This window comes from Marmota monax, unplaced genomic scaffold (genome assembly GCF_021218885.2).
Source record: "Marmota monax isolate L192 unplaced genomic scaffold, Marmota_monax_Labrador192_F-V1.1 WCK01_AAM20220418_F8-fsc00196, whole genome shotgun sequence".
In the NCBI taxonomy this organism is placed as follows: domain Eukaryota; kingdom Metazoa; phylum Chordata; class Mammalia; order Rodentia; family Sciuridae; genus Marmota; species Marmota monax.
This window is the reverse complement of record NW_026694390.1, coordinates 490,332-706,313: the sequence shown is the minus strand read 5'-3', so window position 1 is coordinate 706,313 and position 215,982 is coordinate 490,332. Positions and strand designations below refer to the sequence as shown.

The 215,982-nt window shown below is 39.4% G+C and overlaps 3 protein-coding genes and 2 long non-coding RNA genes across 12 annotated transcripts; 3 read left to right on the top strand and 2 right to left on the bottom strand.

Moving 5' to 3' along the window:
* The first annotated feature begins 7,128 nt into the window (after window positions 1–7,128).
* Window positions 7,129–22,725, top strand: Kiaa1191 (KIAA1191 ortholog). Of its 5 annotated transcripts, XM_046467981.2 has the most exons (9): window positions 7,129–7,268; window positions 8,208–8,315; window positions 8,550–8,635; window positions 11,696–11,874; window positions 15,305–15,431; window positions 17,401–17,525; window positions 20,756–20,862; window positions 21,057–21,199; window positions 21,310–22,725. In XM_046467981.2, the coding sequence occupies exons 3-9, from the start codon at window positions 8,608–8,610 to the stop codon at window positions 21,516–21,518; spliced, it is 918 nt and encodes a 305-aa protein (XP_046323937.1). In that variant the 5' UTR covers window positions 7,129–7,268; window positions 8,208–8,315; window positions 8,550–8,607; the 3' UTR covers window positions 21,519–22,725. The 5 variants fall into 5 exon arrangements, with proteins under 5 accessions (XP_046323937.1, XP_046323940.1, XP_046323941.1 ...); XM_046467984.2 differs by lacking the exon at window positions 8,550–8,635; XM_058586609.1 differs by lacking the exon at window positions 8,208–8,315 and having other exon boundaries at window positions 7,135–7,268.
* Window positions 22,726–22,801: 76 nt separating this feature from the next.
* On the bottom strand, window positions 22,802–107,919 carry Simc1 (SUMO interacting motifs containing 1). Of its 2 annotated transcripts, XM_046467977.2 has the most exons (10): window positions 107,677–107,919; window positions 54,094–55,461; window positions 49,815–50,047; window positions 48,812–48,881; window positions 43,207–43,361; window positions 39,151–39,282; window positions 37,013–37,141; window positions 31,047–31,203; window positions 30,777–30,861; window positions 22,802–23,625 (listed from the first exon to the last, which is right to left on the bottom strand). In XM_046467977.2, the coding sequence occupies exons 1-10, from the start codon at window positions 107,803–107,805 to the stop codon at window positions 23,375–23,377; spliced, it is 2,709 nt and encodes a 902-aa protein (XP_046323933.1). In that variant the 5' UTR covers window positions 107,806–107,919; the 3' UTR covers window positions 22,802–23,374. The 2 variants fall into 2 exon arrangements, with proteins under 2 accessions (XP_046323933.1, XP_046323935.1); XM_046467979.2 differs by lacking the exon at window positions 54,094–55,461.
* A 120-nt stretch (window positions 107,920–108,039) lies between these two features.
* Window positions 108,040–128,727, top strand: LOC124109398 (uncharacterized). Its single transcript, XR_006856920.2, has 3 exons — window positions 108,040–108,272; window positions 119,455–119,572; window positions 127,573–128,727. It is a non-coding gene; the product is annotated as an uncharacterized LOC124109398 (long non-coding RNA).
* A 31,969-nt stretch (window positions 128,728–160,696) lies between these two features.
* Window positions 160,697–171,834, top strand: Thoc3 (THO complex subunit 3). 3 transcript variants are annotated; one of them, XM_046468095.1, is made up of 7 exons: window positions 160,697–161,044; window positions 161,794–161,950; window positions 163,518–163,722; window positions 167,502–167,663; window positions 167,778–167,878; window positions 169,945–170,040; window positions 171,106–171,834. In XM_046468095.1, exons 1-7 carry the CDS (start codon window positions 160,778–160,780, stop codon window positions 171,267–171,269), a joined length of 1,152 nt encoding a protein of 383 aa, XP_046324051.1. In that variant the 5' UTR covers window positions 160,697–160,777; the 3' UTR covers window positions 171,270–171,834. The 3 variants fall into 3 exon arrangements, with proteins under 3 accessions (XP_046324051.1, XP_046324053.1, XP_046324052.1); XM_046468097.2 differs by having other exon boundaries at window positions 169,959–170,040; window positions 171,106–171,233; XM_046468096.1 differs by lacking the exon at window positions 169,945–170,040 and having other exon boundaries at window positions 160,699–161,044.
* Window positions 171,835–198,574: 26,740 nt separating this feature from the next.
* Window positions 198,575–204,939, bottom strand: LOC131425073 (uncharacterized). The gene is made up of 3 exons (XR_009228930.1): window positions 204,757–204,939; window positions 199,958–202,577; window positions 198,575–199,329 (listed from the first exon to the last, which is right to left on the bottom strand). It is a non-coding gene; the product is annotated as an uncharacterized LOC131425073 (long non-coding RNA).
* Window positions 204,940–215,982: the final 11,043 nt, after the last annotated feature.

The window sequence follows — 215,982 nt, the reverse complement described above, 5'->3', positions numbered from 1 at the left end:
TGGAGCCCAAAAAGTTTATTCTAATTGGGGCTAAGGCTTCCCACCAGCAGGGTTTGAACATTGGCGCCGGCGGGAACGTTTCGCGCCAGTGAAAGAAACAAAGAGGGGAAAGAGGGTCGTTAGATGCCATGTTGGGTTTTTTTTTCCTGGGGTGCTGCCACCGTTATGTTTTTCCCAACAATATGTTGTCCCTGGTACCTCAATTTCCCTCTCTTTTTCTCTTTGCTTCCTGGTTGTCATGAGATGAGCAGTTTGTCTCTGCCACACCCTTCCACCAGGGTGTTCTGCCTCATCTGAGGCCTAGAGCAATGGAATCTGCTGACCATGGACTGAACCTCTGAAACTGTGAGCCAAATAAACTTCTTGTCCTCTAAGTTGTTGTTGTTTTTTTTTTTTTGGTGGGGGTGGGTGGGTGGGATGGGGACCAGGTATTGAACTCAGGGGCACTCAACCCCTGAGCCACATCCCCAGCCCTCTTTTGTATTTTATTTAGAGACAGGATCTCACTGAGTTGCTTAGCACCTTGCTGTTGCTGAAGCTAGGTTTGAACTTGTGATCCTCCTGCCTCTGCCTCTTGAGCCACTGGGATTACAGACGTGAGCCATCATGCTCAGCTCTAAATTGTTCTTGTCGGGTATTTTGGTCACAGTGATGAAAAGCTTACCAACAAGCTTAGCATAGAAAGCCTTACCCAGTGTAGGCTCTGCCAAACTCAACCTACTTACTGCTCCTCACGCTCTAGCCCCACTGTCTCTCAGTTCCTTGGACACAGCTTTCTCCTACTCCTTGGGATTTTGCCCTTGCCTTGTGCTCCACTTGGAACACCGTCCCCCATCCACTTCTTAGCCTCTATCACTCATATCTCCTGGCAGTCTCCTCTGATGTTCCAAATTGAGTCAGGCTCCCCATGCCATATCACCAGGTACCATCACTTCATGGCACTTGATTCTCTCTAATCTAATCATTCATTCAATGCCTTTTTTTTTTCTTTTCTTTTTTGGAGAGGATACCGTAGGAACTCTCAGTATATTAGAGTGTTAGGGCTGCCTTCAACAACAGAAAATTAATTTCTTGGGATGGGGATGTGGCTCAAGCAGTAGCGCGCTCGCCTGGCATGCGTGCGGCCCGGGTTCGATCCTCAGCACCACATACAAACAAAAGATGTTGTGTCTGCCGAAAACTAAAAAAATAAACATTAAAAAATTCTCTCTCACTCCTCACTCTCTCTTAAAAAAAAGGAAAGAAAAGAAAATTAATTTCTCGGCTGGGATGTGGCTCAAGCGGTAGCGCGCTCGCCTGGCATGCGTGCGGCCCGGGTTCGATCCTCAGCACCACATACAAACAAAAGATGTTGTGTCCGCCAAATACTAAAAAATAAATATTAAAAAAAAATTCTCTCTCTCTCTACCTCTATCTCTCTCACTCTCTCTTTAAAAAAAAAAAAAATTAATTTCTCACAGTTCTTCAGGCTGGAAGTCCAAGATCAAAGTGTTTCTTCTTTCTTCTGAGGTTTCTCTCTTTGGCTTGCAGATGGCTATCTTCTTGCTGTGACATTTCCTATGGGTGTGTGCATTCCTGGCATCTCTTCTTCTTTTAAAAAATTTTTTTTTTAAAATTTAATTGGCATGTAATAATTGTAAATATTTACAGGTTACAGTGTGGCATTTCTCTACATATGTACAATGTTAGAGCAAGATAACTGGTATATTATCTCAAATGTTTATCAGTTTTTGTATTGGGAGTATTGAAAATCTACTCTCCTAGCTACTTTGAAATATATAATTAATTATTGTCAACCATAGTTACTCAGCTGTGTCGCAGAATATTAGAAGTTGTTCCACCTATTCATCTGCAGCCCTGTTCATCTTCTTCTTATAAGGACAACAGTCATATTGGACTAAAACCAATTTTCATACTTCATTTACATTTAACCACCTCTTTAAAAAACTTTTATCCAAATATCATTACATTCTGAGGTACTGTGGGTTAAAACTTCAACATAAGAATTTTGAGGAGGATAGAATTCAATCCATAATAGTCAGGGACTGTGTCTATCTTCTCAGTGTATCACAAACACCTAGCACAGTGCTTGACCCAAATTAAGACACATGACTTATTTTCTAACCCAACTATTCCTGACTAGGTATTGGCCTGGATCCTTACGTACTTTGCACTTTGGTTGTACTATTTGTAATAAAAACGAGTTGGAGAGTGCTGATCTCTGAGCCTTGTCTGACTGTTGACCCTCTAGCCCAGCATCCTGGAGTTAATTTCTTCATTAAAATCTTTTCCCCTTACCACTAGAGGGAGGTATTGCTTCCAGTTGTTTCTTCTTTGGGAAAGCGTCACTTAACCCTGGGATGTTTAAAGTGGAGAAGTTGAGGCCAAGGACAGCCTAGAGTCAGCTCTTTGTTGGTCATTTGGCAGCCAAACTGTCAGCTGGGCATTCAGCCCTGGGTTTGAATTTCAACTCTGCCACTTCCTGGCTGGCACACCTTTGCCAAGATCCCCTGCAGAGTGTTAATTTCCTCTTCATTATAAATAATGGACATGGACAATTCCTGGGCATTGCTTAGTGGAGTGCTTCATTTATAATGGTATGTGGGTGGAGGAGAGACTTCCAGATAGAACTTCCAGGGTGGAGACCCCAGAATAGCAAATGCCACACAACTCTCCCAGTGACCAAGTTCCTATCTGTTGAGAGGTCATGATGAGTATCTGTCTAGGGAGCGGACCTTTCCAAGGGGCAAGATGTCTGGAGGAAAACAGGTGGGCAATATTCTGTTCCATTCCCTGCCTTCTAAACCATGAAGCAGGATTTGGGGAATGTAGAACGGAGGACTCAAAGCTGAGTATGTAAGAGAGATCTTGGGCAATTCCAAGTTTTCAGAGTCCAAGTTTATTATGTATGAAATACCTAAGTATGAAACACCTAAGAAGATGGGAAAAGATGATTTAGAGACAAAAACACTTAGAAAATTAGTTTCTTGGTAAGTATATATTATAGAAGACAACCAGGTTCCCTGGTCAGACTGTTGTCTGCCACCAGAGGGCAACCATACAGTCAGATCTCAAAGACCACCTTGCCCATGATGCTGGCACTCTTTGAGAAAGAACACAGCTGCACACACAATTAGCACCAGGCTTGGCTGAGAACCAAAGCCAGAGTCAGAGAATAGCATAGAAAAGGAGGTGTGTGTGTGTGGGGGGGTCTGTTGCCTTGGGAGATCTGCCCCAGGAGCCAAGGAAGATGACCTGACCTCAAACAGCTCAGAAGTGTACTTCTTAGGCTTTGTGATCAGGTATGACTGAATGTTCCCTAGCTAGGGCAGGGAGGCTGCCCAACCAAACCACATATCAAACCTAGTTTAGTTGCAAAAATGCTTACAAGGGATTCTGTGCTCCAAATAAAAAATATACAATACCCATTTAAAGGGGAAACCTCCACAAGATTGTTAAGATTAAAAGTTTGCTGTTAGCTGGGTGTGATGGCGCATACCTGTAATCCCAGGAGGATTGCATTGTGTGTAGTCTACTGTGGAGGCTGAGGCAGGAAGATAACAAGTTAGAGGCCAGTCTGGGCAACTTAGTGAGAACCTATCTCAAAATAATGAAAAAAGGGCTTAGGAATGTAGCTCAGCAGTAGAGTTAAAAAAAAAAAAAAGTTTGCAGCTAGTCTTTTTTTTTTTTTTGGTGTGTGTGTGTGGAAAATAGCAATTTTCAATTTTTCTCCCATGACTACTATGAGAAAGGACAAAATTACAATTAACCTTATTTTCTTTTCAAATTTATGTTTTTATTGTTTGTTATTACTTATTTAAACTTTGGATTTTCATTTCCTTGAAGAGTGGAAGAAAGAGAGGTTTGATGTGATGGGAGGAGGCTCTGGGACTCACTCCTTTTATTCTGTTTTTTCCTTGAAGATCCTTTAGAGATCCTCCACTGTGGGACAGATGGATGTGTCCTACTGCAGTTCTGACAGCTGTCCAGGAGAAAACCATTCCAATTCTCTAACCCGTTCACATATCATGTCATGCCACCATTGTTTGAAGAAGGAAAGAGAGGTGAATGCCCTGTAGTTCCAGGCTGAGGCAGGAGGATCACAAATTCAATGCCAGCATCAGCAACTGAGGTACACCCTCTATAAAAGGCCCCTGTTCCTGCTGATGGGCAGAATCACAGCCTTTGGGACAGGCAGAATCACACCCTGTGTTTCTCCTTTGTTAGGAAACAATAAACCTTCTTTTTCCTTCTTCTCAAAACTGTGTCCTCATTATTGGATTGACACTGGGGATAAGGACTGAATTTTGGCAACAGGAAGAAGAATGGGGGGGAGTACCCCCCCCCCAAAAAAAAAAAAAAAACCAGCAAAGCAAAAGTGAAGGAAGGGAGGGAGGGGTAGAGGGAGGGAGGGGTAGAGGGAGGGAGGGAGGAAGAGGAAGAAAGTAAAAGAAAAAGGAAGAGAGAAAGAGGTACAATTAATTTTAAAGACTTCAACTGGCCTGCTTTCTTGAACCCAGGACCTCACATACGCTAGGCTTTATTTTGGATTCCAGAATTGGGCAACACTTCATTCCACAGAATAGAATAAGTGCTGCAATGAATAGAACAAAAGAGTTTGGTTTTATAAATAAAAAAGGGAAAAAGAAACCAGAAACAAAAAGGCAGCTTGGTCTTTTCAAAATTAATTTTCTTATAAGGTGGGGACAAGGAGACAGAAAATAGAAAAGTAACCGATGGGCTAACATAGGTTACTTTAGGTGACCTTTTTGTGTGTGTGTAAAGACTAAGCCAGGGAGCTTTGTTATCATGCCCGTTGACATTGGCTTGTTTAGAAACTCTGGTGGTTATCTCTCTAATCCTAACCTCTCATAAAGTCAGAGAAGCAGTTTAATTTCAGCCAGGCACGATGGTGCATACCTGTAATCTCAGCGAATTGGAGGGCCAAGCTTCAGCAATTTAGTGAGACTCTGTCTCAAAATCAAAAATCAAAAGGACTGAAGGAGGTAGCTCAATGGTAAAGTACCCCTGGGTTCAATCCCCACTACCAAAAAAAAAAAAAAGTTTAATTTCGTTTGAATTGAGCTTTAGCATGAAAGTAATTTCATTTTCAATTTTAACCTGGTATGTTGTGTCCTACCAGAGGAGTTTAGACTAAAACAATAGTCTTCTGTAATTTTTACTTAACATTAGTATCAGCTAAGGTCATGAAATAGCTTTAGGCACTGGTACAATAAAAATCTGGGATAAAGTTGTTTTAATCAGTCAGTAACCTCCCGGAAAGGCTTAAGTTTTCGTGTATTTGTGGATAAGAATTGAGGAGACTCTGACATGATTTGTCCCACTGCTATCGCCCTTCACACCTCTCCTTGATGAGATATAAGACAAAGCCACCAGGATTTGAAAGGCCTAGTCTGACTAACCGCCTTTCCCACCAAACAAGGTTAAGATTAAAGAGATTAGGGCAGAATCAGACGCTGAGGGTAGGGCAAGGCAGGAGACTGGGAGATGTGGGCGAGTGGTCAGGCGAAGCTGTGTTTTCCCTTCTGACTATGAGATGTGATGTGTGGTGGAGAATGGTAAGGTGACAACTTTGCTATCAGAGAGGTTAAAAATATACGGTGTATTTAAAAGTTCCATATTAAGACTTTTAGCACACCCCCTAAAAACCATAATGCAGTGTAATTGTGATATTTTCAAGCTAAATTACACAGTTATAGAAGACCTTAATTTCTGGTGCACATAAGTGCTCTAGTCTGGTAATCAAATTTAAAGTTAGGTGGCTCACGCCATAATCCCAGCAGTGCACAGGATCACAAATTCAAAGCCAGCCTCAGCAACTGAGTGTGGCTATAAGCCAACTAGCAGACCCTGTCTCAAAATGAAAAATAAAAAGGGCTGGGGATGTGGCTCAGTGGTTAAATGCCTTTGGATTCAATCCCTGATTGTGTGTGTGTGTGTGTGTGTGTGTGTGTTGGGGGAGTGAATAAAGATTGTTGGTCCTGTCAGATGCCTGGCAAAGGTCAAATGCTGAAATCTTAAATAAGAGTTGCTCCCTCCCATCCCCCATTGCCTTTATGAGATGACTTTTTTTCTTTTCGGTACTGGAGATTGAACCCAGTGGTGCTTTACACTCAACTACACTATCGACCCTTTTTATTTTTTGAGATAGGGTCTAGCTGAGTTGCTTAAGGCCTCGCTAAGCTGCTGAGGCTGACCTCAAACTTTCAATCTTCCTATCTCAGCCTCCCGAGTTGCAGTGATTACAGGTGAGCACCACCACATCCAGCTAACAGACGAGCTTTGATGGCGAGCTTTGGACCTCAGATAGAGGTTTGGGAAGATTTTTTTCAATTTATTTCACTTCTTTTACTTTGTTTCTTTGTCTATCTGTAACCTTCAGGGAAAGAGATGTCCTCCTACAGGAAGCTACATCTAAGCAAATACCTCTAAGTTTCGTTAGGGTAAAAGACAAACAATATTAGAACCACCTGACCTTCCTTTATAATTCTAACATAATTGTTTTGTTTTGTTTTTTAAAGCAAGCAAGAAGTAGGTTTATTGCAAAGGTGAGAGAGATACACAGACTTCTCTGAATAGAAAGGACCCCATAGCTGGAAATCCGGTGGGGAACATAACTATTTTTGGAAAAGCATATGCTCACTTAATAATTGAGGTGACTTCTCATCTCTTCCAACCTCAGCTTCACCTCTGTATGGAAAACAAAGAAAACAAACAAAACAAAAAAAAACCCAAAAAAACAAAACAGTATGAAAAGAGCTGGTACTTGGCAGCCCTTTCTGAGTCTTGTGGGCTTGGATTTGAGAGTGTTTTTACTATACTGTCTCCATTCTCCTTTAGCCTTTCTTGGACCCAGGCACTGAACAGGCGCTGAGAAGTGGTGGGTAAGCATGACTTCTCCTTGGAAGTGGGTGGATTTCACCTTAGGACCTGTGGCTCCTATCCTGCAGGGCTTCTAAGGACTTGGGGCCTCCGCATCCTGGACTACAACTCCCAGTATACCTTGAGCGCCCCGGGTCAAATCTCGCGTGAACTTCCGCGGGTTCAGAAGGCTTCAACATCAAGGCTGCCGGTTCCGACGGCCGCTTGTGCTCTCCAGTCGGTGGTGCGAGCAGTCGAATTTGCCGCCGCTCCCACGATGGCTTGGGTCTGGACTGCGCCACAATCTCTTGAGAGAAGTGGGTCTTCAGATCCTCTTTAGTGCCGGAGTTGGGGACGCAGGCAGCTTGGACACAGCGGGATAACAGGTGACCAAATAGCGGGCCTCGGGGCTCCTTGGAGGTGTCTTCTAGCCCTCGGGAGGGGCGCGCTTCCGGCCTCACCATGCTTCCCAGCTTACCCGGCTCTGGACTCTGCGGGACCGCCCCTGTTTCTGCCTTCTAGTCGTCCACGGCCTCTCTAATGGGGCTTCTCTGGCAGAGCCTGTGGAGCCCCGACACTGAGCTTCTCTCCTGGCTGACCCACCCAGTCCCGGATCCCCTCCCGCCTCGCTTCGCCCGACGGCTCGCCAACATCTCCCAGTCCCCTGCCTTGCCCTACCCTCAGCGTCAGGTTCTGCCCTAATCTCTTTAATCTTAACCTCGTTTGGTGGGAAAGGCGGTTGGCCAGACTAGGCCTTTCAAATCCTGGTGGCTTTGTCTTGTATCTCGTCAAGGAGAGGTGTGAAGGGCGATAGCAGTGGGACAGGGGAGCGGAGAAAGGGGAATGGAGTGTTTCTGGGTCGGGAATGCTCTGTCGACCGGGAAGATGGTTGAACTTTGGGTTTTGTGGTGCTCTTTAGTGAAGAACTAACTGGTTTGCTCTCTCAACTCTATCCGGTTTCAGGGACACAGTAGCAAGTGGAAAAGCAAATAACTTGCCTTTTTCAGGCCCTTGTCTTAATTCCCCTGTAAAATGGGGTTGAAACTGGCTGCCTTGCAGAGGGGTCACTTGTCTATCAGCTTGGACAAAAATTTGATAAGTAATAACTGCTTTGCATGGTGGCTGCAAGGTTTAAAAGCAAAATTTGTATAAAACGCTATAAGTATTAGTTGGTGTTAGTAATAAAGAGTGAATTTACCTACTATGGTACCTAGCCCCTTACTGTGAGTCAGAATGAAAATGAATAGAATTACTCTTGCAAGGCCATAATGAGCAATAAGTGAATGTATGGAAAAGTATCAATGCTGGCTGTTTGTTGTTATTAGAATCTCTGGATGGACTCTTCCTGGGAAGCTTTGCTAATTTGCAGCACCTGGACAATGTTCCTCATTAATACCTGTCTGTCAGCATAGTGGTGACATCATTTCACTGTGGTAGGTGTCTTTTTCACCTATTGTCTTAGTTTTGTCATCTCACAGATGTTAAGATCACCCTTTGATATTATTCTTTTTCTCTTCCCATTGGCATGTTTGTCACCTATTGACTTCTGTATGTGTGTTTCAACCAAGTTAGCAGCCGTAAGTCTCTGTGTACCTATCAGAAGAACAGCATTTGGAAGGGTTCTTTGGTGTTCAATATGAGAAAATGCCCTTTGTTATTTTTATTAGGTGACAGGGACTCAGCTCCGAATTATAAATTGAAAAAAACCTGGATCCCAGTCTATCAATGGCTTCAAGACAACCAGAAGTACCTGGTAAACATAATTCTTTTTGGTTGTGTTTTGCCCTTAATGTTTTCAGCTAGACAGTTTAATCTAAACCATGTATTAATGGTTACTTTCTGCCATCAGTCAATCATTTAGACTTAATAGATTGATGTAATTTAGATATTACCTTATTGACCATGGTATGTTCCCCAAACCAAACTTAATGTATGTCAGATATGTTACTTTGTATGAAATCAGTTGTGTAGTTTTTGTATTATAGAATGTACCAAAGTGATTAAATTTTTTGGGATGAGGGTTGGGGACAGAATGGAGAACTGGGCAAAAAGGCACTACTAGCCTGGTTTAATGGTGAGTTGAGCTTATTTGTGAAAATGTTTGCAGAGCACTTTTTTTTTTTTTTTTGTTCTAGGGATTGAACCCAGGAACACTTAACCACTGAGCCATATCCCCAGCTCTTTTTAAAATTTTGAGACAGGGTCTCATTAAGTTGCTGAGGCTGGCTTGAACTTTTGATCCTCCTGCCTTAGCCTTCCTAGTCACTAGGATTACAGATGTGCACCACCATTCCCAGCTTGCAGCACCTTTTAATGTGTTCTGCATCTGAGTAAGGCAGTGATTTCTGGGTTATTGAAGTGACTGATTCCTTCTTGACTGCTGTATTAGAAGAGAAGGTGATTTTTAATTAAATCTGAATTACTCAATTTCTCATTCTCAGTAAAGTATATAAATGGTGATGTCTATCTTTCAGGATTGTTAAGAAGACTAAATATCATATTTGAAAATATGAATTAAAAGTTGGTGCTGTCCTTGAGCCTCCTGCTCTTGCTCAGTCCACTCTGCTCTATCTTGCGGGGTGCTCCTTCCACATTTACCTTCAATAAATCTGTACTTTGCCTGTTAAAAGGAAAGAAAAGTTGGTGCTAAATATATATTTACTGTCCAGAAAAATTTCTTGTCTCTTTTTAGGGGAATATATTTCCTAGAAGTTTTATCTGACTTCATCATTATTTTTATAAAGGTTACTGGGTAGTCTTACAGATTTTTTGAAATTGCTCCCAAATCAGTTGAATTAATAAAAGTTTCCCATATGTCCCCTAATCTAGATCTGTCTTTAGTCTCTTAGCATCATCTGCTTGTATGTTAGTCTTTCATTGTTGCTGCAGTTATCATCAACTCCCTGTCAGCATCCGGAGCTATACTGTTGCACTAATTAGGCTAATGTTTTTTAGTGTGGGGAGCGTGGCATGTTGGGTCTGGAGTGTGAGCCCTGGTTTAGATCTCTTTCACACTTGTAGTTGGGTGATGTTGGGCAAGCCTAAGCTCTGTGCCTCAGTTTCCTGAGCTGGAAAATGGGAAGAATATTTGCTTAATGAGGGTTAGATAAGATGAGGGATGTGAATGCCTAATAATTATTTGCTTGTGTGTTTGAGGCAATGTAAATGCCATAAAATTCACCCACTTAAAATGAACAGTTTAATGGTTTTTAGTATACTCACAAGATTGTATGATGATCAGCATTATTCTAATGTAGAACGTTTTCATTACCCCCAAAAGAAACCTTACACCCATTAGTGTCATACCTCATTGCCTCTTCTCCCCAGCCCCTGGCAATCAATAATCTTCTTGGATTTATTAAGTCCTGTGGAATTATTATTTCAGTACTGGGGATTGAATGTGGGGATGCTGTACCACTGAACTACATTCCCACCCCTTTTTATTTTTTATTTTGAGATAGGGTCTCACCAAGTTGCTGTGGCTATTCTTGAGCTTGAGATTCTGTTGCCTTAGTTTCCCAAGTTGCTGGGATTATAGGCATGTGCCACAATGCCTGGCTTTAGTAATTATTATTGTTAGTAATAAAATGGTAGCTGCTTGATCTCTTTGCTGTTTAAATTAAGCCACTTTTGGTGGTTTAGAACTTAAACCCAGGCAGGTTGATGTCTTGGAGTGTGTGGTTATGTAATTTTAGCCACAGGAAAATGTCACCTTGAAGGCAGGTTCTGGACATTAGTTCCGATATGAAAGGATTAGCAAACCAAATGAAATGAACCTTGCTCCCTGGTCTGGCACAGCTGAGAGTGCCCTTGGAGTGGGTCGCCTGTGTCATAGTACATTCAGCAGTCAGTTCCAGGGAACAGGAATGGCAGGATCAGCTGGCAGTGTTTTGGAAGAGTGATTGTCAGCAGTTTCTGTGATGCTGCTGTTTAAATCATACAGAAAGTTTGAAACTAGAAATGATGCCAAACAACATACTGTTTGAGTATTTCTTGCAGTGCTATTTTTTTTTTTTTGTAAGATAGAGAAGACAGAGAGTTTACAGTCAGACCTTTGTCAGGCCCAGCTAGCCATTTCCTGTATGAACTTGGATGAATAACTTCATCTCTAGGACATAGTTACCTCATCTATAAAATAAGAACAAGAACTTCATATCCTAGGTCTTTTGTGTCCTCAGTCTTGCGTGAGTTGAGAGCCTTTAGCATTGCAGTGAGGGTGGCCTCTGTGCATAAAGAAAGCAAACTTTGAAGTCAGATAGTTTAATTCAGTTTTAATTCTAAACTGTGCTTTGAAGTTGTGACTTTGCCACAGTAAATTTAAATTGTTTTTCAGGTTCCTTATGATATAAAAATGGATTAGGGTTACAGAGTGTATTAAGTGGAGAATCCAAAGTGTCAGGAATGAAGGAAGATATTAGTTCTGTTACCTTTCCTTAAATGTATTATTATTCCAGAACAAGGTATTCTTGTTCTGTCCCAAAATAAGAGTGTTTCATAAGCTGTGTATGGTGACACATGCTATTTGGGAGATTAAGGCAGGAGGATCAGAGATTTGAGGCCAGCCTGGGCAACTTACTGAGATTCTTGCAATAAAAAAACAAAAAACAAAAAACAAACGCCTGGAATGTACTTAGTGGTAGAGTATTTGCCTACCATAGGTGAGGCTCTGTGTTTAACACCCAGTATATCCCCCACACCCCCATAAAAAAAGAGAAAAATGAAAAGTTTCAGAGCTTTCCTTCCTATAGATTAATTTAAAGCTGCTAGTATGCTCAGCTGTTAAACCCATCTTGACTGGTATCTCTGTTCTTAGCTCTTGGGCCTAGTGGGCCCCTAGGCAAGATGTCCCTGCCCATCGGGATGTGCCGTAGGGCATTCAGCTATGATGATGCCCTTGAGGACCCTGCACCCATGACTCCTCCTCCATCGGACATGGGCAGCATCCCCTGGAAGCCAGTGATTCCAGAGCGCAAGTATCAGCACCTTGCCAAGGTACCTGACCCTGCTGACTGCTTCTGGCAAACCTAAACTCTTTGTTTTTCTCCCTCTATTCCAGAAGCCTTCCAGTCACTTCCTGTACCCATAGAATTGGGCAGCCATTATTCCTTGTGTGTTTTCTATGCCTTAGTTGGAGTTGATGTATCTTTTTATTTTTTAATTTAAAAGTAGAATGTTGTGTCATCTATCTGAGACTCTTCTGTAACCCCCTTCCCCCATTAAAAATCCAGACTCACAAATGCCTCTTCCCGACTTCCCTACCCAGTGACCCAATCATGCATGTTATCTGAGATTTCTTGCACTTAATTGGGTGTTTTATGCTTCTGAGTCTTTGCTTCACATGTTTCTGTAGCTTAGATGTTTAGCATCTCCATCCTGTTCTCATATCCCTCACACTCCATTTGCCTAACAAATAGTATCCTTTAGGTCTTTGCATAAACATCTCTTTTATAATATTTTTCTGATATCTCCTTCCTCCTGATAAGACTGTTACCTTTCCCTTTGAACTCTGCAGTGTACCATGATCCCTATCATAATCTCTATATTGTTTTGTCACCCTCCATTAGCTTTTTGAGGCCAGGGTACATATCTGAGTTTGTATGGGTTGAGTGCATCTTATTGCAAATGCTTGGGAGCAGAAGTGTTTCAGATTTCACATTTTTTGGATTTTGGAATATATGCGTACATGCAATGAAATAAATACTTTGGAGATGGGACCCAAATCTAAACACACAATTTATGTTTCATATATACCTGTCCATATAGGCTGAAGGTAATTTTATTTATATATATATTATAATAGAAACAAAGTTTCATGGTGTGGAATTTTCCAGTTGTGGCATCATGTCAGTGCTCTAAAGATTTCAGATTTTGGAGCATTTGGGAATTCATATTTTTGGATTAAGGAGACACAACTTTTATTCCATCTTCAGTATTTAGCAACAGGCTTGGTGTAAAGTAGATTCCCCCAAATTATGCATACTGTAATTGGAGGAAAATTGGCTTTCTTAAACATACGCTGTATTTTTCTTTGTGCTCTTCCTCCTGCCTCAGGTGCCTTTTCTATTGCTGTGAGAGCTGCCTTCTTCCTAAGGCAGCTTGTTCTGCTGTCACAGCCCTTCTGTGCAGTTGGGTCTCATAGGTTTTTGTGTGCTTGTTGCAATTGTGCTTCTGAAGCCTATGCTTCCTGGCTTCTCACCTCTGATTCGCCAACACCAAAAATATAGGAAAGGTTATACTGTTTCTTGAAAAAACTAGGCCTGCCAGATTCTCAGATAAGGTCATATAGCTACAGCTAGTTTCATCAAATTGTGAGCCATCTGATTGCCTGGGCCTGATAGGAAATATACAGCTTATACAGACCTGTGCACACAACTTTACCCCAAACCACAGTTTTCCATCTAAGAGATGGAAATACTTTGTCATAGAGGAAATATGGGGATTAAATAAAAAAGGATTTAGAGGCTTGGCAATGGTAGCTATGTGTCTACTGGCTTCCAGCCTTTCACTTGGTTCAGCCATATTTGATGCTTTCTTTCTAATAAGCTGTGTTTGTTTTTCTTCTTCCATTTCATAATGGGGAGCTCCTTTCTAAGAAAACCTCTCTATACCTTAGGGGAAAACTACTTGTATCAATTATCTAGTGGAATTTGACTGAATTGGTTGTTTAGGAGGGAATGTTCTATGTAAAAAGTAGTGGAGGTACTAGGAGAAGGGGATCCTGGCAGCCTGCGGATGATGCCGAAATAGTAGACTCCAGGGACTAGGGTAGAAGATAAGCAGGGTTGGGAGTGCCTTTGAGAGCAGCACACCATTTTCATTAGTAAACGCTGCCGATTACTTCACAAGACACAGAATGGGCTTCTAGTGTTCAGTTGTGCCACAGCTGGGACAGCTGGTGATTTGGAACAACTGCTCATTACATGCATTCTTTATCTGCCCAATTATCTACATATTAGGAGTCATCCATCTTCCAAATAAGAAAACAGGTTCAAGTTTTACTCTAATAAGATCATAGCTAATAAGTATAAATCCTGTTTTGTAATAGTGATACAGTATTTGAGTACTCTCTTCTGCAGCCCTCCTGTTGAGCCATCTCTTTTTTTCAGTTCCTTTGGAGAAGCAGAGAACAAAGAATAAACCTAGTTCTCTTCTCCTTACTAGGACTCGGCATGGTGTCACATGTTTAGATTATAAAAGGTGGATGCTCTTACACATTAGAGTAGGAGCTACATAGGGTTTTTATTTTTTTAAAATTTTTTTAGTTGTCAATAGACTTTATTTTGTTTATTTCTATGTGGTGCTGAGAATTGAACCCAGTGCCTCACACATTCAAGGCAAGCACTCTACCACTGAGCCACAACCCCAGCCCTTGTTAGTTTTTTTTTTTCCCCAAATATTTTTTAGTTGTAGATGGACACAATACCTTTTTGATTATTTTTTATGTGTTGCTGAGGATTAAACCCAGTGCCTTACATGTACTAGGTAAGTGCTCTACTACTGAGCCACAACCCAGCCCAAGTTTTGTTTTTTGATACTGGGCGGTGCTTTACCACTGAGCTACATCCCCTGCCCCTTTATTTTTTATTTTGAGACAAAGTCTTAATAAGTTGCTTAGAGCCTCGCTAAGTTGCTGAGGCTGGTCTTGAACTTGTAATCTTTCTGTCTCAGTCTCCCTAGTTGCTGGGATTACAGGTGTGCACCTCTGTGTCTGGCCTGATTTTTATTAGTTTTTAAAGACCATTATTTGAACCTTTAGAATACTGGTCCTCAAACAAATCTTGGCATCACATGGAAATTTGTTAGAAATATAAGTTATTTATTTGTTTATTTTGGTGATGCTAGAGATTGAACCCAGGGCCTCACACATGCTAAGCAAAAGCTTTACCATCGAGCTACACCCTGAACCCTACACATAAGTTCTGGAGTCCTGCCCTAGACTTACTGAATCAGAAACCCTTGGGTGGGTTCAGCAGTGTGTTTAAAGAATCTCTGCAGGTGGTTCTGATATTCCACAAAGCTTTCGAGCTACTTAGCAAATGCTGTGATTAATCTAACCTAGTGCTTGGTATTTGGTACTTGTTCAGTACTTTGTAACAGTACAGATTTTCTTTTTCTTTTTTTTTGTACTGGGGATCAAACCCAGTCCTTGCACATGATGTACATGCTAGGCAAGCATGCTACCCCCGAGCTTTATCCCCAGACCCTTTTTCTTCTGCTTTCTTATTGGCATAGTACTACAGTATATTGGACAGACATAGGCAGGAAAGGTAGTAGACCTCAGAACTTCAAATTCTGGTTTTCCTTTTAGGAATTTCTTCACTTATCAGATTTAAGATACTTAAGTAACTTCTTCCTAAAGGAGTAAGTTTAGGTGTGTGACTCCCCTGCCCTGCTTAAGTGCGTCCTTACCTCTCTTGAACAGGAGGAGGAAGGAGAGGCCAGTGTATCCCCCCCTGCCATGACCCTGTCAACGGTCACTGACAGTACGGACAAGGTCCCGGTGGTGAAGGCCAAAGCTACCCATGTCATCATGAATTCTCTGATCACAAGTAAGCACCCTTTATTCTCAAGAGTAGAGCGAAGCAGGGATGGGGAAGAGTGTCAGCCTCTTACAAAGCAGCTGCAGATGATTCTGCAGACAGGCCTGTCTCAGCATGTCCAAATATATTGTGGCTGCTGAATCCCACAGTGTTGAAGCTTCATTTTGTTGGAAGATTTGACAAACATTAAACATCTCAGTTGATTTAGGTACATTTCTGTTGTTTTGTTGATATATTCTCATTTCTCATGTTGGTCAGTGTGATCTTGGGCAAGTTACTTAACTATAGAGACTGTTTTGTAAAATGGTGAATCTAGCTGGCAGGTTGAAGTGAGGATTAAATGGTTCAGTGCTTTGGGGCCGCTGTTGTTACTGTCCTAAGCTCTGCTGGAGAAGCAGTATAAGGAAGCATTTTTCTATTTTCTTTTTAATTGAACAGCTCAAAGTTGATTTCCCAGGAAGAGAAGGACCAGGTGTGGTACCTCAAGGATATTTAGTCTTTAAGAATGTGTGATTGGTGGTCCTAGTGAGACCTGCCATAGGAAGCTTGCATTTTTAAAAATATCTTACAAGTTAACTAAAGTTTGTTCAGGAGGGCTGTTCTAGTTGCTCTGGAAAGTTAATTATTAGATACACAGCTCTGCTTGTCAACAGTAATGCCTCTATCAGTGGTAAGGTACATAGAGGTTCTTGCTTGGGTGGCTCATTTTTGAAGCCCTTGTTTCTTCAGGAGTTTGTCTTGATTATTTTCTGGAGAGTTCACCCACGAACCCAAAGTTCAAACTCTCACTTCGGTTTTCTTCTCTTCACTCATAAATGTATCACTTCAATCAGCAACTGCTGCTTGCATTTTGCAAGCTTCAGGCTATATATATTGTAGAGGTGTTAGAAAGCTTAGCTATTGTTTTTTTAGTATAGAGCAACTTCTTTATTAAAAAAATGCAGTTTACCAACACATGCAGACTATTGACACTTTAGTATACTAATGTCACTTGTATTTATTTGGCATATTTACCAAAAAATGGATATTTTATGTAAGTGCAGATATAGTAGACATACCATTCTTTTTTTTTCCCCCCCTCCAATAATACTGCCAGGTACTTTTGATGTTGCCATAGACTTTTTTTTTCCTTCTATTTGTGATGGAAGTACTTCTTTAGGAGAGGAATGACTAAGTCAGAAAGTGCATCTAGACTCTTTGATTCACAGTTGCCAAATTCTTATATGTAGGAGTTTATTAGGTAACTTGTGTACGGATTAAGCAAAAATTCAGCCATCTTTCATTCCAAAGTGGAATAGACTTTTTTTTTTTCAAATATTTTTTTAGTTGTCATTGGACCTTTATTTTATTTATCTATATGTGGTGCTGAGAATCGATCCCAGTACTCACACATGCTAGGCAAGTGCTCTACCACTGAGCCACAACCCCAACCCATGACTGACTTGTGAAATCATAGGTCAGACTGAAAGAATGTTGAGGGCTCCCTGCACAACGCATGGTAAACAGGCCATCTTACACAGAAGAAACTTGTGATTTGGTAGATCTGCTAGTTCAAGGCAGGTTGTCTGTGGTTTGAATCAGGCTGGTCCTCGATGCCAGTGGGCTTGAATATGACCTTTTTCTTTTGGCAAAGGTCTTTGTATGGTTGAAGAGGCGGTGAGTTTCTCTTAGAAAACTTTGTGTTTGGAGAATTTTTTTTAATGTGTCTGGATGTCAGCTGCCATCTCCAAGCAGAATTTCTAAACACAAAGAGGTTGTTATGTGTACAAGTAAGAGCAAGGTAAGTTCTTTAGCTGTCCTTTTACGAATAATCTCTTCTTTAGCTTGGTGTGAGGGAAGGGAACTTTTGTGGGAGGTTCAGAATTCCCACTTGCAATGCCTACCTGGGGAATCCTCCTCCTTGGGTGGTCAGTGTTGTCTCTTGTTGGTTTGTGATGGGTTGTGTAATGGGCTTGATGGTCTGCTTCTCTTTTCTCAGAACAGACACAGGAGAGCATTCAGCGTTTTGAACAACAGGCAGGACTGAGAGATGCTGGCTACACACCCCACAAGGGCCTTACCACCGAGGAAACCAAGTACCTCCGAGTAGCAGAAGCACTCCACGTAAGCTTGTTTCTTTGGAACTTTCAAAAAACAAAGCCTTTATCTTTCATGGCTTGACATATGACCGTGTTTAGAAGGTACTAGCTCAGCTAGCTGGTGGCTGTGGAAAGTGGTGGAAAGAGAACTGGGTAAAGGAATTTAGAACTGGTAAGTCCCATCTATGGTGGCACTCCTGGATGAAGGCTCTGGAGTGTTTGGCCTTGTGGCTTCTGTTTACTCATCTATAAATTGAGGGTTCTCTGTTTTGTTTATTTCTGGCTAGAAGGATCAAATGAGTGTCATCTCACATACTTGATACGTGGGTACTCTGAACTGAAAACCAAATGTGGATTATTTTTCTGCCAGGGATTGACTGAGGGAGGGGGAATTGGGCAGTCTCAATAGACTTAAGTTTAGCTGGAAAACAGCATCATGCTCTGTATTTATTTATTTATTTTGGTACCAGGTATTGAACCCAGGGGCATTTAACCACTTAGCCACATCGCCAGCCCTTTTAAAATTTTATTTAGAGACAGGGTCTTGCTAAGTTGCTTAGTGCCTTGCCTAATTGCTGAGGCTGGCTTTGAATATATTAATATATATATTTAAAAAATTTTTTTAGTTGTAGTTGGACACAATTTTATTCTATTTAATTAATTTATTTTTATGTAGTGCTGAGGATGGAACCCAGCCCCTCACATTTGCTAGGCGAGTGTTCTACTGCTAAGCCACCACCCCAGCCTCATGAATATATTTATATTATTGGTACTAGGGATTGAACCCAGGAGTATTTAGCCACTGAGCCACATTCCCAGTCCTCTTTTTAAAATTTTGGGATGGGGTCTGGCTAAGTTGCTGAGGTTGGCCTCAAACTTGGCAATCCTTTTCTGCCTCAGCCTCCAAATTGATGGGATTACAGGAGTGTGTCACCATGCCCAGTTTAAACATTTTAAAGAATAAAAATGTTTCAACTGACTTTGAACACCACTTTATATGAATGGTGCTTTATGATTTAGGCCCTCATAAATTCACTTAATCTTCATATTAATGCCTTGAGGTACATACTGTTTTCTATATTTTTTAAATGGAGAGAATGGCGTCCAAGGGCATATATTTAGCCACATTATGAAATCAACATCTCCCAATTCCCTATATCCTCCTCAACCCCTCCACAAAGTAGTCTGAGAATCTGCCACTCAAAGGGGCTTAGATTCTCCTCTGAAGGAAAAGGGCAGAGGTGACTCAAAGGACACAAATACAGCTAAGAAACTGGACTGTTTTCTGTAGGCAAGGATGGGTCATAGTCTGATCATGTTGCAAGTTTTATTTTAAAGAGTTCTGAGCTGGGCGCAGTGGTGCACACCTGTAATCTCAGTGACTCGGAGGCTGAGGCAGGAGGATTGCAAGTTGAAAGCCATCCTCAGTAATTTAGTGAGACCCTATCTTAAATAAAGGAGGGCAGGAGGCTGAGGCTGATGGATTGAAGGTTCGAGGCCAGCCTTAGCAACTTAAGCCATTAGCAACCTAGCAAGACTGGAAGTGAAAAATTAAAAAGGGCTGAGGATGTAGTTCAGAGGTAAAGCACCCCTGAGCTCAATTCCTAGTACCAAAAACAAACAAATAAAAATAAAAAATGGGATGGGTAAGTTGGGGATGTGGCTCAGTGTTTTAAGTGCCCCTGGGTTTACAATCCCCGGTACCAAAAAAAAAAAAAAAAAGGTTCTGAGTAGGAAATGATAAGGATTAGATAATAAGTATTCCCCAGAAGCTCACGTGTGAGACAATGGAAGAACATTCAGAGGTGAAATGATTGGGCTATAAGCTCTTTAACCTAATCAGTGAATTAATCCTGTGGTGGGGATTAACTGGGTGGTAGCTAAAGTTGGGTAGGGTGTGGCTGGAGGTTGGCATTGGGGGGCATGCCTTTGGGGTATAATTTGTATCTGGCAAGTGGAGCCTCTGCTTTCTGATCATCTTGTGAGCCACTTCCTTCTGCCACATTCTTCCATGATGTTCTCCTTTATCAAGCCCTGAGGAATGGAGCTGGCTATCTGGACTGAGACCTCTGAACTCATAAGTTCCCCAAATAGACTTTTCATCCTCTAATTGTTCTTGTCAGGTCTTTTGGTCACAGCAGCAAAAAAGCTGACTAAAACATGGCTTTTGGGCATAGGAGAGAACAAAAGGAGGGAAGGATCATGATGTACAGTATATGGAAGGGGGAATAATGTGCATCTGGTGGCCTGTGGGTAGGGATATGAGACTCTGTAGACTGGTTGCATTGTATGAGTATTACATGTGACTCTTTTGTAGCCTGTTTAAAAAGCAGTGATATGGAGGGATCAGTGTTGGGCTGGAGGCCAGTTTAAGCTTTTAGGCAAGAAAGATACTTTCAGAGAGGTACACTGTCAGTTTTTAATACTTGAGTACCTTCATCTGAGCAATTCACTCATGTGATCGTAGAATTGGCTTTGTTTGGCCCATTTTCTGCATCCTGGCTGTAGGAATAGAACATGAGGATGGCTGAAATGTTAGATTTAACTAGCATCATCTTATAATTATTTGCTGATTTAAACAAATTGATTTGTTGAGAAAACTGAAGAGTGATCATTTGTTTAGAATGTACCTTGGATGGAGCAGTGGCATACTGTGCATAGAGGACAGGCACTATGGGAGCCTTGACTTAGAATTCTAGAAGTGTGAAGTAGATTTATCCCCACCCACTACTACTCACTAGACTTCTAGTCTGCTGGAGATACATTTACAGTGTTGAGGGGACCTAGAGTAGCTATTGATGGGAGGGGAAGGAGAATGGGGTAGTATCCTCAGAGGAAGCATTTAGTTAAAGAACAGCAAACCTGATGCTTGTTTTTGAGAGTCAGAATGCTTAGGGGCTGTATGTGGTAGGAGATGTAGAGAGAGAAGAGCTCAAGGTGCTGTTTATAAGTCCAAGAATACAGCTGGATGTTGGCTCTCCTACTTACTGGTTGTGTGCATGTGGGAAAATTATTTTCCTGAAAGTAAAAGCTTTCAGTTCAGGGATGTTTGAGATCTGTTATAGAATGAGTGCATGGAAAGATGGAATTTCATTCAGTATGGCAAAAACAAAATCATTCTGCCTATGCCATAAGTGTTTTTCTTGTGCCTTAAGTTAACATAAAACAAATGGTTTATGCCCAGACAACTATTTTATGGCTATTTTGGTTTGTACTCAATTTTGACAAAACCTTTCTTCTTACCCATCTGGACAGAAACTAAAGCTGCAGAGTGGAGAGATAACAAAGGAAGAGAAGCAGCCTGCGTCAGCCCAGTCTACCCCAAGCAGCAGCCCTCACTCTTCCCCCAAGCAGAGGCCCAGGTGAGCCCTTCCTGTGACCCTTCTAGGCCTCAGCAGGCTTCCGCTTGGGGAAAGCTGGTGCTCAAAGCTGGATTTAAGTCTGTGGTTTCACAGTGAGAAGTGCTCGCTCACAATTCCCTGGTCTTTTGGTGGGAGATGACTTTTGAAGGTGCAGGAAAAGGATGTATTAGGATGCTTTGTTTTTGCTCTTCCAGAGGCTGGTTTTCTTCTGGTTCCTCTGTAGCCTTACCTGGTCCAAGTCCTAGCACCATGGATCCTGGAAGTGGAGATAAGGATAGAAACTCATCAGATAAATGGAGTCTTTTTGGTCCAAGACCCCTTCAGAAGTCTGATTCTGGTAGGCAGCTCTGTCAAAAAAGAAAGCAATATGGCAGGCATATTGATGTACTATATTCTGGGCATAGACTATGGTTCTGCAGTCATTTATTCTTTGGTTTACTTTTGTAGGAGGTTTTACCATCCAGGCCTACAAAGGCGCCCAGAAGCCCTCTCCCATGGAGCTGATCCGTGCCCAGGCCACCCGAATGGCTGAAGATCCAGCAACCTTCAAGCCACCCAAGATGGATGTCCCAGTGATAGAAGGGAAGAAACCACTGCCGCGGACCCATAATCTCAAACCGCGTGACTTGAATGTGCTCACACCCACTGGCTTCTAGAGTGCGTCTATTCCAGGGACTTGGGCTAGAGGGTTTCTTGTCCTTTATTCCCCTTTTACCTTAGCTCTGACATAGGAATGGTATATTAAAACAAACAAAACTGAGGCTAGAGGTGGAGACATAATTAATTCTGAGAAACATCAGTGCAAAGCTTGTCCTTGTGTGGAAGAAACCGTTTTGTAGTGTTTTAGAGTCAAACTAAAAAAAATCTCAGCAGTGATTTTGCGGGGAGGACTTCATTACCCTTTCTTATCATTTACCCCAGACCAGGACTTTGATCATTGCTTACTAGGTAAATGTTTATGCTATTCCAAAACCTAGGCTTCTTTTTACCACCATCAGCATAAACACACCATGGTGTAGAGGTGTCCGCTGACAAGTTTGGCCTTTTTGACTCTGCTGATGTCAGGTAGGGGGACCTAAGACCTGTTTAAGGTCTGGGTACAGTTAACAGCCACACTTCGCAGGGACCCCTATTTTCTAGGCTAAAACTGGTCTCCTTGCTTTTTGGTCAGTCTAATGGATTGCTTTGTCCTGTAATCAGTTCTTCATGCTTCTTGGTACCTCTTGAGCTGCTGCTGTTGGAAGGATGCTTCTCATTTACATGTCACAGAAAAACACTAGTCTTGCATATCCTTTCTTGCACTTTAAAGATTACAGTAAGATTAGTTTAACTCCATTTTGGTTTAAACTTCCTAAAATAAGAAAATTAAATTGATTTGAGATATATTTTGTGGTGCTGGGGATTGAATCCAGGGCCTTGTACATTCAAGGCAAGTGCTCTACCATTATTGAGCTATACCCCACTCCCTGCCCTAGGATGGTAAACTTTTAGAGTAAATGAAATTCATTTGAAATTAGTGTCAATTATTTCAGTTTCTTTGTATAGGTCAGGGCTTAACTTTTTGGAGGAGACATGGATATATTCAAAATAAGAAAAGCATTTTTCACCAAAATGAGCCTCATATCTTTATGCAGCATATCTTAGAAACTGCATTTTTATTTCTCCTCATTTTGTACATTTGTCTTGAACACTGTCTCAGATACTTGCCGTTTTTGTTTTGGTTAGGATTTTTGTTTACATAAGAAGCTGACCTTCTTATAGAGAAGCCTTTAAGTCTAAAATTGTCAGAACAACTAATTTATTTGTGTCTTCTCTGTTATGATCTTTTGTTTGGACAATAAAGATCCTTATTGTTTTCTCAAATGTGGATATCTTTCTGTCCTGTTAACAATAGCCATTCTGCCTACCCAGTCATGGAACCTAAGCATGGTAAACTTGGTATTTTGAAAAACCATTGCCTTTTTATTGTATCTTTTTAACATCAAATGTTTTATAACACACTCTATCCTTCTGTTTCTTTGTCCCCTTTTGTTACATTAGATCTTAATAGACCGGCCACAAAGTCAAATTCATAGGCAATATAAAAGGTCTAATAGAGAATGTTAGGAAAAACAAATGTTTTTCCAGAAACAGGCTCTCAGTTACTTGAATAACACTGACATACAGTTTGTTCATCAGAGGGATTCTTCTCTCTCACATCTTGAATGGAAATGTTAAACAGAGTGCATATAGTGTTACCTGTTTCAAAAAAAGTATAGATAAATAATTTATTAAAAAATATATACACCTTGTATATTTAAGCCATATTTGAGAATAGGCCAGGATAGGATTATCAAAAAAAGAGAGAGATGTAAGAGTCAGAAAGTGACTACAGCCTACAGATAAATAAGATAGGTTTGGTCCTGCGAGATTTTTACTACTGTTCATACTTTCGGAGCTTTTAAGTAGTTGAAGACAAGTTCAAGAGGTATTCTTGGTGCTCAGTGCTTATTAGAAGGCCCTTAGGGCTGCTCTAGTGCTTCGGAGTAGGCTCTGTGTCAGGGTTCAAGTCCGCAGCATAGAAGAGCAGAAGCTTCAACAAGTGCACTTTGTCTTGCAGTTGAGGGACCAGAGGCTCCCCCAGCATCTGGATTAAGCGACTGCGGAAGGCCTCAATCTGCTTCTCCACATCCACCACTGTGATGTCATCTCCTTGTTGGGGCTTGGGCTTAATCCTTTTGATTATTAAGTCTTTTCGATCAATCACTGAACTCCGTAGGTGCTCTGCAAGAGGAAAGAAATCAGTGAAAATATACTGCTTTTTATCTCTATCTGATTAAAAAAATTAAGTCCAATATTAGGTAAATTCCTGTTGCCTAGTTACTGGAAGACAAGTCAAAAGGCTATGTAGATTACTACGGCAACCCCATTTCCAAAAGGTCCTGTATTTTTGGTTTACTCTGATCATCAAGAAGTTTTTTTTTTTTTTTTACATATTAAAAAAATTGCATTCTTTTTATCTTTTTCCTTTTGATTTAAACTATAAGCCTACATGAAATTACATTTTAGATATTTCAAATTTATACACAAGACATTTTTGAGACAGGATCTCTCCTACAGTGGGGAGACCCCTCTGGGTGGTGAGGGGATACTAAAGTGGAAATTGAGGTGTCAGTATGAACATGTATAATAAATTTATAAAATTATGTAACTTACTGACAGGGTCTAAAAGCAGAGACACTCTAGTAGCAATCATAATTTAAATCCTAGCTTCCATACACATTCTCCACTAAAAGCAATCAATTTTTTTTTTTTTTTGAGAAAGACGTTCTGAGACCAAGGCAAGGTAACCTGGAACACCCTTTGTGAGAAAGGGAATGTTTAAAATTAATGGGGAGGGGCTGGGGTTGTGGCTTAGTGGTTGAGAGCTTGCCTTGCATGTGTGAGGCACTGGGTTTGATCCTCAGCACCACATAATATAAATAAAACAAAGATAAAAAGATGATGGAGACCTGTCAAAAGCAACCTAAAGGAGGTTCTTATTGGCCAAATTTTGGACAATGTGATCAGAAAAAAGGATGCCAAAAAATGAATTATTTCAACACACTGAATTTTAAAAAGTCCTGAGTGCACAGTAGAAGTTTTTAAAGGGAGCCCTTTTTCCAGAAGAAGGTTAAGAAGTATAGAAGAAAGTAGAACTAGAAAGTTTGCCACTTTTCAAACTACTAATATGAGTCAAGTAAGAACCACAAATGGATGCTAAAACCAAGTGAAAGGCTGACAGGATATTCATAGTCTCAAAAGTTTCACCCTCTACTAATAACAAAGGGAAAATAAATCCTGTCTCAGCCTCCTGAGCTGCTGGGACTACAGGTGTGTACTACTATGCCCAGCTTGCCCTTTCTATTTTGAGACAAGGTCTCACTAAGTTGCCCAGGCTAGTCTTGAATTTGTGATCATCCTGCCTGTTGGGAGCTGTTGAGATTATAGGTGTATATGTGACTGCCCTGCATGACATTGCCTTTTGATGTCATGTGCAAGATTTCTTAGATTTTACTATTTTTTTTTTTTTTTTTTTGAGACAGGGTCTTGATAAATTGCCCAGGCTGGACTCGAACTTGTGGGCCAGCTTTCTGAGCAGGTAGGATTACAGGTGTGCACCACCATGCTTGGCTTGCTAATAGATTTTTAACATGAATCTTATTGTGAGAAGATATTAAGACAATCCCAATTACTGAACATTCTACAAAATAACTGGCCTCAACTCTTTAAAAATATCTGTTGAGCTGGGCACGGTGATGCATGCCTGTAATCACAGCTACTCAGGAAGCTGAGGCAGGAGGATCATAAGTTCAAGGACAGCCTTAGCAACATAGTGAGGCCCTGTCTCAAACAAAACAAAACAAAACAAACAAAAAAATAAGGCTGGGAATGTCATGCAGTGGTTCAATTCCCATTAACCCCACCCCCCCCCCCCCAAAAAAAAAGGCTGTTATGAAGGACTAGTAAAGGCTGGGAACTCTGTGATTGAGAGATTGAAGGAGATCAAGAGTACGACTACCAAGTACAGTGCTTGATACTTGACTGGGTTCTGACTCAAAAATAATCATCTACATATGATATTATGGGACATTAGATAATATTCTATCAAGAATCAGTTTCTTGTGATAATTGTGAGTGTTATGTAGAAGAATATCTTTGGAGATTAAAGCTGAAGGATTTAAGTAGGACTATGATAGTACAACTTATTTTCAACTGTCTCAGTTCTCTCTAGCCAAAGTGTAATCATTAAGCCACCTGTGGCCACATGTTAACAGCTGGTGAGTCAAGAAAAAGGGCGTAGAGGGTGTTCATTATACTATTATTTTAAATTTTCTATAGGCCTGAAAATGAAAATACTAAGGAAAATAAGAAGTTATAAAGGTATCTCATTCCACATCCACAGGCCAGCTCCAATAGTTCTGGAAGTATGTGGAATTGAGACAAAGGAGTTCAGGGTCACATATAAAGCAAATGCACTGAAGAATTCTGAGGACTTTATCATGACTCCCAGATGCACCAAAGTAACTCCAGCATCATTTTCTCAGTCTCATTTATTTTATAAATAAGCATAATCCCAAAAGGACTAAATAGTGTTTGGAAATTAAGAGAATAAACTTACTATTATTATTTTTTAGTACTAGGAGTTAAATCCAGATGTGCTTTATCACAGAGCTACAACCCTAACCCTTTTTGTTTTGATACAGTCTTGCTAAATTGCTTAGGGCCTGGCTAAGTTGCTGAGGCTGGCCTTGACCTTGTGATTCTCCTGCCTCAGCCTCCAGAGGTTCTGGGATTACAGGTGTGAGCCACCACATGGAACAGAATAAGTTCATTTTAAGCAATATATTTTGTTACATTTTCGATTAATATGCTCAATATATTTCTCATCAACTTTCAGATGAAAGCACTTAAAAGTCTAGATTTATACCAGTAAGTCTAATTACTGTCTGAAAAGGAAGTATAATAAATATATTACAGTGTGTCCAAGATCTGGAAACAGAAAACAATGTTGCTTTTAGATGTAATTATAGGGCCCTTTGAACATTTAAGCAACAAAAATTTACAGTGAGAACCTAGTTTCTGGAACTAGGCTAGACTGCAGGGACAGTGGAATCAGACCAGCTCTGTGCACTTACATTCTAGTCACAGGAATCCTGAGAAGGAATAAACCCACAAAAATAATTATAGATTGACATGAGTACAATTAAAGAAATAAATTGGATGCTGTGATAAAAAGTAATAAGAGGGGTGGGATGGAATGAAAGTAAGCAGTCTACTCTAGCCAGGAAGGGCCCTTGAGGCGAGTCCAGAAGGATGAGATGGAGGTAACTATGTCTACTTCTAGGGAGTGTGCAGTCCAGGTAAACAGCAGAGCAAGTGCAAATGCCCTGAGGCAGGAAAAAAAAGCTTGCTTTGAAAACTGGAGATCAAGTCAGGGACATAGAAGGGAGTAGTAGGAGGGAGATGGCATTGGAGGGTAGGCTGGGCTATGTAATAAATGTGGATTTGTCCTTGGGGAGTATCTAGAGGGGTTTACTGCAGGGTTTTAAGTAAGGAAACGTGATCTGTTTCACTTTGCTACTGGTGGAGAATGGTCTTAGGAGGACAACAGCCTTCTGGTAGAATTTGATTTTCTTAAACAAGGCACGGCTACTCTGACAAATCTAGCAATGGTTTTTGAAAAAGATAGAAAGAAACATTGACTGAATAGGGTGAAACAGGGAAGACCAATGATGTGAGCAAGAAAAATGTGGAGTTTATTATTAGAATAATGCTCATTAATGCCCATCTAAGCACTGCCCATGGGGGAGGAGGAAATGTTGGCCGTTCTGGTCTATTTGGCAGGGCCTTGGATTTTAGGCCTCAGTGGGTATGAACGAGTTCTTACGTCACAGGGTGCTCACTACTATGTGAAGCAATTTATGTAATGGGTTGAGCATAATTCCTGACTCAAGTTGTTTTAGCTGAAAGTATTGTTATTAGTTACTGGATCTATAGTGGAGTTAGCTATTATTATTTTATCATCAGCACCACCACTAAGAATTTCTAACTTAATATACCAAACTGAATTCTTATCTTTCCTGCAGATTTTTCTCGATTTTCAATGATGGAAATTTTTCTCTATTTTCAGTCCTGGAAATCATATTCAAGCCATCAAGCCAATCTTCAAAGAATTTTGGTTGCACCTATTGCCTTACTCACTGCACTACCCACACCAGGGTCACTTTGGCAGAATTTGCCACATACCAGGCAGAGTGAACACTGAAATTTACAGATATGATTATGATATTCCCTTACCTGAAACCACCTTGACATTTCCTGACTCTTGAAATTAAGTGGAATTTCCTCAGCACGACTCAGAAGGCCCTTCATATGCTGTCCCTTGTAGTTTCATCAAGGATTGTTCTGCCCTTACTCACTAAAGCCCAGCCCTACAATCGCTAAGTAACTTTTTGCCTTGGAGTCCTTAAACATGCTCTTCCTTCTTTCTGGAAAACTGTACCATTACCATTTGGCCAATACCAGTACAGGCAGCTCTACATATCTGCAGCTTCCTTACCTGATGATTTAACCATTAGTGGACTGAAAATATTCAGAAAAAGGTGTGCTTGTACTGAACATGTAGACTTTTCTTTCTTGTCCTTATTCCCTAAAAAATATAGGAGGATGCATGTAGGATATATGTTAATACTACACCACTTATATAAGGGACTTGAGCATCCATAGATTTTGGTATCCTTGCGGTTTCCTGGAACCAATCCCTTAAGGATGCTGAGGGATGACTGTACTTCTCATTACAGCTATCACTTCTCTAGGAAGGCTTCTTAGGTTCCACGAAAAATAGATAGTCTTCCTGTTCTGTGCAGTTGCACTTTCCTTCACAGAATTTATCTTAATTGTACTTAAATGTTACTTGTGTGATTATTTATTTAGCTTCAATCTTCCCACTAGACAGTAAGCTCTGTGAGGGCAGGAGCTATGTTAGTCGTCTTTTTCACTGAGGTTTTCCCAGTAAGCCAGGCACAGAGAATGCATTCATATCTGTTGCTTGGATGAACGTATGAATTTGAAACGATCTGGCCTGCTTTAGCTTTTCTCCCCTCTGTGGACAGGAATCTCTGCAGGAAGCCTGTATGTGATTCTCTTCAGGATGACTGGTGACTGAGTTTTGTGGGATGCTCTGCCTAAGCTGTCCAGCTGAGTGGCATTAAAGATATTGTTTAAGTTCCTAGGACTCATACTTTCAAAATATGAGGTTTTGAGTAGTCATAAATATTAGGAAAACTCCCATGACAGATAGCAATTTATAATTTTGCTGAGTCTCAAATGAGTGACATGGCAATGAAACTGGGGTGTGGGGGATGGATTTCCTTAGCCAGAGAATGCAAGCCCACCTGAAAGCTCAGTAACTATGTCACAATAAGGCTGCTCTGCTCAAACATTTGCAAAATAGCATTTTGGGGCATACTGCTCTCCAGGTCCATACAAAATACGTTACAAAAGAAATAATTACATAAACCTCAATGAGGCTAAGTATTCAGGGAATTTGCCTTTGGGACTTTGTTCGAAGAAAGATATGCACCTACAATACTGCTAAAATCACACAAAGTATACAACTGCATATTTCAGCCTTCACAAGATACCCTTTGAAATTTTAGTCCTAAGAATCTGAAACAAGAGAAGATCCTTGTAGTTTAACCCTGGCCAGGCAAATAGGCATATTGAGATTCAACTTATAATGACTGAACAGTTACCATTTTTTCCTCACACTCTTGAATGCAAGTTACATAGTATCATCCCCATTCTACAGAAAAAGAAACCAAAGCCTCAAGACATGAAGTTAGCTGCCCAACACACAGTAAGGGCTAAAGACAGAATCTTTTTCTTTTGGTATTGGTGCTTTACCACTAAGGTATATCCTAGAGTTGGGATCTAAACCCAGACTGTTGTTGTTGGTTTTTTTTAAGATCTAAAAAACACTTTATTTATTTATTTATTTGGTGCTGAGGATCAAATCCAGTACCTCACATGTGCTAGGCAAGCACTCTACCACTGAGCTACAACTCCAGTCCCCAGAAGTTTTTAATCTAGTGCTATTTTTGGGGAAAAAACCAATTTATATATTTCCAGTTCTGGGCCTGAGAAGGTCTAAGGTCCTCATTACTTTCATGTGCCCATTACTGAGTTAAAGTCAACATTAACATGATCATAACTAAGCAAATTTTATATGTATGCATCTTTCCCTTACTATTGGAGAATAATTAGTAGATACTGTGTACAGTGATTCAGTATGGATTCCCTAAAACCAATGACATTTACTATCAAAATCTGGTACAATTTTCAGAGACAAGAAACTTAATACAATACTATTATTTAATCTCTTCAAATTTCTACAATTGTCCAAATAATGTTTTTTTTTTTTTTGGTTAGGGATTAAACCCAAGTTTTGGCGCATGCTAGGCAAGCGCTCTACCACTGAGCTAGATTCCCAGCACTTGATCCAGTCTAGAATCATGTATTGCATGTAATATTCATATGATTTAGTTTCTTATTCATATTCTTTAGTTTTTAAGACCTTGGTACATTTGAAAAGTACAGATTGTTATTCTGTAAAAGGTCCCTCCATCTGATTTCGTCTGATGTTTCCTTGTGATTAGATCCAGGTCATGGATTTTTGGTAAGACCACTGAATATGTGATAATATGTCCTTTCAGCCCAACACATCCAGGAAAAATGTCAGGTTTCTCCCCTTTCCAGTTTTCTTTTATACAAAAAAATAAAATTCAGCAGTTCTTTCATTTTCCCAAGGTCTTCTATAATCTTTGGGATAACAAAATATTTCTCATTTGAAATAGCTATTCCATCATTATCCCTGTCAACATTCACCTCCTGAGTGTCACGTGGATCTTTCCCAAGATCCTTGCCAAGCACTGGCTCATCTGTGACTTGAGTTTCTATGAAAAGCAAGTTTTATAGGCTAACATTGGGATATGTTGCATCTTTTTCAAGATGTACAGGTCCACCTTGCCACTGGTTTGCTCTGTATTTGCCTTGTATTGACAATCAGTGAACAACCAACCCAACAAAGACCTTGCAACAAGACAGCAGAGTCAGATGTTAAGGCTAATCAACTTTTCAGGATATGATGACGTCTGTCTTTATACAGCCATATGACTAGAAAGCCCACTGGACTATCAGCCACAACAAAAACATACAATTTTCCTATTTCACTGTAGTGATTCCAGATATGTGATTCAATGTCCCTTATGGTTACAACCCAAAACAATATTTATTTAAGTGAACAAATCAGAATTCTCTGAGTAACTATCATTCATAATCATGTTGATTGTGAGCCCTCCCACAATACCTTTTTGTGAACAAGTGCTCCTTACCTCTTAAAACATGTTGATAACTGGACAACAGAAACTGCAGATGCTCGACCAGCTCATCCCAAGTCTGCCACTGGGTTTTATCTGACTGCAGAGATAATAAAACAATTGGTAATAAATGCTTCCCCCATTAATGTTTTTGTACAGTTTTCAAGTCCCTTTTACACAATGTTAAACAATGCCACAAACTAAAATCCCAAGGGTGGGGTTAGGGAAAAGGTGTACTAGGCCTGGAATTGAAGGAAAAAAAAAAAAGAAAGAAAAGAAACATACCTGACACTTGAGTAGTGATGTGGAATTGTTCAGAAAATAGAGGGCCTGGGCCAGAGACAAGGGCAAGCGGGTGGGTGTCTCGCAGCTGTGCAGGAATATGATTTCTAACACTTTGCAGCGCAGAAGGTGGCTTTCCATGGTAGTAAAGAACATCTCTCTGTGTGGAGAAGTGGAAGAGGGAGTTAACCATCACAATTATATTTCAAAGAACATATACCACAATTCACCCTGAATGTTTTAACACTGTCCTAAAAAAAGACAGCTGAGGGAATACAATGGAGACCTACATAATCACAACGCCTATGGACAGGACAGACATGGATTTGTTTATGAATTAATGAGTGTCAGTAGGAGGGAAAGTCTGACATTTAAAAAAGACAAGTTTAGGACACATTAAAAAGAATTACATCACACTGTATGAGAATAAATATTTCTGAATGCCTGTAATGTACCAGATAGTGTTTGCCACAAGAAAAAATTCTAAGATAAAGGCAGGTAATTATTCTAAAAAAGTTGATAGTTGAACAGAGCAAGAGGTGTGCGACAGGAACTCAGCATGGGCCACGTACACATGTATGTGAGCTGTGAGTATCGCCCCAGGGACACAGAGAAGAGAGAACACATTTGGTTAGGGGACCAGAAGTCTAGAGGAGGATATACTGAAGGAGTGGTCTAGGAGGAACAGATTCAAGGCAGGAGGCATCAAAGGAGGGAAAAAAAAACAAACAAAAAAACACACGCAATGAGAAAAAAGCATAGAGCTGTGGCACTGTGCCTTCATAAATTTCAGTAGGACTTGGAGAGTCCCAGTGGGACCCTTGCCCTCGGCAAGGTTCACTGCAGTTTCACAGCAAAGGTGGACTGGATAACTTTAGAAACTTCTGAGCAAGGGAGTGACAAAACAAGCTGTTTCAGGAAAGTCAATCACACTTATTGTTTTTAAAGTAGTCAGCTTCCCAAAAGGGCTCTGGATCCCAGGTACACAGATGCATTTCTGGGCTGACTGAAGCTTTCTGGTTTGTTTGGTAGTCCTTGCCAGTTTCTGGAAGGCAGACAGCTTGAGAACAGAAGAGAAGATGGCAGCAAGAAGTGGTGCTATGCATGATAAGTGGTGTGTGATCCTGACTGCAATCCAAGCTACTTGGGAGGCAGAAGTGGGAGGAACACTTTGAACAGAAGTTCAGAGTCGGCCTGGGCAACAGAGTGAAACCTTGTCTCAAAAAAGAAAACAAATTCAATTTTGCATTTTAAATTTTCCCTTACCTTTGTCTTCTACCACACACACACATATTTGTGCAAAACAGAGTTTAAAAAGAAGAATGAATACTTTCAACCTTTGCTTCTTACTTCAAAACTTTCGAAGACTCTAGAATATTTTTGAAAATCCATCTCATCTCTTTAACGGTTTCCTATAATTTTCTACATCTTCTTTCATACACAGAAGCCCATATTATTGTATTTGTATATTTGCAAGCTATTCCTCAAATTCTTTTAAGGTGTATATTACTTTGCTCACAAGACAACTTTCCTATTTAATAACCTTTTTTTAAAAAATATTTTTAAATATCTTTATTTATTTTTATGTGGTGCTAGGATTAAACCCAGGGCCTCGCATGTGCTAGACAAGCACTCTACCGCTGAGCCATAATCCCAGCCCCTAATAACCTTTTATTTTGAAGTGCATTTTCTTATCCAATTTTTATGCCATAGCCTGCGTAAATTTTGTCCTGGCTTACCACCATTTGGCCCAGTTATCCCACTCCTCAGCATATACCCCATGGACTTAATTAAAATCAGCATACTATAGTGATGGCGGCCACATCAATAGCATTTATAGCAGCTCAATTCACAATAGCTAAGCTATAGAACCAACATAGGTGCTCTTCAACAGAAAAATGGATAAAGAAAATGTGGTATATATACACAATGGAATATTACTCTGCCATAAAGAATGGATGAAACTGGAGGCTATCATGCTAAGTGAAATAAGCCAATCCCTCAAAAAAAAAAAAAAAAAAAACAAGGCTGAATGTTCTGATACGCAGATGCTAACACAGAATAAGGGGATGGGGGGAAGAACAGAAGTTCACTGGATTAGACAAAGAGGAATGAAGGGAGGGGAAGGGAGATGGGAATAGGAAAGACAGGAAAGTTGATTTATTCTACTATCTTCATATATGAATACATGATCAGTGTTAACTCCACATCATGTACAACCACAAAAATGGGAAGTTATACTCCATGTATGTATGTAAAAATACATCCTACTGTCATGTATAAGAAAAAAAAAAAAAACCCAAACAAACAAAAAACAAGAAAGTCACGGTTGCTGTGATGCATGCCTATAATCCCAGCAAGGCTGAGAAAGGTGGACTGCAAGTTTGAGAGGGGCCTTAGCAACTTGGGAAGGCCCTAAGCAACTTAGACCTTGTCTCAAAAAATTTCAAAAAAGGGCTGGGGATATGGCTCAATGGTCAAGCACCTCTGAGTTCAATTCCCAATATCAAAAAACAAATGAATAAAACAAAACAAGAACAAAACAAATCTAGGAAAATAACATACATATACTAGTATATTAAAACAATCAGTTTTTTATTATCTCCCCAATATTGTTATTTCTGATCACACACTGCATTTACCAGTCTGCTCCCTCCCGCCCCCACTACAGGGAATGGGGATTGAACCCAGGGGCACTCTACCACTGAGCTTCTTTGTTTTTTGAAACAGGGTCTTTTTAAGTTACCCAGGTTGCAAACATGCAATCCCCCTGCTTCAGCCTCCTGAGTCACTGTGATTACAGATATGTACCACTGCACTTGGCTCTGTTTTTTTTTTTTTAAATGTCTTTTTAATTTGAAATTATTCCTCAATCTTTCTTTGTCTTTCATGACATTTTTGAAAAGTACAGGTTAATTTTTTATAGACCGTCTCTCATTTGAGAGTTGTCTAATATTTTCCTATGAATAGATTAAGATTATACATTTTTGGCAGGAGAACTCCAAAAACAATGTTGTTATTCTCAGTGACTCATAAGAAGAAGCACATAATGCCAACTTGTCCTGCTATTGGTATTAACTTTGATCACTTGATCACGGTGGTGCCTCCATTGTACTTTATTTTTCCTTTGCAATAAATGAGTATATTGTGGTGATATACTTGGAGGCATTAAAATATCTTGTTCCTTCATAAACTTTCACCATTTTAGTATCCATTCAATTCTGAATTAATCATTATTATGGTCAAAACATCATTTTTCCCCCCTTAAATCATCATTTCTTCTTCCATTTTGATTTTTTAATCTTCTTGGTATCAGGGATTGAACCCAGGGGCACTTAACTAAGCTACTTCCCCAGGCCTTTTTATTTTTTATTTTGAGACTAAGTTCTTGCTAAGTTGCTTAGGGCTTTGCTAAATTGCTGTCTGGCTTTGAATTTACAATCCTTCTGCCTTAATCCCCCGAGATGCAGGAATTACGGATATGTGCTACCTCATCCAGCCTGGTTTACTTTTCTATGATAAAGAGAAAGGTTCCTTCCTGTCAGTATTGGAGTCATGAATTCCTATTTTACTAAATAGATACAATCTTCACTCTATCATTTTGGAGCTCAAATTATCCCAATTCCACTGACAGAAGCCCCTTAAGCTGACTCATGTCTTGACATATTCTGAACATTTTTTGGACATTTTCTTACTTTCTGATACAAATGTGTCAGTCTTATCTTGTGCTGGAATCAGCCATTTCTTCAAGGATTGTAGACTCCTTTCAGAGTCTACTGGTATTTAGAATCAAAGATTTGGGTATAAGGTGTGCCCACTAAAACTAAGGTGAATATGCTCTATGCTTTCTCAGTGTGCAGAGGTAGGAAACAGATGTATGAATACACACACATACATACACAAACATGTTTATGTAAAATATATATATAAATATACCCTCATACATCTACATCTATTCCTACATTTATCTATAATTGTTAGAAACCACAAGTTCTTATTGATACCTCCAGTTCCAATCCAGCCCCACAGGATTCCTTCTATCTTTTCCCTTTCATATGAGTAACTCTCTTCTCTGACAGTGAGAAACTTGGCTCTCATTATCCATAATAAATTTATTTGTTTAATCCTAGAATACACATAAGATAGTTTTTGATTTGTTAATCCATGCCTCTGTGAAAAAGAAACCTAGTAAATAGAGTTCAATATTTATTTACAGTCCACTCTGTCTTTAGCATGAGGATGTTTAGTCCAAACATTGTTAATGAAGAACCAATTAGTGGTTGCCAGGAGCTGGGAAGGATGGATGTTTATGGCTACAGAAGGTTAGCAAAAGGGATCCTCATGGTGATGGTAAAGTTTTGTATGTTGACATACATCTATACAGACCTACATACAAAATGAGTGCATGTAAGATGGGTAGAATTTGAAAACTAACATTGAATTTTATCAACGTTAATTTCCTGTTTGGGATATTGTACTATAGTTATGCAAGACACAAGCACTGGGGAAAAACAGGGCGAAGGATACCTCTTTCTAATAGTAATTCCTGTACATCTATAATTATTTTAAAATAAAAGTTTTTCTTAAAAAGTTACATGGCTGGGTGTGGTGGCGCATGACTATAATCCCAGCGACTCAGGAGGCGGGGGCAGAAGGACCACAAATTCAAAGCCAGCCTCAGCAAGTTAGTGAAGCCCTAAGCAACTTAGTGAGACCCTGTCTCAAAATAAAAAATGCAAAAGGGTCAGGGATGTAGCTCAGTGTTAAGTACCCCTAGGCTCAATCCCTGGTATAAATAAATAAACAAACAAACAAATAAATAAGGGCTAGGGATGTAGCTCAGTGGTAGAGCGCTTGCCTTGCATGTATGAGGCACTGGGTTTGATCCTCAACACCACACAAAAATAAAGAAATAAAAATAAAGATACTGTGTCCATCTACAGCTAAAAAATATTAATAAATCAATAAATTTTTTCAAAACGTTAGTTGATGGATTTGGGATATATAGCTCAGTGCCTAGCATGAATGAGACCCTTGGTTTGGTCCCCAGCACTGCCCCATTCCAAAGAAAATATCCTAAAACAAAAGTTACTTAGGCTTATCACTCGTTTCTCCTCCATTATTTTATTAATTTTAAATACAATTAATGTTTGTAGTTCACTTGATTTTTTAGAATGTAAAACATCATGGCTCCCAAAAGTTTAAAAGTTGTAACCACACAAAAAAGGCATGCTCAGGAAGGTATTTACCACCACCACTGTCGCCATTACCATCCCAGTCAAATACCTTTTCTTCTTTCTACCCAGTCTCATCCATCCTCTGTCTGTAAGACATTTTATTACTCTGTGGTTCATCTTAACTTTTTTTCTATAAATATCATAATCATGCATATTTTTGGGTTTTTTCCTTAAGATATATTATTGTTCATATTCTTTTGTATTTTGCTTTTTTTAAAAAACATCTAACAATATATTTTGCATGTGTGCATAAAACCCAGGGTTACTAACACTGAACCACACCTCAGCCCTTCTTATTTTTTATTTTGAGACAGGAATCCTCATGCCGCAACCCCTCAAGTTGCTGAGATTATAGACCTGTATTAACATGTCTGGCTTGTTTCTAATAATTTGTAATCATTAACAATATTGTAGTAAATACTCTTTTACCAATACTTCGTATTATTAGAAATGTGTCTTCAGGGTGAATTCTAGAAGTGAGAATTCTGGGTCTCGTGCCTCTTCCCAAGAAATTAGGCCTTAATTGCAAATAATAATAAATGGGGAACCTCCTTTCAAATGGTTAAAGAGACATAATCAATTTTCCTTCTCCTTCCTTCTTTTTTAATCTACATTTGGAGTTTTCTCTCGAAATTGTTTCCAGCAGGCAGGATAGACAGAAAAGTTAATTTATGCAAAATGACTTCCTAGAAATATTTTTCTTTTCTAATGAAAAAACACAACTAGACTCACCTTTGACTCCTTTCAGGGATGTCCAGCACAAACCCAAACATCATCTCAGCAATTTTATTGGAGCTGCAGGTAGGAGTCCTATCCACCTCTACAGCTATGGACAGCATCCTCTGAAGCTGGCACACAATCCTGAGTCCAGAACATAGGACACGAGTGAGTGGGAGTGCAACAAGAGGCCATCATGTGGCTGGAACGTCCCCTACCAGTGGTATAACGAGAACACACTATTAAGGGATCTTGTAAACCATATACCGGGTCAGGGAAAACTACTCCAATTATCCGCATGCTTTTATCTAGCAATTTCACCTGCTGGAGTCTCTTTTGCCAGTTTATACTATCTGAACCTCTCAGAACCTGGGTTGAACTGCAAAAGCAAGCTGCTTTGCAATTCAAAAATAGAACTGCACAATTTTAAGGGTGGAGAGAATTTTAAGAACTAGCTAATCTATAACTTCCCTATTTTGTATATGATATAAATAGGCTCAGTGACTGAAAATTATTTGAATTTTTTGATATAGGAGAAAATACGTATGTCATAATTTTATCCTGTTACTGGTTTCATACTAAATTCAGTCTCAGAACTTCCACTGGTGGAACCTGACCTTCTTTTTCATCAGACTTAACTGTGGCAGAAAGCTGACCTGATGTGGCATTAGGAATCCAGGCATCCAGGCAATGCCTCAGAAAGGTGAGCCTGACCTGACACCAGCCTTTTCTAAAATGTATTATTTATGATAAAAGAAATGGCTTTGTTTTCAGAAAATCTCCATCCAGTGACACAACAGATAGACAAGGGATTCTGGCTACATAAACTGTTTGCCCTTCAACAAATTACTAAACTGCTGAGTCCAAGTCTCACTCATAAAAGGGGAAATAATACCACGTATTTCACAAGGTGAGAGTGATATGTAAAATATCTGACAAAAAGAGACTCACTGATGGTAAATGGTAGTACCTTTAATTATTAATGATAAGATCATGATATAATAGGGAGCCCTATTATTATTTCTACTAGTATTTACATATAAAATATATTATGAGGATTATTGTATGAAATTAGCTTCCACTGAAGGAGGCTTGTCTACCTTCCTCTTGGGTTTGTATATGATTTCTCTGGAATAACCCCACTTTAGGGACCTTCCACAATATGCCAAAATAAATGCTTTACTGTTCTAAAACGGTATTCTTTTTGGGACAAGATTGTCTCCTAAATTAGCTGAAGCTCATAGGGTTAATATAAAAGTTAGTTTGCTGCAACTATGTTATAATATAATATGTGAACTTAGGTGCAAATGCAATAATTTGGAATGTCAAGTGTGATCAAGATGATTGATATGGAATTCTACATTACCAATATAAAGGCAGCCATAGTCTCTAAAATCCTGGTCACCTCTCAAGAAATGTGAAGGCCACACTCAATTCCATAAAAGAAATCCTGTGAGTTGGGTGTTATAGCACATGCTTATAATCCCAGCTACTCAGGAGGCTGAGGCAGGAGGACTGAAAGATCTAGGCCAGACTCAGCAACTTAGCAAGATCTTGTCTCAAAATAAAATAAAAGGGCTGGGGATGTAGCTCATTGGTAGAGCACTTGCTTAACATGTGCAGCAAGGCCTTGGATTCAATCCCTAGTAATGAGGGAAAAGAAGAAAAATGAAACACTGTGAATCTCTTTCACAGTCTGAAGTTATGAGACCTGCCCTGGTCTGAGTCATTGCCATTATACCTGTCGGAACCTGCAGGTTGAACTGTTATTTTTTTCCCTATTAAGGGACCAAACACAGGTTTCTGAGGATTAATGGTTGGAATGTTACTACCCACCACTCCCATGTTGGGGAAATGATGAGTAGGTATGACCCTTTATTGGCTCTTGAAACCCAGGAATGGGAGGGCAGGGTACTCTAACTTTTGTTTCACTTCTGCTTTGTCCATCTGTACTCGCTTGGTGAAGTCTTATTTACCTAGGGGTGAATTTGCTTCTGTTTTACTGTCAAACTAGCCTTTAGTTAAAATAAGTCTTTAGTAAGAAACAGTCTATGTTGTAAGAGTTGTTAACTTTGAGTAAACTGTTCTTCAGAACAGGTGCTATTCTTTAAAACCTAATAGCTCAGGGAAAGACAACTTTGCCTGCCCCTTACAACTGATTGGTATTCTTGGTCAGGTTAGACTGGGGAGAAGGATGTCCACCGCTGGCCTTTAAGATTCCTGTTTCTGAAGAAGTTTGATTCCCATCTTCAGTTACTGCTTTGACCAGCCACTTAATAACATCTCTGCAATAGAAAGAAGAGTCACATCATATAGGGCTTAGGTGATACAAGTAAGTAAAAATATCTCAAAGTCAAAATAACTTTTGATGATCACTTAGATAACCAAGATAAAAATGGTAGGCTGAATGCACACACCTAATTTGTTTATTCCTAAAACCTCACTAATATTACAGCAAATAATTATATAAAGAATTCACAAGGGCGGGCTGGGGTTGTAGCTCAGTGGTAGAGCACTTGCCTAGCATGCTAGAGGCCCTAGGTTCGATCCCAAGCACCACATAAAACTAAATAAACAGAATAAAGGTATCGTGTCCATCTACAACTAAAAACAAAACAAAACAAAAAACCCCCTCCACCTTTAAAAGAAAAAAAGAATTCATAAGGAAGAGGAAAGGACACAACAACAGTAAAATTTTGGAAGGTGGAAGGATATTCACTACTATGTAATATTATAAAGTTGTCAAAGTGAATAAGCTACATTGACAAAGTAATATGGACAAATCTTAGAATTATAAAATATTAAGTGAAAAATAAGAGTCCAGATAGTTTAAATATAGAATGCTACCCTTTATTGTTATTTATTTTATTTATTTTTTTGGTACTGGGGATTGAACCCAGGGGTGCTCTACTGAACTGCAACCCCAACCCTTTTTATTTTTTTGGGATAGGGTCTCACTAAGTTGTTTAGAGCCTCACTAAATTGACCATGCTGGCTTTAAACTTGAGATCCTCTGTCTGCCTCAGCCTCCCAAGTTGCTGGGATTACAGGTACATGCCATAGCACTAGCATGAAACCTTTTAATATAAAGCTAAAGGAAGCCAAAATAAAAATATATACTTTGAAGAACACATGTATATGCTATAAAGTTACACAGTAGGAAAAAAATGAGAACATTCATAGTGGACATGAAGGATGATCACTCAGGTGCGGGGAGATGTAAAGATGGGGATTGGATGTATGTATATATAGGGAATTGTCAAGATCCTCATCTTTGATTTGGGGGGATAGGTTAAGACATGCTGACTATAAAATTAAAGGTAACTAGATAACTAAAAACAAATAAGGCGAGTGTGTCATGTTTTAAGGATAATGATTAATCCAAATATATGAATTTGGCAAAGGAATAAATTTTATTTTTTTAATTGACTTAGAACACAAAGCTGAATCCTAAGCTAGCAGTAGAAAAGAGCAATCCTATATATGCTGCCTCCCTGCCAAAAAAAAAAAAAAAAAAGAAGGGAAAACAAAGAAAAAACATTCCAATAAGCTTTGCAAATGATAGTAGTAGGTTTCTCTGAAAGAGAAAGGTGAAAGGAAGTATGTTAAAATAAGTAGAAGGGCTTAAATTTGCTTAAGAAATTTTTATACTCCTATATCTTCTTCACCAACCCTGTAGACTACGGGTTCCCTTTGTGGAGAGGTCAAACAGAATCTCTGATAGGGGATACCAGAGGCAATGTGGACACAAAGGTATCAAAACAAACAGGGGCACTAAAATGAACACAGGAACACTGAATGCAGAGACCCTTGTCATCATCTCACACCTGTCTTCAAAACCCTGGAATCCTGTTCTTTGACTTGAAGGAACTGGAAATCTCTGGAAAACTCGACTAGCTCAGGTAGAAAGACCTGAAAATGCTGATGTGTTGATATGGGAGACTGTCTTAAAAAATGGGAAACCAGTTCCACCTACTGGGAAGTGCAGAGATGGCAAGTACTTCGTGTCCTCAGAATTTCCATCATTTTTTCAATCTCTCACCTTTAAACAGGGATAAATTACTAAGGCTTATCAGATGTCTAGAAAACTTCTAATACAAGAGACATTTACTAATTAGCTATTAAAAAAAGTGACTTGGTAGAAAGTGATATATTCAGAGAATAAACTAAACCAAAAATCTATGACCAGTACTGAAGATATGAAATGGTATGGGTCCAGGAAAGAACAAGAATAGATACTATTTGTTGATTTTAATAAGAAACATGTTAAGAAAAAATAAAAGAGTTCTTGAAAATTGTAAATAGCTATGTGTGGTGGTGTATGCCTATAATCCCAGCAATTAAGGAGGCGGAGGTAGGAGGATCACAAGTTTGAGGCTGGCCTGAAAACTTAGCAAGACTCTGTCTCAAAATGAAAAATGAAAAAGGGTAGGAATATGGTTCCATGGTAAAGTGGCCCTTAGTTCAATACCCAGTAGCACAAAAAAAAAAAAAAAAGAAAAAGAAAAAGAAAGAAAATTAGAAACGTGATAATAAAAATGAGAAATCCATTTTCTAGAAACGAAAAATTACATTTCCAGACTGAAATGGCCCACTGAATATCAAATACAATGGATGAATATAGATATCCAAGAGCGCTCTACAACTTCCAGAGGAAAAAACAATGACACACATGAAGAATCACTAATCAAAATAGCTCATGACTTCTTAACAGCAATTTTGGAAGCAAGAGGACATAGTTATTTCTAACTAGATATTTAAATTCAGCCTAGTTATCAATCAATGTGTGAAAAAATGTTTTAGATATACAAGATCTCAAAAACTTTACTTCCCATACAATTTTCTTTGGAAGCTCTAGACTGATTCATCAAATGAAGGGAGTTAGCTGGAGGTGTTGACACATGCCTGTAATTGCATTGACTTTGGAGGTTGAGGCCGGAGGACTATTTGAGCCCAGAAGTTTGAGGCCAGCCTGGGTGACAGTGAGAACCTATCCTAAACAAACATACAAAATAAACAAGCAAATCTAACAAGGGAGTAAACCAAGAAAGAAAAAGACACAGGGCAAACAAAGATCCAAGATTGAAAAGAGTAAAAGGAATACTCAAGTTTATGATCAATACTGGCAAAGAGGACAACCAATACAGATTGAAGAGGTCAAAATGTTTCAACTCAGATCTTCACAAAGAAGAAGCTGATGACCCGGCATAATAGTGCCTACTTGGTAATCTCAGGAGGCTGAGGCAGGAGGACTCCAAGTTTGAGGACAACCTGGACAATTTAGTGAGACCTTGTCTAAAAAACAAAACAAAACAAAACACCAAACCAAACCAAAAAACAAAAACAACAACAACCCCCAGAAACCCAGGGATGTAGCTCAGTGGTAAAGATCTTCTGGGTTTAATCTCCAGTATGGGAGACTTCCAATATGAATCTTAAAGGGACTGAAACCTAGATGGCAAAGAATTTGAGGTTGACTTCTCATATGCACAAAGATTAAGTTCTAGCCTAAGATCCCCAACCTAGAAATAAATTTTTTTCTCTTTAATATTAACATACAGTAGTTTCATATTCTGCAGCTTTCAGAAGCTCTACAAAAGAAAAAAAAAAAAAAAAAAGACTCCACATGCTGTAATCCCAGTGACTTGGGAGGCTAAGGCAGGAGGATTGCAAGTTTGAGGCCAGCCTGGACAACCCAGTAAGACCCTGTTTCAAAATAAAAAATTAAAACGTGCTGGGAATGTAGTTCCGTAGTAGAGCATCCTCGGGTTCAATCCTGAAAACACATACACACTTGCTTCCTATTGAACTGAAAACACACACACACACACACACACACACACGCTTCCTATTGAACTTGTTGTCAGCCAAATGACCTACTGTCATATTACTTTTCTAAAACTAGTTAGTGACAAATGAGATTAATACTGAATTCACTGAAGGATGGAAATAAAAATCAAAAACATGAAGGTTCCCCCCCTGGATCTCACAAGGTGTTTGAACCATACTAAAATAATTAGACCAATAGAAGTCTGATAGTCTTAAGAGTCATGGCACTTGCCACATTATTGGTGCAGGGAGGGTTTATCTATATAATAATGATCCCTGTTAGGGTATCTAGTGACCATAAAATCTCACCCAACAGATACTGTGCTACCCACCTATAGCCCCTTACATATTGTCTTCCCATGGCTATGGTGGCTGATTACCTGACATTGTGGGGCTGCTTGTCACAGGACAGCACAGTGTTTGCAATAGATTGCTGCAGGTGCTGCCGCTGTCTCCTCAGGATCTGCTGAAAGTCATCTTCTAGGGTCTGTACTACATAACGCAGGAAAAGGACTCGCCCAGGCAGAGTTTGACCCTGTGGGACAAGGAATGAGAAGTCAGTCTTTTTTTTCAGTTTCTTGGATGGCAGTAAGATGTCATACCCACTAAGCCTAAGAAAAGGTCATGAGTTAACAAGTTTGTACCTAAAAGAAAGGTTTCTTGGCCAGGTGCAGTGGTGCCCACCTGTAATCCCAGAAGCTTAGGAGGTTAAGGCAGGAGGATTGAGAGTTCAAAGCCAGGGCTGGGGATATAGCTCAGTTGGTGCTTCCCATGTGTGCATGAGGCCCTGGGTTCAATTCCCAGCACCAAAAAAAAAAAAAAAAAAAAAAAAAAAAAAGAGTTCAAAGCCAGTCTCAGCAACTTATCAAGACTCTGTCTCTAAATTAAAAAAATAAAATAAAATGGGTTGGGGAGGCAGCTCAGTGGTTATGTGTCCCTGGGTTCAGTCCTGGTGCCAAAAAAAAAAAAAAAAAAAAAAAAAAAAGGAAAAAAATAGGACAGCTGCTAAAAGAATCATACTCTGTAAGGTCTTAGAAACCATTTTATTTTGTTTTAGGGATTAAAAATGATTTATCTGTTCAAAGGATCTAGACACCTATGGATAATTTCCTAATGTCTAAGTTGCAACTGGAGGTCTAGAGTTGTCAGAATTGTAGATGTTTTGATTTTTAAGACTGCCATGAGAAGTCAAGTCTCTCTCTTACTCACTGGACTTTATCAGCCCAAGGATAAATTAAAAACTGGCTTGCAGATCACAGGAGAGAAACTGGTTTTTTAATAACTGCTGAGCTGCTAGAACAAACAACCATGATGTCCACCCTACTACTGAACTTGCAGTACCATGAGCTGATGCATACTCTTATTGTTTAAGCAAGTCCCAACTGTCACAGAGAATCCTGTCATAGGTAAAATGATCCTAACTGACACAGGCAAAGAACACGGGCTTTGGTGGCACAGAGACCTTATGTTTTGTTGCTGTTATTTGCTTTAAAGGTAGCTTCATCCCTGATTTAACTTACCTGTTTGGAGTCTGAGTGTCTTTGTGATTTGTTGGGTATAATTCTAACTTACCAAAGACAGTGTTGATACCTGACACATAGCAAGCAGGCATGTACAATTTGTTGGCTTCCATTTACTGGGAGACAAGTGTTAGGAGCTCAGGAGCTCAAAAGGCACCAAATGTTTCTGGGATATGTGAGAACTTTCAAATTTCAGGGTGTATTCCCTTCCACAGTATGGTTCAGTTATCAGAAACCAGAACGACAATACTAAGTATATATCAGTATATATTTTAAAAAAAAGTATATTATTACTTTTGAGGAGGAAGTGATGATATCGTTGCCTTCCAAATGTGTATATTTTTCTCTGATCCTTAATAACTGATGCAAAAAAAATTGTCTTAAAAACCCACGTATTTAGATTGGGTGCAATGTATACCTATAATCTCAGCTATTCTGGAGGCTAAGAGGAAGGGGGAGGGCAAGTTCAAAGCTAGCCCAGGTTTAACTTAGTGAGACCCTATCTCAAAAACAAAAACAAAAACAAAACTGATGTAGTTTCATGGTAGAACACACCTGGGTTCAATTACCAGCACCAAACACACACAAAAAACCAAGTACTTGTGTTAAATCTGCAATAAAAGAAAGTCTTGTATTGATAATACTCTCTACCATACCAGTTCTCTCTGAAAGTCACCCTATATATCTCTGAAGAAATAGGCTTTTGCTATTTCTTAACATTAAACATGATCTACTGAATTATACTATGCTACATAAAGTCTGACTCACTCATGCAAAACTTCCACCTCTTATCTTCCAGAAATAACTATTCTTCATCATATCTAGGCATTATTTCCTGATTCTCCACTTTGGAAGATAAGGACAATCTGCAGAGATCATGTCCCTTTCATCTCCCAATCTTTGTCCTCTGCACTTTTCACTTTATATAATAAAGGCTAATAAAAATCTCTCCTATGCTTTGTATCTAAATTGATTTTAAATGTTATAATTAGAGTTTACAGTGTCAGGACTATGTTAAAATTAATTACTATACTGGAAATCCATATACTATACTAAAAAAAAAAAAAAATCACGTTTTTTTTTTTTTAAGAACATTTCAACCCCAAGAAGATCCCTTGTGAATGAATGAATTAATTAATGTAGCTAATTCCCATTCCTCTCTAGATTTGCCTTTTCTAGACATTTCATATATACAGAATCACACAATATATGATTTATTTTTGGTGTGGTTTCTTTTATTTAGCTTAATGTTTTCTGAGGTTCACCCATAATTTATCTATATTATTAATTCCTTTTTATTGCCAAATAGTATTTCACTGTATGTATACAGTGCATCTTGTTTACCTATTCACAAGTAGGTAGACATTTTTTGGCTATTATAAGTAATCTTTCTATGAATATTCACATGTAAGTTGTCTCTTGACGTTTCCAAATTTTTTAGGTCTGTATCTAGAAGCTGAATATATAGACTGCATGATAAATTTATGTTTAACTTTTTAAAGAAACTGCCAAACTGTTTTCCAAAGTGGTTGTACCATTTACATTTTGCATCAGCAATGGATGAGATTTACTAGTCTCCATATTTTTTGCTAATGTTTGCTATTGTTTTCTCATATTTTTAAAAGTGTGGTAAATACACATATTAAATTTCTATCAGCCATTTTAAATGCACATAGTATTAAGTATATTCATAAGTTGTGCAAAAGATCTCTAGAAGTTTTCATCTTGCAACACTGAAACTCTACATTCATTAAACAACAACTTCCTGTTTCTTACTCTCCACAGTCCCTGGTAACTATCATTCTATTTTCTGTTTCATTGAATTTTTGATACCCCATTTAAGTGGAATCACATAGTATTTGTCCTTTAGTGACTAGCATATTTTACTTAGCATAGTGTCCTAAAGTTTCATCCCTGCTTTAGAATGTGACAAGATTTCCTTCCTTTTTAAGACAGAATAAACATTCCATTGGATGATTAAACCACATTTTGTTTATAGACTCACCCGTTGATAGATCCTGGGGTTGTTTCTTCTTGGTTATTGTAAATTATGCTGCTTCTGCACATGGGTTATACTTATTTCTTTGAGAACTTGCTTTCAATTTGTTTTCATATATAACTTAAATTGGGATTGCTGGATCACATGGTAATTCTATTAATTTTTTGAGGAGGTTTTCCATAGCAATTGTACCATTTCACAATTCCTTCAAGAGTGCACAGAGATTCCAATTTCTCCATTATCCTTAACAACACTTATTTTCCTCTTTAAAAATTTTAGAGTAGCCAATCTAATAAGTGGTATTTTCCTATTTCTTCATGATGTGGTCTTCTTAATGTGTTTATGTCCATTTGTTCTAAATTATCAAAATTTATCCATTTCTTCTAAGTTATCAAATTTGCTGGCACACAGTGGTTGGTTTGTAGTAATCTCTCATGATCTTTTGTGTTTCTGTGGTGTCAGCTGTAATGTGTCCCTTTTCATCTCTGATTTTATGTCTTCTTTCTTTTTCTTAGTCTACCTAAGGGTTTGTCTATTTTGTTCATCTTTTGGAGAACCAGCTCTTCCTGTGACCTTTTGTTGAAATTTAGGCATCTGAAATAATAACTACCTTTTCCAGTCTAGTTTAGATTGAGTTTCTGTAGAAGACAACTTTCACCAATCAGCCTGGCTCGACGAAGTACTGGATCTCACATCTTTTTTTATGATGTCTTTGCTTTGGGATTATGCATATACTGATCTTTTAATTTCTCAAGTGGCTTGCCCCTTGTTTCTTTCAGGAGCTTGTAATTTCCTGCATCCCTTGGAATCTGCCTGTGAAACTGTAGACTCTGCAGTTCTAATATATTTCAGTGCTTGCCTCTATTTTCAGCAGCTTCCAAGCTATGCTACTGTTCATATCAGTGCTGAATCTGGCAAGACGGAAATCAGTCCCTTGGGCAGTCCCCAACAAACTAGCATAACGGATGCATAGTACACTCTTTCATTTATGTCCCAAGAGAGAGGCCATGGGAGACTTCTTTCTGGTTGTGGCTTGCTGTGCTGGGTAGGGGACAGGGCATGGACATGCAAAGTACCACAGACTTTCCTACCTCTTTTGATGGAATATCTTCTTGGTTTTACTTTAGTTTGGGCCCTGCAGGTATTCTGGCCTTTAGAGTTCTCACATAGGTCTTCTGGTCCATATATTGTTAACTCAGTGTCTCCACTGAAGAACAAGGACCTGGAGCTTCTTACTTAAGCCATTTTACTGATGTCTCAGACCATTCTTATTTAAAGCCCTCTCTCTGTCACTTCACTCTAACCTGGAGTAACTGCTGCCTTGGTCTGCTATTCACTGCTAATTTGGGGACTTCTCTTCAATACTCTTTTGGATTCAATCTACTATTCTTTGGACTCCATGTCTCCCTCTGTTTTGGGTACTCCCTCATTTCTTGGATGCACACCCATAGGTGGCCTCTTAAGAAATAGAGTTTTTATTTAATTCAAAGTTGAAAATCATTTGTTTTATCTAATTGCTTTAGGGCAAGCAGACAAAGCTCTAGCAGCTAATTTTGGGACCCCCTAAAAGTCAGAATGTGGAACACCTTTTTTCAGCTTACCAATTAGAAGTCTTTGTTTATTGCAGATGGCTCATTACTTTCAGATAAGGAATTTTCTGACTTTTTACCTGAAAGATAGATAACCTGGCTATTGAACTTTCTCTGCTAAACAATGGGGAGGTTGACTGCTCCCTCTAAAGATTTTCAATAGATACACATTTACAACCCATATCTGACTCATATCTTTTGCTATATATATTGTGTTTCTGAATCTAATAAAATTTCTCTGGTGCTTAAAAGAGAAGATTTCTTCCTTATGTGGCTACTGTCTCTCCTGCATGTATTTCTAGCTTTCTCTACCCAGCTGGCTTTCTTTGTCCAGCTTCATTAGTTACCACTCTGATATTTTCTTTAGATCTTCCAAATTTTTATTCACATATGTTGTTCTCCCATGTATAACAATGGATTTATAACTTTCTACATTTATTTGTTAGCATTTAAAAATTTTTTCTAAATGTACATGGACACAATATTTATTTATTTATATGTGGTGTTGGAGGATCGAACCCAGTGCCTCACATGTGCGAGGCAAGGGCTCTACCTCTGAGCTACAGCCCCAACACCTATTTATTAACAGTTCGTTCGTTTGTTTTTGAGATGGTGTCTTACTATGTTGCCCTAAAACCTGTGGGCTTGAGTGAGGCTCACACCTTAGGCTCTTAAGTAGCTAGAACTATAGGCATGTGCTTCCATGCCAGCATACTTAATAATATTTTAAATGGGATCTCAAAAAGGAGAGTGAATCTATTCATATTTGAATTGGAAAACAGCACCCATTTTAGTTGTAATTGTTTGGCAGGGGTAGAACTTTCTTTGTAGTAAAAACTTCCTCTGAAAAGATGCACCTTCATAATTATTATGTTACCTCTTCTTCCATGACATATGTGAGCAGTTTCCAGTCCCACTCCACTGTCTTAGCATTGGCTGGATGCAGCCTGAAAGTCAAATGACATCAATTAGAATTATGGAGAATGTATAAGAAGAAGAAATAGGCTCTGAAGAGGACAGAAGAAAAAGCCTCCTCATCCTCAGTGGTCAGGTCTACCCTCTGGTACATCACTATGTCAGTCTGAATGTAGTAGAACTTCATTGGTTTTTGGTAACCATTATCCATCACTTTTGGGAATTGTATCTTAAGGAAACCAACTCTTTACACTCTTAGCTAATTAGCTTTACCTACCAGGACCCCAGGATAAAACATGTTAGTTTTGAGTGAATCATGATATTCTACCCCTTAGTTCACAGTGATTTGTTTAAATATGAGTTCATGTTTCATATTAGGCCAATTAAATCCTACAAAACTCAATTTCAGAATTCTCATGTGACTATCAGGGAAGTGGAATCTCCTACTGTGAGTTCCTGAGGTTGATGACTAACATGTGGAACCTGAAAATAAAAGCAGAACTGAAAAACAGACTGTGGTAACCATTTCTTAACACAGAATGAACTCACATCTTATTCTGTTTCTAGTACATAAATCATTAAATTCTCTTATAGCAGCTGTTAAAGCCACTTTTGATTGGTTTTCCTGTGACTTGCAATTAAAATAACACTAATATATTAAGAAACCTTCTAGCTGGGCATGTACCTCACACATCCCAGTAATGAAGAAGGCTGAGGTAGGAGGATCACAAGTTTGAGGACAGTTTTGGCAACTTAGTGAGACTGTCTCAAAACAAAATAAAAAGGGCTGGGGATATAGTTCAGTGGTGGAGTGCCCCTAGGTTCCAGTCCCCCTCCTCCTCCCACCACTCAAAAAAGCAAAAGAAACTGAAACCCTCCCTAATAGTTAGCTGAATAAAGTTAAGGCAACAGAAAGCTGTGCTGGGTCCAAATTCCCCCAAACAGTCAACTGTTATGGTTCATACTGTTGAATTTTCATGAGAAGCATGTAGGCCTCCTTGAGGACATCCACAGTCTCAGAGCCACTGAGCAGGATTTTCTGGATAATATGAGCCACAATATCTCCAGGTGGGTAATGCTGGGGTGATACGAAGTCCATCAAAAACTGCACAGTCCCCAGGGGGAAGTTTTCTTCAATGGTGTTTGTTACCATTCTTAGTCTTCGAGGAGGGATGGGTTCTAACTTTTGACCCTTGCTCTGTTAAGATAAAAAGAAAGAAATTAGGATAGGTTTCTACAGTACATAAAAACAAGAGATTCTGGAACTGGCTGAAGAGAAAGTTTCCCATGTATTTGAAATATTTCATAATTTCAAAAGAAAAAAAAAGACATTATCTAAAAAACTCTTGGGCTGGGGTTATGGCTCAGTGGTAGAGTACTTGCCTAGCATGTATGAGGCACTGGGTTTAATTCTCAGTACCACAAATAAAATAAAGGTCCATCAACAACTAATAATAATAAAAAAAAGATAGTTGAAAAAAAAAAAACTCTTAATGACCTTGGGGAAAAGCTTATATAAAATTAAAAGGAATTATAAATGCTATATACAGCATGACTTAATTTATATTAAAATATAGCATAGAAAGAAAATACAAGAGTCAAGAACTAGCCTGAGTTAATTTTGGGTTAAGGGTGACAAGAGATTTAGGGCAACTGTAATGCTATATCAGATAGTGAAATAGATACGGAAGAGAATTTAAATATATTTTGTTGTTAGCAGAAAAATTTCATGTTTTGAGACAATGGTAAATACTGATGCTTTGTCCCCCTAAAACATGTACGTAGATTGGGAGAGAATATGTGAAAAGTGTGTGTGTGTGTGTGTGTGTGTGTGTGTGTTTTATTAGCTGGGTGGTAGAGTTAGGGTGGTTTTTTCCTCTAGAATCTATTCTGTATTTTTCAATTTTTCCATAGTAGGCACTTATTAGTTTTATAATTAGAAGGAAAAAAATTAAAAGTTGACTTAATATGAGAATAATAACATTAATAAAACTTTTTGAACATATAAATTATCCTTAGTTCTTTCAACAACCCTAAGAAATATGTACTATTATTGATCCTATTTAAATAACAAAGAAAAGAAACATAGTTAGAGGGCAAATATTTATTATGCAACAAATGGCAGAAGCTAGTTTCAAACATAGTGGCATAACCCCAAAGCCACTGTCTTAACCCTTGCATTCTATAAGCAACAACAACAATAAAAGTAAATAAATATATGCTAAAACCCCAATTATTAAAAAAATAAAAAATGGTTATGTATGAAAAGACAACTGGGAAGGAAATATACCAAATTATTCAAAATAATAACTGCTGATAGCATGAGTAATTATTATTATTTTTAAATTTTTAGTTGAGTTGGACACAATACCTTTATTTTATTTATTTATTTTTATGTGGTGCTGAGGATCAAACCCAGGGCCTCACCCATGATAGGCAAATGCTCTACTGCTGAGCCACAACCCCAGCCCCAAGTAATTTTTAAATATTTTATAATAAGCATTTAAAAAATTTATTTATTTATTTATTTAGAAAACAGGGATTGAATCCAGGGGCACTTAACCACTGAGCCACAAACCTAATCATTTTTCTTTAAATTTATTTTTTAGTTTTAGGTGGATACACAATATCTTTATTTTCTTTTATGTGATGCTGATGATCACACCCAGTGCCTCACTCATGCCAGGTGAGCGCGCTACCACTTGAGCCACATCCTGAGCCCCTCAATCATTTTTTTTAATACTTTTTTTTTTAGTTGTTGATGGACTTTTATTTCATTTTTATGTGGTTCTGAGAATTGAATCCCGTGCCTCACACATCCTAGGCAAGTGCTCTACCACTGAGCTACAACCCCAGTCCCAGCCCCAGCCATTTTTATTTTTTATTTTGAGGCAGGGTTTTGCTAAATTGCTGAGGTTGCCTTTGAACTTGCAAGCTGCCTGCCTCAGCCTCCCAAGTTGCTGGGATTACAGGCATGTGACACTGTGCCTGACAACAAGCATTATTTTTAAAATCAGAAAATAAGAATTTTAAAATGGCTAACCAACAAAAATCTGACAGTATAGGCTAATACAATAAAACAGTAAAGGCTGGAATTGCCTCTCCAGAAAATCAGGACAAGAGAAGACCAGTTGACTTTCCTGATGTCTCAAATCACCCTGCAGGTTCCCTCTGAGCTCTGATGAGAGACCATTAATGTATAAGGCATGCAATAAAAATTGGAGAAAAAGAAGAGAAAAATAAAAATCTTATTTTGATGACTGATTTTACATGGGATACACTTTCTAATCTTGAATCTGTATCAGGTTTTTGTTTTTTGCTAAAATTAGGGACATCTACAAACAAATGTTTATATGTTGTTTTGATGTCTACAAATTATTTCTTTCCTTTTTTTTAAAGTATTTTTTTTTAGTTGTAGATGAACACAATACCTTTATTGATTTATTTATGTGGTGCTGAGGATTGAGCCCAGTGCCTCGCACATGCTAGGTGAGAGCTCTACCACTGAGCCACAACCCCAGCCCTCAAATTATTTCTTAAAGGAAATAATTTGTTGTTTTTGGGGTGGTGATGCTGGGAATTGAACCCAGAGCCTCATGCACACTAACTAGGCCATATTCTATACTGAGTTATATCCCTAGCTCTGAAAAAAGTATTTGTAGGGCACTACCATAAGCTCTGAAAGGTAGCTATGTGTTGTATGTGTTTACTTTTAAGACAAACAACTTTATGATACAGTTCTTATTTTAGAGTTAAACAAAAAGAGACTCGGAGGAATCAAGGGAAATGGCTAACAGGTGGCAGAGGTAGGGAATAAAGAAGTTCTGGAAGGAAAGCTCCCCAGTGAAGAAAAATTTACTGAAAGCACCAAAGAAATTAAAGGAGAGAGAGAAAAGATTTATAGATATGTTCCAGATGGCTGAGATTCCTGAAGAAGGTAAGAAAATAAGGATGAAGGAGAAAAATCTACTTCATCTAGTTGAATTGCCAACTCATAATCTGAACTATGTGAACACAAAAGAGGAATAGCTTCTATATCGGTGCAGCAACTCAGAGTACCACAACCTTGACTATGGAAACTTACAAACTCTCAAGTCACCCAAAGGTGCTCTTATTTTTTTCCTTCTTCAGTACTGGTGATTAAACCCAGGAGAACTCTACCACTGAGCTATATTCTCAGCCATATTTATTTATTTACTGGCACTGGGGACTGAACCCAGGGGCTACATTCCCAGCCCTTTTTATTTTTTAAAATTTGAGATGGGGTCTTGCTAAGTTGCTTAGTGCTTTGCTGAGATTATAGGTAAGTGCCACCATGCCTGGCTACATTTTATTTTGAGACAGGGTCTTGTTAAATTGGAGGGGCTGGCCTCAGACTTATGATCCTCCTGGCTTAACCTCCTGAGTAGCTGGGATTACAGACATGTGCCACTGTACCCAGCTCAAGGATGCTCTTGATAATGGACAGATATTTCACCAACCTGAAGCAAACTTGCAGGAGAAAAGAGAATGATCTAGTAGATAGTCACTCAGAAGGAGAAGACATAAATGTCAACTTCTGGCACCTGATAAGTTGATCACTCCTCCCTGAAGGAGAGTGTGCCTTTTCACTTTTTGAACTACTTCAAGCCAGTCTTCTTAATGTTGGGGATGGGAGTTGTGGAAAATAATAAAAAAAAACCCAAGCTTTAAAGGCTTAATAATGTGGGACTTAGTCTCATTTTTCCCCCTTATATATCTAGCTTATTTCTCATATATTAATGAAGACCAATGAGAAGTAGCATTCCCACTAAAGTCTTAAAACTGAATTTCTACTCTCAAATTTGGAGTAATAATTTTGTAGGCATTAAAGTGATGAGAGAGTATTATTCTCTGTGATACAGAGGCTGCAATGAGAGTGTCAGGAAGACAGAGGTATAGGAATTGAAAATAAGAATTTGATGAAGCCCATGATGAATCAGACACTAACAAGCACCTTTCATTCAGTGACCCTCTGAGGTATGTTTTTACCTCCATTTTACAGATAGGAAGGCTATGATCAACAAAGGTAAAACAATTTGTACAGTGCTGGTTTTTAAGTGTAGGGCTGAAATTTGAACCCAGATCTGACTCTATACTGAATGTGAAAGATAAAAATTTCATTTATACTTCATCTGTCCTCTCATGCATGAATTCCAGTTATAGAAATTTTATCCAAGGCCTATAGAAAGGACACTCAATCCCGGAGAAGATGTGTTAGCTCACCTCTCGTGTGTCTTTATCAGGTATTAGTGTCTGGAAGAAGAGGTGATGTACTGGAGGTCGTAAGAAGTACTTCAGTCTGTGCAGGCAGGGTTTGTTGTATAGCCCACCTTGCAGTGTTCGTGCTTGTACCTGGGTAGACCCGGAGTTGGCAGGCTCTGACAGCGATATCTCTTTTCTGGCTGGTGTTTCCATGACAGAAAGCCAAGGAACTTTCTCTAATGAAGTTTCAGACTGTGGAGACTGTGGGCTGGGGGAGCAGCTTGGAGAGGATGGAGCTGAGATATCCATAGGAGCATCACAATTCTGTACATCATTCTGAGGAGAGTCAGGCCTGTCTTCTGGTAAATTAAGCAAGTCTCCTGGTGAGCGCAGCACATCTGGTAAGTGTGGTATATCTCCCAATGGTGGTATATCACCAATCACACCTCCTGGTGACTGTGACATTTTACCTGAAGACTGTGGTACATTTCCTAGTGACAATGGCATGTCTTGTGACTGTGGTACATCTCCTATTGACTGTGGCATGTCTTGCAGTGACTTTGGAATGCCTTGCAGGTGTGCCATGTCTTGTGGATAGAAGAGCTTTAGAGGTGGACCTGGTACATCTTGTAGTAGGCTCAGAGAGTCTTGAGGTGGGCTTGGTGGGTGTTGAGGATGCCAGGATGGCTCTTGAGGTGGGCTTGGCATACTCCACTGAGGGCATCGGACATCTTCAGGAGGGCATGGCACTTCTCGAGGTGGGTGAGGCAAAGTTTGTAGTTGACACTGCGTGGTCTGTGATGGGCATGACAAGGCTCGTGGTGGGCAGGAGGAGGCTCGTGGTGGACACGGTGAAGTTGGAAGTAGGCATGGCAAGGCTCGAGGTGGGCAAGGTACATCTTGCTGCAGGCATGGCAAGAGTGGCCTATGATTGCTGCTGCTACCATTATTGCTTGTTGGGGAGAAAGAGCTAACATTTGAGGACAGCTGTAGGCTTGCTAAGAAGCTGAGGTCACCTTTGAATGTGGTTGAGCTACAATTTGGCTCTGCTGGATAAACAGAGTCCTGATTGATGGATGTAGGGTGTTGAGGACCTTCAAATGTGGTTTCTTCCAACAGGTCCAAATCTACAGGAACACTGTTAATGATTCTCTGTGCTGTAGGCCGAGAGCTTCTGTCCACCCGGCTTTCTATCACCTCTTTGTTGGAGAGGCTGGCACCTGTCTGAAGACTGGCTGGCTCCTTTTGGGAGGCAGTGACAGGTTCTAAAGTCAAATCAAGAGTGGCAATAGGTCGATTTTCTTCCTCATTTCTTGTCAGGTCAATCACACAGAGTCCATTTCGATCCTTTGCCCTTGGTCTGGTTTCTCTAGTTAAGTCAATGAAATCCTGTTGAAGGATTGTGAGAAAAGAAGCATTAAAGAAGGGACTCTCACCTTTATCTCAGAAGACTTAAGTTTCAGCTCTTAAGGATGAATATTATTTTACCTTCTTGCTTCACTGATACGTCACACATCTTGTATAACATAAGCATTAGTTTATTTCCGCTGTTCAACATTTGCCAGTGTCAAAGTTGTCAATTTCTATACCTTCTTAAATTATTCAAATGCCAGATGTATATACCTGGGAGTGTCGTAGGAAAATTTTCTGGTCCAAGGAGGACAGGGAGGAGTAGGGGATATTCCAACCTTCACAAAATAGAAAGCAACCATTGTTTGGAAAAGTAAATACCTAGGACAACCTACAACAGAAGCCAAACAAGAAAGTAAGCTATTTTAAGAGGATCTATGTGTTGAGAATATATTAAGTGCTTTCACAAGACATATTACATTTTCACTATGACCCTATAAGGTAGGCAATATCATCTCCATTATACAGATATAACAACTAGAGGTTTGAAGAACTAGGCTATTTACCTAAGGATTATACAGTGAAGTGGCAGAGACAGACATTGAAATCCTGATCTCTTTTCCCTATTAGAGAGTCTAGAAATGTACACCTTTATTCAATAATTGACTTAAAGAGAGATTCAGAAAATAATACAATAAGGGTTTTAAAACAAATAATGTAAGTCTGGTCCTTTTTTTAAAAAAAATATTTATTTTTTTAGTTGTAGTAAGACACAATACCTTTATTCCATTCACTTATTTTTATGTGTTGCTGAGGATCGAACCCAGGGCCCCTCGTACATGCTAGGTGAGCGCTCTACCCCTGAGCCACAATCCCAGCCCTGAGTCTGGTCCTTAATTAGATTAACTAATGGATAATTATCTATCTCTGCTCCTATTCCCTAGCAAATTGATCAGCCAGTTCACAAAGCTTGATGATGCCAGCCAGATATACTTTAATTCACCTCTGTGCCAAAAGCCTGAAATGATATTGGTCTAGTTTCCAGATGTCTTCTCACCTGACTGAGGACCACTGCCATTAATACATTAGGGTCCTGGTGCTGGCATCATGTTGTTATGGTTTAGAAAGGAGAGGTTCCCAAAAAGATCCTGTGTTAATGCAGCAATATTCAGAGTAAAATTATCAGATTATGAAAGCTGTAACCAAATCAGTCTATCTACTTTGAATGGGCTGGCTTTAGTGTAATTGTAGGCAGATGGGGCGTGGCTAGAAAAGGTGAGTCCCTGGAGTGTGTGTGTGCTGGAAGGATTCATCTTCCCTGCAGTTCTTTCTTCATTCCTGACTTTTCTCTGCTTTCTTGAGGCTATGAGAGGAGAAGTTTCCCTCTGTCACACCCTTCCAAAGTGAGGTTCTATCTCACCTTGGGCCCAGAGCAACGGAGTTGGCTCTTTATGGACTGAGATCTCTAAAACCATGAGCCCCAAATAAACTTTTCTTTAAGTTGTTCTTGCCAGACATTTTGGTCAAAGCAATGAAAAGTCTGACTAAAACACATGCCATTTCTAACTACTGTCAACAGCAACAAAACAGGTCCCAGGTTCTGGGTGGGTCAAGTGAGAAGTTGGCCTGTACCTCATCCTAGAGTAGGACTGCTTAGTGAAATCCAGTGCCTCATTCCTAGGCAGCAGCCATCCTGCGTCACTGCCTTTGAAGACTCTCACTGGCTATCTGAACTGAAATTAAATAGCTGAAAGGCCACTGAAGGTCTGAACTCTTATCCATAGCAAATGCTAAAATGCAGCATCACATGTGTCTCTCCCTGTTAAAGCCCATTGACAGATCCACTTGACCTACAGGAAAAAAGGTGAAAGACTTGTGAGGTTCATAAGGGCCTTCATAATAAGACCTAAACTTACCTCTAGCCTGTCTACTCTTTCTCATCATAGGATCAAATCACACAGAACTATTATAGATCTCCAAATGGGCAAGCTTTCTCAAGTATCTTAATCTTTATAATGTTTATTTATATCTTTCTTTTACCTGAAATGATAATTATCCCTTTGTTTGGAAGTTTCTTTTTTTTTTTTTTTTTTTCAAGATTCAGCATAGATCTCTCTGTGTATGAAATCCTTCCAGATTACTTACATATCTATATATATATCTATACCTATCTATCTATCTATATATATAAAATAGATAAATAATTTTAGTTGTAGATGGCCCTTTATTTATGTGTGGTGCTGAGAATTGAACCCAGTGCCTCACATATGCCAGGCAAGTGCTCTGCCACTGAGCCCCAGCCCCAGATTACTTCTTGACCCAGATTAATGCCTTCCTCTTTCATTTCCCCACTGCATCTATAAAAAACTCTTAATTACCAAGAATTTAATGATATTGAAAATGGAAATGCATTTTTATTCCATTTTCCACTGTTTATTAAAAGTACAGGGAAATACTATTGATTTATGCATATTAACCCTGTATCCTATGATCCTGTTAAATTCATGTACAAGTTTGAGTAAACTTTTTGGGTGGATTCTATAGGGCTTTTTGTATAAACAATAAGATTATATGCAAATAAGTGTTACTTCTTCCTTTCCTATCTGTATGTGCTCTCTCCCCCTTTCCTTCTTGCAATGGCTAAGGCATTTGGTTTACATTGAAACAGAAGTATTAAGAGAGGGCACTTTTGCTTTGTTCTTGAACTTAGAAGAATTTCAGACTTTCATCATTAGGTATAATGTTAGCTGTGGGGTTTTCAGATGCTCTTCATCAGTTTGAGAAACTTCTAATTATCAAGTTTTAACTGGAGATGGCTATTATGTTTTGTCAAATGCTTTTTATCATCATGATTTTTCATTTTGTTATCCAAATTATATTGATCTGTATCAAAAATTATATTAATTTTCTAATGTTCAATTAACCTTGGAATCCTGAGAAAACTCCCATGGTCATGATGTATTATTCCTTTTCCATGATTGGGATTTAATGTATCAATACTGTAAGAAGTTTTGAATGTTTATGGGCAATATTTGTAGTTTTCTATCCTTAAAATTTCTTTTCTTTTTTAAAAAAATATTTTTTAGTTGTAGTTGGACACAAAACCCTTATTTTATTCATTTATTTTTATGTGGTGCTGAGGATTGAACCCAGGGTCTCGCATGTGCGAGGCGAGCGCTCTACTGCTGAGCCACAACCCCAGCCCCCTTATAATTTATTTTTCTGGTTTTGGTATTGGAATAAAACTGGCCTCATAAAATGTCTTGAGAACTATTCCCACCACTTCTTTTAAGGCTGTTTAAGAATGGTACCATATCTGTCTTCAATGTCTGATAGCATTCACCAGTGAAGCTATCAGTACCTGGATTTTGCTTTGTAGGGAGGTTATGAATTTAGATTTCTTTAGTAGTCATAGGGCTAAAATTTTCTATTCCTCCTTAAATCTGTGACTTGTGTTTTACCAAGAATTTGTCAATTTCATTTAAATTGTCAAATTTATTGAAATAAAACTACAATTGTCCCTTATCATTTTAAAATTCTATATAAAGTATAGAATAAAAAAACAATTCCTGGTTTTTATTCCCAATATTGGTAACCTGTATCTTCTATATTATTTGTCCCTGATTAGCATAGCTAGGAGTTTATTGGTTTTAATGATCTCTTCAAAGAACCAGATTTTTCATTTGTTTCTTATTTGCTATCTTTATTATTCCCTCCTTCTATTTACTTTGGACTTAATTTGCTCTTTTTTCTAGCTTCCTAATGTGGACACTTATAGCATGATTTTAAGCCATTTTCTTTTTCCAGCATTAGCATTTAAAAATTTCACTTTAAATACTGTTTATTCTTCATTACATAATTTTAAGTATAGTCATTTTATTATCAAAGTTACTTTCATTGTGATCAGAAAACATACTCTGTATGATTTTAATGTTGGTTGGTTGGTTGGTTGGTTGGTTTTGGTAGCAGGGACTGAACCCAAGGATACTTAACCACTGAGCCATACCCCCAGTCCTTTTTAATTTTTTTAAGACAGGGCCTCACCAAATTGCTTAGAGCCTTGCTAAATTACTGAGGCGGGCTTTGAGCTTGCAGTCTTCCTGTTTTGTAATCCCGGGCTGCTGGGATTATAAACGTGCACCACCATAGTGAGACTTCTCCATAACACATGGTCCCACCTTGGTTAATATTCTTTGTGTACTTGGGGAAAAAAGTGTATTCTATCCTTGTTGGTCTTACTTCCAAATACCAATTAATCTGAAAAACACTGTCAACTACCATGGTAGTTGACAGTGTTTTTCAGATCTTCAGCTTCTTTAATTTTGGGGAGATCCAGTTGTGCTATTTCCAACAATGATTGTGGCTTTATTTCCCCTTTTGGTTTTGTTTCATGTCATTACCCTAGGTACATATATGTCTTCACATATGGGGTGACACTTCATTGTGTACAACTAGAGAAGTAAAAAGTTGTACTCCATTTGTGTACAATGAATCAAAATGCATTCTACTGTTCTATATACCTAATTAGAATAAATAAATGTGAAAAAATTGTTCTTGGAATTATAGTTTATGTTTAGAAAAAATACTGAGTTCAGATAAAAAGACAAGAACCTTACAAAATGTTCCATTTACCCATGCCTCATCCTATATTTTTGTCGTATATGCTTTATATACTCTTATGTCTGTATTACATCCATATAAATTGTCAACTTCAATAAGTATTACTGCTGAGCATGGTGGTGAATGCCTGTAATCCCAGTGACCTGGAAGGCTGAGGCAGGAGGATATAAGGCCAGTACTCAATAACTTAGTGAGACACTCAGAAACTTTGTAAGAGCTTGCCTCAAAAATAAAATAGAGCTGGGGATGTAGCTCAGTTGTAAAATGTCCCTGGGTTCATACTCAAAGTACCAAGAATAAATTTGGGGGCAGGTACTGAGGATTCAACTCAGGGGCATTTGGCCACTGAGCCACATCGTCCCAGCCCTATTTTGTATTTTATTTGAGACAGGGTCTCACTGAATTGGCTTAATGCCTCACTTTTTGCTGAGGTTGGCTTTGAACTCCTCCTGTCAGCCTCCCAAGCCTCTGGGATTACAGGTGTGCTCTACCATGCCTGGCTAAAAAATTTTTTAAAATGTATATATAGTATATTTGTTTTCAAGCTGCTTGTCTTTTAAAAGAAATTAAAAAATAACAAAAATTGTTATTTTATATATATATATATATATATATATATAAAATTGCTGGTGCTACTCATTCCTTTGTGTAGATATAAATTTCCACTTGATATAATTTCCCTTCAGCTTAAGTTTCTTGTGGTGTAGTTCTTCTATAAAAGTTCTCTCTGTATTTGAAAATGTCCTTATTTTGCTCTTATTTTTGAAGGATAATTTTGGCATACATACTTCTTAGCTGAAAGTTTCTTTCTTCCATCATTTGAAAAAAGTCAGTCTTTTGATCTCTACCGTTTCTGATGAGAAATCAGGTGTTAATTGCACTGTTGTTCCCTACATGTTGAATATCATTTTTCTCTGGACAGTCATAGAGCCATTTTGTTTGTGTTTATTTTGACTCTGTTGCACTTCTTAATTGGTAAGTTATTTTTTTCCCCATTGAATTTGAGAAAATTCCAGCCATTATTTCTTCATAAACTTTTCTGCTACCTACCCCACTCCCTCCCTCAAGGACTCCGATAACACATATTTTGGGCTGTTTCATATTTCCCCACATCTCTGAGGTTCTTTTCAATTGGATTCCATCCTTCCCTCTTCTTAAACTTGGGTGATTTCTATTGATTTACGATGAGGTTTCTGTTTCTTTTGCCAATCTGCTTTCTTTTCCAATGTATTGTTGAGCTTATTTAGTTTTTTAAAAACATTTCAGTTACTCTGATTTTCAACTCTTAAATTTCCTTTTTTTTTTTGGCAGTATTGTGACTAAACCCAGGGCCTCAGGCATGCTAAGCTACATGCTGAGCTACACCCCCCCCCTTTTATTTTGAGGCAGGGTCTTGCTAAATTGCCCAGACTGGCCTCTAACTTGTGATTCTGTCTCAGCCTCCTGAGAAGCAGAGATTACAGCTGTGTGCCACCAGGACCAGCTTCAATTTCCAGTTTTTAGTTTCTATTTCTCATTGAGATTTCTATTCATTCACAGATTTAGTATTTTCTTTAACTCCTTGAACATATTTATAAAAATTGCTTTGAAGTTTTTGTTGAATACAATAGATAGGCTCACTCAGAAATAGATTTTATTGACTGCCTTCCCTCCTACTTCCCAACAGCCCCCAGAGAATGGCTCTCATTTCCATTTTGCATGCCTAGACATTGGGTTTGATTGTTTTCTTCTAAAAACTGTCATAGGTTGTTATGGTTTAGATATGTGGTATTCCCCAAAAGCTCATGTGCAAGGAGCTGGGGATGTGGCTCAAGCGGTAACACGCTTGCCTGGCATGCGCGGGGTGCTGGGTTTGATCCTCAGCACCACATAAAAATAAAATAAAGATGTGTCCACTGAAAACTAAAAAATAAATATTAAAAAATTCTCTCTTTAAAAAAAAAGCTCATGTGCAAGACAATGCAATAATGTAAAATAATTAGGTTATGAGAGTTGTACACTAAACATTGGATTAACCCACTGATATGCATTAATTGGATAGTAACTGTAGGTAGGTAGGTAGGGTGTGGCTAGAGAAAGTAGGTCACTGGTGGCATGCCTTTGGGGTTTATATTTTATACCCAATGGAACAAATTTAATAGTATCTATTGATTCTCTCATCTCAATATCCTCTTATTGTCTCCCAACGTTTACTTAAGCAACTTGCATTTCCATCACATATTACTCTAAGCTTTCACAGATAACAAATTATTTTTCATATTTTAATAGTTGGATTGCCAGATGGAGAAGACATACAGATGACAAAAGTTTCCTCAAAATCTGTCATCTGCATAGTGAAATGAAGCAGGTAGTCTACATACCTTGTCCTCCTAACCCTATTTTCAGACCTGGATACTTTATAACCATGTAAGGTAAATATTTACATTTTACAGTTAAAAAAAAAAGAGAAAAGCTCATAAGGTCTTCTGAGGTTATGGATTTGTTTAAAGTCTCAGATTCAGCTATGTAAGTACACTACTGGTCTAAAGCTTATCTCCTGTTTACAGTGTAAACAAGGGGATTTGCTGCTTATCCCTATAATTTCAGCCTATATTTTTTAGTTAACAGAAGTCTCCAAGGAGAAGAATTAATTCTTGCCAGTCTAGCAAGTAGGAAAAATCAGTTTCATCTAGGATCCAGTTTTTTTAAAAAAATTGTTTAAGTGGTGACCCTTTCAAAGTTGGATGTTCTGTTGAAAACAGGAGTTCCTGATCCAGGCATCTTTAAAATATCTCAGTATTAGTTGCTTACTTTTCCCACTAGGGCCTACTATAGTACCAGGATCAGACACAGGGCAAGGTGCTCAAGAAATATCAGCTGAGTTGAATGAAATAATTTTGAGGAGAAAGATGATCCTGTACACCTCACCATGGGTCTTCCATTCAACAAAACTGAGGTTAACAGATTAGCTACTTCAGGCTTATTTATACCTATCTCTTCCTGTTTTCAGTAAGGAAAAAGGAATGGCTTTGGGTTTTGGTGAACTAGAATCAAGGACTAAATCAGGAATGACTCAGACCCCTTTCTCTGTTCCAAGACCCTCCCCACAACTAAATAACATTACATACCTTTTCTCTGGATGAAATTACCATCCAGTCTCTGCCCCTGTAGTTTGTTAGAACAATTAGGTAGGAGTGAGAGATAAGGAATGTTAAATTTAACCTGTAGGTTAAAGGAGCCCAGATGGGGTTTGAGAGCCATGAAGCTGATTATAACTAGTTGTTACCAGTCACATTATATCAATCTCCACTTACCTGATTTGTATGTCCTGTTTCTGTTATTATGGTTTCACCTATTCTGGACATTTATAGCAATGGAATAATCAAATATGTGGCCTTGTGTCTTGGTTTGTTTTTGGGGTGGGGTGGTAGAGATTGAACCCAGGGGTGCTATACCACTGAGCTACATCCTCAGTCCTTTTAAAGACAAGGTCTTACCCAGGTCAGCCTTGAATTTGTGATCCTTCCCCCTCAACCTCTCCAGTAGTTGGGATTACAGGCATGTGCCAATGCAACCTGCTTGTATTTGGCTTCTTTAATTTACCATGTTTTAAGAGTTCTTCATGCATGTTGCAATATGTATCCTTATTGCATTCCTTTTCATTTTTTATTTATTTTTGGTAATGGGGATTAAACCCAAGGGGCACTTTTTCACTCAGCTACAGTTCTTTTTTTTGGACAGGGCCTTGCTTAATTGCTGGCCTTGAATTTGCAATCCTCCTTCCTCAGTCTCCTGAGTCACTGGGATTATAGGCATGCTCCACTGTACCTGGCAGCATTCCTTTGTTTGTTTTGTTTTGGGTACCAGGGATTGAACTCAGGGGCACTGGATCACTGAGCTACTGGACTACCGAGCCACATCCCCAGACCCATTTTGTATTTTATTTAGAGATAGGGTCTTACTGAGTTGCTTAGTGCCATGCTTTTGCTGAGATTGGCTTTGAATTTGCCATACTCCTATCAGCCTCCCAAACCGCTGGGATTACAGGTGTGCACCACACGCCTGGCTCATCATTCCTTTTTATATGGAGTTACCATTATTCTGTATTCGTTCATCAGTTGACAGACATATGTTGGAAACATTTTCAATTGTTGACTATTATGAATAATTCTATGAACACTTTTGAAAACATGTTCATACAAAAATGTGTACACTTCTCTTGGGCATACGCCTAGGAAAGCAATTGCTGGGTCATATGGTAAGTTTAACTTCATAAGAAAATGCCAAATGTTTTTTTGAGTGGCTGTACTGTTTTACATTCCAACTGACAATGAGTGAATGATTCAGTGTTTCTGCTCCCTTGCCAGCATTTGGTGTTGCTACTAGTTGTTTTCTTATTAAGGTTAGGATTTTTTTAAAAAAGAAAATATTCTAGATACAAGTCATGACAGATATTTATTCACTAACCTTTTCTCCCATTTTGTAGAGTGTCTTTTCATTTTTTTAACAGTCTTCTGCAGAATAAAACTTTTATATTGATGAAGCCAAATTTATCATGTTTTTAGTGTTAAATCTAAGGCCTCTTTGCTTAACCTCAGGTATGAAGATTTTCACTTATGCTTTCTTCAATCTAACATTCTCCCAACTGAGCTATTTTGGTAGCCTTCACTTATGTTTTCTAAAAGCTTTATAGTTTTATATTTTACATTTAGATCTGTGACCCATTTTGAATTAATATTGACCTAAGGTGTGGCATTTAGTCAGGATGGTTTTTTCCCCCCTTTTAATGTCCAATTATTCCAACCTCATTTGTTGAAAGTACTCTCTTCTCCACCAAATTGCTTTTGTGCCTTAAAAAAAAAAAATCAGTTCACATATCTACTTGGGTAGGCCTATTTCAAGATGTATTTTATTCCTCTGATTTATGTATCAATTCCTCCATCAATACCACACTGTCAACTGACATTAATACTATTTGATTCCTCTAACTATATTTTTTCTTCATTTTGGCTAATCTGGTTCCTTTGCCTTTACACCTCAATTTAGAAACAAATTATCTTATTTATTTTTCTTAATTTATTTATTTTTATGTGGTGCCAAGGATTGAACCCAGTGCCTCACATGTGCTAGGCAAATGTTCTACCACTGAGCCACAATCCCAGCTCAGATTACCTTAATTATAATTCTTTGAGATTTTGATAAAAAAATAAGTTAAATCTTATGTTAGTTTGAGGAGAAGGTGACAACATTGGCATGCTGTCTCCCAATCCACGAATACAGTACGTCTCCATTATAGATGTTATGTTTCTTTCAGAAACATTATGTAGTTTTCACCTGCTGATCCTATACATATTTTGTTAGAATTACATCGGGGTATTTTATTTGGGGACATGTAATTATAAATGGTATCGTGTTTTAAATTTAAGTTTCCAGTTGTTTATTGCTATCATATAGAAATGATGAATTTGTGTTGACTTTTATCCAGTGACGTTAGAAACCTGGTTCTAGGACAGCCCCTGCCTCCTTTTAAATTTTTCATGTAGACAATCATGTCATCCAGAAATAGGGCCAGTTTTATTTCTTCCTTTCCAAAGTGTATGCCTTTTATTTGTTTTTTATTTTTTCTTATTGCAACAGCTGAGACTTCTAGTACTATTTATTTCTTTTTTTCAGTACCCTTTAAATAGGAATAGTTAGAGCAGATATCATTGCCCTGCTTCAGGTTTTAGAAGAAAACTCAGCTTTCTTTCCTTCCTTCACCAGCAAGTATGATATTAGCTCGTTTTTTTTGTGTGGGTGTGGGTGTGTGTGAGCGCGCACGTGCACATGCATGTGTGTATGTGGGTGGGTGTTTATCAGGTTGGGGAAATTCCTTTCTACTCCTAGTGTGTTGGGTGAATTCTGTCAAATTTTGACATCAGTTGACTACATTATGTGACCTTTTTTCCCTGCAATTGTTAATATGCAGGTTACATTAACTGATTTTCAAATATTGAACCAGATTGAAATTCCTGGAATAAATCCCTCTTGATCGTGGGATTTTTATATATTGTGAGTTTACTTTACTAGTATTTTTCTAAGCATTTTTATGTCAATGTCATAAGGGATATCGTTGTATAGTTGATTTTTTAAACAATTTGCCTGGTTTTGGTATCAGTGTATTTCTTGCCTCATAAAGTGAGGCAGGAAATGTCTGCTTTTCTTCAATTTTCTGGAAGATGTTATGTAGAATTTTTATTTTGTCCCCTTTAATTGGTATTTTGCTTATGAAACATTTGGGCCAGGGGACTTCTTTCTAGGAGGCTCTAAATCATTAGTTGTGATTCCTATAAAGGTTACAGAATTATTTAATCTTGGGTGTAATGTGGGAGACCAACCTTGCACGTGCCTGAGTCATACTCCGAGGCTGCACCCTCTGAACCTGGCTGCAGCCAAATAAAACTGTTTCCTGCTATCTGCAGTGCCTTGCCTCGTTTGTCCCTACAACATTTTTGGCGACTCAGATGGGACAGAGGAGGTAAGAAAGGCTATTCTGCCTCTCTTGTCTCTGGGGACCAGCTTCCCTGGGGTGATAGGGGACTGCGATCCCTTTGGAGCGAACAGGCCACTCTTGGCCTGAAGGAGGATCGATTCACCCAGGGCCCTGGGGCTCACCCTGGAGCACAACAAAACCCACAGGCAGCAGGAACCAGAATTAGGGTTTTGGAGCACCGCCCATCTGAACAGGTAGGATCTGGGTCCATTTGGTTTTGTAGCCCACCTGACTTCCCCTTCGAGGCCTAAGCAGGTGGAAGAGAGGATTGATCACCCTCTGTTGGGTCCTGAGTACCCTCCAAAGTGGATGGAGCTGAAACGGGTCGGGGAGTCGCCCGAGTAGTCTCTGTTCGGGGTCAGCGAGCAGAGGTGAAACCGTGACTCCCTTTTCTGTTTGGTTTGAAATTGTTGGAATTTGGGCGGAATAGAAATTCTGTCCTGGCCGCCATGTCTGTGTGAAAGTATGTGAATGAGACGGACAAAGGGAAGGGTTCCGACCCAACCCGAGGGCCGAAGCGAGTACAGAGTCCTGATCCGCGGTTCTGTGGCACCTCATACAGTCTATGGCGGAATTTCACCAACCAACGTCTAGGTGAAAGGTCCAGGTCGGGGGTTGATACCGACCCGAAAGGCTAAGAGGGCCCCCTAAGTTCCCGCGAGGGGAATGGCCGGAGATGGACTAAGTGAGTCTGGTCCTAAATGCATTTTGTTCTAAGTGTGCGACACCGATGCAGGGTGGAACATGGGAAGCACACTAAGGAAACTGAGCCTTCTGACGTGTGTTAGAAACCTTTAGGAAGGTTTTCCTGGTAATGTGGGGTGAAACTCACTCCACAAAGGTTGTATACTCTGTGAATTAGAGTGGCTCACCCAAGATGTGGGCTGGCCACCAGAAGGATCTTTAGATGAGAGAGTCATTGCTGAGGTCCTTTGATTGTTGTTGGAACCCCTGAACCATTTCTCTTACATTGATTGCTGTCAAGAGATAGTACAGAAACAGCCCCCTTGGTTGAGAGCCTGTCTAGATGGACAGTCCTGTCTAGATGGACAGACCACTTAGCCAGGAGCATAGTGGTCTCTAAGACCCAGCAGAAAGCAGCTAAACAGAAAACCTGACTAGGAAAGACAGGAAAGGGAACAATTTTCCCCATGGGCCAGAAGAGGACTCAAGACCAACTTTGCCAAGACCACTGGGACAACAGACTGTCCCCTAGCCCCCTTGTCCTCAGAGGCAACAAATGATGGCCCCCCAATACTGGCTATTCCTTCCCCTGTGATGTCCTCAGAGCCAAAGGCTTCCTAGGACCAAAGACTCTTTCACCTCCCAAGATTAAGGTGGGAGATTTGTCCCAAGACCAGAGTCACAACTCAGATGAGAACTCTCCAGATGCGCCTGCAAGGGACTAAAGGACCTGCCCATATTGACCAGAGAAAAACATCTGAGGGAAACAAGGCAGTTTTGTGTGCCAGCCTTTCACCACCAATGAGCTCATAAGCTGGAAAAATCATACTCCCTCCTACACGGAGAAACCCTGGACCATGACTAATCTGATGCAGCCCATTATCCAGACCTAGGATGGGGCCCAACAAAGAAGAAGGTCTAAGATAAAGAGATGTCAAGAAGCCCTCAGAGAAAGTCTAAAAGAATAGAAAAAAGAGTACAAAACACTGTCTGTGCTCAAGAGTTAGAAGGAATCAGAGCCAGCCCTGAGCCCCAGCCTAAGCAGAGCACATCTGCAAACAGAGCGCAGATAAGCCTCCTGCTGCTCCAGCGTCTCCCTCTCGCACCCTCGATAGCCTGATATTTCTCTCGGCCCCACATCTGTCTAAGGCCTCTCTGCCCTATGAAACTAGCAGCAATAATCAAAAGAGATGTGCCCAACTGACTCAGAGCTAAATGTCCGGGCCACTGCCACTGCCGCCCCATTCCCTGCCCAAAGGTGTGGGGGGTGGGGGGCACCATACAAACATTGCAGCCCCAGTGCAAGTTTGTCAGTGAAGAAATGCATAGGCACAAGCAACAGGTGATCAATGCAGCCTTTGTGGGACAGGCTCAGAGAGCCATCTGACAAAAATTACAATCCTAGAGGGCTTTACTGAGAAGTGTGCCAGAGACTCAAAGACAGGCAGACCAGAAAGATAAAGAGGAGAATGGATCTCCTTATAAACCCGGAGTTCACTCAAAGAGGGGGGGGGGTCTCACTAGTAAAAAGATAATGGTCCAAATGTTTATAAGGGAAAAAAAAAAGCATGGCCAGACAAAAGGGGAAGCCACCAATGGCCCTGGCAGAGAAGTACCCACTGCCATGCTCAAAAGCTAAGACTTGAACAGAGAAGGAATGGATGTTTTGGCCTCAGCTCCTCCTTTCAGTTTCTTCCCACTTTCTCGGAAGTCTGTGATTGATAAATATGGCAGGGGTACAATAGACACACACAACTGTATCTGATGCATGGGACCCAGAGCCTCAGGAGGTCTCAGCTGCTGCAAGCCCCCAAATGAACCAGGAATATGTTCATATTAACAGCTGATAGTGAGCCATAGGGTGCTCACTCCAAAAGGATATGCCACCCTGGCTCCAAGCCACACACTGTGAGCCACCAGCAGGAAGGGCCACAGAGCCCCATGCACCCAGGCTTACTGAACAAAACACAAGTGGGGCAGCTGCTATATACAATTAGAGCAGGCTCCCACCTGGCAAGAGGAAAAAGCCACGAAGTGAAAGAGCAACACCTAGGTGGGCACAATGTGGCTGCCACACTGGGACCTTCACGGAACCGCACTGCTGCCCTCCAACCTTGGCAGACAGCCCACGGCGAAATTGACATAGGTGCCTTTTACACAAATGATGCCCCAGGTCATCAGTCTCTGCTAAGATTTACATTAGATTTAAGAGTTGGAGAATCCTAGCAGCCAACATCCTGCACTGGGAGATAACAAAAAATTCCTGCGTCTTAAAGCGCCAGATGCTCTATGTATGCCTCCCTTCCCTAAATGACAGTTCCTCCCAGGGGCTTGAGTACACCATCCTTGGGACAGCACTGGACTCTGACTTAAAAGCCCATATCTATCAAGAAAAAGGTCAAATACTTTGGTTACCATCTGACTTGGCAACAGAACAGACAATAGCAACTGGGCCTCAAAAGAAACAGGAGATCTGCTCAATTCCAGTCCCTTCAACCTGCCATCCAACTAGAGAATTCTTGGGGGCTACTGGTTTCAGACATATATGGATCCCCAACTTTCAGTTATGACAAAAAGCCCTCTATGAAGCCACAAAGGGGGGAAAATGGGATCCTCTTATATGGGGGTCAACTAAGCAAAAGGCCTTTGAGGACATTAAACAAGCACTCACCAGTGCACCTGGATTAGGGCTCCCTGACCTCACAAAGCCTTTCTTTCTATATGTCCATGATCTGTCTGGAGTACCTGTGGGAGTTTTGACTCAGATGCTGGGGACATAGCACCGTCCAGTGGCCTATTTGTCCAAACAGCCAAACAGCTGGACTCTATAGCCCAGGGCTGGCCACCTTTTATTTTTTTGGGGGCCCTTGCAGCCACAGCTCTTCTGGTATTGGAAGGTGATAAACTGGCCATGGGACAAGAACTGGTTGTCAGAGTTCCTCATTCAATTTTGACATTGTTAAAATATAAAGGTCACTATTGGTTGACTAATGAAAAATTGGTCAAATATCAGGGCATGTTATGTGAAAACCCACATATCTATGTTGAGGTCGTCAGAACTCTAAACCCAGCAACTTTGCTGCCCATTGGACCTGGAAAACCTGATCACAAATGTGTTGAGGTCATGGATGAAGTGTTCTCCAGCAGATCAGACCTAACAGACCAGCCTCTCGAGGATGCTGATGTAGAGTACATCACAGATGGAAGCAGTTTTATAAAAGATGAGGTATGTTTTGCTGGATATGCAATGGTCACTCTGGACTCTACTGTCGAGGCAGAACATCTGCCTCAGGGAACTTCAGCACAAAAGTAAAACTTATTGCTTTGATTTAAGCACCTCAGTCGACAGCAGGAGTCTGTGTGGATATTTACAGATTCAAAATATGCGTTCGCTACCTTCATGTTCATAGGGCCTTATGTAAGGAAAAGGGGCTCATTAACTCAGGAGAAAAAAAAAAGGCATGATGTATGGGCAAGGAATTCTTGAACTTTTAAATGCACTGTGGGCTCCCAGGAAAGTTGTGATTATATATTGCCAAGTGCCGCAGTCTGGCTGGGCACAAATGCCGCAGTCTGGCTGGGCACACAATCACGAGCCACCACACAGCTTGTAGATTCAAACAGCAACTCTTTATTCCCGAACTCACACCAGCCGTCTACAATCACGTTCTGGGGAAATCCACGTTCTCTGCCCAAATCCACCTCCACTGGGCTTCTGTCTCCCAAAGAATATTGTCTGAATCCCGTGAGAACTCAAGGGGAACTCAGGCGCAGGATACGCCCTATTCCCAGCAGGAATAATCTTAAACCTTAAACCTGGAACCTAAACTGGGAACGCCCTAAACCCGATTATCTTAAACCTGGAACACCCTAATCCACCCTGGTCCTTGAGCAAGGTCACCTACATTCAATGTCACTGCAAAATGTCAGCAACATGGGGTACGCTGGCAAGGAAATTGTCATACCTACTTGGCTAATGGCTCCCAGCAGCCAAGGTCATCAAAAGGGAAACACTGTGGTTTTTCAGGGCAACCGGAGAGCTGACAGAAAGGCCAGGTTAGCTGTCTGCAAGAAACGGGAAGAAAATCCAGTCCCAGGTTTAAATGCTGCCCTTCTGCCTGGCCGACTAGCTAACAGAATGGGAGCCAACATACTCCCAACATGAAAGTAAGTGATTTAAGACTGAACAAGAAAATTTTCTCCCAGGTGGATGATAGAGATTTTCTGATGGCTGGAATAGCCATCCCAGAGTTTCTAGCCCCAGCCTTTATCAAACAGTTTCGAAGGAAAATATGTTGGACATACAGCACTTGAGACAGTTCTGAGTCAACATTTCTATGACCCCCAGCTCATAAGCATCACCTGGATGATCTGCAAACAATATGAGGTTTGTGCTCACAACAATTCTTGTCAGGGGCCAAAGCTTTCACCAGGAATCCAAACTATAGGAGGAGCACCTTTTGAAGACTTGGAAGTAAACTTCACTCAACTACCATGCTCACGGGGCTATAAATAACTTTTGTTTTTTTGTGAGTTCATACTCTGACTGGGTGGAAGACTTTCCCACCTGCACTGAAAAGGCTAAGGTGTCCCAATAATTATTGGCTCAAACAATGGGCCAGCTTTGGGGCAGAAGTGATATGATTACTAACCAAGAGTTTAAATATCAAATAAAAGTTACATACTGCCTATAGGCTGCAGAGTTCTGGTAAAGTTCAAAGGATGAACAGGACTTTAAGGCTCAATTGGGTAAGCTGTGTCAGGAGACTCACTTACATTGTGATGAACTTCTCCCTATTACACTGTTGAGGATTAGATCCACTCCCACTAGGAGGGCTAGATTCTTTTCTTTTGAGATAATATATTGGAGGCCCCCCCTCTTATTAGGGAACTACAGGGAGACTTAAGAGAGAGAGGAAAATTAACCCTGAGTCGACAGCTTCAGGTCTTAGAGAAAACTTTACAGGTTTTCAACCAATGGGTTAGAGAAAGATTGTCAGTAAATTTGACCCAGGTGCACACTCCTTCAAGCCTGGAGATTAAGTCTAAGTCAAAGAATGAAATATTCAATCCCTGAACTTGTTTGGAAGGGCCCTTTCACTGTTATTTTATCCACCTCAACTGCAGTAAAGTTTGCAGAGATAGGTCCCTGGATTCACTACACCAGACTCACGCCTGCAGCTGCGGACTGGGAGTGCTCTCCAAATGCTGCTACACCATTGAAGCTGACCATTCTGAAGAAAAAGGAGCACCGGAGAAGCTTGAGGATCAGAAGGACAACAGCCCTGCTCCAGTCACACCGGAAGCTGACTGGTCTATGCATGGCCGAAGCTTGAGGAGACTACGACCCTGTTTCAGCCACACAGGAGGGACTGGCTGATCAATGCCCCATGAAGGATAAACTTCCCACCAAGACTAATGGACTCTTTCAACCTCAGAGATAGTTTTTATACTGTAATGTATTGCCACTCCTTGCTTCTAGATAAATACACAGTTCTCTGTTTGGTTTTTGCTACTGGTTTGATAACAGTAACTCCTACTGACTGGACTCTGGGTAACAAAATTTCACTTATATTTTTTTATCTTGCTTATATACGTTTTCTAGGATTTGTTTGGTGTTATTAGTTTGGCTTTGTTAACTTATGCTGTTTAACCTATGCTAACCAAAATGTTAGACTATTATTTAGTTTGGTTTCCTTTGATAACCATAAGGGATTCTGCCCTACTCCTATTCCAACCATGGAGATCATGTGAACCATGTGTCAAGACAATCCACTATAACTAAGAGGTGGTAAAATATATATTTAGGACCTGTCCCACCAGAGGAATGTTATAGATGGATGACTGTTTGGAAAGGAAAAAGAGGTCCACTGGAAAGAAACTTGATTTAGGAGCTCACCAATCTTGGGGTGAAGGTAACTGGCCACCCCAGAGGTAACTTGCCACTTATGGTCTCGCTACCTGGGCACAAAATGGCAGTTGAAATTGTAGAACTCCTATTTACATGTTAAACAGAATTATTCACTTACAAGCTGTACTAGAAATTATTATTAATAAGACTGCCACAGCCTTTGACCTCCTAGCCACACAACAGATCAGATGCAAGTGGCTAACTATCAAAACTGCTTGGCATGAGATTACCTACTGGCTGAGGAAAGAGAAATATGTGGAGAGTTCAACAGCTCAGATTATTGCATCCAAATGGATGACAATAGACAAACAGTTAAGGATATAGCCAACAACACAAGAGAACTAGCACATGTGCTAGGTATCTAGAAGGGCATTAAAGTTTGGGTCCCAAACATGCTTTTGGGAGATGGTTTTCAACTCTTGGTGGATTTAAAAGCTTAACTGGTGTAGTGGGTATTCTGCTGTTAACCTGTTCATTGCTCCCATGTTTGGCTCCACTGTGCATTAAAACTATTGGGTCCACTGTAGAAGGTGCTGTTGAAAGGATGACAACAACTAAGGTTTTGACATTCTATAAGGCTTTAAGCCAAGATAATAGTAATGATGCTCTTAAATTTAAAGGATTTAATTATGGAGAGCATCATTAAAGGGGGAATTGAAGTGGCACCCCCTTTCTCCACAGAAAAGCCCTCTTCACCATGGCTGATTTTAGGACTGTCAGCAAAAGAGTACATTGTAGATAAACTTCCTATTTTCATGTCACCCTGTTTATTTGGCCACTGGCCAAGAAGATACCAGCACTCCAGGTGCTGGACACCCCCTTACTAGTTTTTCACAAACGTATCCAGTATAGTACTTTGAAGAAATGTGCAAACAAGGCCTCTGGCCTTGAGCTGGGCTTCACAGAGATGTTTACATTTTTAAGAAAAGTTACAAATGGGCCCATGGTAACAGCTGGCAGGTGCTATCCTTGAAGAGTTAACTTGCCCAGAACAGTGAAAAAAAAAGCTGCTTTTATGTGAACTTCTGCAGACTGTGAACTTCTGAGCCCCTCCCCTTACATGCTGGGTATAAAATTCTGAAACTCCCTGAATTCGGGGTTCAGGGGATTAATTGGTTACAGCAAAGGCTGTACCCTCTGAACCTGGCTGCAGCCAAATAAAACTGTTTCCTGCTATCTTCGGTGCCTTGCCTCGTTTGTCCCTACAACAATTCCACCATCCTTCCTCCCCCCACACTTCCTCCCCACCCCATTCTCTTCAGCCCAATCCAAAGTTCTTCCATTCTTCCCTTGCCCCTTCCCCAATCATGGATCAGCATCCACATATCATAGAAGATATCTGGCCTTTGGTTTAGTACCACAGCCCTTTTTTAATATTTTATTTTGAGACAGAGTCCCACTAAGTTGTTTAGGGTCTTGCCAAGTTGCTGAAGTGGGCTTTGAATTCGTGATCCTCTTGCCTCAGCCTCCTGCGCTGCTGGGATTATAGGCATGTGCCACCACACCTGGCTTTATTGATCAATTTTTTAAAAAAATATTTTTTAGTTGTAGATGGACAAAATATCTTTATTTTTATGTGGTGCTGAAGATCGAACCCAGTGCCTCATGTATGTAAGGCATGTGGTCTACTACTGAGCTACAACCTCAGCCCCTGCTGATCAATTTTTAAGTTTATGTTTTAACACACATATATTCTATAATTATTGGGTAAAGTCCAAATCTCTTAAAAGTTTAATCCAATTCTTGGCCTACTCAAGGAGAAAAGTGACTAACCTCTTCTAGACTAAGAAAGTCACTTTGTTTCTAAGTAAATAGGATCATCTTTAGAACTCTTGAAATTTAAAAGTTGCTTTAGACCATGAATCCATTAGAGACTGAAAGATTCTTGAGTAAGATACCTTCCCTGCCTCACTATGGTTAAAGAAATCTCACAGGACTGAAACTTAAATCATTCCAAATATATATATTTTAGTTGTAAATGGGGACAATACTATTTATTTGTTTGCTTGTTTGTTTATTTATTGATTTAGGTGCTAAGGATCGAACACAGTGCCTCACACGTGCTAGACAAGCTCTCTACCACAGAGCCACAGCTCCAGCCCATTCCAAATATTAAGATAGTAAGTATGGGCTGGGGCTGTAGCTCAGTGGCAGAACACTTGCCCTGCATGTGTGAGGAACTGGGTTTGATCCTCAGCACCACATAGAAATATATAAAGTAAAGGTATTGTCTCCATCTATAACTAAAAATATTTAAAATTTAAAAAAGATAGTAAAGACTAGTAAAGAAAAGTTGGGTGTGGTGGCATACTCCATAGTCCGGGTTACTTGGGAGGCTAAAGCAGAATTCCTTGAGCCCAGAAGTTTGAGAACAGCTTGGCCAACACAGTAAGACTCTGTCTCTTGTAACAGTAATGATAATAAATAATGTAAAAATACAGTATTGGAACATTTTACTTGGGGATTAGATTCCCAAGTAAACTAGTAATAGAACAATAATGTCCATTTAAAAATTACCCTTCAACAGGTACCAACTTAAACTCCCATTGTCCCAAACTGTGTCAACCTTTTATATAGAAATAAACAGTAACTCATCAATGGTGAGAAACTTTTTGAGTCCCAGTCTCAAAATATAAAAAGGACTGGGATGTACCTTACTGGTATGGTACTCCTGGGTTCAATCCCTAGGCATTGCTATAAATATATATACCTATATACATACATATCTATATTGATGGGAACAGATATTTCGATAAGAAGACATACAGATGGCATTAGGGAAATGTACATTAAAATCACAATAAGACTATCACCACATACCCACCTAGCAGAATGGCTAAAAAAAATGATGACACCAAATGTTGGATAGGATATGGAGAAACTGGATCGCACATATATTTCCAGTGGGAATATAAAGCAGTATAGTCACTCAGGGAAACAATTTTGTTATTTCCTGAAAAACTAGACACATAACCATCACTGGGCCTAATAAATACACTCCTGGGCACTTACCCTAGGAAAATGAAAACTACATTCATGCAAAGACATGTATATGAACATTCATAGTAGCTTTATTTATAATATCCCCAAACTGGAATGATTCCAGATATCTTTCAACAGGTGAATGGTCATATAGACTGTGGTACATACATACTATGGAATACTATTTAGCAATGAAAAGGAATAAACTATTAGCATATACAACAACTTGAACTAATTTTCCAAGAATTATGCTGAGTGAAAAAGCCAAATCACCAAAGTTACAAACTATACTGTTCTATTTCCAAAGAACAAATTTTAAATAAAGGACAAAGTAGTCGTTACCAGGGACTAGGGATGAAGATAGGATAGTGGTGGTGGCAGGAGTAAAAGATTGGTGTAGTTTCAAGGGTAATATGAGGGGACTTTAGAGTACTGCAGGTATTAAGTATTTTGACTGTGCTGGTGGATACACAGTGATAAAACTGTATAGAACTTTATATAAGTATATGTTCATTTATACATATATGCACACAAATGTACATGAATGAGTACAAGTAAAACTAAGGAAAAAATGAATAAGATTATATTAATATCAATATTTCCATGATACTATTATACTACAATTTTTCAAACTGTTATCAATGGAAGAAACCACACAAAGTATAGAAGGAATCTCTGTATTATTATTTATTCTACTTGACTATTTTCCCTACCAGACTTCGAGCTGCACAGCCACAGAGATCATGCCTTTCTTTTCTCTTTATTCCCATAGGGACTAGTTTAATAATTATATGAATGTATGGTATAGTTTAGGCAGATTCTGAAATGAACAGACCATGACTGGCTTTTTTGTCCCTGGTTGTTTAGGAATCATAACAGCTGGCATATACTGAGGGCTTACGCAAAGCACCATTCTGAATGCTTTAAGTGCATTACTCTTTCATCTTCACAATTCTACCAAGTAACACTCTTAAGAACCCTATGTTACAAAATCACTAGTATTTCTGTTTTTAGTTCATTTAGTTTTTATATTTATTAGTGTTATAATTATACATGAGAATTCCATGTTATATGTGTACATGCACACAATGTAACAATATATTTTTTCAGCTTAATTCCCCAGTATTCCCTTTTCCATTCCCACATACTACTGTATTATTTCTTACAACTGCATGTCAATCTATAATAATTTCAATAAGAATAAATGATGATAGAAATAATTTAACCTACTAAATAACGTAGAACTGATAAAAGACAGGCAAGAGAAGGAAAATTCTTTTTAGTAAAATACTAACTTATTAATTAGGAAAATATAGTTACTATTTCATAACCATTATGGTAATAATTAATTTAGGCAAGGGTTGGGACATTTAGTAATCTCAATCCATCTTCCTATACATTTCTTAGTCAAGGGAAATAGTTATCTTCACATCTTCACACCTGGCTGAAATTCTACTTTCATGAAGTGACCAATGTTAGCAGTGAAAGAACGAACAAGGCTTGCCGTCAGAGAAAATGCCCGTTTATTGAAAAACAGCTCTGCATATTTATAGAGCAGGGGGTGGTTTGACAGTTAGCATGGGTGCTTTCTGATTGGTGGGTAAGGATCATGTGAGCCAGCAGGGCTCACCATTGGACAGCAGAGCTGTTCCTCAATAAACGGGCATTTTCTCCGACAGCAAGCCTTCTTTCAAGTAGTATCACCAAACAAAGAAACGAACTGATGTCATGTACCTGCCTTTGGTAGACAGGCAATCAGTATAGATAGGTAAATCAAGTCAGGTCAGATCAAGGACATAAGTTAGAGACTGCCCTCTGAGAGACTCAAATGCCTTCAGAGCCCTTCCTCTACCCTATCAAGATAACCTGCCCCTGCTCCAACCTGTTGCTAAGGTAATCCATCCACTGAGCATTTCCTGGGCGTAGTGACTTACAAAAGAAGGAGAAAGGGGAAGAGGGCAGGAGAACAAAGGAAGCCTAAGAGTTAAAAAGGTAGAACACCTTGCTTCTTGGGATACCAGGATACTAGCTGTAACCCCCTTCTCCCTCCCAGGAGAAGTCTATGTTGCCCCTTTTTAAATAAGCCCTGCTTTATATGCTTGCCTCAGTGTGCTTCTCTAATGTTCAAACTTCAACATGTGAGGAAGCCGAATGCATCACTGATATCTGGCGGTCTCATTTTGAGGAGACTCCACACTGATTTCCATAGTGGTTGTACTAATTTACAATTCTACCAACAATGTAAAATTGTGCACTTTCCCCTATATCCTCTCCAGCATTTATTAATTTGTATTCTTTTTTTTTAAATTTATTTTTTAGGTATAGATGGACACAACACAATGCCTTTATTTTTATGTGGTGCTGAGGATCGAACCTGGGTCCTGCCTGTGCTAGGCCAGTGCTCCACTGCTGAGCCACAATCTCAGTCCCTATTAATTTGTATTCTTGATGACTGCCATTGAACTGTAATAAGATGAAACCTCAGTGTATTATTTATTTATTTTTTGTACTGGGGATTGAACCCAGGGGCATTTTACCACTGAGTCACATCCCCGGGCCTCACTAAGGGTCTCATTAAGTTGTGAAGTGCTTCACTAAATTGCTGGGGTTTGTCTCAGACTTGCAATCCTCCTGCCTCATCCTCTTGAGCTGCGCGGTTATACCACCTCAGCTTTGGTGTAGTTTTGATTTGCATTTCCTTGACTGCTAAAGATATTTAACTTTTTTTTTTTTTATATTTGTAGGTCATTTGTATTTCTTCTTTTGAGAAATGTCCTACTTAGTTCATTTACCCATTTATTGTTTGGTTTTTTTTTTTTTGGGGGGGGAGGGTATTATGTATTCTGGATAGTGATCCTGTCAGAAGAGGAGCTGGCAAAAACATCCCATTCTGTATACTCTCTCTTCACACTCTTAATGATTTCCTTTGCTGTGCAGAAGCTTTAATTTGATGCCATCCCATTTATTAATTCTTAAGTTTTATTTTCTGAGATTTAGAAGTTTTACTGAGGAAGTCAATGTCTGTGCCTGTTTATTAGAGTATTGATCCTACTTTGTCTTGTAGAAGTTGCATTTTCCAGTCCGAACTCAGGGGCTCTCAACCACCAAGCCACATCCCCAGCCCTTTCTTTAGAAACAGGGTCTTGATAAGTTGCTGAGGCTGGCTTTGAACTTTTTTTTTTAATCTTTATTTTTTTTTTTAGTCATACATGACAGTAGAATGCATTTTGATATATAATACATACATGGAATGTTGAGAGCCACAGCCGAAGGGGCCCCAGCAAACTTCCAGCTGCCATCAAACTTCCAGCTGCCGGCTGATGATTGGCTCACAGCGGCCCCAGCAACATCTAGCTGATTGGCTCCTCTGCGGTGATGCTCATTGGGCTGTTTCCCTGCCCTTTCAGACCAAGGAGCTTCTCATTGGGGGACTTTTTTGGCTCTGCCCACGTGACCCAGCCAATCGGCCTCAAGAGCAGGAGGATAGTGGGAGGTGGGGAGAAGCTTGTGTGGGAGAGAGAGGCTTGTGGAAAGCCGGTGGTGGCAGTTGAGGCTCTGAGGGTTTTTCCTGAGAGGCTGTTTTGTTTGGCGTGTGTGGTTCTAAAAATAAAGTTAGTTTCTTTTGACAAGTGGCTCCTGATTGTGCCCAGCCCGACTGCGGCAATGGACTGTACATACATCAATCATATTGTCTATTCTATTCTGCTGCCCTTCCTATCCTCCCTACTCCTCCCCTCCTCTCCCATCCTTTCTCTATCCAATCTAATGTGACACACTTTTTTTCTTTTTCTCATTACAACATCATATATGTATTCTGTATAACAATAAGGTTCTCCGTCCATCTTCTGTGCAACTCCCCTTCTCCCTCTTTTTCCCCTCCCACCTCTCATCCCTATTTAGTGGTAGTCTTCTTCTCATGCTCTTCTTCCCTATCCCATTTTGAGTCACCCCCCCTTATATCAGAGAAGACATTCGGCATTTGTTTTTTAGGGATTGGCTAACTTTACTTAGCATAACCTGCTCTAATGCCATCCATTTGCCTGCAAATGCCATGATTTTATTATTTTTTAGTGCTGAGTAATATTCCATTGTGTATAAATGCCACATTTTTTTAATCCATTCATCTATTGAAGGGCATCTAGGTTGGTTCCACATTCTAGCTATTGTGAATTGTGCTGCTATAAACATTGATGTGGCTGTGTCCCTGTAGTATGCTCTTCTTAGGTCTTTTGGGTATAGTCTGAGAAGGGGAATAGCTGGGTCAAATGGTGGTTCCATTCCCAGCTTTCCAAGGAATCTCCATACTGCTTTCCAAATTGGCTGCACCAATTTGCAGTCCCACCAGCAATGTATGAGTGTACCCTTTTCCCCACATCCTCACCAGCACTTGTTGTTGTTTGACTTCATAATGGCTGCCATTCTTGAACTTGAGAAAAGTCTGATGAACGTAGCTGCACCATTGTTTGGGGCATATATATTAATGATCATTAGGTCTTGTTGGTGTATGGTTCCCTTGAGCAGTATGTAGTGTCCTTGTTTATCCCTTTTGATTAATTTTGGCTTAAAGTCTATTTTATTTGATACAAGTATGGACACCCCTGCTTGCTTCCGGGGTCCATAAGAGTGGTATGATTTTTCCCAACCTTTCACCTTCAGTCTGTGTATGTCTTTTCCTATCAGATGAGTCTCCTATAGGCAGCATATTGTTGGATCTTTTTTTTTTTTTTTTAACCCATTCTACTAGCCTATGTCTTTTGATTGGTGCATTTAAGCCATTAATATTTAGGGTTACTATTGAGATATGGTTTGTACTTCCAGCCATATTTGATTATGTATGTTACTTAACATGATTTGTTTTTCCTCTATGATTAGTTTTTCCTTTACTGTCCTACCTCCCGCTGTTGGTTTTCATTGTTATTTTTCATTTCCTCTTCCTGTAATGTTTTGCCAAGGATGTTTTGAAGAGCTGGTTTTCTAGCTGCAAATTCTTTTAACTTTTGTTTATCGTGGGAGATTTTTATTTCATCTTCAATCCTGAAGCTTAATTTCGCTGGATACATGATTCTGGTTGGAACCCTTTTTCTTTCAGCATTTGAAATATGTTGTTCCAGGATCTTCTAGCTTTCAGAGTCTGTGTTCAAAGATCAGCCGTTATCCTGACTGGTTTACCCCTAAATATAATCTGCTTCCTCTCTCTCTTGTGGCTTTTAAGATTCTCTCCTTATTCTGTATGTTGGGCATCTTCATTATTATGTGTCTTGGTGTGGATCTCTTATGATTTTGTACATTCGGTGTCCTGTAGGCTTCTAGTATTTGGATTTCTTTTTCATTCTTTAAGTCTGGGAAGTTTTCTAGTATTATTTCATTGAATAGATTGCTCATTCCTTTGGTTTGGACCTCTATACCCTCTTATATCCCAATAACTCTTAAGTTTGGTTTCTTTATGTTATCCCATAATTCTTGGATGTTTTGCTCATGATTTCTTAACATTCTCGCTGAGCTGTGTATTTTCTTTTCAAGTTGAAAAACTTTGTCTTCCTTGTCTGAAGTTCTATCTTCTAAGTGTTCTACTCTGCTGGTAATACTCTCATTTGAGTTTTCAATTTGGTTTATTGTTTCCTGCATTTCCAGGATTTCTGTTTTGTTTTGTTTTTTATATCCTCTATCTCCCTATAGAGTTGATCTTTTGCTTCTTGGATTTGTTTATGTAATTCATTGTCAAAGTGATTTTTCATTGTCTGAATTTGTTATATAATGTCTTCCTTGAGACTCCAGATCATCTGAAGCATGTATATCCTGAACTCTTTATCTGACATTCCATCAGCTGCAGATAGCACCTCTTCTAATGTTGAATTGACCTGTATTGTTTGTGGTCCTTTCTTTGCTTGTCTTTTCATACTGCTCATGTTTCTTTCTAGCTTTGTGAAACTGTTGGTTTTCCCCTTATATATTTATATTGTTCTTGTATAGCTGAAATCCCTCTTTTGAGGAGAAAGACAATGTTAACAGTTCCCAATATCAATAGTACATCATCTAAGCACAAGTTTTCTTTATTAATACATTTATAGTTAGATTCTAAGTCTACAGATATTGGTTTTAATTATTATTTCAAAATATAGTCATTAGTTTCATAAAAGGCATACCATATCTGGTGGCATATAGAAAACTTAATTTCAGATGAAGGATGTTATACTTAGAGGGAAAGGAGTGAGGGTATGAGGTTAAACTATTAGCAACTTTGGAGAACTCTAACCAATAGACTGGTAATTTATGGAAGAATGTAAAGACTCAACCTCCTGGGGCTGGGGATGTGGCTCAAGCGGTAGCGCGCTCGCCAGGCATGTGTGCGGCCCGGGTTCGATCCTCAGCACCACATACAAACAAAGATGTTGTGTCCGCCGAAAACTAAAAAATAAATATTAAAAATTCTCTCTTAAAAAAAAAAAAGAAATGTAGAAATGTGTATCTTCTTTTAGCAAGTCACTTAAAAAAAAAAAGACTCAACCTCCTATATGTATTTAGAGAGTTACCCTATGTATAGATAGCAAAAGTTAGGAGGTTTGAAAGTGGGATAGGGGAAATACGAATGAAGAAAAGAAAAAAATAACAAGGAAGAAAAGAAAAATAAGAGAAAAGGAAAAAGAAAGTAAGACAGAAATAAAGAAAAAAAAATGGGGGGAAGGTGGGGTATATGCAATTCCTCTATATTATATTATTTGGTGATTCGGTTGTTCATGCACAGTTCTTCGTTTTACATATGTTGAGGTTGTGAAAAAGAAAAGAGAGAGAGAGAGAGAAAAAAAGTCTCTCAGAACCTGTTTTCCTTGCTTCCAGTAGGTGCCATTGTCTATGCCTCTACTGATTAGGGCTTGAAATCTGCTTTCTTAGAGCTGAGAGAAGTTATTCCTACTTGCTTTAGGGCTCCATTGACATGGGATATCATTTTCCATTCTTTCACTTTCATCCTTTGGATGTCTTTGCCTATAGAACGAGTTTCTTACAAAGAACATAGTTGGGCTTTTTTTTTTTTTTTTTTTTTTAAAGAGAGAGAGAGAGAGAATTTTTCAATATTTCTTTTTTTTTTTTCAGTTCTCGGTGGACACAATATATTTGTTTGTATGTGGTGCTGAGGATCGAACCCGGGCCGTACACATGCCAGGCGAGCACGCTACTGCTTGAGCCACATCCCCAGCCCTGGGCTTTGTTTTTTAATCCACTTGGCCAGTTTGGTCTTTTAGTTGGGGAATTGAGAGTTTATATTCAGGTATTATAGAGTTATCATTTCCTGCCATTTTTATTTATTTCTAAAATGTTGAATTCAGTATCTAATTCTTATTTGCTTAAGTATTAGTCTGAGATCTATTAATCTGCAAGCTCTGGAGATTGTGTTTAACTTCTGTGTGTAGTACTTAAGTATTGTCTGTAATGCTAACTCAGAAGCTATGAATTCTTTTAGTTTATGCTTATCTTGGAAGGTTTTTATTTCTTCTTTGACTCTGAAGGATAGCTTTGCTGGACATAGCAATGTTGGTTAGTAGTTATTTTAGAGTTTATCTGAGAAATGAGAAATTACTCTGATTGGTTTACCTCTAAATGTGACCAAACATTGTAATCTTAAGGTTTTTAAAATTATATTTGTTTTCTGTATGCTATGCATTTTAATTGTAATGTGTGACACAGAGGTTCTTTTTTTGATTTTATATATTTGGGATTCTGAATGCCTCCCATATTTAGATATCCATCTCATTCTTTTTACTCTTTTCCTGAAAAGATTACCCATGCAATCAGCATATATCAAAAATCCTTCTTCAATACCAATGACTCTTAAATTTGGACTCCTAATATTGTTCCAGAATTCTTGTATATTCTTTTTTTTTTTTTGGTACTGGGAAGTGAACCCAGGGGCACTTAACCACTAAGCCACATCCCAGAGCCCTTTTTGAAAGAGTCTCATTAAGTTGCTAAAGCTGGCTTTGAGCTCATGATCCTCCTGCCTCAGCTGCCAAACCACTGGAATTGTAAGTGTGTGCAACCACACCCAGCTCTTATATATTCTGATCATGTTTTCTTATTTTATTGCTGATAAGTGTTGAAGATCATATTTCTTGTCTCCAAAGTCTTAAATTCTGTCTTGTATGAGATTCAATCTATTGGTAAGATTTTTAACTGGAGTTTTGATTTGATTTAATGAGTTTTGCTTCAATGATCATTTTAGTCGTCAACTTTTTGAATTCTTTGGTATTTCATCCACATCAAAATCTGTGGGTTAGAGCATGCTACAGGGACACTGCTACATCGATGTTCATAGCAGCACAATTCACAATAGCAAGACTGTGGAACCAACCTAGATGCCCTTCAATAGACGAATGGATAAAAAAATGTGGCATTTATACACAATGGAGTATTACTCTGCATTAAAAAATGACAAAATCATAGAATTTGCAGGGAAATGGATGGCATTAGAGCAGATTATGCTAAGTGAAGCTAGCCAATCCCTAAAAAACAAATGCCAAATGTCTTCTTTGATATAAGGAGAGTAACTAAGAACAGAGTAGGGACGAAGAGCATGAAAAGAAGATTAACATTAAACAGGGATGAGAGGTGGGAGGTGGGAGGGAAAGGGAGAGAGAAGGGAAATTGCATGGAAATGGAAGGAGACCCTCAGGGTTATACAAAAGTACATACAAGAGGAAGTGAGGGGAAAGGGAAAAATAATACAAGGGGGAGAAATGAATGACAGTAGAGGGGGTAGAGAGAGAAGAGGGGAGGGGAGGGGGGATAGTAGAGGATAGGAAAGGCAGCAGAACACAACAGACACTAGTATGGCAATATGTAAATCAATGGATGTGTAACTGATGTAATTCTGCAATCTGTATATGGGGTAAAAATGGGAGTTCATAACCCACTTGAATCAAAGTGTGAAATATGATATATCAAGAAATTTGTAATGTTTTGAACAACCAACAATAAAAAATTAAAAAAAAATCTGTGGGTTAAGCAATTGGCGTTATAAAAATTTTTTAAGTATTTTTTTTTTTTAGTTGTAGGTGGACACAATGCCTTTATTTTTATTTATTTATTTATTTATTTATTTTTATGTGGTGCTGAGGATCAAACCCAGTGTGTCACCCTTGCCAGGAGAGCACACTCTACCACTGAGCCACAATTCTAGCCCCTGGACAAATTTTTGAAGGCATCTTGTTGGCTTGTTTCCTTGTAGTTTTTGAGGTACTATTTTTGTGCAGCTGCTGCTATCAATTACTCTTCCTCTTTTTGGTGGGGGTCCTTTACTCAGTAGTAATCTCTTTTATAATGAGCCCAAGGCTGGGGGTACATCTTAACTTCAACACATCTAATCAGCATAATCAAAGTATTAATTTTGCACTGGGGTTGCGGCTCAGTGGTGGAGCACTCGCCTAGCACGTGTGAGGCCCTGGGTTCGACATAAAATACATAAAACTACAACTAAAAAATAAATATTAAAAAATATTAATTTCAACAAAGAGCACCACTGTCACTCTGCCAGTAACAGTGTTAATTTAAGAGCAAAATGACATGTTATAAAATGAGCATTATAAAAGTTATTAATAGCTGGGTGCAGAGATATATGTCTAAAATCTCAGCAATTTGGGAGGCTGAGGTAGGAGGATTCAAAAGAGGTACTGAGACAGGATCTGATTCATTGATGAAATATATAAAATTAGAACTCTGACAAAACAGAAAATGTAGAGAGCCACTATCAGTTAATATCAAGCAGTTAATGCAATATCTGTCTTACAAAGAGTTAGTTTGTTCTTGCCAAGGTTTTTGCAATAGAAGACTCTCTGGGATTTCAATTTGAGAATCTTCCCTAACTATGAAGAAGAATTCATGAGATATAGATATCATGCTGTTTGTTCTTAGCTCTGCCCTCTAACTTGATAGGGGAACCTATATATGTTGAGCTCTATCCCTCCTTGCCTGGCTCACATTGGAGAGGCTGTCTGCTTCAAAGCAGATGTCCCCCTTAGAACAGATTTGTTATTGTGTTGGTAGGTGGGAGTGTAAGTCTGGCAGGGGTACTGGTTAGCCATCTCACCTGTTCTGCCTGTGGACTGATCTGGGGTGCATCATATCCCTTGCTTTAAGAGTCTCCGTCCATGTGCCGGAGGGAGGTGCATGGGCTGCATCAGTCCTATTCTCCAGTGCCTTTTAGGCTTGGAGGAGGTGATACATGGTTTATCATTTTTCATTTGACCCAGATCAGTCCCAGTTCCACTCACTGTGAGTCATGCTCCTTATCCCAGAGATCAGATCACCAATTTCTAACGAAAGCAACTTTTGCTCTTCTATCACCTACAGACTGACAACAAGCAGCTGCTGTGGCTACCCTGAGTTTCTCCCCAGTCTGTGTTGCAGTGTCACTTCTACATCCAAACTGACTCACAGCATGGGTACTCACCAATCCAGTAAGAAGTAGTGGTTGCTTGTTCTTGGTTATTCAAAAAGCAAGTGTACCAAAAACAAATAAAAATGAATGAATGAGGATGGAAGGGAGGGAGGGAGGGAGGAAGAAATATGAAAAACAAGTTAACTATGGGGATTCCTACTCTACTGGGAAGTCCAAAGAGCCTTTTAAAACTGTTGCTGGGGCTGGGGCTCAGTGGTAGAGTGCTTTCCTAGCATGTGTGAGGCACTGGGTTTGATTCTCAGCACTGCATATAAATAAATTAAATTAAAGGTCCATCAACAACTAAAAATATTTTTTTTAAAAAAAGGGGGTTTCTATTTCCCCTTTTAATTGTCAAGTGGGGAGTTCTAGGCTTTCTCCTAAACCATTTCTGAGCTTATTTTCTGCTCAGTTTATGAAATTTGTTGGGACAATGGGGTTTTCTCATAAACTTGGTAGGAAAATATCTTTCAACTTGTCAGTGAGAGGTCCTTACCTCTCTTTGAGCCACCACTTGCTGGATGCTGCTATTGTCTGTTGCTTTTTAAATTCAATTTCTAGTCTATAAATTATTTCCAGTTTATTAAATCTTAGAGAAACAGAATATGAAGTTATTTATCCTATTCAAGAATATAAAAATGCACATAAGCTTCCTATTTCTTTTCACAAAGCTACTATAAATTTACAAAATGTGATCAAAGAAAATTATTAATTGGATGAGTATCCATCCTTGTTTGCCATGGGTGATTCTAATTTGTTTTATCACCTTAGTGAAAACGAAAGCAGTTCCTTTCATTTTCAAAACTGTCCCAATATGGGATATGTTAATAAGGTCATCCTAGTTACTGAACAATCTTATTATTGAATACAAATGCAAATCTTCTTTATAAAATATTAGCAAATCAACTTCAACACTTAAAAATTGAGTTCCATTTATGATCAGATGGGCTTATTAGAATCTGATAAAAGATTAATCTGATAAAAGATTGACCAATCTAATAAAAGCTAGAGCTGATTTTTTTTCTAGGGGTCAATATTGTGTGTGTGTGTGTGTTTTACAGTTTGGAACTTAAATGTAGGCTTGGTTCCAGCCAGAGGTGGAACTTTAAGGAGGTGGGGCCTAATGTAAGGAAGTTAGGTCCCCGGGATCCTCGCAGAGAGAGTGGAGGACCAAACCCCTCCTCTCTCTCTCTCTTTGCTTCTCAGATGCATTGAAGCAAACAGCCTCCACTGCCATGTACTATGGTGCCACAGGTCCAAGGTGATGGTGCCAAGCAAAAAGCTCTACATCTGTGAGCCAAAATAAATCTTTCTTGAAGTTAGGATTAAATACCTGGGATAAGCAACAACAGAAAGTTGGCAAACACATGTAGAGAATGTGTTAAATTAAAAAAATAATAACTGATACATAAAACATAATAATTGGAGTACCATGATGTTTCCATATGTGTATATATCATCTACTATTTAAATCAAGATAAATATACTTATCTCTTTTATCATTTCTTTATGGTGAAAATATTCAAAATAATTTCTTCTATAACTTTTTGAAATAATTGTTATCTACAGTCATCCTACCATGCAATAGCACACTGGAACCTCTTTCTTCTAACTGCGTAGTACTCGATCAACCTTTCCCCATCTCTCCCTCCCCCACTAAGAATCAATTTTCAAATATAAAAAACATGGGATAAGATATAACAAAAAAAAATTAACCAAAAGAAAGTCAGTGTAGCTATATTAATATAAGACAAAATAAACCTCAAAAAATAGCACTACTAGAGATAAAGGGGCCATTGCATAATAAATGTTAATTTCTCAAGATATAATAATTCGAAAATGGCATGCCTAGTTACATAACCCTCAACAAAACAAAAGGTGATAGGGGAATACCTACAGTCATTGTCAGAAATTTTTACATGCCTTTCTTGGATGACTGGTTATGCAGATTAAAGAGGAAATATACAGAAGACTTGAACACACTAAACAAGCTTCACTTAAAGAACCCTTATAGACTAGTTAAAATTACAGCAAACATATACAAAAATTAACCAACTACCACAAGTGAAAAGTACTATACTTGAGTCAATGTTAAATCAATACAAAAATATAGCACAAACTAAGAAGGGCTACCAAAAATTAAAGGGCTAAAGAAGTCATGATATAAAGTAGAAAAATTTTAGAAATGAACAAGAAGTTCAAAATCCTAGGTGTCAAAATATGTGAGATGCAAAAAAAAAAAAAAAAAAAAAAAAGCAGCACTATAAGAAAGCCTTAGAAAAGAAGGGAAGAAAATTAATGTGCTAAGCACCGACGTTTAGACAACAGAAAAAGAACAGAATAAGCCCAAAGAAAACAGAAGGGAGGAAATAATCACAGAGGGTACAGGAGAAGCAACAATTCCAATATCTTCTAAAAGATTATTAAAATTGACAAATATAAGAAAATTAAGGAAACAAAAACAAAAGGCACAAACAACCAATATTAGGATGAAAAAGAGAAAACTACAAATGTGTTTAATACACAAATGATAATAAAATATTATGAATAATTTTATACCAAAACTGTTAGAAAACTTAGATGAAATGGTTAAACTCCTAGAAAAATAAAATTTAGCAAAACTAACTCAAGAAACTGGGTGATTGGTAGAGGGAGGTCATTTTAATATTCTCTCTGCTTTTTCTTATGTTTGAAATTTTTCCACAACGAAAAGATATTTTAAATTTTACTCAAGAAGAAACAGAAAGTCAGAATTGTTGCTGGGTACCATGGCCTATAATTCCAAGGAGGCTGAGGTACAAGGATCACAAGTTTCAGGTCAGCCTGGGCAACTGAGTGAGATCTTGTCTCAAATTATAAAAACGAAAAGGGCTTTCTTGTCTCAAATTATAAAAACAAAAAGGCTAAGGATGTAGTTCAGTAGTACAGAGCCCCTGAGTTCAATCCCTAGTACCAGAGTGCGGGTGGGTTAAAAACTGTCATTTAATGAATAAAGAAATACCAGTAGTTAAAATTTCTTCCTATAGGAAATGCCAAACTCAGGTGACTTTAAAAGGACAGTTTGTAGAACTTTGAGGAAAAGGTGATTCTAATTTTATACAAATTATTGAAAAGTATTAAAAAAACAGAGAATACCTCCAATTTAAGAATTAGCATTGACTTGATCCCAAACTAAAAGCACAAAAAAGAAAAAAACTGAAATATCACTCATGAACACAGATGTGTCTAAACAAAATACTACTAAACTAAATCCAGAATAACCAAAGTGAGTATATCCTAGGAATTCTGCTCATTAGAAAAAAAATCAATTAATGTTATTTACCACATTAAAAAAACATATGTTTATCTAAAGAAGCCAAAGATGGGGCTGGGGATGTGGCTCAAGGGGTAGCGTGCTAGCCTGGCATGCATGGAGCCCTGGGTTCGATCCTCAATACCACATAAAAATAAACAAACATATTGTGTCCCCCTAAAACTAAAAAACAAATATAAAAAAAAGAAGCCAAAGATAGTTGGCTTGATAACCCTGCCACTGGTTATCAACTAAGGTTATATGATATTCTAAATCCTTAGATGGATTCAACAGCCATTCTTAAAAAGAAAACTTCCAAGCAGAAATAGAAGATAACTTCCTTAATTGACACAAGTTATCTACAAATTATATATAGCAAATATTATACTTTATGATGACCCTGAAAACATCCCCTTTAAAATGAGGAACACAATAGAGATGCTTGCTATCACTAATTCTGTCCAGCACTGTCATTCAGGGTAGGAAAATAAGATGTTAATAGTATAAAGTTCAGAACAAATAAAACTGTCCCTTGTAGATAATTATGTATAGGAAAAACTAAAAAAAAAACAAAAAAAAAAAAACTACTTCATTAAAAATTGAATAAGAGTATTCAGGAAGATTGCTAGATATAAAAATCAGTTACTTTTTAATGTTCCAACAATACCACCATGTTGAATAATATCCACATTGTACAACCCTTAGAGAAATAAATATTTAAAAAAATAAAAGACCACATGAATTATTTCTTAGAAGTAGCTGGACACAATACTTTTGTTTTATTTATTTTTATGTGGGGCTGAGGATCGAACCCAGGACTTCACACGTGCTAGGCTACCGCTGAGCCACAACCCCAGCCCCTCCTGTGGTCTTCTGTATGAATCATACCCCATAAGAAAAAAATTTTATAGGCAACAACAAAAATAGTCATATATAAATTCTCTTTCTCTCTGTATCCGTGAGTTCTACAACCTTGCAAACTGAAAATATTGGGGGGGGGGGGAACCTAAAACTATGTAATGAACATGTATACTTTTTTGTCATTATTCCCTAATCAATACAGGATAACAACTATTTACATAGCATCTACAATGTACTAGATATTTTAAGCAATCTAGGGATGATTTAAAATACATGGGAGGGTGTGCCCAAGTTATATGTAAATACCATTTTATATAAGAAACTTAAGTAAGTATTTTGGTATCCACCCCAGTGGAATCTGAGATATGATGCATAAGAATACATATAGGGCTGGGAATATAGCTCAGTTGGTAGAGTGCTTGCCTTGCATGCACAAAGTCCACACCACACACACACACACACACACACACACAAAAAGAGTAGTCAAGGGCTGCATGATGTTCTGGTCAACAATGTACTTCATATATGGTGGGAGTCCCAGGTCCACAATTAAAATGCAATTAAAAGTCCTATCACCTAGTGACATCATGGTTGTCCGAACATTTTAACACAACATAATACTTGTGTTTGTGGTGATTTTGGTGTAAACAAAGCCACTGCACTGCACATAGTTATGCACAGTACTTGTATAATACATAAGAGTTGATAAATACACAAGCTAGCAATATAGTTGTTTATTATTATATAATACTTCTTATTGTTGCAGGTATGCCTCAGAGATAATGCAGGTTGTTTCGGATTCCCACAATAAAGTGAATATTGCAACGCAAATTTGTTGGTTTCTCAGTACAAATAAATGTTATGTTTATACTATACTGTACTTTATTAAACTGGTAATAGCATAGTCTAAAAAAATCCAACACAATACCTTAATACCTTAAAACTACTTTATTGTCAGAAAATATTAATGATCACTTGAACCTTTTTCACTTAGTTGTAATCTTTTTGATGTTGAGAGCTACTGACCGATCAGGGGAGTGGTTACCAAAGATTAAGGTGACTATGGTGATTTTCTTTTTTTTTTTTTTTGATACCAGGGATTGAATCCAGGGCCCTTAACCACTGAGCCAGATCCATGGTCCTTTTTATTTTTTAAATTTCAACATAGGGTCTTATTAAGATACTGAGGCTGGCCTTGAACTTGTGATCCTCTTGCCTCGAGCCACTGGAATTACAGGCATGCTCCACCATGCCTGGCTGACTGTGGTAATTTCTTAAGACAAAAATGAAGTTTGCCACATTGATTCTTCCTTTCATGAAAGGGTTCTCCAGCATATGATGCTGTTTGATAACATTTTACCTACAGAACTTTTCCAAAATTGGAGTCAGTTTTCTTCAAACCCTGTCACTGGTCATCAACTAAGATTATGTGATATTCTAAATCCTTTGTTGGTATTTCAACAATGTTCACAGGATCTCTACCAGGAGTAGATTCTATCTCAAAAAACCACTTCCTTTCCTCAACCAAAAAAAGCAAATTATCATTCGTCAAAGTTTTATCATGAGGGGCTGGGGATGTGGCTCAAGCGGTAGCGCGCTCGCCTGGCATGTGTGCGGCCCGGGTTCGATCCTCAGCACCACATACAAACAAAGATGTTGTGTCCACCGAAAACTGAAAAATAAATATGAAAATTCTCTCTCTCTCCTCTCTCTCTCTCTCTCTCACTCAAAAAAAAAAAAAAGTTTTATCATGAGATTATAGCACTTTAACCACAACTTCAGGTTCTACTTTTAGTTCCCTTGGTATTTCTATTACATCGGTAATACACTGTAGCAGTCACATCATACACATTTTATTAAGTTCACTATCTTATGGGCATGGTTCATGGTGCCCCCAAACAAATACAACAGTAACATCAAAGATGACTGATCACAGATCACCTGAACAGACAAAATTATTTAAAAAGTCTGAAATATTGTGAGAATTATCAAAATGTGAGAGACACAAAGCGAGCACATGATGTTGGAAAAAACTGTACCAAAAGACTTGCTTGATGCAGGGTTGCCATAAAGCTTCATCTTGTGAAAAATGAAATATCTATAAGCGAAGTACAACAATAACAAAGTGTGCCTGTATTTCTTCCTATTGATATAAAGCAGTTAACTAAGACAACATGCTGTGTTTTGTCAGCTGCAGCTTCAACTATACTGTGTCTCAGTTGCAACAAGAGGTCATGTCAAGTATCATATAGGTTTGTGTTAGTCTATGTTTTTCAAACAATGACAAAATCGCCTAATGACACATTTCTCAGAACATATCTCCATTGTTAAGTGATACATGACTGCATTTATGTAATTTATCTCTGGCCTCTACTCAGTTCCATTGATCTATTTGCTTCTTATTTTGCTAAAACTACAATGTCTTGATTACTTTAGCTTTACAGAAAGTATTGAGTTGGGTAATGTTAGTCCTCTGACTTTATACTTCTCATTCAATACTGAGTTAGCTATTCTGAGTCTTCTGCCTCTCTGTGTATCAGTTTGCTCATATATAATTGGTTATGATATATAATTATTTTTAAACACTATTGGGTTTAATTTGCTAATATTTTGTTGAAGACTTTTCCATCTATATGTAGATAAGAGATTTGTAGATTGCTAATTTCTCTGTTTGGTTCTAATATTAGTGTAATGCTAGTCTTTTAGAAATTGTTAGAAGCTAGGAATTACTTCCTATTTTTTAAAAAAAGATTATAGAGAATATAATTTCTCTATTAAATGTTTGGTATGATTTATAAGTTGACTCATCTAGGCCTGGTGCTTTCTGTTTTGGAAAGTTATTGATTCAATTTCTTTAATAGTTATCGGCCTATTCACATTTTTTACTCATACACTTTATAACAAAACATTTAAAGTTTAAATAACATCAGTTTTCCTGAAATTTATAAATTTAATATATTCCAAACAAAATCCCAGTGACGTTTTTAAAAGTAATTGATGATTCCAAAGTTCATCTGAAAAAGAAAAATCTCAAGAATCATATAGATGGACCTTTTAGGTCAAAGGGACCCTGAGAAAAGTGATCAATGTTATCCTAACCAAGATTTTATTTTAGGAGGAAATAACTTGCCCCCAGAGGGGAAGAATAACCTCTTAAGAGAGAGACATTAATGGTGGGGAGGGGGGGACTCCTCTGGGGAGTCACTCTCTTCTGTCAGTTATTTAATATGTGAATTGAGTCAGCTTTTCCAGATATCCTACTCTTCCTATCCTGTTAAAAAAAACAACAACAAAACAAACAAACTCAAAAACACCTCATACTGATGAGTAACAATTTGTGTAAGGCTTGAGAGCTATAAAATATTAAACTGTGATGTCCAATACTTTTAGGATTTTTTTTTTGTTAGAAACAGATAACTTACAATTTTGACCAGGCTTGATTTTTCATGAATAACCTGAATATGTGGGAAAAAAAATGCGTGTACACACACACACACACACACACACACCTGAAACTAAATATGTTTGAGCCTTATCTAAACGTTCTGTAAACATTTGTAAAATGAAAGTTCATATAGGTTTAATCAATAAGTGCTATCTTTTATATAATAAATGCATCTGGCATAAAAGGGCCACACTGCCATTTGAGAAACTGGCTTATATCTGTCTGCTTTAACTAAGTCTAGTTCTGACCATTGAATCTCTTCTACATCTCATCTAGAGGTAGAAGAGATCTAAGGCTGTCCTTTAATTTTTGCTAGTACTGCTAAACTCTACAAACCTTTAATTATCTATAAATTCTGAATTTTACTGTGAAAAATTAAACCTAGTTAATATAAGGGCATCTGTGTAATGGTGATGCTATCTATTCGTTCTTTGTATATTAAATATATTCATGTCTCTAGTATACAAGTTTTAAAACCTAAAGCTTGAAAAAGCACTTTACCAAGCTAATGTTCTCCAAACTAAAGTTGTCTGAAATGGTAATTTTAAACTTGAAGAAATAACAAATTTAAATGGAGAATTACTTATGTCATTCAATGATCTGTAACAGGATCTGTTATCAATAAGATGTATGTAAAATTTTATGTTACTTTTTATACTGGGGTAGAAATTTAAATGTATTTTTTACAGATAATGAGAACCTGATCTGTATAAAGGTTGATATTGTAAAACATGAAAACATTTTCCACAAAAAAGGGTTAAAGGCTTTCTAAGCTTTTCTTTGATTCATAATTCAGACGTAATGATGTATTATGTTATTTGTGAAGAGCCCCACCTTACCAGAGATTAGGCTTTGCCTCCTACCTTACTCCATATTAAAATGGCTCCAAATAGGCTTGACTTCAGCTAATTTAAAGTTGTGTTCAAAAGATTGACTTTTGTTGTAAAATTACTGTGATCTTAAAAACAGGAGATATAATGTGTAACTAAGTAAAGATTCAAGATTATAAAAGTCATTCTTGGTTCACAGCTATTATACAAACTGAATATGTTTTTGCTCTGTTATTTCATTTTGTATTTTCCTTGTAAACTTTGTAACTGTTGCCCATTAGTGTTTTGCAGAAGTACTGCCTCTAAAAGAACAAACAAACAAAAAAAAACCACCTCAGATTAATTTGAGAGAATAAGCCATTACCTATAAGACAAATAGTATATAATGATGACTTCCAGTACAAATACTAACCCAGTTAAATGAAAGGGATCACTGTAAAATTTACATATTAAAGTAATAATGTATTATTCCCTCTTTAAGACTGGTGAAACTGGCTTGCTGGGTGTTAAAAACCAAAAACTTGGAGACCAAAGTAAAGGAAGTAAAAGGGCCAAGGAAAAAGCAGACAATATTTGACCTAAGTTCAGGGTCTAAGTAAGTTGCTTATATGCAATATATGACAATATATGATTCTAAGTTCAGCCACCAGCACCCAGAGAATGATGGGACCTATTTAAGGGCTCTGAAACTCCAGTGAGTCACCTGATCTTCCAGTCAGGGAGATCAAGAGGACCCTAGAGTACAGAAAGCCAACTGGTGGTGCATATTCTGCAAAGAGGAGGGTCACTGGAGAATGAAATGCCTGAAACTTCCAACAGAAGCTAGGTGTGTGTTTATCAAGACCCTGACCTGACCCATCCTGGCACATGGCACAACTGATAGAGGAAAACTAAAGGAGACAGGAGGCTTCACACATGTCCCTAAAAGTGAGGAACCTCAGCTGACTCTTAAGAATAGATAGGAACAAGGTCAGTTTCGACCAACTTGGTCTTAAACACCTGGCAGGAGAGAATAGCCTGAGCACAGTACTACATGGACATTTAAAAGGAAAAACAATTTTTTTAATGTAACTTAAGATGTACAATTGTGTCAGCCCTAACAAAAGTAAGTAAACCTGGAGGCTATAAAGGAAGGTACTTCTGAGAGTGCCTAATATTTAACTATCACAAAGGACTCTAGAGACATAAGTTTCTCCTGCATTCCAGAGACTGGCTGAAATACTAATTGTTCTCTCTCTCTTTTTTTTTTAATATTTATTTTATTTTTATGTGGTGTTGAGGATCGAACTCGGGCCACACGCATACCAGGCGAGTGCACTACCGCTTGGGCCACATCCCCAGCCCATGTTATTACTTTTTTTTTAAGTATAACTTGGTGATTATGTATCAATCAGGAAGCAGAAACCAAAAGATGACCAAACTTTAACTTAAGCCCAGAAGAAACTCATTAAAGGATAACAGGGCCAAGCTTGGTGGTGCATGCCTGTAATCCCAATGGCTCAGGAGGCTGAGTCAGGATGATTGCAGGTTTGAAGGCAGCCTCAGCAACTTTGCAAGGCTCTGAGCAACTTACTTAGACCCTGTCTCAAAATAAAAAAAGGATGGGGAATATGACCCAGTGGTTAAGTGTCTGGATTCAATCCCTGGTACTACTACTACTACCACTACTGGTAGCTCCTAGAGTCTAGAGGACCACCTGAGAACCTTGTTTGGAATCTATGAAGTTGACTAACACTGGAGCCCAAAACTATGTTGTATTATCAAAGACTCCACTGTTACTGCCATTGGGCACAAATATCCCAGTTTCCATGGCCAGTAGCACCAATGTCATACCCTATATTTCCAGCACATCTACTACCGGTGCTAATAGTTGCCATTATTATTGCCATCCTCACTAAAATGTAGCTTACTTGGGCCCTGTTTCTTTCTGTCAACAGCTTCCAATTCAAAGCCTATGACTGATATAACCTAGGTCCCATATCTAAGCAACAGATGCAAAAGAACCTGGGAAAATGGGCATCTGCCATTTGCACTTTTTTATGTGGATGTAGATTATATCTCTGAAGTATTGTAAATATAGTTTCAAGGTTTGGATACTAGGATCCCACAAAGAATGACAATGTCCAGACAGTGATGTATACTAAAATCATAAACACTGTAAGAAAACTTGTCCTACAAGCAATTTCTTATAACCATGCAAGAGAGTTTGATATTATAGTCTGAAATTTAAAAAATTAAAATAAGGGACTGATTAAATTATTTTCATGTTACAATAAAATGCAACTGAAAAAATATTTGTTGAATGAATACTTAAAATGTGCAAGAAGCCAAATGGTATGTACACTGAGAATAATGATGTGAGCAAAATGGACTAGGGGTCTGAATGAGGTAGCAATATTTATTTAAATGTCTAAAATATATTAAATGATTTTGAAAGTTATTATATCTCATTGGGAAGGAATTAGCCATTTATATATGTCTGTGCACACATACAAAGAAAATTTCTGAACTAATACACAAAAACTGTAGTCATCTTGACAGTGATAAAACTCTAGTTTTCTAGACAAGGGAAGATATTTACATCCTGAATTTCTTACCTCTACTGTGATTTTAAAAGTATGTCTATAATTCAAAATGGGGAAATTGATTTTCCCAAATGATACGATGTATACCTTAAACAACAACAGAGAATCCATTGGAGGGCACACGGTGTCCTTTTGGAGTGAAAGAAGTGTTCTACAATAACTAATGGTGATACGCAACTTAGGGAATTTTATGGGTAATTTTTATGGTGTAGTATGGAATTATACCTTATATTAAAAGGCCCACCAGAAGAAAGATACTTTACATAGTGTTAACATAAAAATATAAAACTAAATTCCTCTCCAAAGAGGGAGGGCACCTACCTTCTTTAGTGGGTAGCCAGACCAACTTCCCAAAGACAACTCAGGATGAATAAGGGGATGGGTGACTTGATTTGCAGGCATACAAGGGACCTGATCTTGATTTAAGATCCAAATGAATTTCCTCTGATGTTTTAAATTCAAAACATCAGATAAATTTTGTTTTCTATGACACAGTCCTATTTTTAGTTATAAAAATCTCTATAAAAAGTCAGCCTGGGACAGATGTCATATTTATCCCTTGGCTCTCCCATACAAGGTACTCTGACAAAACTGTAATATAACTTATTTATCATAAGGAAAGGATTCCATAAAAATCAACAATAAGAAATGTTTCTCTCTCAACAGTTATTGAGCACCTACTATGTTCAAGGCACTAAGTTAGCTCTTGGGAATAGAACTGTGTACAACAGTGATCTTAACAATATTCAGAGGAAAGGGTCAAAATAAAGAAAGTATTTTTTTTAAGCCTTTATTTATTTATTTCTCTGTGGGGCTGAGGCTCGAACCCAGTGCCTCACACGTGCTAGGCAAGTGCTCTACCACTGAGCTACAGACCCATTCCCCAAGAAAGTGATTTTTTTAAAAAAGAATTTTTTCAAAGTACCTGATAAGAGGTCTAAAAATAATTTGGGGATTAAGAAACCCTGGGGAACCTATTCTTACAAAAATGATACATTTAAAAAAGATAATTATTTTACAACTTGCTCCCCCCACACCATTTCATATATTTCTAGTGTCCCCACACAATGTTTTCTTGGAAATCTGGTATAAGATAGCAAGTTTGCCCCCAGGATTTTCATTGTTACTAATGGTGGTAAACCTGCTTTACTGGTATGCACCTGGTTGAACCTTTCTCAGTTTCCTCATCTATCAGTGATAACAATAATACCAACCTCATGGAGTTACAGTCAAGATTAGCAGAGTTAATTCAAGTACAGAACTTAACAGTGCCTAGCATAAATGCCAGCTGTTCTTATTACATAATGCTCACCCCAATTAACATGCTCAATGCTACATGGCAAATAGTCATTCGAACTAAAATACCAATTAAACACTAATTAAAATACTACTCCTTGATAAGAAAGGCATAGGACCCAAATAAGGAAAACCTTATGGTTTTACTAACTTCCAAGAAAGAAGCCTCATAGAATGAAAGCTATACAATGCTTCTGATTAGGAAGACAGTATTATAAAGATATTAATTCTCCTCTTATTACCTTATAAAACTAATGAAGTGGTTCTAAAATGGAGGAAATTTTATACTCCCCACAATCCAGAGAGATATTTGGAAGTATGTGGAAACATTTTTGATTGTCACAATTTGGTAGGCATATAGAATGTCAAGTATGTACACTGTGTAGAGGCTAGTGATCTTGCTAAATATCCTATAGTGCACAAGACAACCTCATGAAACAAAGAATTATTTGGCCTAAGGACACCTGACCAAAGGTAATCTTGGACAAAGTGATTCTAAAATTAATTTGGAAGGGCAGGGGATATAGCTCAATCCTTGCCTAGCATGTGTGAGGCCCTGGGTTTGAGACCCAGCAATACAAAACAAAACAACAATAATTTAGAGGAATAAATGGGCACAAATAGCCAAGAAATTTGGGGTTGGGGGTAAGGAGTAAGGAGAAGTTGTTTTATTCAATACCAAAAGGTTTCATCAAACCATAAAAATAAAACAGTAAAGTTAAGACACTGAGAATACAGAAATCAATAAAAGATAATAGAAAAACCAGACATATAAGCATATAAAATAATTTGGTATAAAAATGTGCTATAAAATAAGTGAAGAAAAGATGATTACTTAAGAAATTATCAAAACAATTGATAATACCATATTTTGTAAAATCCAATATCCAGAATGTTTCTTCCATCCATGTGCAATCAGGATGCATCTTATAATTAATGTGTATATTTCATGTGGTAGTGTTTCTTTTTTCCAGGAAAGCTATTATTATACTGGAAGCAAGCCTTAGATTAAATGTTGTCTTAGAAATAAGACAATATAGTTTATTGAAAATGGTAAGCACACTTCATGCCATATAAATCATTTCAGATGAATAAAAAACCACATGGTAAGAATGAGATGGAAGAGGTCTAGGGATGTAGCTCAGAGGCAGAGCATATGCCTAGCATATACCAGCTCTAGGTACAATCTTGAGTCTCATTTATACTTAATTAGGACAAATAATGAATAAATAAATAGGAAGAAGAAGAATGAGATGGAGCTGGGGGCAATGGCACCAACCTGTAATCCCAAGCAGCAATTAGATATATGAAAAAAAAATAAAAACAGAATGAGATGCTAAAATAATAAGTAACAGAAATATCTCAAAGACAAATCTGTCTAAATATCTAAACACAAAACAAAAATACACACATACATATAAAAAATGTTAAACTTTATTAAATGTAAAAATATTTTTTTAATTTTTTTTTTTTTTGTACCAGGGACGGGGATTGAACTCAGGGGCACCTGACCACTGCACCACAACCCCAGCCCTATTTTGTATTTTATTTAGAGACACTCAGTTACTTAGTGCCTTGCCATTGCTGAGGCTAGCTTTGAACTTGTGATCCTCCTGCCTCAGCCTCCCAAGCTGCTAGGATTACAGGCATGTACCACCGAGCCCAGCTCAAAAATATTTTTATAATCTTAGGAGTGATGAAAGCAATAAGTATGACAAAAAAAAATCACAAAGGAAAAAAATGATGTAATGAAATACATAAAAATTTAAAACTTCTTTAGGGCTCAGGTTGTAGCTCTGTGGTAGAGCACTTGCCTAGCATGCGTCAGGCACTGGGTTCAATCTTCAGCACCACATAAGACAGAGAGAGAGAGAGAGAGAGAGAGAGAGAGAGAGAGAGAGAGAGAGATATGTTGTGTCTATCTACAACTAAAAATTTTTTAAAAAATTAAAACTTCTTTTAAAGAAAAACAACCAAAAGTTGGTGGGGGAAAAATCACTTCATTAATTTAAGGGGTGAAGTTGTATTTGAAAGGGATGTTAGAAATAACAGAGGACGAGCTGGTATGGCCCTGAAACAAACCTAAGTACAAAAGGCAAAAATTTCATGAAAGAAAGACACCCATATTGCTCTAGTCAATTTTCTTAGGGCATACTGTTTGACTCAATAGCAATATTTCTTAGGAAATTACAAGAGCTAAGGGCGCCGTGAGTCAGAAAACAAGGATAAAAACCAAAAAAAAATGTGTCATAATATCACACCTTTCCTAAAAACACAATCTATTTTCCCTATTGCACCTACTATTATTTTGTTCATTTGTTAGTTTTCTGCCTATCCCTCCCCAATAGAAGAATGTAGTTCCATGCCATCTTTTTTTTCCTTCAGTTGTAGATGACACAATACCTTTATTTTATTTATTTATTTTTATGTAGTGCTGAGGATTGAACCCAGTGCCTCAAAAACTGGGAGACAAGTACTCCATAACTGAGCTACACACCTAGCCCCCATGCCATCTTGTTCATATCTGGTTCCCGAGGTCATTGCATGTGCTTAGTAAGTATTTATTGAATGAATGAATGACTATAAAAAAATTAAGCCAGGAGCAGTGGTGTAGGACTGTAGACTTATGAGGCTGAAGCACAAGGTTTGCAACTTCAAAGCCAGCCTCTGCAATTTAGCAAGGCCCCAAATAACTTAGTGAGACCCTGTCTCAAAATAAAAACTAAAGGGATGTACCTTAGTGGTAAAGTGCTTCTGGGTTCAATTCCTGGTACTAAAAAAAAAAAAAAAAAAAAAAAAAAAAAAATTAACCAAAGCCATGAGAATTCACAGAATCTGGTTATCCAGTCAATAAAGATTAGAAAAAAAAACAAAAATACCTACTTTTTCTTCCTAATACTCTGTACTCTGTAAATTATCTGCCATTACATTTATGGTTTATTTACTTTTACAATCTTCCCCAACTAAAATGAAATCTCCATCAGGGCAGGGACTGAGTTTGCTCACAAATGAATTAACAACATTTATAAAGAGTGCCTGGTATACAGTAAGTGCTCAATAAATAGTTATTGAATAAATTGATGATACAGAGGTAAGACTAGGTAGTGGGGAAAAGGGCATGTTTGATCACACCCTTAGTGAGAACAGTACACAATTTCTGTATGAAATTGGTCAATATATATCAAAAGCTCAGAAAACAGGGTATACTCTGACTCACCTCTAAAAGAAACTCATGCTAAGTAAAAAAATGAACAAATATTATGAGGAAATTTCACACTGGGTTGTTTATAACAGAAAATTTAGAAATGAAGGTATGATTTTCATTAGAAGGAGATCATAAATGTAACTATAATCTGCACAAAGAAATACATTAAAATATTGATAAAGATAAAATTTCTTTCCATTCTAACAAATGCTTAAGATACAATGAGAGAAAAAGGCAGGCTAAAACCCCCCACATATACAGCAAGACTTCATTTTGGCAAAATCATCAAAACATATTGAGGAGGGAGCACATAGGTATATATAGATGCACAGATACATTTGCAGGTAGTAAAACAAACATCACACTGATTATCTCAGGATGGTGAGATTAAGGACAATTTTAATGTTCTTCATAGCTCAACCCAAATTAAAAGGTTATCTGAAAATATTCTGGTTTTGTTAAAAAACAGAAAAAAAAACCTATCAAAAACACTGCACTGACACATTTCATCAATTCAAAGAAGACTAAAGCTTATGTTAAGAATTAAGAATTCAAAAATGCCTTTTGTGTGTGTGTGTGTGTGTGTGTTGTGGGGGTATTTGGGTGGGTGGTGTGTTAAACTCAAGGGTGCTCTACCACTGACCCAGTTGTCCTTATTTTATGTTTTGAGATAGGGTCTTCCTAAATTGTCCAGGCTAGCCTTGAACTTGCAATCCTCCTGCCTTAATCTCCTAAACAGCTGGGATTACAGCTGTGCACCACCCTACCCGAGCTCAGAATGTTAATTACAATTGATGGCTTTTTGATTTGCTGAATTCAAGTTATTTCCCCTTAGTCAAAAAGAAAATTATATAAAATTTGCTTCTTTTATTTCATTGTCTGAAACACTTGAGAAAGACTTGGCTTAGAGATAACACAAAAAATAGCCAAAATTACCATTTTTGCTGAACACTTTACTGGCATTCCCTCATTAAAAACCTATAACAAACAAATCCCACTATGTTGTATAATTATAATGCACTAATAAAAAACAACTAATAGTTTTTAAAAACCCATAATAATCTCACTAAGTAGGTATTAATTTTTTCAGGCTTGAAATGCTAAGAGATAATGGAACTTGCCAAAGAAGGTGCTTGGTGGGGCATCTTGATTTCAACACAGGTCTCTTAACCTTGGAGCCTTCGGGAAAATTTGCTTTAGGCTTTATAACTTTGAAAGAGTCTCAAAGCCTCTGATTCTTTACATTGTTATCCTACCACTCTTACCTAACTTTCAAGAAAGATAAAAGCAGATGAAGCCTGGAGCTTTTAGAAAGCTGGAATAAATATCTGCAGAACCAAGATTTTAATTGGGTATTGCTTTTTGGAACTTGTCTACTTCTATTCAACTCAAAAGGCTCAAGATCAATATGCTTGGCTAGGTGGTCACAGGGGAGGAAAACAGTCTACCAGAAATATGGGTTTGAGAAGTCACCACAGACCAGGATAAGGATACATTTTCATTGAAGGAAGCTGAACCAGGATGAATGAAAATGGACAAAACCTGAGTGGAAAGGAAGCTGGTAAAGAGGACAAAATTAAAGGAGAACTGAGAAAAGGGAGGTACTTGGAGTAAAGGCAGTTGTGAGTTACTCTGCAGTATTTTTTCCTCCCACCTTTTACCTCTATCTACTCTTTTCCTCAATGAGCTCAGTCATTATAAGGACTTCAATACTCCCTTCTATTCAGAAAACGCCAAATCTCTCTAGTCCTGACTTTTCTCTAGAGTTAACTCCTGAGAGCTGGCCATATCCATCTACACTCCCAATAAGCACTTTATTTATTTATTTTTGAGGTGCTGGGGATCAAACCAATGGCTTCGCATGTGCTAGGTAGGTGCTCTACTACTGAGCTACATCCCCAGTCCTATTTTTAAATTATTCTCTTATTTTGAGAAAGGGTCTAGCTAAATTGCTAGGCAGGCCTGGAACTCGCAATTGTCCTGCCTGTCTTCTGAGTCACTGGTATTACAGGCATGGACTACCAGGCCAGCCTCCTGTCAGCACTTTAAATCCAGTGGATCCTCTTCCCTGAGCCTGTTCATCAAACACCTATGTGGTCAGGCACAGTGGCACAAGCCTGTAATACTGCAACTTGGCAGGCTGAAACAGTTCTAAAACCAGCCTCAGCAATTTAGTGAGACCCTGCCTCAAAATAAAAAAATAAAAAGCGGCTGCTATTTACAATAGCCTCATAAAAAAGAATACAATTCTTGGGGGGCTGGGGATGTGGCTCAAGTGGTAGCATGCTTGCCTAGCATGCGTGAGGCACTGGGTTTGATTCTCAGTACCACATAAAAATAAAATATATTGTGTCCACCTAAAACTAAAAAATAAATATTGAAAAAAATACAATACTTGGGAATCAATTTAACAAAAGAGGTGAAAGACCTCTGTAATGAAAACTACATTAACACTAAAGAAAGAAATGGAAGATGACCTTAGAAGATGGAAAGATCTCCCATGCTCTTGGATAGGCAGAATCAATATTGTTGAAGTGGCCATACTACCCAAAGTGCTATACAGATTCAATGTGTTTCCAATTAAAATCCCAATGTCATTCCTTACAGAAACAGAAAAAGCAATCATGAAATTCATTTGGAAAAATAAGAAAATCCAAAATAACCAAAGCAATTCTTAGCAAGAAGAGTGAAACAGGAGGCATCACAATACCAGATCTTAAACTACACTACAAAGCAACAGTAATAAAAATGGCATGGAATTGGCACCAAAACAGACATGTAGACTGATGGTACAGAATGGAAGACACAGAGTCAAACCCACATAAATACAGTAATCTCATACTAGACAAAGGCGCCAAAAACATACATTGGACAAAAGACAGCCTCAACAAATGGTGCTGGGAAAACTGGAAATCCATATGCAGCAAAATGAAACTAAACCCCCATCTCTTACCATGCACAAAACTCAAAGTGAATCAAGGACACAGGAATCAGACCAGAGACCCTACACCTAATAGAAGAAAAATCTTTATCATTTTGATTTAGGCCACAACTTCCGTAACAAGACTCCTAAAGCACAAGAAATAAAATCAATAATCAATAAGTGGGATGAATTCAAACAAAAAAGCTTCTTCTCAGCAAAAGCAACAATCAATGAGATGAACAGAAAGCCTACAATTTGGGAGCAAATTTTTGCCACACACAGGTCACATAGAGCACTAATCTCCAGGATATATAAAGAACTCAAAAAACTTATCAAAAAAACAACTAAAAAACCCCCAATCAATAAATGTGCTAAGGAGCTGAACAGACACTTCTCAGAAGAAGATATACAATAGATAACAAATATATGAAAAAATGTTCAACATCTCTAGTCATTAGAGAAATGCAAATCAAAACTCTCACCCCAGTCAGAATGGCAGTTAACAAAAGTACAAGCAACAGTAAGTGTTGGTGAGGATTTAAGGGAAAAGGCACATTGCTGATGGGACTGCAAATTGGTGCAACCACTCTGGAAAGCAGTATGGAAATTCCTTAGAAAACCTGGAATGGAACCACCATTTGACCCAGCTATCCCACTCCTCGGTTTATACCCCAAAGACTGAAAAACAGCATAACTACATTAACAAAGCCACTTCCATGTTTATAGCAGCACAATTCACAATTGCTAAACTATGGAAACAACTTAGATGCCCTTCAATAGATGAATGGATAAAGAAACTGTGGTACATATACACAAAGGAATATTACTCAGCATTAAAAGAGAATAAAATTATGCCATTTGCAGGTAAATGGATGGAGTTGGAGAATATCATGCAAAGCGAAATAAGCCAATCCCCCCCTAAAAACAGGGGCCTAATGTTTTCTTTATTAAGTGAATGCTAATCCATAAGAGGGAAGAGGGTATGGGATGAGTGGAGGAAATTTGGATGGGGCAAAGGTGGGGAGTGGGTAAGGGGGTAAGATAGTGGAATAAAATGGACATCAATACCCTAGGTACATGTATGATTACATGAATGGTGTGCATCTACTTCAAGTACAACCAGAGAAGTGAAAAATTCTGCTCCAATTGTGTACAATAAATCGAAGAGTTTTCTACTGATTAGAACTAATAAAAACAGACAAATAAAGGGCTGGGAGTGTAGCTCAGTGTCTAGGTGCCCCTGAGTTTAATCCCCAATACCTAAATAAAAAGCAACAACAAAAAAACCCAAACATCTATCTGAACCACTCTTTCATCCAACAATTAATTATTATAATTCTATTATCTCCCACACACTCTGTCACAGCATTAGGTACATCCATTCACTCATGGAAGTTTGGTCATTTCTCCCTTGAAAATCATCCGTTTGTCCAACTCAACTGAATTCTTTTCTAAGAGGTACTGAGAATCTCTCTTCCTTGAACCATGGCAACCTCAACACTCTGTTTGCATGCCATTCTTTCTGTAGTGATCACCTAGCACTTAGCACAGTACCTGGAACACAGAAGAAAGGGCTTCACTTTCAGGGACTGTAGACTTTCTGGGAAGGGAAATGAGGGAGCAGAAGCTGTAAGACTTGTCTCCAAGAATATGAAGTACTGTGTTTTCCTTACGCTGTAAAACCTACACACATAATATCAGCCTGATTCTTTTTTTCCAGAGGTATGGTTTTGGAATGCCAGAAAGATTGTTTCCTGATTTAAAAAAAACAAAACTGTCCACTTTCTATCCCTTAAGTACTCAATAACCACTTGTTGAATATATCACCTTCCATGACAGAGACCACGAATGTTGTATCCTCCATTGTATGCTCAGCCCTGTAACATCTGGCCATAGTAAGGGTTCAATAAATATCTGTGGAGGATTCTGGAAAGGCAGGGGCCATAGATATTTTATTCACCACAGCAGCAAGAACAAAGATGAAGGGCCTGAGGTTAAAAGAGATAGTACAGGATGTACCCCCCTCCCCCATTCCCCCAGGACTTGGTACGTGTTTGCTAAGCGAAATAGATCGCTCTCCTCCACAACTCCAAAATCGGGCCCCTTGCTTCCTGGCCAGGCCCTGGAGCGCGGCCACCATCTGGCCCAGGCCCGTACTTCCCTCCCTCCCAGCCTGGGCTCCTGTTACCTCCCTGCACACATCTGTGCCCACCACAAGCCAAACAATTACGCGCTCCCGCGTCCCTGCCTCGAGGTCTGGATCGTAGCCGGGGCCTGGCCAGGACCTCCACCAAATTTACTCCCCGCCAAATTTTCGTGGACGTTCGCGGCCAGGATGGCCTAAGACCGCCGCCTGCCACCGGCTCTGGCAACCCCAGCACCAGGAGCGCCAGGACGTAGTCCATGTGCTCGGCCGCCCGTCGCTCTCCAGCCATAGCCCACTCGGCTTTCAGCGCTGAGCCAGGAGGCCTGGCCACTCCGGCCCGGCCCGGCCCCGCCGCGCTCCTTGAGGCCCGAGGCGGGGAAGGCGGGAAGCGGCTGCAGCTGTGAGGCGCCGAGCGGCGGGGGACTGGGGCACAGAGGGCAGCAGGCCGGCCGAGGGTTCCGACGATGCGAGGCCCGAGCTGCAGCGATGCTCGGGCCACTACGGGGCTCGGCGAACAGCGGCTCGCACACTCACCACTGTCCGGCGGGGCAGCGCGCCAGAGGTCCGGAACAGGGCCCGGCGGAGTCGCCGCGCCCGGCCCGAGCGGGTTCCCCCGGAGCTCTCGGAGCCGCTGTCATCCGAGATCACGATAAAGTCCTCCATTGCTACGGGTCCCGGCCAAGCCAGAGCGCGAGCGGTCGGCGACCCAGGCGGCGGAGGCAGCGGTGACTTCGGTTCCCGCTGCTGAAGCGACCGTGGCGGCGGCAACCCGGGATATCCCCCGCCTGCCCCGCCCCTTTCCGTCCCTAGTCCCGCCCCCGCTACACACGCCCCGCCCACTTCTCGGAGCCCCGCCCATCGGCGGGCTGCGGGAGACTGGGTCAGCGCCATGATCTTTGTGCTAGGCGGCAGCACCCTTCCTCCCTTCTCGAGGAGAAAAAAAAAAAGAAAACAAGCTGGCTTGGACTGGTGTTGGGGGCGGATGTGCGAGGTGCTGAGGCTGCGGGGCTGAGCCAGCTGCTTCCCTTTGAAAGTGCGAAGAGAGGTGTGATCAGCCCCTGCCCGGTGGAGGTGTGAACTGCCCTTTCTGAGAAGAGGGCTTAACTGACAGGGAGAGGGGTCCCTTGAAGGTGGGTGACCTGATCTGTGACTTACTAGACTCACTGACGGGGTAGAGTGTGCCCTGACTGACTGAAGGAGAGGCTGGCTTCCAACTGACGGGGTAGAGGGGCCCCCAACTGACAGTGGGTGACCCAGACTCTTACTGATTAATGAGGTAGGCAGATCCTGAGTGACTGAAGTGGGTAATCTAGTCTCTTACTGATTGATGGCTACAGGGGCCACCAGCTGACTGAGGTAGTGGAGACAAACCCCACTTATTTGTGTACATGTGCAAATATACCTGTAGGATAAATTCCTAGAAGTGAAATATTGGGTCAAAAGCAGTGTTTTTGTTGTTTTGGTAAATGATGCCAAATTATCCTGCTAAATGGTTCCAATTGTTGCAGTTTCACCAACATTACATGTATCTCAGGAATTTAAACTATGAGATATAGAGAGTTGTTCAATTGGTAGCTGGGTGAATAGCTTTAAAAAGTACACACACAAAAAGAATTTATGGAATGAGGCTCCAAAATTTGCATTTCTAGCAAGTTCCCAGGTGATCTGGTGACCACACTTTGAGAAACACTGGTCTGGTGGATAAGGATTTTAGGATCAATAGATTTCAGATATTCTGGTCAAATAGATGAAGGGTTCTGAAGGGATACATTAAGTTGACTTCACCTAATAATGCCATTAAACATTTAGATTATTGAACTCTACTTTTTGTATGAATGCTGGGGATTGAACCTAGGTCTCATGTGTGCTAAACTCACTCTCTACCACTGAGCTACACTGCAAATCTCAACTCCCTGCTGCCTGAAACACCGTCTTCTCTAGATTACTGTGATTCTGCATTTCTCTTATCACTTCTTTGTAGTCTTTTTAGTTGACTCCAATTCTTCTATTCATCACCCCTTAAATCTTTGTGTTCCTCAGAGTTCTGACATGGGCTCCCTTCAGACACTACCGTCTTATATAATCTCAAAAATTCCCATGGCTTCAATGATCATTTTGATGGCAACAACCCCCCATGTTTATCTCCAGCACAGACCTATCCTTAAACTATAATTGTATATATCTAGATGACTATTGATGTTCCTAGGCATCTCACGTTGAAGATGTCTGCAACTGAACTCGCCTCTAACCACCCTCTAACCACCCCTTACTGCTCTCCTTCACTCTTCCCTGTCTCACTAAGTGGTGCTAACACCAGCCAGCAATTGCTCAAGTAAGTATTGTGCTTCTTTTCTATCTTTCCTCATCAACAGTTCTTACCTGTTTTATCTCCTAAATCTCTCTCTCTCTCTCTTTCTCTTTCTTTCTTCTTCTTTTTTTTTCTTTCTGTATTGTAGTGGCACCCCCTCCTCCACAGAAAATCTTAACTTCTCCAGAAATCTTCACCAAAATTGACTTTAGGACTATCAGCATTAAGAGTCTTTACAAAAGAGTTCAATTAGGTAAATTTCCTATTTTCCTGTTGCTCTATTTTACTTGGCCACTGGCCTGGAAGAAATCAGCATTCCGGGTGCTGAAAACCCCTTTACTAGTTTTTCACAAATATTTTATCCAGTATAATAGTTTGTAGAAGTGTGTTTAAAATGCAAAATGTGATAGTAAAAGACAAATCCTTTAACAAGGCTTCTGGCCTTGAGCTGGAGCCTCACAGAGATGTCTACATTTCTAAGATAAGAGAAGTTACCAGTTGGGCTCCATGAGAACAGCTGGCAGGGGGAGGAAAGAAAAGGGAGAAGTAGCACTCCCCTTCTCAGGTGTAGTTCTTGAAGGGTTAACTTGTCCAGAACAGTAAAAGGAAAAGCTGCTTTTATGTGAATTTCTGCAGACTGCGGACTTCTGAGCCCCTCCCCTTACATGCTGGGTATAAAATTCTGAAACAGCCTGAACTTGGGGTTCAGAGGATTAATTGATTACAGTGAAAACTGTACCCTCTGAACCTGATGCAGCCAAATAAAACTGTTTCCTGCTATTTTTGGTGCTCTACCTCTGTCCCCTACAACAGTATGGTGATTGAACCCAGAAGTATCCTACCAGTGAACTACATCCACAGGCCTTTTATTTTTTATTTTGAGACGTGGTCTCAGTAAGTTGCCTAGGCTGACCTCAAACTTGCTATCCTGTTACTCAACTTCCTGAGTTGCTGGGATTGCAGGCATGCCACCACGCTCAGCCCCTCTTAAATATCTCTTACATCCATTCATTTCTTTTGGCTTCTACAGTGATACTAGCCAAGCTAAGATCACCTCTGGCCCAGTCTATTGTAGTAGCTTTCTAGATAGGAAGACTAGATAGTCTTCCAGAATCTACTCTTGTATTTTTTTGATTCTTTTCTGTACATTCAACCAAAGCGATCTTGAAGAAAATATGTAGCTATGTTCTCTTCAGTGATTTCCTAGTAATACTGTCTTTGTCAGTTCTAGCTGCCATAACAAAATACTTAGACTGAGTGGCTTAAACAATAGAAATTTATTTCTCAACAGTTCTGCAGGCTGAGAAGTCCAAGATTAAGGTGCCAATCAATTCTGTTCCTGGTGAGGGTTGCAGATGGCCAACCTATCACTGTGTCCTCGAGTGGCCTTTTTATGCAGAGGGAGAAGAAGAGCTCTCCTTTGTCCTCTTGTAAAAAGCCACTAATTCCATCCTTAGGAGCATGCCCTCATTATCTAATTTAATCCTAATTATCTTTCAAAGACCCATATCTCCAAAGACCATTTCATAGGGGGTTAGGGCTTAAAAATATGAATTTTGGGGAACACAAACATTCTATCCCATAACACTGTATAAGTTTCCAAACAAATATAACTTTATATGCATTTTTCTTGGTTTTATAAATATATATTGTAAATACATTATATGTAGAGTAAATATCATATATTTACTCACCAAATTCTTACTGAGCATTTGTACTACAGTCAAGAAATATAATTGCGAACAAGATAGACTTGGTCCTTGGTCTCACAGTGCTTATTGTTTAATGGGTAGATGAACAATAAACTAGGGAATCTTTTTTCAATACTTTTATTAGTTGTTGATGGATCTTTATTTTATTTACTTCTTTATTTATATGCGGTGCTGAGGATCAACTCAGTGCCTCACACATGCTAGGCAAGAGCTCTACCACTGAGCCACAACTCAAGCCCCGGAAATCTTTATATTTCAAATTATGTAGCCAGTGTGAAAAGACTCAAATTGTGAATCGCAAATATGAAATGGTTTTATTTTTTCCCAATAACCATTACCATTGTCTAGAAATCCTCTTGCTCTCTGGATAGTGCATTCCCTTATGAGCATCCAAACTCCAGACCCATTTTGCAGTCACTTTTGGTAATTAATAAATACAATCTCATTCCAAGTATTAAAATTTAGAGCCTGACCATTTAAAATATTTAACCTCCTGTTTAATTCATAGCTCTTCCTGTTTTCCTGGTGCAGATGAGCATGTGGCAACAACAGCTTTTGGGGAAGAAGGTGATGATGTCACTCTTCTCTGAACTCTTTCTCTTTCCAACTGAGGATGAAGAAAGGGAAGGAATGATCTCTGCAAGACTGTCCATAAAGAATTGGCTGTTCTCTCTTCTATTTGTTGCTACTTCAGTAATAGTTCTTCCACTGTGTCAGGTGTCCAGGTGTCAGCTCTATTACACATTGTGCATATTGCTGTTTTCTGTGGGCTTCCCTTGAGCACTCTCTAAACTAGGAGATTTCAGGCTCAACTTCTTTTTCCTGCACACCTGCATCATAAGTTACAATCTAACATATAGCATTTTGTTGTTGAGGGAACCTCATCTGGAAGAACTTCTTGAGGAATGCCAGCAAGAACCTTAGGCCTCAACCATTTTGTGTGCCAGCCAATTGAAGCACACATGTAGAGCTTAACATTTATAATTAAAGCAGAAAGGTAATGCAGATATCTCCCATCCTGAAATTCCTCTTTTAGCACCAACCATCTCTCTCCTATTTTCTTTCATCCCCAGGGACATCAGAGTCTCAGTCAGGACAATGATTCGGTGAATTCAGACAGGTTCTCAAGTTGGGGAGAGGAGTAAAGAATAATTTGTTGCACCTTAAATTGTGGGAAAGGAGTCAGGAACAAGCTGAACGGTCCTATCTTCAGCTGGAGAGAGATAATGGATGGTTTCGATCTACGATCAATAATAGTCATCCATGGATTTATTAGATACTTGGAAAATTTCAAATACCCATTTTTATTGTAGAATTTATGATAAAATATTTAATATTAATAAAGGATTTTCAAGAGTAAAAATAGTAATATTTTAGGGGTACAACTGGGTTCTGATTGTGAGTATCTTTCTCATCAGCTATTGGGTCTGAAACTCATGAAACACAGGTCTGACAGTGTCATATGAGAACACCTGAAAGGCACCTTGTCTTTACTTAGTAATCCAGATATGATGAATACTGGCCCTGAAGTTGCTTTCCTTAACATTGTAAGTAATGTCATCTGTTGAGAGCCATAGCCGAGCCGGAATGGCACCTGGCATTTTACCAGAAGGAGTGGTTGAGAGGTGACCAGCGAGCCATTAAGATGATGATAATTAAGTTAAGCTGTGTATAATTGTTGTGACTGGATGATGCTGGATTGAAATAGGCTGTGTGTTCAGTTGTATACGGACCTCTGCTATCCGGCGGGCGCCCGTTGAGTTCTCCGGGAGCCGGGTTGAGAGTGGAGAGAGTTCCCGGGGAGAGTGTGTGGAGTGCCGGTGAGAGTTTGGGCAATAAAGTAGTTCCTGTTTGAACCTACAAGTGCCTCGTGGCAGCTCGGTTATTTTGTGCCAGTCATCTAAATTTTCTTGGCCATCCTGGGTTTGTCCTGAAACATGCTGTTTTCCCTTGATTCCAAAATGATGGTTCCCTTTTCAGAAATATAGTGTGTGTGTGTTTTAAGGTGGTACTTCTTCTTAGACTTACCTGCTTGAAATCATATAATAATACTATATAAATTAAGAAGCTAATGTAGTCTTTTATGCACTTATTGAGTGTCTGCTAGATGCCAGGCACCATGCGAGGGGCCAGAGATAAAGCAGTGAACAGAGCAGTCATTATCTCTTTTCTCACAGAGCTTAGCACTTAAGGAGGTATCCCTGTTTTATGAATGAAGAAAAATAATTCTACATCTTTACTTTTTATGATAATTAATTTTTAATTTAAAAATTGTACATGAAAACATGTGAAAATGCAAATCAATACCATAATGAGGCTGGGCCCTGTGGCAACTCAAGGGACTGAGGCAGGAAGATTGCAAGTTCAAGGCCAGCCTTGGCAACTTAGTGAGACCCTCAGCAACTTAATTCAGTGGTAAAGAGACCCTGGGTTCCATCTCCAGTACCAAAAACCAAAGCAAGCAAAGAATAAAACCATAATGGGATACTATTTCACACCCATTGAGGCAGTTATTTTTTAAAAACAGAAATCAAGTATTTGCAAGAATGTGGTACATTGTTGGTGGGAATGTAAAATGGTGTAGCAAATATGGAAAACAGTTTGTCATTTTTTCAAAAAGTTAGACATTAAATCATCATATGATCCCCCAATTTTACTCCCTGACATCTGCCCCAGATAACTGAAGCAGAGACTTGGTCAGATAATGGTTTGCTGATCTTCACAGCAGCAATTCTTATAATAAACAAAAGGTAGAAATTACTCAAATGTCTATCAGCAGATGGATTTTATCTTAAATGAGGTATATACTCATACAATAGATATTCCATCATGAAAAAGAGTGAAATACCGATATGTGTCACAATGTGGATGAACCTTGAAAACATTGTGATAAGTGAAATAAGCCAAACACAAAAGGACAGATATTGAATGATTCCACTTATATGAGATCCTTGGAACAGGCAAATTCATAGAGACAAAAATAGAATAGAGGTGCCTAGGAGTTCTAGGAGGGGAGAATGGAGAATTGTCTAATGCAAGCAGAGTTTTTGTTTGAGATGATAGAACATTATGGAAATGAATAGTGGCGATAGTTATACAACACTGTCTATGTACTAGTGTCACTAAATTGTATACTTAAAAATAGATATAATGGAAAATTTCTTATGCATATTTTACCACAATAAAAATGATATGTGAATATTTTCCTTTCATAAAAAATTAAACACATTATAGACAAAGGTAAAGGTCCCTTTGTCCATCTCCCCAATCCTAATGGCCAGTTCTTCCTCTTCAGTGCTTCTGTGTTTATTCCTCCAGAACCTTTTCTGTGTATTTACTGAATTCATATGCACTTATTAAAATGGCACACATTTCAAGCTTTATCCAAGAACATATCTGTTTTAGTATTTAAGTATTTGAAACCCTCATTTGCAATAAAAATGTTATAAGCAATAAGCTTCCAACCTTATTAATAGGGATTTTTTTTTTAGTGGTTATGATTCTTAAAAGGTTATTTTTTTCTTTCATTTTTCTTTTTTTCAATACATGGCAGGGTCAGTGCCTGCAGACCCACTTTGTTTATGTTGAAGGTGGAGAGCTCAGGTTTCTCCCCTGCCCTAGGGAACACTCTGTCCCTCATGCTGAATTCCAGGTGTATAATCTCCCAGTTTAAGGATACCCCTGACTTTTCTACTGGATTGGTTTACCAGGCAACCTCTCAGTTAAGATAACTTTATTTAAATAATTTTCTTATCCTTTCCCCCTGCTTATATCACAGATTTTGATTTGCTGAGAAATCAAGTAGGTGTCAAAGTCTTTGAAAAGTTTTTGTTTTATACCTTATGTTCAAAGATGATACATTCTCATTTGAGGAAAATTGAAGCAATCAGAATGGTTACAAAGCAGAATATGTAATCCCCTCAAATTTAATTATTTCTTTCCACATATCTCCACATATGCAAACACAATTTTACATAAATTGGGTCATAGTATGCATATTGTGTTGCTTGGATTTCTTAAATTAATATGTCCTTATGGTTTACTGTGTTAGTGAATATGGATCTATATTAACTACATTATCCATTTTATTGGTTCATATGAAATTTAAAAAATAACCTGGCATTTGCTCTTCATATTGTAGAGAATAGCACAGAGAAGCAAACACAAAAGTAGAGTACATTCTTCCTTCCCTGACATCCCAAATTGAACAGTTTGTAAAGTTAAGAAACACACATCTATGAAATTAGAAAATTCTTGTTTTAAAACTTTTTAAAATTTATTTATTTATTTATTTATTTTAGAAGTATTTATTTTATTTATTTGTTTTTATGTGATGCTAAGGATTGAACCCAGGGCCTCACACATGTTAAATGAGCGTTCTACTGCTGAGCCACAATCCCAGCCCAAAATTAGAAAATTCTTGCTTTAAAAAGTTACAAAATGAAAAGTGAAAGTTGAATGCCACTCTCCCTTTTCTAATTTTTCTCCTTATGATTAAATAACTTTATTAGTTTTTTGTGAGTCCTTCAAAATGTATAAAATTAATGCATATTCTTATTTCTTTCTACTTTTGTTTGTTTTTGATAAAATGGAAAGATCACACTCTATGCAAGCATTTACTTATTTTTTTCACTTGATGTATCTTTGGGATTATTTCCTAACTGCAATGCAAAACAGCCTTTGCACATTTATCTTATTTTTAATTTATTTTAACGGTTACATAAGAACATAAAAGTTGTACATATTAATGGGGTACCATGTAATATTTTAATACATGTATATGTTATATAATGTTTAGATCAGGTTCTTTCTCTTTTTAATGGCTGCATTAAAAAAGCCATTGGTTAGTGTATGCCACAATTTATTTAACCAGTTCACTATGATAAATATTTTGGTTGTTTCTAGGATTTTGCTTATTTATTTCTATAATGTTAGGAGAACATTTTTTACTTAAACAAGTCTTGCCAGTATATCTGTAAGGTCCTTGCTGGATGACCATCTTAAGTGACAGCCACCATTTTAAGAAAAAGTATTGCTTTCCCACCCAAGGGCCTTTCTGAGAAAGGCTCACCTCTCCCTTATACCAACCCAACCTTTCGTTGTTAGGACCCACCTGGCTCTAATCTCTGAGCCTGCCCCATAAAAGTCCCTAAACCCAAGCCTGTTTTGCCTCTTTCCATCTATGGATAGATGTGCCTTTATTTGTCAGCTCTGACAAATAAACTCTCGTGTGTGTGTGTGTGTGTGTGTGTGTGTGTGTGTATCTCTGCCTGGTGTCTTTCATTTCTCGCTCGCCCCTGTCCTGGTTACTCGCTTTACTTTCAATATCCATAGAGAAATTTTATATACTGAGTTCTGGATTAAAGGATTCTTGTGTCAGGCTCACTCCAGACACAAGGGTTTTACATGTGGATAGAAATTACCAGAAAGTTTGCACCAAATAACATTCTAAGAAAAGTGTTTGAGAGTGCCTGTTTTCCGATTCTCAAGCACCGATTATCAAACTTTTTAGTTGTTGCCAATCAAATAATTTAGGACTTGTATCTTGGTTTGATTTTTATTTATTATGACTAAAATTGAGATGTTTTTAAAATGTCCATTGGCCATTGTAGTTTTTTCTTAAAATTGCGCATAAACATTGACTGTCTCCCCCCCACCCCCACCCCCAGGGCGGTTTGCCATTTTTTAGTAGTTATCAGTGGAATGTAAATGAATAGCTAACATTTATTCAGTAATTGATTCAACAAATCACCAAATAAAAAACACTTGGGATATTTACAATATTATTGTGCAGCTTTAAGCAATCAGGTACATATCTTTGTATTCTGGAGGACCAAATACTTATTCGAGTTAGATTTCTGATAGTACAATTGCTGATTTGAAGTAGAATTCTTTATCCAATGTTCAAAATAGCATTGTATGATGAGGGAAGTAAGAGAAAGAGAAACTAAAGTGGGGGACTACAAGGGCAAAAACAAGAGGAGCTAAATTGTTGCTTTTTTTGAGAGAGAGAGAGTTTTTTAATATTTATTTTTTAGTTTTCTTCAGACACAACATCTTTGTTTGTATGTGGTGCCGGGGATTGAACCTGGGCCACACGCATGCCAGGCCAGCGCGCTACCTTTTGAGCCACATCCCCAGCCCCTAAATTGTTGCTCTTAATGCAGATCAGTTCTAAAATAGAGTTGAACAAGCAGGCTAACAGTATGATCTTATCGTCCTCACTGCTTTCATCAATAAGCTTCTGAAAAATCCTGAATTTCCTTCTCTATTGACTGTCTGGACCTTGGGGGGAGTCTACAAATTTGGGTGTTAAGGAGGGAGTGGGGCTTAGTTCTGGCTCAGTGGTAGAGCGCTTGCCTAGCATGAGTGAGGCACTGGGTTCAACCCCCGGCACCACATTGAAATAAACAAATAAAATAAAGGTATTGTGTTCATCTACAATTAAGAATATATATTAAAAAAAGAGGGGGGGAGGGAGAGAGAGAGAGAGATTGATTGACTTAGTAATTTTCAAGTGAATAGTTGCATTAGAATAATTATGAGCACATGAATTATGAATCATTTTATGGCCATACAATTTCAATGTTGGCTTTAAATTTCTGTTTCCACGTCTGAGTTTGTGCATAATATTTGGCACTTTGGTAGCTTATTAATTTAAATTGAATGGAGAGAGTGGGAGAATTGAGTCAGTTTACTTACATTGTTCATGGACAAGCAGAGCTAAAAAGAACCTGCGCACAAAGCAGACTGTAGGAAGTGATTTGGGGGAGGATGAATTACACAAATCCTGTCTTTGTACATTAAAACTTGTTCATTAGCAATGTAGTAGAAAATCTGGAGTGAAATAGTTTTACATTGCTGATTTCACTAATCATTAAATTGGGACACTGATTCAGGTCAAATTGCAATAATGATTACAATGCCAACCTTCATCTTACAGGATTTATTGAGGGTGACACAGCATTAAACCAGGCATTCCAAGATTGCTTAGGGGTGGCTTTGATGAAGTGTGAAGTCTGCCTTGAGCTAGCAGAGAATTGAAGTTATTAACACCATTTTGTAAACATAATTATCTTAACATTTTCTGCATTCATGTTACTGACAGGCAAAATGAAGTAGACAAAATTTGATTTGTTCTCATTTGGTTTGCATTTATTTGACTCATAATGAGAGTATATATAAAATGTTAATCTATTTTTCTTTTTTCCAATGTTACTTTTTTGTGAAAGCAGATACCCAAGACAAAAAACTACTCCTCACATTAAGTTGTCCATTGTCTTTGTTACCACTGAGTTCTGGATTAAAGGATATATGTTTTATATCTGGATAGAAATTACCAGAAATTATGCAATAATTTTGTAATATTGCATATATTCCAATATTATTGCATAATGTAACATTATGGTTAGAGATTTGATTTATACATTTCACTTAACATATACTATATTTTGCTACTGTTTTTATTTTTATTTCTCTTTATGTTTTGCCTTATATACTCTGCTTTGACCAACCTATGTAAGGCGTGTCATTTGCCCTGTTATGTAAATCCACATACCTTCTCCATAATCATATAAACATTAACAGAGATATGTAGACCCATGATCATATACATGTTAAAAAATATACAAAAACTATATAAAAGGTTGTGAATTTGTCATTCTCTGTTACAGAAGTGAAATGATAAATTATTCATATTTCTTCTAGGCCTTTTTTCTCCTTTAATCTATTATGGAGCCACCAGAACAATCATTACAGATCTAGCTTGACTTTTTTTTTTTAATATTTTTTTAGTTGTAGTTGGACACAATATCTTTATTTTATTTATTTATTTTTATGTAGTGCTGAGGATTGAACCCAGTGCCTTGCACGTGTTAGGTGAGCGCTCTACCGCTGAGCCCCAGCCCCAGCCCCTTGACTTTTTAATAGTGATGCAGTTCTGTTGATCATTGATGTCCACATTAATTTGCCATCCCCCCACTGTGGTTTTCAAGTTTTTTTGATGTTACAAACAATGATATAATAAATAATCTCATAGATATGTCTTTAGATTGTTAAGACTAGTATCATTAGGTCAAAGGATATGTGTGGTTTTTGTTTTTGATGTATAAAGTGATATTACTCACTTTAAAAAGCAATGGGCCACATCATCCAGTATCAAGGTGCAGACCTTATTTGGATCTTAATTCAGAAACTATAGAGATAAGAAGTCTGACATTTATAAGACATTTGGAAATTTGAACTCTGATGAGGTATTTCATTAAATTAAGGAATTTTTATGATTGTTTTTAGGTATGATAATGGTATCTCTACCAAAATTTTTACAGATGAACCAATTTGTTTCAGAAAATTACTGGAGAGAGAGAGAAGTCAATGGAAGCAAGGATGAAGTAAAAAGTGGACATGAATTGTGAGTTGCTGAAATTGGTTTATCAGGAGTCCATTATACCATTGTCTTCTCTCTTTCTCTCTCTCTCTCTCTCTTTGGTACCAGGATTGAACCCAGTGGCGCTTTACCAATGAGCCACATCCTAGCCCTTTTTAAATATTTTATTTAGGGACAGGATCTCATGGAGTTGCTTTGCTGAGAGCCATAGCCAAGTCCGAATGACTCATGGCATTTTTGCCAGAACGGAGTGGTTGAGAGGTGACGCCAGCAAGCCATTGAGATGATAATGGTTATGTTAAGCTGTGTATATTAGACCCCTGCTGTCTGCCTCAGCCTGCTACTTTGTAGTTTGTCATTTTTTCAAAAAGTTAGACATTAAATCATCATATGATCCCCCAATTTTACTCCCTGACATCTGCCCCAGATAACTGAAGCAGAGACTTGGTCAGATAATGGTTTGCTGATCTTCACAGCAGCAATTCTTATAATAAACAAAAGGTAGAAATTACTCAAATGTCTATCAGCAGATGGATTTTATCTTAAATGAGGTATATACTCATACAATAGATATTCCATCATGAAAAAGAGTGAAATACCGATATGTGTCACAATGTGGATGAACCTTGAAAACATTGTGATAAGTGAAATAAGCCAAACACAAAAGGACAGATATTGAATGATTCCACTTATATGAGATCCTTGGAACAGGCAAATTCATAGAGACAAAAATAGAATAGAGGTGCCTAGGAGTTCTAGGAGGGGAGAATGGAGAATTGTCTAATGCAAGCAGAGTTTTTGTTTGAGATGATAGAACATTATGGAAATGAATAGTGGTGATAGTTATACAACACTGTCTATGTACTAGTGTCACTAAATTGTATACTTAAAAATAGATATAATGGAAAATTTCTTATGCATATTTTACCACAATAAAAATGATATGTGAATATTTTCCTTTCATAAAAAATTAAACACATTATAGACAAAGGTAAAGGTCCCTTTGTCCATCTCCCCAATCCTAATGGCCAGTTCTTCCTCTTCAGTGCTTCTGTGTTTATTCCTCCAGAACCTTTTCTGTGTATTTACTGAATTCATATGCACTTATTAAAATGGCACACATTTCAAGCTTTATCCAAGAACATATCTGTTTTAGTATTTAAGTATTTGAAACCCTCATTTGCAATAAAAATGTTATAAGCAATAAGCTTCCAACCTTATTAATAGGGATTTTTTTTTAGTGGTTATGATTCTTAAAAGGTTATTTTTTTCTTTCATTTTTCTTTTTTTCAATACATGGCAGGGTCAGTGCCTGCAGACCCACTTTGTTTATGTTGAAGGTGGAGAGCTCAGGTTTCTCCCCTGCCCTAGGGAACACTCTGTCCCTCATGCTGAATTCCAGGTGTATAATCTCCCAGTTTAAGGATACCCCTGACTTTTCTACTGGATTGGTTTACCAGGCAACCTCTCAGTTAAGATAACTTTATTTAAATAATTTTCTTATCCTTTCCCCCTGCTTATATCACAGATTTTGATTTGCTGAGAAATCAAGTAGGTGTCAAAGTCTTTGAAAAGTTTTTGTTTTATACCTTATGTTCAAAGATGATACATTCTCATTTGAGGAAAATTGAAGCAATCAGAATGGTTACAAAGCAGAATATGTAATCCCCTCAAATTTAATTATTTCTTTCCACATATCTCCACATATGCAAACACAATTTTACATAAATTGGGTCATAGTATGCATATTGTGTTGCTTGGATTTCTTAAATTAATATGTCCTTATGGTTTACTGTGTTAGTGAATATGGATCTATATTAACTACATTATCCATTTTATTGGTTCATATGAAATTTAAAAAATAACCTGGCATTTGCTCTTCATATTGTAGAGAATAGCACAGAGAAGCAAACACAAAAGTAGAGTACATTCTTCCTTCCCTGACATCCCAAATTGAACAGTTTGTAAAGTTAAGAAACACACATCTATGAAATTAGAAAATTCTTGTTTTAAAACTTTTTAAAATTTTTTAGAAGTATTTTATTTATTTATCTATTTATTTTTTTAGAAGTATTTATTTTATTTATTTGTTTTTATGTGATGCTAAGGATTGAACCCAGGGCCTCACACATGTTAAATGAGCGTTCTACTGCTGAGCCACAATCCCAGCCCAAAATTAGAAAATTCTTGCTTTAAAAAGTTACAAAATGAAAAGTGAAAGTTGAATGCCACTCTCCTTTTTCTAATTTTTCTCCTTATGATTAAATAACTTTATTAGTTTTTTGTGAGTCCTTCAAAATGTATAAAATTAATGCATATTCTTATTTCTTTCTACTTTTGTTTGTTTTTGACAAAAAGGAAAGATCACACTCTATGCAAGCATTTACTTATTTTTTCACTTGATGTATCTTTGGGATTATTTCCTAACTGCAATGCAAAACAGCCTTTGCACATTTATCTTATTTTTAATTTATTTTAACGGTTACATAAGAACATAAAAGTTGTACATATTAATGGGGTACCATGTAATATTTTAATACATGTATATGTTATATAATGTTTAGATCAGGTTCTTTCTCTTTTTAATGGCTGCATTAAAAAAGCCATTGGTTAGTGTATGCCACAATTTATTTAACCAGTTCACTATGATAAATATTTTGGTTGTTTCTAGGATTTTGCTTATTTATTTCTATAATGTTAGGAGAACATTTTTTACTTAAACAAGTCTTGCCAGTATATCTGTAAGGTCCTTGCTGGATGACCATCTTAAGTGACAGCCACCATTTTAAGAAACAGTATTGCTTTCCCACCCAAGGGCCTTTCTGAGAAAGGCTCACCACTCCCTTATACCAACTCAACCTTTCATTGTTAGGACCCACCTGGCTCTAATCTCTGAGCCTGCTCCAATAAAGTCCCTAACCCCAAGCTACTTTGGAGTTCTCGCAAGGATTCCTGGAGAGTTTCCATTGGTTGGGGAAGTGCCGGAGGCGGGATTTCTGGTTGGTATGTGGTTCCTGGAGGAGCCGCGTGGCGTTCGGGAGATTTCCCGGGGAGCGTGTGTGGAGTGTGCTGGTGGAGTTTAGAAATAAAGTTTGTTCCTGCTTCAGTGGCTCATGATTTGTGCCCAGCCAGACTGCAGCATTGCTCAGTACCTGGCTTTTGCTAAGGCAGGCTTTGAACTCACGATCTTTCTGCCTCAGCCTCCCAAGCTGCAATACACCTGGCCATTGTCTTCTTTTGTAAATATTTGAAATTCTTCAGAATAAAAAAGAATTGTTTTGAGCTATTATGCCTGACTCCAAAAAATAATGTTTAAAAACTGTTTGATGACCACCATGTAAGGCATGTGTTCACTTATATCTTTAGTGTATGAGAAAACTCATTTCCCTATATTTCCTCTAGTGCTGGGTGTTAGTGCTGTTTAATTTTTGTCAATATCATGTTTGCAAAAAGGCATTTGTTGCTATAATTTGCATTTACTTTACCACCAGTGAAGCTGACTATCTTGAGATGAGGTCAAGCTTCCTTTTTTGGCAGGTGGCTGCCAGGCCACAGTGTTTCTAAATGTTACCACCTAGGGGTGCTGGGGTCCTTGTCTCCCTTCAGCAAAGAATTGAAGAATAAAACACATAGGTAGCAAGCAAGCAGCAGGTTTATTGCAAAAGCGTCAGAAACAGTCTTCTTCAAAGGGAAGGAGACCCAGAGCTGGGAATCTGGTGGGGAAATTTTGACTTGTTCTTTTTAAGGTCTCTGGACTTTATTCCTTATCCCCCTTCTGTCCATGCTTTCCTCACTATTATGGATTGGGGCCCCAGTGTCCAGGCATCTGTTCTAATTTTTCTATTGTATCCCCCACTTAGGAGTGCAAATATGGAAATGTCTGTCTGATTGGATCCCCTCCTGTGTCCACAAGCATATTCTTTAAGCAGGAAGTTGACCTCCTTAGAAGACCCTCTCCATGCTTCTTTGTTCTGGCCCTGTCCCCAACTTCCTCAATCACCGTCTTGCCCTGGCTGCCTACACCCTTCTACATCTCCCTCATAAATGAACATAAAGAATAGTTTCTAGAATATAAAGATGTAGAAAGGCCACTCGGTGACCATGTTTGGAATGACGTAGAGACAAAACCACTTGGCAACTACATGAACAATAAAACATCTTCCACTTCTGACTGAACCAAGTGACTGAGTTGGTAAAAGCAATGACAATTTTAGGCTTTCTTTAATCCCCTGACCTCTTAGATTGAAATTACTAAAATATCCAGCCACTGAATTAGCCCACTTTATTGACAACTTTCCATCCCAACTAATCCCTAGTTCTTTAACTTTTCTTGGAATAATCCAGCACACAAGCCAAATCCTGTGAGCAGCCGCTTCCAGTGTCCTCTTGCTCAGCCTCTGGAGTACTTAATAATTACTTGGAAGCAGATTGTCTTTAAATGCAAGCATATATTCAATCACACCAATCATCAAACACAAACAATTAATGCAAAAAGTGTTGGTTATGCTGGAGCACCCCAATTAATGTATACCAATTAAATACAACAAGCAGCAAATCACACAATCCTAGGGAAACCACAAGCCCTAAAGTACCTCTGATGCCATGCGACTTCTCTTAGCCGAAGAGCTGAAGTTGTCATTTTCTGGTGGTTCTCTCCAGCGGAAGGTAGAATGTCAAGGAATGGTGGGTTGGTCTGGGGACTGACAGCAAGGTGGCCAGTCTTATTGATGTCCTCAGAGCAAAGCTCTTTGATGTCACAGGACAAGCAGTTTACATACAGTTCCAAGTTGTGCTCATTATTATCACACTCCAGTGTTGTTCTGTCTCTAGATGATGGTCCTTATCAATTGTGTCCAGTCATGACTAAGCATGTCTGTGGCTGCTGTTCCTTAGAGCCAGCAACTTAGTGAGTGCAGCATGCCCCAGCATGTCTATGGCAGATGCTCCCTACAAGAGGTAAATCAACTATATTTTACTATAGATATTGTTTCTGGTGGCCTTCAATTGGTGGTTTTGAAATGATGTATTTTGAAAGTTTATTTTTCATTTGATTTTCCTCTTTTGGGGAACACTTTTTCATTTTTAATGGGTAGATCTGTAAATTTCCCTTTTGTTTATGAGTCAATTTCATTTTTTACCTTCCACATTCTTCTCTAGGAGCCATAAGTATTACTTCTTAGTCAGAAGAGATTAAAAAATAAGAGTTCCCATTTAGGTTAGATCACTCCAAGTTTGATGACATTAGCAAGAATTTTCAGGTTTTTGTTAATTCACCAATAAGGCTGCAGGTGATGAGGTTGGGGGTAGTTTCTGAGCTAAATTGGATCTATTTGGTAGAGACTCTTCTGGATCTTTCTTTTTTCTTTTTCTTTTATTTTTTATTCTAATTTGTTATATATGACTTCTGCTTCTTTCTTGACCACCAAATCTAGTTTACTGAGGTTGAGAAGGGTGTGTGTGTGTGTGTGTGTGTGTGTGTGTGTGTTTACCATATATTGTTCATTAGATAGTGAAGGAGAAAAGTTTTTCTAATGCAATTTTATTTCATCATCCTGTAAATCTGATATTTCTATAATAATTCTGCTGTGAGATATATAAAAATTCAATAATTCTTTGTTAATAGTTATTTTATTGATATAAAATATTACTATTTATCCTTTTTGTGCTTTTCATCTTATTTTACTGTTACATTAATATTGTAACACATACAACATATCCTTTGTTTGGTGTACTGGGAAAATATTTTGATGTTTTAAGTCCTTGTGTTTTTATCCAATATGTGGCTCTGACTTCATTCAGAACTAGATTGAATCATCCCTCTCCTTAAGGGAGATGGCATAATAGAATCAGAATACAAAAGAGGCAAATTCTTGGCTTATGAATTTTAAAACTGGGCCCAAGTGTAAGACAGTCTGAGTCAGTTTCTTCTCCCTCACTTGGGGGAAGAGAAGAATCAGGTCATGTTGTTTGTCCATTTTCTTAAATGTTACTCCCCTCTCTTGTAGAGTATAGGGTTTATCACTTTTGGTGTTAAGAGTTTTGCTCAAATATTTTGTTCTTTTTTTGGGGGCATTCATCTTAATTTTTGAAGTTCCATGTCAGTGCACATGTGAATGCTGGCTCTCGTTATCACACCTTATTGCCAGTAATTTCAGGAAGAGTTTGGACTTGCTGCTAATTGAGGTATGTTAGTGTCCAGTCTTCTGGAACCAGGGACCAACACATTGCGGAGAACACCACATTGCGGAGTCTCTTGGGGCTCAGGTACTTATATTCTCTCTCATCTACCTAGAGGTAGATGCCTCTGCTGCCAGTGGCTTGGCAAAAACTGGGGAGTTTCTAATGAAACTGCTTATAGCAACTTTTCTCCCTCAATTATGTAATGAAATGAGCAATATATGGTAAACACACACACACACACACACACACACACACCTTCTCAACATCAGCAAACTATATTGATGGTAAAAAAACAAAACAAAACAAAACAAAACAAAAAAAACCTAAAGAGTCTACCTACAACAGTCAGAAAGGACCAATTTAGCTCAGAAACTACCCCCACCTTCACTGCCCAGTAATGCTTCTGTGAACATTTTTGTGCAGTCTGTGTGGATACATCATCTCATTTTTCTTGCCCAATGTGAAGGAGGAGATGAACACCTGATTGGCAAAGAGTGCAGAAGGTAGTCCTCAGTTCTCCTGGTAACAATAAATAGTAATAAATTTGGAGACAGCAATGTCTCCTTTGTTGTTCTCTGCTTAGAGATGGCCCACTCTCTTGAGAGTGCATATAAATAATAGCAACAATAATTTTTATCAGCTGAAGGATGTCCTTATTGGATAACTATGTAATCACAGTATACAATTCACCTGGCTTGTGAATTTTAAAAATATGCAATTTTTGAAAGATCTCTTTCTTTGGGGTGGAGTAGGAGTTGCATTACTTCTGTTTTCTACACATAGTGAGACTTTACTAATATTTTAAGTAATAACTAGTGACACTACTTCAAATGTGTGTCATTTTAATTCAAACATAAAGTAACAGTATATTCTGCCTTCATTATGAAATTAGAATAAAAAATATTAATTGGGGAAATAAACATGGAAAAACCAACTTTACATGTTTAGAAGAGTCTGAAAGCACTGAATACATTCACAAATGATTGGTACAAGTGAATTGGTATTAACATCTATACATTTGCAGGACTCACGAATTTTTCTGAGTGGAGCAGTCTCAAATCATATAGGGATAAATTGCAGGAGGAGTCTATAATATAGTTTGGGGAGGGCAACATAATGGGCAATTACATGATTTTGGAGAAAAATAATCCAAATGCTTCATAAATAATATGTTAAATTTCCAGGTATCTGTTATGAGAATTTGTTGAATGAAATGAAAAAGACTTTTACAGTATATTCATGTTTGCAATTCTGTGCCTCCATTAAAAAATAAGGGAGATATACATTTCTGCATGTTTTGTCATGACACAACTCCCAGGATTTATGTTTCAAGAAAAAAGTAAGGTACACAACAGTATGTACACTATGTTACCATCTCTGAGTATGTGCACCCACACATCTATAGTAGAAGGATTTCTCTGGAGGATTGTCAAATCCTCAGGTTGTGGCTCAGTGGCAAAGTGTTGCCTCACACATGTGAGGCACTGGGTTCTATTCTCAGCACCACATAAAAATAAATAAACAAAATTTAAAAAAAATATGGCAGCAATGCTGTCTCTGGGGAAAACTGATTAACTGGGTAATGGGAACGGAAGGGAGACCCATTTTAATGGAACGTGATTCTGTTTTACTTGACTTTGTCTCTTGAAAAACAAGGAACTTTGCATTCCTTTCCTTCTGTAAATGTAAGACCAAAGTCAATGAAACAATTGTTTGGAGTTGTTTGGAGTTGTTAAACAAATTGTTTGGAGTTGTTAAACAAATCATGATTTTATTGACTTATTTTAATGGAGTTGCTGGCAGGATAGAATATAAGCCTGGACATGCTATCTTCTTTTCACCAGAAATGGCAAAACTGCTTGATCCTGGGATGAATATGGAGGAAAGCAGAGAATACATAGGAAGAAAGCAAGACATTCTGAAGATACCATTTGAACATGTGGATCCAGCAATGCCTGACTGACTGGACTCATTCCTGGACTTTATAATCCTTTAAGCTAATAAATGTCCTTTTGCGATAAACCAGTTGGAAATGGGTTTCTGTCACTTACAAATGTAAATACACATGGGGTACTGCCCTGACATTGCATTTCCATGGGATTTTTACGTAAGTGTGCAATATTGCTTAGCCCTTTCTGATTTTCCCATATCTTTTCTTTTAAAAATACTTTATTTTGAAAAATGTCAAACTTAAAATCGTGCTGCAACTTATAAGTATGGAACAATGAAATTTCATATATCCTTCATCTAGAATCATCAGTTAATATTTTAAAAATAGTTGCCTCAAATGTTTTGTTGTTGTTATTATATTTTGTTGTTATTATATTTGTTGAATCATTTGAGAATTCGTTATAGACATTATGAATTCTTACCCCTAAATGTAAACATGTAACTCCTAAAAGTAAGAACATTCTCTTATCAATACAGTATCAAACTCATGAAAATTAACTTTGATACAATATTACCATCTACTATACAACTCATGTTCCAATTTTTCCAATTGTCCTTTTTAAAAGTTGAATGCTTGCCTAGCACGTGCAAGGCCCTGGGTTCGATCTTCAGCATCACATAAAAATAAATAAATAAAATAAAGGTATTGTGTCCAATTACAACTAAAAAATAAATACTAAAAAAGTTTTAAAAAAAATACAGTTGGAGAAAATACATGAAATTTATCATGTGTGAATTTCATCTCAATAAAACATTGTAAAAGTCAATAATCATTAGGAGTAAGGCTGTGGTGAGCATTGTCCTGCCATGCGGATCATTTCTGAAATTCTGTGTTCCTGTGATGCAGTGATGCTCATCCACTGTTCTGTGGCCTGCTCATCTTCCCAGCAGAATGCTCTGGCTTCTTGTGGCAATGGTTTCCAAGCTCCTCTCAGTCATTTTAATGGTCATTTAGAATTCCATTAAATATCCCAGAATATGCTTAACTGTTTCCAACTAGTAGGTGGTTTGTACTCTTCACACCATAATAAAGAGTGCTATGATGATTATCCTTTATGAACTCATTTCTTTATGCAAATAATCATCCTTTGGTGTAGGTACATGGAAGTGGGATTTCTGGGTTTAGAAGTGTTTACATTTTGGCAGTTCCATGGTGTAATGGTGAGCACTCTGCACTCTGAATCAAGAAGTGTTTACATTTTGTTTCAGACGAACCACCTGGCAGAAAGGTTATTTCAGTGTTTGCTCCTGGCGTTAGTTCAGCATATATGTTTTTCCCATGACGTCTTTGTGCAAATTTCTTTTGATTAGCTACCTTACCTAGTACATGTGAAAAAAATTATTCAATTCACATGCAACCTCTCAGGAATGTATCAAATATGTCTGTACTACTTTTTCTAAACAGGTAATAGTATGAGTCTATAACTCAGAATCTTGTAAACCTTTTAGTATATTTAAAAATATTTTCCTATATGTGTAGCTTTATGCAGTTATCATATCATAAATCCAGCTTTGTATATTTCATTTTTTACTTAACATACTGTAAACATTTTTCTACTTTAATCTTCATTCTAATATTTAAAAAGAAGACAGCTAAAGGGGGAAGACATATATTATTTCAATGAGCTATATAAAATTTTTTGGGGAAAATCTATTTGTGAGGCAGTGTGGTTTAGTGGAAAGAATTATGGCTTTGGAGAAAACAGAATTGTGTTCAGAATACTGGCTTCCCCTGCAAGGTGTGACATTCATTTAAGTCACTTATTTATTATTTATACAGTGAGGGTTACACTTGGTGTCTTACCAAAATACTAATGAAAGTGTGTCATCCCTGGAGAAAAGAAGACAGTAAAACACCATGTCCCTGAAATACCACTCTGTGTCCCCCAAAATCTGGATAAGTCAAGGGAACAAGAGAGTGAGTCTGGGGTAGAATGTCTAGATAAATATGATCTTGAAGGACACTGATTTTCTCTCATGTATGCAGGAAATTAGGGCAAGTTAATGTTATCTGCTAGGGAGCTATTTTCTTGCATGTGCCCCAAGTTCTTTGGAATGTTGGGCATACAATGGGACAAAGCAAGTTAAGCTAGTGATGTCACTGATTCTGTAGCCTGATTTATGAAACCCCTCTTTCTGTGGTAACTGCTCTAGAATGGAGGGAACTATAGAGAGGGTAAGTGGCACCCATTCAATCTACTGCCACTGGGGACAGAGATGCTATTTATCTGGTGAAGCACCATGAGAGATGAGGTGACATTTTCTAGCATGTTCCCACTCGACTTTGTGGAGTAATGTCATGAGGGATGGAAGTATTACTTGGTGGAGCACAGTGAGGGACAGAAATCCTACCTGTTCAGCCTGTCATCACTGGACCTTTTGTAAACATTTTTCAATAAACCTGTGTCTTGCACACTGTCTCTGAGTACTTCCTTTGGTCTCTGGGCAACCTATCCCACTGCCCTAGCACAATTGGATTGTGAACAATATAAAGGAGATTTAAAAATGACACAAATACATGTGAAGACATAATCTGTTCATTGACTAGAAGACCCACTATTGTGAATTCTTCCAAGTGGACCTAAAGATTTAAGGTGGTCCCATTGAAAATTCCAGAAGGCTTCTTTGCAGATACTACTGATTCTAAAATTTGTACATAAAGGAACGAGAAAGCCAAAATAATTTTGAAAATGAACCAAGTTTGAGGACTTTCACTAGCTGATTTTAAGACATAGTATAAAGTAAGGTTGTCAAGTCAGTGTGATGTTGGCAAAAGGATAGATCTATAGACATATGAAATATATACATAATATAAAATCTAGAAACAGACCTTTGCAAGTAGGGTCAGCTGATTTGCAACAAAGGGGCAATGACAATAAACAAAGGACAGTCTTCTAAACAGTAGGGGCTGGAAATATCCATACGCAAAATTTTGAACCTCAACCCACATCTCATCTTTCATATTAGATCCAAAAAAATGAACTCATTTGGATGATAGACCTAAGTGTAAAACAACATAAAATTATAAAACTCTTGGAAGAAAACCTAAGAGAATATCTTTAGATAGTGAAGCAGATTTCTTAGATCTGATACCAGAAGCATGATCCATAAAGACAAAATTTATATATTGCGCCTACTCAGAATTAAAACCTTTTTGTTACACAAAGAGCACTGCAAAGAGAATAGAAAGCTAGTCTCATTTTGGGAGAAAATATTTATAAACCACACATAAAATAAAGCACTTGTATTTAAAGCATATAAGGAAAACTTAAAAATCAACAAAACTTAACCTTAAAACTGAGCAAAAGATGTGAACAGACTTTTCACCATAGAAAATATAAAGATGGCAGATAAGCATGAAAAGATGCTCCACATCATTAGTAATTAGGAAAACACAAATTAAAACCATAATGAAGTATCATTACATACTCATTAGAACGGCTAAATTAAAAAAATACTGACAATACCAAGTGCTGATTAGCATGGAGAATAACTGAAACTCTCGTACTTTTCTAGTAGGAATTCAAATTATACAGCCACTTTGGAAATCAGCTTGGCAGCTTCTTAAACATACATTTATCAAATGATCCAGCAATCTCATTTCTAGGAATTTATCCTGGGGAAATGAAAACTTCTATTCTCCCATTGATGGATATGTGTACAGCAGTGTATAATCATCAAAAACTAGAAATCATCCAACTATCTGTTAACAAGTGAATGGGTAGATAAACTGCGGTACATCCACACAGTGGAACACTACTAGGCAATAAAAAGCAATAAATTTTTGAGGCACACAGCAACATGAATGAATTCAGATGCATTATGTTAAGTGAAAGAACCCTGTATCAAACACAATACTGTTTCATTAAATCACTTTCTACAAAAGGAAAAAATATAGAAATAGAGACCAGATTGGTGGTTGCCAAGAGTTGAACTAGGGTTTGAATAGAAATGATCAACCACAAGGAAATTCTTTTCCTGGTTAGATTTTTTTCTATATTCTTTCTGTGGTTATGTTATAATGATATCATAGAGCTATGCATGAAGAAGAGAAGATTTTACTATTTTGCAACTAAAAATTAAAAATAATTCCCGCTTGGTGGGTTATCACTGGCATTCAATAATGTTTACTCCATCTGATTCATAAGTGGCACTCAAAAAACAGTAACTGCTGTTACTATTTTTCCAGGGAGTATAGAACAGAGGTTCCAAACACATTCAGATCCTGCTCTGCCACCTTCTGGATTGACTTTTCTGTGCCTCAGTGTTCTCTGTAAAATGCATAAGTACACCTATCCTATTTTGTTATTAAGCAGATTAAGTGAGTTAATATAGGTAAGAACTTAATAAATGTTGGCTCTTATTTATAACATCATTTATTGGTTTCTGTATACTGTAAGTCATATGTTGCCAACTGCTGAGAGTCACAGCCGAGTCGGAATGGCCCCTGGCATTTTGCCAATAGTATTGTTTGAGAGGCAAGCCATTAAGATGATGCTGGATTGATTCGGTTGTATATTACACCTTTACTGTCCGCCTCAGCCTGCTACTTTGGAGTTCTCGTGGGGATTCCCGGAGAGTTCCCATTGGTTGGGGAAGTGCGGGAGAAGGGATTTCCGGAGGAGGGATTTCCCGTTGTTGGTTCCTGGAGGAACCAAGTGGCGTTTGGGAGAGTTCCCCGGGGAGCGTGTGTGGAGTGTGCTGGTGGAGTTCAGAAATAAAGTTTGTTCCTGCTTCAGTGGCTTGTGATTTGTGCTCAGCCAGACTGCGGCAGCCAACAAGAGGGATATGTTCTGAGATATCTTCCAACAAATGTGTCGTTAGGTGATTTTGTTGTGCAAACATCACAGAGTGTACTTTGGAAAGTGTAGATTGGAATAGCCTACTACACTTCTAGGTTATGGGGTACAGCCACTGAATATACGATTGTATATTGTCATTGACAATACATGACTGTATTGATTTCTATGGAGACAAGTTAGGGGGGTTGTGGTGTGTGTCCCTGACTTCAGAATGAGTAGACACCTTGGAAGGCTTTTGTAGGAATCTGCCTCTGCTTTTATTTTTGCTAGTATTGGGGATTGAGCCCAGGGGGCTACACCTCTAAGCTACATCCTCAGCCCTATCTAGAATTTTTTTTTTTGACAGGTTCTTGCTAAATTGTGTTCTTGCTAATTGCAATCCTCCTGCCTTAGACTCCTGACTAGCTGGGATCACAGGAGTGTAACGCTGCACCCAGCAGCTAATTCTTTTTAAAAAAGGATCTCAGCTCCTCAGGAAAGCATTTATTCATTCTTTTTTTTTTTTCAAAAGAAATGACTCATGTAGGGATTTTTCTATATGAACAATATAATTTTAGTGTATTTTGTCATAAAAAAGAAAACCAAAATATACATAAGAGAAATTGGAATAAAAGTTTGGAAAGGCAAGAAAGCAAAAATAAAATAAAAATCATCCACAATCATAGCTCTGAGTTAACCATTGCATTTGGTGTATGTCTTTTCAGGACTTATCCCTATGTTCATATTTGCACATAGAAATACATATTACTTTGTTTTATCTTTATGAAAATATTTTGAGGGATACGCAAAGCAAGTCTGACAAGATAAATTGTATGAAATGCTCAACACAATGTTACAATCAATGCTAGAGGCAAATTGTAAGTTAAAAACCCAGTAAGTGCTAATAGATCATTTTCATCTATTGGGCATGACTAAGGCCTGGCACTGTAATAGACACTTTGTATAAGCTGCTACTCAGGTTTTGCAACAGTCCTCTCTCAGACTAGGTTACCACCATATTATAACTTTTGGGAATACAATCCTACATGGCTTCTATTGCACTGGTTTACTCTGTCTCTGCAACTATTGCCATTCCTACTTTGACAGATGAGCAAATCTTAGCTACCTTATCTGTAACCTGGATGAGGGACAGATGGAGCCAGGTCTTCAATCTCAAAGTACTGACTTTGCTCCTGCCCCAAGAGCAGTACCCTCCTGAAGATGCTGCCTACCATCTTGCAATTACTTTTTGTTGGCAGAATATTGCTATTCAAATGCTTGGAGAGCTCTTTTTCCTATGATTTCTGTGAAAACTCAATGAGAGTGAGCTTAGAGGTAGTAGTTCTTTTTTTTTATAATCATCTGCCAGTGTAATGGCTACTGTTGCTCCATTTCTGTATATATACCCCTTGGCATTGTGACCAAATAAATGATAAATCCAAGTATTGTTGATCTATAATCTTATTAACCACTCATATTGACTCCTTTTTTAATTCTTATTTTTTTTAGTTGTTGATGGACCTTTATTTTTTTAAATTTATTTATATGTGGTGCTGAGAATCAAACCCAGTGACTCATGCATGCTAGGCAAGCGCTCTGCTGCTGAGCCACAATACCAGCCCCTCATATTGACTCTTAATTTCTCCTCTGGTTGTAAAAATGTAGCAAACCTCACCACTTATGACTTAAATAGAAGAGATTCATTATTTTTAACAAAGGATGATTATAGTAATAGGATAACCGTTAATACATAGGTCAGAGCAGAAAGCTCTAGCTTGTGCTAGCCTCAGCTGCAAGATTCATATTCTATGACCCTTCTTTCCCTGGCTACATAGTCCTAGATGGCTGGATATCCAGTCATACATAGAAAGAAGCCAGGAATGCGAGTTTTGACCTTGGGACTCTGATAGGGGCATATGGTGACTCAGATTCAGAGCTCTATGGTTTGGTCTGTTCTCTAATTTCTGCAGGGTTGTACATGGGCAATTTTAAATTGCCAGTCCAGACGTATCATACAGTTTCTCTCTAAATGCCAGTGAGCTAGGTGGAGTGATGAGGTCACTTTGGGACCAGTAATTCAGTTGATATGGAAAAGCTCAGGCTGTTTCAATGCAATGTTGATTGCCATTACACTTGGTATTAGTTCATTTTCTGTTTACATAATGAAATATCTGAGTCTGGGTAGCTGATACAGAGGTTTATTTAGTTCACAGTTTTGGAGGCAGAAAATTTAAACAGCCTAACACTGGAGTGCATGCAAGAGGGATCATGTCGTGAGACAGGAAGCCAGTGAGCAATTCAGGGGTCAGGTTTGCTTTTTTCTACTTTTTCAGAATAATCCACTCTGGATAACAAACCAGAGTCCCATAAGAACCACATCAGTTCCTTCTGAGGGTGTCACCCCAATAATCCAATGACCTCCTGAAGCAGAACAGAAGAGACTGGACGCCCGAGGAATTTTCAGAAAGCAGGTTTATTGACTGCAGTTGGTCCTGAGAGGACTATTACCTAAAACATTCTCTGGGCAGAGATTCTGGAAATTCTTTCAACTTTATACCCAGTGGGAGGAGAGACTTGGAGGTTTACATTTTTTTAGGAGTCTACATGAAAGTAAATTTTTTCTTTCTTTGAGTTCCTAGAAAGTGCTTTTTTTTTTCTTGTCTCATTTTACACATTTTACTACAAAAGCAGGAGTAACATGAAGTTCACAGTTGAGCTTAACTTTTGCAAGAGAGAGCAACAGGAAATAAAAAGTCTAATCACAATGAGCTTTTTTGCAGAAATGTTTGCTGATATTCTGTTAATGAGATCAGTTATGGTGAGAGTCTCTGGAGAAGCTTAATTAAGATTCATTGGTGGAACAGGGGCGCTACTACACTCCCACTGGGACCCAACTCCTAAAGAGCTTAGCACCTCCTAACACTACCACACTGGGGACCAAATTTCCAACACATGAACCTTTTGGGGAACAAATCACATTCAAACCATAGCACAATCCATACTGAGAGACAGCTCAGATTACAGTGTCATACAAAGAACAGAAGGTATCTAGTGTAACCCATTCCTTTTGTTGTTCTTTGTTTTGGGGGTGTGTGGATTGAGCCCAGAGCCTTGTGCATGCTAGGCAAGCACTCTACCAACTGAGCTATATCCCCAGTCCCTGTTGTTGTTCTTAATCTTTTGCTGAGACCCAAGTATCTTTGCAGCCTGTGATTCAGGGCCCAACAAACCTGTTTATCATTCCAAATATTAAGCTTGTGAGGGGTGGATTGTGTGCTTTGTGGGTTGTTCACTCACATCTCTGTGGGCATAAGGCTGTGCAGATGGAGTCCTGGCAGGGGGCCCTGTGTGTGGAATAGCGAGGCTAGAGCAGGGAATCTTGACTAGAGGAAGGTAGATCCAAAGAACAGGCTAAGCCCAATGCGGACTAAGTTCTCCTTGGCAGAAGGTGACTGAGGTGTGGAGTACCAGAGGGGAAACAGGGAGAGCCAACTTGGGAAATCCCAGGGATCTGGAGTGTATGTGTGTGTGTGTGTGTGTGTGTGTGTGTGTGTGTGTGTAGAGGAGCTGGTTTTTCTATAATGTGATATATGGATGGGCTAGGAATCAGAATATACACCACCAAGCCTTTTCCTGTTTCTAAGATGTATTCTATTCTCTAAAGCTTTTTTTTTTTTTAATTTTCTTGTAGATAGACAGAATGTCTGACTTTGTTTTTATGTGGTGCTAAGGATAGAATCCAGTGCCTCACATGCCAGGCAATCACTCTGCCACTGAGCTACAGCTACAGCCCTCCCTAAATCACAAAAAGAAACTTGAAATGTCCATTCTCTTTGGAAAGAAGGAAAAAGCACTTAGACAGAACTGAAATATAGCTCTATCTTCAGCAAGTGAGTAGAGATGGTATATACAAAGTGCATTGCAAACTCAGGAGTACTTACATGTAGTCAAGGTGTTGCTGTTTTTTTCTTCCCTTTCTGACACCTGTATAGTGGGAATAACACTTTTTTTCATACTTGACTTGAACCAGATTGAATCCTGGCTCCAGCAGTGATTTTTTTGAACGCACTTTTCTCATCAATAAAGTGAGGGGATAATTAATTCCCTTCTCCATGGGTTGTGAGGAGAGAGAGGCAAGATGCAGCATTTGTAAAGTGTCTAGCATCCCACCTGGCACACGGGACATGCTTAATAAATCCCTTCCTCTGGTGTGAGATGGAGCAGTTTCTAATGGGGAGCCCAGGGACTGGCTGCAGAGACCTGTCATCAGCCCATCAGCTTGCTGGGCTCCCCCTGCCACAACTGAGCGAGCCACGTTAATCATTCCAGGGGTAGGTGCCATGGAGCAGGAGACTTATCCATCACACCTGGGCACAGCGGGTGTGTAGAGGAGAAATATTAGATCTGCTTTCTGCTGGCAGTCAGTTTGGGCCAATGATGGATGCGTGTGTGTATGGGGACAAGTAGAGCGTAACTCAGAACTGCACACCAGTGGGTGCCAGAGGAGGAGGAGGGCAAAGCTCCTGTTAGCTGCGGCTACTAGGAAAGGAGTGGATGAGGGGCGGTGGGCTCAGTGCAAGTCTTGAATATGGTGGATGTGGACATGGGTAGAGACCTGTGGGAAGGGGTGCTGCAGCTTCCAATAAAGCCAAGGTTTCAGTGTCCTGGGATGGAGAAGTTGGTGAGGTGGAGAATGAGAGGGGGCTGGAGGGAAACGGAGGGAGGCGTGTCCGGCTCTGGCTGGTAGTGTGGCCAGGTGAGTGGGAAGAGCTGGACAGACCTGGGTTCAAATCCTCATTCTGGGAGAATTTGGCCAAATTCCTTCATCTCCATGATTTTGCTTATCTTTAGAATGTGTTCATTTATAGTGTGACTTATTGAGGTTTAAGTGAATTGTCATATGTAAAATGGCTGGCACAGTGTGGATATTCAGAAAATAGCAGCTATAATTATCATATAGGTATTTGCTTTGTAATTACTCTACCTTGCTAATACACAAGATAAGGCAGTTTGACTTGAGATTTGGACAGCCTGGAGAAAATATGTTGGGAGATCTGATGTGCCTTTATTTGATGGGGGGTGTTTGAGTCAGCTTTGTCACTGCTGTGACTAAAATACCTGACAAAAATAATTTTTTGAGGATAAAAAGTTTATTTGGGGGCTCACAGTTTCAGAGGTCTTAGTCTATAGACAGCCGGCTCCAGGGCTTGAGGCTTGGCAGAACATCATGGTGGAAGAGTGTGGTGGAGGCTCACACGATGATCAGGAAGCAGAGAAAGAGAGAGACTCCTCTTGCCAGATGCAAAATATATACCCCAAAGACTCACCCCTCAGTGACCCACCTCCTCCAACCACACCCTACAAACCTCAATCATCACTCAGTTAATCCCATCAAGGGATAATTCACTGATTTGGTTAAGACTCACATAACCCAATAATTTCTTCTCCAAACATTCTTGCATTGTTTCACACATAAGTTTTGGGGGGATACTTCATATACAAACCTACAAGCAATCCACACAGCAGAAAGTCCCAGTCAGTTTATACAGAGTATGCGTGCACTGTTGTTCCTGACCTACAGAAAACACCTTACTCATTCCTTCCTGGACATCCCAGTGAGGGAGCCTGATGGATTCTGTTTTCCTTACGTAACTCCTTTATGGGGTTCCTCACCATACAATGTATATGACAGGTATCTACTATGAAGCTCCCTTGGTGAGGAGAGCACAGCCCTGCACCCATACTCCACAACAATAATGTAAGGCACAACAGCAAATTGCTAATACACAAGATAAGCAAGACTCATCTCCATGGGGCAATGCCAATGGACCTGCCAATGCCATGGGTCTGCCAATGGACCCCCTCCATTCTTTTAGGGGGTCTCCTGTGAAACACTCTATTTGTTGAGTTTTAAGGGTGAGGGCTTGTAGCATCTGGCTTATATCATGTGTTAATCTGGTAATACATATACAACCCTCAGTGCCTAGGAGGGCATTTCTTTCACCTTGGGAGTCATCAGTACATCAAGGCCATCCAATTTTACAGCACTACTTTTCTTATGTTATGGTGTGAACTGATCAACACAACCAATAAGTTATAGGTATAGGTTATAGACTATAGGAATAAAGGTATTTTTTTTTTTTTTTGGTGGTGCTGGGGATTGAACCCAGGGCCTTGTGCTATATACCCAGCCCAGGAATAAAGATTTTTATAAGTAAATAAGATAACAGAAATAAGCAACTGTAAAACATAGGATTTCAGCCATAGGAAATAAGGTATAAGAGAAGTAACACAGGCATAGATAAGGACATAAGGTTTAAAGATATTATAAGATAAAGACATAAGGTTAAAGATATTGGTAGTAAAATAATAGGTAAATATGTGTGTGTAGGCCATAAGTTAACTATAGTTTTAAGTGAACATTAAGTAAGTTACTAATATTAGTTGTGTAAAGCGATTACCATGGTAAAGCTACCTGATCACTAGTAACTGTTCCCTCCTTACTGGAGCAGCAAAAATGGAGTTAGTACGGCTATACGAGCAAACCCGTGTGGCCGCTGGGACTCCATCTCTCCACCTTAGTTTTTCTGTTACTGCTCCTATGAAAAGGAAGCTAGCTGCAGGACCCATTTCTGAGAAAACAAAATGAAAGCTATTTTCTGTTAAATTAAAAAATATATATTTATATATATATATATATATATATATATATAGTCTTCTGTACTTTGTACCCCACAAGATGTACTCAACCCAGGATATGGTGGTCTTGGTGACCTAGATACCTTTGAAATAGATTCTCGACCCGCTAACCACTCACTGACCGTTGTCCTAGCACCTGCTAGAACCCAAGATATGGTTAATTGAATTGTTCAGCTAACAGCTTTTTTGCTTCTGTAACTTGCTTGCTTGCTAACTGAAAAATTCCATAGGATGTGGTTTCCCCCACTTAAGTAGCAGATCTCCCTCAGAGGGTGCTGCTGTTCTTTCAGAGAGCCACTTGGACTCTGTATAATTGGCAAAATAGGCCATGTATAATTGGCAAAATAGGTAAATAAAAAATTCTTTAATTTGTTTCAAATTCGGTCTTGGTATGTTTTCTGAGTGGTCTCCCCAAGACACTTATTTGGTACATTTCTTTATTTAAGAGGGCAAGGGACTCACAGGTAGCAGTGAGACTTTGTATGCAGTTCCAGTATTGTAATCTCCATCTCATTAACAATGGTGGCTCCTTGTGGTGAGGACAAAGCCATATAGTGCATTACACATAATGTTTTTTCTTTCTTTTTCCTTTTTTTTTTTAAACCAGGGATTGAACTCTTAACCACTGAGCCACATCCCCAGCTCTTTTTAAAAAATTATTAAATTATTTTTAAGTTTGAGACAAGGGTCTTTCTAAGTTGCTTAGGGCCTTGCTAAGTTGCTGAGGCTGGCTTTGAGCTTGTGATCCTCCTGCCTCAGCCTCCCAAACTTCACACAATGTTTTTTGAAAGTGTCCCAGTTAAATGACTGCTTAGATGAGGTATTGTGAATCTTTGTTGGGAGGTATGGCCTTTCCCAAGTACATTGGCCAGTCCATTTGGTAGGCAAATATGGCCACCCATATTGTTCATATACCCATAAATACCTAGAGGGATGAGGTAGGCTCAACTACCATTTTGTGTCTCTCAAGTGTTAGAACTCTACAGCTTCAGTAGGGAACTATCCTACGCCATCCCATACTGAATAACCTATGATGGGTCATGAGCAATTTACCTGCTGTCATACACCTTCAAAAATATGGCTCTTTTGTAATATGAATTGTAATGCGTTCTGCTGTCATAATATATATAAGTAAAAAATTTTAATAAAAAATATGGCTCTTTGTATAGTTCCATTGAAGGTCAGCCATGTTCCACATTTGCAATCAAGTCCAGTTAGAGGTTGTTGCTGGATTGATTCACCATGGCAGGTCATCTGCAGGACTCAGCAGCATTTCAATGCATATGCAGCATGTAGATTGATTGACAATAATGGCATATGTGTGTGCCCAGTTGACCTACACATTGGCCCATAACACCTGGAGGCAAAAGTCAAGGCCGTTACAGGTACTAATAAAGGCAAATCCCATCCCTCTGGCAAAATACAGGTCAATTTGAGTCTATGAACCATACTCTTGCAGGCAGCAACAGCTGACCTTGCTGGCAGTATCATATCTTTGGAGGTACTTCCATGAATTTCTCTGACTCAGTGTACATTTGTAAGAGGGAACTCATCATTGACCAGAAAGACAACATAAAAGTACCTCTCATTATAACATTACCAGAGGAGACATGGGGTATCTGATTTTTAAGGTAGGGATGCAGTGCCCCACTACCCATGGAGTCACATGTAAGTCAACTTTCAATCCTCACCCCAAGAAGCTATCAATATGACCATTGAATATGGGGTACTATTATTGTCCAATGCCATACCCAGGTGACTTCTTCTTTTTTCTAAAAAAAATTATTCATTTATTTTTAGTTGTTGTTGGTCACAATACCTTTATTTTATTTATTTATTTTTATGTGGTGCTGAGGATCGAACCCAGGGCCTTGCACATGCTAGGCGAGCACTGTACTTCTGAGCCATAATCCCAGCCCCATCCAGGTGACTTCTTGATCTTTGTTTATGGCTTCGGATCCTGAAGAAAGATATTGCCTCACTGTCCAACACCCAGCTTCAATAATTTTTCTTGTGTCAAAATTTGTAATTGAATGGGCAAAGCAGCAAGGTGTGGCAAGTTCTCTACTTGGGCAGGGGCACCCCTCCTACTTTATTTGAGATACAAAGAACAATCCAGAGTCTCTTAGTTCAACCAACTAGTATGGGAGTGCCAGAAGCACAATGCAGTCCCTGTTTTAAGAGGCCGTTATACAGTTCTATCATTCCCACTGCTTGTGGGTTATAAGGCACATGGAATGACCAGGTGATGCCTAGGCACTTAGGGTGTGCACACTGATAAAGTGAGTCCTTTGGTCACTCTCTCCAGCAGCGGCTGGTCATGTGCTGCACGTAAACATTCCAGGGCCATTATTACTGCTTTTTTGGTCCCGGTGTCAGGCTGGGAAAGTGGCCGAGAACCTCGTTGTAGCCTCTGTACAAGTAACTGCCTATATATATATATATATATATATATATATATATATATATATATATATAAAACTTTCATAACTAGGCATGTGCCCTATAATGTCCACTTGCCACCTTTAAGAGGCACTCACCCATGCCACACTTGGCCAATGTCAGATCCTGGCTGTCTTGGATATTCCTGGGAGCAAGCTGTACAAGATGTACATACATCTTTTATTTCAGCCAATGTCACCTGTAGGCCTCAGGCCTTCACCATAGCCTACACAGTCTTACAATTGGCATGTAAAAGGTGTTTTATGTAGCCATAAGGCTACCCTCCTTCCAGTGGAGAATGACTGTGGGTCAGTCTCTAGCCAGCTCACTTTTGTCAAAATGTCATCTTCATCATTGATGGAGGAGGCCATAGATGCATGTCCCATAACATGATATGCAATCACCTGTTTCTGGTGGCCTGCCTCCAAGAGCTCTTGTCATAGGACTTGCCCTCACAGTGGATGATGCATGACTTGCCAGTTATTTAACTGTCATGTGGAAATCCAGTATAAGTCCCTGATACTCTGCCCAGCTGTTAGTACTTATCCTTGTGGGGGACACCTCATTTCCTATCACTATCCAGACAGCATAGCTCAGCCCATGGCTACTTTGTCCTGTACTGGTATCAAACCAGATGGTGTCTGTCTTCAACTGCACAGCCATTGCCATCTATACACGTGGTTGATCACAACTGGAGACATTAGTATAAGACATACTGGATGGTATAGGTGACTTACCTTATAGGTATGGGCTTGTTCCTGGTTCTGCTTCCACATGTTTCATAAGGATGTGGTCATCTATGTCAGTAATAGGTCCAAGCACCTGCTGACAACATTCTCTGTTGTTGTAGATGTGCCCCCCACTCTCTTAGGGTTGGTGTTTGTGTAATTTTACTCTGGGTCTGTGTGGCCCAACTAAGAACCCAACCTGCAATGGTTACATGGTAGTCACACTGATAGGGGTGGTTTTGGTAATAGCCTCAGTGACTATTAGGGCTGTTAACACAACCTCTAATTGCTTTGCATCAATTACAGAATATGGTACTTCTGCCCCTTTCCACAGTTGAGACAAAATCCAATAGGCTGTCAGGTGTTCAAATTTCTGCTGTAGTCCCCATTCGAACTTCTTGGGTGACATGCACATCTAATTCACAAGGTCGTTCAGGATCAAAGCCATAAAAGGCCCCCACCAGCTCCTGCAGTTTATGGGGTCTCTTGACCTCTGCCAGCTCCTGGCGCACCTGAGGTCTCTTGGCTCCTCTAAATGCCTCCGTGGGGTCAACTGTTTTGCAACCTGAGCTGTAAGGAGGGGTGAGCAGTTATAGATGCCACTGTCTCCATCTCTAAAGCACTACACATAATGCTATTCACCCCTAATCCCACAGGTGTAATGACTATGCAGCTAAGGGCTGTCCTGGCCTCTGTCTAAATTGTTTTCCCAAGTGCACCAACTTTGATGGACTATAGGGGCAGAACGTGGAGAACTTTGTTATCTGGGCCGGTCCTGCTGGCTGCCCACCTGGAGCCATGGGCAGCTGTTGTTTCATTTTCTGTATAGCCACTGGCCAGGCTTGCTGGTATGGATCCGCCCCACTCCTCCTCCTCGGACTTTATCAGCACTACTGCAGAGGCTGCAGGGTGCTTTTCCAAGGCACAGAGATCCTCCTCCAATGACTGAATTTTGGCTTCCAAGATCTCTTCCTGATCTGGCAACTTCCTCATCTTGAGGGTCTCTTGTAAAGCCGCCTCAGTTTCTGCTCTCAGAGCCATAAGGAATGGCTCCAGAGGCCTCATGCACCCTGTACTTTTCCAGGAGCTCCCCCACTTGGCACAATGTCTTTTCCATCCCCACGGGGGTACCATTAACCTCTGCCTACTCTCGGAGGGGCCCAAGTAGCCAGAAGGCTCGAACTTGATACCATGTACTAGCGACTGGCCAACCCTCTCTAATTCACTGCGTGCATAGAATTCCTCACTAGGCTGCTGGGGATCCTGCTGACTACACCAATTGTTCTGCAACTGCTCCTGGGCACGTTGATTTGGGCAGCCTGAAGGAAATACAGCAGGAACTTATGGAAATCTGACACGTCTTTAGCAGATGGGTGGGCAAACTGCACAGCCAGAGAAAGTCCGGAATAATTTATATACAAAGTACGCATGCGCCTACAGGAAACACCTTCCAGGACTTGGAGGTGAGGGAGCCTGACCCACTTTAGTTTTCTTACAGTGTCAATGCTATATTTGTGTGATATGTAAGCCTTTCTGCTTAGGAAGGGGCTTTTACTGTCCCCTGAGCTAATCACATTGTCTGTAGAAAGGAAGGATATAGAATTATAAAGAAGATAGTGTAGCAAAGAGGGCTGATTTGAGAAAATGAATATTGAACATTTACTGTTTAGTAACCTTTTATGGAGCTAAGGCTGTTTGTTAGCAAAAGAGACACTAAATTGAAGATATCCAGATTACAAATTTCCTAGCAGTTTATATGTTTGGATTTTCTGCTCAAATGAGTATAAATTGTTGAATTTCAAGACCTCCAGCATATCAGTCCTCACTCTTATGAGAAGCAGGTCAGAACATGGGCACTCAGCCAGCAGGGTCACAGTAACAAAATCACTATACACAATCTCCCTGGCTGGCACACCCTCAAGTCCCTCTTCTGGTCCTTAATTACCCGTGGGAAATGTTGCATCAAAAGGCAATGGTTTGCTGGGCCAAGTTGGGTTTGCCAAGAACAAGTTGCTAAGCTCACCTTGTTTTCACTTTTTTGATTAGATTACTAGAACACAGATCAGGGAACTGCACAGATTCTGCAAAAAAACTATCAAAACACCCTGGATGTCCTTGAGCACCAAAAGAATCTGGACTTGGCACAGGCCAATTTGTACCTGGTTATCAGCTGTACCCAGGAGAGAGATTAAAGTCCACTTGGAGAAAAGTTTCTCTCCTGAAATATCACTGTGGAGATCAGGCCTATGATGATTTATGAATATTTATGATGTATTTCATTTCCTCCAAAATTGTAGATGTAGTGCTTACCTCAACATGCAATTAAGGAATCCCTTCTGCACTCTTCGTAGAAAGGAATCCGTGTTGGATTTGTTAAATATCTGAGCTTCTTCTGAGTGCTAAGCACTGCAAAACACTGTACCTGAGACCTGTTGTATAGATGAAAACCAGGGTTCAGGGAGGTTAGAGAATTTGTCCAGGGTCAAATGGTCAGTACCTTAGTTTGAAGGCCATGTTCCTTCCACTGTGTTTGCCCTGCACTTGGAGCACACGTTCCAACTCTTCAGCCTCATCCAGTTGTAGCTTAACAATAAGACAGATGTAAAGGCTTAGGAGTCTCAGGAGATTTGTTGTCAACATTGGGATTCATCTGGTTCTTTGTGGGAAATGTGCTCTACTGCTGATAGGCAGAAAGCTGGAGAAGGAAGCTTTAGCTTGGTGAACTGAAGGCAAATAGCAAATGAAGGGTAATAAGTTTCATTCATTCCACCAATCATTGAACACCAATTCTGTGACAGGCCTAAGCTGAATACTGAGGGTGCAGATGTGAGGATCAACCTGTCTCTGAGGAACCCATAGCCTGGTGTGAGATGGTGACAATTCAGTGTGACAGTGGTGAAGCCAGAATTAGGAAGTCAGTATAGATAGGTAAATTTGAGTCAGGTTGGATCAAGGAGGCCAATTTTGAGTGAGTACTGGAAGTTGGAGACTGTCCCCTGAGGGACTGAAATGCTAATTCCTTCAGAGCCCCTCCTCCACCCCGCCCCTGCTCCAACCTGTTGCTAAGGTAACCTGTCTGGGAATCGCTCCTCCCTACAGGGATCTGTAAGGTTGTTAATCAAGGGCTGCACCCCCTGCCCTTCCCCCTTCAGCCCACCTGTTTCTCACCTTTTGGCCATCCCACTAAGCATTCCTGGATACTCCCCTTCCTTTGCTGGTCAGAAACACTAGCAATTCAGATTGTAGGACTGAGAGAAAGACATGGGATAATTCGTAAGAAAGTGCCCAGGTTCCCCTCATACGCATAGGTAACTTTCACTAGTCTGTTTTAAAATTTCCCCATTACCATTCTGATGCTTAAAATGTGCTGTGTTCTCTTTAAGCCTCCAGAGGGAGGCATTTTTAGAATCAACCCTTCCATGAGTCCCTCCTATAGAAAGTGCCATATGCCTTACAACCAGTAGATATCCCTCACCCTCAGGAGATTCCTTTAGTCTACGGGGCAAAATGGTGAGCAAGAAGAGTGGCCGATTTTCTTTTGCTGTGGGTTTTATAGTGGCAGGGAGGAAAGCAGTAACTCCCTTAAGTCTGAATCCTCCCAAGGTCTCTGGCCCAGGGCAAACTGGGATCCTAGCACTTTGTTGGTAATTGGGCAGGTTTGGATGTTGAAAATTATGATACCTTTTTTATTAATATTGAGAACAAAGCTATGATATTAAGCTCCTTACTGAGCAGATCCATTATTTTGTGTGACCATTCCTAGGGCCTCAGCAACAAATTGGTTAAATTTGAGAACAGGGGCTCAAAATAAGGCCCCATTTAATGTCTTAAAGGCTACCAAAACCTGTACATAACTCAGAGGGGGAGTAAACTTTTTTGGTAAATTTATCCTTTAAAAGTAGGTGGTCCTATATGGATTCAGGATTTAGGATAGTGTGTTTTTATTGTCTCCCTGAGTTTCTCATGAAAATAGGAGGGCTTTCCTGGAGCCCTGAGTAATTTCAGAGACCTTGGAATAGTTAATGGGCTTTTGCTTAATCTTCCTGAGGGCTTCAAGGCCGACATTTGGAAATGTGTAATCTTTTAAGCATCCTGTTCATCATTTGAGTCCCAGTCAGTATCATTTCTGGGAATTGCCTGTGCTCTAGATAAATAATTAGGTTTGTTTCTAGTTGGTGATGCTGGGGCATGGGCAAGATATAGGCCCATCCCCAAATTCTTTTGCTACTTGCTTTAGGGTTGCCTCCTTCTTATTGGAGGCTAAAGTTTGCTAAGTAATAATATAATATCTTTCTAGGTGAGGTCAAGTGCCTGGCATAAGTTTAGAAACATCCCAATATATTTATTTAGATCCTCCAAAAATTTCCCTGAATTTGTTCTTACTTGTTTTAACTTTTAAGTTGGGGAGGGGGTCCCTCTTGATTTCTCTTCCTCAGTAGGTGATTACTTAGGCCTTCTCTCCTGGTAGACATTGAGGTTAGGCCTGACAACATGAAAATGCAGCACTTTTCCTAATCATTTGTAATTTCCCAGTATGTAGACTAGTGGTCAATCTATACACTAACTTGAGAGAAGCTTCCACCTGCGTTATGTCCATATATCATGTACATGATATAAAAATTGGCAGATATTTAAGGAGCGCTCATAAAATTTAAAAAATTGGATCCAAATATCTTTAATTCATGTGACTTAAAAGGATTCAATTTAAATTGGGTAAACAGATGAAAATAAAGACGTCTTTAAAATTAAACTTATAGGTCTCTCTAGGTGGTCAAAAAAACGAATAAAATGTTGATGTCTATAAAATGTCTAATATCCCTTGGTTCTAGGACTTTTCTCCAACAAGGAAGAAATGGTTAATACTGTTCAATACACTTGACTGATATTTTGGTAAAATAAGTAAAGTAGGGCTGGGGATGTGGCTCAAGCGGTAGCGCGCTCGCCTGGCATGCGTGCAGCCCGGGTTTGATCCTCAGCACCACATACAAACAAAGATGTTGTGTCTGCCGATAACTAAAAAATAAATATTAAAATTCTCTCTCTCTCTCTCATCTCTTTCTCTCTTTAAAAAAAAGTAAAGTAGATTTGGCATGGGATTACTCATTTATGAGTAATTTTGTTTGTTAGACATCTGATTAATTTACAAGGTTAAAATGCTAAATGTTAAATATACCATCAAGTACTCTTAACTCCTTGAAGCACTTTGCATGTGCAGGAAGTGCCCAGCCAAGCAATAAGACAGCCTTCGGAATCTAGAATGAGAAAGGAAACAGATTCTCTACTGGGCTTCCAGAACACAGCATTGTTCAGGAACTGCTTTCCAGAGTGGTGTCAGGTCGGTGGGGTGGCAGTGACTTAGGACAAAGCAGCCTGCAGCGCCAAAGAAACATCAATCAGGCACAGATGGAAACGCCTGTCAATCAGCAGGATCTCCTGGCTAAAGCCTGTCAATCAACAGGGTCTTCTGGCCAATCCTGGAGTTCAGCCAGTTTCCCTGACCAACTCCAGTGGGTCAAGGGACTCTAAAAACACCTTTTCCTGTCCCAAGCCCTTCCCTTCCTGCCTAAGCCCCATAAAATTCCAGTCTGGTTGAGCCCCCACGCGGTTTCTTCTCAGCCCCTCCTCCTGTTCACTCTGTCCATCTGATAGAGTTCCGACCCGGGAGTGAGTCTCAATAAAGCCTTGTTCAGTGGTCATTTTAAATCTGCCTCCTTTGGTTGCCACCCCGTTGCCTGATCTCACAAGTAGTTGCACCAATTTGCAGTCCCACCAGCAATGTATGTGCGTACCTTTTCCCCCACATCCTCGCCAACATTTATTGTTGTTAGCATTCTTGATAATTACCGTTTTCACTGGAGTGAGATGAAATCTTAAGAGTAGTTTCGATTTGCTTTTCTCTAATTGCTAGAGAGGTTGAACATTTTTTCATATTTTCGTTGATAGATTGTATATCTTCTGTGAAGTGTCTGTTCAGTTCCTTAGCCCATTTAATGATTGAGTTATTTGTTTTTACGGTGTTAAATTTTTTGAGTTCTTTATATATCCTGGAGATTGGTGCTCTGATGTGCATGTGGTGAAGATTTTTCCCATACTCTGTATTCTGGAATATAATTATAGGCTTTGACATCTAAAATACAAAAGAATAAACTGGTGTTATTTATTGTTGTTGGACAGACAAGGCTGGACACAAGGATATGGCAGCAAGCAGGTTTATTTATTGCCTGCAGCCAGGTTCAGAAGAGGGGCTTCTGCCCCAGTCAATCACATGCTCTGAACCCTGAGTTTAGAAAGTTTCAGAACTTTATACCCAGTGTGTAGGGAAGGGTTTCAGAGGCTCACAATCTGCAAAAGTCCACACAAAAGCAGCTTTTTCTGGAACAGTGAAACCCAGGCCTGGATACACAATCAAGGTCACTGTCTGCGAGAGCCTAGGACTGAGAGAGTTCTCCTCCCTTTCCCTGCTGCCTACTAGCTCCACAGGACCTGACTGCTGTCTATTGAAATCCAACTGCCTCTGTGAGGGCTTTGGGCTATACCTTGGGCTATAAGCATACCCCTTACCTGAAAACTCTTTTGCAGAAATTCTGCTGAGAATCTAAAAACAATTATGGTGAGAGTCTCTGGAGAAATTTGAGATTTTCTGTGGAGGAAGGGGTACCAGTACATTATTCGAAGCTATCAAGTGTGTTTATTTGTTACAGCATCAATAGATGCACAGGCCATACACTTCGGTAGTGATAGGATTTGGATATGGTTGATTGTGTCTTCAAAAATTCATGTGCTGGAAGCTTGGTCACCTCTGTGGTGATGTTGAAAGGGCTGGAAACTTTAAGGAATGGAGCCTAGGGAAGGCAATGAGGTCTTAAGTGCACCATCCTCAAGAGTGATGAATGCAGCTGGGAGCAGTGCCCAGGCCTGTAATCTCAGCAGCTTGGGAGGCTGATGCAGGAGGGTTGCAAATTCAAAGCCAACCTCAGCAATTTAGTGAGACTCTGTCTCAGGCTGGGGATGTGGTTCAGTGATTAACTGCTCCTTGGTTCAATCCCTGGTATATGAAAAAAAAAAAAGATATATTAATGCAGTTCTCACAGGACTCTGGTTAAATTTCTTCGAGAATGAGTTGTTATATTTTTATAACAAGCCTGGGCCCTGGTTGTCTCTGGCTTCCTGTCTGACCATATGACTGCTATCTCCCTTTTGCATCATGCCATTCACCTCCTTCCTTGGATGATGTTAACCACCATGTTGTGATACAACCTGAAGGCTCCTCCCAGAGGCTGAATAGATGGAGTCATCTGATCTTGGACTCCAAAATTATTAAATAAACCTCTTTTCTTTACCTCTGTTATTTTGTTATAGCAACATAAAAAAGACTAAGACAACTGGAAAGTTGTCCAGCTATCATTACAATCAATTTTAGAACATTTTACCACCACCCCTTGTCCTACCCCCCAAAAACCAAACCAAAATAACCCCCTGTACTTATGAACAATGCTCTTTCCCACTTATAGTTAACCATGTGGCCTTGGGCAAGATTCTTAACCTGCATGAGCCTTAGTTTCCTCATTTGTAAATGGGATATTACTCATTTTCCCAAGGATGTGGAAGAATTCCATGAGATAATGAGATCAAGTGCTCAGAACAGTGACAATGAGCATTCAGTAGTATGTTGGTTTTTTATCTTTATTAATATCCATGAGAAGTCCATTGCAAAAGTCCAAGGGGGAAGATGAAGGTGAGGCTGAAGCCAGTGACTGAGAGGGAGAGAAGCCCTGGGATTCTCTTCATTAGAAAACTGCTTCCTTCCTTTAACTATTTATGATCTCATCGATTCTCCCAACATTCTGTTAAAACCTGCCTGATGGTTCCGGTGTGGCCACCAGAGGGCAGTGGAGCCAAGGCTGCGGGTGGAACACTGCTCATCATGCAGGTCGGGCTGGTGTGTGCATCCAGCCATTATTCCTGTTCTGAAGCCTAATTGTGTGTTTGCACAATTTCCTCCTTACTCCGTGTAGTTGACATTTCTAAAAATGAGATTTTTGCCTATCAGGGGAGTCTCTGAATTCCTGTTCCATCTTGATGGCTATTCCTCACAGTTTTTGGCAACTGTATTTATTTTTCCAGGGTACAAGTGCTGCTTTCTGCAGTTTAGCAGAGCCTACCTGAACTTGAGGCCTGTTCCATCATGCATTCCACCTATACTCCCAAGGGTGGATCAGTTCTGCTCAAATCACATGGATGGTGATGGGTGTGATGAGTGTGATGGGTGTGATTCCCCAAAGAAAGTTCAGATATTGTCACCAGGCAAAACCACTACAGCTACCACATGGAACAGAATACTAATTAAGATCCATGATGTGGGACTCCAGTTCCCAGGCATGGGATCTCAGTTCCACCATTTAATGGTTGTGTGACCATGGCTGCATCTCTTCACCTGTCAGACTAATGGTCCACATTGTCAACTTGAATCAACATGAAAGCACATTGCATAGGGACAGAGCCTGCAATTTGTGGGGCATAAACTGTTGAGTTTCTGGATTATTATCTAACTGGTTCTAGGGTAGCTGTTCACAGAGAAGGCAGCTGGGCACAGCAGAAAGAGCCAGACTGCTCTGGATTCAAATCCTAAATTTGCTCTATTTTCTGCCTTTGTGAATGAAGTTCATCATTCCTGCTAGAATGTTGGGAGAATAGATGAGATCATAAATAGGGTTTGGAATATATATGTGACATCTGATAGCACATAGACCTCTAATGATAGCTGTGTTTTTCTTAGTACAATTATTACTCCAGAGCATGCCACAAGTCCACATGTGAATCTATCAGGACAGACCAGGTGATCTGGGAACAAAAACCTGTCCTTCTGGACAAAGGGTATGTTTGGCCAGCAGCCAAGTGTCTTGGGAAGGCTTTGTGTATACTGGCCCTTCCCACTTTTCTTTCAGCTTGGGGTAGGTTCAGCCTCACAGAGGTTCATATTTCACTATTAACTACCCCTCAGGCTCTGTTATCAGCCTGTCTTTCATTTCCACCCCAAGGCTTTTAGCCAGACAGTTTGAACAGAATCTCATCTGGAGTGCATTAACTGTTCTCCATAATTGGCAGAGATCTGGGATCAGCTGTGCATTAGGACATATTGTAAGTAAACACACATTTTCTCAAATATGACTCCTTTCTGTTCCATACCTCTTTCATAGATTTGAGGAGCTTCTACTCAAGAAACCAAGGAGTGTTTGGAAGAGACCTTATAAATACTTTAATTAAGCCTTCTCATTTTAGAGATGGTGAATTTAAAATGTTGAGTTAATTTGCCCCTGGTTATACAGATAACTGAAGATTTTGAGCAGGAAATCAGGTCTTCTGACTCAGTACAAAACTTTTCTTCTGTGACACAACACTTTAATCCATCACTCTTTTCAAAAAATGTATGTTGTACATTAACTACTTTGGGCTCATCCCTTTTGTGTGCATGCAAAAAAAAAAAAAAAAAGCAAGAAACCATCTCTGTCCCCGAAGTGCTTACAGACTTTTCATCTATTCATCCATCTATCCATATAATATATCTCTGTCCATTTGTTTATTCATCTCTCCCCAGGTTCATCTCTTATTCATATATATATATATATATATATTCATGTCTCCATTAGTCTCATTTGTCCGTTTGTCCACATATCCATCTTTCCATTGGGTCTTCATCCATCTATCTGCCTATCGTCTGTTCTTGTTTCTATCAGCCAACTTCTTTTCCCCTTCCATCTATTTATGTCTTCATCCATTCAGAATTTCTTGAGTGTCTGTTGGCTCCATGTTCTCTGCTGTGCTCAGGGTTGAGATAGATAAGAATTCATATTCAGATCATTGTGTGAACATGTAGTTTCTTATGTTGGAGTGAAATTGCTGGACCATATAGTAGATAGTTAACTATAATAATTTATTTTCAATTGGTTTTTACCCATTTACATTTCTATCAGTTCATCTATATTCTTCCCAACTTTTTGTATAGTTATTTTAAATAATAATTGTTTAAATTTCATCCATTCTAATTGACTTGGTTTTAATTTGTTGTTCCCTTTATGACAAATGATGGTGGATCATTTTTTTCATGTACTTATTTGTCATCATATATCATTATGGCAAAGAGTCCGTGTGAATATTTTGCCCATTTAAAATTGGCATTGTTTGTTTTCTTATTATTGAAATGTAAGAGGTTTTAAAATAATAATATTCTGGGTTGTAGTCCTTTACATTTACATATATACTTTGCAAGTGTTTTTCCTCCATTTATGACCTTTTTATTCTTTCAATAGATGAAGTCCATTTATTTATTTTTATTTTGATGAAGTCCAATTTGTTGATTTCTTTTATAGATCCTTCTTTTTATCTATTATATTATGTTTGTAGCAAGAACAAAGTCACAAAGACTTTCTTCCATGTTTTTGTTCTATTGGTCTTATTGCTTCAGTTTTTATGTTTAGGTGGATGATTTTTTTTTTGTGTGTGTGTGTGTGTTGCTGGGGACTAACTCAGGGCTTTCTTCACAACTCACTGATGCTCTTTTTAAAACTTATTTCTCTCTCATTCTGTTTCCTTTTGGATAATATACATTGCTATGTCTTCAACTTTACTAATCTTTTCTTCTGAAATGTCTAATTCCATCTATTGTTTCTTTCATTTTATGCTTTTCATCATTTATAATAATGACAGGGCTATGGGGACTCAGCCTGGGCTGCAGTGTTGCTAGGTAGTCATAAGGGTCTCTCGGGATTACAATTGTAGTTTTCATCTTTTGCAGTCTGAGTCTTTCAAAAATATTACCCATGTTTCTTTTTTTAAAAAACTTTTTTTTTTTAGTTGTAGATGGACACAATTCTTTTATTTTTTTTAATGCGGTTCTGAGGATTGAACCCAGTGCCTCACACATGTTAGGCGAGTACTCTACCACTGAGCCACAGCCTCACCCCCTCCATGTTTCTTCTTAACCTCTTGGACTACAGTTATAGAACCTGTTTTGATGTTCTTATCTAGCTAATTTTAACATCTGTGCCATTTCTGGGTCATTTTAAGCTAATTGACTTTTCTTTTTCTTATGGCTCTTTTCCTGTTGCTTTATGCATAGTTAGTCCAATTGGATGGCAGATATTGTGAAGTTTACGTTGTTATGTTGCTAGATATTTTATTCTCCTATAAATAAATCTCTTGAATTTTGTTCTGGTATGCAGGTAAGCCATTTAGAAAAAAATCTCCATCCTTTCAGGTTTTGCTATCAAGACTTGTTAGATCAGGGCAGCATTTTTCCTAGGACTAATTAGTCCCCGTTACTGAGACAAGATCTTTTTTGCTTCTACTGTCCAGAGTCCCATAAATTATTTGATTTTCTCATCTAGCCGGTAGGAACAGGTGCTCTTCTCAGCCTCTGTGAACTCCGGCATTGTTCTCCCTATTCCTTCCTGATCATTCCTTCTCTGATTGCTGCTTGTGTGTTGAACAGTATTCTATTATAAACTTAAGGCAGACCCTCTACAGATGTCTGTTTTCTTTCTCTTCCTTGTTACTCTGTCTTAGAAATACTGGTTGCCTTGGTCTCCTCTGCTGCTCAGGGCTCTCTTCTCCTTGTTTTTTCTTCCTGTGCCTGGGCCCTTGCCCAAAGCAATATGCTGGGGAAAGACATAAGGTTACCTCACTTGTTTTCTGTCTCACAGGGATCATTATCTTATCTTTTATTGCCTGATGTCCATTATATTGAAAACTGTCGCTTCACACATTTTTTTTTCTGGCTCTTTGGTTATGTCAGGTGGGAGGGGTAAATCCATTTCCTATTATTCCATCTTCCTGGAAGCAGAAGTGTCTATTCTATTTTTATTACATTATTTTTCTTTCAAGACACAGTAGAAGGAAACAGCAGCTCGACAACGCAGGTTCCCATGGTGCTGGGATGGCTTTGCTTCTCAGAGCAAGTCTATGCTTGCTGTCATAACATTCCCATTTTACAGTAAGGGAACCGAGCCTGGGAGAGGTGAAAGGACTTGTCCAAAGTGACACAGAGTATAAAGGCAGAGTGAGCAAAAAGTCCATGTCCTCAGTACACTGGGTTGCCCTTTCAGTTCCCAGGAGAGGAAATAGCTGCATGGAATAAGGGTTGATATTATTATTTTTAGAAGTGTTTGGAGTGGGGAGGAGGTGAATAGGAGGGTTCTGAGAGTAACATTTCCAAGATTGCAGGGCTAATACCTGGGAGCTTGGAGAAAGTCAGTGGACTCTGTGAGTGGTATTACTGTTGTACCCTCTGTCCCAACTCATGTCGGGAACAAAAGGAGTATCTTCTATCCCACTCTAGCAGATGGGAAAATCGGGCTTTTTGTCAGACCTGTAAGTTGGAAGTCTGAAACTCCCGAAAACTCGGGATGATACAGAGTTACTGGCTGCTCAGGGGCGGGGTGTTGGGGATGGGAAAGCATCTGAAAGCTAGAGGGTAGATTTGTGGAAGCTGAAGGAGTAGCGCTCCCAGGTGGCTGTGTGATTACCCCTGCTCCTCCCTCTTCTTCTGAGTGAGAAAGGTGGGAAAATGAATTCGTGATGCCATGATCAGATGATGTTATGCAGAAAGCTTGCCAGGGTGGGCAGCACAGATGACTGTTGGGTAGGGAAGGAGGTGGGGGAAGCAAATGTGCAGACCTGAGCTTCAGAGGACAGGGCGATGGGGACTCAGCCTGGACTGCAGTGTTGCTCCCTAGTCTCTCTGGATTAAGGGGAGAAAACAAAAACTCCATCTCTCCATAGGAAAAATGTCCAAGACACATTGTAACAAGAGCAGGAGGACACCTGGTCAACAAACAAAAGTCAATTGTACTTCTACATATTAGCAACTGAAAATTAGGGAAACAAAAATTGTGGAAAAACCCATATATTTAGAATAAATCTAACAAAGCATGTGTAAGACTTGTATGTTGAAGACTCCAAAATGCTAAAGAAAGAAAAATCAAAGGATCCAAAAAACTAGAAATACATATGGTGCTCATGAAATAAAATCTCAACACAAAAAACATATCACTGCTCCCCAAAATCAATCAATAGATTGATATTTGATAAACTGCATGCATAGTCATGTGTTACTTAGCATTTTGGTCAACAGTGACACAAATATACAATGGTAGTCCCCCTAAGATTATATTGCCTATCGATGTCATAGTTCTCTTAGTTTGTGTAAATATACGTTCTAGTACTTCTTCCTTTTTGTATAAATTTTTAAAGTCAGCTTGTTATAGATACATAAAACTCTGCTGAGATTTTGGTCAGAACACACTGTTATCGAACACAGCCATATGTTACTTAGTGACAGGAATACACCCTGAGGAGTGCATCATGAGTGGTTTTCCTCATTGTACAAACATCACAGAGTGTCCTCCACAGTGACGGGAAAGCTCTGTTGCCACAGGGGAATGGCTTCATCTCACCTGTAGTGGATTTAGCTCAAGAATCCACAGCAGCTGAAAGATGTGTTTCTGGAGGTGGAAGGGGTTCTAGTTTGCCATTGGGGACTGAGCTGGCTCCTGCCCCACAGGTGACACAGTGGCTTCTGGGAGCTGGAGCTCTCCTTCTGGGGAAGGTGACAGAGCTGTCCCTTTCCATTGATGGTGGTAATACTGATGACTTTTTGTCCTCAAGCTGAGAGGCTTTGGCTCTGGGCTGCCTCAAATCTAATGACATAAATGGGGATACTGCTGCTGGGGACAGCACTATATCTCCAGGTGGCACTGGAGCTGCAAGAGGAAAGATCCCTAATATGACTGTCTTTCTCTGAGCCTTTCCTAATCCATAGAAGATCCTGCCTCTGAGATCATGCCTCTACCCCAGCCCCTGTCCCCACAACAGGATGTCTTTATAGATTGGGGTCTACTGCCTGCACAGTCCCAGGCTTATCCTGCTTCTGGCCGAATGTCTGTCCCTTGAGCTTCCTCCCAGCAGGACCCAGCACCAACTTCTCTCAAACACTCTATGTCACCCTCAGGTCTTCTCACTGTCAGGCTCAACTTCACTGGGATCTGGATCCCTTCTGCTGGGACAGGATCCTATGGACATGGAGGGTCAGTTCCAAGCCAGCCATGTTGAGCAGCACATAGGCCATTAGCCCGGTCAGGCTGGCCATATCTGGATACCCACAAAAATCCTTAGGGTATTTGTCCAGCCAGGTTTGCAGGATGGAGCAAAGTGTGCTGGGAGACATGCAGACAGGCAGGCAAGCAGGCAAAGTTAGGGGCTTGACCTCTCCTTCCCTAGGCCCTTCCAAGCCCCCTGCAGGGTAGGTTCCCATACAGAGGCTGCCCAGCCTGTAGGTGCAGCTGCTCACAGAGGGCAGTCTTGTCCAGTCTCAATACAGAATTGTAGGGGCAAGCCTAGTTGAATGGACTGTGGTGGAGATGAATTCTCACAGTGCCTGGCTCTGAGCCCCCAGCTTGCTCTCCTCTGCCAGGTGCCCTGGACCCTATCTACAGCTATGTGTCTTCCTCCTCCTGCAGGCTTAGCTTCAGACCTCAGCCCTCTGAGGGGAATCACAAGAAGTTTGAGACTCATGGTTTGCCCAGCCCTCTTCAACCTCAGTGCCCTCACTCTGGGGACGCGAGCTCTCCTTCTTGATCCAAACCCCACTCACTACTTGATTGTTCTCTTCACAGTCAAGGTGGAAGAATCCATACCTAGAGGAAGACAGGAGGGTACCATTTCTAACGTCCGACAGGAATGGCAGCCCAGGAGGACTGGGCTTTTTTGCATCACTCCCTAAATTATATGCTAAATGCCTGGAAATGTGTCTGCATACAGTAGGCACTTCATATATGTTTTTGCAATGAAAGAACACAACCACCTCTTCCTAGAATCTCAGTGGGCCAGGGGATCCTCATTCTACTCCCTGGTGTCCCTGGTCTGGCTACATCTAGGTTGGGGACCCTCTGAAATGGATTCTGGAACATCTTTTACAAATAAGGAAACTGCTTTTCCCAAAGCCTTAGATAAGTGAGGCCTAAGGCAGAGTTTTTTCACGTTGGGGGGGGGGGAGTCACACATAAGAAACCTGCAGGCCTTGGGCAGCCCACTTTGCAGGGCCAGGACTGGGGCAAGGATTTCCTTGGCTTATCCCACTTGGTCCTGAAAATACGCTAGGAGGGTGATCCTCTGAAAATCCCAATTTTCACAGAGCAAACTGGGGCTTAGATGGTGCAGGGCTTTCCCAAGACTCAGCCAAGCAGGTGGCGAGTTCCCTTGGGCCTAAAGGTTGTGTGCACCTTCGGAACATTAGGTTCAGCATCTGCTGGGTGGTGACAAACCTTCAATAGATGCACAGGAAGACACAGACAAAGCAGGGGTCTCCACTCTGTAGGGCAGGTACCAGGTATTTCAGTAACTTCTCCACCATGCCTGCCTTGAGGGTCCCCATCCTGTTGGGATCATCCAGGGTTGGGGATGACTGATTTTCCCCATGGAGTGGGACCAAGGAGAGACAGTTCAAACAGAAAATAGCAGTAAACTGTAAAATGACTCCCTGCCATACAGTGAGGTGAAAACGGCACACAAAGAATCCTCCTTCTCAGGGCGAAGTGGCACATGCCTGTAATCCCAGCAACTCTGTAGGTTGAGGCAGGAGGATTGTGAGTTCAAAGCCAATCTTAGCAACTTAGCGAGGCCCTAAAGCAGCTTAACAAGACTCTGTCTCAAAATAAAACATAAAAAAGGGCTGGGAATGTGGCTTAGTGGTAAAGCACCCCCGAGTTCAATCCCCAGTATTAAACAAGAAAAAACCAAACTTCCTTCACATTAATGTATACACATACATGCATTCACGTGTGTGCACATACACAATTGGGCAGGGTCTGGGGCTGTTCATGGAGGGATCAGAGTGGTAGGCTGCCCTGTCTAGCCTCTGGGCTCCTCTGGGAAAATTGCCAAAGGTGTCAGGGGTGAGGGCTGATCCACTGTCTCCAGATGAGGACAAGACCCCCACTCCATGCTTTCCGGAGGCAGAAACCTCAGGAATCTGCAAGTGAACATATGTCCACCAAGGTCTTCAGACAAGTGATCTGGATGGGGCTGGCTCTGGATTATGGGTGACTGGTTACCAGCGTTCCAGGTTCTGTTATTTCATTGTCAAGGAAATGAGGTCACTTCCTGGGCTCTTCCACACAAGATCATCCCCAAAGCTCCCTGGGACGTTGACTGCTATCCTCTCCCCATGACATGTGCACAAGTGGACAGGGTTACCCTCTGCCCCATCATTCCCAGGCCTGGGTGCAGCTAGTGTTCCAGATTTGGGGAGACAATGGGGTTCATCACTGGATAGTGTTTTTAGGAGGTCCCTCTGAAGGAAGAAAGACACCTTAACTCAGCCCTGGCAGGTTTGTGACTTGTGTTGCAGAAAGGAATTTGGGGATGTATCCAATGAGGCAAAAATGAAGATTTATTTGGGAAAGCAAGGGGATTTATTAAGGAAAGCAAGCAACAGAGCAGAATGTGCACTCCAAGGATGGAGTGTGGTGCTGGAGAGTGAGATGCACTTTTGGGATGCACCCTTCCTTTTAAAAGAAACTTTGTGGGCTGGGGATGTGGCTCAAGCGGTATCGTGCTTGCCTGGCATGAGTGCGGCCCGGGTTCAATCCTCAGCACCACATACAAACAAAGATGTTGTGTCCACTGAAAACTAAAAAATAAATATTAAAAATAAATAAATAAATAAATAAAAGAAACTTTGTAATTAGTGAACATGAGAAGTATGTAGAGATAAAATCACATCACATCATCTGGTGAACTCATAACGGAAGTCCATTTTATGCTTTGAGTACAAACCTTGCTGCTCCACTGCAAATGGCTTATTTTAAAAATTACATTCCCTTCTCCCTTCTTCTTCTTCCTCCCTTTCTCCTCCCTAACAGTGGGTGAGATAAAGCTAACATTTTTCTTGTCCCAGGCTGAGCATCTATCATGTCCTTCACTGCTGGAAGAGTGTTACTGCCCACAAGAAAAAAGAAACTCCAAACCCAGGAACTGGAGTAATGGCTTTCTCAAGGACACTGATGGACACTAATTATATTTACTGATAATATTTGTATCCCAGACCTTATGTTCCTCTTTTAAAAGTCTCCATGTTCCCCCTGGCAGGGAGAATCACAGCATCTGGACAGGAGTCCCTGTGTTTCTCTTTTCCAAGCAAAACAATAAAGCTTTTCCTTTTTCTCAAAATCTTGTCCTTGTTGTTGGATTGGCAATGGGACAAGGACTGAGTTTTTAGTATCAATTTCAATTCTCTTAATCAGAAAGCACAGGATAGTTGGTTCTTTCAGGATCTCTAGGTTGATTTCATCTAGTTAATACATAGCATTAGGACTATACCTATAAATCTTTAACAATATTTTCCCATTAGGCTTAAAAAAAAACCAAATCGTGTAAAGCCGGGCGCCAAGGCACACGCTTGTAATTCTAGCGGCTTTGGAGACTGAGACAGGAGAATCACAAGATCAAAGCCAACCGCCAAACAACTCAGTGAGACCCTGTCTCTAAAAAAAAAAAAAAAAAAAAAAAAAAAAAATCATGTAAACTTGCAACCTATGTGGGAATTTATCATGTAGACTCAACAATACTTTTAAGATTTACAAGGCTTTTAGGAATTCGGAGAAAACAGTAAAGTGAGGATGTACATAAAGCATCTTAGATTTAAAGTTACAATTTTTTCCCCATCCCTGTTTCTTTTCTTGGCAGTGTTGGAGATTGAACACAGGGCCTTGTACATGCAAATAAGCACACTACCAATTGAGCTATGTCCCCAGTCTCCCGTTGGTTTTCTTCAAACTTTTCTTATTTCTTCTATCCTACTCAGGTCCTCTAGTAAGTCCAAACTTTCTGCTCCTAGGGAGGGAGTGTTGGGTGGCGGGGGTGGGAAACAACTCTAGAAGTAAGACATTTTACAGATAAAAATAGACACTAGTATTGCTGTATGCATATATGTGACTGTATGACCAATGTGATTCTGCAACCTGTACACTCAGAAAAATGAGAAATTATACCCCATTTGATTCAAATGTATGATATGTCAAGATCATTGTACTGTCGTGTGTAACTAATAAAAAAAATTAAAAAAAAGAAACTGGAAGGTTTGCGTTGGTTCCCTTCCTAGATTAAACAGGGATTCAAGTATATCTATCAAAGAGTAAGTAAGGGAGAAATAAGGGCAATAAAAGCAGGCTGAAACATTCAGCGTGGCGTAAATTGAGAGCCCAAAATCTATGCTAATTTGAAAGAGCAGAGGCGGGAAGCACGTTGCAGGCCGGGATTTGTAGTCCCTTCCGGGGGGAAGGCCACCGTGCGCCTGCGCAGAAGGGCGGACGCTCTTCCAAGCGCTTGCGTGAGGCGGCGGCGCCAGGACTGATTGCTCCCAGGCTGGCGGCTGGTTAACCCTCTGAAACACCGTCATGGCGGTGCCCGCGGCAGCCATGGGACCCTCGGCGCTGGGTCAGAGTGGCCCTGGTGCGATGGCCCCCTGGTGCTCCGTGAGCAGTGGCCCGTCGCGCTACGTGCTCGGGATGCAAGAGCTGTTCCGGGGCCACAGCAAGACGCGCGAGTTCCCGGCGCATAGTGCCAAGGTGCACTCGGTGGCCTGGAGCTGCGACGGGCGTCGCTTAGCCTCCGGATCCTTCGACAAGACGGCCAGTGTCTTCTTGCTGGAGAAGGACCGTTTGGTGAGTTACCGGCCCCCGGCCCTGGCCTGGGAGAGGGGCTGTGGTGGAGTGAGGAGCGGTGAGGGAGACAATGAGGGTTGGAGGGCAGAGGAGTGGAATGGAGATCGATTTGAGCACTGGGAGGAAGGGTGTGGGGTGAGGAGAAATGGGAGTTGGGAGTGTGGACGGGATAGGTCGCCAAGGGGTAAGGACGCGGGGGTGGGGGTGGGGGCGGGATGGGGCAGATAAGAGGAAGACTGATGTTGAGGGGAAGTGTGTGTAGCGAGTGTGGTAGAAAGGAGGTGTGTTGATGAGCGGGGTGAGGATGAAGACTGGTGTTGAGCAGGATGGATGAGAATAGGGGGTGGTGAGGGTCCTAGATTTTAAAGTCACAGGGGAGCCGTTCGAAGGAATCCAATGGTAATGAGGAGTGGCTAGGTTCTCTTGGGTTGATGGAGTCCCTGTGGGGTTGAGGAGACCTTTTTGAAGTTCTTTGGGAACGGGCAGGTGAATTGGGATGTTGGTGCTAGAGTAGTGGTTGAAAACCAGAAAGAAGGGAACTCAGATGTGGAACCTCAGAACAGTTCAGAGTGATTAAAGTGGAGGGAAGGGAGGCTATTGAAGAGAGTTCTGAAGAAAGGACTTGGAAGGACTGGATACTTTCGAGTTATCTAGATCGTCTTTGTCCCAAGATACTTTCAGTCGAATACACTTATGTTTCATGTAGAGGCAATACATCATGAAGTGTCACCTGGATTCTTTCCTTTCAGGTCAAAGAAAACAACTATCGGGGACATGGGGATAGCGTGGACCAGCTGTGTTGGCATCCCAGTAATCCTGACCTCTTTGTCACTGCATCTGGCGATAAAACCATTCGCATCTGGGATGTGAGGACTACAAAATGCATTGCCACTGTAAACACTAAAGGTGACTATTCAAAGTGTGCATTGGGAAGATAAGCTTCTTGTATTAATTCAGCAATTATTTATGGAATATGAGCTTTAGTGCTCTGCAAGGTGTGGGAAATCCTGAGCTGAATAAGACAGTCCTCTAGAACCTTGTGGTTTAATGTGGAGAGAGATATATGCATAAAAATGACATAGTTCATGGAGACTTCTACAAGATGGATACCCAGATTAGAAATTTATATGTATACCTGGGAACATACAGAATTTGAGCACTCTTTTTGAGTAACCAAAATAATTTGGTGGTCAAGATGCAGTGGGTAAGGAGTAGGAGGGGCAGTCTTAGGAGGGAATGGCATATGCAAACGCATGGAGACTTTGGGAAATTCAAGTAGATTAGAATGGCTGAAGCTTGGATAGTCTTCGTGGTGTGGAAGAAAATAACCAGAATGTTATATAGCATGTTTATAGGCCATGTTCTTATCAGATATTATCCAGTCAATCTTGAGGTCATTTATCATAATTAACACTTAAGATGTCATTGATTGGGCTGGGGATGTGGCTCAAGCGGTAGAGTGCTCGCCTGGCATGCGTGCGGCCTGGGTTCGATCCTCAGCACCACATACAAAGATGTTGTGTCCCCCGAAAACTAACTAACTAAATAAATAATTCTCTCTCTCTCAAAAAAAAAAAAAAAAAAAGAAATTAAAGTTTAAAAGATGTCATTGATTGTAAAATGCTTCAATATTGTATGTACCATTAGGGAGGAAAGTTGCCTGATAACCATGATATACCCAAAAGTTTGGAATTCATCTTTATCCATTTAAAAATACATCATAGAAATTAAAATGTGAAAAAACTTGAATTTTAGAATTGATAAAATTGAAATTTTTAATTTATATTTTCAGTAGTGGATTATTGGATTTTTTTGAATAAGACTTACTTGGAGGAAGTAAAGTGATACAATTAATGCTTTCCCCAAGTACTTAATTGCTGATGCATGAGTGATTTAGGTGGTACATGGATGAATGTTAAAAATCAGTTATATATATATTTTAATGCCTAATAGAAGAAAAGAACTAGCTCATAGAATTTGTTGTTCAATTGAAGCTAAACTTATTTAAGGAACTTTTTGTGTCAATTTTGAGAAAAAAATCTTTAATAAAGAAAAGTATAATTGTTACATTGACAGGATAGAAATTGGGGAGGAGGTATGTGAGTAGAGTTTGAGAAATGCTGGTGGAAGAATGAGAATCTTGGTGTTAAATCTGGGTTTAAATCTTGGCTCTGTGACTTTATGGCTTGACATTTTGGCTCATCTTCTTCTTGTCCTTTTTTTTTTTTTTTTTCTTTTTCTTTTTAAATCTGTGGATATAAAGTTTACCTAAGAGGATATAATGTGTACTTGTGAAGACCAAATGGGGAATTTTATAAATGAATGTGCTGGAGTACTAGTTCCCCTTCTATTGACTAGAACTTTTAATGAATGAGCTCTGAAGATAGTTCTGGTCTTCTTTCTGGGATAGCAAATAAACTTCTGGAGGATTATGGGCAAACAGGTGATTTGCTGATTATATCTGGGTTCCCAGGGGAGAACATTAATATCTGCTGGAGTCCTGATGGGCAGACCATTGCTGTAGGCAACAAGGATGATGTCGTGACCTTTATTGATGCCAAGACACACCGTTCCAAAGCAGAAGAGCAGTTCAAGTTCGAGGTCAATGAAATCTCCTGGAACAATGACAATAATATGTTCTTCCTGACAAATGGCAATGGTTGTATCAACATCCTCAGGTGAGTAGCCTCTCTCTTGTGGGAACTGTCATCTCTTTTTCTCTGTTGGTACTGGGAATTGAACCCAGGGTTGCTTTACTATTGAGCTATGTCTCTTGTCAGGACACATGACTAAATCAGTCAGGGTCACTCCAGGTGAACTGGGCTGGCATGAAATAATCACACAAAGACACAGGAAATACCTTTTGCTTTGGGTTCTGTGATGGCTCCTCTGACACAGCTCCCACAAAGTGGGCAAGGCAGGCAAGAAAGAGAGAGGGGCATGCCTCAAACCCTGGTTTTATTGAGGGAGGCTGTTTGAAAGAACATTCCATCCATATAAGGCAGAGGGGTAATGTTACAAGGGGCAGCCCACTCCCATTGGGTAGCCCCCACTCCCAAAGCTGTGCTTCTTTGCAGAGCTGAGATGGGGTCCACCTGCTTCTGGGTCAGGGAAGCCAGTCTCTGCATTTCCATCACTCAAAGCTAGGGGGCGACCAGCTCCTACGTGGCAGCTCCCTGCAATCTATAGCCCTTTTTGTTTTGAACTGTGATCTTGCTAAGTTGCAGTCCTCCTGCCTTAGTTTCCTGAGTAGCTGGATTATAGGTGTGTGCTGCCAGTGTCCTGCTGACTAGGATATCTGTGTGCTGGGTGCTATGGCATATACAGAGATGAGTTAGACATGAGTCTGTCCTGAAGAACTTAAAAGGCAAATAGTAATTTAAAAAAAAATCATAATTTCTGTTAGGCACATTTGAGCCAGTTACTTTACATTTCACTGAGTTCTCAGAAATCCAGGGGTTTGAGTGTATGCTTCCTATTTGACAGATGAGGATCTGAGGTTCAGAGAGGTTAAGTCACTAGTCAGCTAATGAGCACTAGAACTGCATGCATTTTGACATATGACTAATTTGTATGCTTAAAGTTTCAGCTTAAATGTCATTTTCCCTCTGGTGATGCTATCTCCATTCTTCCTATTTTCCAAAGTTCGAGGAAGGTTAGAATTGCATGAAATGTAATTGCATATTTACTTGTCTATATCTCTCATTACACTGTAAATTCTACTATGGCAGGGACTGTGTTTGCCTTGTTTATCATTGAATTGCCAATATCTTAGGTTAGTACCTGTAATAATTGTAGGATCCCAGTAAATATTTGTTCTGTAAATGAATGAATTGAAATTCAGGTCTGTTTGAGTCTGTCCTTACTGTTATCCTAGTGAGCAGTATTAGGTAGAGTGAGATAAGTTCTGTGATTGAGAGGCCAGGAGTTTGCCCTGGAACCCCAAGGAAAGAACACATTCATTGTAGGGGTCAAAAGAGAGTTCCTTAGATTGATCTTAAAAGGTGAATATAATTTTAAGAATAGCAAAACAGTAGACAAAACCGTTGTGAATAAGTGTGACTTATTTGGAGAGTAGTTAGGTCAGGGTTGTTGAGGAGTATAAGGAGAGAGGGCATGATAAAAGTTATATAAAATTGAAATATAATTTGGGACTAGATTATAAGAAGCCTGGGCACTGGTGGTACTTTTATAATCTAGTAGTTATGCCTGTTAACTTAGATTTTATTTTGTAGCCAATGAGTATTCTATACTTTTTAAAAGAATCTTATTTATTATAAAACAAAGATATTGAAGTTGTATATGACACATGTTTAGCTTAATGAACATCTGCTTAATGTTTAAGTAACCTCACCTAGGTTGAGAAATAGTACTTTTCTGCCACCCCATAAGTCCATATGTGTGTTTTGTCCTAATCACAACTCTCTCCCTCAAAAGCAAATACTCCTTGACTTTTATAGTGTTTCTTTTTCGTTTAATCTAGTGCATCCTAGATACTGTAGTTTTGCTCATTTAAAAAAATACAATGTCTTATGACATTGGGTTAGACTCTATCCCTTCTTTTCCTTTACAATTTAGCAATTGTACTGTTAATCTGTAGAGAGTCCCAATCTAGATCTGCTGGTTCCATATGTTTATGTATTAGAGTACTTTTATGAAGCAATACATTCTTTTATCTACTATTTGGTTATCCAATGATATAGTTCATTTAGGAAAGGAAGGATAATTTATTTTTTAGTTATCAGATAATGAATTTGTTCCCTATCACTTTCAAACATGACAACTAGTTAGGATTTTTTAAAAAAATAATCATTATATACTTGTATTTAAACACAGTGGAATGTGTTTTACTCTATTATAATTATTATCCTTATTAAAGCTCAAATTATCTTATCTTTGGCCAATGGGAGTCTCTTCAAGTTGATTTCTGAGTTCTTTTTTAGATATAATCCTAGTAGTCTTATGTTTCTTCCTCTCTGATAGGATAAGATGTTCTAGGTTCATCTTGTATGTTTTTGCTCCAGACCTTTAGTCAGAAAATCCTCTAAGCAGCTCTAAATTATTTTTAGAGAAATAATACACTATTGGAGTGACTCTGCACCATGTACAACCAGAGAAATTAGAAATTGTGTTCCATTTGTTTACAGTATGTCAAAATGTGTTCTGTAAAATAAGTAAATAAATATTTTTAAAAAAGAAATTAGCTTGGAATTTCCATTGCTGCTAGATTGATCAATGTTTCTGAACCTTTTTTGTGAACAGAGGTAGGAAATATATCTATATATTAAAGATAAAATACTTTGTAAATTCAGGCTAATAACTTCCAATTAAAATTTAGGATGACAATTTTTTTTAAAAAATATTTATTTTTTAGTTGTAGTTGGACACAATACCTTTATTTATTTATTTTTATGTGGTGCTGAAGATTGAACCCATGGCCTTGCACGCGCTAGGTGAGCACTCTACCACTGAGCCACAACCCCAGCCCAAGGATGACAAATTTTTACATCTCTTTCCAAATTTGGTTTCTTTCCAAACTTTTGTTTTTTAAGGACACAGGGGATAATAAAAGTAGTATATCCTATTGTTACTTTTTGCCTTTATTACATGTTAAATACTATCTAACCACTATCACCAAGTTGATTTACTTAAAATGGTAAAAAGAAATTATATTTTTTGCATAATTTTTGCATGTATTTTCCTTATTTTTCCCTCACTTAAGAAGTAATACCATATATAGTCAGAATATATAGCTATTATATATTATACCCTTTTAACCATATGTAGTTTCATAAGAACCTGTATCTTTAATGTTCCTATTAGTTTGTGTGCTCTTAAGTGTGTAGTCAGTTTGATTGTCAAAGCTCTTTCTCAAGCTAGGCATGATGGCGCACACCTGTAATCTCAGATACTAAGGAAACTGAGCCAGGAGAATCATTTAGCCCATGAGTTCAAAGCCAGCCTGGGCAACATAGTATGACCTTGTCTTAAATAAGATGAATCAGGAAGGGTTCCTGGGAACATTATTCCTGTAGTTCTTTTTATAACTTATTTATACTTATAAAACTTTTAGATACTTTATTAAATTTTTTTGGTATTCTTTATATTTGGTAGTTTTGCTGGATGTAAAAATCCTTGATTCATAAATTCTTGCTGTTTATCTTAAATATACTACTCCATTTTCTTTTCACATAAAATGTTGCTGTCAGAGTCCGATGATAATTTAAGTCCAATAATTTTACTAGTATGTGTCTAGGTGTTGGGTTGTTGGGTTTATATTCTCAGGTATGTGTTGTGCTCTTTCAATATGTAGCTTGAATACTTTATTTCAGGAAAGTTTCTTGAATTGCACTTTTGGGTATTGTTGTGTAGGTTTTTTCCTTTCAGTGTCGCCTGTCATTGTCTTAGCATCACAATTCTCTTCTGCAGAATGATTGCTTTCTATCATGTTTCTCAGCTACCCGGAACTGAAGCCTGTGCAGTCCATCAACGCCCATCCTTCCAATTGCATCTGTATCAAATTTGACCCCATGGGGAAATACTTTGCCACAGGAAGTGCAGATGCTTTGGTTAGCCTCTGGGATGTGGATGAGTTAGTATGTGTACGGTGCTTTTCCAGGTAAACGACTTAGTCATCATTCCTTTGGGGTGACTAAATTTTATTGCATCCTGGGTAAAACTGTACTGTCTTCTTTTTGGTAATTCTCATGTCTTTCTCCATCCCCCTTTATAGGCTGGATTGGCCTGTGAGGACCCTCAGTTTTAGCCATGACGGGAAAATGCTGGCATCAGCATCGGAGGATCATTTTATAGACATAGCTGAAGTAGAGACAGGTAACTTCATGAGAATCTTTTTCTGTCTTTCGTCCCTGGGTTTCAGGCCTTCTTTTGTTATGTGTTTTTAGCTCTGCACGTTACTGCTTCACCAGTGTTATCATAAATGAAACTGTCTCCTTGAGACAAGTTTGTTTATGTTATGACTTCATTGCCAGGTAATAAAAGAGTAAAAGGTTAGATAAGAAAGTGGCAGACCTGACGGAAAATAATTTAGGAAAATATTTTACATTTTTTTAACTTTTAATTCTTCCACTGTAAAGAATTTTTTTTTTTTTTTTAAGTAGAAAGAGGTCAGGAAGAAGAAAAATATGATCTGTGATCCCATCATCTGAATACAACTCCCGCTCCTTTTTTTTTTAACATTACCATATATTTCTGTCTTTAGTTTCTATATAACTTGGAAAAATTTTGTTTTAAATTTAAGGAATTATCAAGGCTTCTTTTCTTTAAACAAAACAGAAGTTGAAAATAAAAAAACGGGGGAAAAATTCATTGTACAATATAATTTTCTTATGGTTCCCCTGCTCCTGTACTAGAGAATGAACCCAGGGGCACGGTAGCACTGAGCTATATCTCCAGCCCTTTTCATTTTTTATTTTGAGAAAGGGTCTTGCTAAGTTGAAGAGGCTGGCCTCAAACTTGTGATCTTCCTTCCTTAACCTTAGTCCCCAAGTAACTGTGATTCTAGGTGTGTGCCACGGCACCTGGCTAGATTTATTTATTTATTTTTAATATTTATTTTTTAGGTGTAGATGGACACAACACAATGCCTTTATTTTTATGTGGTGCTGAGGATCGAACCCGGGTCCTGCCTGTGCTAGGCGAGTGCTCTACCACTGAGCCACAATCCCAGCCCCTAGATTTATTTTTTAATGTGTCTTCCTTCCTTCCTTCTTTCCTCACTCCCTTCCCCTCTCTCTTCTTTCATTATAGCCAGGTTTGGTGGTGCATGCCTACAGTACTGAGACAGGTAATTTAACAGGAATCTGTCTACCTCCACTCTATCCCACCTCCAAAAAGAATCCAAACTATGTAGAATTCCCCCTTTCATTTCCCCCTGAAGAAAACAGAAAAAGAAACCTTGAGATTCTACTATTTAAAGAATACCTGTTAATAACATGCTAGGCAAGTGCTTTACCACTGAGCCACAACTGCAGCCCTTATCAAATATTTTTAACATACGTATTTTTAATTTTCTTTATAACCTAGTTTAAAAATTTAAAAGTAAGGTGATTATCAAAATAAAGTATGATTACATTATTGATAGCATTGTTTTGTGCATAAATGAGAATACCTAAAGTTACTTTAGGGGATCAGTTAAGTTAATACACCATATTACTGTGCTAAGAGGAAGAGCTAGGTCTGTATGTGCTCAGATGGCAGGTCTGCAGATCATATGGTTGAATGAACAAAGCAAGTAACCAGACTCTTCATGGGTTGTGTTTCTGTTTAGGTAATAAAACTAAAACTTAATTGTAAAAGAACTTTTTATAAAAACTATATCAGATGTAGAAGATTGGGAGAAGGCCACGTGATAGAGAAAAAGGATAAATTTAAACTTACATTGGTGATTTAATATCACTAAAATTAAAATAAATAAAAATTTCAGTCCCTCAGTTACTCTAGGCACATTTCATTTCATGGACTCAGTAGCTGCATGTGGCTTGAAGCTACCATATTGGACAGTGCAGAAGAGGATGTTTCCATTGCAGATGTTTCTGTAAGGCACTGCTCTATGCTCTGTTCCCTTGCATTGTTTGAATTTTATATGGTAATGCATCTTCATTTGTGCTTTAAGAGTAATAATGTGCTTATTATAAAATATTTGGAAAATGCTCGAAATATAAAGAAGCAAGTAAAAGTCACCCATAGTTCCATAACATTTTTGTGTATTTCTTTCTAGTCTGTCCCCCACAGTATTTTTTTTTTTTTTTGGTGTGTTATAGGAGCAAATAACATTTTAGATACAATTTTATATTCTGTGTATTTTAATGGTTAAAGTTAAAATAAGAAGTAGTTTTTTTTCTGGTAGCATAATAAAACAGAACTTCGTTTTAATATAGTCCAGTTATTTCAGCTCCTCAATACCATATACTGCATCAGTCTACTTCATCTTTGGTGGTCTGGAATGGTAATGCCAGTCTCATATAGTCAGCATGGTATGTATCTTTCAATGATTAAACTTTCCAATAAGACCAGGGTGTTAAATTTATAAAGCTACATGGTTATTTGGAAAACATTTTAGAAGCCCTCTAGGGTCTACTTGTTTTTTTTTTAAAACTGTGTTTGTTATCTTAACCAATCCACAACAGATAACATGGAATTAATGGCCCAAGAGAAGTGAAAGAGGTGTAGTAGCTTCAGAAACATTTTTTTTTTATGTTCTTATAACTTGGAAATTTGCTCAGACATATAGCTGTAAATGTTAGATCATATCATCATGAAGAATGGTTTCTGTGAGGAAAAATGTGAATTGTCCCTGAAATAGAATTACTTAAAAAATTAATTCATACATACACAATGTATGAATATAAATATTTCTATTTAATAGCTTTGATATAATTTGTATACCATATAGTTGACCTATTTGAAATGTATAATTCACTGTATCCTGTATCTTTACATTAGTATCACACTGTAGGTATTTTATTATATAATCTTAACTGAGATTGGAAAAAAGTTTAGCACAGCTAAAGAATGTCAGATTTCATGTATAATTTTGACAAATTGGGAAAAAAAAGACTTGGGGAAAAAGGTCTGTTTGCAAGGCATTATGGTTTAGTAGATCTGTTTCTTTGGAGACAGACTGACCTCATGTGCTGTCTCTGCTTTTTCCTTGAAGTGTGATTTTGTTAAGTTACTTTTTTTTTTTTTTTTTAAATAAAATGGGCCTTAAAGTTGTTAACTGCCTTATTGGGCTGTTCTTGGTATTCAATAAAATATAAACCATTTGATACTTAATGGGTGCTCAACAAATAGTAGCAGCTGTTACTTTTTTTCCCAGGTAGTATAGAATAGAGGTTCAGAGTACTCAGCTTAACCTTCTTGTGTTTAGACTCTGCTCTGCCACCTACTGGCTTGTGACCCATATGTATCTGTCTCAGTGTTCTCTATAAAATGGGGTAATAATTATACCTATCTCAGGATTGTTAAGTGGATTGCATGAATTTATAGAGGTGAGTACTTAATTAAATTGATTTGTTTTTCTATGTTGATTTCTGTAGGAGACAAACTATGGGAGGTGCAGTGTGAGTCCCCAACCTTCACTGTGGCTTGGCACCCCAAAAGGCCTCTGCTTGCATTTGCCTGTGATGACAAAGATGGCAAATATGACAGCAGCCGAGAAGCTGGGACTGTGAAGTTGTTTGGGCTTCCTAATGATTCCTGAGAGGAGGACCTGACGTAAGGAGAGGAAGCCCCGCAGAGACACCATGTAGTTTGGCCTGTTCTCCTGGACTTGATGGATACCCTAAATTTTTGTAAATTGCTAAAAATTATAAAAGTCTTTTGTGAAGCTGCCGGTTCCAGTTCCCTTCCCATGTTTTATGTTAGCTTTTCCATTTCCACCCCCCCCCCCCCCCGTATCAGTTGGCTAAGGAGGACTTTGCACTGTGGGACCTCCTGTCTTCCCTGATTTTAGATATGTGGCAGACTTTGTTGAGCTTGATGCCTAGTTTGGAGAGAGGGTGGGATGGGGATGGAGGCTTTTTAATGATTAAGAAAGAAATATATATATGTATAGTTTTGTGAATTGAGCATTTAACAAAACTGACTTTTTATTATGGGGTTTTGGGACTTTTATAGATATGTATTATTGTTAAAGGGAGATATTGCTGTTTGTATTTTCTTTTATAATCTGAGAAATAGAGTTTAAATGGTATAGTTCTGTTTAATGACCTAACCAAAGAACCTGAAATAAAGGAACAAAGCATTTAGTGCATGGGCTACAGCAACCCTTAGAAGTCATCAGTGGTTTCTGTGAATGTGTGTGTGGGCCTGGCTTCAGTATACACAGGATTTGTAGATAAATTATGACAAACACTGAGAAAAGTTATAAAATATAAACGAGGGCTGGGGATGTGGCTCAAGCGGTAGCGCGCTCGCCTGGCATGCGTGCGGCCCGGGTTCGATCCTCAGCACCACATACAAACAAAGATGTTGTGTCCGCCGAAAACTAAAAAATAAATATTAAAAATTCTCTCTCTCTCTCTCTCTCTCTCCCTCCCTCTCTCTCTCTAGCTTTAAAAAAAAATATATAAACGAGAAAGACAAAATCAGGATAAGACAAATGTAAATTAGAACAGAAAGTTATGACGGGAAATTAAATAGAAATATGTAAATATTGTTAAAAAGAAGAACATGCCGGCTTCTCATGGAAAGCAAAACCTCTTACCTCTAAGAGAAGTGGCTCATGCAGGGGGACTTGTTACCTATGAATGATATTTTGATTTTTCATTGTATCTTAATTTTTTTGTCAATAATAATAAAAAATAGAAATGTGCCTCAGTAAATGTTTGTAAGGAATTTTGGGAAAAGTAGGTAAAAAGAAAAATTATTCCTGGCACCAAGAGATAACCATTATTAGCTTTTCAGTGGATAGCCTTCTGAGGTTTTCCTGTGTCCATATTATATATAAAAACATGTTTATCTTTCTTTATATAATCCTTGAAGGGTACACAAATCAAATATGACAAGATACATTAGGCAACGTGCCCAGTACCATGTTGAGTGCTATTATAAACAGTAAGTCTTAATAGACATTTTTAGTTATTAGGCATTCCCTTCGTGTCTAGTACTGTAACGAGCACTTTACTTCAGTTGTTATTCAGTTTTTTGTTTTATGTTTGGTTTTTTGGAACTGGAGATTGAACTCAGAGTTACTTTAACACTAAGCTACATCCTCAGCCTTTTAAATTTTTATTTATTTTGAGGCAGTGTCTTGCTAAGTTGCTTAGGGCCTTGCTAAATTGCTAACTTTGGTGTTGAACTTGTGATCCTCCTGCCTCAGCCTCCTGAGTTGCTGGGATTATAGGCGTGCACCACCACCATGCCCAGTCGTTTAGTTTTTATAACAGCCTTCCGAGTTGGATATTTTTACCATTTACTACCCCAGGGAATTTGAGTAAGTGAATGTTGCTTGTATGGCCATTTTCAGAACTAGGTTTGCTTAATGGCCCATATGCCTTCCATTGCAATGGGCTACCCTTTTTTTGCAGGTATTACCATTCCCATTTCACAGATGAGTAAACCTTGGTTCTGAGAAGTTGACTAATGGCCCAGATTGATGAATGATTGGTTGAAACTGGTCTTGAGGTTCAGTAGTGTTTCTTTCAGTCCCCCAAACAACCTTTGTCACCCACCTAACCTGAAGAATGACTTTTCAGTTGCAAACAAGCTTACTATTTCATTATTTCAAAAGCTCAGTGTTATTCTTGGTGTATTTTTCTTGTTTTTGCAGTGATCTGCCTTTATTGTGGTTGCTGCTGTGTTTAAATATTCCTCTTAGCATTGGAAACTGATACTAAGGGTTTGGCCGTAATCTTTTTTTTTTTTTTTTAATTTTTTTGTGTTCTCTGAGTTTCGGTAATGATCTTCATCAATGGTGCAGATAGACCAATCAATCTTCTACCATTTAAACATGTAGAGGGTTTTTTTGTTTTGTTTTGTTTTTGTTTTTTACTTATAACTAGGGGGACACTTGTAGCGATAGACAACACTCCTCTGTGAGGAAAGAGCTCCAACTTACGGCAGCCTTTGCAGACTGTCAAGCTCTTGATAACACCATCTCTGCCTTGGCTGTGAAGTTTCAAAGTTGGGTCCATCCTGGGGAAATGACATCACGTGTTCCAGACCAAGAGCCCTCCATAGTTTGAGTGATTTACTAATCTGCAGAGCTAGAAGGATGCCTGCTGTTCAGAGTCACAGCTGGCCATTTATTATTCATTGAGTCCCGGCACATTGTACAGTTGCTGTATCAAACACTAGTGGGCTAGAGGTGAGTGGTGAGGATAGTGGTGGGATTTGCTGTACCTATAACCCATTGCTGTGTTGATTGGAATTACTAGTCAGGCTAAGAAATAGGAACTTCATAGTGTCATCTCTTCTGCCAAGGTCCTGGCATTTGTGTGGCATGAGATCCAGGGCAGGTTGAGCCATGCCAAATGTTGAGCAATGTGTATGCCTGGGGGTTGTTACTCTTACCCTAACCAACTTTGGGATAAGACGTGGCAGCTGAAGTCCCGACCAGAGACAGATGCAAGATCCAAAATCAGATGGGTTGAGGGAATAGCTAAGCCCAATGCAAGCTCTCCTTGACAAAGGAGACTGAGGTGGGGTATGAGAGGGGGGAGAGGCCATCCCCAGAGGGTTGTGTGTGTGTGTGTGTGTGTGTGTGTGTGTGTGTGTTTGAGGAGCTGGAGTGTGATGTGATGTGTGGATAGGTTCAATTTATAGTGGCAGGTAATGCCCTTGAGACCTTGCCTGTTTCAGAGATGTATTCTACTACCTAATGTTTTTAGTCACAAAATGGACCTTGAAATGTCCACCCTTTTTGGAAGGAAAAGTGCCCATAAAATGAAAAAGTAATCAAGGGAGGAGAGATGGTTTACATGGAATGCATTATAAACTCAGGAATACCTTTAAAGGTAAAGATGTTGCCTTCTCTCTCTCTGTGATAGTGGTACAGTGAAAATACCATTTTCTTCATATTTGGCTAGAACTAAATTTGAATCCTGGCTCTAGCAGTGATTTATTTGAACCCACTTTTCTCATCAATAAGGTGAGGGGATAATTAATTCCCTTCTCCATGGGTTGTGAGGAGAGCGAGATGAGATGCAGCATTTGTGAAGTGTCTAGCATCCCACCTGGCACACGGGACATGCTTAATAAATCCCTTCCTCTGGTGTGAGATGGAGCAGTTTCTAATGGGGAGCCCAGGGACTGGCTGCAGAGACCTGTCATCAGCCCATCAGCTTGCTGGGCTCCCCCTGCCACAACTGAGCGAGCCACGTTAATCATTCCAGGGGTAGGTGCCGTGGAGCAGGAGACTTATCCATCACACCTGGGCACAGCGGGTGTGTAGAGGAGAAATATTAGATCTGCTTTCTGCTGGCAGTCAGTTTGGGCCAATGATGGATGCGTGTGTGTATGGGGACAAGTAGAGCGTAACTCAGAACTGCACATCAGTGGGTGCCAGAGGAGGAGGAGGGCAAAGCTCCTGTTAGCTGCGGCTACTAGGAAAGGAGTGGATGAGGGGCGGTGGGCTCAGTGCAAGTCTTGAATATGGTGGATGTGGACATGGGTAGAGACCTGTGGGAAGGGGTGCTGCAGCTTCCAATAAAGCCAAGGTTTCAGTGTCCTGGGATGGAGAAGTTGGTGAGGTGGAGAATGAGAGGGGGCTGGAGGGAAACGGAGGTAGGCGTGTCCAGCTCTGGCTGGTAGTGTGGCGAGGTGAGTAGGAAGAGCTGGACAGACCTGGGTTCAAATCCTCATTCTGGGAGAATTTGACCAAATTCCTTCATCTCCATGATTTTGCTTATCTTTTTTTATTTTGCCTCACACATGGTAAGCAAATGCTCTGAGCTGTATCTCTATCTATCACACTCGACCACTGAGCCATGTCTACAGCCCTATTTTGTATTTAGAGACAGTGCCTTGCACTTTGGTCACAAATCCCACTGAGTTGCTTAGCTCCTTGCTTTTGCTGAGGCTGACTTTGAACTCATGGTCCTCTTACCTCAGCCTCCCGAGCTGCTGGGGTTACAGGCCTGTGCCACTGCACCTGGCTTTAAGTTTGATATTATTGCTAGCATGGAGCCAAAAGTTGCATAAGTCATTGAGTTTGTGTGTGTGTGTGGTGCTGGGGTTTGAAGGCAGGACCTTACATCTTAGGTAAGTGCTATACCACTTAGCTAACCTCCAACCTTGAATGGTTGAATTTTAAGACATCCATCATCTCAGTCTTTTACTATTTAGGAGAAACAGGCCTGAAAACATGCCCACCCTACCAGCAGTGTAGTAACAAAGTCACCTGGAACCACTGGTCCACAGCTGAATCTGGGAGGCCACCATGGATCTCCCAAGAACAAGTTGGTAAACCCATGTTTCCTCTTACCTTTCTGATAATGTTACTGGGTTGCAGGTCAGGAATGGTGCAGATAGGCCAATCAGTCTTCGAGAACATCTGAGGATGGCCTTGAGCACCAAAGGAAATCTGGGCTGGCACAGGCTAATTTGTACCTAGTCATAACTGTACCCTGAATGGAGATTAAAGTCAACTGGAAGACATTTTCTCTCCTAAAATGAGATGTCACTGTGGGGCTTGGGTTGAAGATGGTCAGGCCTACGATCATTTATTGAACATTTATGATGGACTGCATCTCCTCCAAAATGGCAGCTGAAATGCTTTACTTAGCATATAGAGAGAAGGCCCTCTTGTCCTCTTTGTTGACCTTTGGATTGACCAAAAATTGAGCTTTCTTCTAGGCATTGTACACGGTCAAGAAGAATGAATCAGACTACCCATTTTACAGATGAAAACTAAGGTTCCAAAAGTTTAGAGAACTTGCCCAGGGTCAAAGGTCAGTACCTTAGTTTGAAGCCCCTGTTTTTTCCACTGTTTTATGCCTTGCATTTTGGTCACAAATTCCAAGTGTTTCAGCCTCATCTGGATGTGGCTTAACAATAACACAGGCTTAGGAGTCTCAGGAGTTTTACTGTCAACTTTGGGATTCTTTCTTTTTGTGGGAAAGGTGCCACACTGCTGATAGACAGAAACCAGAGAGGAGGAAAATTTAGCTTAGTGAACTAAAAGTGAATAACACATTTGGGACAAGAAGGTTCATTCATTCTGCCTTCCTGAATACCTGTCTGGTGCTGGCCCGAGTGAAGCACCGAGGTACAATGTGAAGATGAAACAGTATCTGTCCTAGGAGGCCCATCCTGGTGTGAAGATGGTGACAACAGTGTGATAGTAGTTTCATAAAAGGGCAAGTCAGATCACATTTCTCCCTTGCTTAGAATACTGTCTTCTCATTGCACCTTTCTTACATCTGAGAGGTCAGGCTGTGTTCTCTTCAGCATTTAGTCTTAATTTAGAAGCTCTTTGTTTTTTTTTCTTTTTTCCCCTCAGTCTTTGGGATTGAACCCAGGACTTGGCACACTGTAGGCAAGTGCTCTACCACTGAACTACATCCCCACCCCTTTTCTGTTTTTTGAGAATAGGGTCTCGCTAAGTTGCCCAGGCTAGATTTGAACTTGTGATCCTCCCACCTCAACCTCCCAAGTAGCTGGAATTATGGGTGTGTACCACTGTGCCCAGTTGAAACTCTTGTGTTTGAGTGGTCCTTTCTAATCTCTCTTTGTGCCAAAGCTTAATATCTTTTCACCTACTTGAACTTTATTCATAGTTCTTGCCATTGAAGCTACTCATTTTTTTTTTTGTGACTGTCTCCCCAACTGAATTGCCATATGTCCTGAGGAAGTTATCTGACACATTCATTGCTGAATCCCCTGTCTCTAGCATGATGCCCAGTGCTCCCACGCAAGTACTGAAGTAAACATTTGCTAAATAAATAAATGCATGGAAAAGGAGATACCAATGTGAGCAGAATGTCAGCCAGGTTGTTAATACTTGTTTTAGTTGGGGGGCTATAAGAGGAAGAGGAGAGAAGGAGTTAGAATAAAGAGAGTTAAGAAGAGTACTCATTTAATTACAGTGTTCCAGAAAGACAAGTGGCTTAATCCCCAACTCAGAATATGAAACATGCTTACAGAAGTTCTTTTCCTACTCAGTGACAATAGCTGTGAGGCAGAGAGCAGGATCTAAACCTCTATGCACAGCTGCAAAACCCAGGTCCTCTTCAGCAGGTTTGTTTTTCTTGACCCTAGGTATACAATAGAACTGTCAGATGCTCAGACTCACCCCAGCCAAACTCCCCAGGGGATTCTAACATCCAGTTCCTCTGAAAACTCCTGCCCTAGGCCCTGCTATTCAACCTGTAGAAAGGTGAGTATTGTCAGAAATGACACAGGAGTGTCTGGGAGTGGAGAAAGAAGGCTTCCTGGAGGAGACATTGGACTTTGTCCTAGAAAAGTGGGTAGGAATCTTCCAGGCAGCCCTTATAGGAGGTTTGAGGCAGAAGGGCCAGTCTAGGCAAGGACATGGAGGCTTGCATCATCAAGTTCTGGTGTGGTTAAGGAGCCTGGGCAGCAGAGGCAGGTAGCCTTTAACAGTCTTGTATTGAAGAGAGTGTTGACTGAAGCTTTTAGAGGCTTCTTCCTCGTCCACCATGGTCTAACCCATTTCTTTTCTGGACATGGTTACTTGAAGATCCTCTCAGGGCTTTGGTCTCTCCTCACTCTTATCCCACTACATTAGGGTCACAGAAGGAAGTCAAGACAGATGTGCCCATGAGACTCTGGATGAAATCAGCTGGTATTGGCTGGGTTGACTAGAATTTGTATTAAGAAGCCTGGCCTATTTGGATATTAGAGCCCTTAGATGTGGGACCCTGGGCCTGTTTGGCTTGGAAGCACTTGGGCTGCACTGTCAGATCCTCCTAGGCTGTGGGCTGCATGAATGTAAGTACATCTGTAAGCTTCAGTCTCCCCGTTCTGGATTGTAGAATTTCCCCACAGGTGAGGAGTAAGTGTCATCCTGTATGCTCAATACTAAGGGAACACTATGAAGAGCCCTGAAGATGCTCTATCAGTTAAGTTCTGTCCCCTCCTACCCCAGATTCCCCTGGATGAAAGGGAGGGATGACAGGAGGGTTGGAGAAGCCTTTTGAGGCTCTGAAGGGGCCTACCTGCTGTGCTAAGGAGGTAAACCCAAGGTCTCCATGAGGGCTTTAAGGTCTTTAAACAGTTGCAAGTAGTGTTTTAGGAAGACCACCTGGGGCCATGTGGAGACTTGCTGATCTAATGAGAGAGTTCTTTGAAGCAGCACAGAGCCTCTGCAGCATCATTGCATCTTGAATTCCTGGAAGGCCTGTTAAGGCACATGGTGCTCAGTCCTATCCCCAGAGCTTTTAGCTCCCTACCAAGAGTCTGAGAGTTACAATTCTTTTCTTTCTTTCATACTGGGGATTTAACTTAAGGACCCTGAGCCACATCCCCAGTCCTTTTAAAAATTTTTTTCTATTTTGAGACAGTGTCTCATTAAATTGCTGAGGGCCTTATTAATTTTTAGCATTTCCAGGGAGATGCTGCTACTGCGGCTACTGAATTGGTTATGTATATGGGCTTGGCCCAGGGTGCTACTAGATTAAAACTTCAAATTTTCCACATATTGGTAGCCATGTAGTCTTGATCTTACCTCACTTGTGGGAGCCTCAGTTTCCTCATTTGTAAATGGGATACTACCCATTTCCAAAGAATGTGTTAAGAATCCCATGAAATAATGTACGTAAGTGCTCACTCAACACAGTTTCTGCAGTGAACATTCAACAGTAGGAGGTTGTTTTATTATTTTTATTAATACCAGACTGTTGCAGAAGTACAAGGGGAGGTGGAGGTGACACTGAATGAGGCCAGTGGCTAAGGAAGGGAGAAAAGCAATCTGGTTTCTCCAAGGCTCAAAGACCTGTGATCCTCTTACTGGAGAGAGAATATTAAGAGGAATTCCTTCCAGCAGGTGGAACTGTTAAAATCTGCCTGGTGATTCTGGTGTGGTCACCAGAGGGCAGTGGAGCCAAGGCTGCGGGTGGAACACTGCTTGGTATGGAGGTGGGGGCTGGTGTATGCATCCAGCCTTTATTTCTGTACTGAAGCCTAATCATGTATTTGCACTGGACTATCCCCTCCTTCCTTGCTCTGTGTACTTGCTGACATTTTGGGAAAACTCTTCACGTTGCAGGGTCCCCTGGAGTTCCTGCTTGTTTTGTGGCCTGGGATTAGCAGTGGTTGAAGTGTGCTGCTTCCTGGCATTTGTATTTATTTCTCAAGGGCACAGGCAGCTCGGAACATGGGGGCTTGCTCCTGGAGCTCAGCAGAGCTGAGAATGAACCACAGTTGCTCTTCTGACAGTTCAAAACTTGGGGCCTGTTCCCTCTTTCATTCTTCCCCCACTTTCCACCCTCACTTGTACCCTTTGATCCTGTGGGAAGAGAAATAAAGGGAACTCTAAAACCCTTAATCCATTTTGAAGGCTAGCTGGAACCAGGCTTTCTAAGGACTTGTAAACAGCCCCAGTTGGACTATTTCAGAGAAGTGCAGGTGCTGTTTCAAGGTCAGAGAATGTGGTGAGGGAAAGAGAACTGGCATGTTTCTAATATTTGGAGGTCTACCTTGCGTCAAACACTGTGCATTGACTTTATTCCACAAGGCAATGTCCACTTCCTATTTTGTGGGGTGGGCCAGGTACTGTGCTAAGTGATTTCCATATATTAACTCTTCTAACCCTGGTACCTGCCCATGAGGTATTGCTGATCCTAAAGAAACTGAGGCTCCTGGAGGGCTCAAGAATGGTGCTACCAGAAATTCAAACTGTGTGTCTGACTCCAAGTTCTTAAAAAATATTGGGTTTGGTTGATTCCATTTTTAGCCGAGCTCTTTTAGAACAGGTATATAAACATTAGGAAAGAGAAGATCAGGGTTATGATGAAACAGCTTACTGACAACTCAGGATTCCACAACGTGTCATGTCAATAGATCAGGAGCATGCCTGAGGAGCCAGATTGCCTGGGTTCAAATCCTGGCTATTCCACCTGCCGTTTGTGACTGTGGGCAACTTCTTTGTCTGAGCCTTAGTTTCCTCATTTGTAAAATGGGGGTTAATAATAGCAGCTACCTCATTGGTTTGTTTTGAGTGTTAAATGAGTTAATACATATAAAGTGCTTATTATCAATGCCCGACTCAAAGTAATCCCTCAGTAAATGGTAGGTATTATTACTATCATAATGTGACCATTATGCTATGTTTACTAATGCATTCTCAGTGCCTGGTGTATTTTAGGGGCTGGCAAATGTTTATTGAACAAAATGATCTATTAGATTTAAGAAATATTTTCTGATCTCTGGTGGGTGCCAGGTGGCTGGCTTGATACAAAACTGAATCCATTTCAGACCTGTCCTCTGGACTTCTTGGAGCTCAGACATGGGTGCTAATTGCTCTGAAAGGCAGAAACATTCCCTGGAAATCCTGACGTGGCCAAGAACACTTTTGTACTGGGGCAAGGGTTTGGGCCAGTTTCAGAGGAGGTGGCCTTTGGTTGGGTATGGAAGAAGAGGCCATGGGCGAGCTGGACCAGAGAATTTAGGCTTCTCTTGGGCCTAATGCACCTCCAATTTCAAAAAGGATTGTTGGGTCAAGTTGGTTTTTATTCATTTAACAAATATTTGTCCAGGTTGGAGTCAGGCACAATGATACAGTGGTGGCTTTTGACTTATTCCCTGTCCTCAAGTTCCTTGGGTCTCATGGGACAGCAGCCAAGGAACCAATTCAGTGGGATGAGGAAGATAGTATTTACTTGGAGCCTCTTAAATATATGAAAGAGACTCTCAAGTCAGACTGGTTTAAGAAGAGAGGGAATTAACTGACTTAGGTATTTGGAATATATTTTAGTATGGCTGGATCCAGGGTCTCAGATCTATCCTTAGGAGACCATTTCTCTCTTGTGCTTCCTTTTTTCTATGTTGGCTTTACTCTTTGGCTCCTTTTGCGGTGTCATGGATGGCCCCCAGTAGAAAGAGGCATCACAGAATGGGTCTCAGTGGACATCTTTGGTTACATGCTTATTCCATGGCTAGGGGGATTACCTACTCACCCCTGAAAAGGTAAGGAGAGTACAGGACATATCAGTTCTATCCAAATCTCATGAACTGAGGTGACAGTTTGTGGTAGATATGACTCCTCCAAGAACATTCATATGCTATCAACAGAGGTGGTAGAATGAATACTCAGGTAAAATTCACTACAGCTACCACATGGGAACAGAATAACTTACTAATTAAGATCCGTGCCTTGGGACTCCAGTTCCCAGGAATGGAGTCTCAGTTCCACCATTTAATAGTTGTGTGACCATGGCTGGGTCACTTCACCTGTCAACCTGAGTCTCTATGTCCCCATCTGAAAAATGGATGTGATGGTCCACATTGTCAACTTGAATCAACATGAAAACATACTGCAAAGGGACCAGGCAAACTTGGCAAGTGTCACTGTAATTTGGTGTGGCATGAACTGTAAAGTTTCTGGATTGTTATCTGACCAGCTCTGGGGCAGCTATCCACAGAGAAGGCAGCTGGGCTTAGCAGAAAGAGACAAACTACCCTGGGTTCAAATCCTAAATTTGGTACTTACTAACTACATTTTTTTCCCTCCATAAAATGAAGATCGTCATTCCTGCCTCCCAGGGTTATTGGGAGAAATGATGAGGTGATCTATAATCAGGGTCCATTGTACACATATGATAGCTGATAGTCAGCACATGCTGGTCTGTAACTAATGATAGATGTGTTCTTAGTACAGTTATTACTCCAGAGCGTGCCAGGAGTCCAGGTGCAAATCTATCAGGACAGATCATGTGCGCAGGAAACAAACACCTGTCCTTCTGGACAGCAGCCAAGGTCCCTGGGAAGGCTTTGTGTACACTGGCCCTTCCCTCTTTTCTTTCAGCTTGGGGTAGGTTCAGCCTCACTGAGGTTCATATTTCACTATTAACTACCCCTGCGGCTCTGTTATCAGCCTGTCTTTCATTTCCACCCCGAGGTTTTCAGTTAGACAATTTGAGCAGAATCTCATCTGGAGTGTGTTAACTGTTCTCCCCCATCCTTGGCAGAGATCTGGGATCAGCTCTGCATTAGAACAAGTTGTAAGTAAACACATATGCATAAATGTGGCCTCTCCTCCAATCACATAGTCTTGTCTTAGATTTGGATAGCTTCAAATCAGAGAACCAAAGAGTGTTTAGAAAATACCTCAGAAATCATTTAATTCAGCCAATCCATTTTACAGGAGAGTAAATTAAAAATGTTTGGCAAAATTGCTCATGTCCATATAGATAACTTGATAATAGAGACAGAGCAGTAAATCAGGCTCCTGGCTCTTGGTTCAAAACTTTTACCATGACAATATGGGTGATTTAATCATTCAGTCACTCCAATAGCACATATTGAATATTTACTATTAGATTTCAGACTCTATTCTGGGTAATGTTTTTATATATTTTTTTAGTTATAGAGAGACACAATATCTTTATTTTGTTTATTTATTTTTATGTGGTGCTGAGGATTGAACCCAGTGCCACAACCCCAGCCCCAGTCTATTCTGGGTACTATGAAAACAAAGTTTAATAAAAAACAATCTTTGCTCTTGAAATTCCTACTAACTTTCCATCCATTCTTTTATCCTTAGACCCATCCAATCCATCCATCCATCATCCATTCATCTGTATATTCATGTTTTCATGCAATCCCTGTTATTCATTTGTCTTTTTTTTTGTTGTTCATCTGTTCACCTCACCATTTATCCACTATCTGTTCATTTTTTCCATACATCCATGAATAAATCTGTTTATCTCTTTATTCATCCGACCAGCCATCAATGTGTCTGCAAGACCCAAAGTCTTGGGCTGTGCTAAATATGGAGAAATAAAAACCCAAACAATCTTTACTCTTTTGCTCTTTAGGTTTTACCCCTAGTGGGGAAATGCACACAGAAAGCTGCCTTTAAGGATGTATTAAGAGCTCTTTGTGCATTAAAAGGAGTCTGCAATTTGCCTTTCATTTCTGAGAAAGCTTCATTCAGAGGGTGAAAATAGAGCCACATCTTTGTTAGGAGTTTGCCATTGGGAAAGATGAGGAAGAAACTTCTGGACTGAGGGAACATGGGGGTAAATGCATGAGGGTATCTGGTGGGTTTGAGAAGGAGAGGCATTCTGTGTCATTTGGACTCATTCAAAGAGTGAACTGGCTAGTTAATACTTGAGAGGTTGTCTAAGGCTATTTGAAAGGACCTTGAATACCAGACTTGAAGGCAGATTATCACCCTGTGGATATCTGGAAACCACTGCAGGGTTTTCAGCAAGAAGGTCAGTGAGCATTTTAGAAAGACCACTCTACATGGTTAGATGAGAGAAGGAAAGACTGGTTATATGAAGAATATTTAAAGCCTGTTCTAACAGTCCTGGAGAGTTGACATCATGGCCGGAATCAAAGGATTGGCAGCAGAGATGGAGCCGGTGGGATGGGGTTTGAGTGACATGTGGAGAAGGAGTTAAAAGAGATGTCTGATGAAGAGACAGATGACTATGTCATTTGCTTAAAGACCACAGGAAGAAGAAGAGGATTTTGTGGGGTGGGAACAGTAACACAGTCAGTTTTAGACATGCTGCTTCTGAGCTATCTGAGGGATAGCTGAGTATACATCTACAAGGCAGTTATTTATAGGATCTGGAATTTGCACAAGATGGGACTGGAGGGGACATGGTGAGATGTCCAGGGTGTGGAGAGTGTTGACTGTACACAGAACAGCAGACCAAAGCTGGAGTGGAGACTGGGCCTTGACCTACTTATCGGAGGGGACAGAACTTCTGAATTGTAGTGGGCTGTCCCAAAGAGGGAGTGGAGGAAGGAGTAGAGCTGTATGGACTTTAATTAAACTATGGTAATTCCCATTGTTGACACTGGGGGAACTGAGTGAGGGGTACAGATAGGAAACTCTGTATTGTCTTTGCAACTCTTCTGTGGAGTATTATTTCAAAGTAGAAGTTTAAAAAAAAAACTCCACAAAACCAGATGTAGATTGTAGATTGTAGCAGTCCATCCTTTATACATGTGTTGCCTTTTTTAAAAAAATTAGTTCCTTTTAGTTATGCATGATATTAGGGTTCATTTTGATATAATTAGACAAACATGAATATAACCTGCTCTAATTCAGTCTCCAGTACTTTCCTTTTCTCTCTCCTCCTCCCTCCCCCTTTCCCTTTCTGCTATTTATTCAGTTATTCTTTTTAAATTAGTGCCTTGTGGATATATATGAAGGCGAGTTTCACTATTGTATATTCATATATCTACACATCGGAAAGTTAGGTCAGATTCATTCCACATTCTTCCTTTTCCCCATCTCTTCTCCCTCCCCCTCAGTCCCCCTTTTCTACTCCACGGATCTCTCTTCTATTTTTAAAATAGCTTTTATGATATGCAATAGATTATATATAAAGTAGATCATTTGGTAGATTTTGACATATTTTTCCTTCATGAAGCCCAGCACCACATCAGGGTAGTGAAGATACCCATTTCCCATTAACATTTTTCCATGTTGCTATGTTACTCTTTTTCTCTGCCTGTCCCTGCCAGGCCACCATTGATCTGCTTTGTGTCACTGTAACTTAGTTTGCTTTCTCTAGAGTTTTCTATAAATAGAATCATACAGCATGTACTCTTTTGTCTTTACTCAATCGATACAATTATTTTGAGATTCATTTGCATCTTTTTGCATAAACAATTTATTCCTTTTTATTGCTATGCAGTATTCCATTGTCTGGATGCCACAGTGTTTTTACCTACTCACCTGTTGATGGCTATTTACTTGTTTTCAGTTTTGGGGCTTTATAAACAAAGCTTCTATGAATATTTGTATACAAGTCTTTACATGAATATTTCCTTTTTTCTTGGGTAAACACTTAGGAGTAGGATATCTGGATCACATGGTAATTATATTATAATTTTACAATGATGGGTTTGCATTACCTTCACAAATTCACCAACACCTGTTAGTTATAGTCAATCTTTTAAGTTTAAACCATTCTAATGGGTATACAGTGGTATCTCATTGTGGTTTTTATTTTATTTTATATTAGAGAGAGAGAGAGAGAGAGAGAGAGAGAGAGAGGAGAGAGAGAATTTTTTAATATTTATTTTTTTCGGTAGGCATAACACCTTTATTTTATTTTTTTATGGTGCTGAGGATTGAACCCAGCGCCCGGCACATGCCAGGTGAGCGGCTACCGCTTGAGCCACATCCCCATCATTGTGGTTTTTATTTGCATTTCTCTAAAGACCAATAGCGTAGGGTTTCTGTTCATGTGCTTGTTTGCTGTCTGTATATCTTGTTTGGTGAAGTATCTCTTCAAGTGTTTCTTATTGTTGAGTTTCTTATTGTTGAGTCTCTTCAAGTGTTTTTTATTGTTGAGTTTCCAAGGTTCTTTATTTATTCTGGATATAAGTGCTTTATCAAATATATATTTTACAAATATTTTCTCCTGTGTGGCTAAATTTTAAAATTTATTTTAAAATTTTGATCTGTTATATATGACAGCAGAATGCATTGCAATTCATATTACTCATATAGAGCACAATTTTTCATATCTCTGGTTGTATACATCATTGTATTTTTTCAAAAGTATCATTTTAGGAGCACGTTCAGTGATTAATTTTTATGGAGTTTAATTTTCATGAAGTCTAATGTTTTTTTTTCCTTGTGTGGATTATGTTTTTGGTGTCAGATTCAGAAGATATTTGAAATGATTTGTTACCAAAGGCCAAATAGTTTTTCCTTTGTTTTATTCTAGAATTTTTATATTGTTAGGCTTTACACATAGGTTTGATCAGTTAATTAAAAAAAATTTTTTTTTTTAGTTGTAAAGGGACGCAACACCTTTATTTTTATTTATTTATTTTTATGTGTTGGGAATTGAACCCAATGCCTCACATGTGCTAGGTGAGTGCTCTACCACTTAGCCTCAGCCTCAGTCCCATGTTAATTTTTATAGATGATGATATAACTATGGATCCTAATTTATCATTGTGTATATGGATGCCAGTGATTCTGCCATTCACTAAGAAGGTGAATTCCAACATCCATGTCAGTTTTAGGTTGATTATGACTGATTTTTCTCATTGTTTTATTTTTGTGTTTCTTTGCCCCTTTGTAAAAAGTCCACATATGTATGGGTCTATTTCTTGACCCTTTCTTCAGTTTTACTGATCTAAGTGACTATTTTGATACCAATTTCACATTATCTTGATTAATGTAGTATTTAAATAATTCTTGAAGTCACATGATCCTTGCCTTCCAACTTTGTACTTTTTCAGAGGTTGTGTGTGCGCGCGTGCATGCATGCGTGAATTCTAGCTTCTTCAAATTTCTTTTAGAATTGGCTTGCCAATTTACACCAGAAATCTTCCTGATATTTTAATTGGGATTATGTTGAATAAATAGAATGATGTGGGGAGAACTGACATGTTAATAATATGACTGTACTTAACAAGGTATATCTCTAGTCTACAGTTCTTTTAGTACTTAAAATGTGTTGCTCCATAGTCTGTTTCCTTGGTTTCATTGTTTTGGTTGAGAAATCTGTGCTCTTCTTATCTTTTCCTCTATAGACAGCATCCTCTGCATTTTAAAATTTTCTCTATTACTGGTTTTGAGGAAATTAATTATGATGTTTCTTGTTCATAGAGTTTGTTGAGGAGTTTGGATCTGTGGGTTTGTAGTTTTCATCAAATCTAGAAAAAAATTAGATATTTTTTCAAGTACTTTTCTGCCCACCCTCCTCTTTAGGAACTCCGGTTGCATGTGTACAAGGCTGCTTGAAGTTGTTCTGTGGTTTACTATATTTCCTCTTAGGTGTTTCATTTTGGACAATTCCTGTTGCAGTGTCTTTAGGTTCACTCATACTTTTTCCTGTGATAACCAATATGCAGTATACTTTTCATCTCAGTGTAGTTTTTAACCTGTTAAAAATAAAATTAAGTCTATTTTAAAAATATATGTATATATATTTGTATACATATATATGTATGTATATAACATATATATGCATCTTTCATGTGTTTCATTAACTTTTTGAAAATATATTTCAGAATATAGTATTATAGTATTAAAATGTGAAAATTTCAAATGTCTTTCTTTGTTAATTCTAACATCCACGTCAGTTTTAGGTTGATTATGACTGGGTTTTTCCTCATTGTTCTGTTTTTTAGCATATTTTCATGCCTGTTGTTCTCTTACTGGGTGCCAAACTTGAATTTTACCTTGTTGGTTGCTGGCTAATTTAGCATTCCTACGTATATTCTTGAGCTTTTTTATGGAAAGCAGCTAAACTTCTTGGAAACCGTTTATTTTTTTTGTATTCTGCATTGAAGATTTGTTGTGTAGGACCAGAGCAGTGTATAGTGTAAGGCTAATTAATTAGCCTTTGCTATGAGTATGGCTGAGTATTGTATAGAATGCTCTGTGGAGCAGGAGGCATTCAACCTGGGAGGGACAGGCACTGTTCCTGACCTTCAGGTCTGGGAACTCTTCCCTCTACCTTACATAGTGCATGCACTGCTCAGGACCCCATCAGATATCTCCAGAATTCTCTTTCTGCTTAGCCCTTCACATTCCAGACACCTTGGCTCCTATGTGCTACCCTCTGGGTTGCTTCCCGATCCCTGCTCCACAGCCTGAATTCTTTCCCCAGGCATTTAGGTGAGGCAGCTATAGGCTCACTTTGTTTTTCTGTCTCACAGAAATCATTATCTTTTATTGCCTGAAGGCCACCAGCTTGAAATCAGTTGTTTCATTTTTTCTTTCCTGGCTCTTTGTTGGATGGAGAGTGTAAATCCATTCCCCACTACTCCATCATACTGGCAGCACAAGTATCCATTACCTTTATGTTACATTATTTTTCTTTCAAAACATGTATTAGGGGGCTGGGTTGTAGCTCAGTGGTAGAGCGCTCACCTAGCACGTGCGAGATGCTGGGTTCGATCCTCAGCACCACATAAAATATAAATTAATTAATAAAATAAAGGTATTGTGCCCAACTACAACTAAAAAAAAAATTTAAAAAACCCACATATTAAAAGGAAATTTCTTTTGTAACAACAGTGAACAGCTTGACCAAATGTTTTTCTATTGTCTTGGGATTGCTTTACTTCTCAAAGCAAGCCTGTAAGATGGGTTTCCTATCCCATTTTACAGATAAGGGGACTGAGACATAGAGAGGTGACAGAACTTGTCTAAACTCACACAGTCCTAAAAGGCTCAGCCAGGATTGAATCCCTGATCCATTACACCTGTAGTTTTCAGAAGGGCAAAGAGCCCCATGGATGGATGTTATTGTTATATTTTTAAAAATATTTTTAGGGAGAGGGGAGGATTGTTGTGCTAGAGAGCAGCATTTCTAAGCTTGCAGGGCCAGTGAGCCTGGGAGTTTAGGGAAGGCCAGGGGATCTCTGAGTTTTCTTTCTACTACATCCTTCTTCCACCCACTTTAGAAGCAAGTGTGTCTTCTACCCAATGTCCTTCCAGATAGGAGAATTGGGCTTTTTGCCAGAGCTGTAGATCTGGGAATTTGGAACTTGGCCAGCTTTATGGGCATTCATTGGAAGTGGAGGAGGAGGGAGTGGGAAAGAGGTGGGGATGAAGAGTACTGGTTACTCCTGTCTGAGTGTGGGGAAAAAAGAGGGGAGTACCAGAAGACCAGAGGGAGTGCTTGTGGGAGTTGTGGGTATACAGCCTGGCACTGGGGACAGGGGCTAGCTGCACTGGCTCCCACTGTCTTTGGGCTTGTGTGGTTATCTCTGCCCCTCCCCTTCGTCTGAGTGAGAAAGGTGGGAAAATAAAATCACGAAGGCATGAGTAGGTGAGGTGTTATGGAGACAGCTTGCCAGGGTGGGCAGCACAGATGACGGGCAGGTGGGGAGGGTGGTGGTGGGAGGAGGATGTACAGATCCAAGCTTTGAGAAACAGGGTGGAGGGTGCTCAGCCTGGGTGTACAGAGTTGGGGGCACTGGTGGGTGATTTATAGTGAGATGGCCTTTTGACTGGGTTTTTAAAGTGTAAAATGGAATGGAACATAATAGCTATCATTTATTATGTGCCTACTGTATGCTTAGAACCCATTTCATATACATCAACCCATTTCATATCACCAATGAGGTAGGTACTATTGTTCCATTTACAGCTGTGGAATCTGAGGCTCTGGGATATGGTGGCTGGTTCAAACACCCTTTTTATGCATTCATTTATTCATTTTGAGAGAGATGTGCAGGTTACGGAGCCAGAACCTGCCTAGAAAGAACTCACCCAGTGCCCCCTACCCCTGCCCCAGGACCTGCTCTTCCACTTGGCCAATTTAGAGTCAGAAGGTGAGGTGGAGATGGGGGCTTGGGAAATAAAACAAGGTATTAAAGATATATAAGATGCCAAAAAGCTAAGGAAACTTCATTGTATGTTCACATAATAATCCTGTTTAGTAAATACCATTGAGGAGACTTCTATTAATTTGTCTACCCAAGAATAGTTCTCCAATTTCAGGGAAATAGGAGTTGCATAACCAACACTGGTCTTCCTGCCTGGGCCTCATATTTAACCCTAGTTTTGCCAGTCATGACATTCTATTTCCTTCGTTGTGGTAATTAGTTTAGGAATGAGTATGTGACTCAAACCAGGCCAATTATATCCTTTCCTGGGATTTTTTTTTTTTTTAAACTGGATCATGCATCCCTGTTGACTCCCTTAGCAAATGGCAATAGTGTATCTTCCCCAGATTATCTGACAGACATGTTCCTCACTTTACGGAGACACTGATTTGAAAGAATTAAACCAGACATGACAACAGAAGCATAGAAAAGACAGTAAAGTTTTTTTCCTCCCTACCAAAGTCCTGCTTTTTGTTTAGAGAGCTATGCAGTTCTGCATACATTGACTCCTTGTCCCTCCCACTCCCCCCGCCCCCCAGCTCCAGAGAGGCCCACAGGTTGCCCAGGTGAGACCAGGCAGCACATTTCATTCCTGGTTCCAGTCAGCTCCAGAAACTGCTGGAGATGGTCAGTGCCAGAGCTGATCCAATCAAAGTGAATGAAGGACTTACTGAATGCTGAGACAGATTTCTCTTCCTGTTGGATAAGACTGAGAAACACATGGCTGCCTAGTGAGCATCCATCAGGATCAGTTAAGTAAGCCAGTCTTGGGACGAAGTTGATACTTGTAGTGGAGAGACAAGCCAAGATTCTGGATATAGCAAGTTCATCAGTTTTCCTTGAATCCCATTCTCTTTCTGGATGCTCCAGATATGGGAATCATAAATATCCTCTCTGGTTTAAAGTATAACTACAAACTTCTCAACTGACCAGTTAATGTTGATCCTATTTGAGTCCTGGTTCCAGTCAGCTCAGAAGCCAGCTCCCTGGAAGCTTCCTTGTCCACTGTTTTGCTATATGAGTCATTATACTTACTATTTTGATTTTTTTCTTAAAATAAATTTTAATGAGCTGGGGTTGTGGCTCAGTGGTAGAGTACTTGCCTGGCATGTGGGAGGCACTGGGTTTGATTCTCAGCACCATATAAAAATAAATAAATAAATAAGATGAAGGTATTGCATTCATCTACAACCCCCCCAAAAAATTAAAAAAAAATTTTATATGGAAATTTAAAAACATGCTGTGAGTCTGCCATTTCTGCAGGTTCTGCGTCTGCAGGATCAACCATGGATGGTTGAATTGCTAAGGGAGTCAACAGGGCTGTCTGATCCAGTTTAAAAAAAAAAATCCCAGGAAAGGAGATGATTGGCCTGGTTTGAGTCACATGCTCATGCCTAAACTAATTATCATAGCCAAGAAAATAGAATGTCATGATTGGCAAAACTAGAGTCAACCATGGATAGAAAATATTTTTTAAAATTGCATCTATACTGAACATATGCAGATGTTTTTCTTGTTATTATTTCCTAAATAATACAGTATATAACAACTGTTTACATGGCATTTCCATTGCATCGAGGATCATAAGTCATCTAGAGATGATTTAAAGTATATGGGAGGGCTGGGGTTGTGGCTCAGAGGTAGAGCGCTTGCCTACCAAGGGTGAGGCACTGGGTTCGATCCTCAGCACCTCATAAAAATAAAATAAAGATATTGTGTATACCTATACCTAAAAAATAAATTTTTTTAAAAAAATAAAGTATATGGGAGGAAGTTTGTGGGTTATAGGCAAATATTATAGCTTTTTAAATAAGGAACTTGAGTATCATTGGATTTTGGTATCTGCAGGAAATCCTAGAACCATTTGCTCGTGGATTATGAAGGTCAACTGCATACAGAAGTAGATAGAATAGTATAATGCATGCATTCTCAACCAGGGTTGAGAGGGGGTGACGGGGGCAAAAATTTTGTTCTTGGGGAAGGAGTGAATAAATCTTGGATATTTCAATGGTTTTTGGTCTTCCAAAGGACCAAGAACATAGATACACAGTGTATCTATTTATTGAAATTTCAGGTATGGGGAATTGATTATGAAAAAATGTACAAAAAGGCTCTTAGGGGAATGATAAATGAAAAATAGGTTGAGAAACACTAGTGTAATGAACCCCACGAATCTATTATTCAGCTTTGACAGTTATCAACTTATAATCAATCAACTTGTTTCAATTATGCCCTGCATATTCCCAGCTGTGTTATGAGGAAGTGAATCACGTAGCATATAATTTTACCCATAACTACTCCAGCATGAATCCCCAAATAGGATTCTTTAAAAAAATGTAACCACACCTAGAAAAATTTTTAGAATTTCCTTAATATCATGAAATACCTTGTCAGCACTCAAGTTGCTAACTGGTAATCTGAATCAGATCCAAACCAGGTTCATTGTTATCATTGTTATTAGTTGATATCCAAATTTTTTTAACCTAAGGTTCCCCATGTTTTATTTTCTATTTTTTTTTAACCTAAGGTTCCCCATGTTTTATTTTCTATTTTTCCTATAGCTTACTTGTTGGTTGGACATCCTGGGTCATTTACCTATATAGTTTTTCAGTCTGGATTTTGTGAATTTTATTCTGAGAGTATCACTTAACATGTTTCTCTGGGCTTTAATCAAAGTTAAATCAACTTTATTGAGGTATGGTTGATATATAATAAACTGTGTGTATTTTAAATATTCAGTTTTATAAGCTTCAAAATGTGTTACATATAGGAGATTATTACCCCAATCAAGATAGTGCACATATCCATTGACCCAATAGTGTCCTCTTTATAGTAATTACTCCTTTATGGATATCACTATCCCCTTAGAAACCACTGATTTTGCATCACTATAATTTAGTTTGTATTTTCTAGAGCTTTAGATGGACTCATATAGTATATACTCTTATTTGGCTTCTTTCACTCAGCATAATTATTGTGAGATAAATCCATGCTGTTGCTTGTGTAAATAGTTCATTCCGTTTCATTGCTAAACGTTATCCATTGATTGGATGTGCCACCATTTGTTGATTGCCAATTGATGACCATTTGAATCATTTCCAGCTTTGGGTTATGAACAAAGCTGCTCTTATTTGTGTACAAGTATTTCTATGGATGTGTATTATTTTCTCTTGGGTAAATAACTAGGAATGGAATAGCTGGATCATATGGTAAATGTGTTTTTAACCCTCCACCATGAGAATTCCAGTTCCTTTACATCCTGACCAATACTTTTTATAGTCAGTTATTTTAATGTAAACCATTATAATCTATGTGTAATTGTGTGTGTGTGAATTCTAATTCCTTTGCATTTTCCTATGAATTTTAAATTTGCTTGCCAATTTGTATTAAAAAAACCCAAAATACAAAAAACCCATTTTCTTGATATTTTGATTAGTTTGGGTTAAATTTAGGAATCAGTTTGGGGAGAACTGTCATGTTAATCATATTGACTCTCTGAACCTCAAACCAGATGCATCTTTCCATTTATTAGAGTTTCTTCCAACAGTATTTCATAGTTCTTAGTTTACAGACCTTTTACTCTTTTTTGTCTGATTTTCCTGGTTCACATTTTTATTATATATAAATGGCATTTAACTTTTTTTAAAAATTCTGTTTCTGGAATATAGAAGTACAGTTGCTTCGGTATATTTACCTTGTACCCTATATTACAAATCACTTGCTGAAAGTCACTTGTTAGTCCTAGTGTCTTTTGTAGAGTTCTTTGGATTCTCTCTACAAACAAAGACAGTTTTACTTCTTTCTTTCTAATCTGAATGCCCTTTATTGTATTTTTCTTGCTTTATTGCATAAATTTCTGAACAAAGTTTGATAGAAGTGGTGAGAGCAGACATCCTGCCTTGTTTCTGATCTCAAGAGGAAAGTATCTTTTCCTGCTGATTCAGTCTTTCATCATGAAGTATGATGTTTGTTGTGGGTTTTCATAGTTGCCTTTTACCAGATCAAGTAGGTTACTTTCTATTCCTAGTTTTCTGAGTGCCCTTGTATTTTTTTAAAGTCAGAAATGAATATTGGATTTGTTCAGTGGACAAATTTCCCTGACTATGATTTCTGTTTTTCAGTTTGTTACTATTGTGAATCACATGGATTGATTTTTTTTTCAAATAATAAGCCAACCTTGAGTTTCTAACATAAAATACAATTGGTTATGTTAAATTATCCTTTTAGTATATTGTTAGATTCAAATTGCTTATAAATTGTATAATTTTTTTTTTTGGCCTGGGTTTATGAGGGTTATCAGTCTGTGGTTTTCTTTTCTCATAATGCTTTTCTGGTTTTGGTGTCTGGGTAATGCTTGCTTTGTAGAATGAATTGGGAAACATTTGCTCCCTTTCACATTTTGGAAGAGTTTGTGTAGAACTGCTGTGCTTTTTCTTCCCCTAAATGTTTAATAAAATTTATAAGCTGTGTGGACCTGGAGTTTTCTTTGTGTCAAAGTTTTAACTGTGATTTTCATTTCTAAAATAGATAGGAAGATAATATCTTTAACTGTTTCTTAAGTGAGCTTTTGTAGCTTGTGTATTTCAATAAGTTGGACTTTTTATCTAAAATTTCAGATTTATTGGCATAAAGTGTCCGTAAGGTTTTATCCTTTTGTTACCTATAGACATCTGTAGTAATGTTGTTTCAGTTATTTTTTTATTTTTATTTTTCGTAGTTCTGGTGATCCAACCCAGGGCTGTATGCATCCTAGGAGAGCGCTGTACCACTGAGCTACATCCCCAGCCCTATTATTTTTTATTTTAGTATTTTTTTTCTTTTTCTTTACCTGCTGATCCAACTGGCAAGAAGTTTACCAATTTTATTGATTTTTTTCCAAACAACTAGCTTTTCCTTTTATTGGTTTCTTTCTATTGTTTTTCCATTTTATAACTTATTGATTTTCACTCTTTATTTCTTTTTCTTACTTGAATTCAATTTCTCTTCTCATATTAGTTTTATAAAGGAAAATCAGGCTCACTGACTTAAGATCTTAGTTTATAATGTAGGTATTTGGTGCTAAAAATTTTCCATCCAACAGTGCTTTAGCAACCTAAAGAAAGTTTCAAATGTTGTATTTTTATTTTCATTCAGTTCAAAATAATAATGTCTTTTAATATCTTGTTTGATCCATGGGTTATTTAGAAGTATATTTAATTTCTTAACATTTGAGTTTTATGGACACTTTATGCCAATAAATCTGAAATTTTAGATAAAAAGTCCAACTTATTGAAATACACAAGCTACAAAAGCTATACTGCTTTGTTTATTTAATGATTATTTTAGGCTCTGTACCATACACGTTTAACTTATCACCACATATCTTCAAGTATAGTATAAGAAATACCTTCACGTATAGTATAAGAAACTTGGAGTAATGTACTTCCGTCTCTCCTGTTATTTATATTATCATTGTTATGCACCTTACTTTTGTTTATGTTTTAAAACCCATAGTACATTGTATTTTTGAATAAATAGTCTGTTATCTTTTAAGGAGTTCTAAAAAGTAAGGAAAAAAATCTTATTTACTGACAAAGTGACCATTTTTGTTGCTTTTATTCCTTTGTATGTTCCAGATTTCTTTCTAGTATTATTTCTTCTCTCTTGAGGGATTTCTTTTAACATTTCTTATGGTGTGGATCTGCTGCTGATTAATTTCATCAACTTTTGTACATCTTTACTTCACCTTCATTTTTGAAAAATGTTCTCACTGTACAATAGACACCTACATTGACAGTTTTTTATTTCTTTCAGTAGTTTAGTGATGTTGGTCACTGTCTCCTTGATTGCATTATTTATGACAAGAAATTTGGGCCATCATTATCTGCACTCCTTTCTATGTGACAAGCCTTTTTTCTCTGGCTGCCTCTATGATGTACTCTTGTTAACCAGCTTTGATAAATTTGGTTGTCATGTGTCATTTTCTCAACCTTGGAAATTTTTTGGTCATTGTTTCTTCAAATATTCTTTTCTACCCCCTACTCTTGTCCTTTGGTGAGTCATATGCATACTAGGCTACTTGACCTTGACCCACAAATCACTGATGCATATGGCACATATCTTTTAAAAAAAATCTCAAACATTATAATTTCAGATGTTAAGTTTGAATTGGTTGTGTGTGTGTGTGTGTGTGTGTGTGTGTGTGTTATTGAAGATTAAATCCAAGGCCACAAACATGCTGGGCAAGTGCTTTACCATTGAGCTACAGTCCCTAACCCTGACTTGGTATTTTTCATATCTTTCAGATCTCCACTTAACATTTTGAATTTATGGAGCATAGTTCTCTTAACTGTTTTAATGTCTATCTTGGTTAATTCTAACATCTGTGTCAATTCTTAGTCAGTTTTGATTCACTGATTATTTTCCTCATTATGGTTTGTGTTTTACTCCTTTGCATCTCTGATAATCTTGATTGGATGCCAGATGTTATGAATTTTATTTTGTTAAGTCTTGGATTTTTTATTCCTATTAATCTTTGCTCTGGAATGCAATGGAGTTACTTGGAAGCTGTTGGATCTTTGGAGTTTTGCTTTTATGAGTTGTTAGGAAGGTCTAGAACAGTGCTTAGTCTAAGACTAATAATTATTCTGCATGGATTTTTAGGCTTTACTGAGCGGCTCTTGGCCACAGGCATTGATCCCAACCCTGTGTATGAGCCAGCTACTAGTTTCTGTAATCCTATCCTTCAGATGGTTCTTTCCACAGCTTCAGGTGTTTCCCTTATATGTATGAGTTGATCAGTACTCTGCTGTTTACTTGAGGGGGATCCTCTTCACATTTCTGGGGCTCTCTCTGGGAAGCTCTCTTTCCCCTGGTATCTAATTGAAGAATTCTAGGTTGATTTTCCTGGTTTCTCAGCTCTGTATCCTTAACTGGATGTGTCTGCTGGGATCTGCCTCCGTTTTCCTTCCCTGGGTGATGGTTTAGAATCTCTCTCAATGTGTCCAGGGCTATCACAGGATTCATTTTATTTATTTTGTATCTCTCAGAGATCATTGTCCTTTTTTGCCTGGTGTCCAGTATCTTGAAAACCATTGTTTCATTTATGTTTAATCGTGTCTTTGTTGTTTTCAGTGGAGGATAACCTAACAAAAACCACACGTTGACTCTTGTTTCTGTGAACTCCATGGTATGGCTCTCATGGGTCAGGGTAGTATTTTCCATCTTAATTATTACTATTATTATAGGCACAAGGGCAGCTGTTGTTCCAGCTAGCCCCACATTGAATCTGGGTATTGATTATAGGGATGCTTTACCACTGAACATCCCTAGTCCATTTTATTTTTGATTTTTGAAATAGGATCTTGCTAAGTTGCTGAGGCTGGCCTCAAACTTGTGATCCTCCTGCCTCTGCCTCCTGAGTTGCTGGGATTGTTGGCATGTGCCAGATTCCATATTAATTTACTAAGATCTACAAATAATTAATGAACATCCCATGAAGAAGTAGCTTTAGAGTTACTTTAAGGATGTGGAAATAATCATAATCAGTATGTGGCAGAGTGCAGATTCAAACACAAATCTGACTCAAAGTCTTTATACCGTTTAGTTGTAGTGAATATCACTTCAAATAAGGGAAAACCATCTATTAGACATTTTACCCTATCTCTAGTTACCAGGAATTTATGATTGAGTCTCAAATCTGCCTCTTATTAGCTTTGTGATCTTGGATAAGTTTTTTTTTGTGTGTGTGTGTGTCTGTGTGTGTGTGTGTGTGGGGGGGGTGCTGGGGATTGAACCCAGGGCCTTGTACATGCAAGGCAAGCACTCTACCAACTAAGCTATATCTCCAACCCCTAGGATAAGTTATTTGCTTCATGCAGCCTCACTTTTTAAAGTCTATAATGTGGGCATGGTAATACCTAAAATCAGAAAGGTTTCTTATGGATTAAAGAAGGTGGTGCCTCTGAACAGGCTTCATACAGCATCTAAGGATGTAAAATATAGGGCCCAGCTACTGATTTCAGACAGGACCTGGACACTATTGCAGTCTAAGAATGGGAGCCCTGGGGACTTTGGGAGCTGGAGGTCACACATCAGTTGCCATTGAAAGGGACAAGGGGCCAGCTGCCATTCCAGCTATTCCCACATATGGGGACTTGAACTCTGGGTATAAAACTCCTAATTTTCCAAGAGAAGCCAAAAACTTGTTTATGAATTCTATTAATTTTTAAATGGTGGTATCTAATTAAAACAGAAACCATGTGGGCCAAACAATGCAGTTCTTGACTGCAGATGAAAGGAGTTTTGGGCTTGGAGCTCCTACAAGTGCCAAGTTGTGGGCTGGACAGCAGGAGACAGAGGCAGGTCAGCAGGGCCTCCTCAGGGAGCTGCAGTCCAGTGGTAAGAGAAGCCTTCCGCACCGAACGGGGCACTATAATAGGATTTGGCATAATGGGATTTGACCCGCATTATCCTTGAACTCCTTAGGCCTGGACCTGCAGAGTGCTTTTTGTAGCTGAAATTGAAACAGTAAAACAATTTGTGGCACGAGGAGTGAATGTCTTGGGGAACATTTGGAGGGCTTTAGTGTTTCCTGAGGGCTTTCACTATCTCATTTTATTCATTCTGTTAAATGAGCAATAATCCCATTTTCCTGGTGGGGCCTCTAATGCTCATAGAAAATAAGAGTCTGAGAGTCCCACAGGCTGGGGCAAAGGAGGGGCAAGTCTGGAGCAAAGGTCTCTGGAGCCTGTTTCCCAGCTTGTCACACAGCGGCTCAGATAGGGTAGGGAAAATGGGCACTGAGGATACTGAATAGCAAACATTCATTTGGATCCCATGTGATCTTCCAGTGAACTTGAGACCAGTCTCATGGTCTCCTCTTGAGAGCTCTAACTGAGGCCCAGAGGGATGAAATGAGTGGTCCAAAGACCATATCCACAAAGCTCAAGAAAGTTCCTGAAGAATGTCCTTAAACTCCTTGAAGTCATCTGTAAAATGATTTGTTTGCATTTCTGTCCCTTTGACAGATCTCAGTTAAGAGCCACTCATTTAAGCTGAGGCCTTTTTGATTCCAAAGTCTGTGCCCTGAGGCTCAATCCACTGGATACTGGTTAAAAGAGCATCCTTTAAAGTAAAACTCACAGAAGATCTGCATCCATATCCTGGCTTTACTACTGACAGGCTGTGAAACCTCATTTCCATATGTGCAAAAGTGGGCTTCGTTTGTTCCACAAATACATTATGGAGCCCGGGCTCTGATTCAGCCACTGCCCCAGATGCTGAGGGCACAGCAATGAATTAAACAATGTTCCTTCTGTTCTTAATCTTATATTCTGTGAAGGGAAAAAGACAATAAACAGAGTATGTCAAATTTTGATTAATGCCATGAAGAAAAACAAAGCGGAATAAGGGGGCCAGCTGTCTTGTACTGGGGAGGCTGGGCTATTATTTTTTTATCAGATGGTCAGAGAACCTTCTCTGTTGGCCATTTAACCAGAGACCTGAGTGAAGGGAGGGAGTTGCATGGCTTTTAGGAGAAAGAACCTGCTAAAGTCAAAGGGGAGAAAATGATATGTGGGGAAGGTGAAGAGCTCCTTGTGCCCCACGGAAAGAAATTGAAAATCCTTAAACTGACATTCAAATCTTACTCAATCTGGCTCCAAATTAATTTCTGACCCTCCTCTGGGTTTACTTGCTCATTCCTCATGGTTCTGCTTCAGACTTTTTTTCTTTATTGCCTAAGAAATGAGGCCAACTCATTTAACATACCCTCACCAGTACCCACTGTGGGCTCTCTGGTGGGGAGGGAGGATGATACGGTGTCACGAGTGGTTACTATAGACTCCGTCTGAGGCGCAGTTACATTCAACCAAATTCACTTTATTCATTCTCATCACACTTCAGAGACATCCTAATTTTAAGTCCTAACTGAGGCTACACCCAAGGGTCCTAGACACTTACCTGTGACGTGACTCAGGTGTGATGGAGTTCCGGGTCACTGGAACTCCATCTGGGCCAGAGGAGTCTGGTGCAGGGGAACAACAGCAACGGAGGTCTCAGTCTTTCTGTCCAGGTCTGTTAGTCCTGCTGACCTCCAGAAGTCTGGGTTTTTAAGTCCTAGTTCAGTTGTGCTTGCAGCTAATAACTGGATGAGGTCTGGGGTGCACTCCCCAGGTGTAGACTCTAACAATACTAATTTAAGTCTGTTTAGTTCTGCAGTTTATCCAGTATTGCGGTTTACATTGCATCATGGGCTAATTGCTTATAGTCATCTACTTATTCACTCAACACACACACACTAATTAATATGATCAACAGTCAATAATCCCATAATATTTCTGGTGCTCATATCATAAGGGCATTACTAATTTCAATAGAGTCAAATGAATACCACAAGATGGGACTAACCCAGGACTACAGGAGTACAGAAGAGTAAGTAACTGGCTTTGTCTGAGAGAGAGAGAGGTGCTTGTCAGAGAGAGAGGTGCTTGTCAAAGAGAGAGGCTTCAGTGAAGAGGAGCATGTGCATAGACAGGTAGGAGTTTACCATGTGATTATAAAGCAAGAATTAGATAGGATATTCTGGGAAGTACTAACTGCAGAGAGCATCCTAGTTAGGAAATCACCAATTTTTAGCAGTTAGATATACTTTGCTATTTTATACCCACACTGTGGGACAAACAGAGTTAACACATAACTATCTACAAAGTCCAGCCAGGTGAATAAGTCCTGCTGGCTCAGCAGTAACCAGGGTAGCTGGACAGTAAGTGACCTGCCTTAAGGAAAATAGTTGATTCTGACTGTGGGAGTATAGGCTCACTGCTGGTTGGATACATGCTGTAAAATTCATTCTATTTAAGTTTATATTTTGATGAGTTTTGTCAAAAAACACACAGCTGTGCAACTATTATGATAATCAAGACTAGAAAGTTCTGTCACCTCTGAAATTTCTTCATGCCCCTTTAGAGTCCCTAGTCCTTTCTCCCTCAGCCTCTGGACACTACTGATCTGTTTTCTGTCCCTGTGGTTTTGCCTTTGCAGGAATGTTATGTAAACAGAACCATGGTATGCAGCCTTTTGTGTCTGGATGCTTTCACTTAACCTAATGCATTGGAGTTCATTCAGGTAGTTAGTCTTCCATTACTGAGCACTAACCCACTGAAGACGCCCAGCGCTTGGTTTATCCACTCCCTGGTTGAAGGACATTAGGATTGTTTTTTAGCATTTGGTGACTACAGATATAGTCACTATTTATGAACATTTGTAGGCAGGTTGTGTTTGAATCTGGGTTTTCATTTCACTTGGGTGAATAAAAGTGGAATTGCTGGGTCGTATAAGTCTATGTTTAACTTTGTAAGAAACTGCCAAATTATTTTCCAGAGTGGCTGTTTGTACCATGTTGCACACCCACCTGCATGTGTAAGAGTTCCAATTACTGGGCATCTTTGTCAACACTTGGCTTCGACAGTATTTTAAAAATATTTATTTATTTAGCAGTACTGGAGATTGAACCCAGGGGTGCTCTACCTCTGAACTACACCCCCAGCCCTTTTTATTTTTTATTTTGAGACCAGGTCTCTCTTAAAGTGCCCAGGCTGGCCTCCCACTTGTGATCCCCCTGCCTGAGCCTCCCAAATGGATTATAGCTGGGTGCCACCGTGCCTGGCCCGTCACTGTTTTTTTAAAGGCCATTCTAATAGGTATGTAGTATGCTTTTATTGTAGTTTTTAATTTGTCTTTCCTAAAAACTAATTATGTTGAACATCTTTTCATGTGCTTATTAACCATCTGTGTGTCTTCTCTGGTGATGGGTCTACTTGAAATTCTGTCTTTGTTTTTCTAGTTGAATTTTGAGGGTTCTTTTTCGGTAACAGTTTTATTGAGATATAATTAGCATACCATAAATTTACTCATTTAAAATGTACAGTTGAATGGTTTTTAGTATATTCATGGAGTCATGCAATCACTGCCACAACTCATTTTAAAACATTTCATCCACTTGAGAAGAAACCTCATCCCCTTCAGCTATGACCTCCCAGTGCCCCATGACTCCCCTTCTGGCCCTAGCCCTATGCAACTATATTTGCCTTTTGTCTGTATGTGGATTAGACTGTTACAGACATTTCATATAAATGGAAATTTATAATCTGCAGTCTTTTGTGACATGAAGGTTATTTATATACGAATGTACATGAATATTCTGGGTATGAATATTTTTAACAATCAAATTCTGCATGTCATTTGCAAATGCTTCCCAAGTCTGTGATTTGTTTTCCATTTTTTTTTTATCAGTGCATTATAGTTGTATATAATGTTGGGATTCATTGTTACATATTCACATTGTTACAGTTCACAAAATAATAATGTAATATGGCCATCATCCCTCCCCAGCCTTTCCCCTTTCCATCCTCCTGGTCCTTTTCTTCTACTTTACTGCTCTCCCTTTGATTTTCATGAGATACCCCCTACCTTACTTTTCCTTTTCCTCTCAAGCTTCCACATAGGAGAGAAAACATGATCCTTCCCTTTTGAGTTCTGCTTATTTCACTTAACATGAGGGTCTCAAGTTCCAGGCATTTTCCTGCAGATGAGATGATTTTATTTTTCTTCATGGCTGAATAAAACTCCATTGTGTATATATCACATTTTCTTTATCCATTCATCCAGTGGTGGATGCCTAGGCTGATTTCATAGTTTGCATATTGTGAATTGTGCTGCTATAAATATGGGTGTGCATGTATCACCATAGTATGATGACTTTAGTTCTTTAGGATAAACACTGAGAAGTAGTATACCTGGGTCACATTGTGGTTCCATTCCTAGTCTTTTGAGGAACCTCCATATTGAAGTCTGATATATATATATATAAAACTTAGTTTTAGGTGGACACAGTATCTTTATTTTACATCTATTTGGTGCTGAGGATCGAACCCAGTGCCTCATGCATGGTAGGTGAACACTCTACCACTGCGCCACAATCCCAGCCCCAGAAGTCTGTGGTTTTTATTTTCATTCTCTTAGCAGTGTCTTTTGAAGAGCAGAGATTCTTAATTTTGATGAAATACAATTTATCAACATTTGATAATATATGTTTAGGTATGCAGACATTGTATTAAATTCCTAAAGTTTGGACCATGAAGGTCTTCCAAAGGCCTATGTGTTAAAGGCTTGGTCATTAGGTGGTGCTTTTGGGAGGGGTTGGAACCTTCAGGGAGAGGTCCTCAGATCACTGGGGGAGTGTTCTTGAAGGGGATTTTGGGATTGTCTCTTCCTCATTCTCTTTGCTTCCTGGCTTTTGATCGAACGGTTTTGCTCTGCCACATGCTCCCACCATGATGTGTCTGTCACCTTGCCACAGGCCCAAAATAATGGGTCCAATTGGTTAGAAACTGAAAACTCAAAAAATGTAACCAAAATAAACCATTTCTCTTTGTAAGTTAATTATCTCAAATATTTTGTTACAATGATGGGAAGCTAACACAAAATATAATGAGAACTCTTGAATATGTTGTATACTAACGTTTAACATTTTGGAGCTGGCCAACACAGTTTCTTCTGCCATTTGCTTGGTTGTCAGCAAGTTTGACACTAAAGTCTCTCCTGTTATGTCTGTGTAACTCTAGAGAATCCTGAAATTGAAGAACAACTACAACAACAAAACAAGTTTTCAAATACTGCCAACATTTCCAACTTCTATTCCTTGGCAACCTGGAGTTTTTCTTCATATTTGCATCTTACAAATGTTTAAAAATTTTGCAGCTTAAAAAGATCAGTTCCGGGATTGAAATACAACTGTGTATCATCCATAATGTCTAATTTCTTATTCTTTTTGATCTATCTTTTGATTATCTTTTGATCTATCTTTCCTTGTTCGCAGTGATAGATTTATTCTGTCATTCAGAACTGGAATGTCTCCTTAGCTCATGGCTCTACTGGAAGGCAGGGGAACCTTTAGGAGGTAGATCCTAATGGAAGGAAGTTAGGTCATTAGGACCACGGCTCCTCTTCTTCCTCTGTGTTTGCTTCCTGGCCATCATGAGGTGAACAACCCTCTTCTGCCATATGTTCTTGCCATGATATATTATGCCACCACAGGCTCAAAGCCACAGCACCAAATGACCATGGACTGACACCTATGAAACTTTGAGCCAAAATAAACCTTTCTTCCTTATAAGTTTATTATCTCAGTTAATTTTGTTACAGTGACACAAAACTGACTAACAAACTGTAAAGAAGTCAATATCACAGATTTTATGGTAGAGAGATCAAAACGAGTATCATTTCCCTTTTCCAGCCAAGAAAGATTACATTTCCTAGAGTCTTTTGCATTTGAAGTGAGGCATGTCACTGGATCCTAAGGGCCACTGGGATGTGGGCAGAAGTGGTGTATACTCTTTCTTCCCCTTCCATGGAAGCTAGAGCTTTATTCTGATAGAACCACAAGTGGTAAGAGGGTGGATATCTGGATCACTGGTTGGAGAGATGGAGGAGATCTGCCAAGAAGAGTTCCTTGAGTTGCCCTGAACCGTGTGGCATGAGGAAGAAACCAATCTTTGTGCTGAGATGTTGGGTTTACTTGTTCTTATAGCAAATCCTGATCTGTCTTAATACTGAATTAAACAAATTAAACAAAGTTTCTAATAAAACATAGTTTTTATCTATTCTATATTGGGTTTCATACATTATTTATTTTTTTAAGCTTTACATACATACATTATTTATTAAAGAGCAAAAAAAAATTCTGCTGCTATAAAACTTACCAGAATCAATGGTTGAGTTTAAATCTTAGAGATGGGAGAACTCACGGCTTTAGAGAAGGGACTTCTCTAGTGTGACACAGCAATGGAAGGGTTAGAATCCAGCATAGGTACATCTGTAGTTTTAGCCTGCCCTTGCTTTTGGTCAAATTTTCTCATCTTCCTGTTCAGGTCATTTGCTTCATGCAGGACTCACCCTCATGTCTCAGCTCCAGGTCTGGTTAATCCACATAACCTATCACCCAGGCTTCAGTGATTGGCTTATGACAGACATATGACACAGACTGGGCCAATCACAGCTAGTTCCAGGGTTTTTGCTGGAACTCCATGGACTGTTCAATCAATAAGCTACATCTTTAGCTTTAGTTGAGAATGAAGTGAACAGTGAAAAAGCAGAACTGAGAATGGAGAAAGATAGAGGTGTTTGATCTAGCCATTCCTCAAGTTTCAGCTTTTAGTCACACAAATCAATAAATCTTCTTTTTGTTTCTGCAAGTTTTGATGGATGTTTGGTCCCTTGATCTGGAACTACCCTGATGTGTAGAGTCTAATTTGTGCTTCTTCCATTAAGGGATAGCAGTTACTGTATTTTTCTATTTACTGACAAGAAAATAAAGGCTCAGTTCTTTTGTAATCAAATAGCTCAAGTCTTACAGGATTCAAGGTTTGGTGACTCCCCTTTTGTCTTGGGTATGCCCCACATGGGAACTCCTCATTACTTCTAGTTCTGCCCTAGTACAGATATACTCGACCCCACATTTCATGAAGGAGAGTTGAACATGATATCCACCACAGAGTAGATATTAAACATTGATGAAATGAAAGAGATGAAAGAGAGAACCTCCTACAAAAAATGAATGAAGTGTGTGTTGAAGCAGTTCACTGGAATGAGATATATAAATGACGCACACCTTAAAGATACTTCACTAACAATGCAACTAATACAGATACTGTCTTCCACCCATGAGTTTGTCAAAGAGCTAAAGGATGGAGGATTAGCACTTTCCTGGCTTGCCAGTATAGGAGGATAAGGTGGCCCAGCCTTTTTGGAGGGTAATTTGGCAACGTCTGCTAAATGTAAAAATGTACAAGATATTCACCCGTTGACTTGGAATTTATTCTACAAATAAACTCCAGCAAATATACAAAGATGCAAGTAAAAGGCCATTTGGTAGAGAATTATTTGCAATAGTAAAAACTGGAACCGATGCCCATTAAAAAGGAACAATCTCTATGAATCACAGTACATCCAAACCACGGAATAAATTTCTGCTGCTAAAAATAATGAGGTAGTCCTGGATGTACGGGGGTGGAAAGGTGTCCAGGGTATACTATGTTGTTAGGGGAAAACAGGATGTGTGATCCGATGCTATTTATGTTGAAATGAAAATGAAATCTTACCAAAGTTAAGAAGAACATAATTTGGGAAAGTAGGACTAGGGAGTCAGGGGACTTTAATTTTCAACTAATTAATCTTTTACGATTTGATTTTTAAAATTATGAACATATATTAGGATTTTGTTTATTCATTTGAATATCTAATAATGTACCAGGTGAAAAAATTCAGAAGGCACAAAGGGAGATGTGTGCAGTTCTTCAGTTATGTCCAACTATCTGATGCAGAATTCTTTTTTTTTTTTTTTTTTCAGTACTGGGGATTGAACCCATATTACAGAATTGATTTCTAACACATGGGTGTTATTTTGAGGAGGAGGAGGAGGAGAAATGAGTGAGAAAGGGTGGAGGTCCTTGGCAGATATTGCTCTGGGGTGGACTGCCCTTCTTAGGATCCTTCTTTGTCTTCGATTTCTGGGCATCAGGATTCTACGGATTCTGTGAAGTACTGGGGGAAGACCTGGGGGAAGGCCTTGGGGATGCCCTGCCGGTGGCTCCTGGCTGTTTCTCTGGGTCCTGTACCCCAGGACACCAGGGAGTGGGCACCGAAGTCTCCTGGGACCAGCCCCCTTCCTGCCAGCTCCCTGGTGATGCCCAAACACTCATTAGGCAAGACAGGTCTGTAAGCAAATATTTACCCCTGTGCAGCTGCGGGCTGCAGGTGCAGGCCAGAGTCCTGTTTACCTAGTGTTGAGCCAGGCAGGCACTGTCTGTTTGCTAAGCTCCCTTCCTGACCTGGCTCAGATTCCTGCCTGGGAGGAAGCTGAGGCAGGAGGGGATGTACCATGTGAGAAGTTAGGAGGTGCTGCCCTGGCAGCCAAGCCTTGCAAGGGCCTCACTGTCAAGACCAGACTCCTGATGTGGCCTATAGGGCCATGAGCTTTCTCCTTCCTCTCTTCCCTTGCAACCTTCCCATATGCTCTTTGCTAGGGGTGAGGCATCCCCCACCTCTTTGGGCTGGCTCCTGCTCATTCTTGAGTCTGAGCTTCAATACGGTCTCTTTGATCCCCTCCTCACTCCAGAGTATTTGGGCTTACTATGAACCACTGTTATGACCTCCACAATTTACCTCCATGATAATTGTGGTTGTCCTTCAGTATCCATAGAGGACTGGTTCCAGGGCTCCCTGCCAACACCAGAATCCATGGATGCTCAATTCCCTTCTCTAAAATGATGTAGAATTTGCCTATAACCCCCCCACACCCACATCTTCCTGTATGGGCCTCTCAAAGGTCAGGCAAGTGCTCTACCATTGAGTTTCAGTCCCCTCAGCCCCTGTAATCATCTCTAGGTTATTTATAATACCTAACACAATGTAAATGCAATGGAAATAGTTGTACTGTATCATTTAGGGAATAATGACAAAGAAAAAGTTTGTACATGTTTAATAAGACACAATTTTTTTGTAATATTTTGGACCTTCAGTTGTTTACTCCATAAATGCAGAACCCACGGATATGGAGGGGTGACCTTATTTATTTTTCCACCATTACCTAGTTAATGTTTGCCTTCTCTGTTAGATACCAGATGGGCAGGAACAGGGGCAGTTGTGTTCATTCCTGTTTCCCCAGCACCTCCCAGAGAGCCTGGCATGCCATTTGTTAAGTGTCTGTCTGAGTGAGGCCAGGTCAAGGGAATCACAGCGGCAAAGGCCTAGAGGTGTGACCAAGGGGTAGAGAGGGAGTGGGGAGCCAGGCCGTATGGTGGTAGTTGCGGGGTGAACTGAGGCTGGAAAGTTACAAAAGACCGTGAATGTTATGCCAGGGAGTTTGAGTTTTATCTAGTCAGCAATGGGAAATTACGCAAATAATACAACAGATGAGAAAGTGATGAATCAAAGCTCCAAGTTGAACAGTATAAAGTCTACCAGGCCCTGTGTCATCCGCCGTCTCTGCCAGCCTTCTTTTCCCTTCTTCTCTCTCCCCTTACTCCAGCCACACTGGTTTCATTGCTGTTTCTTGAACAAAACAGATATACTCCACCCTTGGGGCCTGTTATGGTCTGAATGTTTCTGTCCTCCCCAGCCCCTCAAATCCCCATGTTGGAAACTACTCTCTCAGGTGATGGTATTAGGAGGCAGGCATTTGGGAGTGGCTAGGTCATGAGGGTGGAGCCCTCATGAATGTGATTAGCATCCTTATATAAAGAGGCCCCAGAGAGCTGCCTGGACCCTTCTACTCTTTTTTTTTTTTTTTTAAGTATTTATTTTTTAATTGTAGTTGGACCCATTCCTTTATCTTATTTATTTTTACGTGGTGCTAAGGATCGAACCCAGGGCCTTGCATGCGCTAGGCAAGCGCTCTACTGCTGAGCCACAACTCCAGCCTGACCCTTCTAAAAGTGGTCTCTTACCAGACTCTCAATCTGTTAGTGCCTTGATCTTAGATTTCTCAGCTTCCAGAACTGTTAACAACAAATTTCTGTTTCTAAGTGCTATGGTTTGAATGTGTCCCCAAATTTCTTGTGTTAGAAATAATCCCCAATTCAGCCATGTTGGGAGGTGGGCCCTTTAAGAGTCAATTAGTTCTAATGGCTCTTTCCCTCAGGTACATGAATGCTGTGTTGCCAAGTGGGTTCCTGATTCAAGGATCAAGTCTGTCTCTCCCTGCTCCTCTCTCTCTCTCCTGCCTTTCCACCTTCCTCCGAGAGATGATACAGCAGAAGGGCCCTCACTGGATGTGGGACCCTTGACCTTGGACACCAACTTCCAGAACTAAGAAGAAATAAAGCTATTTTCTTTATAAATCTCTGAGTACTTTGATATTCTGTTATAATAGCACAAAATTGGCTGACAATAAACTACCCATGTATGGTATTTTGTTATAGCAGCTTCCTTGGACCAAGACTGAACAGGCAGTTTTCTCTGTCTGGAATACTTTTCCCTCGGACATCATCTTGGTTTAAATCTCAGCTTCCAACATCATCTTACCAGAGAGACTTTCTGAGACACCCCGAAAAAAGAGCCTCCCTGCCCAGGGCCTCCTTATCTGCTTCTCTTTACTCTGTAACATTTGTATCTGTTTGTCTTTTGTCTGTCTTCTCCCCAGGGATGTCAACTCCAAGAATGCAGAAATGTCATCTCTCTTATTTCCTGCTGTATCCTCCCAGCCTAGAATGTGTACCTTTAGACTCAGTAAATGCTGTTGAATGAATGAATAAATGAATGTGTAATATTAAGCCAAGCTTCCCAGGTCCTGGAATGATGCTAAATGCTGCTTGCCTGGGCCCATCCCAGTCCTGTTTCCAGAGTCGTCACACAGCCATTAGCTCCTCTGATCTGCACATCAGCCAGGAGGTGAGTGCAGGACGGGGATTATGATCTGCCTTAAAAAATGATTAGGTATGGCACAAAAGTATCACGATCACACAGACAGAAACGAGGATGATGCCTGCAGGCTCATGATTTTAGCAAATCAATTTTGAAAATTTGATGTGTGGGAATTATGGCAAAGAGGAAAGAGTCTGCATTTTGAGGCAAGCTTCCCTGCATTCAATTCCCAGCTCAGCTATTTACTTATTCTGTGACCTGAGACCAATCAAGCCCTTCTATCAACCTTGGTTACCTCTTCTACAAAGCATAGATAATGTTCCCTTAAATAGGAACACTGCAGAAGGCATTTCAATATGAACATCCCCTGGAAAGCACCAGTTACTGTGTCTCCTTTTTGGTAACTGTAACTCCTTTTGGTCAATTGAGTCATGAGCTTTGCTTAATTGACTAGTTCTGGCCATGGTAACAGTAGCTTCTGTGTATTGATCAAGCTCAGTGTCAGGTCAAGCTAAACCTTCAACATACCCATGAGATGGTGCTTTGAACACTTGCATTGTGCAGGTGAGGTTAAGTTATTTCCTCAAAGCCACACAGCCCCCATGAGTAGAAAAGTTGGAATTGGAAGCCAAGTTATCAAATCTGAGAGCTTTCAACATTTTGTGTTGGGGTAGAATTTCTGTCTCCATTTCATAGATGGGGAAAATGAGGCTTGGGAAATCCAGCCACTTTTCTTGAGCAACAATAGGCAGACCTGGGATGAGTCAGAATGCAAGTCTACTTATTTCTGACCTGTGCTTTCTTGCATTCTGCATCTCTTTGCACCTTGGGGAAGTATCTATGTGTCTAATTTTTCCTGAACTGGGGACAATAAATGGCCAAGAAGGGAGTGACCCTCTAGTGTCTGTTTCATAGCCAGCTGGAAAAAAAAATCACTGGTGAGCAGAGGAAACCTATTTCTATTCCATAAACTTCTCTTCTCTTTCTTTCTCTTCCATCTCTCTCCCCACTCCCCTTACTTTGCCTCCCCACAGAGCTCTGTACTAATTAATCAGCAGACATCAGAGGCTCCAGCTGGGACCAAGTGGGCTGGACTCATTAGTGCAGAATGACATTAATATCAAAAAAATTTTTGAGACAAACACAGTGATTCAGGATAGGCATCTGTGTAGAGCTGGCTCAGAAGCTGGTGTGGGCAAAGGAACTATGGTGAGAGGCAGAGAGGGAGCCATGCAGACAGGTCAGGTCTCCAAGATGTCCAGAAGGAAGAGGGGCCAAACAACTGTGATTTGGACAGAGTCCCTGTCCCCTAATGCTATCTGATTTGTTCCTCCCTTCTACTCTGGAGGCCTCCAAGGGCTGTGCAAAAATGAATCAGGAAATATAACGTTCTCTACCAGCCCCATGGTCGTTGTAAATGTGGGCAAGTTGGAGAGGAAGTGCCATGAGAGGTGGCCTTTTGGGTTGAATGGGTTTGGCATGAGTCTCAGCTCCTTCCCCTTGTCCTTCCCTTTATCCTTCAGCAAATTGCTCCATCTCTTTGGAGTTCTGTCTCTTCTTCTGAACCAGGGAATGATAGCTGCGTCTCAGGGCAAGTGAGAGCCATGGGGGTGGACATGTTTTGTGGAACATGGACCAGAGAGGAGGGAATGGTAGTCTCATTTTCTTCTCCTTCTCATTTATCATGTTTTTCCCATAAGTGCTAAACCTCATACTCTTTACCTTCATACTCCGCCTCTCATAGGAATCGAAGCAGCCCCTGTAGGGAGGCTTAGAAGTGGAATTCTGCTTGTGTCTTCTGCTATTCCTCTCTTTGATGAGATGAATATTCAGGTACTCATTCATTTATTCATTCTGACCCCCCCAAAAAAAATTTTAGTTCCTGATACTGCTTTATTTGTTTGAGATTATTTTAATGGACAAATAAAAATTGTACGTATTTGTGGTATAAAATGTGATATTTTGGAATGTGTACACATCTTTGGGATGGCTAAATCAATGTAATTAACATGCATTGCCTCATATACTTATCTTTTTTTTTTGGTGAGAACACTTAAAATCTGATCTCTTAGCAATTTTCAAAAATACAATAATACATTGTTATGATCTGTAGTCGCCATGTTGCATAATGGATCTCTTGAATTTATTCCTCCCATCTCACTGAAATATTGTATTCACTGGCCAACATCTCCTCAGTCCTCCCGTAGCCCCCATCCTAGCTCCTGCTAACCACTATTTTACTCTCTGCTTCTATGAATTTGACTTTTTCAGATTCTATATATAAATGTGAAAATCATGTGGTATTTGCCTTTCTGTGCCCAGCTTATTTCACTTAACATAATGTCTTTAAAATTCAATTTTAGGGGTGGGGTTGTGGCTCAGCGGTAGTGCGCTCGCCTCGCACGTGCAAGACCCTGGGTTCGACCCTCAGCACCACATAAAATTAAATGGATAAAATAAAGGTATTGTGCCCAACTACAACTAAAAAGTAAATATATAGGAAAATTCAAGTTTAACTGGGCATCTCACATTTTATTTTGCTCAGTTGGACCACACACAGCCCACATGGACTTGTGGCTCTACTCTGAGATGGAAGACTCCGGAGGGTTAAGCCTGAAGATGAAAGGGATGCGGCCATTTTTAAAGGGGTCCTCTATATGGTGTCTAGATTGTATCAGGCAAGGGTAGAAAATGGGTCCCTGTGGGAGGTGGGAGATGGCATTGGTGTATCAGGGTGGCAGCTTGAAGTGTGGAGGCCTCTGGACGTGTTTTGAAGACTGAACTGATCCCATATACTAATGGGTTGGTTGTGGGGTGCTGGGGAGAAAAAAAGCTCAAGGAGGACTCCTTGAGGAGGCCTTCGGCCTGAGCAACTGGAAAGATCATAGGAAAATCCTATGTGTGTTTATGTGCCTGGTTTGGGACACATTATTAAGAGATGCTTAGAAAACCAGGAAGAGACAACCAGGTAAGCAGTGGGGTCCATGGCCTGGAGCTGGGAAAGACTTTACTCATTTGGTCAACATCAGACGTGTCATCTAAAGCCAGGCAGGCAGCTGAGAGCCCCAGGGAGGTGTGTAGATAGACAGATGACCTTTCTCCAAGCATCGTCAAAGTTTGAGAGTCTGTGGTGTGCTCAGAGTGTCATCAGGGATTGAATGTTGCTGTTAGGGCGATGTGTGAAAAGTGAGATTGTCTTGAGGACAGGAAGCTATGGGGGTGCTAGGCTGGGGAGCAACGTGGTAGATATGTGTTGTTAGAAAGGTCTCCCTGGAGCAGGATGGGGCTGAAAGGGCTGTGAGGGACTGTGGTACCAGCCCTAGCAAGGGGCGGTAAGACTTAATCCAGGACAGTGACAGGAACAGGGAGACGTGGTGAGGTGGGTTTGTATTTGGCACTGATGGGGCTGGGTGGCAGGATGGATGTGGGGAACAGGAAGACGGGTGCCCAGAGCCTTTGGGTGGCTCTCACTGGGCTTTGGTGGGCAAGGAAAAGAGGCCTCCGTATTTGTCTCCAAGGAGTGCAGAATGTCCCCACCCATCCCCCAGCACCTCACAGCCACTGTGCTTGTTAGCAAGGAACATTCCTCAGAGGGAGCATATGTGCTGTTATTTTTAGGTGATTAGTCGCACGTCGTGGAGTTTGTTTGCCAGTCGTGGGTAAACAAAAGCCATTTGTCAAAATGAGATGTTCATCCTGGTCCTCTTCGGCAGGCTAGTTGCCGCGCTGTGAATTTCTGTTGCATCAGCAGCCAGGCTAATTAGCTCCACAGCTCCTGAATAATAATGGTGGCGTTTACTCAGAGGTTTCTGCATGCCAGGAGTCATGCAAATGCCATCTCCCTGAAGCCACGTAAGAAGTGTGACTTATAGTCCTGCTTTGGAGCTGGGGAAAAGGAAGCTCAGGGAGGCGAAGCGACTGTCTCAAGGTCTCGCAGCTCGAATGCCCAGGCTCCAGGATCCTCCATCTCAGTGGCCTACAGCCCGGGATGGGTGAGGAGGCTTCTCTGTTCTTCCAGATTATGTTCCTTCCCCCATCTTATGAGCAGAACCTCAGCAATGTTGAGCTGCTTAGGTGATAATTGGACTGTCATTCTTTATGTTGAGCTCAAATCTGGCTGTGTGGATTCCATCCAGGGGATTCCCCAGTCCTTCCCCAAAGTCACTCAGAGAACTAGGGGAAGGGGAAACTCAAAGTATTATCATGGCCTCTGCTAAGGGGGCCAGGTGATAAACAGAGTTCTGGCATAGATCCAGCTCACAGTGGGTCAACTGGCCCCCGGTTCCACCCAGTGATCTCCAAATAAACAATACACAATTGGCCCTCCATGTCTGTGGATGCTACATGCATGGATCCCACAATCATAGATTGAAAACATTCAGAAAAAAAATTTTGTACTCAACACACACAGACTCTTTTTTTTCTCTGATCATAATTCCCTAAGCAATATAGTATAATAACTATTTGCATAGCATTTGCCTAGTATTAGGTATTATAAACAATCTAGTGTATGGGAGGATGTATGTGTTGGTTCTATGCAAATACCGTGCCATTTAATATAAACGCCTAAGCATCCTTAGGTTTTAGTATCCATGGGTGGGGGTGTGTGTCCTGGAAAAATTCTCCCTCCCCTGAGGATACTGAGGGAAGACTGTATTTGTTAAAGCAGCCTGAGTGGACTAAGACAGATGGCTTCTATTTTTCAGGGCTCCTTCAGTGGGGATCCCTACTGCTATTAAGTCCAGTTCTATAATGGCATTTCCTGCTACCAGCCCTGGCCCAGAGAGAAAAGCCGACAGTGAACTTCTAATTGTACATTTCTGACAGCCTGGGGTAGTACAAGTTGTTTGGTTCCTGTGTACAACATAGGCCTCCGTGGGGGCAGGGGTGAGGTACTGGCCTTACATAATAGATGTCCTTTGGTGTGCCCATTTCTTGAACCTTTTAATCCCTACTTCCATCATCTGCCATTGACACTTCTCACTTCTCCATTGCTTCTGTAAGCTTCTAGGAGTCATCTCTATAGTGAGTTTGCACCACCCCCTGGGGTGGGGGGCACTTATGAGAGTGTTAAATCCTGCACCTGGAGGAGAATATTCCAAAGTTGATAAATACTCCTTTTTTCAACCTCAGCCCTGGCCCTCTTCCATCCTATCCCATGTTCCTGCCGGTTGTGTTGACCAGGTCCTGCAGCTCCTTTGGAGTTCAGCTCCCATCTTTCTTTATCAGGCTCAATATGTCGGTAGTGGATTTATGTTGTGACTTAACCCTAGTCATTAGTGTAGTCTGTTTTCTGTTGTTATAACAGAATACCTGAGAGTGGATATCTTATAAAGAAATCAGGTTTATTCTGGCTCATGATTCTAGATGCCAGGAAGTCCAAGAGCATGGCACCAGCATCTGATCAGCTTCTGGTGAGTGCCTCATGCTGCTTCAACTCCTGGGGAGAAGCAGAAGGGCAAGTGATCACCTATAGAAGACAGAGGAGGGGTCAGGATTGCTTTATAACAGCATGCTCTTTTGGTAATAAATTTAGTCCTGTGAGAGGGAGGACTCACTCCCATGAGATGGCATTCATCCAATCTCTTGACCCAAACACCTCCCATTAGGCTCCACCTCCTGACACTGCCGTGTTAGGAATTTCAATGAGTTTTGGACAAGTCATACCATATTTAAACCATGATATTGGCCTAGTGGCCAGGAGGAGAAATGGGACAGATGCTGAGTGGGACACATGCTATCTTGTGCAGAGAGGCCCCTGTGTAGTTGTCAAGTGGGGAAGGTAGACGTCTTCTGAGGCTCACAGAGTTCAGAGGAATTGGGACAGTCAATATTTTGACAGAACTTCCACCCAGATGTTCGCATCCCATGTACCAGGGTTCCACTCTTTTTTAACCGGAGCCCTTGCCTTGGCCTGGCAGTCTGCCATGGTTGGAGTTGTACCTGTTTTGGAGACTGGATCTAGTTTCCACTTTGTCTGCCTTCCTGCTGTGTGGCATGAGAGCCCCTTTAAATGTCAACAGAAGGGCCTCCTGCGTTCCCAGATAGCCTTCATGGCTGATTAATCATACCCAACTCTTTGTTATCATTTTCCAGATCAACTGGGTTTAACAATAGGCACCCAACAGGATTGTTCTTAGAGTTACTCTTTCCCCTTATTTCTCAAGTATATCACACCAGTTAATGAATTCTCTTTCTCAGGGATAGGGGCTAGGCCAGGGGCTACCTGTGAAGGGCTTCTCATGGCCAACTGAGCAGCAGGTGGTTCAGCTCCAAACTCTCATCCCAGGGTCTTCTTTCCTGACACGCTTTAAGTTCCACCTGTGACAGGTTGGGCTCCTGAGAAGAAGGCTCTGTGATCGAGGTAGCATGAGGGTTTTATCTACCTCCCAACCCCCACCTTTTACTATGAATTAACGCCCGCATATCAGAGAAAACATTTGTCTTTGGTTCTTTGGGATTGGCTAATTTTGCTTAGCACGATATTTTCCAGTATCATCCATTTACAGACAAAGGCCATAATTTCATTCTTCTTTATGGCTGAGTAATATTCCATGGTGTATATC

Bases quoted from the DNA above. Each gene is read 5' to 3' on its own strand.
- Kiaa1191 (XM_046467981.2), top strand. From the start codon at position 8,608: ATGGCTTCAAGACAACCAGAAGTACCTG. The intron at 11,875-15,304 runs GTACCTGACCCT...TCTCTTGAACAG, and splicing joins AGTATCAGCACCTTGCCAAG to GAGGAGGAAGGAGAGGCCAG. The intron at 15,432-17,400 runs GTAAGCACCCTT...CTCTTTTCTCAG, and splicing joins CATGAATTCTCTGATCACAA to AACAGACACAGGAGAGCATT.
- Simc1 (XM_046467977.2), bottom strand. From the start codon at position 107,805: ATGGAGGACTTTATCGTGATCTCGGATGACAGCGGCTCCGAGAGCTCC. The intron at 37,142-39,150 runs GTAAGGGGCAGG...TTCTGGACTCAG, and splicing joins ACCAAGAATACCAATCAGTT to GATTGTGTGCCAGCTTCAGA. The intron at 31,204-37,012 runs GTGAGTCTAGTT...TTCTCCACACAG, and splicing joins ATCCCTGAAAGGAGTCAAAG to AGAGATGTTCTTTACTACCA.
- Thoc3 (XM_046468095.1), top strand. From the start codon at position 160,778: ATGGCGGTGCCCGCGGCAGCCATGGGACCCTCGGCGCTGGGTCAGAGT. The intron at 161,045-161,793 runs GTGAGTTACCGG...CTTTCCTTTCAG, and splicing joins TGCTGGAGAAGGACCGTTTG to GTCAAAGAAAACAACTATCG. The intron at 163,723-167,501 runs GTGAGTAGCCTC...CATGTTTCTCAG, and splicing joins GGTTGTATCAACATCCTCAG to CTACCCGGAACTGAAGCCTG.